Source organism: Chanodichthys erythropterus, chromosome 10 (genome assembly GCF_024489055.1).
Source record: "Chanodichthys erythropterus isolate Z2021 chromosome 10, ASM2448905v1, whole genome shotgun sequence".
Classification (NCBI taxonomy): domain Eukaryota; kingdom Metazoa; phylum Chordata; class Actinopteri; order Cypriniformes; family Xenocyprididae; genus Chanodichthys; species Chanodichthys erythropterus.
In genome coordinates this window covers 13,086,884-13,375,241 of record NC_090230.1, presented here as the reverse complement: position 1 = coordinate 13,375,241, position 288,358 = coordinate 13,086,884, and the positions used below count along the sequence as shown (strand labels likewise).

Sequence of the window (288,358 nt, the reverse complement as noted above, 5' to 3'; positions counted from 1 at the left end):
GAGCATTTTTTCTAATGCCGAGGTTTGTGCTTATCTCGCGCTGTTCCTCTCTCAATTTCCCCATGAGATTGCAAACGTAGCCCAGTTCTCCGCCAACTTCTTTTCAACATCAGCGCTCCCTCATCATTCCTTCTCTACCTTTATCCACCTTTTTTAATGAAATAGCCCTAAATTCAGAGACTGTGAAAAGCCAGTAGTCTGAATAGCTGAATGATTAATCTTTTTTTTTCAAGCAAGCTTAATTAATGTTGAGGTTATTGGCAGTTTTTTTTTATAAAGAAGCAATTGACTGCAAGAAAAGTGAACATTTTGAAGTTTAGTTAAAACCAGAAGAACGTATTATAGGGTTAATTTCACAAAAGCATATCTAGGTCATATTTCACCCCAATTATTACAATTTTACTAACATTGTAGTAAAACAAATAATACCATAAACATTGTTATAATTGTTATTTATGTTTTTGTATTCATTTTGTATATATATATATATATATATATATATATATATATATATATATATATATTATACACGTAAGCAATAAGGTATGATCGAGGCTGTGCTCTATCATGAATAAGTCGTGCCTAACAACGCTCTTCAGCCGTGACTTATTCACGATACAGCACTAGCCTCAAGTACCTTATTGCTTTTATAAAATGGTTACCACACAATACATAATATTAAAATAATACAAATAATATTAAAGCCAAAAATATGTATCATGTAACATTCATGAAGTAAACTTTCACTAAAAGGCTTCCTTCCGCCGGAAAAAAATAGTCCCTGACCGTGAACAGCAACAGAAGTTACATTATTAGACCATTAGATGGCAGCAAAGACTTTATGAGTGTATCAGTCAGTAGCGAAGACTTTACATTGAAAAGAGTGAATTGTTGTGAACACGGAACAAGACGCAACTGACAAATGCTTTGACTAGCGCTGTCAGTCACGGGAAAACCCCTTAACTGTTAAAAGGACAAGATAATACATTGGACATTTAAACAGATTTTTTATTATAAACATAGGACTTGATCTCTTTCTCACAATACTCTTCTAGCCTTACATAATACAGTAAGCCTCAATGAACAATATCAGCTGAGAAAAAACAGTTTGTGTTGCTAAGAGTGGTTGCTAAGGGTGTTGTGTAGTGATACACAGAACCGTTGGGTGAAGCGGTCATAGCCGTGTTTTATCGTGAATATAACACAGCTATTGACCAATCAGAATCAAGGACAGAAACTAACTGTTTATATATATATATATATATATATATATATATATATACATACAGTATCCTTAAAGCAAAATATGTTTTGATTTGGGGTGAAGAAAGACATATTCTGAACAGGTTTCGCTTGATTCATTTGAACGCCTATGCATGATTTGCATTGAACAGGAGGTGTACCAGTGTTGTGTAATTTGTCTGTCAAAATTGGAGTCTCGTTCTGATAGCCAGTATCCTAATAATCCATATTAGCTGCTAATGTACCTCCATACCACACTAATAGCTCTTTACAGCCCTCAGCTCAGGCTGGCGAAGGTAGGCAGATGGCTAACAATGTGGCAACTTAATTGTGAGCCTTGATTATAAAAATGAACCTCTAAACAAAAAAATGTTCACAGCTGTCTTTTGGCAGGCATTCTGGAGAACCGTAAGAGGCAGCTGTGGGATTTTCTTGTGGCAAGTTCTCTGACTAATTGCCACAGAGCAATTGCTATCCCAGAGGTTGTTATGCTAGCTGCACCGCCCCTTTGTAGTTACATTTGTGGAACATAGTGTTATTTAGGCTTCTTTGCATGACTCATTCAGCCAGATTTGTTGACTTCCTCACAAGCAAAATATGCAAAATACTCTTGCGCATCTCACAATAGCCGCCAACACTTTGTTTGCAATCTGCCACTGCAGCCGAGTATGGTGTTTTTCCATTTAATCCGTTTTGATACAATGTGCACGTTGTAACGAGAGTTTAACCTTGTCCTTTTCGTATTCACATGATTGTTGGAGGTAAAGAGCAAGCTGTGGAGGTGAGACAGGAGCACGATGTCCTCTGTTTAATCAGGACTGCAGGTAATACACCACATCCATCATCACCTTCAGGAGTATCACAGCAAGAGTAGTACGTCTGAATTTTTAGTGCGTTATCTTCGTCTGCTGGAAAGTGTCTTGGATTGGATGGTGTCAGAAAGGGAATTACCATGACAAAGAAAGCCAGTTCATCTGCTGGTGGCAGTGCAGATTGTTCTGGAAATTGCAGCTGCTTAGTATACTTAACCCGAACCTCCGGTGTTCCCTGTTCACCTAAACCGTGCTTACATAGTCTGCCCTTTACCTCATATAAATCTCTATTGGCACATAATCCTATCTGTAAATTCCATCCCAGCCGGCTGTCATATCATTACAGCCAACTTTGTCATGCACATGGTTCTTGGGATCAAGAAGCGCTGTAGAAGAGGACCTTAAAGAAGACTCTATGATACAGATTAACATATTGTAAGTTCTTTTTTTAGGTTTCCATGCTCCAGTGATGTCCTGTGTGTCCACCTCAGATCATGAGACATATTGAGGAAAGGTGTGCTATTACTTTTCTAAGTGGTTGGACTTTCGCGGTAAAACTAAAAAAAGAAAGAAAGTGTAAACTCACATTGAAGCAGAGACCCAAGCCATAATATCATAGAGACTTAAAGGTGGCGCTTTCGACTCGTACTAGTAAACAACCACCCAAAACACCCTAGCAACCATGATAGCAATGTGTTAAATACATTCAGCTCATCATTCTACCGAGTTTAATTTCACATTTTATCTTGATATGGTTGTTTGTTTAACTATACATTAATATCCAAGGTTTTCAAACTTATTACGAGATTATCCAGTCGCATTTATACCTTTTTGTGAAAATGTTTATCTTAGTTTTTGTTTAATTTTCATTGATTTTTCATGTATATTTACAGTTAAAGCTGTTATTTCTATATATTTATTATTTGTTATTAATAATGACCCAGCATTCTCCTAAATTCATTCCTTAAGCAGCAGCAAAGCAACCTTTCGACACCACTCCTCAGCTCTGTGATGTACAGATTTTGTTTTCAATTTTTGATGTTTTCCTTCATTTTTTTTATGTATGTATGTATTTATTTATTTTTCACTTTTTTAAAATGAAATCTGGATGTGTTTGAGTCCCTGGACCTTAGTCACACAGGCTAATTCTCCGTCCGTTCTCCAATGCTAGGCAGAAAACAGCACTGCTGAAATACTGAGATACTGTTGTTTTTTAAAGTATTTTCTTCAGCAGGATGACCGAGTTAGGCTGTGTGAATGCTGTCCATGTGTGTTATTCAATATTTATTGATGTTCTTATGAATTCTAGTTCTGTCATTGTATCATATTCTTTACCAAACAAGTGTTCAATTAAAAACATTGGATGGGATTGGTAATATTATTTAATTGCTTTTATCTTTTGCAGTTGTTTTTGTTGCAAATTACACTTAGTTCACCTCAAAAATGTCATTCCAAACCTTTAAGACTTTCTTTCCCCGATAAATCATAAAAGGAGAAATTTTGAAGAACGCTCACGCTGCTGTTTTCCATATGATATAAGCATATAGTGAGCAAGAAAGCCATACAGGTTTGGAACGACATGACGGTAAGTAAATGATGCTCTTTTATAGATGAAATATGAGGTTTTAAAAAACGTATTACAGTTGTGGCCTAATGTTTAGAGAATCAGACTTGTAACCCGAAGGTCGCATGTTTGAGTAGGTGGGTACTCTCATTACCCACAACTGAGGTGCCCTTGAGCAAGGCACCTAACCCCCAATCACTCACCGGGTGCCACAGCAAAAACAGCTGCCCACTGTTCCAGGTTTGTGTGTGTTCAATGCTCACTGCTGTGTGTGTGCCCTTGGATGTGTGAAATGCAGAGTAAAAAAAATCAGAGTATGGGACATCATACTTGGCTATAAATCACTTATACACTTAAAGAGCACCTATTATACATAATCCACTTTTACATGGTGTTTGTAAATAAATGTTTGTTGGCAGTGTGTGAACGCAACCACCCTACAATATTCCACCCGCTCCTTTTTTTAAACCCCATTAAACCGAAGCAGTCTCATTAGACATGCCACTTTGATTCTGATGTCACACTGCTCAGGCCCCGCCCATGGCTGCTAACTGACAGTCCTGCATTACCATAGTTTCCACCCTCAGTGAGTTGTACGCTGTAAGTTGGGTCTCTCCATCAGTGTCCGACTTTGGTTTGAACAATGGTTGAACCCAGGTACCGACAATCATCATTTTGGCTGCGTGAGATTTTCCAGTTTTGTTGTTGAATATCCAAAGCGCAAGCTGTTAAAGCTCCGCCATCTTCTGGAAAGGAGGCCGGGAGCAGCAGCTCATTTGCATTTAAAGGGACACACATAAAAACAGCATTTTTTGCTCACACCCGAATAGGGGCAGATTTGACAAGCTGTAATAAATGATCTGTGGGGTATTTTGAGCTGAAACTTCACAGACACATTCTGGAGACACCAGAGACTTATATTACATCTTGTGAAAAGGGGCATTATAGGTACACAACAGGTAATCATTAAAACTCAAGAACCTTCAAAGAAATGCAAAGTTACAGATCATTGTATACACATTTATAAGAAAAAAAGAAGTTTGGTTTGGCCAGGACATTTTTTTTTGCATTACTATCTTATTTACAAGTGAGAGTCTCTCTTTCTCTCGATCACTGGATGCAAGTTCTTCTTATCAAGCCATTGGCTCACAAGAAGTGTGTGGTGAATTATTCATACACGCTGAGTATCTCTGACTACCTCTGCTTTATCTCTTCATGTCAGATTCAAGGTCTTTGGTGTTCCATCTTCGCACTGAGGCGCGAGACATTGTAAACATTCCTGTATCTGCCCCTGTACAGAGCTGTGATTCTCACGTTTAATAAACAGGTGAGATCAAGACTCAGAAGAGAAACGTAACAAAACAAGGTGTTAGCCATGCAGTATCAAAGAGTTTTATTCATCCAGACATACAAATTAAAAATGATTTTTGTATAATGAAAAAGCACCCTGCTGAGATCAAGTTTCACCTCAAATAGGTCACATATTAATAAACACAGCTCGTAAAGGAAGAGTTCACCCAAAAATGTAAATTCTGTTAGTACCCCCACACACAAAAAATAAAAAAAAAGTGGTCCATGCGACATTTAATATATTCTAAGTCTTCTGAAATCTTTATGCGATAGTTTTGTGTGAGGAACAGGAAGAAATTGTAAGGATTAGTTCACTAAAAATGTAAAATTGCCATCATGTAATCACCCTCATGTTGTTCCAAACCCAAATGCTGTTCTTTTTTTTCATAAAAGGTCAGTTCATAACTCCAAAAATCATATCATAGTTTTGTATGAGGAACACCATGAAATTTAAAGGGATAGTTCATACAAAAATTTAAATTCTGCTATCATTTAATCACCCTCATGTCATTCCAATCCCAATTGTTCATCTTCAAAACACAAATGAAGATATTTTTAATGAAACCTGAGAGATTTCTTTCTTATCGAAAGTCTATTTCACAAATTCAAATGGGCTTGGAACAACATGAGTAATTTATGACATAATTTTCATTTTTGGGTTAGTTCGCACAAAAAAAAATGATATTTCTGTCATTAATTACTCATCCTCATGTCCAAACCCATAAGACCTCCGTTCATCTTCGGAAAACCAATTAAGATATTTTGGATGAAATCCAAGAGGTTTTTTTATCCCAGAAAGCAACGAAATTACCACATTTAAGGTCCAGAAAAGTAGTAAAATAGTTGTTAATAGTTGTTAAAATAGTCAACGTGACTGCACCTGCGTGTGATGCTGTTGCAACAGCCGGCCAATACTGAGCCGGCGTTCTGACGTAGAACCTGGAAGTGCTGGATGTAAACAGCATAGGTGAATGACACAGAAGAGAAGATATTGTTGAAAAAGTTATTATTTTTGTTTTGTTTTGTTTTGTCACATGGACTATTTTAATGTGGACTGTTGCTTTCTATGGGGGATAAAAAAAAAAAACTCTTAGATTTCATCAAAAATATTTGTGTTCCAAAGATGACGGTCTTATGGGTTTGGAATGACATGAGGGTGAGTATGACAGAATTTTCATTTTTGGGTGAACTAACCCTTGAAGTCATTATACACTACAAATCTTCTCACCTTCTGTATGCCAAAAAAAATCTCACAGAAAATCATATTGAAAAAGCAAAATCATGTGGGTTCTGAATGACATAAGGGGGAGTAGATGACAGAATATTCATTTTTGGCTAAACTGTTCCTTTAAAAAACATTCTACATTTAACTGTTGAAACTCTGTGTTCTTTGGTTTGAATAAATTCCAAGCTGGTTTAATTTCGCAGCTGTAGCGGGAGATCTTTCTGCCCGACTGATCTGCATGTGCTAGACTCTCCCAGCGTTCCAAGGGCAAGCTGTCCTCATTAGACGTCAAGCTGTGGAATCCAGTTAGTTTTGCTCTTAAGATGACCTAGGCATTTTTCCAACTGCAAAAACACATTCCTGATTTACTGTGCTGCTATCTTTTGAACCAGTTACTATTCTGGGAGGGATATGAATTTGAAGACTTTTTTTTGCTCAATAAATATTAAGCATCTCATCCAAGAACTTTTTCGCTGACTGAAGCTAACTGTGCTAATAGCATCTGAATTGCCAGATACTCCCGGATTTACTTTCTGAATGCGTTCCTCGTCGTGAGCCGACAGCATTTTGAAAAACTGTGGCAGTCAACTATCTTCACACTCCTCCGGCGTGCTTCTCATTTGGGAAATGCGTTTATACAGTTGCCATATTAGCATCGTGAGTCAGTGCTAAGGTTAATTCCTATTCTTAAGTCCATTTATCATTCCGGTAGGTAAATTGATGAATACACAAGGTCTGCTAAGCCTTTGCAAGAGCCGCATTTAACAGGATAATGATGTTTGTGCAGATGGTTGCTGAGTCCTTAGCTGCTAATAGCTTTTTAAAGTACTGCAGGATGCAAAGCAGGCCAAAAATGAGTCGCAAACTAAATAAAAAAACATCCTTCTGCTCGAGTCCATCTGGGCTGCTGAGGCTAGATGCACAAGACCAGTGTATATTTGCTGTGGGTCTACAGTTGACAATCCAGAAACATTCCTTCATTAAGAAGCTTAGCACATCTTCTTTATAACAGGATTTTCACACATTGGTGACTTCGGGGATAGCTAGTCTAATCAGATTCCTCTTACTGCTGGTCTCACTCCAATTGGGCAGCGCTGCCGTGCTCCAGGGAAGAGCTCAACCTTCATGGCTTGGAAGGGCCACTTCTCAGTGTTTCATAAAGCAGGCTGTGGGTTTCATTGCTGTGGCTGTAGCGTCCAACTCCTAACTTAACCTGGATTGATACATCCCAGTTTGTATTCTTATACTATAGACTAAAAGTAAGTACTTTGCTGGTGATGGGAACATGTGCAAGACAAGATGGTGATTTATCTAAATACGTGTTCTTGGATCTTTTGTTGGTTCTGGACCTTAACCTAACCCCTAACCATTAACGTCCCCATTACCTTCAAGCGTCCTTCATATAGCAGCCCTTAATTGGTCCTTTGTTGACAAATTTGTGCACGAAGGTCTCAGGTGTGATCCCACATTTTTTTTAAATAAATGTCATATCCCTATCTTCGATAAAAAAAACTACCAATTTATGCAGTTATTTTGTGATTATTTGGGGTATTTTTGAATTTATTTACCTCTAAAAGTACCATATTTTTATGTCAAATATGCTTATTTTTGTTATATATTTTAAAATATTTTTTTAAAATTCATTTCAGTAAGTTCAGACAGCCAAAACCTCAAAATTTGGCATACTTTGGTGACATTTGTTGTTAAAAAATAGCAAAAATATCAATGGCTACTATAATTGGTCTAAATCTATAAACCATTGTTGTAACAAACTTAAGTTTTAGATTTTATCATAAAGTGTAGAATATTTTAAAAACCATTTGTGTTGGGTGAGATACTAAAATGCTTACAGACAAATATGACCATGTGACCATGACCATTTTTCTGTTGCGCAAAGGGTTGTTTGCTATATTTGTTTTGTACATACTTTCCAGTTTTTAAAAATCTTGAATAGTGTAAATGAGTACACCCCCTTTAAAAAGTAACATGAGTAACATGTGTTCAATGAACACAAAAATAATTTCCAAAATGTTGACAAGACAACATCTATTTAACTTATAACATGAAAGTAAGGTTAGTAATAGAACTTAGAGAACAAAATTTTCAGTTTTATTCAAATTAGGGTGATGCAAAAATGAGTACACCCCACTGAAAGTCTCTGAAGCAAAGCTAAATTTTAGACTACAAATGTCTAGTTTAACAAGAATTCAACCACATGTGAGTGTATTTATTCATTACACAGGTGTCCAGCAGACAGCTGACTATAAAAGGGTGTTAAAACACCTTCCCATTTCATGCTGTCAGCAATGGCACCACATGGAAGAGAAATGTCACAAGACCTGAGAAAGAAAATAATTTCTTTACACCAGAAAGGTAAAGGCTGCAAGAAGATCAAAAGATAAAAAAGAACTGCAACCATCTCACAGAGACATCCAGGTCGCTCCTTGACAGGAGCGTCTTCTGATGAGAAGGGTTGAAGAAAATCGGCATGCAAGTTCACTGCAGTTATCTAAAGAAGTAGAAAGCCAAAATGGGGTGACTATTTCCAGTGACACAATGCGGCGTACACTGCAGAGGAATGGCACGCGTGGGAACCGTCCACGAAAGAGGCCTCTCCTAAAGCCCAGGCACAAACAAGCCCACCATGAGCCAGGGCCCATGCTGACAAAGATGAAGACTACTGGGACTCTATACTCTGGAGTGATGAGACCAAGATAAATGTTTTTGGAACTGACGGCTTCAAAACTGTATGACGTCGCATTCGTGAGGAATACAAAGAAAAATGCATGGTGCCTACAGTGAAACATGGTGGTGTCAGTGTCCTTATGTGGGACTGCATGAGTGCTGCTGGTGTCGGGGAGCTGCATTTCATTGATGGCATCATGAATTCACAGATCTACTGCTCTATACTGAAAGAGAAGCTGCAACCATCACTCCGAGCCCTTGGTCGTCATGCACTTTTCCAACATGACAATCATCCTAAACACACATCTAAGGCCACTGTTGGATTTCTGAAGAAGAACAGGGTGAAAGTCATTTATTGGCTCCTGATCTAAACCCAATCGAACACCTACAGTATGGGGAATTCTGAAGAGACAATTTGAGCTTCACTCTCCATCCAGCATCCAGTCTCTAAAAGAGGTCATCCTTGAAGAATGGAAAAGGATAGATGTTTTTTCATTTCAACTTGTTCATTCCATGCCTAGAAGACTTGGTGCTGTCATTAAAAATCATGGAGGCCATGCAAAGAACTAGATGTAGTAGTTTTTGTTGTGGGGTGTACTCATTTTTGCATCACCCTAATTTGAGTAAAACTGGAAAAATGTGTAATCTAAGTTACATTAGTAACCTTACTTTCATGTTATAAGTTAAACAGATGTTATATTAAACTTAGTCTTGTCAACATTTTGGATATTCATTGAGATATTGTTTAAAATGTTACTTTTCAAAGGGGGTGTACTCATTTACACTGAGCACTGTAACTTTCTTAAGTTAATAAGTTAATAAATTAAACAGCTGCATTAACCTTCTGCCCCTTCTTATCCACTTCAGTCTGAGTTCTCTCAACACAAACCGGTGAGTGAAAGCAGTATGCTTGCTCTTTATCTGTACCTGCGGCGGCTTCCGATTGGAACAAATGAGCAGGATCTGTGTTCAAAGCTTCAAGGGGCTAAACAAACAGCAAACACTCCTTGTTCACTGTTGGAGGCTTATTCAACAAAGCAGAGCCTTGTATGCACTTACTCATTACCCGCCGAAATGAGCCAATCAGTGTTACAAACTCTTCAGCCAGACATGATGTTCGAGTGTTCAATTTTCACTTAGCTTTTTCCTTGCAGCAGGTGAGAAATTAGACAAATGTAGTACATTTTCAGTTCTGATTCAGTTCTGTTTCTAAGAAATAGTACTGCTCCTTACATATTGAGAGAATTAAATGTTTCTGGATTGTTTAAAATGTTTAAACGCATGCATTCAAACATGCTACAGGATGCCAAATGCAACCAGAAATGCTAAGCATATAATGAAAGCTATCAGAGTAAACAGAACCTAATTTCAGCAGTTTAACATGACTGTTGCTTCATCATAGCTGTTACTATGGAAATGTAAGGGTAACTTATGTTATTTTGGCAAAGCAACAAACATTTTCTCAAGTGTTTTTGCAGGCTGTAGACACAAAACACGGCATCACCGGGTGCTTGTGCCCAGAACAAACCAAAATAGCAATCTGCAATTTCCTAGAGCCATATTCAGCCATTGTCATGGTTACCGGCAACATCAAGTTTTTCTTCCTTTTTTGTGTCAGAGGTCAAGCTTTTGTGTTTACAAGCAATTCTGTGTCCAGTATCCACAGTATTTAGAGAACTGAGAGGCAACGCAAACAGGTATATAACTTTAATCTAAAATGCATCATCATAAACAATATTGTGCAATACTGAACAAACAGTGCAATTGTCAACCACTAAGAGGTAGTAAAGCAGCTTATCTGTAAGTCTGTCATTCACAATATTTTAGCTTTATCAGTGTAATAAACATCTAATAATGTCATGCTTGATTCTATTATTGCTTGCAAGGTCATTCAAAAATTATCAAAAATGAGTGTTATGTGCATAGTCATTGGCAAAGCTAATCAGTTTTGCTACTTGCTTAGGTGGCAACAACTGTGAAATTTTAATAAGCAAGCTAAGCCCAGCCAAGCTAGCCAGTTCATGCTAGCATCTGATGCGAGTTTTGCCCTTTATCACTTTCTCATCATCAGGTCAATGAGGGCTATTGTATAGAAGCTTGTTTTCACCATGGAATAAAAAAAATAGATAAAAGATGATCACGACTTTTCATCTCACAATTCTGACTTTATGACTCGCATTTGCGACTTTGTATTTCAGAACTTACTTTTTCTCTCACAATTCTGATTTTTTCTTGCAATTACGACTTTATAATTTGCTATTGCTACTTTATATCTCACAATTCTTAACTCAGAACTGCAAGACAAACTCGCAAGAAAAAAAGTCAGAATTATGAGATAAAAAGTAGCAATTACCTTTTGTATTTTTTTGTTCAGTGGTGGAAACAAGCTTCCATGTTATTGCTAATGTGCTACACTTGCTATAAGGCTAAATTAGCTCTCCTACTTTCTTAACGTTAATTAAAGTTGCTTTTGTCTTCCTTGGGAAACAGCAAAAATCAAACAAATTGAAAACCTCAAGGCTAAGTTCTGCTTTCCCTGCATGCTTGTTGTGAAACATTTAAGCTTATACATTGTGCCATATTCTTCCCTTGTGATGTCTCTGAGGAAAAAAGTTGCTAACTTTCACAATTTAGAGATTATTGACACCTCATTTCAAATATAATGAAATTATACAAGCTCAATTGTGCCCCGAGATCAGCGCTAGCCTAGTTGCCTAGTAGCCTAGCAGGTGTGCAAAAAAGCCTTTTCTGTCAAACATGGAAGCCATGACGCTAGTAATTATTATTTTGCACTTTCAGATACTTCTGGTGCTGTTGGCTGGTTTGGATGTGGTTTCTTTCGGAGCCTGTGTTGACTGGACATCAGTGTTTCTGCGGAAGCAGTAGACTCCGTAGAGGCGGAACTTCTTATCAGGGAAACCTAGGTTTCGGACACCGGGTTCTGGGCCCCCACAGCGTGTTCGAGGATTGACAATGGGGTAACGAATGCTGCCATCTTCCACCCATCCTGCCTCACAACGGTCCAAGAGCTGGATCTTCCAAGCGGCATACAGTTGTCCGACTTTGGCTATCACTGCATCATCACGTTGACATGCCTTTACTGCCTCAAGGTAGTTTACCTTCTTAAAACGTTTGAGAAAGTAAACATTTCCTGCAACAGAAACACAATTTTATAAGTTATTGAGTAGCTCACTATAAATGACTGAAATGCTGCAGTAGAAGAAACATGTTGTGATTGAATGCCGCAAAAGTTCTGACAAAAATGCACATTTTCTAAATCCTTACTAAAAAAAGAAATGTTACTGTATCAAATCTCCAAATTTGCATCATGATTTCAGAAGCTAAATTTATCATGATTAAAAAAAATGCATTTTGTTCAGGACTGGCTGGGTGAGGTGAAAAAAACAAGAAAAGGAGGTAAGGACAAAGAAAGAACAAAACATTTCAGACTGCCACCTGTTTTTCAGGAGTTTTTCACCTGTTTTTTCATTGATTTTCTGTTTGTTTATGTGACTGCTGACTGTTAGGACAGCACATCGTCTCATATTTCCCACTGGGCCATTCTGTAAATTTCCAGCAGCTGGTCAGTGTAGGGGTATTATTGAAAATTGCCCTAGCTATAAAGACTTCAGGACAAACTGTCCTCTCTAATAGCCCACTTGGGGATGAAAAGAAAAGCCTTTTGGCTCTCAATGACTCGACTGCAAGTGGGTTTGAAGAACCGGGCAAGTCTTGTGTACCCACTGGATCATGCAGCACTTAGTAACAAATGGCCTGAGCCTGAGCCAAAAATACAGTTTTCTTCCTGAAAATCAAAATCAATTCAACATTTAACTGTGCGAACGCCTATTATTCCCACAAGAATGGGACTCAAATATCATAAAATGACTCTGCACCCCAGAAGCTGTACTAAATCATAGTTTCCCGGAAATTTGATTGGATTTGGCCAATTTTCCAGGAATTGATGCATTGCTCAGTTAAGACTCCTTCATTTGTGGCACGGGCATTTGTTGGATATGTATCAGACGAAAGGCAGTAAAAGGAGAAGCAGGATAAACTTCTCAAAACCTGGTCCAACAGCCTTAGGCCAGAAGTGGTTACTGAGAAGCAATCCCTCCCTAGGCAACCACTCACCGTTGAGGTTCGAGGTAAAGCAAAAAGCATCATAGCGTTCGTCATCTTTGTGCCTGTAGCCATAGTTGCGGACACCGGGAGGGCTATCCTTACGGCCACATTGGTCTCGAGGATGGGAGATTGGGTACTGGACCGAGCCATCCTCTAACCAGCCGGCATTACACCAGTCCAAGCCCTCAAGCCAAGCCTTGTGTAGTTGTGCATGGGAGGCCAGAATTGCATCTTGCTGTCGGCACACATCCTCAGCCTGGTGATAGTTCAGCTTGTAGCGTCCGGATGGAGGGTAGTATGGGAACACCACACCTTTAAAAAGAGGTTCAGGGAAGTTGGTTCAATAGAAATATGACTCTTTATTTAATCTTAGTCACTACAATCAAAACACCTGGCCAACTTCCTGACCTTCAAGGTCTAGATTAACAAATCCTGTGTCGTCCTCCATGTCATTGGTGACCTCACACTCATAGCGGCCATAGTCTTGCAAGGTGATGTTGTGAATTATAACCGAAGCGTCTCCTGGCCCTGCCCTCTCCAGAGACACACGGCCACGGTAGGACCCAAATACCTTCTGTTGTCGCCCCAGTGCTACAAACACGTCTTCAAACTGGAAAGCATCAGAAACTTTTGTCCATTTTATGCGAATGCGGTGGGGGTCGACATTCTCTGGTTCATGGTGGTAACGGCAGGGAAGGGTGATTGTGCCACCACGATGGGTGATCACCTTACCTGGAGCAGTCTGGACTATCACTGCCCCAGTATCATCCTCTAGGGAAAAAGAGAGAGAAGTAAAGGAATCACTACACACATTGCACTGCATGCATTCAAGGTATCGGTGTGTTTCTGGGAATCAAACCCATGACTTTCGAGTTCCTAGCAGCAACTTCAGAAACCATGAGGGCCACATTCAAACCAAACTAGATTCAAGTTTCTGCAATTATATTTCTGTCATGACAACTCTCGGAGTGTTTGGCATGGTAATGCGTATGACAATGTTGATATGTTTGGTCTTTTGGGCAATAGATCTGTTACGCTGCTGCTGCAGACCAAGTACAGGACTTGCTACTGCCAATACATACACGACACACTGCTGTGAGCAAGTAAGACATGCTGCTGCTGTACAATATAGCATACATGAATTACCTGTAGCAGATCTATACTGGTGAAAATGGGGAAGGTAGAAGGTTTCTGAAAGTGTGCTGCACTGCTAAGGCAAATGCTTCCAATGTATTTTGAAGGTTGAGCACGCAAGCTAATTGGCTACTGATACAGCAGGAAACAATCAGCTGTGCCCTATAGATAATGATATGATTACAACCAGGTTGAGTTAAAGGACCTATTAGCCTATGCCGTCTAGAGTTTAATGACAGAACTTTGGATATCAGGGCTCGACAATAAGACTGCCCGATGGCCCGGGGCCAGTGTGAACGACGCTCGGGACAGTAGACAGAACGGTCACTTGCCCGATAGGGCCACTGTTGTAAGGGTGTGCGTTATACATCGCTTTTAACAATCTGACATAATTGAGGATGTCCCCCACTTTACAAAAACCAAACAAAAACACACCCATTGAGTGCATGCATACACTGCGTGACGTGGTCTAGTAGGTTAGACTAGTGCGCATGCTTATTTAGAGTGCACGATTTCACTGCATGATTTAGTCTATTAAAATGCATTTAGAATGCCTCAAGAATTCAAGATAACGGGCAAAAATGCCCCTGTATGTCTTTTACATGTATATAATTTAATATAGTTAACCTATATTACACAAAGAATGCCATTTTTCTCCAAATATCAGCATGACTACTAATGTGATATTGATTTTATACAACGTACAGTTTAATAAACGAGCAGTTTATATTAATTGACTTACATTTTAGACACCAAATCGCTTGTTTCGTTCTATTTCGCCAACGAAAATAGTTCCAAAGTCCACAGCATTGTTTTGAGTCTCTAAACAACACTTCCTGAGTGAATCAGACATTGTAATGATTTGGTTGAATCTCAATGACTCGCTCATTAACAGTGATTCGCTGCCACCTACTGGTGAGTTTAATTTCACATTTAAAGTATCTTTTCATTTTATAAATAATTTCAAATAACAGTATTTAATGTTTTATATTTTACAATAAGCAATAATAAAAATTTTATATTTTCAGCATTTCAAAACATTATGCATCTGTAACTACTCTTGACTGATTAACTTAATTTAATAAAGTTTAATCTAGTTATATAGTTATACATTAGATTACAATTTCTGTACCTGAAAAAAAAAAAAAAACGTTTATTTCATTTATGTTTATTCTGTTGTATTCATTTGTGCTATTACTTGTAATTTGATTTTTTGTTCCTATGTTATTACTGTTTACTTGTCTAACAATATTTAAAATTTAAGTGAGTTAATCTAGTAGCTATTGGAGTCATAATCTTATTTATTAAGGTTACATGTATCAAAAACATTAAACAATAACTAGGCTTATTTTCATTTTCTTTTCTTTTACTTTATTATTTTTTTTTTTTTTTATTGTGGGGCCAATTTTGGCAGGGCAAGTAAAAATTTTAACCACTGGCCCGAATGGGCCAGCAGAAAAAATACTTAGTATTGAGACCTGAATATGTATATAAATTACAGGTGAATTTAGGTAAATTGGACCACTTTTTCACAGTCATTCTTACTGTCAAATAAACGGCCTGATTTAACGGAGTTCATCAGAATTCACTCTATATTTAACCAAGAAACTTCCTGAAAGGTTTCCAGACTTTGTCGAATACCAAGGTTTGGGTGAAAATGAACCTGATTGTGAAACTTGGGACTGTCAAAAAGTATGTAATTTTGTGGTTTTCTTTTTCATGCAATTCATGTTCATTTTCATTTCAGATATATCCACATCTGTCATTAGTTTTGTGGTTTGTCCTTTTCGATTGAGAGTACTCAACTGCCGTGTCAAATCAGCCTAAAATCTCCATTGTGTGTTATTATCTTTTAAATCCTTAGCCTTTTCTATTATTTCCCACAGAGACCATTGCTTTAGTCTGAAGGCTGTTCAAAGGCACTTGAAGCATAGCTGGAATTGAAAGTGACGAGTGCTCCTCCAAGCCAGCAAGTCTTAAGGGTGTGAACCATAGCGATCAAACAACACCTTTTCTAATAGCTATCCAAGATCTTCCTGACAGACCTCAAGGGCCGTAATCAGCCTTGACATCTGCTCATTTAAACTGTCAGCTGGAAACCTGGCACTCTGAAAGGTTTGTTACCAAAACACCTTTTCTTTTGAAAGCAGGGTTGCCAAACATGTCAAATCATTAATTCAACCAGAGACAGCTAAAGAACAAGTATTTAATCTGAAGAAAATGGGTCTAAACTGGAAGCAATGTCACTGTAACCAGACTTTTTGAAAGTAATTTGCAGCTGCCAAGTAAATGTTGGGACCATGCTGTGAGAGGACAGCTAGTGCAACAGCTATTGGCAATTAAAGGTTGTTTTTCCTTGCTTATATAAAAATGAATAACAAATTAAAAAAAAGACCTAGTGGACCTGAAACTGATTATGCAGTATGTTTACTTGCTTTAGTGGCATCATCCTATTATATAAGTATGTAAAGAGTATCAGACGATGCATATTGCTTGTATTTATCCAAGCCTGGAGTAGCCACTACAACTGGGGTTTGTAAGAGATTTTCTTTTAATACATCTGGTGGTCAGCTACTGAACTTGAGAAGTGGGATCATACATTAAATGATGACTCTTGTGGGTGGAGTGTCTCTAGGTCAAAATTTACATGAAGTGCTCTGCCTAGCAATGCACTTACACAATTTATTTGTTGGCTGTATGTTTAACATGGTAGCAGCAGAATGCAAGTAGGCGGCTGTCAGTAGGTACCATAACCTTGTTCTGATTACACTGCATTCGCAGATTTGCATTACTTACATTGTGATCTGGGACATCAGTGTGGCACAGAAGAAAAAGTTCTTACCCATTACATGAACAACTCTCCTCCGTCCTTTCTCCAAGTCGGCTGGGTAGGTGTTCACAAAGGGTGAAAGGAACAACAGTGTGCAGGTAATGGTTTCCAGGCACAAGATCTTTTTTTAAAAAAAATAAATAAATAAATAAATAAAATAAATAAAACACAAAGAGAGAGAGAACAACTAGGCTTTGTTCATATTGTGCACAAATCTTTAAGACTGTTTACACTGATATTTTTGCATGTGACTAAATACAATCTGCATGTTCATACATATGGATGTGGTTTGGATCACGTTTGTGAACGTTTTTGTCGACGTTATGTCAAAAACATCTAATTTTTGGTCTAATCTGAACAAAGCCAAGCAGAGTTTGTTTAAAAATGTGGGCCTTTATTCCATCTTCATCTTATGTAACATGATCCAGACCACACATATACACACACTACTACTACTACTGCTGCAGCAGCACTGACGCCAGCCCAAACACATTATATACGACGACACAGCTGAATCATACACCGTCATCCTCAAATCCTCTTACAGCATCTTTGAGCATCCCCTACCGCAATGCACTGCGCATTATCAAGGTTACAGAAGCAAAACCCACACATGCAATCTGAACTCACCATCATCATGAGAGGACGCGTCTTATGTTGAGATGAGATAAAGTTATTATTGCTCCAGTGGACGGACGCGTCTTCTAGTGCAGCTGTCCCGATCCTGACTCGGTATCACTGCAGATGTCTGTCGCGTCTCATCACACTGCTGCTGACGGTATCAGAAGTGGAAGACGCTCTCATTTACGGCTGAAGAAAAGACCTAGGCTGTTGTAGAGTGACTGTGATGATAAAGACAGTCGGCAGTATCATTTTTATCGTACGCTATACTAAGTTGTATTTGTATAGCTTCCTTTGTTTTTGGCTGCGTACGTTGCAGACCTCGTTGAATTTGTTAATCTCGGTGCTTGTAGCTTTACTCGATAAGTTTATTTGGTAAATTATTTTGTCGTGAATATTTAACCTCAAATCTCACGAAAACTTATTTATCACTTCGGAGCCATTTCCAATGCAGTATGTTATCTCGCTTTGCAAGTATGTTTTGAGTCTGGATATATGGTAAATGGAGTATGCTTTATCGTAAAAATGTGTTAATATAATGTCTTAGCTATAATGAGTGAATAAATTCACTTATTTCGTTTTAACCGAGCGAGCCACATACAAGACTCGCGTACTCAGTGAATACTAAGTACTGACAGACATGACGTCTCATACAGGAAGGGGAATTAGCTCAAATGGTAGAGCGCTCGCTGCGCAAAGGAAGGGGCCCAATCTTTACGCCCGCACGCAAGCGAAAAAGACGCAGAAAACCGGAATACGCCGGCAAATTTCCCCTGCAACAATATTCGTACTATATTCCCGTGCGATATGGGGGAGTTTTAGTTACATGTGAAACAAGTCACTGTCCGCGGCCTGGGCTCGAACCCATGATCTGCGCGACAAAGTATCCAAGGACGTGCTGTCATCTGTCTAGTACATGTGTATTGTTAGGTATCCAATCAAGTGCTTAAAATGATAAATATTAATCAATATAATATGTAATAGATAACTAAATCTATGACATATAATTATATTGATTGATATTTAGTATTTTGTGTATATTATTTTAGCAGCATATTACATGTTTATGGTAAAGAAAATGAATAAAAATGTTTCTTCAAAGATGTGTTTTTTGTCTGGGATATGATTTATCAAATCAAAAGACACTTCAATTGTAAAATATTTTATTAAAATTAATACACACAAATATTGAAATGAGTACACAAACACATTAGATATTTTTAAAATAGTTTTTGAATATATCAATGTTTTTTTTATATCAACATATATATTTTTTTACAATATATTGCTTATTTAAGGACTGAGAAAGAAAAAAAACTTCTTAAGCTTTGTTTAGTCATGCTGTCTGTAAATAACAGATATTATATTATTCTTATGCTTACATGTGCAATTAAAACAGATAATGTGAAAAAAATAATGATTCTCCTTCAAATAATAAACATATATCTTACAGGTTTTCAAAATAAGAATTTTAATAACTACATGCAAACACACACAATATATACAGACAGGACAATATGAAAGGGTGGGCCCATGAAATATATACAAATATGTACAGGACAATATGAAAGGGTGGGCCCATGAAATATATACAAATATGTACAGGACAATATGAAAGGGTGGGCCCATGAAATATATACAAATATGTACAGGACAATATGAAAGGGTGGGCCCATGTAATACAAATATGTACAGGACAATATGAAAGGGTGGGCCCATGAAATATATACAAATATGTACAGGACAATATGAAAGGGTGGGCCCATGTAATACAAATATGTACAGGACAATATGAAAGGGTGGGCCCATGAAATATATACAAATATGTACAGGACAATATGAAAGGGTGGGCCCATGAAATATATACAAATATGTACAGGACAATATGAAAGGGTGGGCCCATGAAATAAATACAAATATGTACAGGACAATATGAAAGGGTGGGCCCATGTAATATATACAAATATGTACATGACAATATGAAAGGGTGGGCCCATGAAATATATACAAATATGTACAGGACAATATGAAAGGGTGGGCCCATGTAATATATACAAATATGTACTGGACAATATGAAAGGGTGGGCCCATGAAATATATACAAATATGTATAGGACCAGCAACATTGAACAAAGCATAAAATGGATGTCTATCAAGCTAAAGATTACAAATATTTACAAACACTAAGAAAATGGTAAGTATTTACAATTATTTACAATAGACGCATTATATTATTAATTAGATAGATTGGTCTGTACAACTCTTGTGGTAGATATAATAGATATAAATTATTTACATAGTATAATATATAGTATTTACAGGCAGGGGGTGAAAGTGTCCACCTCTGCACTATGGCAGTGGGTTTCCTGGCTTCTTGTGCTGGCGCTGTTCTGCCAGCCACTCCTCTAGAGATTTACCACCCGGAGGAATGGGGGCAAAAAGTGGCATTCCCATAGCGGCTGTGGCCAAAATCCTTTGTTTTGGGTTGCCCACACTTACTGCACGTATTAAATGGCACACCACGAACATATTTTCTTTTGTAGGTTCCAGCGGCCTCCTCTTTAGCCCTGCGCCGCCTGTTTCTCTGTGTAAAGCGAGACACAGACACAGGGGCAATGGGAGCAGCAACAACTGGACCTGCAGGGGACACAACTGCAGAAGTACCTGCACCAGATCCCATCACAAGCGGGTTCACAATTAAGAACCCTGACAATGGCTCAAGAGCAGGCAGTGTAGGAGGAGCCGCTGGTGCAGGAGTGATAGGGCGCACTGCTGTGACACTACCAGGTCGTCTGCCTGGCCGCAGGTGAGGAGCCTGTCCCTCCCTGTTTGGAGGGAGCACAAACTCATGCTGTGGCCCAGATGTTGTGGGAGCCTCCTCTAACCTCTCCTGGGCAGGAGGGAGCTGTGTGGTGGCTACAGGGATGCGGTCCTCTGCAGCCAGGCCTTGTGTAAGAACACTCATCTCCTGGGTGTTCTTCTTAAGTTGAAACCTGCACAGACATAATTTATATTACAGTTATAATATATGACACTAATCCTTTAATACAAGGTTTTACATCTACTGTGCCTACCACTGAATGAGTGTCCTTTGGTTAAGCTCAAAAAGCTGGATTGACGTGTCATCCATCAGCGGTCGACTGCTCAGCACCAGTTCTCTGATGTGATGGTAGTCTGCCAAGATTTTGGTCCATCGAGGAATGCGGACACCAGCCTTCTTACTCGGGGACTTATGGACTTCACACAGCTTGATGCACATGGCCTCGACCAAGCGGCTGGTGTTGGGCCACTGAGCTGGCCCGCCTGGATGGCCGATCAAGCACCTCTTCACGCTCTCCACCCCTGGGGTCACTCTGGTGCCTTTAGGGGCCTTGAAGCGGCCCTGTGTGAGCTTGGCCTGATGTCTGGGCTGATACTGAATCCTGGCCTTGTCTCCAGCAGCAAGAGCACTCCAGAGGCAGATAATCTCTCTCACCTGCTGCTCATCCAAGTAAGGGGCTTGACGGAGGTCCACCAAATATCCAGCCAAATTCTGAACTTTGTCCCAGCCAGCAACACCATCGGGCCCAAGAACTGGTGCCTACAAAATGTATTCATTAATATATACAAAATGTCATAATTTAGAGCATAAAATATTCTGATTAAGCTATACTAACTTGAGCCTGGTCTGTTGCACTGCTCCCTGTAGATGGTGCAGGGCCAGATGATGCAGCCAGCTGGTCTGGAGCCTGAGGTGGCTGTTGTGACAGCCCTGAGACTGTGACAGGAGGAGGAGGAGGCTGCCCATCTCTGTCACGAGATGTGGATGGCTGAGGTGAGAGGGATGGTGTGTGCAGGAGTCTGAAGGGGAGAGGCCTGAGGTGGACTGGTCCAGGGAGAGCTGGAGGAGTCATCCTCTGTCAACACTGGCACTGTGATGTCCTCAGTGTCTTCCTCCACAAAGCCCTCATCCTGGACCTCCTCATCATCAATCTGGTCAACCAGCCTGTCCTCCTCAGCTGGGTTCTCAATCACAGTCAGTGTTCTTCCGGTCTGGCTGTACAGATACTCAATACCCAGCAATTCACCTGAAAAAGAAAATTTTAATGAGCACAGAATTTAAAAATACATTTTTGTACTGGTAATAATATTTATTGTTTGAATTTGATTCTTGCCTGTGTAAACCCCAGGAGGGTGATAGCGCTCATCCAAGGGCTTCCCCAGAACCCTGCGGCTGAGCTGGTCCACAGCCTCCCTCAGAGCACTGCCATAGCTCCTCAGAGTGGATTGCCCCTTTACTGCCTCCTCCATTCGGTCTTCATTCCACCGCATCAGGCCTTCCAGGAGGTAGGCCTGAAAGTGGGCATCGCTGGCACTGGTTCCTATCATTTCAACAATAAATAATTAATGTACAATTTGTTTGCCAAAGAAAATGGCTTGAGTACTTTTGCGATTTACCAGAGAAGTGTTAACCCACCTGGGATGAAGCGGTTTAAGTGGAGGTGGAACGACTCCAGGGAGGTAGAGCCACGTGCGCACCGATAACAGCAGAGCACCACACTGCCCTTCTTCAGTGTGCCCGTCTTGATATACAGAGGGAAGCCCTCTGGGTCCTGAATACAGGCAATGTGTCTCTGCTGGTCTTTCCAGATTTGCTGGATGCGCTCATGGTCTAGCAGTGGAACTCCCAGGGTGTCCTTTCCTCCCTCACTGTCAAACTGATCAATGAGCGCCTTGATCAGTCTTGTGGTCTCCTCCACTCCCCTGGTCCTCCTCCGGCAGTGCAACGCCAACTCCCTCCTGCTGATCCGCGCACACAGTGCCTTTTCTGATAGCAGGCCCATCTGTCTCGCCAGTAGCTCACCCTGCTTAGCCAGCCGAAGAGCAGCAACATCCTCAGCATCCCATTCAAAAATGCACCTGGAGAGACGTGCCATAAAGATGCCATAGAGTGGATGAGCCTCCGTGGTGACTCCCGCCGCGAACCGCCGCATGAAGTGCCAGATGTCAAGGCGCACTTGGAGCTCATTCCACTCTGGAAAACATGGCCTTGATCTGTGACTGGCCATATGGGCTGCAGCAGTCTCGGTCCACGTACATGATAGCCGGTGGTGCTACTCCAGCCTGCCTGTAGCGCTTCATGAGCCCTGCTGCCATGGGCCACAGTCCGTGACCCTCTGCGGCTGTGAGCACGGACACCAGGACTTGGCCATGCTCATTGCCCACATTTGTACTCCAGGCAGCAGTGTTAGCTGCAGCACCAGCAAGTTTTTTGGTAACCTGTGAGGTAAAATAAATGTAACATAAGCTGTATGCACATTCACAACAATCATTAAAATAAATAACTCTATCTTACTTTTTTTGTAGAGTCCATCTTGAGGACAGAACCAAAAACAGATGTTATTTTGGCCTTGATCTCATCCAGCCGCATCAGCACATCCCTGGCATACACTGCCAACAGCCACTTGGGCTTAGGGAGGGCAGGTAAGGGTGGTGGCTCTGCGAACACAGGAGGGGGATGACGGTGGACCTGGTGAAGGGTTCACAGGCAGTCAGGTACTGCAGCACACGCTGTGTCCACGCCCTCGCTGTGCTCCTCACTCAGCTTTTTATAAAGCTGAGTCACACTGCTGCCCAGGGTCCTCTCCCTCATCATCCTGAGCACCCGGTAGTCACAGGAGTACCTACAGAGAGTACAATAATGCCACTAAATGTCATGAATTACTCAAAATATTTTAGTATATAAATGTATACATAAGTGAAGCAATAAAATATATTCCAAATATATGTGTATCTTCTACTTTCATTATACAGGGTAGCTCAAGGTTTTGTCTTGTAAAAGTTAAGACCTTTTTAAGACTTATTAATGCCACTTAGAATCAAATTTAATGCCAAGATTGCCGGCAAAAGGCCAATATTCTGTATAAATTGTATAAAATCTGTATTAAAATCTAGTACAGGTGAAATAACTCCAGTTCTGCATTTCAAATACTTACTAAATAAAAGGGTGACAAGATATTCGTAAAACCTCTATTGATAAAATTTGTTGCTAAGTAAATTCACAAAATTCACATCCAACTCTCAAAAAACAGACTTCTCTGTTGTTACTTACAAAGTAATGATCTATAATATGTTTTTGGCAAGTATAAGACTAAAAAAAAAACAGGACTTAGATGTCCTAATTTGACAATTTATGACCTACATGAACAAAATTTAAAACCTGTTTATACAATTTAATACTTTTAAGACCTTGTGGCTGCCCTGTTATAATTGTGTAATACCTGTATGTCAGCAAAGCAGGGAACTGACAGCGATGCCCCATATCCAGCTGTCCCAGGATGTCTTCAGACCAGGCAGGATACTTCTTTTTGCACCGCTTGCACTCCAGGTACTCTGTGGCGAGGTCATACCACCCATCTATGTCCAGGACCTTGCGCACAGTGCGGTAGAGGCCAGCAGCAGTCAGTTTGTGGTTACTGCAGGCCGGCTGGACACAGACAAGTGGAATGGACCACATCTTCAGTGGCATCCAAAGAAAAAGAGGGCGGCAGAAAAAGAGGTCAGGAGAGGCGGGAGGCTGGGCGTGGATGAGCGGTGGCTGGGAGGATACCACCAGAGCTTCAGCTGTGGGACCAGGTCTGGCTTTCCTGTTTTGGCACTGGCTCTGAACAGAGTCTTCCTGATCCAGTCCTGTTGGAAATGCGGAAGGTGCTCGTTCCAGTGGACAGGGAGCTCAGTTGGCGGCTGGAACACTGGCTCAGGTCTCCACATGGCTGGAGGTGTAGGGGCAGGAGCCTCTGAGGCAAAAGTGGCTGGAGCTTATATAGAAAAAACATACAATTAGTTTTAGTTATTTAAAGATTGTCACTGCTGTCTTAGTAATGAGCTACAACTACAACCCACCCACCCAGCACTGATGGACAGCTACTACAGTTACTACAATTAGTACAAAATGTTTACTGCATGATTAATAGTTAGCCATAATGGTGAAATGAGTTATACTGGTGTTATGAAGCAAGAGGTAAATATCAGCAGCTTTTTCAGCATGATTACCATTAAATCAAATATAGAGAGGAAAGTGAGATGGGATTATATGAGTATAAAGAAAAGCAGCCCCAAGACACATAATCTACTGTGAGCCCCTCTAATAACTACAACATTCAGTCACCACACTTACAACCGGGGGAGAGCAAGGGATGTGGGATGTTTAGGAGAGAGGAGAATGAGTGTTAGTCTGCGATTATAACAAAAATAGCAAGTAAACATATTTTACATACACCTTTACATTTCCTTATTGTTTTGAAGAGGTGCACTCAAAGAATGCATGTTGCTCGAGACTTGATATGTGACATTTCTCTGTACAGTAAAATAAAAAACATTTGGACATAAACACAGAATTTATATTATCACAGATCTGTATTTGAAATATCTGTTTAGTATAACACACCTTTAGGAAGTTGCTCTTCAGCTTGGGAGGCAACAGTTACCATCTCCAGATCATCATCCTCCACAAAGAAGTCACCTGCAGCTGTGTCTGTAAAATAACATTAACATTAAACACACACACAAGCACATATTAACAATACACCTGTACGCAGTGAAGCATGTACTCACCAGAGGAGAAGAGCTGTCTCCGGGCTGCAGGTTTTGATGGTGAGGGAAAACGTGGGACCGCAGCTGATGTTGAGAAAGGTATATTTTAGATTAATTAGCAAAAACTGTTTTCTTTTTTTCTGTACAGTTCACTCTAGTACTTACGAGGTTTAACTGGAGACATCAGTTTTTTTGCCAACAGTGAACCAGACAGAGGTTTTTCAAGAGCCAACAGGCCCTTCACAGTGGCACTCAGGTGTACCCCAGTCTGTGTGGCAGCAGGTGGAGGCACTGACAGTGAGGCAGTGGTGTCAGGCTCTTTTGGTGCAGCTGAAGCCTGCCTTTTCTGTACATAGGCCTTGAAGATGGCCATGTTGGTGTTGGGCCTGGCTTTTGCCTTCTTCAAGTAGGTGATGAGGGCCCGGGCCTCCTTGCTTTGGTCCTCATACACCTCTCCTTCATAGACCTCCCCCCGGAAGTCTCCAAACTCCACCATTAGACACCCCTGGTCTCCAGTCTCCCGAGCCGCTGCCATCATGCCCTGTTTCTTTTTGTACACCTCAACCTCTTCCCCTATCTCCTTGATCTGGGAGGTGTACCTGAGGAACAGATGTTTGTTTGAAGAGAGCGGGTTGTCCCTCTCCTCCTCCCCAGCAATGCTGACGACCAGGTACACAGCATACCCCAGCGAGTTCTCCAGCAGCCACCGGAACCGCTGGCCCTGGTATTTACCAAACTGGAGCTTGCAGTGAGCCAGCACCAAGAACTGGTCACCAGGATCCCCTCCATTCTCCCTAACAAAAGCAGTGGCCTCGGCCAGCACCTCCTCTTTACACCTGGCTCTCCCAGACACCACGGTCTCACTCCGATTCGCCTCCTCAGTTGGCCCCATAAGGAGACGATCCAGAGAGGATGTTCTACGGAACACTGGGTACGCATACATAATCTGAAATAAAACATAAGTAAATAAAAGTGTGGGTTACATTTAGAGACATTATAGTTTTAAAATAATAATAAGTATCATAATGCATTGGATTTATATATCACTTCTAGAAGATATAGGAGTATTAAGACTTCCACATCACGTTTTAGAGACAGTACTTACCCTCTGGTTATCAGATATCTGAACTTGCACTGAGTGCTAGTACCACTTTATTAACTGTATGCATTGAGTGTTGTATTTATGTTTGAGAGTTGTACCAAGACAAATTCCTATCAACTGTGTTGACATGGCAATACATTTATTGAATTGAATTGAATTGAATTCTCAGCATTCAAAGAACTTAAAATATTGATTCATTCCAAAATACCACAGCTGCCCTGGGGCAGTAAGTAATACTAGAGAGTAAATACTATAAAATATAATATCATTATGTTTAACTGTGTATTGTATCATGTGTATTATGTGTAAATAGAAATCACTGTCTTGACAGCGAACCCGCCCTAAAAGCAATTTACCGCCATATTTTAAGCGGGATGTAAATTCACTATTATTTTATTCAAAAAATATTAAATAAAAAGAATTATATACAATCTTTACGTTGCTTTAACACCATATATCATGTGCAGACCATCCCGTAATTTGTAGTCATATCAATAGTGGGGCGAACAACAAATGAAGCGCAATTTAGGCGGGCATTTATGCATAAAATATTATTTTACTGGGCTGTAAAGATTTTACTTTTATTTAAAATATTAAGATATACTATAAAATATATACGGATACGGATTTTGGTAAGTAAGTTAGTACTGTATTTTTTAATATAAGTTACCTTCAGATGTTCATGTTTATTTCGAGTTGTAACTAGTAAAGCGCCCGCGCCCCCACCCCTTCGGATATACACGATTCACATAAATAACATATTTTGATTTCAGAACGGCGAATTTCGCCGAAAATAATAATTCAATAATAATTAAAACATAGCCTTACCCAAAGCTGTTAGATAACGTTACCTATTGCAATGCAAAGATGACAATAATAACGGTCAAAAGTACGTTAATCAATAGGAGAGAAACGCGATTGGTCAAAACAAAGTAAGCCACGGGAGAGAAACGTGATTGGTCAAAAGTAAGCCACAGCAGAGGAACGTGATTGGTCAAAAGTAAGCCACCTCAGCAGAGAAACGCGATTGGTCAAAAGTAAGCCACAGCAGAGAAACGCGATTGGTCAAAAGTAAGCCACAGCAGAGAAACGTGATTGGTCAAAAGTAAGCCACAGCAGAGAAACGTGATTGGTCAAAAGTAAGCCACAGCAGAGAAACGTGATTGGCTCATGTGGGCTTACTTTGGGCTTACTTTGGCTCAATCGGTAGGAAGCAGTAGGCGCAAGCGAGAGGTAGCGGGATCGATGCCCGCATTCTCCAATGTTTTTTTTTTCCCCCGCTGTTCGAAAATGTACACTTTTCATTTTAGCGCTCGTTATCTGCTTCTGAATATTTACAAGATACTGAGATTAAAATGACTGAAAGTTAACCGCCTACAGCAGCGGTTCTCAACCTTTTTTCCCAATGTGCAAGTCTCGAAATGGCTGGTAGTGTGACTTCTTCATATCAAAGTGAAACTATCTTGTTCAATAAACTCACGTTAAACAAACCCCTGATATACAGTTGCATGTCACAGAAAATGAGAACAATGTATTCCACCACATAACTTACTTAGCATTACCGTAATAAGATAATAATGCTCAATGAACATATACAAGCACTTTAAGTAACTATTTAACTCTGGGTGTAAATTCTCTTTAACAGCATCATAAACAATGACAGAATGTTATATAGGCCACAAACGCCTTTAATAAGCAAATGTTATTCAACTATCTTTACAAACAACATACAATCTCGGACGATATCATTCTGTCACGTCGCAGTCCCTCGCGCAGCATCTGCATATTTATCGATTTAAAATACAAGTACATCAAACAAACACATCGAATTCACATGTCTTTTGACACTGTACGTTTAGCATATGCCAAGTACTTTACTACAGAGCAAACAAAGTCTGCCCATCTCTCGCTCACTGACAGCAAACTGATTCTTCAATTCGTCTTACCTTCGCTGCTAATGCTACGACTCTTCTTGTTTGCAATGCGTTCTTTCATTGGTATGTTCCTCATTTCGTTTTTCTCATCTAATAACAAATTTGCCCATTTTGATCCCTAAATTTACAAAACTATAATGGCTGCTCTGCCAAAGCGCGCGCTTGTAAGTGTTCGTATACTAACCCACCCATACTAGTATGTCTGCGCATGTCTGAAAATAATAGGCCAAATAATTTTATATGACAAAAAACATTATAGTTCAAACTTATATTAATTTAATCTATTTTAATTTAATTTAAAAAATAATAATAGTAAATTGTAAAACTGGAATTTATTTATTTTATAAGGTCGGCTTATCGTGGGCCGCGTGATATTTATGACAGGCCGCGGGTTGAGAACCACTGGTCTACAGTGTCCATGTTGCAGAACTGATCACAGCCTGTATTGACCTTCTTAGGAACTAATGCACTGTCTATTAAATTTATTTGAGCAATTAATTACAGTATTATGTGTAACATTTTATTGATGCCATTCATAGCGACTTCTCCTTTATTAAAACGGTATTATTATGGATAATTATATTTGAAGTAATGAGAATTTAAAAAAAAAAAAAAGTGTTAGGGTGAGTTTTCACATGTTTTGGGAGTTTTATATTTAATAATTATAATATTTCTTGGCCAAAATAACCTTTTGATATTTTTGTATGTTATGCATTTGACATTTTTGCAGTTTATTGAATGATTTTTATAAGTGTTTTAGTGTGGCAGTGTTACAAAAAAATGACCTGCTATTGCTGTATGTGTTAAATTAGTCTGCCCTATATATGATATACATTATGGACTCCACTGTGTGAACACTGAAATGATTGGCTAAGTTAGTCTTTCTTGTATAGCTTGACAATCTATTCTAATTCCACTGGAACTGATTGGTTCCTGCACACAGTGCTGTTTGTGTGTGCAAGCAGAAATTTTGTGCATTGCTCCTTATCAGCATGAAAAAGCTGCTGAGCAAGAGTTGCTTTTAAGGTTAGTAGCTGTAGAACTGAACCCTGCTGACTTAATCATGTATATACAACATATACAGATGGATGATGATTTGTAGAGTAATTATTTATTACCTATGAGACCAGCCAATTATTCAAGAAAGAAGTTCTGACATTTGTATAATTTAGGATGTGATATTTGTGTGGAACAGACAGAACTAGGAAAATGCACTGGAATAAGGAAACACATCAGATCTTTATAGTAATGAACAGAAGGCAAATAAACTGCAATGATAAAGGTCTTGTCTTAATTACCAAATTAACAGGAACCTACTGTAACAGTCAAGCACAGTTGTGCCCATTAAATACAGTAAATCTGTTTTGACATGTTTTCTAAAGGAATAGTTCACCTAGTGTGAGTAAATGATGATAGAATTTCAAACTTTGTGTGAACTATCCCTTTAAAGTTGATGTTTTCTTAGTCGGCTTAACTTAATTTCTTCTCATTGTTAGTTTGGCCCACAGGTGCGATGGAAAGGAAGTAGTCCGGCTCTCGTTTGCAACGCAGGGCGAGCAGGACAGGACCGACTGCATACAGCAGGTTGAGAAGGAGGATGGGCACCAGGACCGAGGTGGGAATCCTGTACATTTCTGCAGTGCGTGGGTGCAGGGATGCTCCGATATGACACCACTGGCACTGCGGTGGACAGAAGCACAATATGTTTTTTGTGGGTTAGGGATAAGACAATTCTCACCTGGTATAGATGGTAGAATAGGTGAAAAAAAAAAAATCATTAAATTTGAAGGATGGACCAGAGCTTGTATATTATAGAAACTTAACTTGGGCCAGTACACAAACACTCAGTAGTGCATTTCCTGTACAGAGATGTAACTTGTTGCTTAACTACCCTAGTATTATGCATCTTTGGAGAAATTAACTATCTATACACAACTGTTTCCCAAAATCATAGTAGAATGGTCACACTTCCACTACTTTACTTTTTTTGTATTTTTTATTTTTTTTTGTATTTTGCCTATTGTTTTACTTTGATATTCGATTCATTTTGGGTCCTATCTTACATCACACTCTAGGGTTCCTTTACACATTTGTGCACTCTTCAAAAACACCAATTGCTGACTCGCTAAAATATACAGAATGAAATGCACTGTATGTATATATATACACTGATCAGGCATAACATTATGACCACCTTCCTAATATTGTGTTGGTCCCCCTTTTGCTGCCAAAACAGCCCTGACCAAGACCAAGATGTTAGCAGCAGATTCTTTATGTCCTGTAAGTTGCGAGGTGGAGCCTCCATGGACCGGACTTGTTTGTTCAGCACATCCCACAGATGCTCAATTGGATTGAGATCTGGGGAATTTGGAGGGCAAGTCAACACCTCAAACTTGTTGTTGTGCTCCTCAAACCATTCCTGAACAATTTTTGCTTTGTGTCAGTGCGCATTATCCTGCTGAAAGAGGCCACAGACACCAGAGAATACTGTTCCTATGAAGGGGTGTACATGGTCTGCAACAATGCTTAAGTATGTGGTACGTGTCAAAGTAACATCCACATGGATGGCAGGACCCAAGGTTTCTCAGCAGAACATTGCCCAAAGCATCACACTGCCTCCGCCGGCTTGCCTTCTTCCCATAGTGCATCCTGGTGCCATGTGTTCCCCAGGTAAGCGACGCACCCGGCCATCCACATGATGTAAAAGTAAATGTGATTCATCAGACCAGGCCACCTTCTTCCATTGCTTTGTGGCCCAGTTCGGATGCTCACATGCCCACGGTTGGCGTTTTCGGCGGTGGAAAGGGGTTAGCGTGGGCACCCTGACTGATCTGCGACTATGCAGCCCTGTACGCAACAAACTGTGATGCACTGTATATTCTGACACCTTTCTATCAGAAACAGCATTAACTTCTTGAGCAATTTGAGCTACAGTAGCTCATCTGTTGGATCGGACCATACAGCCTTCGCTCCCCAAGTGCATCAATGAGCCTTGGCCGCCCATGACCCCGTCGCCGGTTCACCACCAGAAAAAGAGAAAATATCCAGTTCTGGGGGCGAAAATGCCTTGCTGATGCCAAAGGGGAAAAGAGAAGAATGATGGCCAGACTGGTTCGAGCTGATAGAAAGGCAACAGCAAGTCAAATAACTGGAAGAGCTGAATGCAGCACAATGCAGAAGAGCATCTTTAAACACGCAACACGCCGAACCTTGAAGTAGTGGTCTACAGCAGAAGACCACACCGGTGCCACTCCTGTCAGCTAACAGGAAACTGAGCCTACAATTCACACAGGCTCACTAAAATTGTACAATAGAAGATTGGAAAAATATTGCCTGACTGATGAATCTCGATTTCTGCTGCAATATTTAGATGGTAGGGTCTGAATTTGGTGTAAACATGAAAGCATGGATCCGTCCTGCCCTGTATCAAGGGTTCAGGCCGTTGGTGGTGGTGTAATGGTGTGTTATGGTATAATGGCGTGATATTTTCTTGGCACACTTTGCGCCCCTAAGAACCAACTAAGCACCGTTTAAAGCCACAGTCGACCGGAGTATTGTTGCCGACCCTGTCCATCCCTTTATGATCACAGTGTATCATCTTCTGATGGCTACTTCCAGCAGGATAACATGCCATGTCACAAAGCTCAAATCATCTTGAACATAATAATAAGTTCACTATACTCAAAGTCACCAGATCTCAATCCAATAGAGCACCTTTAGCATGTGGTGGAACAGGAGATTCGCATCATGGATGTGCAGCTGACAAAGTTTGCTGCAACTATGTGATTCCATCATGCCAATATGGACCAAAATCTCTGAGGAATGTTTCCAGCACCTTGTTGAATCTGTGCCATGAAGAATTATGACAGTTCTGAAGGCAAAAGTGGTCCAACCTGGTATTAGCAATGTCATAGGCGTAATCTGTGGGTGGGACGTGTCGAGCAAAGGTCGATAGTGTCCCCACCACTTTTTGATGTACAGATGTATCTAATACAAATATAACGTCTCTTGACTAGCAGATTAATAATTTTGTTCGTTTGTGTTAAATAAGAGGCGTTCTAGTGCTGGAATGGGTTGTTTTTGAAATTGTGCTGAGTGCTTCAATCTAAGCGGAGACTCTCTAATCGTTGCATGGCAATAACAAAACAAAATGCACACAAACGTATCCCTGCCGTTGATATACAATCACTGATGAACATCTTTGATTTTAATGTGAAAAAAAATAAACTATACAAGGGCAGATTAGAATCCACAACCCCTAACACAGTTAACAAAAGTTCTACCGCCAGACTAATGGTGGATCTATGTATTTATTGACTAACATGAAGAATCTCGGTACTAACAATATATTATATTATAGTAGATGTAAGGATGAAACTATGACATTAAACATGGGCTCTATGTCGATCAATTAAACTCAATGTTCTATTGAAACTGATTTCTGGACATCATGTACCCAGACAATGTCTGCCTTCTAAAGTGGCCGGTGAGTGAGTATACAGTATACCCTTAGGAACTGCATAGCAACACAAATCCAGCATATCCTAGTGTGGCAGGAGGGGTGATTTTCTTACGTCATGGTGCTGTTTTAGCTTATCGGCAGCGTCCCTGTGCATTACCTGGGATGCGTCACTTAGTGAACTGCTGCGTCGCTAACGCACTTCCCAGAACTGGATGCGAGTGCTCGAGATGGTACGAAGTAGCGTTTGAGGCGTTCATCAAATTGTGCCGAAAAATAGTTAATTACTCAAACCTTTTAACACAGTGCGCATTAGTGACTTGGTCAGACCTGTCTTGTCTTGAGACTCTTGTCTTGGATCAATACAGTTCTATCTAATCTGACCTGAATTTGTGACAATGAGACCACAATTTGTGTCATGTGTAGCCTGGTCAACGGATTCACATATTGATCAATAATATAAAATATACAACGATGTGATCATAATTGATCATTTTGGATGAGATATTTAACCCTTATATTCTGTTTGGGGTCTCTGAGACCCCAGCAATAAAACATGATTAAATACATTTTCCTTTTATGCATCAGGTGAAGCGCCAATTTTTTTCAAACCAGCTGTCCCGACTTCACGATACTGCATGACGTTCGAAGCTTCAAACGTCATCAATCACGTGGTATAAGCTACTGTTTTGTTGCCTCTTCATAAGACATTAATTCCCTCGACAATTGGTAGGTATTTATGCATGCATACATTAGAATGGGAGAGAATAGATCTAACAGAGTAACAGTCTCGCTTTGTTTATAGGTGTGGTGATGGCCTGTAACTGCATTCCAGTCGGGGTGTTCTGCGTTCGTTTATGACTGCAGTGCTGTCCTGTTTCCAATTTCATTTTATATGGGTAATTTTTCTTCCTTGGCTGCTTTATATCGTTTTGTCTGCTCTTTTCAGTTGTATCAATATTTTTTATTTTTGTTTCTGAAGTTTGAATTGTTTTGTTTTCAATTCTAATTATATTTTAGTGATTTTTCTTTAGTTTGTTCCTGCTTCTTTCTTCAGTTGCATTAGATTTCCACATTGTTTCTGGAGTTTGATTTGTTTTTGTTTTCAATTTTGATTATATTTGCAATTTTTCTTATTATATTATATTTTATATTTGCCCTCTCTCCAGTTGATTTAGATTTGTTTTGTGATTTATATGATTTGTTTATATAGTCTGTATTCTGTTGCCTTTTGATTCTTTTTTTATATACACTCTAAAAAATGCTGGGTTAAAAACAACCCAAGGTGGGTTGAAAATGGACAAACCCAGCGGTTGGGTTAAATGTTTGCCCAACCTGCTGGGTAGTTTTATTTAAACCAACTATTGTTTAAAAATTGCTATATGGCTAGCTTAAAATAAACCCAAAATAGTTGGGAAATTAAAAACCAGATGCAATTAGAGGCAACAATAATAGACAAAAGGTGAATGTTTATTAATAAGCTTTAATATTTAATAAAGCAATTTAATAAATGTTTATTGTTTAATAATTATTCATTGAACATTAATAAATGTTCATTTCCAACATACTTTGGGTTCATTTTAATTAAGCAATACAGTAATTATTAAACAATAGTTGGTTTAAATAAAACTACCTAGCAGGTTGGGCAAACATTTAACCCTACCGCTAGATTAAAACAACCCAATTGCTGGGTTTGTCCATTTTCAAACCCAACTTGGGTTGTTTTTAACCCAGCATTTTTTAGAGTGTATATACTTATTTGTATTTTGTTGGAATTGTGGTTTTGTTTCAAGTAATTATTTATTTGTTGATTCAGTGGTGGCAAAATTGAATATATTTGTTTATTGTTTTTTGACTGGCTGATTGAGTTGAACAACCCAGTTTCCAAAGTGACTGTTTATTTGATGCATATATCATCTTTGTCTCGGCAGGGCCTGAGCACCAGGGGCAAAGGACTGATTTTTAGGTGGTGGTATCTGTGTGAATTGTCTTAAAGGTCCCGTTCTTTGTGATCCCATGTTTCAAACTTTAGTTAGTGTGTAATGTTGTTGTTAGAGTATAAATAAAATCTGTAAAATTTTAAAGCTCAAAGTTCAATGCCAAGCGAGATATTTTATTTAACAGAAGTTGCCTACATCGAACGGCCAGTTTGGACTACATCCCTCTACTTCCTTCATTAATGACGTCACTAAAACAGTTTTTTGACTAACCTCCGCCCACAGGAATACACAAGAGTTGCGTTTGTAGAGTGTGTTTGTCGCCATGTCGTCGAAACGCTGTTATTTTCATCCCGCAGTCCAATCACCGGGTCTGATTCCGGCTCAGATTGATAGGGTAAAATTAAAGACATGTTTACAATAACACTGAGCGCATGCATCTCCACGTTATGGAAAGAGGCGTGACTTTTCCGGCCACGGTGCGCTCAGAGCTGTCGAATCACAACACAGGAACCACTGGCATTCTCGTTACGTATTTCTTAAAGAGGGACTTCATAGAACAAGGAAGTCAGCAGCCCGTTTTTATGACAGTGGAAACAGCGGTATACAGATAAGTAAATTATGTGAAAAATACTGTGTTTTTTTACACACGAAACATGAACACACGTTATATTGCACACTATAAACACAATCAAAGCTTCAAAAAAACAAGGGACCTTTAATATTTGTTTGTGAGTGTGTGTACACAGTGAAGTGCAGTGATTCACCTACAGGTGGTGTGGTCTGATTATCCGCTTTTTTTTACTGGTAACCCAGATAGCAACACTGTGTCGGCCCAAATCCGGCCCACATCTGGCACATGCGGAATGATGATCTGGCCCACATGTGGCAGGAATGATGGCACTTGGGCGGACCGCTCCTGTTTGCCAGATCTGGACCACAAGCAGGCCACAAAAATGCCAAATGTCAGCCAAGAGCAAAGAACTGGACCTTATCTGATCCACAAAATCTTATGTATTATTTATAGAGTCATTTCAACATTAACAAGCCTGTTTTCAAGCAGAATCACTGAAGGAAAGAAGGAAACAGAAAAAAAGAGATGAGCAGAAACACAAGAACTACAACTGACTTCGGTCACAGCCTTAGAGGAAATCAACTGAAGATAAAAGACATGAAATCTCTGAAGATCTGATTAAACAACTCCACAAACAGCATTACCAACTTCACTTATTACTAACCAGGGTAGCGTTTCCCAAAAGCATCGTAAGCTTAAGTTGATCGTAGCTCCATTGGTTTCACTCGTTTGTTACATTTTTTGGTTACCATGATGGTGATTGATATTTCCATTAGTTGGCCTCTTAACTTTATACATATATAACTGTCTTTTCTGACTGCTGTGATAGTGTGTTTATCAAACACATTAGCAGCAGCAATAAAATTGAAATGAGATCAGGTGTTGGCTGTTAGCTGTTGGTGATTTAACTAATCAATGATGTTGTTTAGATGAAAAAAAATATTTTGTGCCAATAATACACTAACATTACAAACCCTGTGTTTCTGTGACATGAGCTGGAGCTGTATTGCAGAATTTTTTTTTTTTTTAAAGGCACTTTGAGATGACACACTAAGACATCAAGAATCAGCACATGAATCTCAACTATGGTGACAATCAAAAGCATCATGTAGCCGCAATGCATGCTGGGTACTATAGTACAAAACTCCCAGAATGCATCAGAGCATTATGCAGCTGATCTGATTGTCTAAATATTTTGTTTATTGTCACCATCATTGAGATTCATATGCTGATTACTGATATCTGTGTTTGTCAACATAGTTTTCCTTCTTGTGTTTTTATTTATTTTCATCTTTTAAGTGATTTCTGCAAAACATCTGGATTTCATTTTGCAGTAACATTTATGCCTCGTTTCCACTGAGCGGTACGGTACGGTTCGGTTCGGTACGGTACGCATTTTTTTCCGTTTCCATTATCAAAAGTTGTGAATGGTACCCTAATTCCGAACCGTACCGTACCACTTTTTTGGGACCCTTTCGTTGGGGTACCAAGCACAACAGTACCGTACCAAAAGGGTGGAGCTACACTCTGCAGAACGTTGATTGGTTGACAGAGAATCGTCACTTGCGCGTGCTACAAGGGGAATGACAACACAAGAGGCGCCACACACACACATGTGGTTCAGACAATGCGTGCATTAATTATCTTCACTTCATGTAGGCTATATAACAAAACATAATATAAAACACAACCCTGCCTCTTTTCGTTTTTATTTAAAAAATATGAAACCTATTAATGTGTGATTCAGGCAATATGTGCATATGTACTCTGATTATCTTCACTGTATGTAGCCTATAATAAAATTACATGAAATAAGACAAAACAACCTTCTCTTTTTGTTAAACGTCAGTTTTAATTATCAATAATAACCATTATAAATAAAATATGAGAAGCTATAGGCTACAATAAGAAATAAAGACAAACAAACAGAGCAAACAATTCAGTCAAACGTACAGCGCACTAACGGTAAAGTTAAATAAATATAAAGTTATAAAACTTCATTTTCCCCTCGGCCAAAACGATTTGCCCGGGAACAAATTATAAATTCATGAGACCAAAGATTGCCCATTATACACAAGATGAATGATATCTTGTTTTTAACCATTACAGAGACATCAGAGCCAGCGGCGAATGTCAGAAGGATTAGCCGAGGTACAGCTGCTCTCGGCTGGGTACATGAGCACCGAGCGCCCGGTGATCGCCTGGATCTCACAACTCCGACAACGTCAGATCAAATTTTCAAATAGGCGCTATCTTTATAAATTAACCACAGATTTGAGATTTAAACAACTACATTCTCGCCTGAAAAACTTTTAAAACTACATTTCATGACACAGTAAAATAGTTTTTAAATTACGCGGGTTTTCTCCTCCGCTTGCTGGTATAACGCTGCGGCATGGACGTCTGAACTTTGCAATCTTGGTATTCTGAAACGCCGAATGCAAAACTCGTCTTCTTTTTGTGACAGACAGCCTCAAGCCGAGAAGCAAGAACAAGATCTGCTGTAGTATGTCCTCCATTGTTGTTTACTATATCGTTTTCTTCTTCGCGCGAGAATGACGTCGATCACTATTTTCCGGCTACACCATGCCTATACGCCAAGGGTACTGTTTGCGGTGGAAACGCAAGCCTGATCAAGGTGTACCACTCCGAACCGTACCGCTCAGTGGAAACGAGGCATTATATACAATTGTTATGACTTCAGTGAAGCTATTTCATAGCTAATTGTTGGACACAGTGTTGTTCACAGGCTATATGATGATTACAAAATCATCAAGAGTTAACAATGATCACATGATCATGCATCAGTTTTCTTTGCTACTCCTAATGTGTTTGACAGAAACACTACCACAGCAGCCAGGGAAGACAAATATATATGTTAAAAGTTAAGAGGCCAACTAATGGAAACATCAATCACCATCATGGTAACCTGAAATGAAACAAACATGAGAGTTAAACTTCTGTTAATTCTCAATAAGAGCTTCTGTAGACGTGTGACAGAAATAAAGTCAGTCTGGTTAGTAATAAGTGAAGTTGGTAATGCTGTTTGTGGAGTTGTTTAATCAGATCTTCAGAGATTTCATGTCTTTTATCTTCAGTTGATTTCCTCTAAGGCTGTGACTGAAGTCAGTTGTAGTTCTTGTGTTTCTGCTCATCTCTTTTTTTCTGTTTCCTTCTTTCTTTCAGTGATTCTGCTTGAAAACAGGCTTGTTAATGTTGAAATGACTCTATAAATAATATATAAATATTTTGTGGATCAGATAAGGTCCAGTTCTTTGCTCTTGGCTGACATTTGGCATTTCTATGGCCTGCTTGTGGTCCAGATCTGGCAAACAGGAGCGGTCCGCCCAAGTGCCATCATTCCTGCCACATGTGGGCCAGATCATCATTCCGCATGTGCCAGATGTGGGCCGGATTTGGGCCGACACAAAGTTGCTATCTGGGAAGCTCTAGTCCCTGGCCCTCAACTTGTTCTAAAAACCCTTAGTTTGTTAAGCATATGTTGTCACCGAACCCTTATTCAGCGACAACATATGCTAAACAAACAAACAAAAACAAACCATTCATTATTTTTAACCATGTCAAAGAATTATTTCACCTGTCGCCGAATACGTTCCACTCCAGTGTATTTCTTATAGTAATATGACCCGTTGCACTCTGTCTCACTGCCTGTATCCTCTTTTGTGTCCTTAAACATTAGTTTTTTGGGGTTGACAGCTTATAAAAACTTATTTCTGGGTTTTTTAGCTTGTTAGCTGTATACCTTGTCACATAGCAACTTTTAGGCATTGTTCTGTTTTTTTGTAATAAGTCAGTAAAAGACAAGGAGGCAGCCTCACGCAATACAAAGTCGATGGAGACGGTTGGATTGTTTCCCCTCCGATGGGCGCGGTTTTCAGATTATGACGCGTGTCGCTCTGTCTCTGTTTACCCAGGGCTTGGTTTACACCCATCGCCTTTTCTAGCCACTGGGGGACCATATGCAGGCTAGGGTAACTCATATTAATGTTAAAAAACCCCATAAAATGAACAGAGATTTGTCAATAAAGAGAATTTTTGGATTGTTACCCATGTCTCTGACTAACTGGTGATATGAATCTTTGTATGCCTCTGTAGGTGATCTATTCTAATTCTTTGGGTGAAATTCCCAACGTGGCATAGTCGGAGTGAGACTGATATCTTGTTAGTTTCCCATTGTATTTAAAGTAAAAATACCTTTTTGCCCTCGAACCCCCTCCACACTAACATTGAGGCTGCAAGTTCTGGACAGCCTGACACCACTCATAAAATGCTAGAATCTAGTTTTATATTGCACTTTTGTAAAGTTTAGTGATGGGGACTCATTCAGGACCTTGACATGTATTTTTAGAGGCTTCTGCCTATGGGTAAGTAGATGAATAGACTGTAATGACATCCTCTCAGCTTTGATGAGGCGTTCATTAGTATGTAGAGCTGGAGATCTACAGTGAAACTCCTAGAGAAACTACAGTGAAGCCCTGTTCTACTGGAGGTCTTTGATTAGGAATGCTGACTGCTCCAGCCTCATACTGGGAGTTAAAGGGATGCTGGATGAACTTGTTCAGACCAAGGCTTTGATCGTGGTACTGTTTGATGGTGCCTTTCTGTAACATCAGCATACAGTAGATAAAATTCTCAGCCAGAAACTATGGAGGAGGTATACCTCAAATGTAGATGTATAATTTCATTCATTTCATGTTTTCTTGATTTTGTCTTACAGATTTGGCCAAACATTGCAGACGATTTCCAAGTCTTACCTGTAAAATGGCACCGGCAAAATATACCGTCCAATCAAGCATCCAAGTGCAGCCAGGTGTGCACAGCCCATATGCAAATGAACCTAGCATTGGAAGCGCATGGAATAGGAGCAGCAACATCTGGAGCAGAAAAGACATCATGCAACAAGTATTATTTCAGGCTGAGTGTCAACACTACATGCCTTGCCTCTACACGCCACTGCTGTGATGGCAAATTAATGCGGTCCAACTCAATCCCCAAGGGCACCAGTGCTGCCGCAGCAATGCACTCGTGCTGAATACAGATCAGCCCAACTGCATTGAGTTCACACCATCATTCATACTTATTGAGGCTTAAAAACACAAACATCAAAGCATTACCCACTATTAGACCCTAAACAGAGCCTGTTTGTGTTGCATAGGATGTGGTGACTTTTGTTGGAGTTACAACAAGCTGTGAAAGTCATGTTTGCCAGTCATGGAATCTAGATACACCTGTAGAGAATTTTTTTATTGCTTGATTTTAAATATCATTTATTGATAATGAAGGACTGGGGCCAAAAAAAGTTTTCTCTTCTCAAACATGCTTATTGAAATAAACAAACAAACAAACATACACATTATTTATGTGTGTGTATATATATATATATATATATATAAATATATATATATATATATATATATATATATATAGATATATAGAGATATATATATATAGATATATATATATATATATATATATATATATATACTCACCAACACTCTAGCATCCCTGAGTGCATAGGTATTATGCGATCGAAGCAGGTCTCTGTCCCCTGTACAAACATGCGTGTTCGGTATGCCTTCGTTCCTTATCAAACACATTAACACGCATGTCACTCTCTCTCCGACACGACTCCTTGTTTGAGTTGATGGAGGGGCTCAGCCAGGACTCATGGGTGGGATTAGCTTATCAAGTTCTCACAGCACATCTCCTGCCTGATCGATGGGCCACCATTGTGCCTGGGCTCCAGCTAGAACAAGGACTTTTGATAACCTATTGACCAAGCTAAAACCCCAATCTAAACAAAAACATACCCTCGATACCTTTGTGGTCGGTTGAGACAGGAGGGATATTTTTGGACCAAGGTGACAATAAGCCAGCCACCTTATTGAGTGCTAATGATGAGTAATACCTGTCTAGAAGGTACTGTACAGTCATTTAGAGGAGCTTAATACTATAAAGCTTAGCGTATTAAGAAGCAAAGTATGCTTGAGGGTTGCCATAAGCAGATCTGCCTGAATGTGATTTCTTCCAGCATATGTGAATATGTGCTCACCATAACTTTGGGGAAGCCCACGGGATCCTTCAGATAAGGTTCATATTCTGTCACATATCTGTTGAAGATTTCCAACGGGCAATCAAGAACTGCCTAAATGGATAGAGATAGGAGTTTTTTGTCCCGACAGATTTCGACTGAATTAGAGATCATAATCAAGCGTATGGTGACCACCAACTTACCAGTCCTCTAAAGATAGTGAATCCCATGGCAGCCACTAGATAAACCACAAAGAGTAGGTCCAGGGGGCGCCATATTAAGGCTTTTTTCTGCTCACGTTCAGCCTGATGGATACAAGCACCATTGTTCAAATGTTACTGATCTGTGAGGAAAATACTAACTATTGACCAAGGTCAGCGGTGTCTGGTTCTTCACCTTGGATGCACCCACAAGAGGCATATCCCTTGGCCTGGAGAACAGGGACACTGCTCCCCATATGGGCACCAACAAAAAGGGCATGTTGAGCCAGAAGGCAGGACGGATCTCTGAGCCATATTTACCTGCATATAAAATGTATTTGAGAAGCATCTTACACAATGTTCAGCAGTAATATTTAATATTCTATTTACTTTGACTCACCAACTACAATTCCAGGTACAAACACAATCATGTTGGCACACAGGGATCCAGCCCAAAAAAGCGCCAATGTGCGATATTGTTTCCTGGGACGATAGGACACACTAATTTAGGTATATCAACCACCTTTTAAACATCACTGCATGAACTTTCATGTCATGTTCTTACCAGATAGTGTCACCGCCTTTTTTCTAGTTGATCCAGTCCTTAAAGGTGCTAAAGAGGATGTTTTGTTTTATACATTTTTGCAATATTACTTGAAACTGTCTTTACTAACTGATAAAAGACTATTTATTAGGTGCACTGAAAGGAATAATATTAATATACATCATCTGTGCACGAGGTAGGGCCTTAAAAACATCAGCCAATCGTTTACGCGATCATCGCATAAACGATTGGCCCTCTGGCTTGTCAATCACTGCCATGATGTTCCTTGTGAGAGATGATGGCGGCTGCGCGCTCCAGTAACTTTCCACACTCCACAGGCGCCGCATGCGATGTTTTTGTCAGGAGACAGGAGTAACAACTGCAGAGTTACCTGCAGTGAGTCCGACATAATGAATCCACTAACACAACAGCGAATGCCGGTGATAAACACTCGTGTTCCAATACCTGTGCACGAGTTTTGTGAGGCGTTCCCTCGAAAAGAGCTGTGAAGGAGGGGGGTTGTTCTTACGCATGCGCTCATTTCAAAAACTCACTAACAGTCTAACAGAAAAGATCCTCTGTATCACCTTTAAAAACATAATTTTTTATTTTATTTTTATTTTTTGTGGTCTAATCTAATGTAGTCATGTTGATTCAGTCTTATTAAATATCTTTTTTTTTTTTTTTACTTGAATAAAACCTCTTAATTTAGTTGTTACCACATAAAGCAACCTTTAAAAAAATTAAATAGGAGACTTAATATTAGTTTATTTTACTCTCCAATCAAATAGATATTATATTTAAAAGAAATCATATTAATTTATATAATTTATGGCTGCTTTTTAAAAAAAGCATAAAACAATTAAAAAATATGTTTGTGTTCTGCAGGATAATTCGGGTCTGAATGGGCTGAATTTATACATAGAGTATTAAACAGAGTACAGAGTAGAACTAAATTTCAAACCTGTTTGACATGCGGTGTACCAGTATTAGGTAGATGATGAAGTGCACTACACCGTCCCAATAGCACATCATGATAGCATAGGGTGTGCCAAGATACGGCTCTCCCTGGAGAATCAGTGAAACCATCATCAGACAGGTTAAGACCAGGTAACCAATAACATCAGCTCTGCATTCTCCTCACAGTACTGACCGTTTTCTGGTAGAACTCCATGAATCCTGAGGCGAAGCCATCATATTCTAGAGCGCTCGTGAGGTCAATGACACATGTGAAGGAAAACTCTGCAAAAACTGAACAAAAAAAGTCTTATGTATACACAAATACTTGTTCTTTTGTTAAGTATTGAAATGTAACGGTTTTTGGTTGCTGACAGTGTTTTAGTGTATGTACGTGTAGAGCTGCCCTTATGAAAAAGAAGTTCATTTTATGAAGTATACTTAATAATGTTAGAGAATATTTTTAAGTATACTTCATGAAATAAATATAATAATAAAATGTACTATATCAACACTGCCTGGGACTAAATTAGCCCACTTTTTAGTATATAATGGTATACTTTTAAAGGAACTAACCCTTTAACATGGGTCTACAGCTCTCTTGAATACTACTGACATTCAGTGGTATACGGTCACCTGCTTCTAGTTATTTTAGCTGATAGCTGTAGAAAAACTGTCCGTTATGATGCTTGATACTATTATTTATCGGTTTATTTTAATTTATTATTGTAATCAAACACACTGGTTGTAGTGCAAATTATTTTACCATTTATAACATTTTGTTATTCTTCCAGTTATTTGTTAATCAGAAGTGCCCACGCAATCACAGAAAATTGTTTTGTAGGCCACATAATGGACTATTTTTAGTGGAAGCTTTAAGATACAGGTTGGATTATAAAATCATTTTAAATAAAATTAATATACATGATATTTACATTTGTCGAGTAGTGTAATAAGTGAAACAATGTAGTCAGTCTTGTGATTGGCTGACTGTATATTATCCCTAACATATTCTTAAATGGCACATACAATTAACATTGTTAAAATGCAAAACTGGTCTGAAATAAAACTTAAAATATAAGAAAAGAAAATTTTCTTCCTCACAAAGTCACAACTGCTCTTGGTTATAATTAAAGATGAATTTTTAATCACTTTGTCCCATATTATTTGCAGGCTTTACAGGAAAATGTTGGATTATCAGCTCTGCTTCATTATCACTTTCGTAACACTGAATTGAAATGTTTCCGTCTAAGCCTTCTGTGATGTGCCGTGACAAAACCTCACTAATAAGATGTTGCAGTGCTCAACTGCCCTATCAAGAGTTAACTAGCCTACCTTTATTCTTGCTTTCTTTATTAAAAAGATTTCACTCTTACCGACTATTGATTTCTGGCAAGGTGGAAGAGGATAATGATATCTGCTTGTGGAGGTGTGAACAAGAAATTTATATTTGGAGCCATTTGTTGGGTTTTTTCAGGTTTAAAGTGCAGCTGTGCCAAAAGGGCACTTTGCGAATACCCCATATGGCATTTCCTCAGCATCTGGGTGACAAATAATGAGTGGCAGGGGACATGGAGGCAAAAATAATGACTGTAAATGTCACCACTGAAAGCTAAGACATTGGATTTAAAGGAATAGTTCATCTAGACATGAAAATTCAGTCATCACTCTCATGTCATTTTAAATCCATATCCCAGCTAACAAAAATATATTCTAAAGAACAGTCCACATCACAATTATAACGATAACGGCACTGAGAAACGATGTTGTTGGAATCACTTTCAGAATGTATTTTTTTCCAGCCGATGAACAATAAATACAATGACAGCCAATCAGAATCCATCCTGCTTTTTAGAGCTCGAGCATTTAAAGAGGCAGATGACAAAACTGCAACAAACTGATATCGTCCGCTGGTGTGGACGCTAGTATAGTTATTGTTACAATTATCTTTACAATTATCATTCTTGTTGTAAATGGGGCTAACATTGCTAACATTCCCATTAGCCTAAATTATGAAAGCATTATTTCTGAATGTTCCCTGAATGTTCATGTACCGTTTTTTTTTTCTTTAATGTTTTAAAAACATTTTTTTCTCTTGGTTGTATGAATGTTAAGGGAACATTCCATTTTATAATTTTACAAACAGTATAGAAAAGTTACTTTTTAACATTCTGAAGCAAGCAGTAACATTTAAATTTTCTGAAAAAAATGTTCCATGAATGATGTACAAATAAAGTTTTTATTTAAAGACCACTTTGAAACAAAAAAATTCTATTAATCTTACTGGAAGAACATTTGTTCATAACTTTGAGAGAACCTTAGTGGAATGTTCATATTGTTCTTTTTCATAAAATAAGTGAAAGACAAAATGACAAAAAGCACAATATGTGACTAACATAACATTTTCATGTGTAGGTTAACTATTCCTTTAATAAATTCTTTTCCAAGCAACGCATTCAGAAATATGGAATTTGCTGCTTATTGTGAAGGAAACTGAGGGTGTAAAAGTAAAGACAGGTGTGTTATTGTAACACAAATACTTTCCTTGTATCCAATTTCATGGTTGGATTCCCAGACTAGATATTGTCCACTGCTATTCTTCTAGTGTTCATGAGTATCTGACTGACAGCTTCGAAGATATGTCTGCTGAAAGAGAAGTATTGCATTTCCGTCGGCCGAGCGCAGATACAGTCTGATACTGACATTCTCCCTCTCTCTCTGTCTTTCTTGCTTTCCTTTTTCTCCCCAAGCCCTTTTAATCCATAGGGGTCTTGGTTTAGGTTACCTGCATTACAGGTGTGATAATTCCACTATCTTCTCTTTCATCACGGCTAGGGTGGAATGACATGCTGTGCCAGAACACATTGTCACCTCTCAGTCATTCTAACCCATAATAACGCAACTATCTTTTTAGCATTACATTACAAAATCTGACATTTTTCTACTGGAGGGGATGCACAAAAGAGTTTGTGTTTATTGATTTGGGGATTTTTACAAACAAAACTCTCTTTAAAACACAGTTTTCGCACTTGTTTATTTAATTTGTCCACAGCAAACAACAGTGGACATACATACAGTGTCCCAAAGGAATTCTGTCATTCCTTCTGACAAACATTTTTGTCATTCCTTCCAAAACATTTTTGGGGAAACCTGCCAAGCATTTTTGTGTATTGTTTATATACACACAATTAAATAATATTTTTATTCTTAGACAAATAGGAAAAATGTCTTTTTTTTATGGGGTTAATAAAGTCCTTCTGAAGCAAAGCGATGTGTTTGTGTAAAAAAAATCCATATTTAACAAGGTATGAAGTAAAATACACTATTGCCAAAAGTATTGGGACACCCCTCCAAATCCTTGAATTCAGGTGTTCCAATCACTTTCATGGCCACGGGTGTATAAAATCAAGCACCTAGGCATGCAGACTGCTTCTACAAACATTTGTGAAAGAATGGGTCGCTCTCAGGAGCTCAGTGAAAGCGTGGTACCGTGCTAGGTTGCCACCTGTGCAATAATCCATTCGTGAAATTTCCTCAATACTAAATATTCCACGGTCAACTGTTAATGGTATCATAACAAAGTGGAAGCAATTGGGAACAACAGCACCTTGGCCACAAAGTGGTAGACCACGTAAAATCACAGAGTGGGGTCAGCGAAGTCGCCCACAGCGAAGTCGCCAACTTTCTGCAGAGTCAATAGCTACAGACCTCCAAACTTCGTGTGGCCTTCAGATTAGCTCAAGAACAGTGTGTAGAAAGTTTCATGGAATGGGTTTCCATGGCCGAGCAGCTGCATCCAAGCCTTACATCACCAAGCCTCAGATACAGTGGTGTGAAGCACTGAACTCTAGAACAGTGGAGACGTGTTCTCTGGAGTGACGAATCACGCTTCTCTGTATGGCAACTGGATGGATGAATCTGGGTTTGGCGGTTGTCAGGAGAACGGTACTTGCCTGACTGCATTGTGCCAAGTGTAAAGTTTGGTGGAGGGGGGATTATGGTGTGGGGTTGTCTTTCAGGGGTTGGACTTGGCCCCTTAGTTCCAGTGAAAGGAACTCAATGCTTCAGCATACCAATATATTTTGGACAAATTTGTGGGAACAGTTTGGAGATGGCCCCTTCCTGTACCAACATGACTGCACACCAGTGCACAAAGCAAGGTCCATAAAGTCATGGATGAGTGAGTTTGGTGTGGAGCAACTTGACTGGCCTGCACAGAGTCCTGACCTCAATCCGATAGAACAACATTGGGATGAACTAGAGCCGAGACTGCGAGCCAGGCCTTCCTGCCAACATCACTGCCTGACCTCACAAATGCGCTTCTAGAAGAATGGTCAAAAGTTCCCATAAACACACTCCTAAACCTTGTGGAAAGCCTTCCCAGAAGAGTTGAAGCTGTTATAGCGGCAAAGGGAGGGTTAACTCCATATTAAACCCTAAGGATTAAGAATGGGATGTCATTAACCCTCTGAGCGGTACAGTCCCACATGTGGGATTTTTATTTTTGTGCCCCTGGGCGTACGGTCCCACATATGGGATTTCGAACGTTCAGCAACGTCACATAACTGCAAGATTCAAACTGTGCTTTCGGGCTTTGGCTGCGAGACGGACGCGCGCAGCTCTTGTCATATATCACAACTATGCAGTGTTTTCAGCCACATAATGTTTCTTTTAAGGTTTCAGACATTTATATACACATAAGCACCATTAAAACAATATATTTAGAGTTTATAAAATACACACTGATGTCAGACATTAGTGGAAGGAGCAATAACAATCCATTCAAATACAATTTGCCGACATTTATTCATATCAGACACACATTATGGGCCCAAGTAACTACAAAGTTTACTCTATTATTCTTCCAGTTCACCAGCCACTTACTTGCATATATTTCGGGAGAAACGGATGAATTCACCTGCTGTAAATCCGACTGACAGGAGTCTGCGAACTGCGGGGCAAACTAAGATGGCGGCGCCCATCTCGCGTTATAGATCAAGATAAAGATCAGTTATAAAGACTTTTAAACGACAAAACACACTCACTTACACATATTTGAGGATCGGAATATCAGATAGTTAATGACATGGTAAGCAAGTTTGTGAATATTTTAAATAAACAAGGAAAAACAAAATAACAGCGATCCATCTGTCATACAGTGTTATTGTGGCTGCGTTCAGTGCTAGTGACACGCATGACGCGTCGCTATGGAAACATTAAAGGCAAACGTTCTAAAATAACGGTCGCCTTAAAAAAAACTCACTCTGGGGGGGACAGTTACAATATTTTAAACTCACGCTCGAAAGGGTTAAAGTTCATATGCACGTAAGGGCAGGCGTCCCAAAACTTTTGGCAATATAGTGTATCTAGACCGCATTCCGTTTTCAACGTACAAAGACAGTGTAAAACTCTTGAAGTTCAAAAAGCTTACGCCACCTCCTACGCCTTCCCTATTCAACTTACGGAAAAAAAATATAACTGATGTGACGACAGTTCCATTTTTCCGTAACTTGAATTTGGAAGGCGGTCAGGCAAAAGCTATCTAAAAAATATCCATATTTAACAAGTTATGAAGTAAAATATCTATTTTACATCATAACTGGTTAAATGAGGATCATTTTTTTAAACAAACACATCACTTTGCTTCAGAAGGCCTTTATTAACCCCCTGGAACTGTGTGGAATATGTTTATGATTAATGGATTTGGATTGAAGCACTTTCTTCAGCTCACTCGTTGATCCTCGCTCACTGTCATTACAAAGCTCGGATGCATCAGGATATTTATTAATATTTCTCCGATTGTGTTCATCAGAAAGAAGAAAGTCATATGATGGCTTGAGGGTGAGTAAAGTTTGGGGTAATTTTCATTTGAAAGTGAACTAATCCTTTAAATGTGATATTTACCTGAGGTGTCTCCTTTTGAAACAACTTAATTGTGGCAAAATTTACTACAATGAGTTTAAATTGCTTTCACATTCAGTGCAGTAACAAAACAAGTAATTCATCCGGATATGTGACCTTGCTATAACAGAAACAGGAAGATGACTTTTCTGATTTCTGATCATCTGATCATTTTATTTATTTGAGGGTCAGAGTAAAATATGGAATAAGGATATTTGCCATATTTCAAGAGTCAACCAATCAAATCAGTATCAGAGCTCATACCATAGAACAAATAATCTTTAGGAGGATTGTAGCGAGTAGCAAAGTAGACCATGAGAAACACTGCCACAAGAACAGCCACCCCGATTTCCAGAATTACCACTGGCCTGCAAATACACAACATTACAAACATGAGTTAACATAAAATCTATTGACCTTTCTGAGACTAACAATCTCTCTAAATAGTCAAATAAAATGTGGCTGCGGTCAGATTTCTGCCTGTCAATTATTTTGCTAATTTCACGGCAAACAGTTCGTATATGTACAGGGGAAGCTAAGAGCGTGAAAATCAACTTGAATTACTTCAACTTGGAGTGGGAAATTGACACAAATTTTCGAGCTTGCGCTTAGATTTTGATGTCGATTCAATATCTATTCAGTTGGATATAGCCTATGATATATTACATGTTCATTTTTCTCAAGGAAAAAAAATCTAATGTTGTAAATTACACAGGGAACCCTGTCAGCTGGTACATTATTATTGAAAGTGAATTAATAACTGATTTGTAGGGCTATAGGCTACAATTATAGTATAGTTTTTATAATAATAATGTTATGATAGCCTAATTAATGTTAATGGTAGCCTATTAGCCTAATAGTGCATAATCCTTTCTAGAGTACATTCACTAGCTAACTATACAGTTTATGGACAATAAATGGCTTTTCTAAGGTAAATGTAACATTATCTGACACTGTTTACAATCTGTTTTATCCACGGGTGAAACACTGATTAAGCGATTACATGAGATATGATACATTTCAGTTAGGGCTGGGCGATATATCGCATGCGATTTTCACGGGCATTTCGTCAGTAAAGCCGGTTCCCTGATTACGGCTAAATCGCCATTACCTGCTTTCAAATGGAGCGGCATTTAATAGACAGAACCGTAGATCAATGACAAGCTACGCAATATCGCGTTCATTATCGAAGGCGATTCATGTGCGATAATGAACGCGATATTGCGTAGCTTATCAGTGAACTACTAAAATGTCTGTCAGCGCCGCGTCCTCTTTTGTTCCACAATGTTTATTATTATGTGAAAATGGACGTGTGGCAATTGGCAGCCCTGGGTAAAGCTTTTCATCGCTGGAGGGGGCTGCGAGCTTGAACGATCTTGAAAACAGACATTTTTAACAATTAATTGTTACTTTTATCATTGTAGTATTAATAAGAATTAAATATTTATTCAAGAATATACCTATTTATTCTTGAAGGACACCACCTTTGCATTCTTTAAAAAATTCATTTCTGATTCATTTTGCACAACGTCTTGTCCCCAATTACTATCCACTGTGTGTTCGGCTATTCTCTTTCCTGTCTTCAGTAGCCTAAGTGAGCAGAAATGAATAGTTTGGCAGCTAGGAGTGTAATTATTCCAACACCAGAGCACCAAATGAGATGGGAGAGCATGTGATAGCCATCCTGCCTTACTAAGACATAATTACTGTTGTGTGAGCTATTCAGAGAACAAGTCTTAAGTCGACATGAGAGTCAAAACAGCCTTTAACAGATACTGTGCTTTTTGTTTAGTGTAGGCTAAATAAATATATGAGTGTATAGAAATGGCATACAGTGAAATACATGACCTTTACAGTTGTTTTGGGATAATTTGATTAGCCTGTTGTTTAAACCTTTCATAAAACTGTGAAAACAGTTCAGCCGGCTCAAAAGAATGATTCAGCACATTGACTTTCAGTATAAGAATAGCAGAAACTCCAAATGAAAATGTTGCGAATTGTAATTCCAATTTCAGGCAGTCATATTTTAGTTTAAAATTTAAATGGGCTTCTTTTTTGTGATGTTAAGACCAGCCAGGTGAGAGATGTGCACACAAATGTCTGCCAAACTTGTTTTTTTTTAGCAAGTTCTGTCACACCAGTCTACTAATTATTTGTGTAGTATAATCTATGTTCTCCATATACAAGATCTAAATATGATGTACAGGTGGATTTCTATAAAATAGGTCAATGGCATTTAGTAAAATGCCATTAATAATACCAAAGAGGTTATTCTTAAAATTATTAGCACTATGTGCTTTTCAAATGCCTCCTTTGATAAGAATTTAGTTTATATGATTCTGTTAGCCTTGCAAAGAATTCAAGAATTTACAAGAATACTCACTCTTGAAATGCTGGAACATTGTTCATAGTGTAAAGGACACCAAGAGCCGTCAGGGAAAACAGAAAAACGCATATCTCCTGTGCCATGATGTCTGCTTTGAAATCTGTTATTGAATACTAATCAGTTGTTCAGTCCAAGGGTCCACAGCTGAGGATCTAAAAGTTGTTAGAGTCAGATATGTTAACAATATTACATTAATTTCTATATCTGTTACATTAAAATTTACACTTGAAAGTCTAGGGGACTTTGCAAGTCAATATATATTATGCAGGTCTCTTGAGTTATAGTCTAAAATAAACATCTACTTACCAAGGACACCCTCTCCAAAAATTGTGCATAACCCAATTTACAATGGCCCTGTGTGGGAATTGTAGGAGAATAATCGAGCCAAACAAAGGAGCTTTTGGAAAAGTATACATAATTTGATTTTGTCATACATTTACATAATCGTGTTTACTTTTGGTCTAATTGGTCAAATGCTTGTGTGCCAAAAAAGGAAAGCTCTGCCAAAGCCGTGGCAGCCAAAGAGGCTTTGTGTCGTTCTGTAAGCTAAAGAATGTACTTGTGAACTAGACTAAGGAGATTTCTAAAATTATTTGAAAGATAACAACATACTAAATTGTAATGGGACCAATAATTATTCTTACAAGAAGAATCTCTGGAGTTTTAAAAAAAGAGAAAATATCCAGTAAGCAGCAGTTTTTGGGGGAAAAAATGCCTAGTTAATGCAAGAGAGCAGAGGAGAATGGCCAGACTAGTTTGAACTGATAGAAAACAGTAACTCAAATAATACAGAAGAGCATCTCTGAACACAGAACACGTCAAACTTTGAAGCAGATGGTCTACAGCAGCAGAAGACACATTGGTGACACTCCTGTCAGCTAAGAACAGGAAACTGATGCTACAGTCCACACAGGCTCACCGAAATTGTACAATGGAAGATTGGAAAAACATTGTTTGGACTGATGAGTCTCGATTTCTGCTGCAGCATTCAGATTGTAGGCTCAGAATTTGGCGTAAGCAACATGAAATCATGGATCCATCCTGCCTTGTATCAACAGTTCAGGCTGCTGGTGGTGTAATGGTGTTGCCGATATTTTCCTGACTTGGTACCAATTGAGCATTTTTAAACCCCACAATCCAATAGAGCACCTTTGGGATGTGGTGGAACAGGAAATTCGATTATGAACTTAGACGACAAATATGCACTAACTGTGTGATTCCATCATGCCAATTTGGACCAAAATCTCTGAGGAATGTTTCCAGCACCTTGTTGAATCTGTGCCATGAAGAATCAAGGCAGTTCTGAAGGCAAAAGGGGGTCCAACTCGGTACTAGCAAGGTGCACTTAATAAAGTGTGTGTCTACAATTCAGTACTATACTACACTATACTGTACTGTAATCTACTGGAATTACCTTTATGTTGCAAAACAAAACTGTGAACATAAGTCTGCAGATAACCACTCCTGTGATACAGCCCATATATCCACCAGGGTGCACTGTAACCAAAGAGATGGACAAACACTTACAATTCAATCTATAAAAGTATATTTCTTCACTTACATAAAACACTTGTTTTAATTTTGATTTTGACGTGACAGTAACAATGTAAAAGCTGGCATAAACATATGAACTTTAATTATTACATGTGACAACTTGCCCCAGCCTGACATTTATAAAAACACCATTGTCCAGAGACGGTTCAACAATTCAGTTAAAATCATAATTATTCAAAAATTGTACTCACAAAAATGATTCAAATTTGGGGTTGTTGCAGGCTGAGGAAAGCCTGTCAGTGTCTTCTCTGCATTTCCAAGAGACCTCGTCTGCCAATTTTATTATTTATATATATATTATTACACCATTATACTATTATATCATTGTACTATTCACTACTCGCTATTTTATTTGCCATTTTTATATTTTATTGACTACATTATTTTACAATTTATGATATAGGTACTATTTGTGTGTGTTAAACTGCAAGCATAAGGTTATAGGAAGCAAGACATTTAAAATTCTAAAAACGCAAAGGGCCTTAAGATAGGAATGCTTCAGCTAGCTAAATAAGGTTGAGCTGCAAATTATCTTCATATTACTTTGAAATTGTCCTGTGACACGTGATTCAAGAGAAAAAGCTAAAAGTTTGGTGTTGCAGACAGAAAAGGCCATTTCCACAATTCAAAACGATGTGCACATTAATTTCATGTAGTTGTAATTATGGGTCAGGAAGAAGTGGATCCATTTGCAGCTTTATTAAAAGGCAGAGATATACAGACAGGGGCAAGACAATACCATAAACAGGGACAGGCAAGAGGTCGGGGCTGGCAGCAGAATCAGAGACGGGTCACAGGCAGAGTTCAAGGCAGGCGGCTAATCAGCACAGAATCGGTACACAGGCAGGAATAAGGGTAGGCGGCAGACGTTCGGCAGAGATAAACAGTCCAGGTCGTCACAAGATATCAGTCCACAAGATAAACGCTCAGAAATGATCACTGACAGCAAATCAAGACTTCGTGATGATGTGTGCGTGTGTGCGTCTTAAATAGTGTGATGTGATATGGTGCAGGTGTCGGGTAATCAGTCCCAGGAATGCGGGCCTATGGGAAATGGAGTCCAGATGGGTATGAGTCAATATTCCGGTGAGGGCCCCCTCCGGTGGTCCGGAGGATGCACCGGAGGAGCTGTATTCATGACAAAGCCCCCACCCTGCGAGCGGCTCCAGACGCAAGGAGGCGGACGCCGGGGTCTACCACGAGTTCACGGGTCTGGTCTCTCCGGATGCGTCCGATGGAATTCTTCCATGAGGTTGGGGTCAAGAATATAATTCGCATTGACCCAGGATCGCTCCTCCGGACCGCACCCCTCCCAATCAACCAGATACTGTAGCCCCTGGCCCCGGCGCCTTGAATCAAGGAACTCTAGAACACGATAAGCCTCCTCGCCCTCTATCATCAGCAGTGGGGGATGTTTTTGCTCTGTTCGGTGAACTCTGTTTGACGAGACAGGGCATCCGCTTTGGTGTTTTTGGAACCAGGTCTGTATATGACTTCGAAATTGAATCGGGTGAAAAACATAGCCCATCAGCTTGCCGTGGATTTAGCCGTTTGGCTGAACGCAAGTATTCCAGGTTCTTGTGATCGGTAAACACAGTGACTGGATGTTGCGCTCCCTCCAACCAGTGCCGCCACTCTTCAAGGGCGGCCTTCATGGCCAACAGTTCCCGATCTCCTACATCGTAGTTCCGTTCAGCAGCTGATAACTTTCGAGAGTAGAAAGCGCATGGATACATTTTTTCGGGGTTGCCCTGGCGTTGAGATAGGATAGCGCCAATACCTGTGTTAGAGGCGTCCACCTCCACAATGAATGGACGCTCCGGATCAGGGTGACGGAGAATGGGTGCTGACGTGAATCAATCCTTGAGCTCCTGGAAAGCTCGATTTGCTTCAGGGGACCAGTGAAGATGAGAGGACGAGCATTTTGTCATGGAAGTCAATGGTGCAGCTATGCCGCTGAAGTTCCGAATGAATCGTCTGTAGAAATTAGCAAAGCCCAAGAACCGCTGTAACTACTTTAATGTGTGAGGTTTCGGCCAATCCAGCACCGCCCTTACTTTGCGATCATCCATAGCGACCCCGTCTCTGCTGATGACATACCCCAGGAACGCAGTGGAAGTTTGGTGAAATTAACACTTCTTGGCTTTCGCATACAACCGATGTTTGATAAGTCTCTGAAGTGCGGCTCTCACATGCTGGATGTGTTCAAATGAATTGGAATATATCAGGATGTCATCAATGTATACTATGACCCAATGGTTTAACAGGTCTCTGAATACATCATTGATATAAGACAGGAATACAGCTGGACTGTTGGACAGGCTGAACGGCATCACGAGGGTCTCGTAGTGGCCAGTGGTTGTGAAAAATGCAGTTTTCCATTCATCCCCCTCCCGGATGTGAATGAGATTATAGGCGCACCGGAGGTCTAGCTTGGTGAAGTACTTAGCCTGCCTTAATTGTTCGAGTGCTGCCAGTACTAGAGGGAGTGGATAGCGGAACTTAGCTGTGATATCATTCAGACCCCTGTAGTCAATGCAGGGTCTCAGACACCCGTCCTTTTTCTTGACAAAGAAGAACCCGGCGGATGCTGGTGATGTGGATGGCCGAATCCTTTGGCTAATTCTTCGATGCAAGTCTTCATGGCTGTAGTTTCTGGCTGAGAGAGGGAAAATTTGACCCTTGGGGGGTGTTGCACCAGGTAACAGATCGATGGCACAGTCGCCGGGTCTGTGAGGAGGGAGTTAGGTGGACCTTTCTTTGCTAAAAGTCACTGCAAAATCGGCTGTATTCGACAGGGATATTCTGTTTCTCAGGGTTCTCTGCATGGATCCCCACAGATTGTATTGGTACCGGAATAACTGATTGGAGACAGTGATTGTGGCAATGTTTGTCCCATTGGAGTATTTCTCCCTTCTTCCATGACACTTGAGGGTTGTGTGAACGAAGCCAAGGCAGACCAAGGATGATGGGATTCTGAGGTGCATGAATTACATAAAAGCAGATAGTCTCCCGGTGAAGAATGCCAACTTGTAATTTGAGTTCGGTGGTAATGTGTGCGATTTTCCCCTCTCCGATGGGCTTCCAATCTAACGCCTCCACTGTTAATGAGGAATGACAGTCGTTTAATGGAATGTTGTGTTCTTTAATGAAAGTGTCTGACATGAAATTTCCAGCCGCCCCGGAGTCCAGGAGAGCGTGTGTGGTGATACGTTGATCATTAACAAGGAGTTGAACGGGAATTTTAAGGCAGTTAGATGAGTAATTATGTTGTAGAAGAGGACTCACCGCTTTAGAGTTTGAGGGTGGTGGACGAATCGGGCAGTTATTCTTGATGTGACCAGTGTGACCGAGGTAGAAGCATAAATGCAACTGGCCTCCTCTGGCTGAAGAGGAGTATAGCCGAGCTGCATGGGTTCTGGGGCTGTGTTGCTGTAGACGGGTGCTCGACCAGGACGCTGTGTGCGTAGCAGATTATCAATGTGTATTGCCAGTTCAGTGAAAGTTTAAGGTGCTGCCCTCGTCTCGGCATGCAAGTTCCGCTTGTAAATCCATTGACAGACCCCGACAAAATAACAGTTTCAAGGTATCTTCTATCCAGTTGGTTTTCGCTGCCAACGTGCGGAATTGAAGGGCGTATTCAGCGGCAGTAGTTTTACCTTGAGTCAATGAGAGAAGTTGATCACCCAGACTCTGACCACCCTCTGTATGTTCAAACACTTCTCTGAAGCGTTGCAGGAAGTTGGCAAACGAGGGAAACACCAAACCATCATCACGACACACGGAGGTGGCCCAATCCAACGCCTTGCCCGTCAACAGGGAACAAACAAATGAGATGAGGCTAATAGCTGTGGGGTACATGGACGGTTGTTGATTCACATATAGAGAACATTGAAGGAGGAACCCCTTACATTTGGTTGGTGTGCCATCGAACTTTTCGGGGAGTGCCAGTCGAGGATTCGAGGCGGCCAGAGTGGAATGTGTCGATGTGGCAGGTGCAGCGGTCGGTGGTATGGAGGCCTCAGGAGGATTGAGGCATAGGCCCTGTAGCGTTTTCACCAACTCCTCTGTGAGCGAGGCGAGAAAGCTGGTGATGATGCATGGCTAGTTGACTGGCTTGAGCGGTTAATTCCGTGGATATCTGGGCCAGAGCTGCTGGATTGCTGGTTGGCGAAGTCTTCTATAATGATGGGTCAGGAGGGAGTGGATCCATTTGCAGCTTTTTTAAAAGGCAGAGATATACAGACAGGGGCAAGACAATACCGTAAACAGGGACAGGCAAGAGGTCGGGGCTGGCAGCAGAGAATCAGAGACGGGTCACAGGCAGAGTTCAAGGCAGGTGGCTAATCAGCACAGAATCGGTACACAGGCAGGAATAAGGGTAGGCGGCAGACGTTCGGCAGAGATAAACAGTCCAGGTCATAACAAGATATCAGTCCACAAGATAAACACTCAGAAATGATCACTAACAGCAAATCAAGACTTCTCAATGATGTGTGCGTGTGTGCGTCTTAAATAGTGTGATGTGATATGGTGCAGGTGTCGGGTAATCAGTCCCAGGAATGCGGGCCTATGGGAAATGGAGTCCAGATGGGTATGAGTCAATATTCCGGTGAGGGCTCCCTCCGGTGGTCCGGAGGACGCACCGGAGGAGCTGTATTCGTGACAGTAGCCTACATTAAATTATATTACATTAGGGACGTCTCCACATTTGTTAACCAAGAAAAATAAAACAAATCTATGCTTGAGAAGAAATAATTTTCAAGTTCTAACAGAGATTCTGAGTAATTGGATACAGAACCTTTTACGTACTACACCTAGATCACAAACTGTTGAAATCATTTGAGAAATGTAAACTTTATTGCGCTTTTTGTACAGGAAAGCCGCAGCTCCCCATTTACTTGCATTGTGCAGTCTTGCCTGGAGCAATATGGCGGACTTGTTTACTTATCGCAGCAAAGGTCCAAAGCGGCCAATGTGTCCATGCAAATAATACGCTTTCTTCTCCTCTATCCTGTTCTTGAATGACAGCACATCTGAAAGGTTTGACAAGGGAGAATTCCAAAACACGGAGTATTTAATATATATCCACAGGAGGGTTACACAGGCAAGTTAGTAATTAGACAGACTGGGGAAAAACTAGGTCACCAGGACTGAACCAAAAACACAAGACAGAGGATACATGTGACACATGAGGTATTTTCACTGTTTTATTACTTTTAGTATTGTCTATAAATGTACTAGTAAGTCTATTCATATATAGACATACATTTTATTTATCTAGAGGGTGAAAATCAAATACAACTCTATTGTGTGCCCCTCTTCTCATATTTGGGTTCAAAACCTCACCCTGAATTTCCTGACTACAAACTAAAAACATACATAAACATAAAAACAAAGAAAATCAATGTCTCACATAATTTAAGAAGCACAAATCCTTCCAGGTAATTAAGTCTAACAGAGAAATAACCAGAAATAATGACATTTTTAATAATCATGATCCCACAAGCAGTAAGTGTTCACATAACCCCTCAGTTGATGAGATGGTTGTCCTTCACACCTCTTTCAGCAGAATTCCATAAGGCCGAATCGCGTTCTCCACAATCGCTTTTTCTTCTCCGTGATTAGTATCTAGAGGAATCCCAATCAGCCAATAGTTTGAGTCGGATTCCTGCCTGCTGCACATTTTCCTCATTTTCGGATGGATTCTGTTCTGCAACAAAACTTTGTATCTCTTTCCAGTTTCTTCACATGTAAATATCTCACTGTATTCAGCAGCCTCATTATTATCAGAAGTGGAATAAATTCCTCTTCCAAACCGCTCTCTAGAGCCTGCTTTGTAGTTGGATTCAATGATGGACTTAGCACTAAACATGCTGGTTCCATGATAGGACACAGGCCACTCACCATCCACAGAGTGACTCCTCCATCCATCCGTGCCCAACCAGGCATTTCCATCGGGATACTTATCCAGGACTTTCAAAGCAATGCGTTTCCACCCAAAAGGGCGGATGTATGGTTCATTCCCACGTGTAAAAGTGGTGTCATCTTTTACATTTGTGCAATCATAATCAAACTTTAGGTCACAGAATTTGTCCATATTCACAAATAGCTCCTTGCGTGAACCTGTGTTGAGAATTTCCAGTGGTGTAGAGGCTTGGAGTAGGAAACTTGTGAGTTCTTCACCCTCTGGCTTTTCCAAATTGGTGTAAGCCTTCACGGCAACACCTGTGAAGCTAGATAACGCCTGAAGTAGAACATTGCTGTGCACTAGAGCCATCCTTAATGAACAGGAAAGACAAAAGATGTGACGACTCGTTAAACTAACTCTTATTTATACAGACTCAAACCGTGGAATGGGAAAGTGATTAATTCCAGTTTTGCTGATCTTGACATAAACAAGGAAGAGGAGCTCAAATTCCGCCACGCACACTATTTTTTTTTTTTTTTTTTTTCAAAGTTTTTCAGGTTGTATCACATTCTTGTCTTCTAACGTCCTTCTAGAACATTGACAAACCTTCATGGACTGTGCTTCTGCCATGCGACAAATAAATGAAAAACTCATTATTAAAGTTTTTATAATTTATCTTTGGATGGTCTCCTAATCCAGAATAAGATTGAAAATATAACATTTTAACTATGCTCAATTTAATAAATCGACTTAAAGATTACCTCATTTTGATATATGTTTGTTGTAATACCTCATTTGATATTCAAACTAAACTTTTATTATCTTGTGACTGTGTCCAAAAGAAAACAGAATTCTGCACTAGTAAGATCAGGCCAAACTACCAGACCAACCGACCAGAGAGAGACAGTGAGATTAACAAGAAAGTTATTTTCTGAAATCAGAATGAGGATGATAATTACAATGATTGCAATTCAAATGATTATCTATAAAATAAGCTCTCGAAATAGAGTTGTGTTGTGTGTAACCACTTGTACTCAGTAGTGATGCTTAGATTGGATTATTTTACTGACTTGATCTTTCAATCTTGTTGAGCAAAATGAGGGTAATCTTTAAGTCGATTCATGGACAGGACTGGTTTCAGGGTTTAAGATTAGGCCTTAGTTCAATTAGGATATTTAAGCAGCTTTTATAAACATACACTGTTGTGTCTTGAGACAAATCAATGGCACTGTCATATTTTAGGATATGTCAGCACAAGTTGCTTTAAGGTAAACGGCTCAAACATGCATTTTAGTCTAGGACTAGCTTAAGCCTTGTCTATAAAACTGGTGATTATAGTACAACTAGAGTAGTATAAATTGTATGAAATATAAGTGTCGACTAATATAACATCAGATGTAATAGTGCACTATACAGTATGTAGCAGTTTCATTCTATAGCATATTATTATTAATATAAGCTATAGCCTATATTAGCCTGGTATTAGGGCCCGAGCACTGATGGTGTGAGGACCCTATTGTAATTGCTCGGCCAATTCTTCTTCTTCTCCGAAATGAATCGCATTTTTGAGGGCCTAAACATGCTTGAAATTCGAGGGCACCTTTAACCAGTTCAACATCATATGTTGTCAGTCTAATCTTAAGGCTTAAGTCATGTTAAATTGCTAAAATTTTAAGTTTTTCGTCGAAGGGTGTGTCTGTGGCGGCTAATGTTTTGCCATGAAAGAGGAAGCTGTTGTAATTCAGGCATACAGTGTCCAATCTGCCCCAAACTTCACATGTGTGAAACTTCACATGTCTGGCCTAAAGACATCTACGTGACAATATTCAGTTAGTCATAGCGCCACCTGCTGGCAACAGGAAATGGTGCTTTACACTTTAATTCACTCCAAGAAACACATTTCCACATGCCATGAAGTACCAAATACACGAAATCATGCAACACTTGGCTGAGTGCTAATATATGCAAATAAACTCCAAGAAACAAGAATTTGTTTTAACTCAGGCATACAATGTCCGATCTGCTCCAAACTCCAAACTCACATGTTTTATAATAGTCCTGGCCTGAAGGCATCTACATGGCAATATTCAGTTACAGTCAAAGTGCCACCTGTTGGCAGCAGGAAGTGGGGCACTTTGAAATGACTTTGCCATAATTCTCCTGTATTCACTTGCTTACATGCACGTCGCCCACTATTCCCTGTTTTCCTGATGCCAACGGGTGGTGGTGAGCCTGGGTGCGAGGGCCCTTTCATTGCTGCTTGCAGCTTTAATTATTATTATTTTTATTATTATCAGTATTAATAGCCTACAAATACAATTGAGTATGAGTGTAATATAGTAGTAATATATTAATAAAATAGTAAATAGTATATATAGCATAAATCGTTAGCCTCATAGCATAATTGCCTAAGTCATTTTTTGGCCAAATTATGATATCTGCCTTTGAAATATGATCTGGGCAATTATGCTATGAGGCTAACAAAATTGTAAAATAATATAGTCAATAAAATAAAAAATAGCAAAAAAAAAAAAAAAAAAAATAGTAGGTAGTGAATAGTACAATGATATAATAGTATAATAATGTAATAATAATATATATTAATAATAAAATTGGCAGACGAGGTCTCTTGGAAATGCAGAGAAGACACTGACAGGCTTTCCTCAGCCTTCTGTTGTGTTGTCCTGCTAGCTCAAAACACCCCAAATTTGAATCATTTTTGTGTCCAATTTTTGAATAATTAATTTTGATTTTAACTGAATCGTTGAACTTTTTATAAATGTCAGGCGGGGGGAAGTTATCACATTGTTTGTTGTAATTTTATTTAACTCAATCAAAGTTAATATGCTTATGCCAGTTTTTACATTCTTACTGTTTCATGCATTGATTTGTTCTTCATAATACATTTTAAATGCATGAATAACAATTGAACATCCTATCATATTATGTATGTTATATTTATGTTATATAGCTCACCCACTTAGATATCACTGCTTTATGTCATGTCAAAATCAAACTTTTCACTTTTCTTCAAAAAAATAAATAAATAAATAAAACAAGATATACTTTTATAGATTGAATTGTAAGTGTTTGTCCATCTCTTTGGTTACAGTGCACCCTGGTGGATATATGGGCTGTATCGCAGGAGTGGTTATCTGCAGACTTATGTTCACAGTTATGTTTTGCAACATAAAGGTAATTCCAGTAGATTACAGTACAGTATAGTGTAGTACTGAATTGTAGACACACACTTTATTAAGTTCACCTTGCTAGTACCGAGTTGGACCCCCTTTTGCCTTCAGAACTGCCTTGATTCTTCATGGCACAGATTCAACAAGGTGCTGGAAACATTCCTCAGAGATTTTGGTCCAAAATGATATGATATAAAGACTTTATTTGAGACATTTTCCTTTGCACTACCAGAATATTAGCATTGCTTTTTCTGTGTACATTCCAAACAATACTTCCTTTTCAGTTAAGTTATTGTGTAAATGATGCCGGCGGCAATCACAGCTAGGGGCAACTAGCAACAAACACAATATATACAGTTACATTTATTCACTATTATGCACAGAATAGTTCTCTCTTTGTGTATGAAAAAGAGGTGTGATTGTATCACATTATGAGAAATTTAAAGTCAGATACATAGGGTTTATTCAGGCTAATTGAAATGACCGCTCCCAATTTACCTGAATTCGCCAATTTACACAGTGCGAGAATAATCAAGCCAAATGTGCCTTTTTTATTTTGTCATAAATCAACATTATTTGGTCTACAGTGTGCTGAATAAGTAAATATTTTCAGAGATTGATCATGTAACTAGCATATTTCTTGAAACACCTAATAACCGCAGGTCTATAGGCTACTTTTTTATTTTAAAAATAGAATAGAATAGAATAGAATAGAATCTTGACCCATATAATGCAGTTTGTGGAGACACTGGTACCATATCATTGAATATTTATAATATTGTAATAAAGTTGTTACATGATATGATCTATGATGAGACAAAAAAACTGTAATTTAGCTCTGTATCCACCAGGGCTCGCAACAAACGAAGAAATGATACCTAAACAGTGAAACACTCTCAAACATTTTTTTAAACACCATAAAATGACATATAATGCTTCTTCGGGACTATCTGACAAAAATACGACAATTTAGTTATTTCATACGTCATTTGTTAATAATACCTCTGCCAGCGAGAGACGCGACGCAAACGCGACAGTAGAACCCTCGCTTCATAATCCACGAACCATTTCACTCGGCAACGAACACGTCGTCTTTGATTGGCCATTGCACTGGGCGTTGACGTTAGAGTCCTGACAGACGCGTCGCGTTCTGTACACTAGTTGGGTTGACTCGCGTCCAGTCAGACGTGTCATTAAGGGCAGCCGCGGAAGTATCGGCTTTCAGTTCAACATGGCTTCAAGTGTGACGAGCTGAGAAAAAACCCCATCACAAACCCAGGGCCATTCTCTTTTTCACCACTCCCAAGGCATCTAACGAGGGCGAAGAACTGGGAAATATATTCGAGAGCTTCTTTTATTCAAGTAAGCAAGTCTTAAGTCAGAGTTACAGAGTTGTTTGTGTGCCGGTGTCTGTATTGTCTGGCGCATGCGCAGTGCGTGTAGGTAGCGCAGTTGGATTGTCAGTTACGAAAACGTCAAATTATTTAACGTTTAAATATATATTTTTTGTGCTGTATTGTGCTATTTTATGCCTTTGTGTATTTATAAAGGTATTAGTTCGAACATTTGGTTAGTTTCGATGTCTGAAGTGATGTTATAAAGAGTCACTTAGACGAGAAAAGTTTTGAGAGACAAATATAAGTTCATTTAGTTGTGTTGCGTAGTAAAACAAAACAAAAATTGTAAATACATGTAATTAAAAGGTTTTAAACAAGTAAAATGACTATTTGTTTTTATGTTGACCATTAATTTCGACTCTTAAGTGACAAGTTTCTGTTAGGAGTTGAACTTTCTGTTTTCATTCGAGTAACGTTACGTTAATTATCTGTCTTTGCGTAAAGTTGATATTTCTCTTCAGTGTGTTGAATGGATCTCTAATACACTACGTAATAAATGTGACATTTCTAATTTAGTGGATGAAATAGGTTTATTAATAAGGGATGAGTGATATTGAAACCAAGAGTGTAAACCCTTCAGGCTAGAGCTGGGCTTGTCTGAACTCATATTGTACTGTAAATATATCAACTTGTTGTTTAGTTTGGTATCCAAGTGATTTTTCCCAGACCACTAATAAATCGTTGGTATATTGTGTGTTTCGTAATTGTACCATAAATTTGACTGTAGCTCTTTCACTTCTCTGACTGGCCAGTCATTACTGGGAATCATAATATTTCCACAGAATTGCTCTGATGAAAACTAACCCTTCCATGGAAAAGCGATGAAGGGATGATCATGGTTTTGGTGGACCACAGTGCCTGTCATTTGTTCTCAGTAAAACTTTTTGGAGAAGTGAGTTATAATAGTGTTTATGCCTTTATTTATTCAGGTCTTATCAGCCTTTTTGGTCAGATATGACAGTGGTGTACACAGGATTGTGTAACTGCAGAAGTCACGCAAACCTCCCTCTTCTTTCTTTGCCAGCAGAGTGTAGAGAAGCTCAATTAGAAGTCTCTTGTTCTCCAACCAATGACGCAAGCTGACATCACTTGGTCTAGACAGGGAAACAAAAGCAGTTATGGCCATGTTTTGTTTTGTAAAGACAGAATATCACATGTAAAATTAAACTGAAGCCTTTTTAGGATCATTTCGATTTTTTTGTATTATGACATGATTTTAATGTCATTTAAGCACCCTGGTCAGTGACAAATAAGAAATTGTTATAGATTTGGGTTTTTTTTTTATGTTTTTTTTTTTTATGTATCTTTATTTAAAATTAAAGTATATTACATTTTTAAAAAATTGCCAACTAAACTCTAAAAATAACATTCAAATTAAAAAATAACATTCTTATAATTTTACTTATGTGGAACTAATTGTTCAAGATTAGATGATTATCACATGAAACTGATACTTTTTTTAAAGGAAAAGGCTTGTCATCCAGTATGACTGATTAATTATTACCTGGTAAATCTTCTGTAGTTTTTCATTTTATTAAAAAAAATGTTGTTTTCTCCTTGACAGTGGCATCTAGCCTAAATGTAAATGGTAATCTTGTAAAAATGAAGACAAAAATAAATGTTTAGCGATTAAAAATAATTACATATAATTTATGCAGCCAGAAATAGTACAAATTATCCATCAAAATGTGACAGTTTAATGCACTTCAGTTCATGATACTGGTTATTTATTAGCTGTTCCTTTGTTAGTTTTGGCTCAAAGAGCTAGTTTGTCGTTTGGTGCACAAAGCTCTGCTGTGTAGTACAGGGAGGGTACAAATCTCTCTAGCAGCGATTTAACTCAAGATAGTAGTCTGGGACACGGGCTATGAACCCTTCCTGCTTCCGTTTAGCTATCTTGGCTGAGTGTTTTTCCTTGTTCGGCCCCTATTGAATCTCATTCATGCGTTTCAGTGAGAAATATTGCAAATGTAATGTCATAATTTCTGTTCTTGGTATATTAATATTACCCCATCAATGCAAGATTTCAAGTTTCTGGAATTTAGGTAATAGTTCATGTATTAAGTGTGAATTAGTGTCAGGAAGAAGTGCCATGGGTGCATGTGTCAGCATGGGTTTCCTCCAGGTGCTCTGGTTTCCTCCACACAGTCCAAAGACATGCAGGTTAGGTGGATTGGATATGCCAAATTGGCCGTAGGAGTGTGTGTGAGTGTGTTCCAGCACTTTCGGGGCTGGGTTGAGACAAGAAAGGGCATCCAGGGCATAAAAACTTGTGCCAAATCCAATGTGTGTGCAGATAAGTCAGATGAAGTGGACCTTGCAAATGAGCAGGACTAACACTATAAGTGGATGGGTTTAGTTTAAAGGGTTAGTTCAACCAAAAATTCTGTCATTAATTACTCACCCTCATGTCGTTCCAAACCCGTAAGTCATTCGTTCATCTTCGAAACACAAATTAATGTCTTTCTGATGAAATCTGAGAGCTTTCTGTTGCTTCAAAAAGTGCACAAAGTTATCGTAAAATGAATCCATATGAATTGAGCGGTTTAGTCCAAATTTTCTGAAGAGACATGATCACTTTATATGATGAAAAGTTTGAATTTAGACTTTTTACTGTTGTGGGAAATGGAAGCTCAAGCATGTTTGCTTGATATGCAAGAACCAATGAGGTTTATTCTTGTGTGTTACACAGAACATTTGAGCTTCCACAACAACCAGTGAGATTTGCTCTCGCGCATCAAGCAGGTTCAGTTAAGCTTCTGTTTATGTTCCCTGATTAATGTTTATATGTGAGTAAAAGCCTATATTCAACCTGTTCATCATAAAAAGCGATCGAGTCTCTTCAGAAAATTTGGACTAAACCACCTATTCATATAGATAAGTTTTACGATCTCTTTATGAACTTTTTGAAGCATCAAAAAAAGCTCTCACACTGTGTTTACATCGAATGCGAGCAGCACAGCATGACGCGTCAAAAGACAATAGAACCTGTTATAATCAGTGATATTGTCTACACTGGATGCGGCATGAAGCAACACAGCAAATTTCTGACATTGAGTAAACGGATTCCCCGTTCTGTTTTTGACGTAGTCAAGTGCTCTGCAATGGTCGGTTTGTCATGTTCTGTGGCACAATGCGACTCGACAATGGTCGCGTCTGGTGTAGACATGGTGTAAGAGATCATCAAAAACATGGGCGGAGTTTGGGGGGTGCCAGGTTGCACTGCCCCCCTAGACCAGAGCCATTTATGGTTTTGTGGGAGATATTCAATAAAAATGAATGATAGAATTCAAATTTTCTAATTTTTATTTGTTTTATCCTATTATAATAGTGTGTAGGATGAGGGCTAAATCATTTTTAAATTCCATAATAAAAAACCAAACCCATTCTCTTCCAACTCTGAATCAGATCGCGTTACGTGAGAGGACTCTCTTCTCGTTCTGTTCCCGTTAGTTGTGGCTTATTCTAAATAGCAGGGTAACTAAACTAAATGGATATTTATTCATGGTTTTTTTTTTTTTTTTTTTTTTTTTTTTTTTTTTTTTAAATAAACCCACAGCCAAAAGGAGAGAGGGCTCTAACTTTGATGCTTCCACATATCAACATCTACGCAACTTGGAAAAGAGGTGGCTTCCTCTGCATTATGTAGGCCTAAGATGTGCTTTTTACTCTTTTGTATAGCAGTCATTCATTATAAATTTTAAATGTACAAGATATGATACATATAATTGTATGAAATGTAGAGTATAACCTAGATATATAGCCACCACAGACATTTAGAGGGACAAGTCTTCCCAAAAATTAGAAATGTCCAAATTGTCCCGTAATATTTGATCTTCTTGATGCTGCTCTGCACTCCATTATGTGCAGCTCTATATGTTATTTGGATGACAAAAAGTTTTAAAAGTTTTTAGGTTGCTCTGTTTAACTGTCTAACAGTGCTCGTCAATGTCAAAATGAGTGAGATGGCTAATTAAACCATGAGAAAAGTAGCAGCTAAACATTAATATTTAACTGTTTTACAAGAGTAATGCTGAACGACCGACAGTGGCCTAATATCCAGGGATGCAAGCAACTCAACTTTTTAAGCAATGCCACTGTTTTAATGTAAAATATGGTAATTTATATTTGATTCATGTAACTCATAATTGAATGTGACAAGACAAGAAACTTTTTGCGTTTTTGACATACGTGTGCATATTTTAAAACAAAATATTATTTGCAAATAGTTTCAATTGATTACTTCACAACTGCAGTAGAACTTCTTTTACCGTTTTTACTTTTATTTATTCCCTTAATCCTTTGATACGTCTCGGCCCGTTCTGCTGGTAGGTGCCCCCCAAACACAAATGTGAAACTCCGCCTATGATCAAAAAGATCTTAATTTGTGTTCCGAAGGTGAACCAAAGTCTTACGGGTGTGGGACGACATGAGTGTGAGTTTTTTGGATGAACCAACTAACCCTTTAAATTTTTCCACTAATATTTATATTTAATTTTATTTCAGCTTTATTTCATTTAACAGAAGTGTTTTTAATAGTTTTAGATAACTATAATAACCCTGCATCCTGGTTTGTTTCAAACGGTTCCCCTGCTGTAGATTGCAGTTGAAGCGCTGGTGACTGTTCCTCTACTGAGCGCAGATTGTGCCTATGGAATGTGCACTCAAGGAATGTTTAACTCTGATAGTGTAATTCAGAGCACGTACACCACAGCAGAACTAGATGTGACGTCTTCATGGTCTTCAGTCGTAACATCTGTTGATTACCGATTGAAATTTCATTTGGATTGTAAGAGGTAGTTTAAATCTTTTCTAATTCAGGTTCCTTTTGTATAGCATGTTTCGTTAGCATGTTGCTAATGTTCTGTTATATGTGGTTAAAGTTACCATCGTTTCTTACTGTATTCACGGAGACGAGAGCCATCGCTATTTTAATTTTTAAACACTTGCAGTCTGTATAATTCATAAACACAACTTCATTCTTTATAAATCTCTCCAGCAGTGTAGTATTAGCCGTTAGCCACAGAGCATAGCCTCAAATTCATTAAGAATCAAATGTAAACAATATAACAGTATACAATACTCACATAATCCGACACATGCATGCCACATGCATGACGAACACTTTGTAAAGATCCATTTGAAGGTTATATTAGCTGTGTGAACTTTGTTTATGCACTGTTCAAGGCAAGCGCGAGCTCCGTGGGCGTGGAGCATGAGAAGTAAAGGGCCAGTAGCCCTGAATCGGCTCATTTATAATGATGCCCCAAAATAAGCAATTAAAAAAATTATTTAAAAAAAATCTATGGGGTATTTTGAGCTGAAACTTCACAGACACATTCAGTACAATTCAGATGTCACTATCCATGTTACATATTGTTGCATTTTTGTATTGCGATATATTGTGACACAATATATTGTTTCACCCCAAATATTCATGCATTAAGCGCATGTCAAAAGATCAAATATGTGACCCGTCACGGAAACCAGGGACACAAGTCAGCAGCACAACTTTCGAGCAAAATGAGAAAGAAGCATTTTTTTTCAAAATTGGTGATTTTCGTTTTTTTGCAGAATCTGTTAGTTGAGATCATGAAGAAGCCTTTCCGTGTTTGAGATAGCAGTATTGGTATATTTAAAAGCGTACATTTTGAGGTTGAAATCGGCTTGTTTTTCGGAGATTCTAGCACGCAGTAGGGGCGTGTCATGTCTGTGTGTATTTCCATACTGGGAAGCGTGGCTACTTATTATGCAGCGCTCTGGCCGGCTCTAGCTGATATCAGAATTCAATGAAGAACCGTGGCCGTTACACCGAAAATGTTTTGAAGTACTTCTTCGACAAGCCGGATGCTTATGAACAAGCGCTCACTGATTCTGAAGACGATGTGAGCGACGATGAAAGCGGCATAATAAGACATTACCTCTCTGGAGTCGGGTAACACGCCGGCGCATTTTGCAGGATTTTTTTTCAGAATCTGTGAATAACTCAAAATGCCCCAGAACCGACTTGTGTCCCTACTTTCCGTGACTGGTCACATATGATTTGAAGCTTATCAACCCGATCACTTATTTAGCTTTCATGTAAACACTATGTTCGGAATGATTTGATTCTGATTGAAACAAAAGGTGTCCATGTAAATGTAGCTAATGTTGTTTAATGCTTATGATGTTATTGTTTGTAAGTGAAAAAGGGATTTTTAGAGTTGTTCTGAGGTCAGGAAGAGTGACTTCAAAATCTTGTGGTGGTTTGTCCACCCCCAGTTTTCCCATAGCTAGCCGCTCAATCAGTTTCTCTGTGAAAAAGCCCTTGTTTTCCTGTACAAGATCACTTCACCAATGCAATTGCATTTTCTTCTTGAACAAATAGTTTGAGGATGAAGTCAGTGGTATCGTAGTTATCCATCCCTGAATTTCTGCCCTCTAAATATCTTTATTAGCTTTCCTTGGGTCTCTTTTTACAGTTTATGTAATATTATGTAATGCTTTTTTCCTTTGGATGCAAATTAGGGCTGTTCTTGGTTTTGACGGCATCCCAGGAGCGTGCGTGTGGCTTGTTTTGCTGGATGCAGCCTTTGCTCTGTCATTTAGTCGGATCAGCAGAAGTGCGGTTCAGTGTTGGTTTCGTGACCCCAGGCAGAAATGAAGGCCCTCAGTTGACCGGAGTCGCTCGGGTTTGGAGGGGATTGGGAAGGCGTCACCCTCTGCAACTGGGTCAGAGTTGTGCTGGAAGAGGGCGGCAACTGACAGTAAGACGGCGGATAGACCAGTGAGAGGAACAAAAGGCAGCATGCGTTTGTGTCCCCATAGGTTTATTTTAAGCATATCTAAATGCATATTCAGAGGAACATGCCATTTGTTAGAACCATGAGAGATTCTAAGAGCCCAGTGTTGTTGATCAGCTTCTGAATGTTTATTACCTTGTCTTGGTTTTCACGAGTGGTCTTTTGTCACTAATAAATCCATATAACTAATATTTAATATTGTAAAACACAGTTTTGACTATCGGTTTGTTGTCTGTTTTTTTTTTTTTTATAAACAACTTAGAAGCTCATTAAAATAGTGCCGCATCATTCCATTCTGTAGTTGTTGTTTTTTTATAAGAAAGTTTTTTTTTTCTTGGTTATGAAAATGTCCTCCAAACGTTCCCCAAGGAATGTGTCCAGTTCATTTATTTATTTATTTATTTTTTAATTTAATGTTTTAAGAATGTTTTATCTTTTCTCCATGGAGCATTTGGTATCTGCATAACCAAGATTATTTTTATTTATTTATTTATTTATTTTGGTTAAATGCTGATGTTCTCTGAACATTCCCTGGGAACAAGTTCAGTTTTTTTTTTTCTTGGTTTTGCAAATGTCCTTTAAAAGTTCGCTGGAAAATGCGTCCAGTTTTTTTTTTTTAAATGTCGATATTATCCTCCAGATCTTCCCCAAGAAATTTTATTCATGTTTATATTAATTCAAATAATAAAAACAGGTAAAACATAAATTAACATTAACATGAGTTTGTGGCTTGAGTTTCCATGACCATTTTTATTGGTGCATGATGCCATAAACATCACATTTGGACAAATCCAGTAATTATATATATATTAGCTTCGCTAATATTGGAAGATTTACTACTAGACGTGGCTCCAATTTGCTCTCATTTTCAACACCACATTTCTTCTTATTTTCAATCATGTATTATTTAGCTTAATGTTGCTGATGTGCTGAACAAAATGAATCATTAAGTCTTTTGGAAAAAGACTTCATAAAGCCACCAACTACGCATATCCCTTTTAACGTGGTTTAGCTTTGAATAGCCTCCATTGATTGTAGCTTTTGAATGACATCGGTAAACTTCTGAGATGGCTCTCTTCTTCAATGAAATGAAAGCCTGGTATGACTCACAATGACTTAAAATTCATTCTGCTGATGCTTGATAATAGTAAATGTCCCACCCAGATAGACAATATTGCCTGTAATCACGATTATACAAAGCTATAAGCTGGGTAGGAATATAGAAATACACCTTAAGTAGTGTAGTTTTCTTCTGAATGAGTCATTTTGAGTATTATTACTGCCATGGGTTACCATTTGCCTTCAGCTGTTTAGATTATTCACAGAACTCTGGAACAATCTAGCCATTCATTCATGTTCAGTTTCACTTTGAATGTCTTTTTTGACTGCTTTAATTTTTACCACTAGAATTAAATGTCCAGTGTTAAAATACTTTCTTCAATCCTGGCTTTAAATAACAAAGCTAAAACATTTCAAGGTTAATTTCACCAAAGAGTATAAACACTGTGCCTCAATACTCGTACCAATCAAAAGTTTGGAGTCAGAGAAGTCTCTTATTCTCACCAAGGCTGCATTTATTTGATCAAAAATACAGTAAAACAGTAATATTGTGAAATATTATTACAATTTAAAATAACAGTTTTCTATTTGAATATACAGCTATGGAAAAAATTAAGATTAATTAATCTTAATTATTTCCATAGCTGTATTTTAAAATGCAATTTATTTCTGTGATCAAAGCTGAATTTTCAGCATCATTACTCCAGTCTTCAGTGTCACATGATTCTTCAGAAATCATTCTAATATGCTGATCTGCTGCTCAAGAAACTTTCCTTATTATTATTATTATAAATGTTGAAAACAGTTGTGCTGCTTAATATTTTTTCGGAAACTGTGATTAATAAAAAAAAAATAAAAATTCATGCAAATTAATGCAGCTTCCTAAATAAAAATATTAATTAAAAAAAAAGCTACAGTCCCCAAACATTTGAATGGTAGTGCATGTCAGTGTCGTATCAGTTATCTTTTTTAAATGAATTCATTTTTTTTTTTTTTAATGTATTGTTATTTTTTCCTATTTATACATTTAGATTACTTTTGCAATTATCTAACACTCACTCAAGCTTAATCTTTAAAAACTAAAAATTTAATAACATTGTTAAATGTAATGTTTGGCCAATTTTTAAAATGAATATCCATTTTTCTATGTTGTGATGCCTAAATTAGCTTATAGAATTTAAAACATTTCATTTTACTTTTTAGTGGTTATACTATTCTGTTTAAATAAATTAAAAGTAAAGTATTTTGATAGTCCACTTTAGACATTCTACTAACTTTGCAACTACATGTCAACTACCAGTCATTAGAGTTTTGGTAGACTGTCTGGATATTATCTGGCAACAATTTATTTTTATGGTCCCCTAACAGACATTCTACTCACTTTAAGTAATTTGATTAAGTTATCGGCTTATCAGTATTGGCTGGAATTTAGAACAACATGCACCCCTAGATGGGGGAGCTTAATTAAACAAAACAATTTTTTTAGCCCAAATACCCCATTAATCTTGCAGCATTTTGAATGTGATGGCACTAGTAGAGTAACTTTTTCCCCTCTTGAATATTTAATCTCTTAATCAATGTGTCTGGCTTTGCCATTGCAAACACGTTTGGCCGCATTTAGCATGCTTAGTTTGTTTCTGTAATTGCATTAGCTTCAACTGTTTCCAAACAAGTGTCAGCATGATTTTCCTCTATCTCCTGGGATCGTCTGCCCTCGCAAGCTCGGCTTTCCTAGCCTGTCATGTGAGACCCGTTGAAGTCGGTCTCTGTGGCCAGATAACACACTCATTTGGCTCTTCCTAGTGTAGTCACCCAACAAGACCTTTACCCAGAGATGAAGGACTGAGACAAAGAGCAAACGAGGACACACGATGCATCTCAGTTTTGGCATCGGACCACATAAAGCAAACAGAAAACAAAAACTGTGCCATGTTTGCTCACCTCCTCTAAATCAATGTTAAAGGGTTAGTTCACCCAAAAATGAAAATTCTGTCAACAATTAAATGTCCTTCCAAACCTGTAAATGTGTGTTCACACCGGCGCCGGCACCGGAGCTCGGTGTGAACACACGGTATGATTTTCATTCATCTTTGAAACACAAATGAAGATCTTTTTGATGAAATCTGAGAGATTTCTGTCCCTCCATTGACAGCCACGCAACTACCACTTTGACGCTTCAAAAAGTTCATAAAGAGATCATAAAACTAATCCATATGAATTAGTCCAAATTTTCTGAAGAGAGTTGATAATTTTTTATGATGAACAGATTGAATTTAGGTTTTCACATACAAACATTAATCAGCTCAACCAAACCTGCTTATCATGCGAGAACAAACCTTTTCTGTAAGCTCAAACGGAAAAGCTAAAATTAGTTTTACGATCTCTTTATGAACTTTTTGATGCGTCAAAGTTTCAGTTGCATTTCTGTCTATGGAGGGACAGAAAGCTCTCAGATTTCATCAGAAAGATCTTCATTTGCGTTCTGAAGATGAACGAAAGTCTTAAGGGTTTGGAACGACATGAGAGTGAATAATTAATGACAGAATTTTCATTTTTGGGTGAACTAAACCTTTAAATCACAATCCCTCCTGACTTGATTATATGCATAAACTGTTACAGAACGATTTCCTCCCTTCTTAATTTCACTCATCAGAACATAAGAGGTTCATTGATCCAAGAACATCGGGGAACCTTGAGCTGACAAAATCTGGAGCTTTTCCCTTGTGAAAGCTCACGAGGATGAGCGACAGAGCTGGATTACTGGAGTCACACGTTCCTGGATGACTTCCACGCGCTCCGGCTCACTGTGACACATCAGAATGTGAGCGGTGACCTTAACTAACTCTTGATGAAAACATGGGGAACCCCTGATTGTGATCCATGCCACACCGCAAGCCTGAGGACTTTTTTTCCCTTACATTATGTATGTTTCCTTTTCTTTCCATTCCCTGAAAGACGAGAGATCCCATTGTGAGAGATCAGAGAAGATTAGAGGAACCGCGTGAGGCATCCATCAGGCCATGCGCCTCAGGCACCATGCTGTGGCAACAGTCTCATGCGCTGAGGTCACGAAATAATCTCCTTAGCTTTCGAAATTCACACCATCTGCAAGCCTCTAATGTGACTATCAGACAGGAACTTTTTGTCCAGACCTTAAAGGATTAGTTCACTTCAGAATTAAAATTTCCTGATAATTTACCATGTCATCCTATGTCTTTCTTTCTTCAGGCGAAAAGAAGTTTTGGGAAATGCATATAAACATATAGTGGACTTTAACGGCTACTAACGGGTTGAAGGTTCAAATTTCAGTTTCAGTGCACCTTCAAAGGATTCTGCACAATCCCAGCCAAGGAATAAGGGTATTATCTAGTGAAATGATTGGTAATTTAGAAAAAAAAAGTGATTTTTTATATATATATATATATATATATATATATATATATATATATATATATATATATATATATTTTTTTTTTTTTTTAACCACAAATGCTCGTCTTGCACTGCTCTGCGATGCGCCACGCATTACGTAGTCATGTTAGAAAGGTCACGAGTGACGTAGGCGGGAGTACTATGGTAGGGCTAAAAACTCCATCTCATTTTCTCCTCCAACTTCACAACTGTCCGACATCATTTTACCTTTTTTTGTAAAGGGCGTTTGACTTTGCACGTTCGCTTTGTAACACTTGCTCGGTACTTCCGCCTACGTCACGCGTGACCTTTCCAATGTGATTACATTGGAATGTAATGCGTGGTGCAGTGCAAGATGAGCATTTGTGGTTAAAAAGTACATAATTTTTTTTTTTTTTTTTGGGAAATGACAGATCATTTCACTAGATAAGACCCTTATTTCTCGGCTGGGATTGTGTAGAGCCCTTTGAAACTGTAATTTGGATCTTCAACCTTCAATTTGGTAACCATTGAAGTCCAGTATATGGAGTAAAATCCTGCAATGTTTTCTTCAAAAACCTTAATTTCTTTTTGACGGTAGAAAGAAAAAGATAAACATGGGGGTGAGTAAATTATCAGGAAATTTTAATTCTGATGTGAACTAATCCTTTAAACTTCAGTTATTTTTGCTTGGTTGGTTTTGAAAGCCAAACCAAAGGATTTTCTTTCTTGTTTGAAGGAATTCCCCCTCCTTGTCTCTGCCAGTGCTGATTTTCATCCTGTTTTTAGTAAATAATGAATCCTCCTAAATAATAAATCCTTTTATTGAAATACAATGCATTTAGATGCAACAGGTTTGCAACATGATCAGTCCCAACACAGCAATTCTACTTAGATAATGTCGACTTTATCTTCAAACCTATTTTAATGTCGACTTTATCTTCAAACCTATTTTTAAAAAGGTTATTTATAGTAATAGTTCTCAGAATTCTTCAAGATTATTTTTTTACACTTTATTTTTATACATTTGAAACAAATTGTAAACAAATACATAAACATTCCTTGAGAATAGCAGTGGGATGGAGCAAAGGAAATAGAAAGAAAACTCAAAAAATTATGAGATGTTCAAGTAAAAGGTAAAACAGGGAATATGTCCAAATATAGCCTACTGATTAGTTCATTTACAGTGCAACAAGATACATAATATCAAATGTCAAGTTTAAAATGGAGTTTTGGCTTCCTTCTCTTTGAATACAACTTCCCAGTTTGTTTCCTTCAATAGACCTTTTATGTGTGTTTTTTTTTATTTTTATTTTTTTTTTATTTTCTGGAATGTTATTTCAAATTAACCAAGTGTACGGTTTGTTCCTTGAAAATATCTATCCTGGGTGCTTTCTCATCTTTTTTTCCCCCCTTGTCTTCCAGTAAAGATAATGGTGTTTTACTGGAAGAGGACATTTGGGAGCTCAATAGTAATCAGTATTGATTGTCCTTTGTGGCAGGGGGCTAGATAGATGGACACCTCCTCCTACTGGGATGCATTTACTGCCCAGGCATTCGATGGCGTACAAAATATGGATGTAACCTCGGAGTGTTTTTAAAGACAACATGAAATCAAAATAATCTTGTTTACTTTCATAATAGATGTCCCTGGTCTCATTATGCATGATTTATCAGTGCACATTATTAGAGAAAAACTTATTGTATTCATAATCTTAGACTTTTTGCAACTTTTCTTTTCAACTGACATAATCAAGGCTGTGCAGGAAGGAAAAAATAATATTAACCAATAAAATTAAATAATATTATTACTATTACCATTTCCTTCATCTAAATGTGTGGTCCCTTTTACTGTTGTTCTGCACATTTTTCATGGGCGAGATTCGGTCATTTAGTTGGTCATGCAATCTGACCAAACACTGACCAAGAGAAAGCTGCTTGGTTTGCAAGTGACTTCTGTGTGAGTGGTGCATCATACATCGCTCAATAGACAATGGACTTTTATTGCATGTGAAATTTTGCCGAAATTTGACTATTGTGACCGTTCCTTAATGTCCACTTAAATTTAATCTTTGAAAACTGATCATTTTTTAACACTGTTAAATGTAATGATAATAATAGAAATGATAATAATGATAATAGTAATGGTACTCAAAATGAATATCCTTTTTCTAGACTGTATATAATAATGTTGTGATGCCTAAATTCATTTTTTTGTTTAATTTTAATATTAGCCATTTAGGCCTATCGGTTATCAGATATAACATAAAAATAACTATATCAGCTTGTTTATTGTTGCCTTTTGACTATTCACTGGCATATTATCAACTTCCTAACAAGAAACACAAGTTGTTTTGTTCTTCAGGCTTCTGAGAATTTCCCTTGCATTTCATTTGTTGTCCCTTTATGTGATTCCAAGATGTTTGTTCTCTTAATTTGAGCTGCTCCATGTCTCAATTTTGTATGTTCACAAGGAACTCTACTTAAATATTATCCTTTTGTAGATAAGAGCCGGCACACAAGGTCGCATAGTCAATGAAAGCCTTCATCAATGAAAGCCTTCATCAATGAAAGCCTTCATAAAGGTTGTGGTGTGAACCTTTACGCTCCTTTAGTTGATGATAATAGATTTATTCAGAGGGTTTGCATAGCAGGAATGAATTATTTTATGTTATAATTATAATAACAATTCTGTCATTATTTATACACCCTAGTGTTGTTCCAGATGACTGTTTGTGTCGTTTTAGTCTTTCTTCCTGTTGAGAGTCTTTACACTGACAGCATAACTGATTCGTTATGGTCACCAACTTGTTTTTCCACCGTTATGGATGTGCCGTGTCTCCTGTGTTTCTGTACTCAGGTCATGGTGGGAAGACTTTGACCGGATCGCTTAGATTTATACAGTGTGGGCTTCGGCCGTCATGTATGAGACTGCAGTCTGATGCCATCGCTCTCCATTCCGCCTGCTATGGACGGGCACAGCTTCTCACATTCAGACGGACCTCAGCTGGATGCCGGGGCGTTCGTCCTGCCCCCCCCTATGGTAACTCAGATTAGCTCTCTTTCATTTAGCAACATGTGTAAGTGTGTGAAAGTGGTCGCACCAATCACTAACATGACCTAGGTTCGAACCTTCAACCTTTTGGTTACCAGCCTGGATTGTTAACCACAACACTACACCACCCTCTCAGTATAGGATCAGCACATTTGTTGTGGCAAGACACAATGCTAAGCTACTGTACCTAGCCAAATACTCATAATCGTAATGTTCGTCACTAGTTTCTTTTTTAAAAACTCAGGTCATTCATTCTTATATCTGGCAAAACCTCAAGACTTTGGTGTATGTGGGTGCCAGAATGACGTCTTTGTGGTGACAGAGTCATTTTAACAGTTGCTAGACTCAATTCCTGATAAAGCGATGCTTTTTCTCGCTGTTTCATTCGAATACCTTTATCTTGCTGTTTCATTTGAATACCTTTAACCTTGTACTGTGACAGTGTTCATTAAAATTCAAAGAAAAAGATGGTTTTAAAGAGGAAAAAGGAACAGTAATGACAAAATTTGGGCGGTGTTGGAGTACAGTGATGTCATCATGAGTCTAAATATTATTTATATAAATGAAGGGGGTTTCCTATGGACACACATTTTGGATGTAGACAGAATGACTCGCTATTTTTAGGCAGGCTACTTTTGGCTCTGCTCAACAATTTAATCGTTTTTTGTTTTCTTTTCCCGTTTTAGTTTCTGTTTGATTTGGTGTGTTCTTACCTTCATTTTCCCTTGATTTGTTTTAGTTTTTATGTGTAGTTTTTCTAGTAAATTTCCTTTTAAAAATAGCTTTAGTATTTATATAAATAAATATCTATAAATATGTTTAATGCCATTTTCATATTTTTTTTTATTAGAAATTTTGTATAAAATTTTCATATCAGCCATTTTTTGGTTATCAGCCATAACATAATAGTTGCTTCTACTCTTTTTAGTTTATCATATCAGCCAGTAATTTAGTAGCGGTGCATTCCTACCTAACACCTAAACTTTCGCCTCTAAACCTTTCACTTCCTCTATTTCAGAGCCACGTGTTTGCCAACAACCCTTGGAGCTTCCCCCATCAGACCTACAGCTTACCCTGTCCTGTGCAATCTGAAAACCAGTAAGTACCCAGACTTCTATCTAATCATGATACCTGATAAGGATGATTGACTTGGAGTGTTTTCCAAACCTCTTGGAAAACTAAAAGTGAACAAGAAACCAAAACTTTTCTTAATTAGCATGTGTTCCTGGTGTTACTGTTCACATTATTCCAAAGGAAAAAAAAAAAATTCTGTCTTTGTAATCTTCCATCAAAATCAAATAAATGACTTTCATTTTTGGCTGCCCATATTTTGGTAGGTAATGGCTTTTTTTAATTTTAATTTTTTTTTTTTATTATTATCCAATCAATCCCTGACATTATCCCAGCTAGGCATGGGCCAGTTACCAGTGTCAAGGTACACCATGGTTTGAAAAGATCCTGCGTTCCTGCGGTGTGAGCTGTTTTTTATGTCTCGTCAAAGACAGAAAGTGCAGGAATCCCTCAGGCTGTATGCAGGTAGAGAGTAACAGGACCACTCCCCCTCCGGTTGATGCGAGCAGTCAGTCAGTCACCTGTGTGGATGGCCGAAGAAGGTGAAGGGGGTGGCTGGTAACTGTATGATGATTGAAATCGCGAAATGGCCTTAATCACTACATATACGTTTTCTAATACATTTTTTTTAATGTGCAATATGTAATATTTTCTGTCCGCTAGAGGTCACTAGAAGCCTATACAAAACAAAGGCGTAGCTTGATGACGGTAAGTTTGAGTGCAGAATCTTGGGACATGTGGTCTTCACATCACAGCCGGTGGGATAGGACTCATGCAGAAATCATGTTCATGGATGCGATTATTAACGTTACTGTAGTATGAAGCAGAACAGGACCGAGTGTTGTTGGAGCTGAATGAGGCCGCTGGAACGATTGCGCAACACACGTCACAGTCGCCGGCGCCGCTTCCGCTTTTCCGGTCATGAGTATATGAGTTAACGCAGCTCTGTTTATCATATTAGATACATTTGAGAGTGTTGAAAATGATGTTATAACGTTTGCTTGGTGGCTGCTGTGAGACACTGTTGCACACTGCAGTAAGATAGATCGATTTTAGAATATCATATTAAATGCTGGATGGCTTGTGTTGATAAATGGCATGGAATTCATTTTAAAACGTATTGTATGATGGAGAAAATTCTTTTTAACTGTTACTAAAAATAAATCTGCATCTGATTATGCTATGTTAGCTACTTGACAAAATAATGTTTTGTATGACGTGATTGATAGGCGACTCCTCACACGTCCCGGAGCCTTGGTTAAAAATGCAATTTTCTCACGATTTAGAAATAGTTGCAAACATTTGGGATATTGTATAAGTACTCAAGTGATCAAAATATATAACACTGGCCTAGTGGTTTTTGGATATTTTACTGCAAAATTCTTACATATTGCACCTTTAATGGACGGATTGCTTCAAACAGCTCTGCACGAGCTTGCGCCGCCAATTGCAGGACATTATTAACATGTTTGCCAGGGTTCAAAGTGCCAAATGCGAGTAAAAAGAGATGTTATTCACCAGTTGCCCAGTAACTTTTAAATGATTTTTGACAATGCATGGATGTGATGTAATGTTTCTTAGTGCGATCTTCAAATCGCAATGATTGTGATGTAATTATAGAAGCTCAATTATTTAATGTTTGAAAGCAAGAAATAAAGACATCCATAAATGTTAGTATTATAAATTTACTGTTGTTCTGTAAAATAAAAAGTAATAATAATTATTATTTATATCATATAATAACTACTATAGCAATACTTTTTAATATATTCATTATAACTCTATTAATACCTTCTTTTTTGTCTTTAGCTGATCACATGTCTGGCTCAACTTGACTTCAACTTTTTTGCTGCTGTTGAAGTTGAAAAAAGTTGTTGTTTTTTAGCCAGACATTTTAAAATTACACATTTTAGAGCTGTAACCACAATACAGTGATACCGTGAAACTGTGAAACTATGATATTTTTGCTTAAGGTTATCATACCATCAAAATCTCATACCGGCCGATGCCTAATCCCAACCTACATTTGTATTTTGTTTCACTCACATATGCATCAGATTGTCTTTAAGAAAAGCGTGTTACCATTGTATTGTGTCTGCCATTTCCACAGGGGAAGCCCTTTTGCAAGTTGAGGCAGTGGTTTTCGGACTTATTTGGCGATAAACGACTGTATTGCATTTGTAAGCTTAATACAGAATGTTACGAGTCTCTTCACATCTACATGACCCGATAAGATGCAAACAAAAACATCCCTGAGCTTGACATGACATATGATAGGAACTTTATCAACCGGCTTGGTCTGTAACTTCAGTCTTCGCGGTGAAGCCCTTACCACTCCATAATGACTTTTCCTAGAAATCTGTTCTGTTGCGACCCAGTTACACAAAAGACCTGACTCAGTGGGTTTTGTTTAAGAAAAGATTGCAAAGTTAAATGCCAACTTCAAGTTGACCCAAAAATAAAAATCCAGTTGTCATATAGTTTCCAAAACTGTATGACTTTTTTATCGCTGGAGGAACACAAAAGATGATATTTTTTAATTTGTTTTTGTTTGGGTTTTTTTTACAGTGAAAGTCAGTGGAGTCCAAACAGTGTTGTTTTTGGACCCCATTGACTTTCATTGTATGTACAATAACTGTTTAAACATTCTATCTTATGCTACTTTCGCTATCAAAATGTCTGAAAAACAGCTCAAAGAATGTATACAATTCACCACACATACTTCTCTAATGATGTGTCATCATTCGGGAACTGTTGTTATGTCTGATCATTTCATGTTTTCATGTGATCAGGTGCCATCAGAGTCACGTGAAAGAAGGGGTGTTTTGTTTACAGAGACTGTGGGAAGTCCTCTTTGTATTTATAGCACACAGTAGCGTTTTGCCGAAGAAATATGGCACAGGGAAAAGAGGAGTACGAGATATATGTGTGCAAAGGTCAATGCGTTTGAAAACGTCGAAATAAGGGTCTCGGTTTTAGAAAGAATAACAGTTTGTGGTTGATGCTAGCGTCAGTGCTACATCCTGTCCACCCACTCCCTGGTGGAAAAAACATTGTGAAGCATTCACAGAATTTCATAGCTAGCTATGTGAGAACCTTTAATGGTGCTTTGGCTTTTTTTTTTAAAGCATCACCTTTTGCAGACAGAATAGGAAAATACCAAACTTCATGGTTATCAGTTTATGCTTCATATTAGTCTTCCAGAGCAAGACGCCAGACACCAGATACCAATTTTCCCACTTTAATGAGTCATAGTTAAACAGATGATTCAAATCTCTTGGTGTTTTTAGTTCTGACAACATTGTTATTATATTATATTTCTAAATTGAAGCAAATATAATATTATTATTGTTGCTGTTATTGTCATTAATAATAATAATTTGATGCACTATAACATTTTATATTTTAATATTATAGATTTATTATTTTATATATATTATATTTATATAATACTACTAAAATACTATGTTCATATTATTATTTTTATTATTATATAATTAATAATAATGGCAAATAAAAAATAATGATAATTACTTACTGTTAATTAAAAATAAAACTTACAAATAAAATAATAATAATATTAATGGAAATAATAAATAATAATTCAAATTGGTTCAGTGATAGACAACCAGACAAGTAGGAATCTCACCTTTACAGTCGAAAATAGTACTTCTGGTGCCATATTTAATTTTTTAATTTAACACGATGAAAACAAGTATCGAAGGATAGTTGTACAGTCTGTTTAACATATTGTGTACCTGGTAGTTGAAAGGGCAGCATATAAAGGTGTCTAGACTTGTATAGTGAATGTTGTTTACCTGACCGCTACAATCTGTCTGAAAGCATTAGAATAGTCAGACAAAAACAGAGGTTGTTTCAAGAGACTATATACTTTATTAGCATTTATTTACTAGACTGAAAATGATTTTATTGTCCATTTTCCTCCACCGTTTGCTGCAGATACAAGTGATTTTTCTCAGAGGGATATGATTACACAAGACAGAGATGGGGCATTATGGGATGGGTTCAGTGTTCCAGAGGTCAGTGCCGAGAGAGTCGTATTGTGTTGATGGAATGTGCCGGAATCGATGTGCCAAGCCTGCGGTGCAATATCATACGAAGGGGATTTCCATATAACCTCTGAGTCTGAGGATATTTAAATATGGACCATTTTATTTGAGGAACACAAATGCACTGCACTGCAAATTCGTGGTTTTGTAATTAAAATGAATGAATTATTTACTTTACTTTATTAATAAATACCCCTGGTGTTATAGTCGTGTAATGTAGTGTAAATTTGTTTTAAGAATCTTTTATCAAAATGCAACAACTTTCACCTGAAACTGTTACTTTTTATCTGTTGATGTAGCCAAGTCGGTATAAGCAAAGATTATAAAATGATATAAACCAGAAATATCATAGCCTTTCATCCAATCAAATCCTGCATATATTAGGTACTACTTAATATTCAATTTCACTGATTTTAGATGTACACATTCCTTATTGTTCATTAAAAATACATAATAAAACTATACTAATAGTATCAACAATTGTTGTCCGTTTTGGTAGAATAATTTTTGCAAAATTATCTTGGTTCAGTATGATGCATATGCTACCATTCAAAAGTTCGGGGTCGGTGAGATTTTTTAAAATGTTTTCGGAAGAAGTCTTTTCTGCCCACCAAGGCTGCATTTAATAGTATTGATTATTATTGCATTTAATAATTTTGATTAAAATTACAGTAAAACAGTAATATTGTGAAATATTATTAGAATTAGAATAAAAGAAGTTTTCTATATGAATATATTTTAATATAGAATATAATTTATTCCTGTGATGATTTCCAGCATCATTACTCCAGTCTTCAGTGTCACATGATCATACTAATATGCTGATTTGCTGATCAAGAAACATTTCTGATTATTATCAAGATTCTTTGATTTATTGAAAGTTCAAAAGAACAGCATTTATTTGATATATAAATCATTTGTAACATTCTAAAAGTATTCACTGACACATTTGATCATTTATGTATCCTTGCTAAATAAAATAAAAGAACAAAAACTGACCCTAAACTTTTGAACGGTAGTGTATTATGTATATTTTTAATAAAGTGGGGGCTTCTATTTTGTTTTTATAATTTAATATAATTTTTAAAAATATCAAATTAAGTTACATAATCAGCACAACCATTTCAATGACGGATTGAAAAAATATACATTTTTCCTGTTAAATAATTATTTCTTTTGCATCATAATGCCTCTTTGTTTTACATTGTTCAACATTCTGTAATTCTGTATATTTACAAATTTTAAATCCCAGATGTTGAAAGTCGCATATTCTCAATGGCAGCTTCCTGTCTAATAAATCTTCCTAACTAGCAACACGACAAAAATATCCACTTCGGAGTGAAGCTTCCTGAAATGTAATGTGGTGATTTCCTACAAAGTGAGAGACAGAGAACTGAAAGTGAATGTCACATGACGCGCATGACTCGTATGGTAGTTAATGAATGAATGTCACATGATGGGAGGCCGTCGGTGAAGGCACTTTAACAATATCAAACACACTGATCTCTACAGTCTATTCAAATATACACATTTGTGAAACGCATAGTTCACCCAAATAGACAATGCAGTCATCATTTTCTTATTTTTTGCGTATGTTCTCCTTAAATATGTGTTCTAATGTGTCATTCACATCGACTTGTTTATGTGCACTTATAAAAGTCATTATGTGTATTTTTTTTTGTTTTTATGTCCCATCCTGACTTTTTTCGGTCACATTGTTGTCATTAGGATCTGACTGTTTGTTTTCATGACACCAAAAACTGTGAATTTCCCTCTTCCTTTTTTTTGTTTACTCTGCTCGTGATCCGTCACGAAGTTAACTCCTAATGCTGCGCTTACACTCATTTTGTCTCATCTCTCCAGGCAGCACCTTTTAAACGGCCAATCAGACATGCACACGGATTTGTTTCCCAATGGCCCCAGTGACTTCGACTTCGACTTCCCCGGCTTGGATCTCTCTCGGAACGGAGACCTCTTTCAGGTAAGGCCCTGCTGTTTGTGATGTTGGTGTGTCTCGAAGGCTTTGATCCTCCTCGTGTTGCGTTCACGGCTGATGAAATGGCGTCTAGACAGGATTAAGACTGTGTTTGTCATCTCAAAAAGATTTGTCATTGATGAGCAGATATAGTTACATGGCTGTTTGAGAATTAAATATCTGTAGTATTTTTTCTTTTTTGTTGTCTTTTATAATTATCACAGTTTTTTTATGTAAGTTTTCAGTTTTATTTTTATCTTTTTATAGAGATTCAAGCACACTTAAAGTCTGTAAATGCTGTTTGAGTGGATTAGACTGGCAAAAACATTTTTTGCTACTAAATAACTTTTTTGTTAGCTTCTGTAAAACAATCACGATTATGATTATTTCCATAAGCAAGCATTATCTATTTTGGGCAATATTGAGATCACAACTATTTCACATAATCAGTCATTTATTTTACTTTAAAATAAACTTAACAGTTGATTTCCATTAAAAGGGTCATGACATGGATTTTTTAAAATTATTTTAATATGTTCCTTGAGGTTCATTTTTTTATTTATTTTAGTTTTTTTGCAAACACCCCAAAATATATGCAGAAAAAGGAAATCTTCAATCCTCATTCTGACCTTCTGTCTGAAATTATGCATTTTTAAAGGGCGGCTCCTTTAAGGCTTGTCATTAAACAGCCACTGATATGATTGGCTAACGTCATTGCATAGGAAACAGTATCAAAGCCCCCTCACTATTGCACATGAGTAAGTGTTTTGAAAGCATTATCCATAAAACTGTAATTTAAAGACAAAGCATTATGAAAACAATTACTCATATTTTGGGATGCAGCTGAATCTCAACATAACACCGACTGTTACGTAACCGTCGAGATCATTAATATGTACACCCCCAATATTTGCATATGCCAGCCCATGTTCAAGGCATTAGACAAGGGCAGCCAGTATTAACGTCTGGATCTGTGCAGAGCTGAATCATCAGACTAGGTAAGCAAGCAAGAACAACAGCAAAAAATGGCAGATGGAGCGATAATAACTGACATGATCCATGATAACATGATATTTTTAGTGATATTTGTAAATTGTCTTTCTAAATGTTTCGTTAGCATGTTGCTAATGTACTGTTAAATGTGGTTAAAGTTACCATCGTTTCTTACTGTATTCATGTAGACGAGAGCCGTCGCTATTTTTATTTTTAAACACTTACAGTCTGTATAATTCATAAACACAACTTCATTCTTTATAAATCTCTCCAACAGTGTGTAATGTTAGCTTCAGCCATGAAGCACTATCAAACTCATTCAGAATCAAATGTAAACATCCAAATAAATACTATACTCACATGATCCGAAGCATGCATGCAAAAGATCCATTTGAGGGTTATATTAGCTGTGTGAACTTTGTTGGGAGTGCGAGATTTAAAGGGGCCGCAGCCTGAATCGGTGCATAGTTAATGATGCCCCAAAATAGGCAGTTAAAAAAATGTATTAAAAAAAAATCTATGGGGTATTTTGAGCTGACACTTCACAGACACATTCAGGAGACACCTTAGACTTATATTACATCTTTAAAAAAAAAAGTTCTAGGGCACCTTTAATCACGATTAATTGCATCCAAAATAAAAGTTTGTGTTTACAAAATATATATGTGTGTGTATATATATATATATATATATATAATATACACATATATATATATATATATAATATACACATATATTATATATGTACTATATGTACTATATATATTATATATAGTATATATTATGCACAATAGATATAAACACAAACTTTTATTTTGGATGCAATTAATTGCGATTAATCATTTGAAAGCACTACTTTCAACAAAAATTTCTTTGTGAACTCTGCAAATGACAGCTGTTAAGTGACTAAATGCCAGTGGATGGGGCCTATGGTGCGATGATGTATAACTATTCATCAGTTCTTGCTCTGGAGGCACAGATCCCACAATATCAATACAAGGCATTAAAGGGATAGTTCACCCAAAAATGAAAATTAGCCCATGATTTACTCACCCTCAAGCCATCCTAGATGTATATCACTATCTTCTTTCAGGACAACTTTATACAGAATGCGCAAGCGATCTGCAGCGGAAGAGTATCCTTGACCTGACGCACTACATAATGATGAACGCGGAAACACAGAGGAGAGAGCAAAACAAATCAACGGTCATGGATTATAAGTCTAAAACGAGAAATTTTAAAGAGAAAAGGATTTCGATATAAGAGAAGAGGAGCTTGAGTTTGTTGCACAGCCGTATTTGTTTGAACCGTGAGAGACGTCTAAGCTTACGCTTCTCCTGCATTCTGCGTCATACATCGCGTCAGAGGATTACTCATATGTCGACGTGCACATTCTGCGTACGGTCGTCTGTCGGAAGCTATTTATTTGAATTTATAATGTTTTAAACATGGATATTTTTCTTACAAAAACACATTGTTTCGCTTCAGAAGGCCTTTATTAACCCCCTGAAGTCATATGGATTACTTTTCTTTTTTCTTTTTCTTTTTTTTTATGGATGAATGCATTATTTTTTACTTCAAAACACGGCCCTCCATTCACAACCATTATAAACCTTGGAGGACTAAGGATATTTTTAACATGTCTCTGATTGTGTTCATCTGAAAGAAGTAGACATATACATCTAGGTTGGCTTGAGGGTGAGTAAATCATGGGCTAATTTTCATTTTTGGGTGAACTACTCCTTTAAATGCTTTGTTTATAATGAGGAGGACGTTTTAAGCTATGAAACTTGCAAGATGTTTTAATGGACCACTTATATGTCAAAAGATCAAGGCAAATTTGTTTTCTCATGTCATGACTCCTTTAAACATATAGTTTTTCAGACAGATGAAAAATTAAATGCAGCTAACCATATTATGGGAGTTTACAAAATAAATACACTTTTGCACAGTTGCATTGTCTGGTACTTTGTCACAAATTAATTCGTCACTTGTACGGGTTGCATGACATCTCAGTGTTTTGTGATGATTTGTAATGATTGGAAGATTTTTTTTTGGTGCTGCGTTTGGTACTGGATTGCCACGTAAGAACCATGTTTAGAAAGTGCTGGAGTGTAGAACGAGAAACCTTAACCCCAAAGAAACATTACAGCAAAAAAAGAGCTCATGTAAATATTTTTTCAAATATAAAACAGGTTTTTGAAAAGGTTTTCCCCATCTGCCATTGTTCCACTCTCTGCCATGCTTCCACTTTCATTTTTATGTAAAAAATAATTTTTAAAAGAAAAGGTGCCTCCCAAACAGGACAGACCAAAAGACTCAAGCTGCCTGACATGATTCATTTCACTCATCACGTTTGGAGCTGCGTCCTGCCGCCTATAAGTAGAACATAATGGGGATTAAATCTGGATCCACCCACTGTGTAGGAGTCAAGACACCAGCAACAAGTTTTCTGGCTCTGGGCAGCGCTGTAGCGCTTTAATTGCCACGCGCTCTGACACTGTAACAGAATCACTCAAGCAGTGGTTTCAGGTTCCCGCCTCGCCGTAGCTAAGTTTAAGTGTTTGTAACATTACAGGAACATTACCTCAGCGACTAAATAAAGCTGTAATAAAATGACAAAAAATAAAGCTATATTAAGGCATGTCATCACCTTTTTGAGAGTGCGGGATGATGGGGAAACTCACCAAAGTGAAAAACACTCAAGTGAAGAATTTAGCCTGGATGATTAAGCTAAAAAAATATTAATTGAATTATATTTATTGAATATTATATAAAGCTTGACAATTATTATTTATATATTTTATGAATAAAATATTATCATTTGTTATTATTTATTATTATATTATTTTGATTAGGGCTGTTCAACGATAGTCGTGATTTTCGTGTCCAAAATAAGAATCTGTGTTTACGTAATATATGTGTGTTTGTTCTATATATAATTATGTATATATAAATACACACATACATGTAGATATTTAAGAAATAGAAATTATAATTTATATATATATATATATATATATATATATATATATATATATATATATACATATATATATATATATATATATATATATATATATATATATATATATATATATATATATATATATATATATATTAAATAAATATAAGATATTTTTCTTAAATATACATGAATGTGTGTTTATTTAAATATATACATAATAATTATACACAGAACAAGCACACTTATATTACGTAAACACAGGCTTTTATTTTGGACACAATAATCACGATTATCGTTGAAAAGCCCTAATTTAGACTATATTTTATTTTATAAATATATATTACTGTATATGATACAGTACATTAATATTAATTATTAATATTAAATCATATTTTCAGCCTTTTTCCAATATTCAAAATATTTCTTCAATTTCAGAGAAAAGCTGACAAATATTATTGAAATATTATTTAAATAAAAAATATGATTTCATAATTATTACTTAATTTAGACTTTTTATTATGATTAATAAATCATTTTTCATATTTAAAATCATATTAAATCATCTTGAATGTTAGATACACTGACAAATAATTATTTACATATTTATTGAAATATTATATAAATAATCAATTATACAAGTTTATTTAATATTATGTTTGACTCTGTATAGCAGAAATGGCTTTATAATTTAAATAATGTGTTGTATATGTTTCTCTTACTGTCCCTCTTTAAACTCACTAAATCATTCAATTTTATTTCCAAATACCCAAATTTAATGATTTAGTGAGTTTAATTAGCAATGCTAAAGTCAAATAAAAAGCACCTTTTTATTAGTGTCAGATGAAATCTACCGTTTGCTATGTCTATCGTCAGGGCTTTGGTCTAGTATAGTTGGATTTAAACATGTCTGGGTGATTCAGACTCAAGAAAGGTTGATGGTGAGTAAGACCTCCTCTGTTGTGGTTAGTGCCATGCTCTTCTTCAAGAGATCAGTCATGGTGCCCAGCTGCTGCTATAGGAAAGACACTCATGACAGTAGAGCCCTCCAGTACTGCAGAATCAATTTGTAAATAAGCTTTCAAAGCTGTGAGCTTGTTCAGGATGTAGTTCCTCATCATGTGAAGCTTTTTCAGGATTTCCTCTTTTTGTTTAGACACGAGTTGTTGTTTACAGGATGTACGACCGTACAATCAAAATAAAGATGCACCACAAATCTTCTAGCCTCCCACCCACAGCTTGTTGCTCTATTTAAGATGCACAGGTTTAGTTTGTGTTGGATCACTAGTTTTCCAATAACTGAATAGTGATTTTGACTAGTTTATCCATCTATTTTTTTTTAATTCTTTCTTTTTTTTCAATAATATAAATTTATTATATACATCCAATAATACTATTAATTGTATTATTAATATTATTTATAAATTTTCAATATAAATAGTGATAAATGTTTTATTTTAAAAATGTAATATATGCTGCATCATGTTTTTTCTGCATTATGGTGGATATTTATAATTTACATACAATCAGGCTACATGTTAGCCTGGACAATGGATATTTTTGTGTATTTGAAGTTAAGGGTTTGTTGACATTCATTTATACTTTTTTCCCCCTTTTTTCCTCATTATATATTTAAACCACATTGATATTAGGTAGGGGATGTGAATGATAACACAGCAATGTCACATCAACACTTTTTAGCTTCTTTCTGTTGATCGTCACCTGTCACATGTATTGTAGTCACGCACCTGCCCTGAGATTGTAGAAAAGTGTGCAGCTGTGCAAAAGCACAGAGCTCTACTGAACCCAGACTAGTGCATGAAGAGACAGTGGCTAAACTGGAAAATGCATTGATTCTGTATACGCTCATGCATGCACCTGCATTTATAAACAATACTAAATGTAGTAATGAATGCAGCTGCATGACACATGCATATATATTTTTTTTTTTTTTTTTTTTCCTAGCACAGCTTTGCATTTTGCTTCTAATTGACTAAAAATAGTATTTTTAAGGAGAAAGGAGGCATTTTCATGAACTAAAGCATTCATTTGCTTCTCTGTTTCATGAGTGGAAGCATTCCTCTTGTTTTTTTAGCTTTGATGAGCATGTAAGAAGTCACTATGTTTCGTAAACTAAAGGAAGAGATCTCACCTGAACTCTACAACACAAGAGATTGTGAAACCGCAGGCCAACCACAAAGCTCACAGATCTACATGCATTTGCGTACTCCTGTCACAGGCACGTTTTGTAGGGCATGCATCATCATCGTCATCTCTGGGAGGGTCTTTGGAACGCCATTTTTCCCCCTCATGAACTACTTAAAGCATTTGAACACTCTGCAGAGATTCATTTAAATGTTAAGATGGCTTGAAGTGGGAGGATGCCAAAACTGAATTGCCGTAAGTGGATTTTAGAGGAAACGTACAGTCGTTAATTTAGCCTACGCTATTTAGATTTAACTGGAAGCCACTTTCCTGTACACCTTCCAAGGAAGGAAGATTTATCTGTCTATCTTCCTCATCATTCTATCTATCTATCTATCTATCTATCTATCTATCTATCTATCTATCTATCTATCTATCTATCTATCTATCTGTCTATCTGTCTATCTGTCTATCTGTCTATCTGTCTATCTATCTATCTATCTAACTCTATATACATAATAAGGCTTGCTATGGTAGTCGGTGTTACCGTTGTTCAGTCACAACACCGGTTTCATCACTTGGCCACCGCGGCACAGAGGCAATTTTTTTTTCAGTTTAACACATTAAAAATATTTAACACAATTTGCACAGTATCTGTTTTTCTGCGTTATATGATCAAGTTCTAATTCATGCAAATGCTTTTAAACCATTCAAGCGCAACAAGATAAAAGAGAACGCGGTGTCTGTGAATGTCCTGCTTATGTGACACACACACGCGGCAATATTGAGTTCTCTTCCGCACTTGAACGAACCATAACACACACAAATTATGCCGAAATGTCCGTTTTGTCGAGTGTCCTCATACGAGCAATCTTAAATGAGTTAAATTATTCATGTTTTATTAAAGTATTTAAATTATTCGTAAATTAGTCGTGTGGCAAATCTTAAAGTGTCATTAATGTGAATCAAAGAACAAAGGTAAGATAGAGAATTACTCACTGCTCTTGACTAAACAACTTAAACGTTTTGTTCCTTATTTATTTGGTTCCACAGTTTCCACGGTTTGATTTTCAGTTTATATAAATGTTGTGTAAGTTAGCCTATTTGTTATTTTATATTAGGCCTAGCATGGTGTATTCTTATTCGTTTTGTTAATAAACATTCTATGTTTAATATAAGTGAGTTTGTCGTTGTACTTTTTGTTGTTGTGTTTTTTAGTAAGAATAATTAATAATTTAATATATAAATAATAAGATATATATTAGGGCTGTCAAGCTATTAAAATTTTTAATCTATTTAATTACATGATATGGCGATGAATTAATCTAATTAATCATAATTTAATTGCACATCAATTTTGGCTGATAAATTTCCCCCAAAAGATAATTTGAAGTCATTATTGTGTAAAGCATCAAACAGACATTACAATAAGTAGCTTCAGAAAGAAATTTTTTATTCAATTAAACATAGAATTTTTTACACATGAATTTTTGGACCATGAGGTTGAGTAAATGATGACTGAATTTTCATTTTTGGGTGAATTATACCTTTAAGATTTTTTTAATTAATATGGAAATATGAAGGTGGCGATAAATGTCTTACTGTCTTATTTGCTTTTGAATAGCTCTCGCTGTCTAGCACTGCTTCAAGTACAACAAGTCTTTTATGAATGGTCTGCTGAATCATTGGTTTGGTTTCACTTGGTTTGTTCAAAACGTGGATTCAGAAATGAAACACTGCTGTGCATTGCACAGAGACGAACAGTTCTGCTTTGTCTTTATATTTTCATTGGCAAAAATTAACAAAACGGACAATATTGTGTCTAAAATAACATATATATATATAAAACTTCTTATTTACTTAACTGTTGTATAAATCAGTATTGCATTTGCACTCGTTATATAGGCTATGGGACAAAAACAGCACGTGTGAAATACTGCACTCGTTACTTGTGTGATATTGCTTAACTCATATGATCTAAATATGAGACATAAAACTCAAACAGGGACATTTTTGCCCCCATATCTTGAATTTTAGGGCCAATGTTTTTCTCAAATTTTTAATATTTTTATGTATTTTTAACCCTCTGGTGCTGTTTGGACATTTTTACCCGAAAAATTTAACATTTAGTTTTTTAGAATATTTTACTTTATCGGAATAGTACGAAACTTGGCAAGGGTTTAGGCACTTGATATGTGAAGACACAAAAAATAAAATCATGCACATGATTCAAAAAGGTTAAATGGTCCTAAAAAAAAGTCACACCTGTACTGTTCATGGTCAAAAATGACCCCATTGGAAATGAATAGGAAGCAGATTTCATCTAGTGGAAATGTTTGGTACTGCGACTCCAAACAAAATCTTACTGAAAGCTCATTTTTTGAGATAGCAGCCTCAAATTTGGAACACAGCTTGTTTAGATCTAATAAAAATAAAGTTAAACATTTCTGTAATTTTTGACTGTCATGTGAGCAGCACCAGAGGGATTTTGTTTTTTATTAATTTTGTTTTGTAACAAATGTTTTTCTTTTTTAAATATATGACTCTACATTTCTAGAGTTTGTTTTAACTAAAATGGTGACTAACAATGAATTATATATATATATATATGTATAATATATGTAGTTTATATATATATATATATATATATATATATATATATATATATATATATATATATATATATATATATATATATATATATATATATATATATATATTAACCAACATTATGTTTGTAAAAATTGTGCATTGTTAGTTCATGATACATAATGCTCTACCTAACATATAAAATATACACAATTTTTGTAAAGTCTGATCATGTAAGGTCATAGTATCAAATAATGGCACATCTTTCTCATACCTCCCCCTCAGTGGAAGGATATTAACTGTACTGGAAGCTAATAAGTGAGTCATGTTTACTGATATCTTTGTAATACTGATTCACACTGATTCACAGGCGCCATTCTGTCGTTGGGGCTACCGGTCACTGGCTACTTACAGCTATGATGTGCCTCCACAAGACATCGATTTCTATTACAAGCCATCACGGGACTCCAAACTGATTAGGCTACCTTAGATGGCCTTTTTTTCCCATAAGCAACATAGGCAGGTGTTTATTCCAGTCTGATGTGTTTTGGGAAACCAGCCAATTGGATGTGACTTCATTTAGCATCTATGGTGCGTTTAAAATCTGTACTTTAGTCATAAAAATATGACTTTGTTAACTGGTCTGCTCTGACGTAAAACTAATAGGCCTGATTGTTTTCCATTCATAAGTGATGAACACAAAAGGGCACAGCCTGGACTGAAATAAATGCGCTCAGCTGGGAGCCACTAAACATAATAATCATTAAATAATGATCTGCCAGCGTTAAACAGATCCTGTGCAGCCGCCACAGCGCTCTGGAGAACCGTAGCGCTGCACTGTTTACACTACGAATGCGGTTGAGTTACACCATGTACTGTAAAGAGGGCCTGACTGCCAGTAACTCTAGTCACTTACCAACAAAAGCATCATTTCCTGAAAGCTCCTCCCCTCCCCTCCCCCTCGCTCAGCTCCCCTCCCCTCTCAACCACCTTTAGCATTGAGGAACTAAACCACAATCAATATGAGTAAACCTCCATGCACATACCTGTCACTCCTCTTTTACTAGGAAGGGCACAGGGGTCTCTCAAGAGCCTAGAAACATACCTGTTGTGCCAGTGGGAGAGTTGTTATTCTTTCCGCCCATCCTACTTTGGGAATGTTGCAGCTGTGAGCGTGCCGGTTCTTTCTCCAGCACATGGAAAGGATCTGTTGTTTCCAGGAGGTGAATGATAGTGACTGGACCCATGTCACTCATGCAGTTTTGGACTAAGTTTTATGCACAGCTGGGACGTCCTCCGCCCAAGGTAGAGCACGTAAATCTCTTTAATATGATCCTTGTGAGGATTTTGATCACTTCTATGAGAAATATATTATGTTGCGGCGTATAAATGTCAGGTTTGATTGCCAGAGGAAAGACGTTGACTTATTGCCTAGTGCTCTACATTATTTCCTTGAAATTATTTCCTTGAACATATAAGAAACATCTGAAGATCTGTCACTGAGCTGTCAGTTTGCTATAAACTGCCATAATTTTGTCGTTTTTAATGATGGGTGTTTATCACCTGCATTTGTTTGCAGTCATCTTGTCAGTGTTTACTATTAGTGATCAGCATGACATACAATCACAATTTTTATGTTTTGTCCAGCCTTGCTTTGGTAAATTTTAAAAATATATACTTTATGTAATTATATGTATAAATACAAAATAATAATAAACATATTTCATATCTGTATAATATATTTTTCTCAGTTACATACTTTCTATTATGTACTTTTATTTCTATATTTTTACATATATTTTATATTTTAATTTTATAATTTATTTATCACTTAATGTTTTTTATAAAATAATTTATATATAATTTATTATATATATATATATATATATATATATATATATATATATATATATATATATATATATATATATATATTATCATACTTTTATCATTATAATATTATGTATTTTATATAAATTGAACAATTTATATATTTTTTTATAATTATATTTTGCAAAAAATATTTTGTGTGCGAGAGTGAGAGTTTCTAGATTGATCTTTTGCAAACAATTTTGCATTTAAAGCATCACTCTGTTTACAAAGATGGCTGTAACACTACAATATGCATGACAATCACCACTGCTAGTTTCCAGTAAGAGGTGGACGCAGGTGATTTGTTGGATTTGGCTCAATTTTGTATCATTGCTCGCTCTCCTTTTTTTTTTCTCTCTCTCTCTCTCTCTCTCTGTCTCTCTCTCTCTCATTTTTTTTTTTTTTTTTGCATTAGTTTTGCAATCTCATTGCTGTTAAAAAAGCATTTATGATTGCGTCAATCTCAGGAAGTGGATGAACCACAGCAAAAGATTTTGAAATTTGACATGATTTTTGCACTTTTTTTTTTTGCAGTGCACACAGATCTCTTAGTTGTTGAATGAATCTTAGATGAGAATATCCTGTGTTGCATGAATTTATACTGGAGGGCACTTCCCTTTAATTCCGGTCATCATGATTTGTCTGTTATCAGAGGGGTTTGGGGCTCTATTTTGGGCCTGTGGCAGGGCGACACTTGTGTTTTACGGGAACAGTGTGATTTAAAATGCTGTTAAGGCACAATGAGCCTTCGCTTCCCAAACCAACGACCTTCAGCACTGCATGACATCAACCACATCTCCCTTTTGTACAGTCTTCTTTCTTGCACCTTTCCTTCTTTTCTTTTTTGTTTGTTTCTTTCAGTTGTTTGTCTGACGTTTCGCTTGTCCATTCTTTTATTTGTCTGTTTCGTTTGACCGTTCTTTTTTAATTCATCTGTTCTAACTTTCTTTAAGTTTGCATATGTTCATTAGTTTTTCTGTTTGTCTGTTCTTAGGTTTGTTCATTCTTTTTTTAGGTCATCTGTTCTTCCTTTCTTTTCTTGTTCGTTTCCATTGCTTGTTTGTTCTTTCGTATGTTCATCCGATCTTTTGGTTGTTTGTCTGCTCTTTTATTTGTTGGTTTGCCTTTCTTTCTTTCTTTCTCTTTCTTTCTTTCTTTCTTTCTTTCTTTCTTTCTTTCTTTCTTTCTTTCTTTCTTTCTTTCTTTCTTTCTTTCTTTCTTTCTTTCTTTCTTTCCTCCTGTCCTTTGCCATCTTTTTTTCTTATCTATTTCCTTGATCTTTATCTCCCTCCTAACTAAATGAAATAAATAAGACATAAAACGGATCAGGAAGCTTGATGTGATAATCTGGCAGTGACGCTTTAGGCTTGTCTGCAGTTTTCCCGTCAGTGCTTGTTGGGAAGGTTCAATAAGTGTCATGTTGTGGTGTAACCTGACACATTGTCGTAATAATCAGGCTTTATTACAGTACTGGAGTGTCAGGAGATGTTTGTGTGTATTTTCCCCCCCTTGTACACACAAGCTTTATTCATCTTGCACAAGAGTGCGGCCCCCAGCTTGTCTTGCAGGTGCATCTTTTTCCTTATATTTCATACAGGAAACATTTACGCAGACTTACAGTAAATGATGCATTTCTGGTGGTCCCCACAGATGAGCGCTGCCACCTCATCTCTACCGGGTTTGTCTATTTCCCCCCGGCAATGATTTTCAAAGCTCTTGCTGTAAATCACTGGCTGAGAGGTTATTTTTTTGTCATTTTCTTGTCATTTCCAGCTTCTGGTTGTTAAATGTTTATGCTGACAATGCATGGTGGCGCCTGCTGAATGGAAAAAAGGCTTTAGGAAACTCTACCATCTTTGCCCAGCTCTCCCCAAACCAAACAGACAATTCAGCATGCTTCAAAGAAGCCATGGTTTTACAGAGCACCGCATCCAAAAACCAAACAGAACTGAAATTGTCCGTTCACAAGGCTGGAAAGTGTCAAAGCATTGCAGGATTTTTCTTGGTGACTGCAGGTTATGGAGTTCAGGTTAGCCTGCCCTGTGGGCGAAAAACCATGGTGGGATTTAGAATGGATAGAAAACGAATGCAAGTATTTTCCTCAGTTTATGTGCCTCCTTTGTAACCACATTGTATTCATGTAAATGCAGAAGTGACTATGTTAAGGCACGTTGGTCATGAAGTAACATGTTTAAAGTTTCAAGTAATAACTAAATTTGACATTTGTCGGTCCTATATTTGAGTCTTTTAGGGGGGTATCACACATATTTTCTGCCAATCTCATGTTAATCTTGAGTACATATAGAGTAACAATGCATCCTTCATATCTCCGAAAATTCTTTAGTTTTGTCCTATTTATAAAAGATAGATACGCTAAACCGAGTCTTTCCGAAAAAAGCAGAGATCCTGGAGGCGTGTCTGCCCTCAGTGCCGTGGGCGGAGCTAAAGTGTCACTTCTGCATAGAGATCGCATGCTAGCTGCAACATCATTATAAATAAAAAGGGAACAAAAACGTTCGTGTTGTTTACATTATATGCACTTGCGCGCTGATTGCCAACAAAACACAGACATCTGATTCAGCTTTACTCACCACCCGCGATCTGCAAATCCAGCACCGAACTGGGACTTCTATGCAAAGTATTCATCACCGAAATCCCGGTGATGCAACAAACAAACATACATGCACAAATCCACTGCTGCCTCGCAAAAGGTTAACGCTGGGTTCTTTGGGAAGCTGAAAAGGGTCATCTTTCCCTCACAACCAAAAACACACTCCTTTGTTTACAGGAGATGCGTCCTCCGGAGGTCTTATTTGAAGGCTGAATACTTCATCAAGGATGTCAAATTTAAGAAAAGTAACCACAATAAAATTGACTGATATTCATTGTGAGGTGTAAAATACTGTCATTTCTTTCTTACATTGCAATCTAACGGTTATTTTTCTTAAATATGATGATGTATGCAGCCTTCAAAGGGTGCAGCCCTTGAATTGGGACACAACCATTGTTGAAAAATCTCTCGGCTTCCGTATCCCGAACGAAACGTGTTCACGGTGTCACGGTGATGTGTGCGCACGCTTATCCGGGAGAGGTGCCTATACAAGGAATTCCCCTCTCTTTTGACATCATACAGGACACACTCGAACAAAACTCTCCGAATCCTGTACCAAAACCGGAAGTAGTGTATTTGGCACAGAAATACTCAGTCATGTCCAACTCGTGTTTTGAAACTCTTGCATTCTCATGTTTAACATGAGAATGCAACAGGAACCTCTGGTGTTAAGACTTGTATGGCTTAATATAATGTAAATTATGTGTCTTACTGAAATATGTAGTAGAAAACCCATGAAAGATTTACGTTATTTAAAAAAATCCATGACGTATTTGGACAATGGCCGGTGCCATTTTGTTTGCGTTCTATGTCGATGACGTCAAATGGTTGCACTCACTGAGATACTGACACTGTCATATTGCTATTTTTAATGGAACACAACTCGGAATATAATATACGATGCCACATTGTGTAGCTTTTGGTTGTAAATTTCGGTCGATGAGCCACAAGAGAAGGGATGTCTTTACTACTTTACTAGCGATAAGAGGAGAAAAGAACAGGAAGTTGTGCAGAATGTGGACGATTAAAACTTCCTTTGTTTTTTGTTCTCTTCACTTTAGCCCTGAAGCTTTTTATCTGTATGTTTTGGTGCAACGGTAATCTAGTAACGCATACAGGTCTTAATATCCGCGGGGTTCCTTTTAAAGCACGTTCAGCCTTTTCAATTTGAGCCAGAGCGCAAAATCAGTGAGGAAGAAAGCATCGAAGACATGCAATGCTGCGCTGTGTGAGCGGAACCGACTACTTGTCTGTCACGTCATACAATGCGAGAGATCCGCTCTGCGCTGCACAAACATGTGTCTATCATCTGTTGCGGGTTTCCATGTGTGGTTTCGGTAATTTACAACGATGGAGATGTGAGCTGTGTGTCATCTGAAGTTTTTAGATCCAGTCACTCTTCTCCACTGAGCCGCTCCTGTCAGTTTTGTGTTCTGCACATGGATTTGACGGATGAATTTAGGTTTGATTGGACGTATCAAAAGTGATAAGATGTTTCAGTTTTATGAACGTTGCCATCTTTGAAATTTTTGGTCACTGTCCTTATGGTTACTGGTAAGAGAATACTGGCTTGACTCCCGTTGCCCCTTCATACAGACGCTATTGCAAGTTGCCGTGTGAACGGGACATTTCGAGACTCGCACCTGTAAGTAAATGCGGTTATCAATCCCAAAATGCATAGCCAATGATTGACTTACAATGAAGTATTTAACAACAAAAGCTTCATTTAATCGGTCACTGGCTGTTAGACTGCACTGTTTTGCATAATGCAAATGGTATTATAAGGTTATAACAGTAAATGTGTTTTCCTTCATGGAAATTTTTTACTACATGGCATTACTGATCAAGGTTTAAACATGCTGAAATTTGTTGTTGATTATTTTAACTATCGATTAGTGGTCACAGCTCTACATAAGTATAATGAAAGATCAAAGAAACCACAGAACAATGATGGATTTCACTGGGACAGTCGGTAAATGACCCTCAAACCTTGAGGGTTGAACTGTTACTGTTTATTTACAGGCATTTTTACCTCGTGATCATGTGAAAGGACTCGATTTAGTCTGGCAAACATCCATCCTCTCGCTCAGAAACAAAAGATGGTCTCATTCAGCTGAGGTCACCGAGTTCATGTAAGGACAATCGGTAGAGGGTAGAATCAATTCCTTTTTGTATATATTATGTGTGTACGGTACATTGACCTTCATCATAAATATTTTAAAAAGGACAAACATTTTTTTCCATTGTTGATCAGTTTTAATATTTCTCATTTATCAGTTCCAGTGTTTCAGCTTTGCTGTTCTACTTAAGCAAATAGATTTCAGGAAAATTGAAACGTTAACAGCATTCATCAATCCAATGCCACTCCGTCATCTTGAAGCGGGGGAATCCCTGTTTGCTGGCTCAGCAGTGGAGAAAAGGAGTGGAGAGCAGAGAGAGGAGGTGGCCTGGCCTTCCAGGAAGTCTCGCCTTGTTCCTTGTGGTTGCCCGAGAATGTACAAGTCAAATTATGCTGTTGCCAGTTGCTAAACAATATCCAAAGTCATTTCGCTTAGAGAATTTTGTTTTTGTTCTCTCATTGGGGAAAAAAAAGTTCACTTCTGGGATTTCTTTGTTCTGTTTGGCAGTGCTCTACAAACGTGTACTCAAAAGATCAAAGGAAGCATAAAATACGTTACAACATGATTCGGATAGCAAATGACGACCACAGCTGTTTGATCAGAGTAAATGGGCAGGTTTGTGACCTCAGGTTTCCGAATCCCCCACTGATGTTTTTTGGCAGCGCTTTCTGAAGCACCGTCACTACTGAATTGAGTGTTTCCTGGGTTTTCAGTGGGAGTAGAGCGGAGACGGTCTATATATCAGGTCCCTGATGGAATTTTGCCATTCTATATATGGGCATAAATGTGTTTTTGTCCGTTGTCAAGTCATTCTGTCTTCCACAAGCACTTCATCCTTCCCAGCACAATGAAATCAATGAGCAACATCATTTGAATGCGGAAAGACGTCTTAACCACTGCCTGGAGACTAGAACAGACTGTTGCTTAACAGTCAACGTATTGTGATGTGAATTAGACTTACACTTTTACTAAAAGCTGGTTCACACTATTACAGTTATGGCAAAATCCGTTTTTTAAAAATAAAAAAATTACAAAATAAAAATAATAATGAAAATAGTGATATGAATGAGATCAGATAAAAACAAAGCGATGCATGATGGTCGAGTTTTCAACTCTCAGTTTCATGTCACTGCTTTTCAATCTTCGTTTACTATCTCCTTAATCAGGTATAGAGGAAGTACATTGACTTTGAATGTGTGGCTTCTGACAGAACTAGCATGCATTTGTTTTTTTAAAACTTTTTTCATTATGAAAGAGCAAGCAATCAAGCTCAAATGTTCTCACGATACTGTCATGACCCAACTAACATCACAAACAACATACACAGCTTTCATATTGCAACAAAGTCATGTTTTCCAGTATCTCGGAAACTGCCTGTGCAAACTAGCAGTGATTTTATGCACATGAATGCGAGTATCTAAAGAATCAATACAATATTGTGAAGAAAAATCCTTGTGATATACTGCAAGACTGTATCAGCACAACCCAGAAATTTGAGCATATTTCAGATTGTAAATGGTGTCTACTTCAGTCTGACTCACTTTTCTTCTTAACATTTAGAAACTGTTCCCATTAATGAAATGGATGGAATACCATGGCCCGTGGCCACCCTCCAGTTCCTAGTTGTTTACCGTTCGCTGGTTTTCCTTGAACAGTGAAGAGTTCTTGGAAAATCTTGGCTGTAAGGAGAGCATCCCAGGCCTTTTCAGATCCCTCACACATTCCACTTGTGTACAACCACAGTTTTTCTACAAAAGCCTCAGATTAGCTGAGTGCATTGTCCTTTAAAACCATATCCAGATCATAATGCTATAGTGTTGCCTGTGACATACCATCTCTGCACTTCATTAGTTTAATACACTTTGCGTTAATTAGATTGCGGGTTCAGTGGTTTAAGGTAGATTTATTGTACAAATATTTCCCAGCCATCTTTAACCCTGATCTGAAGCATATGGTTCTTTATGGTGAAACCAGATAAATTTATGCATTTTAAACTGCATAATTTGTTTCGAATGTCCTGTAATCTCCACCACATTCAGACCTAGTATTAGCATGTGTTTCAAAGACAGATATTTTAAGAAGTTTCTTAAGGTCATTCTTAAAGGGATAGTTCACCCCAAAATGAAAATTCAGTCACTAATTACTCACCTTCAAGTCATTCTAAACCTGTAAGACCTTTATTCATTTTCAGAACACAAATGAAGAAGTTTTTGATGAGATCTCAGAGATGTCTGCTCAGATGTCCTGCGTAACACACGAGAATGAACCTCATTGGTTACGCAGCACGTTTGAGCTTCCGGAAGTGGTTTGTTCTTGTGCGTCATTCATGTTCAGTTGAGCATCTGTTTATATTCACTGATCAAAATTAAATCCGTTTATCATAAAAAGCGATCGAGTCTCTTCAGAAAATCTGGACTAAACCTTTCAATTCCTATGGATTAGTTTTATGATCTGTTTATGAACTTTTTTAAGCGTCAAATATTCAGTTGCAAAGGCAGTCAATGGACGGACAAACAACTTTCAGATTTCATCAAAAAGATCTTCATTTGTGTTCCAAAGATGAATGAAGGTCTTACAGGTTTAGAATGACGATTTTGGGGTGAACTAACACTTTGTGTTGTCATTTACCGTTGCTCAGTGAAATTTTGTAGGCGAAATCCAGTCATTCCTATAGGAATTAATGTGATTGGGAGCTTTGCATAACGATGAAAAAAATTCACCACAGATTTTGTTCATGTTCAAGTTGGTCATGCAAATTCACTGCACTGATCAACAGAAAGTAACTTCTGTGTGATTGGTGCTTCATAGATCTCTATGCATTTTGAGAATGGACCTTTTTTTTTGCGCACTTTTAGTTTCCATTAAATCTTTTGCATTACTTTGGATCAGGTGGGCAATTAAACAGCGATTGGTAAACTGTTCTTGTTTTCTTTCCTCTCAGGACCTAGATGATCTGCAAATCTTCTCCCCTACGACTGACTCCTTATCCGTATACACCAATTCTGACATTATCAGGACTGATATGGCACCCAATGTACCCACAATATGGGACATCAAAACATCAGCATCAGTCCAAGAGGTAAGGTTAATTCCTGACTGCAATAAATACACACGCAAATGCTTATGTAAAACATAACTGATGGTTTATCAGTGGTTTTTGGCATTTGTGTTGAATTGTTATTATTAGCATAGTACCAGAAACCACACCAGACACACCCACAAACTGAACCTTTGTTCCCACTCTGATAGTAAAGCATGTGATCTTTCTGTTGACTTTAACATTTTTCCTCTCTATATTCTGTTTCTCTTGTTCCTCATCAGGTGAGTTCTAACAGGTTTCAAGGTTTAAACTCTTTGGATGACATCACTGCTATCATTAATACACCACCCATAGGAGGTTATCAGGTAATTCTCAATCAACAGTTAATTGTTCTTAAAAATAGTCATTTAAATGAATTATATAGTAGAATTGTAATTAAATAATATACAAAATATATTATTAGTATTGTAATTATTGTTTTATTTTTTAAATACTTTTAAATATTTTAAATAAAAACATAAAAATGTAATTAAATAAGTGAGATTTTACCTCTCTAAGGTAAGTCAGTCAAACACCACATTGTGTCTTTGTTACTCTTTCTGTTTTTTCCTTCTCTATATTAATCTTGTCACGTGTTTACACAGAGACCCCAAACACAGCCAGAAGAGGAAGAGGAAGTCGAGGTGGAGGAGGCAGAAGAGCTGGGTCATGTTGACACCTATGCAGACTACAGGCCCTCTAAATGTGAGCATTGTTTTTTTTTTTTTGTTGTTTTGTTTTTAATTAATGTCATACTGGAAGATTCATAATGTTTTTGCTCTCTGTTTTGCTGCCTCAGCCAAGATAGGAATATCCCACCCAGACCGAGTGGTCGAAACCAACACTTTATCCAGCGTCCCTCCTCCAGATATCACCTACACCCTGTCCATCCCAGAGACCACCATAAATGGCGGCCTGCTATCTGCTTTGCAGCTGGAGGCCATCATCTATGCCTGCCAGGTACCCCTGAGCAAACTTTGCCTTTCTTTTCCCACAGCATTGCCTTTCTTGCCACATGCACAACAGCATAAAGAAAGGAAATAATGGACTGAACTCTTGCCATGTGAACATATATAGTCCAAAATACCTACCGTAATTTCCGGACTATTGAGCGCACCTCTATATATATGCCGCACCCACTGAATTTAAAAAAAAAATTATTTTGAACATAAATAAGCCGCACATGTCTATAAGCCACAGGTGCCTACCGGTACATTGCGGTGGCGATTGTTTTGGCTTTCAGTCGGATCTGCACAGTTGAAACACCTCGGTCGTCTGCTCTGTGTGTTGACCCAGTCTTCAAGCTCATTTTCTAGTTCAGGCCTGCTTTTCTTCCCTCTGAAAGCTTTAGTTGTCTTTTTGCACCGAGTCAATTCCTCACGCTGCTGTTTCCAGCGTCTTATCATTGACTCATTAAGACCAAGCTCCCGTGCAGCAGCTCTATTTCCTTTTCCAACAGCCAGATCAATTGCCTTCAACTTGAAAGCTTCATCATATGCATTTCTCCGTGTCTTTGCCATGATGAGGGTGACAAAATGACTACCGTAATCAGAATGATGGGAAGTTTTAATCTAAACAGTAAACAAAAAAGTTGTTTGCCTTTAACCCGTTCGGCAATTTCATTGGTCTAATGAAAGCTTCATGCCGCCAAAAAACTGAGCACGTCACAGAATGTGTTTTTTTGGGAAAAAAAAAAATTGAAAGTGGGAAAAATCCATATATTAGCCGCGTCATTGTTTAAGCCGCAAGGTTCAAAGCGTGGGAAAAAAGTTGTGGCTTATAGTCCGGAAAATACGGTAATATATAATTTAATTGATTGTTTTATTTTTTGGCTGTTTACAAACCATTTTAAATTGTTCAGATCCTGCACTATTTATTTGTTTGTTTTATTGTTAAATTATTTTTGATACAATCAGGTAAATGTTCTTTTATACTATGTTTTAAACTTTATACAGTATCATTCAATTCAGCATTGGATTTTCTGTTTCTCACAAACCCCTCTGAAGTTCCATCACAAAGCCATCGTAAATTCAGCTTCAGACTCTTTGTCTGCAAATATTTTTTACTTTCTCATCATACTTGGTACAAGCAGGCCATTAATAGTCTTCTTTATAACACTCAACAGCAACATGAAGTGATTCTTCAGAACAACCAGCGGGCCGGCTTCCTCATCGGGGACGGCGCCGGAGTGGGCAAAGGCCGCACAGTGGCTGGCATCATTTTAGAAAACTTCTTAAAGGGAAGGAAGAAAGCACTATGGTAAGCGATCTCCAGCATCAGCAAGTCCTAAAAAACCTGCGCCATTGACTCTTCCACATCAAACACAGATTCTGGATCAGTTGCCTCATCCTTCTCATCTCTCCTCCAGGTTCAGCGTCTCCAATGACCTGAAATATGACGCAGAGAGAGATCTCCAAGACATCAATGCACCCAATATACAAGTGCATGCCTTGAATAAGGTCACTATTACTGCGTGGCTCAATATGGCAGCCCTGTTAATGGAGATTATGTTTCCAGTGTAGTTCATTCTCACAGACTTTCCCCATAGCTCTGCTCGACACATCTGACTGTAACCGTTTTCCGTGCAGATAAAGTATGGAGACACAGCTACCTCAGAAGGGGTCCTGTTTGCGACCTATTCAGCACTGATTGGGGAGAGTCAGGCAGGCGGCCAACACCGTACGCGTCTGAAGCAGATCCTAGACTGGTGTGAGCCGGGTTTTGATGGAGTTGTATCCTTCACCCTATAAAGAATTATGTGCTTAAAGTAGATTTCATAACTTTTTGTTGCCCTTAACCCTTGCAATATAAAAACATTATTAAAGATTAAATAATCTTATATATTTTCACTCTAAAATATTCTACTTATTAAAATATTTATTACAATTTTATCTGGAAAATATTTGTAATAATTATTATATGAAGTCCTTTGTTATTTTATAATATTTATAATATTATAATATGGAAAATATATATGAATAGAATTAATATCATTCAATATATTAATATAATAAATATATTTTACAATTTTTTTATATTTTTATATAATTTCCAAAATATTTTTTTCTAACCAGAATTAGAATATTATTCTATCAATATTATCGTATTATATTGAATTATTTTAATTATTTTATTCATTTATAACAAATATATATAATTTTTATGTTTATTTATATATCATTTATAGTATCATATGTATGTTATTTTGTTTAAAACCATTCTTATTTCTTACTGTTAAAATACATTTTGTAAAAATTATTTTCTTTCAAGTTATCTGTGGACTTTTTGGGGGGTCTGTTTCCAACCCCAGTTTTGCTTTTTTGACAATCGCCTGGTGAACAATAATGTTGGCTTTACCCTTGACCACAAGCGACCCGTAGATTATATTTGATGAATGTCACAAAGCCAAAAATGCAACGTCCACAAAGATGGGCAAGGCTGTGCTGGATCTGCAGAACAAGTTACCGTTGGCCAGAGTGGTGTACGCCAGTGCCACAGGTGAGTCTTTGCACTGAAGAACACTGGCAGTACCCAATATTATGCCAAAGGTTTGCCATAAAATTGAAGGACTCTGTGTCTCTCAGGTGCCTCAGAGCCAAAGAACATGATCTACATGAGCCGTCTGGGAATCTGGGGAGAGGGAACCCCCTTCAGAACGTTTGACGACTTCCTCCACACCATTGAGAAGAGGTTTGTATAGGACCACAAACTTGTTGCTGGCAAATATGAAAACTAATCTTTTTTTGTATATGTAATCTGAATGTACTCTTCATGTATAGGGGCGTGGGGGCCATGGAGATCGTTGCAATGGATATGAAGGTCAGCGGAATGTACATTGCACGCCAACTCAGCTTCTCAGGAGTTTCTTTCCGCATAGAAGAGATCAGCTTGGATGATGATTTCAAACTTGTGTACAACAAAGCTGCTAATCTTGTGAGTTACAGGGAAAACCTGTGATGCATTTTTTTGAGGATTCTTTGGTGAATAGAAAGTTTTTGTAACATTATAAATGTCTTGACACTCACTTTTTATCAATTTAATGCATCCTTGCTGAATAAAAGTATTAATTTATTTATATATAAAAAAAAAAAATCATACTGACCCCAAACTTGTGAATTGTAGTGTACATGATGAAAATTTGATTTGGGTGGGTTGAAAACAACTTCTTTAATTCATTACATTGAAAACACTGAACAACAACAGAACAATATTCACTGAAAAAGTTGATGTCCATAGAAATAGTTCACCCATAAAGTGATCCTGGCTGCTCATTTCCATACAATGAAACTGAATAAGGACTAGGACTGTTAAGCTCCAAAAACTTTCTGAAGCCATACAATATAATTTATTATACTGAAAATATATCCATTTACTGATAATCTTACCCTGAAATGACCAAGCTACTGCAAAGGCCAAGATTTTCAATTAACAATGGCTAAATTTCAGTCTGTTCATCACACAAAACTATTGTATGGCTTCAGAAGACATTGAATATGGTGCAATTGTAATATGAACCACTTTTACCATACTTTAAAAGTGCATTTTGTAATATTGGAGCTTGCCATCTCCAGTCCCCATTCACTTTCATTATATGAAATAGAGTGTCCATATATATGGGTTTGAAACAACATGGGTGGGAGTAAACGATGACCGAATTGTCGTTTTTGAGTGTAAATGTAGTACAGCAAATTAAATATCTGAATTGGTCTATAAATTGGGTCACTCTGCTGTGTGCGCATATCTGACACAATCTCTTCTGCAGTGGGCAGAAGCTTTGGCCGTGTTCATTCAAGCCGCTGACGAGCTCTGCATGAGCTCCAGGAAGTCCCTTTGGGGTCAGTTTTGGTCATCCCACCAGCGTTTCTTTAAATACCTCTGCATCGCCGCCAAAGTGCGCTGCCTGGTGGAACTGGCCAAAAAGGAGTTGGAAGCAGGGAAGGTCAGTCACATTAGAGAGCCTGAACTCATCCTAATACAAGATTATTTGCTGTAATAAGCATTTTACACTCTTTTTTTTTTTCTTTTTCTTCTCTCTAGTGTGTTGTGATAGGGCTGCAGTCAACAGGTGAGGCTCGAACCAGAGAAGTCCTCGACGAAAACGATGGACGCTTGGACAGATTTGTGTCTGCTGCCGAGTAAGTGAATTTTGGGCATCGTTGAAATCTTTCATAAATATAAAGCCACCGTATGACTACTTCTTTCCAGAAGTGCTCTTTTAGTTTCACAATGATAGAAAGGTTTCTAAATATTTGTGTGACTGTGGTCATCTCACAGTCCATGTATCATTCTGAAACCTACGAGTAATTTTTGTTTGATAAGAACCACTTCCTTAAGCCATTAGCAATTACACAAAAACACTTTGCACTTTTTCTGCCTTAACATGATAATGTGTTTGTGTGCTCCTCAGGGGTGTGTTTCAGTCTCTAGTCCTCAAACACTTTCCGTCAGAGAAGCAGAGGAGAGAAAAAGGAGCAGGGAACAAGAGGAAACGTGAGTTGTGTTGCACACTAGTAAAGTTGTCCATACGTTGCCCCGTTTTTGCTTTCTGCCTCATGGTTTGATTGAACGTTCTCCTGCAGGTAAGCCACGTGGGCGACAGCCAAAGCAACCCCGACATTGCACTGATGTAGCTGGAGTTATCAACATCAGCGATGACAGCAGCACCGAGTCTGACGCCATGGACAGCGATTCCAATTCCTCACCTGACTCGGTCCAAGACAACAGTGATGATGTCATCTTTGTCGATCAAACTAGCTATCAAATGGGTATGCTGAATGTGTATTTTATTGCGCAACTCATATTATCTCCATTTATCCTGATTTTTTTTTTTTTTTTTTTTTTTTTTAAAAAGTCGCTTACAGCACCTTTTAATGTAAGCATAGGCAATCATTTTTTTGCTTTCATCCTTCCTTAGCACGCTTAGAGGAGATGAAACAAGGGCTTCTCAACAAGATCGCTGTGCTAGGAAAAGAACTACCTCTCAACACACTGGATGAACTCATTGATAAATTTGGAGGTCCAGAAAAAGTATCAGAGGTTATTATTTATGTTATTTGTTCTAGTGGTCCAAGGATGGTTATACCCTTAAAAACAAAAAACAAGGAGGTGTTAAAACACTAAACATGCTTTGTGTATGCGCCCAGATGACAGGACGTAAAGGCCGAGTGGTGCGTCGTCCTGACGGCACTGTCCAATACGAGTCCCGCGCTGAGCAGGGCCATACGATCGACCAAATCAACATCAAAGAGAAAGATCGCTTCATGAATGGAGAGAAGGTGAGACCAAGTCTCAACAAGGAAATATGCTACCTTTAGATTCTGATTTCTTTTGTGCATCCGGTGAAACATTTCGCCTTAATCCCTTCAGCTGGTAGCCATCATATCAGAAGCAGCCAGTTCAGGGATCTCACTTCAGGCTGACAGAAGGGTGAAGAATCAGCGTCGAAGGGTTCACATGACCCTGGAGCTGCCTTGGAGTGCGGACAGGGCCATCCAGCAGTTTGGTGAGTAGCATCTCATGTCTACCAACTTCTAATCTTGTCATCAAAACTCTCTTCCCATAAACAGTGAAACCAAACCACAACCACTAACTGACAACACTTTGTGTTCTTTAGGTCGCACTCATCGTTCCAACCAGGTCACGGCTCCAGAGTATATCTTCCTTATCTCTGAACTGGCAGGCGAGCGACGATTTGCGTCAATTGTGGCAAAGAGGCTGGAGAGCCTGGTGCGTCTCTGACATGCTAACTCGTATTTTTCTGACTGCAAATGGTTTATAAACACTGTGTTTAACATGAATAATGGGCCATTCATACACATTATAATGGAGCGCTATTGGAATGAGACATGTTCCAACTAGGGATGTGCCCGAAGCCTAAATCGGAATTCGGAAAGGCACAGAGTAACGGGTTCTATGGAGCCTCTAATGGCACATGGTTAGGCTTGCTGAGGTAGTCAGTTACATTACAGTACATCAGATTTCAATTGAAGATAGTAAGGAGAGATGACTGATGTCGGATGATTTGCTGCGCAACAGATCCTGAGCGTCACTGACAAATATCTTATCTTGTGAAATGAGTGGTCAGTACCACCGCTCTCTATTCACAGAGTATGTGTGATTGTAAATTCGAAAGTGAAAGTAAAAAGACAGCATGCATTCAAAATCAGTTTCAGTACCCTGGATATTGATATTGGCTCCTTAATACCCGCAAATTATATACAATATAATTACACAACTATATAATTGCAAGAGAATGCAAAAGCATTGAAATTAAAAAAAAAAAAAAATTCCCATCACCATGTCCCTTTAGGGGCCTCGTAGAAGGCATCATTTCCTTTCCCAACAAAGTATTTGCTTCAGGCACATCCCTAGTTCCAAAACTCTGTTCTACTTCCACACCATACTGGTCACATACTTTGTGTGTAAAATCTTAAAACATTCAAATCTCTCCTTTGGCAATGACATTTCTAATCTTTGTGTTTGCTTTTCACAGGGCGCTCTTACTCATGGTGACAGGAGGGCTACAGAGTCTAGAGACTTGAGCAAATACAACTTTGAAAATAAAGTGAGTAAATGTTTTAAAAAGAACAGTGACACTGTTAAAAATACTAAGACAAGTCATGGATTAACACGTGGTCTGTTTTGGCTGTTCTTCACAGTATGGCACCAAAGCTCTAGATAAGATTACCAAAGCCATCCTTGGTCAGATCGAAAGCAAGGTACCCCCTCCAAAGGACTATCCTGGTGGTGACTTCATGTTCTTCAGAGGTAAAAGGGCTCTATTTTGCATTACTCTGTTAAGATGTGGATCAGCTAGAACATTTATCTCACCAAAGCCACCAATGCCTCCCAATCTTAGACATGAAGCACGGTATGAAGGACGTAGGCATGCTGTGCACTCAATCACGCTTGGGCATCAACACTGAAAAAGGTGAAGTTTCCATAAGAGTCATATCACACATTTCTTGACAGGCACAAATACACGTATTTCCCCTGACCATGTGACTCCTCTTTGTTTCAGACTGCAATATCACCAAGTTCCTCAACCGGATTCTAGGCCTGGAGGTGCACAAACAGAACTCCCTCTTCCAGTATTTCACGGACAATTTTGACTACTTGATTGAAAAGGACAAGAAAGAGGGCAAATACGATATGGGAATACTGGGTAGGCAGCACTTCTTCTGATGGTGTGGTACTTTAAGTTTTCTTGATCTGCTTAGGTGACAAGTATCTGCTTTCTCTCAGATCTGGCTCCAGGCAATGATCAGATCTATGAGGAGACACAGGAGAAGTTTCTGACTGCTGGAAACCCTCAAGATGGTCAAGTTATCATGTATAAGGTCCGTCTTATTAAGAAGTGTGCATGAAAGTTGAGGACACACCAAGTTGAACTGATTCTTTAATGTAAAGGTTCATACAAAGCAACTCTTTAACGGCTGAGAACTCAGAAAACATGCCTAAGGCACGGGAGTTTTATGCGTGACACACAATATCTCTTCCACCAAGAGCAACGTTTATTTGACAGCTTACGCAATGGGGACTGTTTTCCCGGCCGTTAAATACTTCCTTGACTGAGAATAAACCACACTGTGAGAACTTTCTCTTTTGCAAAGATTTTGGATTAGAGCATAGCCAGAACATTGTCAGACACCTGTCCAACGATTATGGACAAGTTTGACAAGCATTATCTCTGACAGAACTGTTTGTTTTGTTGCACAGATAAGTGTAGATCGAGGTATGCCATGGTTGGAGGCTCTCCAGAAGGTCCAAACTCTCAGCAACCCGGATGAAGGCTTCTACTTATCTCATAAAGTGAGTATTTGGGCACAGAGGCAAAAAATCTCTTCTTTCCAAATTTGCATGTAGTTTCCTTTTAGTAACACAGGAAAGATGGTTCCTTGGAAGAACCTTCCTGTTCCTGGGTGAAGGAGGGTTCATGTGTATTTAGAGTTCTTCCTTAGTTGTCTGATGTTGACTCTGATGTTGAACATGTTGGTGCCTGTCTCCTTTGCAGTTAAGAGGTAACCACCCATGCGTGCTGCTAGCTGTGCAGGGCCGGGAGCACAACATGATCATCTACAAACCAAACATTGGCAAGCAGGCCCAAATGGAAAGCCTTGATAAACTCCAACAAAAATACCACAAGGTGTGTTCAACCTACTCACCATATATGTAACATTCTCTAAATAAAATGAAAAGGGAAAAAGAGACCTTCCTGTGTGAATGTGACACACGTAGAACTGCTGTGAAAACCTCTCTGCTGCCATCTAGCAGTCATTTACGACACTGTCTGAGTGAAGTTTTCTACTCTTGTTTCAGGTCACACCAGAGGAGGCACAGGATAGCTGGGAAAACCAGTTCACTTTCTCCTTCAAGAAATGTAGCCATGCTAACTGGTGAGAAAAGAGACTGTCCCAGCTTCTGACTTGGTACTAGCCAAACTGAGCTCAGAGAATCTTAACGTGTGTGCATGTTTCATGCAGGAACGGGAGATGCAAGAAAATAGAGGAGGGTCAGGAGTGCCTAATGGGCACTCGGTTGCGTCAGTACCACATGTTGTGCGGTGCTCTACTCCGTGTGTGGAAACGAGTATCTGATGTGGTTGCTGATATCACCAACTCCAGCATTCTGCAAATTGTACGCCTTAAGACCAAAGACAGCAACAAACAAGTTGGTGAGTTAACCTGTTGACTCTTCTTGGGGATTTCCTAACTAGAAGATTGTGAGGTTCTGGGCTGATCCTACAAGGACACCACTGCAATTGTTGTAATCATTGTTCTCTCTATCGCCTAGGTATAAAAATCCCAGAGACTTGCGTGTTAAAGGTGCGTCAGGAGTTGCTAAGGATGGATGCCGAGGTGAAGCAGCGACGCAGAGAGAAGGAGCAGCAAGCGCTAGAGCAGCGTCAGGCTGAGGAGCGTCAGAGGCTGATTGTGCAGCATCAGCAACAAGAGTTCTTGTCAAATTTATTCACCCAGTCTTTGCCAGCTCCCAGCCTGCCCAGCTTACCTACCCCTTACATCTCCTTCTCCTCATTTCCTTCCCTAAAAAACCCCTTGGAGGAAATCCTGGACCTGACAGTTAACAGTTCCTCTCCCTCCTCCCAAGTTAGCACTCAAACTGGCCTGGGTATAGACAACCTCGCCGGGCCACCCGAACCTTCAGTGGATGACTTTAACCTTGAGGCCTTTATTCAAGAGCATCAGCAGCAACAACCGCAACAGGAGAGCCAGTCCACACAGCAAAGCAGTCCAGCACGGGACACCGACCTGCTAGACATGCTACTGTCCTTGAACTCATTTATCACAACTCCTAGCCAAAATGTCCCTGCCTCTTCCTCTTTAGATGCACCTTTGTCAGTACCTATGGTCTTGTCAAGTTCCTTCTCTTCTTCATTGTCCCAATTCACTCCAACGCTCACACCGTCCTCGACTTCTTCCTCGTCTTCTTCCTCTTTCTCTCTCCCCCCTACAGACCAGAACATGCTCCCGTTACCGAACAGCCACTGCAGCTCTGAACCCATTATAAACGTACGGGAAGTTTTGAACAGCATGCTGCAAAGTGGAACAGAACCACGCCAGTCCGTCATTCAGTACCAACAACCCGAGTGAGAAGCTTCCAGTCGGAGTCTCTTGTAAATGCACACCCTCAGGGCTGTAGTCTGACCACTGTCGGCACTCTGCTCCACCACTGGCCTTGGACCCACAAGCATGAGATTCTGCTTCACAAGATGGGGAAGTTCGATGTTTGCTCTGTTCTCGAGTCAAGTATGGTCCCTACACAGTTTGCCTTGAAACTGCATGCCAGAACTTCAGGAGAGTTACCGAGGTGGTCATCCCAGTTTCAACATCCTGAATTTTATACACAGGGGCTTTAAAGAGTATTGATTTACCAAAAATAGTTAAAGTCTGAAAATCATTTAAGGTTTGTATAGGTTATATCATTCAGCTTACTTTGGTTAAGTACTTTAAGATGTTGCTTTAGATGGAGTATGCAGGAATGAAAAGATACTTTAGGTACTGTTTTGATTCATCACTGGAGGAACCCTCTGGAGAACCTACAGGCACCTTTGAATGTGCCTCAGATGTTCTTTTGAGTCCTCAAAGATCTTCAATATATATTTTAAATGCCTCAAAGATGATCTTTTATAAAGAGGTCTTCAGAGTTAGGAACTGTTTGTATGTTCCTCATGGGGCATTCCTTACTCTCCATTTAAGAGTGTGCCTAGAGGTTCCTCAAAGGGTTCTGCCAGGGTGCCGACCTGAAGAACCCGGAATGATGCCACAAGTATCTTTTTTCCTCTAGTATAATGTTTATGGCCAAACATTCCGTGTGGGCCTAGCTAAAGTACAAACCTACATATGCAAGACGTACCACAAAGTTCACTTCAACGAGGAGCTTAAGCTTTGTTTTGTGTTGGACAATCATCAGCTTTACATTTCCATGATGAACTTCTGTTAGACAAAACACTTTTCCTGAGGAGCAAGAGAACAGGCTACTGTCGAAATGTGCCTTTGGAACACACAGTGGAATGTAGACGTAAACACATACTCCTGTACCGTTCATGTGCAGATGTTTGTAATGTATTTATTGCCTTTATTTATCAGGCCTTAAAACAGTGTGCTAGTAGGAGAGCGTAACTACCTACAGATCCTGTGCAGCTGTCTCTCTGTTGTTCTAAAATAGAACAGTCTGTCCTGCTGTCCCCCGTCTCGCAATGTACTGCAAAACGGTAACAATCTATTAGCTGACTGATTGGTGGATCCCAAAAGGGCTTTAGTCAGACTTCATCCCTGTAGTACAATGTTTTTATTGTGACCTTAAGATACTTAGCATTTGATGCGATGTGAAATGCATCCAGGGTACAGTTAAGAAAGGGCAATAAAACTTTTATCTAGTTGAATTTAAGCCCTTTATTTTATATTTTAATTAATTAAAAAAAAAAAAAGTTATATTTTAAATCTTTGTAACATCTATAAGAATTACTTGATTTTATTTTTATTTAATTTTAAAGGGATATGTTTGATATTATTGTTTCCATTTTATGTTTTAACGATACTATGATATTTGTAATTGTGCAGACAGAAGACAATCTGGCTAGCAAACAAAATGACAAACAATTCAAAGCAAAATTTTTGTGAAAGTTTTGCTCTGTTCTTTACTGCTGCACTGGATGGTTGAATATTTTTCAGTTTATCTTCATTCTTTATACAAATGATACATTCTTAAATATTTTCACTGAATCCCACATATTAACTTCAAGAGTTCATAGCTCTACGATGTTAAAACCACTCCCTATCTCAGGATGAAATTTATGAACAATTAGTTAAAGATATTTATATGTATATCTTTAAATCGGAAAAAAAAAATGTATCCAAATGTCTAACGTCTGCGTGAATATAAGGTTCTTGTATGTTAAATCCTGTCAATGACTATTATTTATTTATCCTTTATTGCTTATTCTCTGCACAGATTTCTTATTTTATTCTTTTCATTAAGGGAAATTCTTTCAGCCACATTTGCACTTGAAAAATTTTGTGTGAAATTATTCAGTTTCTCTCTCATGCAAATATTTGTTTCACGTTCAGCTTGTAATTACCATTATATTGAATGAAATTCAAGCATTTGCTTAATTGTTCCATAATATTTAGTCCATCTGATAGTTTTAACCTTACAAGTGATCCACAGTGTATCCAGTAAGTCTGTTTTCTCAGTGCCTCCCCAAAAACAGCCAATGAGAAAGACGAACATGGGACTTAAATTTCTGTAATGCATTCTAATAATGCATCTTAAGCAACAAAAGCACTATACGATGAGGCCATGAAAGTGGGACAAAGTCAAATATAACCTTTGTTTCTCTGTATGATTTGCACTAAAACAGCGTAAATGAGTTTCTGTCTAGTGTGCGTGATCCAGTGCTGCCAAGTCTGTTTGCTCATGGCGCTTCATGGGAATGTTCAATACTGTAAACATCTCAATTCCTTGGCTTTGCTTTTATATTAATATGACATTTACGTAATTTATTGCTATGAAAAAAAACATGCTACTGACTATATCTTGAACCGTTTTATTCCTGTGTTCTTATTGGTTATGCTTTTGTCATTTTCTATAGGCCTATTTATAATTTAGATCCAATTGTATATATTGTAAAAACAAAATGTGCCTTTTGACTGTTTCTTAAAGAAATTGTTTTCTACATGTATCTAAAGAAAGGAACATATTACAGTTCAAACTTTATTAACAAAGCAAAAAATAAAATGTTCAGATTCCTGAGTTTGTGTTTTTGGTGAATTATTTAACATTATTGTATTGTTATATGTTTGTGAACTGAAATATTTGCCAATACAAACATTTTAGTTAACTTTGCTTTTCACTTTTTATTTTTATATATATATATATATATATTTATTTTTATATATTTTTTTTTTTTTTTTTTTTTTTTCCCTTCACATTTTAAGAGCTTAACTTAGCTGATGTTTTTAAATTACATATTAATGTCAGTTTACGTGTTGAATTATGAAATGTTTAGTGGTTGTAGCTTTTTCATTGTTTATAGTAATTTAGTTTATTATAAAAAATAAAAAGTTTCAGAAGACAAACTTCCCCTTTTAGACGTTTACTGTGGGCCCCTATTGGTCACCGGTCCCCTGGTTGAGAACAGTTGATCTAAATGATTCTTTAGGTATTCCAAAAGGATACCATCATGGTTTTACCATGGTACCAATGTAAAATAAATGAATAAATAAAAATACAGTAACACCATTATACCTTTTGTAAGTTTATCAAATGTCAATTAAAATTGTATAGGCTGACATTACACTTGACACACGGACCAAGTTCAGTTCAGTCCTACGAAAGGATTTTCAAATGAGACTTGCCACAGAAAAGATAAGAAAAAACGTTCATCATCACAGACTGTAAAAATGTAAGGAACCAGCAAATGCTGTGCTCACAATAGTGGATTTCATTGTAGCCTGTTATTTTACATAGCCTATGTCATACCTGTGAACACTCCCGTATTTCACACCTATTTGTAAAAGAATCTTACCTTATTCCTTGTTTTGTAATCTTGTTTAGATATGAGGGACAGGGCTGAGAATCCATTTACTTGAGGATAACTAGCAGCTAACGCTAGTTATCAAATACAGATGTGTGATTGCTTTAATACCATGCTTTTCCCACTGGGGGCGCTATAGCGTAGGAGAAAAAATGCACTAAATAATAAAGATACATTCTCAGAGGCAGCATATTATTATAACCAAACAAAAATCTAAAAAAATATATAAAAATATAAATAAATAAAAAAATAGCAAAGCAGGTATTAATATACGAACAAAATAAGTTATTGTCTTATTTTAAACTGTTAGAATCTTCAGAGAATGTTACTCAATGTAGCCTATTTTATTTTGACACTCAATTTTATACATTCCACAACCATTTGTTGAGACAAAGTGAAAATAAAATCAATATGCCACTGTAATGTGTGTAGTAGAAACTAGCTCAATGACGAAACTGCCCAACCAACCTGTGTTAAACTCCTCCCCCTACTTACAGGTACATGATCAGGTGCTGTATAGATGCAAGGGAATATAACGAAACCTTATTGATAAACTGCAGGTGCCAGGCCCTGTAAGGCCTCCAATACGGAATTTACTGTGAATTTAAGTATTATTTTTTAAAGGGGATACATAATAAGGTATGTGAGTCGAGAGTTTTTTTTCCCTCTTCTGCTTTGTTGTGTTTATCGATTGTTTGCGTTGGTCTGAGTCATGTTTTGCTGAAATGTAAGCGGTTTGGCTGGACGTTACGCTAAATAATTGGCGACATGTGTCATGCATGATTCTGAATTTATAACTGGTAAATCTGATCATGTTTCTTAGGCTACATGTTTCTTAAATTCCTTTCCTATAGATATTTGGTCTTCGTAATGTGTTGCCTGATTGTTTTTGCTAACAGACACTTTTGAACATTTACTGTTTCTAAAATTTGTAGCTATAACTTCGTTAGAAACGACTTTTAGAAAAGGAAATCTGTTGACAGCTATATATGAATAATGTGGATGCACTTTTGTCTCATTCATATGGGAACCTTTTTCAATAGTGGTTATTGTTGTGGTTATAAGTCTTTTCATAAACATAAGTTATAGCGATGTCCTCAATTCTGAACCTTTATTTCTATATCCTGAAAATTTGTATCGACCGTATTATTTAGCAGTTTGAAATTCAGACTTGTTGACAGCTAAATGTGAATGCTGATGCACTTTAATTTGTCTAATTTATGTAAGAACCATTGTTTATTGTAAACATTTCGTAAACATCAGCGATAGAGTCCGATTCGTTCTTTTGAATCGGATCTTTTTATGAATGAACCCATTGAGCCACAAAACCTTTCTGAGCGACTCGTAGCAAAATCGTACTTAGTCAGTAAAGATTCTCGAGTCAACAACTGAGTGAACTGAACTGAGAACCGTCTTTTTTGGAAATATCCGCCTCTTAATTAACCAAGAACCTGAGTGACCCGAGAGTAAGATTTCTGAAGTGAACTAAAATGGCTAATGGGTCGAAAGCTGAGTTTAATAGCAATAAGTTTACGTCATACTAGCACGTTTGCAGTGAAGTGGTACTTTAATGGATTCTTCTGTTCGAAAGAACCGATTCGCGAGACCAATTGTTGAAACAGTACTGCAGCACCCTCAGCCTCATCTGGCTCAACTGGTTATGCCACTCATTTGAGTCAATACGTTCTTTGGTAGTTTCACTGTAGTTTCGAGAAACCGCTTTCCTATTTATCCACATTTCTCTTCGATGATGTCTATGAGTCAATGATAGGCTGCTAGTTTTGAAATGCACTTTTTGACTGTTTTTGTGTGGTTAGTACTATAGTATGTATTCCCATCAGCTGTACAAAAATGTTTTGATCATTTTTTGCTAACGTTCCCATTAAGTTATCTGAACGTTGAAAACTTCCCAGGATATTTGCCAAAGTTCCAAGAATGTTCCCTGTTAGCTGGATGAGTAGAAACAAACCATATGTTCTTTGTTTCTCAGTGTTCTCTGTTGTGAAGCAGAACAACAAATGTAAACAGTTGTGAAGAACTGGGCTGGACCACCAGAAACCCATGGTCTCCTATTGTGAAAGTGTTACTGTTTGAGGGGCACACCTTAACACAACACCAGCTGACATTTGTGCATTCCTCCTACATTTCCTGTCAAGAGTGTTAGCCTGAGGGTGTGAAATGATTCCAGTAAGATGACCAAACTCGAGTTTTTGGAAAAAGTGTGCTTAGATTTCATCTCTTCTTAAATTTATATTTGTGTAACCACAGAGATTAAGTCCTCCTCTTTTTTATGGGAAATCCAGCTGTATTCCTCTAAACCTTGTTCTTATTGTTGTTGAGTGTTGTTCTTATAAGGTGTTCAGTTTTTAGCACGTTGCTATGTGGTTTCTAGGGTGACTTGGGTTGTTTCTCTTGTCATATTGTAGCCTCTAGACATGGTTGAGCTCTGAATTTCGGTGAAAGTCTGTGATTTTTCGCCCACAAAAATTGTCTGTTAAATGATTTAAAGTGATAGTTCCCCTTAAAATTGTACCCACATTCATGGTGTTCCAGACCTGTATGATCTGTGTAACACACAAGAAGATATTTTGAAGAACCAGAAACAGTTTTCATTACCATTGACTTTATTGACAATTGAGACATTTCTCAAAATATCTTCTTTTAATGTTGCAGAATAAAGTGGTGTGAGACAAATTACATGGGCCAGTGTTCTTTTTTTTTTTTTTTTCCCAGGATTTATTCACCCAAAAATCATCTCATGTCATTCCAAACCTGTAAGACCTCCGTTCATCTTCTGAACACAGTTTAAGATATTTTAGATTTAGTCCAAGAGCTTTCTGTCCCTCCATTGAAAATGTATGTACGGTAGACTGTCCATGTCCAGAAAGGTAATAAAAACATCATCAAAGTAGTCCATGTGACATCAGTGGGTTATTTAGAAGTTTTTGAAGCATCGAAAATACATTTTGTTCCAAAAATAACAAAAACTACAACTTTATTCAGCATTGTATTCTCTTCCGGGTCTGTTGTCAATCCGGGTTCACGACTCCGCAGTGACGCTGCTGACATGTTATCCGGTGCGCCCGAGCTTCGTTTACAGTCTGAGGGAGACGCACGCTGTATTCAGGATATTCTACATTGATTGTATTTTGGTATTGCTATATTTTTTAATATTCTCGGATGTCCTAATCGCCAAAAACAATGACGTAAAAGTGCATTACCAACGCCGACAGATGAAAGGATTCAATGGAATCATTTCAATGGAATCAATTCAATGGAATCAAAGGATTCCAGAAGAGAAGACAATGCTGAATAAAGTCGTAGTTTTTGTTATTTTTGGACCAAAATATATTTTCGATGCTTCAAAAACTTCTAACTAACCCACTGATGTCACATGGACTACTTTGATGATGTTTTTATTACCTTTCTGGACATGGACAGTCTACCGTACAAACATTTTCAATGGAGGGACAGAAAGCTCTCGGACTAAATCTAAAATATCTTAAACTGTGTTCAGAAGATGAACGGAGGTCTTACGGGTTTGGAACGACATGAAGATGAGTCATTAATGACAGAATTTTCATTTTTGGGTGAACTAACCCTTTAAATTATTTTTTAAAAATTCCTTTCGTAAATACAGTCCTTTAAATATCTCATCAATGATGAGCATGTCTGTAATTTCTGAATTAAAGTTCATTTTTTAAATATTTTTATTAAAAAAATGGGGGGGGGGTGTCTTTTGTTTTTTGTTTTTTTTAAGATAAAAATCTGGTGTTACTAACATTTAAAAAAAAAAAAAAAAAAACAGGGAATTATATGTCAAAGAGAGGACCCCTGCGGACCCTCATTACTGTGTGTCAAGGTCAAGAAAATGGTCTCTCAAAATGTTTACTTTAATGACAAGGCAAAGTTAGTTCAGATTGTAAAATGTCATGTGGTGTGACCTCACAATGTAATGATTTTTATTTGAAAAAAAAAAAACCTTTGTACCTTGATTTTGTGGTTTGTTTTTGTTTTTGAAAATAATGATTGTATACACACATGTATTCAAGCTTTAGGGAAATATGTTTTTTGTATGTAGGCCTACTTGATGTGCCACTGTAAAGTACATAACATCACATGACATTTTTAGAGTTTTTAATTTGACACTTTTTAAATTATATAAAAGTTTTTCAAAACCAACATGGATACAATAAGTACATTTCTAAGAATTTGGATATATATTTTTCTTTATTGTGGACAGTGTTATTATTGTCAACTAATACTAAAACTATTAAAAATTACTTTTGAAAGTTGGAAATAAAATATTTAATTCTTTAAGAGGCACTTCAAATCAGCTCAAAAAAGGGAGTCTTTTAAGCAGGGAAACCTCATTTCCAGCTTAGGCCACTTTTTTTTTTGTAAAATATATTAAAGCTAAATAAAAAAATATATTTTTAAATATATATATATATATATATATATATATATATATTTTTATATATATTTATATATATTTATATATATATATATATATATATATATATATATTAGTATATATATTTTAAAAAACTAATAAAACGAAAAAAGTACATAACATTTCTAAAACTAAAATGAAAACAAAGTATAAAAATAAAATTGAATTAAATACTATAATAGTATATTAGGGTCAATGACGTGACGCTATTTTTTTTGTGTCCATATGGTTTAGTTGAATTTAAAAGGGTTTAAAATTTTGAATTAGATTCACAAATTACTTTTATACATTCTCTTTTTTGAGGACAAAGTCAAAAATGTCTGATTTTAATTCATTTTGAGAGAATATTTGGGGGATGATTGCAAAAACGTCAATGTGGTGTAACTTTCTCAATAAAGAAATTCTCAGAAAATAAAAGTAAATGGAACACCATTGTTCTGGATATTATAATTAATTTAGGGAATCACGTGAGCCAAATCAAATTTCTGAAGTGTCAAGGCGGTGTAACCACCTTTTAAGGAGCCATTTTGTCCAAATTGTGCAAGAAGACCATGTGACATGAGTATTAACTTTTTAGAATATTCCCTCCAAGGTGATGTTTACATAGGTGTCCATGATAATGCCTATCAAATTTGATTTGTCAAATGTCAAATGTCCAATTACAAGCCTTTCTGTTACAGGGGCCAATTTAGTCAAATATCCCTAGTTTATGATGCTGATTAAAGATGTAATATAAACTAACCTTCTATTTGGAACTATTTTCAAGTGTTTTTTTTTTTTGTTTTTTTTATTTCACCTTTTTTAAACAAGATCAACTATTTGGTATCAAGTATTTATGGTTACACCACATTGACATTTTTGCAATCATCCTCCAAGTATTCTCTTAAAATGAATTAAAACAGACTTGGTCCTCAAAGAGAATGTATGCAAGTAATTTGCTAATTTATTTTTAAATTTTAACCCTTTTAAATTTAACCATATGGACACAAAAAATTGCATCATGTCATTGACCAATAAATAATACTGAAATCACACTTTTTGTGGACTTTTTGACACTGTCCGTCACTGACCCACATGCTGAAGTGTAAGTGAAGCGTCAGTCTTCGTGTTCTACTTCCTCAAGGCCAATATATGCAGAAACATTCTCTGGGCCAGTGTGCATATTAAACATTAACAGACTGAGGTAATGATTGTCAGTGTAACCAAAGTGCTGCACAAATCAACGTCCTTGAGCAACTCGCTTTTGTGAGGGATTGTTATCAGAAAGAAAAAAAAGCTACTGTAGTGTTTTCTCAGACCCAAAAATAATTGAGGTTAATTTGGGGGTAAAAGACGTTTTTAAAACCTGGATAAATAATTGTATATAAATACATCTTCCATCCATCAATAGTCTTCATAAGGTGGCATCGCCTCAGTGAATGGAGACCATTCCAGCTAGATATCCCAGTTCCTCCTTAATTCCTTGAGGGAAAATTAATATCAGAAAGTACCAAAGGATTTGTAGAGCTATAGTGGGTGGAGCTTTCCATGGGCTCAGGTGGGGGTTTGTAATATACACAGTTTGTTTTGTTTTTTTCCCTCATTAACCATTCAGTAACCCTATGTGTTGCCATATTTCCTGTGAGCTACAGAAAGTGAACTGCTCGTGATGTTCATCTTTAAAAATGGAGATATTATGTTGAAACAAATTATTTGGATACCCTGCTTTGTGTACGCTCCTATTCTAATGAGGTGCTTAGTTCTGTCTGAAAATGGAAGTGAGATTTAAAGGGACGGTGAGTACATAATGTATCTAGTTGTTTATGCTAGTTGTTGAATGTGCTTAACGTAAGCTTTCTTAAGTTTACTAAACAGCGTAATGTGTCATCTGAGCTGTGTAATGACAACTTTATGAAGAGGAGACTGTAAAAACTGTTTTACTTGAGTGTGTTGCTTTCGTTTCTGTGGAGTTTGTGATTGTGTACTATAAATTGGTAAATGGTGTACTTATTTGTAGTACACTAATTGCAAGAGTCATGTGCTTTGCTCAAGGGCATGGTTGTAATTTCAGTCATTTTCTAGTTGCTTACTTGCTGTAAACCTGTGACTTGGCAGCTATGACTCTTAAAGGGTTAGTTCACCCAAAAATGAAAATTCTGTCATTTATTACTCACCCTCATGTCGTTCCACACCAGTAAGACCTTCATTAATCTTTGAAACACATATTAAGATATTTTAGTTGAAATCCGATGGCTCCGTGAGGCCTCCATAGGGAGCAATGACACTTCCTCTCTCAAGATCCATAAAGGTACTAAAAACATATTTAAATCAGTTCATGTCAGTACAGTGGTTCAATATTAATATTATAAAGCGACAAGAGTATTTTCGATGCGCCAAAAATAACAAAATAACGACTTATTTAGTGATGGCCGATTTCAAAACAATGCTTCAAGAAGCATCGGATCATAAATGAGTCAGCGTGTCGAATCTGCTGTTCAGAGCGCCAAAGTGACCTCACGTGATTTCAGCAGTTTGGCGGTTTGACACGCGATCCAAATCATGATTCGATACGCTGATTCATTATGCTCCGAAGCTTCCTGAAGCAGTGTTTTGAAATCACTAAATAGTCATTATTTAGTTTTTTTGGCGCTCCAAAAATATTCTCATCACTTTATAATATTAATATTGAACCACTGTACTCACATGAACTGATTTAAATATGTTTTTAGTACCTTTATGGATCTTGAGAGAGGAAATGTCATTGCTCCCTATGGAGGCCTCACGGAGCCATCGGATTTCAACTAAAATATCTCAGTTTGTGTTCCGAAGATTAACGAAGGTCTTACGGGTGTGGAACGGCATGAGGGTGAGTAATAAAGACAGAATTTTCATTTTTGGGTGAACTAACCCTTAAAGGGATAACACTCACCCTCATGTAATTTCAAACTCGTATGGCTTTGTTTTCACGTGAAACATGAAAGGAGATATTTTGAGGAATGTCCTAGCTGCTCTTCTTAGTATAATGAAAGTGAAGGGGAACTGGGGCTGTCGAGCTCCAACATGACAAAAATGGTCCATATGATTCGAGGATTGTGCTGATTAAGCCCTGGGTATAGTTATTTTTTTTTTTACGCGTACGCTAGTGTATGCGTACAGCTGAACGCACAGCCTTGGAAAGTATACTTCATTCGACCCATCCCATGTAAACATCTTTCATGCTAGAGTTGAGGTAGTTTCTGACCTCTAATCTCTCTTCTATGTAGGCCTCGATTGTCGCTGTAGCTTGCATACGTTCAAGTCTGTTCTGTTTATGCAGTTTTTCTTCAACTACCTTGTGAATCAACAGCCCTGGGACAGGGTTGCCACCTTGTGGATAAACTAATTACTGCAAAAAAAAATTAAATTTGCATGTACGACTTGCGCGTACAAAGTATTTGCGGTTACAAAAATCGTCAGTGCGCGTACAGTACAGTACACGCATACTCTTCTGATGACATAATTCGCGTTACGCGCACTGTATACTGTCCCTCACGTACGTTTAAAAAGTGAAGCCTACTTTGGGCTTTAGGTTTATGCTAGTTCACATTAATTAAGGGAGCGACCTATGGTGACCCATTCACTCATGTCTGTAGGGCTTTAGAGGTGGTGTGCAGTGATGTACTCATAATCATAAACTACAGTATAGTATGTTAGAACAGGTGTAGGAACACCGGACTGTAAGAGTCCAACATATTCCATGAAAGTAGTTCCCTAGAAACGGGTAGTGCTGATATTTGCATCACTGATTTCCTCAGTGCAAGCCACTTCCTTTATGACTATCATTGTTGACATCAACATTAGTCATAGTTTGTTTCATATCAATAACCTACGCAATTTCAAAGTATTACTAGTGACCTAAAGATATTTTGCGGAAACTGTGATACATTTGTTCCGTTTCGCTAAGATTGATCAGCTTTGTGAACACAGACTCTCTCTCTGACCTTTGCTTGCTGACAGCAGCCAATAAAAACATGGGAAGAATTCCAGGAATTCTCTAGTCCAATAGAAACCGCTCTCAAAGTATGTCATGATGGTTGCAGGTCTTTGTTAGGAGACATGTTCAACAGTTTGGCTTCAAATCAAATGTGACAAAATAAAATGATTCAATGTGAGTGCCAATGTTATGATTCAGTCCTTGTTTTTTTTATTTTTTTATTTACATAACAGAAATTAACTTGCATCAACCGTACTAAATATGAAACATAAATTGAGTAGTAGTCAGTGGTCGGTTTCAAAATCAAAAGACATGCCAATGATTTTAGCCACTCAACGAATATCTGCTGAGAGACGTGTATTGTCAGACTGTTTATTGGTTTTGGTGAGCTGTTGGTGAGGAAGTGTCAGGTATCACTGTTGTCACGCACTGGCTCCGCCCCCTTGTACCTGTATGGCAGGAATTCAGCAGGTGGGAGCATGCTCAGCTAGAGCCATTCCTTCTCATGCTCAGCCGAGCTGACAAACAACAGCCGAGTGCTGGACGTACAAAAAGAAGTGAGGCCCTCAAAAACGCGTTTTTCGTCTGAACAGTTTTCGTTTGGTAGTTTGCAAATGTTTGGATATTTTGTTGTTGTTTGCTTGATGTTTGTCAAATAAATGTAAATAATTCTTTATCATTTCAGAAAACAGACATGGAGGAGATGACGATATGGGAGCAGCATACGGTCACGTTATCGAAAGTAAGTTGTGGATAAGGGTTTAATTCGCCTTAGCCACACCTTATCTAGCTGTGTACAGGTGTGTCAGAGAATGTGACACCAGGTTTACAGTTTCCCAAACAATTGAAAGTCGAGACTGATTGGAAGTTTAGTGAGCAACTGTGAAACCATGATTGTCGAAAGAGTTTCCACCTGTCACTAGGACACACCTAAAATTGTGGAATGTCAAGTTTAGGGTCATGTGGTGCATTTCATCATTGAATGTTATTGCCTTTTTATTAAAATTTTTTTTTTGTTTGTTTGTTTTTTTTCATTCGCTCGTTTGTTTTAATCAATTTATTCATTATTTTTATTTTGTCTTTTGTGTCATTTATTTTTGTTTGTCCGCTTTTTTCTTTTTGTTTTTTCATTCTTGTTTTTGTTCGTTATTTTTGTTCAGTTGTTTTTGTTTTTTTTTTCTTTTGTTTTCTGTTGTTCATTCTTTTGTTTTTTGTTTCTTCTGTTCTTTTTTTATTTATTTTTGTTCTTTGTTTTGTTTTCATTCTTTCGTTTTCAACACATTCATTCTTTCTGTCTGTTTGTCTTTCTTTCTTTCTTGTTAATTTCTTATATTCTTTTTGTTTATTCATTCTTTGTTTATACTTTCACTAATTTCTTCTGTCATTTTTGTTTGTTCTTTTTTTTTTTGCTTGATCGTCCATTTGATTCATTAATTTGCTTGTTTATTCTTTTGTTCACAGGATTCCAAGGTCGGCTTCGGTTTTGCGGTCTCAGGTGGGCGAGACAAGCCCAACCCGGTAAACGGGGACACAGCAGTGGTGGTCTCTGATGTGCTTCCAAGCGGCCCCGCCATGGGCCGACTTCAGTGAGTACACGTCCACTTCTCCTGCATTCAGACCCACACAACTTCCTCCCACACATCCTGTGTAATCCTGTCAGACCTGTCAAGTTTGTGTACAAGATGGAAAAACCAACATACTCAAAACATATTTGGCAGATGATTTTTTGTGATAGAGACTCACATGATTTATTGCCCACAGTACAAGAGATCACATAGTTATGGTGAATGGTGTTTCCATGGAGAACGTCACCTCACTCTTCACTATTCAAAATCTGAGGAACTGTGGGAAATTGGCAAACATTGTAAGTAAAAACAAAAGTTTTCATGAAACATTGCGAGAACAAATATTTAGGTCTTTTTTTTTTTTTTTTTTTTTTTTACAGTTTAAAACAATTCTTGTTTGTTAATTTTGTAGACTATAAAGAGGCCACGCACAATTCAGATCCCTGCGAGCAACAGACCTACTCGTTCTGCCTCACAATCAAACATACTAGACGATGATGGACCTCAATACAAAGGTCAGCGTGGCACTGACACCAGTCGTAACCGACGAGCTCGAAGCGTCACACCTGACCGCAACGGTCATGACCTCCCCATCATGTCCGGCTTCAAGAGGCTGCCCAGTCAGGAAGTGCAAGATAGACCTATCAGAACAACCCTGATCAAGAAAAAACCCACTGATGGTCAGACTCTCATTGCTTTGAATTGAGTAATTATTTGTGGTTCTTGCCAAGATTTCAACCCGTTTCTCTCTGCAGAGTACGGAATGAAGCTGGGGAGCCAGATTTTCATCAAGCACATGACTCCCACCGGTCTGGCTGCCAAACAGGGCACTCTTCAGGAAGGAGATCTTGTTTTGAAGGTGAGGAGCAGGTTCTTTAGGAACTGTTCTATGGCACTTAGATGTTGTGTAACCTTTTTAACACTTCTCGTTTAGATTAACGGCATGACGACAGAAAATCTGTCCCTGCTGGAGACCAAGCACCTGGTGGAGAAGTCTAGAGGTAAACTGACCATGTTGGTGTTGAGGGACGACAGAAAATTCCTGGTCAGCATTCCTGAAGTGGAGGACAGTCCTCAAAACAGTGCGGATGAGAGGAGGGAAGACAGTAGCTCCGAGCTGGAGGGTGAGAGTAGTTGTTTTTACAGCTGATCTGTGGCACTATTAACGTGGGTTTTGATGCTAACTATTAAATTTTTGCCTGGAGAAATCTCAGACCTGGATTCTGACAACCCCACAAATCGAAAATCCCGTCCAAGAGACCGACGTTCTCGCAGGTGAACACCTCAACTCTGACCTAATCTCTTTTAGTTAAATGGCCTTTGCACTAACAGAGCTCATTGATCCACAGAAGTCGTGCCAATCCTGTGTCGAAACCACGCGAATCTCCCCCTTTGCGCTCTACGCTCACAAGACCACCCGCCCAGTCGATGCCCCCTCGCAGAGGTGAGCCTTAGTGCAAAAACTCAGTGGCTGTCATTTATGAAACGCAAGCAAAGCAATGAAGAACATTCGTAAAAACATTTAATTCAATATGGCAATTTTGTCAGATTAATTATCAGTTGTCATGGTCATGACCCATACTTTGCCCATAGTTGTTTATGTAATTAGCTGACTGATGCTTTGGCTCTTGTGCAGTTCCCTCAGAGTCTGAATCGGACCGCAGCAACTCGCCTCCACCTTCAAGACATGACACTCTCGATAACAGAGACAGATACAAGTAAACATGGCTTCATGTGTATTCAGCTCTGCAGAACCATATATATATATATATATATATATATATAATGTATATGTATATGTATATATATATATGTGTGTGTGTGTGTTTTGTTGTTTTTGTTCCTAAATTATGATGAAACAACTAATAAATGGCTTATAAAATTACCTTTTTATCTCTTATTTTGGCAGGGTTTTTCGTTTTGTTTCATTTTTAGTTTTTAGTTTTTTTCTAGGTTTTTTTTTTTTGTTTTTGTTTTTTTTCCCTGAGTTTTTGTTTTGTATTTTGTTTTTCTGTCTGATTTTTGTTTTGTTTTGTCTGTTTACATTTTTGTTTGTTTTCATGATGCTCACTTTTACTTATTTTATTTGATCTCATTTTTTGTTGCTTTTTTCAGGGTTTTTGTTTTTCTTATTTTATAGTTGAGTTTTATAGTTGTTTTTTTCTGTCTGTTCTGTCTTTTGTTTTGCAGTCTTGTTTTTTTCATGCTGCTGTTTGTTTGGGTGAGATGCATGGGTCACATGTTTGTTTGTCTGTTTCAGGGTTCTCTCAGGGATCTCCACACTGCCAAACCCTCGAGCCTCACCCGTCACGCAGAACTGGAGCTCCTCCACTGCCTCACGACCTCGCAGAGGTCTGTCTCAAAAACTTCTAACACAACATAGATTTTACCATATTAATTATAAACCAGCTCTGGAATCATATACATCACCAAATGATTCAGTTAATGATATGCACAAACCTTGAAGACAGCTGAATTTCTATAGTTTAACGACTGTTTGTTTTGTGTGACCAGCTGTTTCTGAGTCCGATTCAGACCGGAGCGCCTCTCCGCCTCCCAGACGTGAGAGTCCTAGACCTGAAAATCACTCCAGATACAAGTATGTGTCCGCATCATGAGCAGAAGACACCAAATGCAAATACAATGTGACACAATAAGCACATTTTCTGTATCGACAAGTTGTTGAATTGTTTGAAAGACAATCTCTTCTGATTGGAAACAGAAAAACCTGTTCTTTTTCCCAACAAGTCATTTCATTCTTGAAAAAAACAACCAGATCTGAATGATGTTCATACAAGTCAGCGGTTCTCAAACATACACTCTGATACCCTTTTTCACTTCATAGGTTTTCAATAATGTATTTACAATAATGTATTTACCATTGCCTCTTCTCTTCTCCCAGGGTGCTTCCCGATCTCCCTCCTCCAGGAATGAAGTCTTCCTCTCTTAGCATGTCTCAGGATTTCCCTCGCCGCATGGCCTCCCCTTACAGGCCTCCACCCAGAGGTGATTTTCACCCCGTACAGCACTTCTTTTTCATTTCTGTATGCCATTTTAGCAGACTCATTCAAGAGCATGTCTTTTCCATACAGCTGCATCAGAGTCCGAATCGGACGATAGTACCGGACCTCAACGCAGACAGGGGACTCCAGCCAGCCATGAGTCCCGCAATAGATACAGGTATACATGAGGGACGCCTCACTGCCACTTTTAACGCAGGTCGCATCGGACTCTTTCAGTAGGGCCAATCATCTGCCTGCACACGATGAGACAAAAGTTTATTCTGTTGTTTTTCATTTATTTGCTGTATTTTTTTGTGTTGAATTATGTTGCTTGTATGCATTCATGTATTTTTCTTTCAATGTAATATCTGAAAATGTGATATGTGTGATCTTTTAAAATAAAAGACACCAAATCAACCTGAGTTTTCTCCTGTAGTATGTTGATTTATGCCACTTGAAAAGGAAATATTGCTCGTAGGATCTAGATAATCTTGTATCTAACATCTAAATTCATAAGCATACAATCAAAATATCCACATAATACAATAAGCACAATTTATAAACACATTATATAAGATTTTATATATTAATATATATATAATATATATATTATTTTAAAATTATTTATTTTCAACAACCAGTGGTGTAATAGAGATGGGGGGGTGTCATAGATTTGGATCCAATGATCTTTATGATACGTTTAGTACTTTCTGCTTGTCCATATGAATAATTAATTTTTGGGACTTGACCCTATAATTAGTTATGGCAGCAGATAGCCCACCCCTTTCAATGAGAGAGACCCCCAGAAACCCTGAGGTGAATATCTACCTCAAAGATTTAACATTACTTCCCACTCTCCTCAAGGACAAGCATCATATAGTATCCCCTTATCCTCATTTTTCCTCTCACCCTCCGATCTGCCCTCTTTCTCTTGCAGGGCGACCCCTGAGGTCACTGCAGTCCCTGTAATGGAACCCCCAAAATGGGCGAAACCCGCAACCCCTGTACAGAGAGGTATGAGCGAATCATAAAGGGAATATTCTAGGTTAAATATTGATGCCCTTAAAAATAATTTAAAATATTACACATTATGTTCTAAATATTAATGTGTAAATTCTGTAAGTACACATTATTATTTTCATATAAATTTTCAGTAATATATAAATATATATTGGTGGCATTAAACAATTTTTTTTGTACCTTAATTTTAAGTATGAAAAATATTTTTTAAATATGAATGTGTATATATTAAATATTTAAATATACATGTGTACGTTATGTTATTTCAATATTAAAGTGTAAATTACTTTAAATTCTGTACTTGTTCATAGACACTTCACTTTAATATTTAAACATTAATTTTCCATGATATATAAATAAATATTAATGGCATGGAAATATTTTTTTGTCTTTTTTTTATCTCAAAATATTTATAATTTTATAAAAATATAACCATTTAAATATTCATGTGTACATTATTTAAATTTTAATTTTTTTTTCATACACATTACACAATATATACACATTAATTTTTCATATAAGTCATATTTACGAAGTCATTAGTGAATAGAATTTTAAATGATACTTTACATTTTAAATTCACTGCCTATAGCAACCCATAATGGTCTGTAATTTGCATATTCAATCAGCTCCTTCAGAATCCGAGTCAGATGCAAGTTACAACTCTCCTCCGAGATCACAGTCTCCAGTCAGTAAAAACTCGAGAAGCAGACAAGAGTAAGATATATTAATGCTGTTTTATTTATTTTTGATTATTATTCTGCATATTAATATAAATATTTGAATTTATTGTTTTGCCTCAGGGCTAAAATGCAAGTGCCAGTCATCAACAACCGACAAGATCCCCCACTCAGAGCCTCTCCTGCCAGACCACCATCTGAAGGTCAGTGTAATGCACTTATTACATGTCTGAGTGGTCGTTGGAGAAATATGCCATGCATGTTGCCATATTTCTAGATCTTTACATCCTTTTTTTGGTCTTTGTAATGATGTTTTGGTTCATTCGGCAGATTCCTCTGAATCAGAAAGGGCCCAGTCACCTCTCAGGAGATCTGACAGTCCCAGCCAGAACAGCGATCACAGGTTCAGAACGTCTCCTATGATCTTTATTTATCTAATCCACACTTAAGATTATATCATAGTGAAGGTCAGCAAACACTTTGGTTGCAACCAAACAATTCCTCAAGACATTTTACGGAATCAAGTCGTTTATTGGGTGAATGTTAATATTGATTGACTTTCTTTCAGTTACCCACATGCTAATGGCACTCTCCGCTCTAATATGTCCATTCCCAAACACACCATGTTGAATTGTAAGTATCATTAGTCCAAAAACACACCCATAATGCATTGCAACTTATTGAGTGATTGCAGGGTACTAAATTGTATCTGTTTTATCTCAGCGAAACCTGTAGAGGAGCCACTTTATTCACTTCCTCCAGATGCAGTGCCAACACCAAACCCGGGGTAAGAAATGTAATGTTTCTTTGTATGCAGATCAAAAACAACACATGAATGGGTCATATATCTCCCCAAAATTAAATGAGGAAAATGTAATTTTTCTTCATGACAGTTCAAGACTTAAAGGCATAAATAAGCATAAAGACAAAACAACAATTACATGTATACATGATGTATAAATACTTCATTCCTATTTCTTATTCTTATTTAATTATAATTGTTTATATGTATTATATTATATTATATTACATTATATTATATTATATATATTTTATATATTTGATTATATTATGTTTTATTTATAATTAATTTAAAATGATTATAAATTAAAGATTACAATAATTATTACCATGGTTTATAAATACTTTATATTTAATTTATATTTTAATCACTTTATATTTATAATTAATTTAAATAAGCACAAATTAAAGACATCAATATTATTTTAATAATATTAATATTTATTGTTAATTATAATTTAAATAAGAATACATTTAGATGATAAAATTATTTAAAAATATTTTTACTTATTATTTATTATATTACATTTATAATTTATAATTATTACACAAAGTAAAAAAAACATTACCATAATGTATAAATACATTATATTTAATTGATATTGTTTTTATTTGTATTGATGATGATGATGATGATGATGATGATGATGATGATGATGTTGTTTTTATCCCCTATATCAGGTACAGCTCGGACCAGAACCACGTCAGCTTTGTCAAGGAGGGCAGCGTTGGGTTGCGGCTGGTGGGAGGAAATGATGTTGGCATCTTTGTTGGTGGTGTCCAGCCCAACAGTCCAGCCCAGAGGCAAGGCATGGCAGAGGGTGATCAGATACTGGAGGTAGGACCAAAGAATCATGTTCATGTCATACATGATCAAACCTTTCAGCTATATTCTCCATTCTTCAAGACTGTGTTATTTTTGGTAGGTAAACGGCGTAGACTTTAACCAATTCACCAGAGAGGAGGCAGCTATGTACCTCATGAACATCCGTGCTGGGGAGCGTATTGATATTCGGACTCAGAACAAAATGGACAGTGAGTGCCTTCATGTTCTGATATTAGGAAGTCACAATTCTTTGCAGTATTCCAAACACAAAAATGTCACATTGAGGAAGTAAAATGGATTACGAATGCCATTTCCAAATTAATTTCTGCTCTTGTCATCTCAGTCTACAAAAAGATTTTGAAGTCCAGCCTCGGTGACTCTTTCTACATCCGTACACACTTTGACCATGTGGCTGATAGCAGTGTCGGCTTGAGCTTTACCAGAGGTGAGGTGTTCAGAGTGTTGGACACCATGTATCACGGGAAGCTGGGAAAGTGGCTAGCTGTGCGCATGGGCAATGATCTACACGAACTGGACAAAGGCACCATTCCTAACCAGTCCAGGTTTGTTAAAGTAGTAGTTTTTAAGTCTTTCATCCATAGATATGGATAGTTTGTATGCTTGTATGTTACGTTACAGTTCCTTCCTGTACTCTAGGTGTCCGACTCTCTCTCTGTTTTAGGGCTGAAACTCTGGCCAATTTGGAGCAGGCACAGAGAATTAGTGCAGCCGAGCGCCAAGCCTCCGGCCCCAGAGCCGAATTCTGGAAGCTACGGGGCCTAAGGGGGGCCAAAAAGAATACCAGAAGAACCCGCGATGACCTCCTACAGTTGACGATTCAGGGCAAATTTCCAGCATATGAGAAGGTCCTGCTAAGAGAGGGTTAGTTTAATGTAAAAAAAAAGAAAAAAAAGTACCATTTTGTATGGATTGCACCCATTTTAACGACGATAGTGGACTATTACTGATGGAGTTTATGGTTATAACATGCATTTGTTTGCTCATATGCAGCCAATTTCAAACGGCCAATTGTCATTTTGGGTCCCCTGAATGACATTGCAAATGAGAAGCTAGCCCGAGAGTTGCCTGATGAATTTGAAGTTGCAGGTATGAAAAATTGGATTTAGGTTTTGAGATAAATATTTCTTAATTTTTCAGTTGAAATTTCTTCACTGTCAAATATTAAATTTTTCCATTTTGTTGGTTTGTAGAAATGGTAGCCAGGACTGGAAGTGATAGTTCATCCAGTGTCATAAAACTGGACACGGTTAGGCGGATCGCAGAACAGGTATCCTTTTCTTATTATATATATTTAATGCTGTCAGTATGAGCCAAACACCGACTAGTATTTTTCAGTCAACTAAGTAACTTGCTTTCACTTGCAGGAAAAGCATCCCCTGCTGGACATTACACCCACTGCGGTAGAAAGATTGAATTACATCCAATACCATCCCATGGTGCTCTTCTTGGATCCTCATAGTCGGAAGGATGTGAAGGCCATGAGGCAAAAATACATGCCAGACTCTAACAAGAGCTCTCGTCGCCTCTACGCTCAGGCCTTAAAGCTGAGGAAACACTATAGCCATCTATTTTCCGGTAAACTTTCAAAGCCTGTCTTCAGGGTTTAAATTCTCTACTTGAATCATTTCTGAAAATGCTTTCAGAAATGTATGTACTCTGAAAGGCAATCTCTGTTTTTTTCGGTTTCCTTCACAGCACGCATTGATCTTCAGCCTGGTATGAATATGTGGTACGACACTTTGAAAGACAAGATTCGGCAGCAGCAGGCTAAACCTGTCTGGGTTTCTGAAGTAGCGGTAAGAGCCATAGAGTGGCATAATGGTACGCTCACGTCTTGTCGAATTAATGTAATCACGTTGCGTTAAAAACCTTACTTGTCTTTGCTGAACTTTTTGGAAACTCAAAAATTTATGAATGCTCCAACTTGCAATGCAAAACAGCCCAAAACCAACAGCTCTGAAACAAATCTCTGCAATCTCTTAATTGCGATAATTCTGACAAGACGTGAATGCAAAATTGGTGCAGAACCTGCATGTCATACTTGAATTATTTAATGAGAACTTGGTCTTTGTTCAGTTGGAGGGAGGCGGCGAAGAGGAGCTTGACGCATTGAGCCGTGCAAACAACTCTGACTACCTCAGCGGTGCCAGTGACTACGAGGACACTGACGGTGAGGCCTTCACAGATGGCGAAGCCTACACAGATAACGAGGACCTGGAAGAGCACACGGAAGGCATCTCCAGACACCGCAGCAGTGCACTAGCCCGCTCCTCAGAGCCTGCCACTGGGCAGAATCCTAGTCCTGAACCTTCCTACAACCTAGAGCCATATTTGGAGGAAGAGCCTGAGTACACCCTACCTCCCGGTGAAGTACCTCCTATCCTCCACGTTCCAGAGCCCCGTTCTCCACGCGTTGCCACTGACTTTCACCAACAAGAAGACGATGTCCCCTCGCAGCGCAGCTTCACGGATTCAGACTTCAGCACCGGTGAAATGGCCGCACCACCAACACCTTCCGATGTACCACCCAACTTCAGGGCACCAGATCCCAAAGAAGTCCAATCAGAGACCCCTCCACTGTCAGCCATAGAGGAGAAACTACAACAGGTACCATATATATCTAATACTCATGCCAATGACCAATCAACAACATGTTTTAGTTAATTAGGACATCTCGACCATTAACGCATCAAGCCACATTATTTGAAAATTGTATAAAACAATCCCGAAAAAGCACAAACACGGCAGAGATGCCAAATTCAGCGGCTGGAATTAGCTGAGGTAAAGTGACGGCTCACAGACAGCAGCGGCAATTGATCTGTCACTCAAGTGACCACGCCCTTAATTATGCAGAACTGTAAGGCTTAATATAATTTAAACGGAAAATTAGCAGTATAGACCAAAACCACAATTTGTACCAGCTGTAAACATGTTTTTTTCTACTGTAAATTCGGGCATTTTAACATGGGGGGTCAATGAGATTCTGCTCTCTTTTGGAGCCTGTCCCTTGTGGCCAGTCGATGAAATGCAGTTTAAGTCACTTATGTATTGGCTTCAAGAGAAACTGGGGGAGGTTGCCGCTTGAGCACATCATTAAGTCAAGTAGGTCTGGTTCCTGGATCTACATCCTTAGTAGGACTGACAAAACACAAACCCTTACACTAAACATAACGTACACCTAAACGCAGACATAAACAATGGATTTGTGGATAGTGTTCTTTATGCCCTGAATCCCAGGGTGCCATATGGGCAAACATATTTTGTTGATCCTGGAACAACATTCCTGTCTGAAAATTTAGTCATAACCCTGTCTTTACCCCTAAACCTAACCCTACCCATAACATATCCCTGAATTCAGAGGGAAATGAGAGGTTAATAACACTGATGTGAACTTGACATAAACTCTAAACTTGTATCGCGTTCAATATCGATATGAATCGCCGTTCGATATTGAACGCGATATTGCGTGGCTTATCAGTGAACTACGGCTCTGTCTATTAAATGGCGCTCCATTTGAAAGCAGGTGATGGCGATTTAGTGGTAATCAGGGAACCGGCTTTACTGACGAAATGCGCGTGACAAAAGCATTCGATATATCGCCCAGCCCTATGTTGCACTTTGTGAAATCACGTTCACCAGGTAATCCTGACGTACCGTAGGAATCTTCCTAAAGGTACCAATCTGATTGATTGGTAAATCCACTGAATTCCGGTTTGAGTGGTATGGCATGATTTTAATCAAATTGGACATGTTTGTGGACCAACAGAAGCCAATCTTTTTCCCTTACAATAACTATAACCTACCTTAAAATCTGATTGCAGGACTTAAAAGGATGTTGATACAGGAACATGTCCTACCTTAGCTCACCCAAAAATAAAAATTATATCATCAAATTATATCAACCCGTAAGACTTTTGTTCATCTTCAGAACACAAATGAAGATCTTTTTAATGAAGTCGAAGAGATTTCTGTCCCTCCATAGACAGCTACACAACTACCACTTTGGTGCTTCAAAAAGTTCATAAAGAAATCGTAAAACTAATCCATGTGAATCGGGCAGTTTAGTCCAAATTTAGGCCTGAAGAGACTCGATCCCTTTATATGATGAACAGATTTAATTTAGGCTTTTTTCACATATAAACATCGATCAGCGAACATGGACAAAATCTCAATCGAACTTGCTTGACGTGCAAGAACAAACCTCGCTGGTTCTTGTGGAAGCTCAAACGTGCTGCCTAACATGAGAATGAACCTCATTGGTTCTCACACGTCAAGCGAACATGCTTGAGTTGATATGTGAATAAAAGCTTAAATTAAATCTGTTCATCATATAAAGTGATTGTGTCTTCTCAGAAAATTTGGATTAAACTGTTTAATTCATATGGATTAGTTTTACTAAATTCTTTTATAATTTTGAAGCATCAAAATGGTAGTTGTGTAGAATGTCAATGGAGGGACAGAAATCTCTATGATTTCATTAAAAAGATCTTCATTTATTTCTGAAGATGAACAAACAATATGAAGGTGAGTAAATGGCAGAATTTCCATTTTTGGGTGAACTAACCCTTTAAGTCATGTTGAGGTATTTTATTACGTTTAATATTGCATATCTAGAAATATTTGGTTGAGCTGTTCATCATTTTATGCATTGTTGTTTCAGGCCCGTATGGCAGAACCAGAAAGGAAGTCTTCCCCTTCATTTGTAGTGTAAGTATTTCTATTTGATCTGTCAACTTATGCTTGAGGAAGATAAAGTACTAAATCAGTTTGTGTTTTATTTTTAAATGCATTAATAAATCTTTTTTTTTTTTTTAGATTGGCACATCACGAAGCCATGCAAATGCGGAGAACACAAATCAGAGGAAGCGACAGTGACAGCGATGAAAACGACAGAGATGATGGTGATTTTGGTATTGACGATGATGAAGCTGATGACATTGAATGGGGACCTGCCACAGAGCTGTAATATAAACGGATCATGCTAACATCACAAGCACATGGACCACTCATGTTTTAGTCTGGACCTGTACATTTACACAACCAAACTGGAAATATCTTTTTTTTAATTGTTTTTTATTAAGTGTTCTTATGGACTTGTTATAGATAACTAGTCTTGGATTGATGTTGAAGATTTGTGAGTGGAATTTCTTCCTTTTGTGGGTTTTGTTGTTGTAACGGATGTGCTGAGGTCTTCCTCAGGATTATTTCAAAAAGAAATATTACCAGTTGTAATAAAGTCCATTTGGGTATGTTTTACCCTTTTTAGTAACTTGATATATTTTATTTTAATTTTTTTAATGTATTTTGAAATAAGTGGAACAAAACATTAAAGCTCAAAGGATGGATAGTGTTGGAGAGTGTTTTGAAATTGACAAGTCTTCTCCACAATTTTCTACCGTTAATTTTCCTCAACTCGCTTAAAGGGTCAGTTTGCCCAAAAATGAAAATGCTGTCATTGCTTCACTAGCGTCGCTTCATAAAACCGACGTTAAACTACTGGAGTAACATGGATTATTTTCATGTCTTTACTACCTTTCTGGGACTTGAAAGTGGTAGTTGTGTAGACTGTCAATGGAGGAACAAGAAGCTCTCCGATTTCATCACAAAGATCTTCAATTGCGTTCCAAAGATGAACGAAAGTCTTACGGGTTTGGAACGACATGATGGTGAATAATTAATGACAACATTTTCATTTTTGGGTAAACTAACCCTTTTAAAATGTCAAGTGGAATTCCCCTAGTGGAATCAAATGGAATTGCAACAAAACTTTAATTATGTTCCTTGAACTTTCCCCCATCTCCCACTGGGCAAACAAACAGATAACCCTTACAAACTTATTTATTTGAGATCACGTTGCTTTGTTAGGTTGGTCAGGATGCGCACAAGTGGTTATAGTTTTGCAGTGTTTTGAATGCACCACAGTGACACAGTTTTAGGTGAAATCAACCCACAAATGATATGATAGATAGTTAAAATATATCTGTTCAGTCAATATGATAGCCAACCTAGAAGGGTAATTTACCATGAGTTCCCTCAGCTCCGTAGTCAGGGCACGGATGATGTCTCATTTGCAAAATCCTTGTGCAAAATGAAATGTTGCTGTTTAAAGAGAAAAAAAAAACCCACAATGCAGTGCAAAACCAAGGAACAATTATGCTCACTATGTTCCCTTAACAAAAAAATGACACATTTTCTGAAGCGAGAAACAAAAAAACAAAAAAAGTGACGCTTTTAAAATTTTAGATTTATATATTAAATTTATATATTAGATTTATATATTAATTTTATATTAATTTTAGAATATATATATATATATATCAGTACAGTCCAAAAGTTTGGAACCACTAAGATTTTTAATGTTTTTAAAAGAAGTTTCGTCTGCTCACCAAGGCTACATTTATTTAATTAAAAATACAGTAAAAAACAGTAATATTGTGAAATATTATTACAATTTAAAATAACTGTGTACTATTTAAATATATTTGACAAAGTAATTTATTCCTGTGATGCAAAGCTGAATTTTCAGCATCGTTACTCCAGTCTTATAACTTAATAATAAACATTTATGATTATTTTCAATGTTGAAAACAGTTGTGTACTTTTTTTTTCAGGATTCCTTGATGAATAGAAAGTTCAAAAGAACAGCATTTATCTGAAATACAAAGCTTCTGTAGCATTATACACTACCGTTCAAAAGTTTGGGGTCAGTAAGAATTTTTATTTTTTTGAAAAGAAATTAAAGAAATGAATACTTTTATTCAGCAAGGATGCATTAAATCAATCAAAAGTGGCAGTAAAGACATTTATAATGTTACAAAAGATTAGATTTCAGATAAACACTGTTCTTTTAAACTTTCTATTCATCAAATAATCCTGAAAAAAAATATTGTACACATTAAATGTTTCTTGATCAGCAGATCATCATATTACAATGATTTCTGAAGGATCATGTGACACTGAAGACTGGAGTAACGATGCTGAAAATTCAGCTTTGCATCACAGGAATAAATTACTTTGTCAAATATATTCAAATAGAAAACAGTTATTTTTAATTGTAATAATATTTCACAATATTACTGTTTTTACTGTATTTTTAATTAAATAAATGTAGCCTTGGTGAGCAGACCAAACTTCTTTTAAAAACATAAAAAATCTTAGTGGTTCCAAACTTTTGGACTGTACTGTGTGTGTGTATATATATATATATATATATATATATATATATATATATATATATATATATATATATATATATATATATATATATATATATATATATACAGTTTATATTTAAATTTCTTTCACTGCTTTTGACTTGCTATTGGTCGGCTTCCCTGGATTTATTTGCATACTGAATTCTAATTGGCTTTGCGTTACAAAGGTTGCTATGCTCTGTGTTTTTAAGACACGTGCTAAAAACACAATTCTTTTAACACTGGCATTTCGTTGAAATTAACTGAAAGTGTAGTTCAAATCAGATCTTTTGTCAACAAATATATCTCAAGATATGTTTTGTAGCGAAAGTGGGCGGTGTTTTAATATTTAATTAAACGGCAGCAGGTGACAGACATTAACGACGAGCTGTGGGGCAGTTGGCGAAATCTTATTTTTGCGAGTCAAAATGGTGAAACTTGCTGCATAAAGGTTGTTAGTATCATGACAAGCATGTATCATGTTATCCAGCCCACATGTTTCTACATGGCAACGCAGTTTCACTTGTCAAAGGCACTGAGAGTAAAAAAACTGAAAAGCGGATGCGCCTCAGACTGCTGTGTGTCAGTAGATTCAGTCAATGTGCGATCATTTTAGAGGAGTGAGACAGAAGCTCGAGCTCGGAGTGTGTAAACCTCGCATCAGCGCTTTGAAATGGGGAGCCGGGGGGTGGGCAGGGGGGTTATTTCGTAAATTAAAAGAAATACGCGGCGGATCTAAACATCTAAAGCTTAAAATGTTCTCTAAAAGGACAAGAGAGCTGATGAAGACGCACTCGATGTCAAAGAAGAGCCGAACAGGAAACAGCCCAGCGCCTCTCAACTCTCCATCAGTAAGTCGCACAGCATCTCTCGTCTTTTCCTCCTGCCAATCAAGTTGATTGACATTTCACACTCGCGCTCATGTTTTCGTGTCGTTTTCGACGTTGTCGAAACGTGTGAATTTGATCAGTGTTTTCAAACACAAATACAGACTTTAAGTTTATTATTTAGACCGTTATGTTGCAAAGAAAAGGACGGACTAAACTTCCTCAGTGTGATATGGCGCAGCAAGGTGCAAGAAGTTCAGGTTTTGCCTTTCTTTAGGCATTTGTCATTTTCATTCTGGTTTCAGGAATTTCTTTCAGTTTATTTTACTAAGGTTTAATGGCGTATATTGTATTAAAATTATGATGTATGATGGATAACGGTGTAGAAAGTTAATTTTAACGCACAGTAGCTGGAAATGTTGAATCGTGGATCAAGTAGCAAAAGCTACAGTCCTTACGCGACGAGTCAGAGAGTGAAAAAATCAAAAAGCAAAACTAAATTGGACATCTTGCCAAGTAGACCAAACGTCTGGCTCAAACAGGTGGGTTTGCTTGAAAACTACTGTAAATATTTGTATGTTACTGTTGAAAATATGCATGTGTCGTGTAATATGCACCTACGGTTTTGGTAAATATTTGTACACGGTTGACAAGTCAACCAGAGGTTGTAAAATTATTGTACATGTTGTCTTACGACTTCACAATTATTGGCTACATGGAGTCTTTTGTCATGATGATCAAAGTCGACTGCAAAAACTTTAAATGTATATTCTTTAAAATGTCTGTGTTGTCATTTATTGAAGAATTTCATTTTGATTTAAACCTATATCTTGCTGTTGGTGATGGGGAAAGAACATAAGTAAGCTTCTGTTTGAATTAAATGTCCTTTTTTAAATTGGATTTTGGGATAACGCTATGTTTGTGGTCTTTTGACACTTATTTATTTGTGTAGCACATCACTTTTAGGTGTTTTCATCATTATCACTGTTGAGCTACACAAATGGCGCTTTTCCTTGTTCATGTTCACACTTTTAGGAGCGTTTGTGGGCCTGAGCGAGGCCTGTTAGTGTGGCATCAACTCTTTGGGGTGTGACAGGAAGTAGGCCACAGTTACACAATCAGTCTTGTGAAAGAAGTTCTGTTTACTAACAGCCGTCTATTGTAGTCAGATCTTGTGCTTCATCTGCAAACCCACTTTCTACCTTAAAGTTTACGTGCCATGTAGGTCAGTTTGCTCACACAGTTTCCCTTTTTTTGTCATAATCCAGCTCTCCGCTCTTCAAGAGCAGCCTCGGAAAGATGCAGTCGATGGTGCCACCTCTGCATCCCACACGTCTTCCAGTCTGTCTCCATCCATCCTGGATGTCCCGTCTTCCTGTCCCGGTACCCCTTTGACCCAGCACACTAAGCTGGTGGGCTGCCCGTCCCCAATGGGCACCCTGAAGCGGCCAACTTCTCTGAATCGCAATCCTAGCGCAGCGGGCTTCCCTATCCAGTCTTGGGTCTTCAGTAAGGGTGCAGGAAAATCTGTCATCTCCCAGAGTCCTTCGCCAGATACGCCCGAGTCCACTGTGGCTATTGAGGTGGAAGACATCCCGTCACTGCTACGGATAGTGGAGCGGTTTGCTAAAGCTGTGGAGAAACTGAAAGATGTCGTGCTTGAAGGTAAGATGATGATGATTTTGTTGGGGAGAATCTTATTTTATTTTTTTTACGTTTCCTAAACATTTATTAAATGTTTCCTGGTATTTTGTTTTTTTAACTGAGATACGCATTACAGCAGTCAATACTAATCCACCACATGACTATTTGCACGTCGTACCGCAAACATCACCTTCCGCTGTGGATCATGTGATTGTGGAGGAGTAAAAGGGGCGGGGCTGAGTTTGCTCAACAGGCCCTGTTCTTCCTGTAGCTTCAGTGAGCTTGAGTTCCTGTGGTACGCCACATTGGCGCAGGAAATGATACTCTCAGAAAACACCCCGTTCTGCTCTCAAGACTCGTAAAGCAACGTCATTTTAAGCACCAAACCCATAGTCGTACCTATAAATACCAAAATCAGTTATTATATTCGAAGCTCTCTGATAAATCAGTACAGATGAATTAAAGGAACTTTTCAGCAGGAGGATTCTTATAAAAAGCACGGTTGATACCATGGTAATACTTTGAGATATTCTGTTGCAGGGGTTTTTAAAATTATTAAACTTAAAATATGATGACTCCAATATGAGGAAACCACTTCTTAAAGTAAAAAAGCAGCTATATTTCTCATGTTTTGGGATCCATTTTGCATTTGCTAGTTATTTATTGTTTATATTTATTTTTAATTATATTTATATTATTTTATCATAGTTTAATTAAAGCTACAATTATTTAAATATTTAGTGTGTACTAAGCTGATATATATTTTTTTTAAAATACAGAAGTACAGTTGGATATATAAATCTGAAAATAAATATTGATAATGTATTTGTATCGAACATTTCACAAAAATGTCTCTTAAAAAGAAAAGTTCTTTTTAACAATCTTTGAAAGTTGAGTTGCAAGTCATAATAAAGACAACACAAATATTTTAGGAATCTGTCAAAAACTTGTTTAAAACTAAAATTTTTGTCATTTATTAGGCAAATAACAAACTGAAGCAACTAAATAATATTTTTGGTTATTATGTGTGAATAAAGACTATTTATTTTATTTTATTGTATGGCCGTGATAACAGCTTGTATTCTTGCTGGCATTGTTTTTATGTACTTTTCCACAGTCTTTGTTGTTATTGACTTCCAAATAGTTTCTAGTTGTTCCCAAAGACTTGCTTTTGATAACTTTTGTGCGATCCATCTTTGAATCCATTAAATCACAACAATTATAATTAATTATATTTTAGCACTAGAAACACTTCTGTGACTTACACATACTGGTATGAATTAACCATTACATAAACATACAAAATTATTTTTGTAATCACCAATACTGTTAAAATAAAGTTTAGGGCAGCTGTGGCACAAATCTTACACTGGGTTGTGCTCTAAAAATTAAGATATATTATATTATATTATATTTATATTATATTATATTATTATATATTTGTGTGTGTGTTGTTGAAAATTACCATATTGTTTTTGGTTAATAGAACTTCTTGCACTGAAACTTTCACTTAAAAAAATGTTTAGTGTAGCTTAACTTTATTGTCCATTCTGTTTGTCACAGAGCATAAATTCTTTGATCCTGATATCCTTGACATTAACACCCGCCAAATGCGGGTAGATTTCAGCTGTGGCGGGTAAGACGGCCACTCCCACTAGCCACTTTGGCGGGTTGAATATAATTTCAGCCTACAGCCTAATCAAAGGTAGCCAAGCTCGATGGATCACAAAATTACAATCCGGTCACAATCGCGCTGAATGACACACAACAGAAGCGCTCTCTCGCGTGCGATCAATTTTCCTTGCGCCTGAATAGTCAAATACACGCACACACAGATGTCAGTGTCCATCGTGTGGAGTATCTTGCGTGAATACAGTTATGGCTTAAGTGGATGCAAACGGGTGGGTAAAAACTGGATGTGTCCGTATATTATGTCCATGCATTCAGCAGCCCAATTAAATACCTGTCTGTCATTTAATAAATGTTAAATAAACCTACTGTATCTGAAAAAAAGTTTAGGCTATTTAACTTACTATTTTATTTGTAATTTGTTAAGCTATATAAAAAGAACAAAGAAGCAATTTAACAAAAATAACATATAAAATTTATCATATTATGGTCATATTACCCACTCCTTGCCTACCTGTACATACCAGGTGATATGCCATGTTGGCCTAGTCTTGATTTAGGTGGTCAATCTGCATTTGAAAGTTTGAAAGGGCTTTAAATCTAGCTAATAAAGTAAAATGACTCAAAATCAAGCAATTCTAGCATGCCAAAGTCACCTTTAATCATATAAAATGTAATTTCCCAACAGCAAAATTGTGGCCAGTGAAAATGCTGAGTGGCTAGTAACTTTGGAAAAACCACTAGCCACAGTGGCTGGTGTGCAAAAAAGTTAATGTCAAGCCCTGCTGATATCATACATGTAAACATTAAAGTTATAAATATTTATGTATATGTATTGAGACGACACTGAATTCATCAGAATTACACTAACTTCATAAATCCTTGACAAATATCAAGCATCCCATAATATCAAAAAGCTTAATCTGAACAGTAAATTAGTGCCATAATGCCAGGCATTCTCTTGGATTAGTTAAAAATAAATCCTTATTTAAACATCCTCAGTTCAGTAATTTTGTCATATTTTAGAAAGGTCCAAAATACTGCTTATGGCATGGGTTTTAGTGGTTGATCCATGCCACATTTTCCACCAATCATTTTTGTCTTCACCAGAAGCTCCTCCTTTTTTTTTTTTTTTTTTAAGTTGCAAGTGGCCTACTTTCTTTGATTTAAAAAAAAAAAAAAAAAAAACTGTTGTTCATGCTTCCCATTGCTGTATAAGTTAGATTAAAGAGAAACTCAACAATAACAGTTGTAGCCTAGGGGTTTTTACAGTTAGGAGCCATGACTGGAGGAAGTGGCTTGTAGACATGCTGCAGCAGAAGAGAAAGCAGTGCAACACGGTGTTAACAAATGGTCCGTCTTGCATCATATTGACTGATTTAGGATCAGTGCAGATTTCTTACTCTTCCTGTTAGAATGATGTCAGTTAAAGGGTTATTGGGTTCACAAAAAAATGTCCATATCAGATTGTACCCTATAATCAAAAGAAAAATGTTGAGAAATTTAAGCCTGTTAATTTATTTTACTGTTTATTTTATTTATTCAGTTTTGTTGTTGTCAGTTTATTTAATTGTATTGGTTATTCTTTGTATTTAAGATTTAAATTAACAAACAAAAATATAATTTTTTGACTAATTTGTATTTATCTTGTTATATTTTGTATTTTAGTAATATTTATAATTTATGATCATTTATATTTAACTTTTATCTTGTTCTGTTTATTTATTTATTTTAATTACTTAAACTGAAATGAAAAGCTTGTGTGGCTGTAAGCCAAATTTGGCTGATAAGAATGGATGTTGTGGATGTTTTTTTCGCAGACAAACAGGAGAACCGGCGTCCGTTGGCCCACGAGTGTCTGGGGGAAGTTCTGCGCATCCTGCGGCAGGTCATCAGCATGTACCCCCTCCTCAACACGGTGGAGACGCTCACTGCTGCCGGCAAACTAATCTCTCAGGTCAAAGGTTAGAGAAATCACATATGTTAAAATGCCAAAAAGGAATGTGACATTTGATTAAAGGATGGATTTTTTTTTTTTTATTTATGTCAGTAGTGCATCCGGTTTGTAGACTGAGGGTACTTTACGTTTAAGTACATTTAAGGATGTACTAAAAACGGAAACGTTTTTTCCATTGTCAAAACGATCCACGTTCACACGGATCTGCGAAAACTATTAAAAGTGCTGTATTATTCATGCCAGGCCAGTAGATGGCGATGCCACTTTGTGAAGAAACACTACGCATGTGCATGATGTCACCATTTTCACGAATTTGTGTTTTTGTTTACACGATAATGGTATCATTTTCAAAAGTTTGCGTTTTCAGGCAATCATGTCATGCGTTTGTCATGTGTAAATAAACTGCCAAAACACAAGTTTTATGCTTTTAGTTGAAAACAATGTGGTGTCAACGGCCCCTAAAACATTTCTGTTTTAAACTAAACATAATTTTGTTTTGTTTTTTTCCTTCAGGATACCACTATGAAGTGTGCAATGAAGCAGACAAGAAAGATTTTGAGAAGGCCATTGAGACCATTGCTGTAGCTTTTAGCAGCAAGTGAGTATGGAGAGCTCAATGTGAACTGATTACATACTATTAACGCGTTTCCAACTCAATAAGAAAATATGTATAAAGTAGATGTGACTTTATATCTCATATCTACTTGTATCTCATCGTTGCAACTTTGTTTCTTGCAACTTTACCTCACAATTACCTTTTTTACTCTGAGGATGAAACGGGTTTACATATTTTGCAGTATGCATACTGTGCACTAATTTGCCTAATGAATAGAATACCTGAATGGTGTATTGCATTTACCGAAATGTGCAGTACACAACCAGAGAACAGTGCTTGGAATAATGTATCCCACTATGCAATGTGCACAAATTGATTTTAAATATTGGATATGATAAATGAACTGGTAATTTCAGCCATGATTTTCAACGTCTCCTTTGAATAACTTATTTGATCGAACTGACGAGTCATTTTAATGAATAATCTTGCATACTTAATTTATTTTCAGTTTATTCAGGGGGAAATTATACATTGTTCCTTTTAGTATTTATTTATTTTATTTAATAAATAAATTAACAAATTAATACCTTTTTTAATAAATTTGGTTTTAATTTAATGTATTAATTTAGATTTTCAATTTGATTGGGGAAATGGCACATTGTCCTTTTTGTATTCATTTTTTCCTTTTGAATTAAGGGGAAATTACACGGTTTCTTTGGTATCTGTTTATTTTAACAAAAACAAATGTATGATTCATTCTAGGGGAACTATCACATGGTTCCTTTTTTTTTGTTTGGTTTTTTTTTCTGTTTATTTTTTTTTTTCCCAATCAAAATGAATAAATATACACAGTAACGTAGTGCCGTGCATGCATTATGAAATCATCTCATTCGAAATTCTCTGTTAGATCATTGACATTAATCGTAGCTCTACAGAAATAACAGGAAGTTGATTTGTGGCTTCTGCTCTTTTACGCTAACAGCCCCAAACCCTCAAGAATCTGTTTTTTCAAGATCACGCTGATAATCATCATCAGCTGTAGTATTTTTTTTTCACTTTAGTGTGTTTTTTTTTTTTTTTTTTTTTTTTTTTTTAAACTGATTCCTGATGTTCTGCTGTCATGTTCATTGTGATACACCTCTGAATGGCAGCGCAAAATGTTGCTCAAATGTTCATGAGAATATCTTGCATTAATTTCCTGTGGCCAAAACATTAAATCATGCACCGGTGCAGCATGATGCTGTTTTTGTGGCAAGAACAAAGTAAAGAGGAAGTTGTTAACCAACACTAACATTGGCATCTGATCATTTGCCCTAGTTATTATAGACATTTTAGTCAATAATTCAATTGCAGGTTGACTCAGTTTGCCTTTAACATTACATTCTGATACAAAATTATGTTCAGAGAAAGCTGTGATGTTTTTAATGTATAAACCTCATTTCTTTCTTTTCTCAGTGTGTCTGAACTGCTGATGGGAGAGGTGGACAGTAGCACACTGTTGTCAGTTATGCCCAGTGAGAAAAGCAGGGTGAGTGTGTGTGTGTGTGTGTGTGTGTGTGTGTGTCAGTTTCACTGCCTGTAAAGAGCGGATGTTGGCAGTAGGTTTTGACTTCCTGAAAGTGCAGTTCTGTGATTAGTGCTACTGCTCTGTGACGCAGTTGTCCACTGAAATATGAATCTCAAGGAACACGTATGAAGATGTTTTATCTATTTGTGTTTGTGTGTGTGTTCTCTCTTCAGTCTATGGAGAACCTCTCGGGTCATGAGCTTTCACACACGCGGAGTGATTCATCTGAGCTGGGTACATTTTGACAAATTCAGCCATACAGAAAATCAAGTAGAAATGCACTGATGTAGAAATTATTTTAAAGCTATTTAAAGTCTCCTGCAGAACATAAGTAAAATTAATAATTATTATAATCATTATGGAATATTATAAAAAATAAATTTGATTTATCTAGTGTCCTGCAGAACATATATTTAATAATAATAATAGTATGTACTTAAAGTTCTAATATTAAAGTTCTAGAATAAGTAAAAATTAATAATATTTTAGTCTCCTGATGAACATGTTTAATATTTTTATTATTGCAATGAGAACTGCAGAACATATTTTTATAATGATAATAAATGTATTTTATTTACTTTAGAACTGAAAGTTCTAAAAGCTCAAAAAGAACTTTAAAAAGTTAAATAACAGTTATAATATAATGATTAATTATAGAATATTATTATAAAAATAAGAATTTTTATTTATCCATTTATTATAAGATAACTTGGTCCCCTGCAGGACATACATTTAATGTTTGTTTGTTTGTTTTTGTTTTGTTTTTGTTTGTTTTTAGATATTTAAAAAGCCTCCTGAAGAACGTTTAAAATGATTAATTATATTTATTTTTAGTATTGTAATAAGACAACTTTAAATAGTCTCCCGCAGAACATATATCATTAATGTGTTGCATAATATGTATTATTATTAGGGGCCAAGCACCGAAGGCGCTTAGGCACCTATTGTATCTGTTAGATTTCTTTTTATTATTATTCTTCCGCTGCTGCTTCCGCTCTTGAAGTCTATGGCAGCCCATAGAACCGCTTGCGGGAAAGTTGTGAAATTTGGCACACAGTTAGAGGACAGTCTGACCTTTGTCCATAGCAAATTTGGAGTCTCTAACTCAATCCCTCTAGCGCCACCAGCAGTCCAAAATTGCACTTATGTTTATGCTAATAACTTTTGAACCGTAAGGGCTAGAAACAAAATTCCTCTATTTTTTTCCCTCTGATTCCTTGGGTCAAGCCGATTCGAATGAACCCTATGACGTCATTTTTCCATCATGAAAATTTTTCCGCCGTTTTGAATTTTCTGAAAAACGTACTTTTTCGAACTCCTCCTAGGCTGGTACTCCGATTTTCATGAAAATTGAATCAGATCATCTTCAGACCATGCCGACAAAAAGTTATGGAAGTCGATTCCTCAAACCGATTTTGTAAAACACACAAACGAATTGTACATTGTGCTTGTGAAACTGGACATAAGGCTGTATCTCCGCAACGCTTTATTGTATTCTGACCAAACTTGGTACATGTCATCACACTGCATGATGCCTCAGGTCATGCTTGTTTCGTCACAGCACCAGACCGTTGCTCTGATTTTCACCAAAATCGAACCGTATCATCTTCAGACCATGCCGACAAAAAAAGTTATGGATTTCAAGTCGATACGTCAAACCATTTTCGTATACCAGAGCAACGAATTTGAGGCATGATGGAAAACCCGGTCTTGAAGCTGTATGTCTACAATGCTTTGACATATTGACACCAAACTTTGCAAGTGTCATTGTCACCTCACTCTGACCATACCACATTAATTTGGTCACAGCGCCACCTATTGGTGGAAAGTGATAAACCAGTAAATCTTATTATTGACTGTATATATGTGAATTTTTTTTTTTTTTTTTTTTTTCTCTCCGCTCTTTTGACTAAAATTATCCTAATAGGTCTTTAATTGCTCACTGTTGCAGTTGGTCTGATGCTTACGGCCATGTTGGCTGGCTTGTTGTGCCGCTTTTGTGCTTGGCCCCATAATTGCTGCTTGCAGCTATATTTATCATTGCTATTATATTAGCTTATAATACAATTATAATATAATGTATGTTGCATAACATGTTAATAATAATTATTGTTATGGAGTTCTATGTAATATTAACTTATTATTATTATCATTATTGTTATTGTCTCATGTCTTAAGATTATTATAAAATTATATAATAATTATAATATATTTTAAATATTTAAAATATTTCGTCGTCCCCCCCCCCCCTATTGTGAAATGTTGTGTGACATAATTGTATTGCTGTGCATGTGTGCTGCAGCGATGAGCGCTGAAGAGGTGGACATTATCCTGCAGCGCAGTGAAGGCGGTGTGGACTCTGCTCTGATGTATGCTAAAACCATCTCCAAGTACATGAAGGATTTGATCGGCTATGTTGAGCGGAAGCTCGCACTGGGTAGGATCATGTGTGGTTTCAGTGATATGACCGCTTGATTTACATTTGTTTAGAAGTGTTATGTGAGAGATTGAAACAAATAGTGTAGTTTTTAAATTCTGATCGGTAGATCCACGTTATGTAGTTATTTAGGTTTTACTTGTTTAATAAGTAAGTAAATTGCAATTGATCTTTATCTAGAGCTGGAGTTCTCCAAGGGCTTACAAAGGATCTATCAGTCATGTAAACAGACCATCACACAGGTGAGATTTAATCATTGTCTGCAGTTTTCAGACTGTCTGCTGTTTGTTTGCCTCCTCATCCATCTCTTTTTGTGTCCATCAGCCACACATGCCCTTCTTCTCCATCTACTCTCTGGCTCTGGAGCAGGACCTGGAGCAGAGCTCTGGGATGCATCAGGCAGCCTCCACCCTGAACAACCAGACCTTCATCATGGTAAAACGGCACTGGGGCCATCTTTTTTCATCCTTTCAACAACAACAATAATAATAGCTCCTATTATTATTATTATTATTATTATTATTATTATTATTATTAATATATATTTTCTTATATCATATGTTAACTAATTATAAAATGTTTTTTTTTTAATAAAAGAGATTTATTTTTAATGTTTAATATAACTTTGTCTCCTGTAAAACTTACATGAATAATACTTTATTAATATTATTAAATATTTACTTTATATAATAATATAGTATTTCTTTTTTATTAGGGATCTTTATAAATATATTCTACAAATATTTTTTAATGTTTTTGTTTTTATTCATGCATGTATTATATGTAATTGTTATTAAATATATGCTAATAATAATGAAGAATAAATTATTTTTATTAAATAAAATATATTAAATAATAGTGGTATTAGTAGTTGGATAATATTATTTTTTAATTATTATTTATTGTTATTATTTTATTATTATTATTATTATTATTATTATTATTATTATTATTTATTAAGAACAAATATTATAATAATCATAGCTAATTATTTGATAAAATAAAGTATAACAAGTAAAAAAAAAAAGTGGTATAATAATAATAATAATAATAATAATAATAAATGTAGTATTTGTAGTAGTAATAGTTGTAGTAATAATTCAATATAAATGGTTAAATATATTAAATGTTAAATATAGTATAGTTATTTTTAGTATTATTAATAGTAATATATTATAACTGTTAAATATTATAATAATTGTTAAATATGACATAATGAATGATATTATTAAATGGTTGTTGAAGTGTTAATGGTAATATTATTATTAAATATGTTAATTTTTGTTGAATATGTTCTACATGATACTTTTTAAAGTCATCTTGTTGTGGTTGTTGCTGTTATTAAATATTAATAATGTTATTGAATGTTCTGCATGAAGTTTTATTATTATTATTATTATTATTATTATTATTATTATTATCTTTAATATAATGACAGTAACTATAATTGTATGAAATTTTGTTCTAATTGTTCACTGATGTTTTTAATATCTTGAAACCTGGAGCATGAAGTATTTAGACTTCTGAAGAATCATGTTTTGTGTTCATCCACAGCCTCTGCTGCTCCGCAAACAAGAGCATGAGAAGAAACGCAAGGAGATCAAGGAACAGTGGCTGAAGGCCAAGAGAAAACTGGTAACATTTACATTCATTCACCTTTTTAGCTATCAAAACACATTAAAGCTCAAGACAGAATGCGTCTACAAACAGAGAACAGTACAAGATATTAGCAGCGCAGGTATATAAACGTTTTGTGTGTTTGAACACAGATGGAGTGTGAAGTGAACTTGCGCAGGGCTAAGCAGGTCTACATGGCCCGCTGCGAAGAGTACGATAAGGCGAGGACGGCGGCTAACAGGGCCGAGGAAGAGGGCGGCAGCTCCACCACTAAAGCGGTAGACAAGAAGAAACGACTGGAGGAAGAGGCCCGCAACAAGGTCCGCATTCCCACAATGCATCTTCCTGTCGGTTATGCCACTTAAGACACTGTAGGAAAGGTTTTGCAAATTCAGTGTTTGTGTCTTTGAAACTGTGCGTTTGTCTGTTAGGCTGAGGAGGCGGAGGCCACATACCGTACCTGCATCGCAGATGCCACCACACAACACCAGGAGCTGGAGCACATGAAGGTCACGGTTCTGCGGCAGATTCAAGAGGTCATCAAGCAGACGGACCAGACGATCCGCTCTGTACGTGCCTACATAAAGCTCAAAAAGAAAATGTTAATTCTGCAAATATTAAGGAAATGTCTAAATATACAGCAAATATATTAAGAAATTTTTCAAAATACAGAAAATATATTTAAGGGTTTAAAAAAAATACAGTATTTATATTAAGGAAGTATTGCTAAATACCCTCAATATATATTGTAAAATAAAGTGAAAATATATTTTTTAAAGCAAATTCATAAAGTAAATATTTTAAAATGCATCAAATATATTTAATATTAATATTTTAAAATATAGTGATTCAACTGTATTTTAATATTTAATAAAATAAATATTTAATCAAATAAATGTAATATTTATGGCCAGTAAATACTCTCAATTATGGCATAAAGTTCTTTTTAAACTCTGAGGACATTTGTAGAGCTTGTTTGCATACTTGGCCAATAACCCAGTCATGCATTACTTGGATTAAATAGACTCAAATAAATGCTGAAAAACAGCCAAAGAAAAACAAAATCTAAATCCAGCTTGAGTGGATTTTAACTGTGGAAAAACTCTTTTCAGGCCACAATCTCCTACTACCAGATCATGCACATGCAGACGGTAGCGCTGCCAGTGCACTATCAGACGCTGTGTGAGAGCAGTAAACTGTACGACCCCGGACAGCAGTACGCCACACACGTCAAAGACCTTCAGATGAGTGAAGAACCTGAGACGCATTATGAGTTTGAGGCCTATTCTGCCTCCTCCAGCCAGTAAGAAATACTCCTTTTGCTTTCACAAACACACACACTTTTACAAAGTATCATATATAATGGAACTGGAGGTAAGTATTGCGTTAACGTGTTCTCTTGAATTCAGGCCATCAGCCAGAGCACGTACCGACAGCGCTAACACTGATGTTCAGAGCAGTGCTGAAGTCCCGCCGAACACAGGAGAGGCAGGAGATACAAGCGCCTCTCAGAAAGATGAACACAAGAGGGGTGTGTGCATATTTTATATATAATATAATATAATATAATATAATATAATATAATATAATATAATATAATATAATATAATTTATTTAGGGTTTTGGTGCAAGTATTTAAAATGGGTATGCAAATGGTTTTGATTGGTTTTCTATTGTCAGCTCGAGGTCACATGTCCCACAAGTCCTGGGGCTCCACAGTGAGTGACACAGACAGTGTGGGAGGAGGAAGTGGCCTGGGATCCCCGACTACCAGCACGGGTACAACTTCATTGCATGACTACTCTATATTAAACTCACACATGTACTACATCAAGGACATCATATTTATTTATTTACACTTTAATAAATAAAATAAATGTCATTTTTATGATTGTGTTTGAAATAAACCAGGCATATTAATTTATAATGTATTTTATTATATTTTTAAAAGTAAGATTTATTTGTTTGATTTGCTTGCTCTTAAATAAAGTTTAGAACTTGTGTTTGAAATTATCAGGCTTATTAATTAATAATAATACCTTTTATTATTTTTAAAGCAGTATTTATTTGATATTTAGTAGTAAACTTGCAATTCCTTGGTGGTCACTTTTTTTTTTTTTTTTTTTTTCTTCTCCTCGGTAGGTGACATAAGTAAAATGGCCCGGACATCATCTACAGGAACTATGTCATCAAACGAAGATGTAGATGAGAAAGATTCAAATGTTTCTTCCTTTGAAACTCCAAGTAAGATACAACAGTGCACAAGTTTTCCTTGCTAATCTGTGCCTGTCATCTAGTTTCTCACTGCCCGCTCAACATTTTGCAGATATAAATGGCATCGAGCCTGAGATTGTGGTGCCCACTGGGCCATTTCGGAACGTCGGGTTGTCGAAAGCCGCTCAGACGCACAAACTGCGTAAATTGCGCTCCCCGTCCAAATGCAGGGAATGTGACAGCTACGTTTATTTCCAGGGAGCGGAGTGCGAGGAGGTGAGGTCAACTTGGCTGCATTTAATAAAGTTTGCTCTTGTGTTTTATAATAAACCATAATAAAGTCTGATTTCCTCTCTGCAGTGTTTCCTGGCTTGTCATAAACGCTGTTTGGAGACTTTGGCCATTCAGTGTGGCCACAAGAAACTCCAGGGTCGCCTTCAGCTGTTCGGACAGAATTTCTTGCAGGTGTCCAGCAACAGTCCAGACGGCATCCCCTTCATCATCAAGAAGTGCATCGCTGAGATCGAGAGAAGAGCGTTGAGAATGAAGGCATGCAAGAGACAAGTCAGATCCAGCAGGTCTCTGCCAAATAGAAATGCAAGATCATAATGATCTCTCTCTCTCTTTTCTCTTTCACTCACAGGGCATTTATCGAGTGAATGGGGTGAAAACGCGGGTGGAGAAGCTGTGCCAGGCGTTTGAGAATGGCAAAGAGCTGGTGGAACTGTCGCAGTCCTCACCACATGACATCAGTAATGTACTGAAGCTTTACCTGCGGCAGGTGAGCCACCATTATATGTAAACATTTAGCAAAATCATTCAATATAAGATTGTGGAGATGGCATTTGGGGGTTTTGTATAATATTGAATATTATATGAAAAGTAAGTTTTATTAATAAACATTTAACAGAATTTGCTTTTTTTTTTTTTTTCATCCAAATGTAACTCATTTATTTAGAATAGAATAGAATAGAATAGAATAGAATAGAATAGAATAGAATAGAATAGAATAGAATAGAATAGAATAGAAATTTATGAAAATGTAATATGACAATTTCTGGGTTCCCCAAATTGTAATTTTTAATAAAAGCCATTTAATGTTTATATATTTATTGTATCTAATTATATTAAAATTATAACAATTAGCATCCCCTCCATTTTATATATATATATATATATATATATATATATATATTATATATTATATATTATATATTATATATATATTATTATATATATATTATTATATATATATAATAATATATATATATATAATAATATATATATTATAATATATATATATTATAATATATATATATATATATAATAATATATATAATATATATAATTACACATTACACAGAATTTGCATTTGTAGAGTTCACCCAAATAACTAATTTGTTAATATTTTATTAAAGGTGCTAAAGAGGATGTTTTGTTTTATACATTTTTGCAATATTACTTGAAACTGTCTTTACTAACTGACAAAAGACTATTTATTAGGTGCACTGAAAGGAATAATATTAATATACATCATCTGTGCACGAGGTAGGGCCTTAAAAACATCAGCCAATCGCGTAAACGATTGGCCCTCTGGTTTGTCAATCACTGCCGTGACGTTCCTTGTGAGAGACGAGCGTGGCTGCGCGCTCCAGTAACTTTCCACACTCCACAGGCGCCGCATGCAATGTTTTTGTCAGGAGACAGGAGTAACAACTGCAGATTATGAGTTACCTGCGGTGAGTCCGACATAATGAATCCACTAACACAACACAGTGAATGCCGGTGGTAAACACTCGTGTTCCAATACTCGTGCACAAGTTTTGGGATGCGTTCCTTTGAAATGTGAAGGAGGGTGGGTTGTTCTTACGCATGCGGTCATTTCAAAAACTCACTAACAGTCTTTGGATTCTCAGTCGACGAAAAAATCCTCTTTAGCACCTTTTAATATGCAAATTGCATTTGAGTTCCCCAAGTGTTACTAATTAATAGTGTGTATATATATGTATATGTTGCCTACATTGTTTGCAGTGGTTTTCGTATCTTTATCTGTATTATACATTCTCTCATGGTACAACCTTTCTTTTTTTTTTTTTCTTTTTCCTCAGCTTCCGGAGCCCATCATGCCCTTCCGTCTGTACAACAGTCTGATGGGTCTAGCAAAAGAAAGCCTGGCTGTAGTGGGTCCAGAGGGGGCCGAGGCTGGTAAAGGGCCCGACCTGTTAGACCTCGGCTCTGAAACGGACCCTGAACTCTTGGCCCTCGTCGAAAGACTTAAAAATCTCCTTAAAGAGCTTCCCAAACCAAACACCAGCACTCTGCGCTACATAGCGCGCCATCTGAGAAGGTAAAAAGCATAGAATTGACTTTGCACATTTAAGGGCAATTTAAACATTTAAAAAGTCTAACTTAACTTTGCAGACTCAATTAATAGCCATTTGTTAATGTTGCTGTTTTCAGGATTGCTGAACTGGAAGAAGACAATAAGATGAGCCCGAGTAATCTGGGCATCGTGTTTGGCCCCTCACTGATGCGGCCCCGGCCCTCAGGGGCCACAGTGTCTCTGTCCTCTCTGGTGGATTACCCATACCAGGCCCGCATAGTGGAGACCCTCATTGTGTTTTATTCCTCCATTTTCCACTCCGATTCCAGTCGGCCTGCATGCAGCAGCACAACCCGCACACAATCCCTGCAGCAGGTTTGTGATTTAATGTGCAGTGTTGGCTGCTGGGTATAACCTCTCATGTGGTCTAATAAGTGATCAATTTTAGTAAAAGGTCAACAACATAATGTTTAAAAACCTTTTAAAGGGTATTAATGCAGAAAAAAAGTAATGTTTTGGTCTGTGCAGGAAAACAGCATTGAAGAAGAACAATGTTTGAACGATGAACAAAGCATCATGGATGAGTCTGGAGCTGCAGAATCAGACAAGTTTGAGGGCCATGGTATTACATTTCATTATGTACTTCGTACTCGTAATACTTCATACTCAAAAAAATATAGTTAGTATAAAGTATTTAAATATTTTATGTTTTTTATACCTTTTTGTTTTATTTTGCTATGACTGAGTTACTTTGTATTTGTAAAAAATACATAATGTTGTATCATGTGTCAGCAGAGAGTTCTACAGGAACCCCTGGTTCTCTTGAACACAGTCTGGAATCCGATTCGGATCCAGACGAGGAACAGGGCAGATGTGAACTACAGCCCCCCAGCCCTACAGATCAGGCACTCGACGGGACCACCGAAGACCAAATGAGGCCGTCCATCCTTCTGGTGAACTTGCAGTGCCCGTCTGGCTCAAACGATCCCCCTGCCCTCCCTGAGAGCGAGCCACCCGAGTTAGACGAAACGGAGGAAGTACCAACAAGCCCGCTTGCAGCGTTAAATATCAATCAGAATAACAATACCACCAAAACACTCGCTCTCTGAGTTTATCCCACGTACAAGACCGCTGGAGTTTGTTTGTGATGTTTCTATGTATTTTTAAAGATGCGTTTTAATATTTAAAATACTTCACCTTAAAATCTTGCTAAACTTATGCAGGGTTTTTTTTTTTTTGTGGTTTTTAGCTATATTTTACAGTGGTATGCTTCCGGTGGCATTAGGCAACAATCTATCATGCATTGTATCCTATGAAATCACACAATACTCAGATATTCAAAACTGTTTAATTTTGCGTGTGCTTGTCTTTTAATAATAAAAAAAATTCAAAATGATCTCAACTTTGTAACCAATGCAAACTTGAAGTCATGGTTACATGCAAATACCATGGTTGCCAGCTAGGAAGAGGTTAACTTAAATATCTGTGATGCAGTAAATAATGCTTAGTTCATTAGTGAACAACCGTGAACACGTTCCTTTTTCATTGAACTTGTGGACAATGGCTTTCAGAAAGAAGGTGGTGAGTACTTTTTCTCCCATTTTTCATGCTCATTTAGGACCAAATGAAATTACACAGACTGGCTAACAGAACCATATTTATTAGTTAAAAAAGAATATTTAAAAAACAATTCAGACCATGTTCACTTTCAGCAGTTGAAGATTTTGAACCTGTCAAAAGATAAAAATGAATATCATTAACTTGGGAGCATTATAACTAAACTGTTTAAAGATGAGGTGCTTAAAATTAATAAAACTGGAATTTTAAAAAAAAGGCTACTAAAACTTTACACAATTTTTCAAAGAGTTTAACAATACTAAAATAACATTGATTAACAGAATGGCATCTTGACAGGTATTACAGGGAACATGAGGGAAAAGACTTTGGATTCCCAGTTTCAGTTCTATACAATGAACAAGCAATAGCACATACGTTTGCATAGATTTTTTTATAAATAAGATTAATCATCATTTAAAGTTACAAAAGTTATTCAGTCAAGACCAGTGAGTGGGTTTTTTTTCCTCCTTTTGTTCTTTAATAATCCTGCTGCTGTCTGTCATTAGTTAATCAGACAGCTGTCACTTCATCCTTTACCAATCGATTTTCAATTCCCAACTCTACACTCTAGTGAACTACAACAGAAATACTTACTTCGAGCATTACTGGACCAATCTGTATGTGATGTACCGTCCAGCAGTTTCACTCGGTCTGATGATCTTAACAACCTGAAAAACAGGGCACAAGTCTATTACACCTGTAAACATCAACTATAAATGCTCAAACTATCAGATTGTTATCAAAAAAAATCTGCACATTAGACTGATTTCCCACCTGGCCTCTTTTCAAGCCAAAGTAACGGGCAACAGGATCCCCAGCTTGAATTCGGGGAAGCTGGCTTTCCTTTAGTTTACTGGAGAGGTGCTGGTTAAGGCTAACCAGCAGTATCTGATCTAAAGATATACTTCTATAGTAAACCATTCAACTGTGTGTAAAGAGAAACATGACAGTACACTTCCAGGTACTAAAGGATACTACCGTGCCAGCAACTCAGTTACTTCCTCTTTAGTCATCACTATGTGCTCTGGAACAAGCTGAAAAGAATGAAATTACATTATTGCAATTAAAAAAAAAAAAAAAAAACATCAAAACATAATGACTAGTAACTAAAAATCTAAAACAAGCTTAACCCTCTGTATTGTTCATTTGGGTGTCACACTTGTGTTGTTTGCTGTCAAAAGTGACAGAACACCTGAAAATTTAACACTTTTCAGTAAAATCAATAATACATTTGTTCAATAATATATATATTTTTTTTATTTTGCATTTTATGGTACTAATATTTATAGTGCCATCTGGTGGGAGTAAAAAAAGAACTTATGTAATGCCATGGTGTAACTAAGGGGTGGGGAACGTTGATCCTGGAGGGCCATTGTCCTGCAGAGTTTAGCTCAAACCCTGAAAAAAAGCACTCACCTGCCTGTAACGTTAGTAATCCTGAAGACCTTGATTAGATTCAGGTGTGTTTAATTAGGGTTGGAGCTAAACTCTGCAGGACAATGGCCCTCCAGGATCAACGCTCCCCACCCCTGGTGTAACCAAAAGGATTAGAAGTTCTCTAGTTGTTTCATTGCTGTGCACTTTTTTCTGCATTGTGGCTGATTTGTAGATTGTGCGCACAAAAATTCTCTGTATTTTCATATTTTTGCATATTTCCCATTCAAATGGTGGTTATTTTTGACTGCGAACAACACTCTTTTTGTGTAACTTTCTTTTTATGACCATTTAGCTATTTCGAATCAAGTCCACCATTTTTTTTTTTTTTTTGGGTCACACAGCAACTGCCACAAGTCACCGGGTTTCATACCATTCCAATGACAACAGTTTTTAAAATTTCAATTTTTTTTTTTTTTTTCGGTCTAAAAATGACCTAGCAACACCAGAGGGTTAAAAAAGCAGGTCTCTTCTCACCTCGTGTTCAGTAATGTTGATTAGAAGCTCCTGCTGAAGAAACTGCTCAAGTATGTACTTTGGTGCCATGTCTACCAGAGACTGAAATTTGAAAGACAAAACATGTTAAATGTCTTGAGTGATAGTTAATGCAGGGATGACATGTTTGTTGGCCAAAACCCAGAAGCACTTCAGTTTCCATCATCCTGAAGTCAATGGGTTTTTGGTTAAATGCTTGAAACAAGCTCAAAATATTTTCACTTTTTATTTTATCACATAAAATACATCAGTATTACCGGCTTGTGATTTTATTAAAGCTTTTACTCGTCTCAAAAAGCAATTGCTCACAAGTGGCTAAATGGGAATGCCGAACAGATAAACTACTCGCTAGTCCTCTTTCACAGCCTCGTTGTGTTTATAATTGCAAACTATTTTACCTCGAACTTTCAGGGAAAATGTTTTTGAATAATGATGATTGAAAGTTGTCGGAAGCTTAATGGTGGTGGCTTTAATGGCCTACTTTTAGCTTTTGACTTCTGCCGATTGTATCTGGCTTCAAAACTCATAAAAGTGGTGTTAATTTAAGATTATCATGATGAACAAAATGTGCAAGAATCAAACTTTTACTGGTTACAGATCTTCAGATTTTCTGCAATAATCCAATCCTACAGAGTGCATTAATTGCAACATTACAAACTTTTATTTGAAGCAAAAGGGTATTTGAAAATTTGACAACTGAGTGGAGCTGCAAAGATTAATCACGATTAATTGTTTGCAAAATAAAAGTCTGTGTTTACGTAATATATGTGTGTGTGTTCTGAGTATAATAATTATGTATATAAAAATACACAAACACACAGGTAAAGTTTAGAAATGTATGTATGCATGTATTATAAATATATTTATATATATTTTATATTACATATAAACAAATATTTTATATATTAATATTTTATATATAAATATCGCGATTAATCGTTGCAGCCCTATGACTGAGTACTTAACAGCTTTGGTGAGGGAGAGAACTACATGCGAATAACAGTTGAATTAAAAACAGTTGCTGTGTTTGACTAACGATAACGATGATCGGTATATGACATAAAAATACCATAAAAGCGCTTAGAGAGAGCAGACAGTTTCATATGCTTTCAAATCATACACTGATCGGTCTGCGCGGAGCCGCATCAAGCCAAACAGCTGATTTATATAATCTGCGATGCTTTATGGGAGTGGCTGAAATTTGCTCACTACAACTCTGATTGGTGGAATTTTCTGTATAGCATCATGGGTAATGTAGTTTTTCCACACATTCAGCTGTTTAAGGATTAGTCCACTTTCAAATAAAATTTTCCTGATCATTTACTCACCCCCATCATGTCATCCAAGATGTTCATGTCTTTCTTTCTTCAGTCGAAAAGAAATTAAGGTTTTTGATGAAAACATCACAGGATTATTCTCCTTATAGTGGACTTCAATGGCCTCCAAACGGTTGAAGGTAAAAATTACAGTTTTAGTTCAGCTTCAAAGGGCTTTAAACGATACCAGACGAGGAATAAGGGTCTTATGTAGAGAAACAATCTGGCATTTTCTAAAAAAATACAACTGTATATGCTTTATAAACACAAATAATCGCCTTGCAAGTGCTTCCACCATCGACTGAAGACAGACATTAACATCTTGGATGACATGGGGGTGAGTAAATTATCAGGAAAATTTTATTTAAAAGTGGAGTAATCCTTTAAAAAATGTGTTGAAATGATAACCTCGGACCTCAAAGTAAAGCCTACATTAACTTTTACATTTAGTTAGGCTTCAAAATTCATAAAAGTTGTTCATTTGTGAGGATTATGATAATGAACCAAACATATAAGAATCATAAACTTCTGCTGGTCGCAGAGCTTCTTCTGTGCAATAATTCAAAAGCCAATGAAAAGCGGGTTTTTGTCGAAGGAATTTTTGGCCTACAAAAATGCGTCATTACTGCAGCGTTCTAGTAACCATAGTAACATATACTGAAGTGAACATGCTTTTCTTGCTCACCTGTTTGGCGGAGGGCGTCATGCCCATCTGGACTACAATAATGGCCCGAGTGATGTTTTCTTCCTGCATACGCTGGCAATACATCTTTATGGTTTTGATGCCAACCTTTGGTTCCTCTGAAAGCAAGATCACAAATATGATGCAAGTGAGTAACCAGTCATGGAAATCCGAAATATAATCAAACATCCATCAATACTTCGTAACAGAGCGTTAACAGGGCTGCTGTTGAAGATACAACATACCAGGGAAGAACACAAACATCTGGTCGGTTGGATCGTCGTTGTGGGCGACCAGGACGGTGAGGTCGGTTCGTCGTGGTCGACCCTCGCTGGGTTTGTCTCCAAACTGGCTTCTGAACTCATCAAGAGTCTGATCCAGCTCATCTTGCGTCACCAGATAACCACGATCGTGGCAAAGCTACACGGTACAGATAAAGATGATAATAACATTGAATATTTTTGTTATTTGGATGTGTACTGTATTTTAAGAGATTCTAAATCATTAAACTCATGCGTCACAACAAAACTGTTTACGCAGCATGGCAGAAGTTGTACTATAAACAAGTCATATTGCCTTCTATTTACCTGCATTATAGTTTTTCTAATTTTCCATAGTCTGTAAGTCTCTTCCTCGTCATCCATATCGCGCTAAAAAGATGATTAATACAAAAATATTACGATCAAAACAGACCGCTGATTCGACCCTTCTTCTACTGCACGTTTGAGTCCCGCTGATGGCGCGTGTATATGACGTCAACATTACGCCACACACGACCTAATGCGCACTTTGATTTCGTATGTACAAAACAATACAACCTTAACTTGTTTTGTTAATATATAAGCCTTTACTAATCGATTTCAGGTATTAAAATGTATTATTATTATTATCATATAATGTTAATAGTAGCTAATAAATCCAATATTAAATTAGAATGGTGGTTTTTATTACAAATTACAGCTAATCTTCATTAATTTATCGTTATTGATTTATTTTTGAAAACAAATACGAAAAGAAAGGAGGTTTTGTAACAATCCAGAAACAGACATTTCATGTGGGAAGTGCGTGTGATTTCAGCAAATAGCTTCGTTCGAACAGTTCGTATCAAAGAACCGGTTTACAAAATGATTCATTGATTCCTTCGTCGTCCCTAACATCCTATCATTAAAGCAAGCATAATACATTAACTAAAACGTTTAAGTATTTAATTAACTGCGTTTTAATAGTATGCTGGAGTTTATTGTAATTTTATGTGTCCTCTTATTTGACGTTCGGATCACTTCGAAGGAGTCGTTCTGTGAACTGGTGCAACCAATTCAATGAAGAGAACCAACTCAAAGGAACGATTCATTTAAAAGTTGTGCATCATTACTGGACTTTGCAAAGCGAAAAGAACAAAAATGGGTTTTATCCATCGCGTCTTGCTGTTCGGGGCTTTATCGAGCAGTGGGATCATTGGTGCAATGGTATCGTAAATACTTCTGTAGCTTACATTTGCTAATCTGAACCATATTACGTAATGGGTAAATACGAGGTTATGTGCTGCATAATTACGGGGGTTTTGTAAATGTTTTATCATCAGTACACACACAATCAGTCCTATTGTGCAAGATAAGAGTCTAGTTTCACTGTATTTTGGTCTTTAGTCTTTGTGCCAGTTACCCTTGTCTGTTATTTAAATGATGCGCAATAACAACAATACTAGTATCTTATAATCAAATTGTAATATTCACAATATATCCATATATAAAATAAATGGGCTATTATTAACAGAACATCATGCCCAAAGAATATTACACAACCTTGGTGCATGTCTAAAAATACCATTAACAAATGCCAAAGTAGTTTTTTTTGTTAGTGTTAATATATTCATGCCTATTTTATTGCAATACATGTGAGACGTAAAATTATTTTATTTATTTTAGCCTATTATATCCCTGCAGCGTGAATCCATCCCTAAAGGCAGTGTCTAAGTCAATATCCGTAAGAAATATCATACGTTTACTATTCTACTACATTTGTGAAATAGTATAATTTATATAATGCATGCATCAGTGATTATCTAGTATATGGACCGAGTGCCAACACGCACGTCAAGCTATCGGCTTTCTCAGGTTGTGTAAGATTTGATGACCTTTGACCTCAAAAGGATTTATCATCAAATTCCCTGCATGTTGATGAGCTACAGGCATGTAGTCAGCAAAAATTCAGCCTATAAGGAAGAAACAGCCCCCTTGTCAAGTTAATATTTATTTGGAGCCCTACATATGGGGGTTTCAGTGTTCTGGGTGTTTCGTAAACATAAGGTACTTAGCAAGAGGATTTGATCGAACACGCTGCCTGCCATTTCAGTAGTTGGTACTGAAAGGCAGCCATGCGTTTTTTAGGCTCTGCTGTCGTTTTCTCCCTAGTGTTGCAGACAATGGTAAGAATGGTTTTTGATGTGTATGAATGTGAACACTGGATTAACAGGTTTTCAGTTGCAGTTGGAATTTAAATACTCAGATTTGTATATTTAATTTTTGTTTGAGGGTGTTACAAGCTGTTGCTTTTTTCATTTACATGTGTAAATATATTCAAATACATCCTACTGTTTATGCCAGCTTGTTTTTTCTCTCAGTCTGCACAGCTAGAAGACTGGCAGACGGCCACATCCATTTATGACTTCACAGTCACGGATATAGATGGTAATGAAGTTTCCCTTGAAAAATACAGGTGAGAGATGGAAATCAGCATGTCAGAAGTACAACTGCTTTTGATTTCACCTCGAGATGTAAAGCCTTTTTGTTCAAGACTGAAATAAACTACAGTGTACTTGCAGTCTGGAGGAGTCGATGCTAACTGATGAAAGTCAGAGACAGTCTGCAGTTTTTGGGCAATCAGGGTTGACATGTTTCTATGAAAACACATTTCTGCCAAATAAGAGGAAAACTCAACTGGTAAAAACTGTGTTGTAAATCATAAAAATGAGATCAAGTCGTTAATACATTAAAAAGTTGAAATTATGAGATAGAGTTGAAATTGACAAAAATCACAAGTATGACATATTAAAGGTGCTCTAAGTGATCCTGGGTGGAGTAACTTCCTGTTGACGTTCGAAGTGTTGTCAAACAAAACAGAGGCTAGCTAGACCCTCCCTCCTCCTCCTCCTCCCTCCTCCCCTCCGTGCTTCCTGAAACATTCATGAACGCGCATTTAAAATCATTCTTGTCGGTTATTGGCTGGAGCGTGTTTATTATGATTCGTGGTCCAGGCTGCACCAGTTTGTTTTTATTGCCGTTTTTGGAGCTTGTGGCGACTACAGAGACCGCGTTTTTTACAGTGTATTCAGGCGACAGACAGGCTAGCGGATAGTGAGGAGATGTTTGCTGTATGTGACAAAAAATGTTTTGGCCTAAAAACATGTGACATCACTTAGAGCACCTTTAAGTCATAAATATGATATAAAAATCAATTATGACACACTCGAAATTATGAGATGAAAAGTTGAAATTATGGGTAACACTTGACAATAAGGTTTCATTAGTTAACTACTTCAGTTAACATGAACTAAGAATGAACAATACTTCTATAGCATTTATGATTCTTTGTTAATGTAAATTTCAGCATTTACTAATACATGATTCAAATTTGTTAACATTATTTAATGCACTATGAACTAACATGAACAATCAATGAACTGCTGTATTTTTATTAACTAACATTAACAAAGCTTAATAAACACAGTAACAAATGGATGGGGTTTTTTTTTTGTTTGTTTTTATAAATGTGGCGAAAATAGGCTTCCATAAATTTCACAGAAAATCGCATAGTGTATGATGGGCAAAGACTGATTTTCTATCCACTTGGAGGATATCAAACAAGTTACATGTTTTGAGTCAGTTTTAAAACAAATACTGTTTTCATTCATCATGCTTCTCTTAGCAACGAGGCGTGTGTTTCTGCGTGAGTTTGCTCGAAACAACTTGAAATTCTGTAGTATTCTCAGTTGTTTAGTGTATGGTGCGTCTTTCCTTTTGCATCACTGATTTTGTAACACTAATAAAATCCCATTTACTGTATATTTCAGGGGAAAAGTTGTCATCATCACAAATGTTGCTTCAAAGTGAGGCAAAACCCCAGTAAACTACTCTCAGTTTGCAGAAATGCACGCCAAGTACGCTGAGAAAGGTTTACACATCCTGGCCTTCCCATCCAACCAGTTTGGACGACAGGTACGTATGGGGAACAAAAACGTTTTTAACACTCTTAAATTGAATCGGTTCCATATAATCCAAAATTATGTTTTTGTTCAGGAACCAGGAACCAATTCCCAAATCAAAGAATTCGCCAAGTCTTACAACGCAGAGTTTGATATGTTCAGTAAGATTGACGTGAACGGCGACACTGCGCATCCTCTGTGGAAGTGGCTGAAGGAACAACCCAATGGAAAAGGATTCTTTGGAAAGTGAGTTGCCAGATAGTTGACTTGTAAATTATGTGTAAATAAATGCTTATTTGATATCATTCAAGGGATAGTCCAACCAAAAATTGAAAATGATTCCATATTTAGACACAGTTTTGGTTCCCATTGACTTTCATTGTTTTTTTGTTCATACAATAGAAGTCAATGGGAACTTAAACTGTTTGGTTACCAACTTACCAAAAGAAGAAAATCTTCTTTTATGTTCAGTGACATGAGGGCAAGTAAATAGTGATAGAATTTCTGTCATGACGACTCTCGGAAGAGGTTAGCATGGTAATAGATATGACATTGTTAATATATTTGGACGGAATAGATCTGCTACGCTGCTGCTGCAGAACAAGTATGGAGACTTGCTACTGCCAAAATATACACTGACATACTGCTGTGAGCATGTAAGACATGCTGCTGCTGCACAAATAGCTTACATGAAATTACCTGTAGCAGATGTGTACAGGTGGAGCTCGGGAAGGTGGAGGGCTTTAGAGGGAATCTGTAAGCGTGCTACTATTTAAATATTGAGCTGCAGATGCATCAGGAACCAATCAGCTTGTGCTGTTAACGATGTAATTGTCATCAGGTTGCGTTAAAGGGTTAGTTCACCCAAAAATGAAAATAATGTCATTTATTATTCCTCCTCATGCCATTCTACACCCGTAATACCTTCGTTGATTTTCGGAACACAAATTAAGATATTTTTGTTGAAATCCGATGGCTCCGTGACTCGTGAGGCCTCCATAGGGAGCAATGACATTTCCTCTCTCAAGATCGTCGTTATTTTGTTTTGTTTTTTTGGTGTACCAAAAATATTCTCGTCACTTTATAATATTAATATTGAACCACTGTACTCACATGAACTGATTTAAATATGTTTTTAGTACATTTATGAATCTTGAGAGAGGAAATGTCATTGCTGGCTATGCAGGCCTCACTGAGCCATCGGATTTCAACTAAAATATCTTAATTTGTGTTCCGAAGATCAATGAAGGTCTTACGGGTGTGGAACGGAATGAGGGTGAGTAATAAATGACAGAATTTTAATTTTTGGGTGAACTAACCCTCAGCCTGCGCCATGTAGTGTTTCATGACAGAACTTGGTATTTTCATTTTTGGGTGAACTATTCTTTTAAAACAGCTGATGCACTCTAAAAAATTCTATTTAGATGTCTATTGACTGTTGTTTTTATTCCATTTATAGTAGCATCAAATGGAATTTCACAAAGGTATGTGCATTTTGCCTTTTAATTATGTTAATTAAAAGCCTTTTATGAGTTAAATCTTGTTTTTTAAATAGTTAAATATTTTGTGGCTTCATTAAAATAAATCCTTTAAATCAATATTTTGGGTTTTTTATTTTCAGTTCCTTATTAACCGTGAAGGCCAGGTTGTGAAGAGATATTCTCCACTGCAGGATCCAAGCGTACGTTGTTTAGATTCTACTAGTCTTTGATTGTATTTCAGTCTGGATTGAGTCATAATCTAGGTCATGTTAATGATTAGCTACAGTATCTAAATGTCACAGTGATATTGGCACAAAATATGTCATTTTTATTAGATATTTCTCTTTTAGGTGGTGGAAAAGGATCTGCCCAAATATCTCTAAGGAGCATAATTAGCTGACTGTCAAATGACCCCACGCTGCCCTGCCGCCCCTCTTCATTCTCCCTGACTGACAGCTGGGTATCAGTGATGTCCTCTCACGGACTAATGATGGTTTGTTTCAAAACCCGTCTTGAGGAAAAAACAGACCTGATGCATTTGGCGTGCAACCCCTCCTGAGAGCATCATCTCTGAGCCATCAGTCTGGAGAGAGACCCCCGGTCCTTCTACTGCCCCTGTGCTTTTACATGAAATAATGTACATTTCTTCAGCACTAAACATGTTGTCATGGTGTAACATTTCTTAATAAATGCAAAGACACTGATTTTAAAATTTGTGGATGTTTTTTGTTGGTTTCAGTGAGCCAGTGTTGTTTTAATAACATTGAGATACAATTATTTTGTTAGTTTATTAGTATATTTTTACTATTTTTGTATTTTCAGTAGTTAGTTTAGTTAACTATAATAACTCTGCAGTAAGCTTGAAATATTTTTTGTATGATTGCCTAGAAAAACTGAAAAGCCATCATCTGAGGTAATGATTCTCTAATATAGTCTTAAATATTTTATATTATACATTTTATAATACAAATATTATTGTAAATCTCTTAAATGATCTTTAGTATTATAATATTATATATATATATATATATATATATATAATATATATATATATATATAATATTATAATACTAAAGATCATTTAAGAGATTTACAATAATATTTGTATTATATACGCTAACTGCTTCATTTAATGCAAATGGAGAATTCACTGAACACTATTATTGCTGTTTGTTCAATTAATATTTTGTATTAACCATAACAGTGAAAACAATGCTGATGGAATTATATTATATTATATTATGGTAAATAATTTAACACATTTTAATTATCTTTTTTCTGAGCCTTTTCTCTTACATGCTTTATGAATTATAAAGATTTGCCAACAGAGGGCAGCAGCAGCCTCATCAAAACACCCAGCAGAAGTGTGATTCATTCTTACGAATCGATTCATTTGGTTCGCGTCAATGAACCAGTTCAAACGTTCAACTGTTTCGAGCAATCCTTTTTTCAAAAAGTCCGCTGTTTATCACTAAGCTTTTATTTAGATATCGTGTCAGTTGTTTTCTAATTTCTGGCAAAAATATATTTTCCGTCAAAATACCATATTAGTCACAGCTAATGCTGTAAAACTCTAATAATCAGTGTAAAAGCTGTCATCTGTCATAATTTCTTTCTTAATTTCTAGTACCAAGTTACCACATCTGCTGACAGACAAACGGCAAATCCAGTCCAAAAGAGGCTTTTCGAATCAGTTCATTTGAACCATTCAGTCTGTTCAAACCAATGATTCGTTCGCGAATCGAACATCCCAATCCTGTGCATGACAGCTCAGAGGAGAGGAGGACCACGACGCTCAGGAACAGTCCCCAATCTCCCACATTATTTTCTGTCAGCTAGTCAGATCCATATAAATTAGACGACAAAGCGGTGTATTGTTTGAAATATTCGCTATCATCGGTTGGCAGCGCTCTCGCTCGGAGGATTCATCCCGGGATTTTGAATGGAAGCGGAGGCTGAAGGGGCGGCCAGCCTGTCTGAGGCCGGGGATGGGAGTCCGTTATCCGGGGCAACAGCATCCGAGGACACAGGGACGATGGACGACGGGGACGCGGGTAACTAACCACTCAGGGTTTGATTTGATAAACGGGTTAGAAAGACCTCAGTTCATGCAATCTCATCAGTTTGATTCATAGGTGGCTGGGATGCACATGGATAGAGCTAGCAAGACTAGCATTCATGCATGGATAAGGGACACTGATGCATGTGATATATCATTCCTGCATCAGATTATTAGGATTCACGTGCAACCAGAGAGAGAGAGTTATAGTGTGTGCAATTATAACAGGCTATATAGTTTTATGGCCATGTTGTCAGGGTGGGTGGTTTGATATTACGCGTTAAAACCAGAATCAGCTCGCTAGGCATCAGCATAGCAGGGACTCTGGGTAACGTTAGATGACAGATGGGATGATGGGGGTTTCAGGTGAGAAATAGGGTAAAGGGTTGTATTGCATATGTTTAAAATAAATGCCATAAAATGTTTATTGCATATGTAAATTTGAATGCACAAAAGGTGTTTTTGTAGACTAGATGGAATTTTACAATCAGTCTTTTGTAGACTAGATGGCATTTTTTTTCTTGAATGATTTATTAATGTCCCTTTTCTTCCTTAATGTATTTGAGTGTGCACAATTGCTTAGTATGTCTTAGAAAAAAATTATAACTCTTAGAAAAAAAGTACTGTGGTGTTACCATGGTGCAATGATGGTAAATTGATATTTAGCTGTTATTTTTTCAAAAATATTTTATAAAAAAAAAAAAAAATATATATATATATATATATATATATATATATATATATATATATATATATATAGTATATAGTGCACAATCTTAAATATTTTTTATTAATTTGTCTTTTTGTTTAACATTTTATCATTAAATCCTAAAACTTTTGTTTCTTCAAGGTTTAAATTCGATTTTGAAACCCACTGTTTACCATGGTTTATTAGCACACACACTCACACAAATCCTTGTTGAGCCTTGCACTTGGTTCAGTCTGATAATTTCAGATTTTCACTTTTATAACAGAATTATTTCATCTAACAAATACAAGATAATGTGCTATTTTATTCTTGGTTCCTCATTTGTTTTTCTGGTTTTAATAAGTCACATATGTGTGTGTGAGGTGACAATGAGTGCGTTCACATGCACAATATGCCGATAACCATCGAAAATCACCTCATTCTCTTAACCCAGAAAGGAAAGAAAGCTGCATTTTAAATGATCAGTTATTTCTCTGCTTTTAACATCAATATGTTAACAGATATACACACAAAACAAAGCATTCTTGGGTTATTAAACATAATCAGTGTAAGACTGTTCTTGTAAACACAAAATGAATCTTATTGAAGAGCACAAAATGTGATCCGCTCCATAAAGTGCCTATGTTCAGTAGTATGTACTTAAGATTGACCTTTCTCCAGCTCATTGTTGACAAGATTTGTTCTTTTGCGTATGTGTTGAAGCTTTGCAAACTGCATTGTGGTTACTGTTTTTCAAAGACATAAATGTCAACACAATTGGCTCATAGTAAATGTCACATACTCTCTTGTAGTCTCATCATCTACTCTTTAATTGCTAAAATTTAATCCAAACACTCCCTGAATTCCCCTGGCGTCTCCTGCCTCGGCATCCTCCTGTTTTCATTGGTTTGCTCCCTGGCGTCTCTCCCGTGTAGATATGTGTGGGAAAACATGCTGACTGTTGAGCACACAATCACATGACACGTGTTTATGGGGTCTCACGGTGGCCTGTGAGTCATTTTCTCACCTGAAGTGACATGGCCGCACTCATCCACCCTTGTTTTGGGGTTTTTTATGTTTTGTTCCTAAAATCAGATTAAATTTGGGTGAGTCACAGGTTTTAATAGAGTTCTTTAACAATGTTTATGTCCAAAAATGTCACTACCTCTCAACAGAATGGAATTAAATGTTTACATTTACACTTAAATTTATTAGTTTTTCTAAAGATTTGCTTTAAGTGAGTGTTAGATGATGGCAAAAGTATTCTAAATGTCAATATAGGGGAAATAATGCACAGTTGAATATCCAAATTTTATATTCAATTGTGCATTAACTGTGTATTATCGGCTGATAACCAATATGATAACCAATATTGGTCACAATATGACCAATTAGAAATATAAAATATAAAACCATTTGCACTACTAATCAGTGTGTTTATGATTATGATAATAAATTAAAATAATATGATAACAAAACAGCAGTTTGCAATATCAAGCAGCATAACAGACTGTTTTTGTACAGCTAAAATGACTGGAAGCCTCACACATTCAGGTTAAAATTGGCGCATTTGCGTTTACATAAAAATGTAATTCAGTTATAGTTTTTTTCAAAGCTTCAAGTATGAGCATTAATAATACTCTTTGCATGTGGTAATATAATTATTGCTCTTGTTTCGACCCATGAATGATAAATATCTGTGTTGCTGTTCTGTTCAGTGGCCGTCTCGCTCGGCTCATTAAGAACTGATGAAGGCCGAGATAGGAAAAGATCTTTATTGTAAATTAATTATAAAACAGTTTTAAGGTTATTACCGCCAAATGGACCGTCTTAAGCACCACTTTATTATTATCATATGGTGGTAAATGTACATAATTAATGCATCTGTGAAATGGATTTCTCGGTTTATACAAATAACATCCCATGAGATGCATTTATAATCAAACCATAGGCGATACTCAAAGCTGTAATAGTGTTGTGCTCGCTGATATAGTTTTACGAACGGCAGGTCTGTCTGCACACATCTATTTCCTCAACTTGTGTTATTCTAATAGCTCAGACTGCTGGGAGTTTTCAAGCTCCGGTGGGAAATGGAAAACAAGCAAGAATTGCATAATGGTGTCTCTCTGTATTCCTTTCCCCCCTCCTCTCGCTCATGCCCCGAAGAGGATGGAGCTTTTTATAGGCCTGTGGACCAGACAACAGTATTGGAAGACATTCAATCCCATTGGCACCTCAGAAGGAGTAGGGGGTCTTTTATGAGAGGATACGAAGTCCTCCATTGACGTATTTGTGTTTAAGGCATCGTAACCAACCATTGTTTACGAAGAGTTACCGTATGTACAGTCAGATAGAGCTGTCTAATCCTTCACATGAACAGCAATTGTAACTCGTTCCCAGAATGTTGGCAAATAGTTGCTAAAGTGTTTTATCTCATTGTTGCATCGTTGCTGCAAAATAAGGTTTCCAAAAGGGGTGTTCCCTTTCGAGGGAACTCGCACAGTGTCGAAGATGCTGTGGGAACGCTTGGCGTGTTTGCGTCATGAATCACAAGTGAAATCAGTACAATGATGTGACGAGACGTCAGAGGCCGGTAACATCACGACCAAGAAACTATAAAGCATGCCCAAACAGTGCAGTGCTAGCTTCTGTATCTTCAGTAAGAGCTATATGTGATATCTTATATTATTACATGGCAAGCAGACAGCAGTTAAGGTTATGTGTTCCTCCCTGCCGACCGTTACATCACGGGTGGAGATACATACAATCGTTGCGTTGTTTGTTTGGGAGCGGAGCATGCACAATCAGTGCCCGAGGGTGCTGGCTGTGCAGACTGTGAACAGCTTCCACTACGGACGCTCCAGTCCTGCCTGGCGCTCTTTGAGAAGTGCACTCAGGCTCCCATTCTCCTGGGTTCGGGACCCACTGCTGCCGAGGCACAGCGGTGATCTAGATCCTGGAGATAGCAAATGGATTTATCAGAGGGGTTAGAGATCACCTGATAGATCCATTGCCTTCTCTCAGTGTCAGGAAGTACACTTTGCAGTTCCTTCTGCACTGAGTGAGGCACCAGTGGCCCATGGCCCTGGTGGCCATGGAAAGGCATTTATGGTTGAATTTAACCACCATTAAAGAAAAAGATAAGAGCTTCCTTTTAGACACCCTGCTAGCACCCCCTAGCTTCTTTGGCAAAGCTGTCAACACAGTTGTCAAGAGGTTCCAGGACACCAGTAGGCAGGCAGCACTTTCACCACAGCGTCTACAAGGCATACACATTCAGAACTACATAGACGATTGGTTTATATAAGCTCAGTCACATTAGCTAGCAGTTTGGCATAGAGATGTCGTTCTCGCTCGCATGGAAAGATTGGGGTTGAGGTTGAACGGCAAAAAGAGTGTGCTTTCTCCAGCTCAGAGGACCACTTTTATAGGAGTGGTATGGGATTCGACTACAATGCAGGTAGTGTTGCACGTATTGAGTCAATCCTGTCAGCAGTAAACTGAATAAATCTAGGGTAGTCACTCACTGTGAAACAGTTTCAGAGACAGTTGGGTCTAATGGCAGCAGCATCCAGTGTGATACCTTTTGGCCTGCTGTACATGAGACCCTTACAGTGGTGGCTCGGGACCAGGGGGGTTTCCCTGAGGAGCAATCCTTTTCACATGATCAAGGTCATGCAGCGATGCTTACGTGCCTTTATAATGTGGAAGAAACCCGGCTTCCTATCCCAAGGCCCCGTGCTGGGAGCTCTTTGTCATCACGAGATGCTAACAATGGATGCTTCTCTCACAGGATGGAGAGCAATCCTAGAAGGTCGCTCAACTCAAGGTCTGTGGAGGGGACGGCATATTTCCTACATCTGTACGTTTTTCCCCCAATCGCTCTGCTCCCGGGAGTTCTGGAGAGAGTTTGCCGAGACAACGTCTGTCTCATCTTGATAGCCCCGTGGTGGTCGGGCAGGGTATGGTTTTCGGATCTTGTTTCTCTCCTTGATGGCCCTCCTAGGGAGATTCTGGTCAGAAGGGACCTACTGTCTCTACTGTCAGGCAGGGGCTCAATACTTAATCCCCGCCCAGAACTATGGAAAGTGTGTGCTTGGCCTCTGAGGGGGGCCAGCTGATAGCTTCTGGTCTCTCAACTGAGGTTGTTGAGACCATCCTCCACTCCAGAGCTCCCTCCACAAGGAAATTGTAAGCCCTGAAGTGGAGAGCCTTCACTTCTTGGTGCAGTGGTAGTCAGCTGGACTCACTTCCATGGGACTTTGAGGCTGAGACCTGCAGTAAGCACTAGGGTGCCGGTTTGGGACTTGTGCTACAAGGCATGTCCCTGGCTCCCTTTCAGCCTACTGAAGAGGTTCCAGTCAAGTATTTGACTGTTCCTCTTAGCTATCTCTTCTCTAAAAAGGATAGGAGATCTGCAAGCTCTTTCGGTTGCCTCTTTGAGCTTGGAATTTGCAGCCGGCATGGTAAAGACGTTCCTTCACCCTAGGCCAGGGTACATTCCTAAGGTCCCCACTAATGTGGCTAGGTCTATTGTGCTGCAAGTCTTCTGTCCTCCTCCCTTCAGGGATCCAGACCAGACACGTAATAATCTGCTGTGCCCAGTTCGGCATTAGATGCTTATGTTCACAGAGCTGCCCTGTGGCGTAATTCTGAACAACTTTTTGTCTGTTTTTGGTTTCCTAACAAAGGGTCCCCAGCATCTAAGCAGAGTATGAGCAAGTGGATAGTCTAGGCTATCTCTATTGATTATGAGTCAGCCGGACAACCTTCCCCTGTGTCAGTCCGGGCCCACTCTACCTGGAGTATGGCTGCCTCTAAAGCTCTCTTGTCAGGAGTTTTGCTTGAAGATGTTTGTGCTGCGGCAGGCTGGTCCTCACTGCACACATTTGTGAGGTTTTACGAATTGGACGTAAGATCTACACCAGAGGCTTGGGTGCTCTCGCCCTAGTGCTTTTATGATTTCACACTAGACAGGCACTTGCCAATATGGCGGCATGGGAATAAGCGTTCTCACAGCGTCTTCGATGCAGCATGAGTTCCCTTGAAAGGGAACGTTTTGGTTACGATTGTAAGGGGGAATGAGACGCTGCGTCACCCTGCCATACTTGTCAGCAACTAACTTCAGACTTTTAGAAACTAGCACTGTACTGTTTGGGCATGTTTTATAGTTTCCTGCCTCTGATGTCTCGTCACACCATTGAACTGATTTCACATGTGCTTCATGACGCAATCACACAGAGCGTTCCCACAGTGCCTTCGACGCAGCATCTTGTTCCCTCTTCAGGGAACCAAGGTTACATCCGTAACCAAGATGTTTTGCAGTGATGCCATTGAAGAACCATTTTTGTTTTTAAAAATCTAAAGAACCTTTTTGTACTATAAAGAACTTTTTGTGGGATGGAAAGGTTCCATGAATGTTAAAGGTTCTTCATGGAACCATCGATACCCATAAACAGTGCTGGGTAGTAACTGATTATATGTATTTGGAATTCTAAAATATAGTACTTGTTATTAGATTATATTACATTTTAAAATACTCGCAATCAGACTACAGTTATTAGTTGATTTTTTTTTTGTCGATTACATTCAATGATTCTCTCTAATTCTTCTAATTTCTAAAATTCTTCTTAATTTTATCTTTAAAATTTTCCCTTCTAAAAAAGTCTATTGCTTATATATGTTCAGAAAGTCTTCTAGTTTTGTGGAATTGCACACACAAGAACGGCCACTAGTTTGGTGGCAACGATTACATGGAAAATTGAGAGGCCACACAGCATAAACAAGTCAAATATTTTTTTAGAAAGTGTTTTATTATGATTGTCTTGTATTAAAATATTTTTCTTTTATAATTTTTAAGATTTAATTAATTATTATTTCTAAACCCCTTGCAGTTCCTACACAAACCCAAGTGTTTTAATGCACTTCACGTTGTTGATAACTAAGAGAGGAATTTTCTTTTTCCTTTGCATTTATATATCAATATGCTAAAAGATTATTTTATTCAATTCAATGTGATAAATGAGTTAGGTTAAAAGTAATCAGATTAAATTACCTAAAACGCGTAATATAATAGATTATGTTACTAACTACAATTTTCATCATGTAATTTGTATTCAGTAATGGATTACAGTTTGTAAGTAATCATCCCAGCACTGCCAATAAAGGATCTTTATAAGCGTGTATGGTATTCCGTTTAGTTGCTTGGTGGTTTCTTTTTGGCACAAAATCTTTTAGATTTTCTGGACCCTACATATGACTTATGTTTCTTCTCCAATATAAGTCTCTGGGATATTTTTCACATCCTTTTGTCATCTGGCATGTAAAAATAGTTTTTCTTCAGCTTTGATGCAAACACTATGTATGCGTACAACCAAGCGCACAGCCATTCAAAGCAAACACCATTTGATAGAGTGCGTAAACAAGTAGACTAGACTTATTGTCCAGTGTTTGCACTATTTTTTAACAGAAGTTATGAGCAATAAAAAAATATTGAACTTTGAATAATAGCATCTGTTGAATGGCTTGTTAATTGAATGAAATTTGCAAGAGGAACTCTCAGATCAGAAGTGAGCAATGAAAATGTTTTTTTTGGCCTTACTGGTGGGTTTATAGTCTCTTGATTCCTTTGGTTTGCTTTATACAGTTCTGTTTTACAAGTTTATGAGCAGTTGTTCATATGTTGTCATGGTTTTACTTCCAGTATTTAGATTTTTGCTATCATACCACATGATATCATTCAACCATAGTTGCATTTCTATATGCTAAGTCCTTGGTAAATTTAGTCTCATATAATGAATGTTAGCTTGAGGTGTCAGGTGACACCTCGAAGTTTCTGTCATCAAGTTCTTCATTCCAAGTCAATTTTGAGCTGGCTGTGATCACACCTACCCAAAGCATGTGGAATTTCAGGAGGTGTTTTGCTAATTCATTAGCACTGGAGATGTTTTGAGCTCTAACCCGTAAGTTTGTCAAGTTCATTATGGCTTGACGTAATTTGGCTGAACATCATCTCATAATAGAATAAGAATGCTATGTTGTTTACGTTTAGCCTTAAAGGGTTAGTTAATCCAAAAATGAAAATGGGTTAATAAAACCTTCTGAAGCAAAGCGATTGGTTTTCGTAAAAAAAAAAAAAAAAGCCATATTTAAAACTTTATTAGCTATAATAACTAGCTTCCAGGAGACATCCATACGCATCGATTTGCGGCGGAAGAGTCACCCATGACTCGATGCGTGACAACGCGGAAGTGCAGAGGTTAAAGCAAAACAAAACACCGGTCACGAAATAGAAGTTTAAAAGAGAAGAGGAGCTTGAGTTTGTTGCACAGGCCTATTTGATTAAATTGTGAAAGGCGTCTAAGCTAACGCTACTCCTAAATCCTGCGTCATACATCACGTCACGGTTACTCTTGTGGCGCAAGTTGACTTGTGCAGTCGACTTGTGTGACTAGAGCCGTATGGATTACTTTTGTGATGAATGGATACACTTGTTTTGGCTTCAAAATGGGTGCCCCCATTCACCGCCATTATAAAGCTTGGAAGAGCTAGGACATTTTTTAATATAACTCGGATTTTATTTGTCTGAAAGAAGAAAGTCATATACACCTTGGATGGCTTGAGGGTGAATAAATCATGGGGTAATTTTCATTTTGTGGGTGAACTATCCCTATAAGTAACCTTTAAGAATTTATGCTATATTAAGGTAATTTTTGAAAAGCTTTTGCTCTGTTTAACACAATTTACCTTGTTTCACCAGATGTTTTATACAGAATTCCTTCCCAAAATCAATTTCTGAACCTTGAAATTTATAACCTCCTTTAACAGTTTATACATTTTGTGTGTTAAAGATGTAGCTTAGCGGTTCGTGCATACTGTATGCTCAGACACTGTCTCAAGTGGGCAGTCTGAATCTCAGTCATTTTCTTCTGTACCTATAAATAAAAATAGAATTAATAAACAAATTTTTGCTGGTCTAATGGTCTTTATTAGATGTGTGGTTGACCTTGGGTAGTGGAGTATAGCAGAAATCCTACAGCATGTTTGAGCGCACCAGCTTGAACTGAGGCCAAACCTAACATCCCCGAACAGGGTCTAGGAAAAAGCTCTTTTATAGAGAACCACAATGTTGCCCAAACAGTCCATAACAGTTTCAGGAGCCCACATTGACAGCTGGATCCAGAAATAACAGGAACTAACTTGGTCATGAGGCTTGTTGGCGTGGATGTACTATTTCAGAGGTGAAATGGAAAATTGATTTTGTTTGGGACATTGCAGTCTTTATGTTTTTTCTAACTTTGAGCTTCCAACTTCCTTCCATAGATGTCACAACAACAAATTTACCAAAAAACGGGAAGCTTGCTGGTGGAAAATCTAGCTGGTAAAGAATTTCTAGCTGGTCAAAGTTAGCCATTAGTGCTGGTAACTGATATAACATCTTGGACTAGCAACAAACCAGCTTCCAGTTGGTTATGTCATCTTAGCTTGTCTACCACCCAACCATCTTCACCAGATGGTGATGCAGATGGTTGCCAGCTGAAAACCTGCTGCCATTTTTCATAAAAAAATACAGTTATCAGCTTAAAAGTATAGTTCACCAAAATATTATTTACTAATCATCTTCCCTTCAGGGTAGCTGGTATTCCTGAAACTGTATCAATGAGTCAACATGTCAAGAACTGATTCAGTCTAATTTGTGAATGAATCATTCTGAGTGGTTTCAAATGATTCATTGAAGATCAGACTCAAAAGAATGATACGTTAAGCAATCAAAAGCTAATGTATTTAGGGCAGATGTTAAGATTTTACCCTCAAGTTAGCTACTAATAATTTTGAATGGACCAAAAGTCAAGAACTAATTTATTCTGATTTGTGAACGAATTGTTCCGATTTTGTGAACCATTTCAAATGATTAATTGAAAATCTGACAAAAAAAAAAAAAAAGAAAATCTGTAGAATTTTACAATTGTAATGTCTTATTTTGTTTTTTATTACCTTATATTTTTATTTAGTAATAATAATAATTTTTATATATATATATATATATATATATATATATATATATATATATATATATATATATATATATATATATATATAGCAATTTATACTAACCCAAATCGTGCAGTCCTAATATGAACCACTTTTATGCTTTCCTTTTTGAAGCTTAAAACCTCCAGACTCATTCTTTGTAAAGGCATTGAATAGAATAAGCAGCACATTTCTCAAAATTTCTCCTTTTCTGTTCTATAAAAAAGGAAACTCATACAGGTTTGGAATGACATGAGGCTGAGTAAACGGGGGCAGAATATACATTTTTGGGTTGACTTTTCCTTTAAGCTGTTTTTAGCTGGATTTTCCAGCATGCCCGTCATCTTCGTTTTGCTATTGCTTTCACACTGCATGGCTATGAGCTGCTGTGTCTAGCGGCCAATGCCCTATTTAGAGCAGCATGTGTCTGTTGATGCCACATGCATATGCAAACTCCGAGAAAGCTTGATGACCTTGATTGGGATGCCATGGAAACCGAGGAACTGAATGGGAGCGTGTGCAGATGCATCTGGGGCAACTGTGGGGTGAGAAGCACAGCTCAAGGAATCCTGCCGTCATCTTCACATGGTGTATTTTCATCAAACCATCTTTGTCAACAAACATCCCAGTCGCCGTTGACAGCTGCTGCTGATGCTTGAGGGGCGGCATTGGAATATAAATGGAGACTGAATAATGAAGTCGGCTGATGCTGTCTGCGCTTTAGAGGGTGACCTGTTGACTCTTGGAAGTCTGTTTATAATTTCAGATTAACATCTCGTAATCATAGGCACACAAATCTGGTTTCAAATCACGATCCAAATCACTGACTGTCTGCATTTTCATTTTGCAACCAATGAAATGTGATTCTTTTATTTAGATAGTGTTGTCAATACCCGGTTAATCACTATTCTTTTTCTTTCCTAGACACTATGTCAAAAAAGGCTTTCATCACAGAGGTACGTTCCTTTATCACATATCAAGAATATCTACTATTAGACTGCAAGCAAACCTGTTCATGTAGGGAGTGCAGGTTGGTGGTATCTCATATTTTTCTTTTTATACCAGATGCCTTCATCGTCAGGCCAGCCGGCACATGGGAAGAAGATCGGCCACAGGGGAGTGGATGCTTCAGGAGAAACCACATATAAGAAGGTACATTGCGCCGAATCAATTTCAACTTTTTTCTAGATTCGATATTGATTATTTTTATTTGGACATGCTCATGTCCTCTCTTTTTACATTTAGATTGTTTGCCGCCATCTAACGCTAACCTAAAATTAGTTCAATCAGTTTTAAAAACTTTGCTAGATTCGGTATTGATTCCATTCAGATAATTTTAGTTCTAGGGACACACTTCATATATATATATCGGTATCATATCAGTCAATATTATTTATTTTTTTATGTTTTAATTTTTTAACTTTTCAATGTTTTATATTGTATATTTATGCTTATTTTCTCTCTTTGCATTTAGATAACCATTGCCATCATCTAACACTAACCTAAATTTAATCTATAAAAACATTAATTTAATAACACAGTGAAATGTAATCTTTAGCAAATCTTAAGATATCTTAAGAATATCCATTTTTCATACTGTATATTTGATTTTTGTAAAGCCTAAATTTACTTTAGCATTTAAAACAATTGATATTAGTTTGTCCTTATTTTTTTATTTATGTAGACAAAATAGTGTTGATTTTTTTAAAAATGTAACATTTACCATTCAATATATAAATATAACTGCATATAATAATAATATCCAAACTAATTATTGGTTTATCTGTATCAACCATAACTGTAATATTGCTAATAAGCTAGATCTGCAGAAATGTGACACTAAGCGACATCAGAACAAAAAACATAGATTAAAAGATCAATCTCTGGGTTAATATTTAAGAAAATATGTCTCTAGTAAAAATTTTTTCTTCTTTTTTTTTCAGACCACATCTTCAGCACTCAAGGGGGCCATTCAGCTTGGGATTGGCTACACAGTTGGCAACTTGAGTTCCAAGCCTGAGCGGGACGTCCTAATGCAGGATTTCTATGTGGTTGAGAGCATCTTCTTCCCCAGGTGAACTATCTGTCTGAGGTTAAGTGTGGATGTAAAATGTCACATGAAATAAATGATCTTCTCCTTGTTCTTCTAGTGAAGGGAGCAACCTGACACCAGCCCATCATTTCCCAGACTTCCGCTTCAAAACCTACGCTCCCGTGGCCTTCCGTTACTTCAGAGAGCTCTTCGGGATACGGCCGGATGACTATTTGGTGAGAAATATAAAGGCTAGTTTTTTATAATACATGCTTGGATTTATTCAGGACCACTGAAGAATCACTCAACCAGAATTCATCTGTATCTATATTTGTGTTCGACTTTAGTATTCACTCTGTAATGAACCACTGATTGAGCTGTCCAACCCGGGAGCCAGTGGCTCAGTCTTCTATGTCACCAAGGACGATGAGTTCATCATCAAGACAGTTATGCACAAGGAAGCGGAGTTTTTGCAGAAGCTTCTTCCTGGATATTACATGGTGAGTTGCTGTACTTTGACTAATGCATTTTAAATTGGGTTCCCAATGTCCAATCCTGATATCTAGAGAACAGGGTGTAAATATATATTATACAATACATGGTGCATATATAATATTACTGCATTATATAACATTTCATTAACTACTCAAATACTTATTTTACATAATATTTAATTTATTTTCGAACTGACACAGTGGTGAACTAATATTTACAGTGGTGTGAAAAAGTGTTTGCCCCCTTCCTGATTTTTTTTTTATTTTTTTGCATGTTCGTCACACTTTAATGTTTCAGATCATCAAACAAATTTAAATATTAATCAAAGATAACATAAGTAAACACAAAATTCAGTTTTTAAATTAAGGTTTTTATTATGAAGAAGGGAAAACAAAATCCAAACCCACATGGCCCAGTGAGAAAAAGTGCTTCCCCTCCATTAAAACATAACTTAACTGTGGTTTATCACACCTGAGTTCAGTTTCTCTAGCCACACCCAGGCCTGATTACTGCCACACCTGTTCGCAATCAAGAAATCACTTAAATAGGAGCTGCCTGACAAAGTGAAGTAGACCAAAAGATCCTCAAAAGCTACACATCATGTTGAGATCCAAAGAATTTCAGGAACAAATGAGAAAGAAATTAACTGAGATCTATCAGTCTGGAAAAGGTTATACAGCCATTTCTAAAGCTTTGAGACTCCAGCGAACCACAGTGAGAGCCATTATCCACAAATGATGAAAACATGGAACAGTGGTGAACCTTCCCAGGAGTGGCTGGCTGACCAAAATTACCCCAAGAGTGCAGCGACAACTCATCCAGGAGATCACAAAAGACCCCACAACAACATCCAAAGAACTGCAGGCCTCACTTGCCTCAGTTAAGGTCAGTGTTCATGACTCCACCATAAGAAAGAGACTGGGCAAAAATGGCCTGCATGGCGAAAACTGCTGCTGAGCAAAAAGAACATAAAAGCTCATCTCAGTTTTGCCAGAAAACATCTTGATGATCCCCAAGACTTTTGGGAAAATACTCTGTGGACTGACGAGACAAAAGTTGAACTTTTTGGAAGGTGTGTGTCCCATTACGTCTGGCGTAAAAGTAACACAGCATTTCAGAAAAAGAACATCATACCAACAGTAAAGGCCCTGGTATACTTCAAACGAAATCGAAGAACGAACTGATGTGACGTCATTTCGAACAAAATCAGGCCAAAACGAAGTTTGCTTTGTGTTCTTTTTGGAAGTTCGAAAAGGCTTGCCAGCTGCAAAACACCTTCGTACTACCATTGGTCAGTGACGATAACATAATAGGAGGTGTGCGCTGAGGCTCCACCTTCATTCGCGTGGAAGTCTTCTCTGACTCATTTGATCTGTAGAGTTTGTTGAGGTAAGAGCTCCGTGGGTGAAAACATGAACACACTGGATAGCCGCTTTATTGTACAAAATGAAGTTTTGCTTGTAAAAAAAATGAGGCATTAACACTGTTTTTCATGTTTGATACTGTAAAGCTGCTTGATTTTAAGCAATCTATTAAATAAAGTGCTATATGAAGACGTGACGTGACTGGAGTGCTAATTTGCAGAGCTCATGCTAACATTCCCATGCTGTTATGATCAGACGCTTTCTTACGCTTTCTATAATAAATGCTTGCTGTTTTCTCATTTTTGTTGTGGTTTTTTTTTTTTTTGTTACTGAGAAAAATATTTACATATCCATCTAAACGTCGTTCTCAGCAGTGTGGGCAGCATCAGATGTTCGTTTACAGTATATCACTGGTCACGCATTTCGAACTTCATTTTACTCCTAAACAAAGAACGAAAAAGAACTTCGTTTGAAGTATACTGGGGCCTTAAAATATGGTGGTGGTAGTGTGATGGTCTGGGGCTGTTTTGCTGCTTCAGGACCTGAAAGACTTTCTGTGATAAATGGAACCATGAATTCTGCTGTCTACCAAAAAATCCTGAAGGACAATGTCCGGCCATCTGTTCGTGACCTCAAGCTGAGGCGAACTTGGGTTCTGCAACAGGACAATGATCCAAATCAAGCGTTGTTGCTGCTAAGGGTGGCCCAACCAGTTATTAGGTTTAGGGGGCAAGCACTTTTTCACACAGGGCCATGTGGGTTTGGATTTTGTTTTCCCTCTATAATAAAAACCTTAATTTAAAAACTGCATGTTGTGTTTACTTATGTTATCTTTGATTAATATTTAAATTTGTTTAATGATCTGAAACATTAAAGTGTGACAAACATGCAAAAAAATAAATCAGGAAGGGGGCAAACACTTATTCACACCACAGGTATGTCCAAATATTAACCGATTATCTGCCTGTCAAATATTTGTTGGCGTATCACTAATACAGCCTTCTACTTTTTATGTTTTAAATCTACAATAAGTTCACAGTAAATACAGTTTGTTGTTATTTTGTTACTTTTTGTGAAACTACATATTGGTAGGATAACGGTTATTTACTGATTTATCAAGCACCATTTTTGTGCACATTTTTAGTTTTATTTTTAGTTAATTCTGACAATAAATTATCAGTTGGCCAGAACACAGATAATCATCAGCCAGAATTTTAATAGTGTGCATTTTATTTGAAAATAATGGTCATCCAATGTGAATTTTCAATGTCAATCAAAGTCACCCTTATTTATATAGGGCTTTATACAATACAGATTGTTTCAAAGCAGTTGAAAAACAGGAAACATAACAGGAAAATGATGCATTTCAGCTGTTGTTCAGCTGAAGTCAGTTCAGTGTTGATTCAGTTCTGTTGTAAACATTATCAATTATTAAATTAGTTCATTTCATCTATAAGCAGTTCTGTAGAAAACAGTGATGCCATCGTCCAGCTCAGTTCAGTTCTTATACAACAGCATCAGTACAGTCAGATCAATAAAATTGTTGAATATTAAGTGTCTCCAACTAAGCAAGCCAGAGTTCGACAGTGGCAAGGAAGGAACCCAAACTCCATCAGGTGACAGAATGGAGAAAAAAATCTTGGGAGAATCCAGGCTCAGTCGGGGGGCCAGTTCTCCTCTGGCCAACAAACAAACACGGTGTGATTTATGATTCAGGCAGCATCACATGTCAATATCTATAGAGCAGGGCAATAAATACTGCATGATGTAGCCTAGATAAAATGACTGAAGTAATTATTTTACACAATTTTTAATACATTTTAGAACTGACACAGTTGTGGGCTAATATTTATTGCCAAATATTGGCCGATTATCAGCATGGCCAGTGTTTTTTGGAGACCTCTGCTATTTACATTTTTGAGCTACAATAATTTCACAGTAAATACATTTTATTTATGTATGAGGTTATGTTGTTATTTGTTGGTATGTTATTACTCTTTGAGAAATAATATATTGGTACATATCGATTATTGCCTGATAATTTTGTATTTTTTTTGGTGAATTTTTCAAAAAGTTTTACATTTTATTTTTAATTATTGGCCATAACATGAAAAGGGTCAGAACTGTAATATCATTATATGCTTTTTTGAAATTAATGGTTGACCAATATTGGTTTTCAATGTCCGATAAAATGTCTAGAGCAGAGTGGCTGATGGTTAATATAATGCTGATAATTATGATACAGTACATGATATAATACAATAAATTGATAGAAAATGATATGTAGCCTTTATAAAATTACTTTACATTATATTCTCTCTCTCTCTCTCTCTCTCTCTCTCTATATATATATATATATATATATATATATATATGTGTGTGTGTGTGTGCAGTACAGTCCAAAAGTTTGGAACCACTAAGATTTTTAATGTTTTTAAAAGAAGTTTCGTCTGCTCACCAAGGCTACATTTATTTAATTAAAAATACAGTAAAAAACAGTAATATTGTGAAATATTATTACAATTTAAAATAACTGTGTACTATTTAAATATATTTGACAAAGTAATTTATTCCTGTGATGCAAAGCTGAATTTTCAGCATCATTACTCCAGTCTTCAGTGTCACATGATCCTTCAGAAATCATTCTAATATGCTGATTTGCTGCTCAAGAAACATTTATGATTATTTTCAATGTTGAAAACAGTTGTGTACTTCTTTTTTTCAGGATTCCTTGATGAATAGACAGTTCAAAAGAACAGCATTTATCTGAAATACAAAGCTTCTGTAGCATTATACACTACCGTTCAAAAGTTCGGGGTCAGTAAGAATTTTTATTTTTATTTTTTTGAAAAGAAATGAAAGAAATGAATACTTTTATTCAGCAAGGATGCATTAAATCAATCAAAAGTGTCAGTAAAGACATTTATAATGTTACAAAAGATTAGATTTCAGATAAACACTGTTCCCATTCAGTCGGTCACGTTCGACGTACGTCGGACAGACCGACGAATAGGAATCTCGCTAGAGAGGCCAATCTACTTCGAGTGTAACTAAACGAGCCAATGCACATTGGCATGCAATCATATGCATCAGCTGCTCGCCTCGCAGCGCGGGTATATAATGAGCAGCAGGTGCGTTGCATCTTCAGCTTTTCGCTTCGGAGCCGAACGGTGTTTGTTCCTGTTCTCTGCAAGCGAGTGTCTGCTAGAAGACGAGTCAAGCTTTTTGGTTGAACTTCTCTTTTTTTCCGAGTGCGGGCGAACAGCACAGCAGCGGGGTCGACGTCCTCTCTTTTTCTGTTTCGTTTGCCGTTTTTGAGCAAATAGCTGTTTGACAGCGTCAGAAGGCTGTTCTCACGGCCGGTACGGTGCGCTTTTGAGCGCTGAAAAGCCGTTTTTACGGCTGGTAAGAGTGAGCGCCTTCAAAGAGAGAGAAAGCACATGACAGGCTGCACACAATCCCTGTCTGTGTTGCGGTGGCCGTTCCCCTGCGTGCTTCAGCACTTCTAAAAGAGTAAAGTCCCTGAAAGAGCTTACACAAGTAGATTCGCGTCTTTTTAAAGACGACATCCTACTTGTGTTTCTGGATGCGATCGTTCCTGTCCTCACTGACGGCCACGATCACCGTTTCGCATGTCTGGGCGCGTGCTGAAATGATGTTCGTGGGTGTTCATGTTTTCATATGAGAACATGATCACGTCGACACGCCGGTCGTGACTCTTCTTTCTCCGGGAAGCTTGAGTCCCCTCTGTTGTTGGCCAGCTGCCGCTTGTGTGTAAAAGCACAGCCGCGGCTCTGCCCGACACTCTGGGAGACCGCGGAGATCAGCGAGAGCAAATCTCTCGCTCCTCTGCGTGTCGTGTGCCGTCGAGCTGCCGGGCTGCAGCGCGGGTTGTCACGGCAACCCAGCGCTCGCTCGGCGCTCTAGATGCGCGGTTCCCTTGCGTAATCTCCATTGTAGCGCCCTCTCTGGTGCACCAGAAGAGGTCTACTTTGCTGATATGGCTTGGGTGACATGAGGTTGAGGGGTTCCTTCGGGGAACCAACCCCCTAGGGCCCCTCCCTCTCTAGCGCATTGCAAGCTGTGCAGTTTCTGGATTGGATTGCTGGTCCTTTTTCATAGGGGAACCTAGCATTTCATTCAGAGCTCCAGCTGAGGGACAGACGTCGATTGCAGCATCGGAGAGAGTGCTGTTATGCTCTGGAAATGAGGGTGACGCTGCCCACTGTAATGGTGTGTGCTTATGCTGACTCAAATTCAGAGTTTACAGCCATGCTTTCCTGGGTCTTCCAGATGTGCATGGAAAACTTGGCAGTATGGGGGCATATTGGTGCCATAAATATGGAATGCCAAAGGTGCCAATCTGCATAAGTTTTTCCTCTCTCACTACCCTCTTGGATGGGGTGGCTGTACACAGACCACACCCACCCTGCATGTGAGGCCAAGGCACTCTTTTTGCATGAGGGTAGTTCTATGCTGGGGTTGAGCTGCGCTTGTTGACTAACCGTGATCAAAGTCACGGCGCAGGCCCTCAGCCAGACGATGTCCACCTCCGTGGTCCAGAAGTGCCCCCTGGCTTACCTTGTGAGGTGTGAGAGGTTGTCAAGCTAAATGCTTTCTCAATGCTCCCATCTTACGAGGTGGCCTTTCGGTGACACTGTCGAGGACTGAGCCCAGCAGTTCTCCTCAGTTAGTAGCGGATAGGGGAGCTTCCCATGACAAACCATTGAGTTCCTCTTGGGCCGCCCCTCAGTCTGCTCGTCGCCAAGGGTGTCGTCCCCTGCAAGAAACTCCGGCCCAGCAGGCTCTGCTGTATCCATTGCGGGGAGATGACGCCTCCCGTCTCTGCAGCTGTTTAACTGGTTGGTGAGAATCACCCCTGAGACGGGCGACCCAGAGATGGGTGGGGCTGCTCTTCCACCCCTGGAGGAGGGCCAGGTGGTAAATCCTTTATTGGGTTTGTTTCTGTTCCGCCACTGACCCAAGAGGCAGCGGTACCCAAAATTTAAAGAGCAGTTCCTCCATTTCCAGGTCTGAAGAGGGTTTGGAGAGCAGTGGGAGGAGAAAAACCTCACCACTCTCATCCCCCTCTTCTGTCGCCAGCGGACAGCAGCGAGCAGCGGGCAGCCAAAGCCTCGACTGCTCCCTCTGTCCATCCGTGGAGCCAGGTAAGTGTTGCCTAGCACACTGTGACGCCGCTTCGGGCCGCCTCACAAAGAGAGCCCCCCGAGCCGCGTCCCTGTGTTCCACCTCGCTGCCCTGCTGCGGGTACACCGGTGGTCCCTTTGGTCCTGCTTGTACGGTCTCTGCGAGCCGGGTTAGCGCTCCCCAGTCCGTCTCGCTGGCTCCTTCGGACCATCAGGGTCGGCTTTGCGATTCAGTTCGCCCGGCTCCCCCCCCAAGTTCAGGGACAACCTCTTCACTACAGTGAAAGATGCCGATGCCCCTGTCCTGCGTGCGGAGATCGCAGTCCTACTGGCGAAGGACGCGATAGAGCCGGTCCCTCCAGCCGATTTGAGGTCGGGGTTCTACAGCCCCTACTTCATTGTACCCAAGAAAAGCGGCGGGTTACGACCGATCTTGGACCTGCGAGTTTTGAATCGGAGCCTCCACAAGCTACCATTCAAAATGCTCACGCAGAAACGCATTTTCGAGTGCATCCGTCCCCGAGATTGGTTTGCAGCGATTGACCTGAAGGACGCGTACTTCCATGTTTCAATTCTTCCGCGACACAGGCCATTCCTGAGATTCGCGTTCGAAGGTCGAGCATATCAGTACAGAGTCCTACCCTTCGGGCTGGCCCTGTCTCCCCGCGTCTTCACGAAAGTCGTGGAGGGAGCCCTTGTTCCCATGAGAGAACAGGGTGTTCGCATTCTCAACTATTTCGACGACTGGCTCATTCTAGCACAGTCCCGGGATCAGTTGTGCAAACACAGGGATTTGGTGCTCAGACACCTCAGCCAGTTGGGGCTTCAGGTCAACTGGGAAAAGAGCAAACTCGCCCCGGTGCAGAGGATCTCTTTTCTCGGTATGGAGTTGGATTCGGTCGAGCAGATAGCACGCCTCACAGAGGAACGTGCTCGGTCAGTGTTGAACTGCCTGAATACATTCAATGGCAGGACAGCGGTCCCACTGAAGTTCTTTCAGAGGCTCCTGGGGCATATGGCAGCTGCTGCGGCTGTAACACCGCTCGGTCTGCTTCATATGAGGGGACACTCGGGACAGATGCACTGGCTCACAGCTGGCCCCGGGGCCTGCGCAAATATGCGTTTCCCCCAGTGAGCCTACTTGCACAGACCCTGTGCAAAGTCAGGGAGGACGAGGAGCAGGTCTTGTTAGTTGCGCCTTACTGGCCCAACCGGACCTGGTTCCCAGAACTCTCACTCCTCGCGACAGCCCCTCCCTGGCCCATCCCTCTGAGGAAAGACCTTCTTTCTCAGAGACGGGGCACTCTTTGGCACCCGCGTCCAGACCTCTGGAAACTCCATGTCTGGTCCCTTGGACGGGATGCGGAGGTTCTAGGTGACTTACCCACTGAGGTACTTAACACCATCACTTCGGCACGTGCACTGTCTACAAGACGTGCTCACGCCTCAAAGTGGAACCTGTTCGTCGAGTGGTGCTCTTCTCGCCGGGAAGACCCCCGAAGATGCTCGACCAGAGTCGTGCTTTCCTTCTTGCAGTAGGGTTGGAGCGTAGGCTGTCCCCCCTCCACCCTCAAAGTCCATACTGCTGCTATATCCGCTTACCACGACCACTTAGATGGCAAATCTGTTGGTCAGCACGACCTGGTCATCAGGTTCCTTAGGGGGGCGAGACGGTTAAATCCTTCTCGTCCCCTCTCCATACCCTCTTGGGACCTCACTCTGGTGCTGAGAGCACTTCAGATTGCTCCCTTTGAGCCTTTGCTGTCAGCAGACTTAAAGATTCTGTCTATGAAGACTTTGCTGCTGGTGGCATTGGCCTCCATCAAGAGGGTAGGGGACCTGCAGTCATTTTCGGTCGACGAATCGTGCCTGGAGTTCGGGCCGGGTGATAGCCACGTGGTACTAAGACCCCGGCCTGGCTATGTGCCCAAGGTTCCTACCACTCCCTTCAGGGACCAGGTGGTGAACCTGCAAGCGCTGCCCTCGGAGGAGGCAGACCCAGCCCTGGCTTTACTCTGTCCAGTCCGCGCTTTGCGACTGTACATAGACAGAACCTAAAGCCTCAGGACCTCAGACCAGCTCTTGTCTGTTATGGAGGCCAGCAGAAGGGAAAGGCTGTCTCCAAGCAGAGGATGGCCCACTGGATAGTGGATGCCATCGCCCTGGCTTACCAAGCTCAGGGCGTGCCCTGCCCGCTCAGGTTGCATGCTCACTCCACGAGAGGTGTCGCATCCTCCTGGGCGCTGGCTCGTGGCGCCTCGCTGACAGACATTTGTAGAGCTGTGGGCTGGGCGACACCTAACACGTTCGCTAGATACTATAGCCTTCGTGTCGAGCCGGTCTCCTCCCATGTTCTCGCCACAGGTCAGAGGCACGGAGAGGCCCCGGCTTAGTGTCGGCTTGCTGCGCTACATGCGCTTCTTTTCTCCAGAGAGTCCCTACAAGGCAGACCCTGTCGAGTCCTCCGATATCCCTTCGGCAGCCGATGTGGCGGAGCGTCTGGCGCCAGGCCTATACTCCGTTGTATCCTTGAGAACCGGGTTTAGGCTGGGTTCCATATGTGTGACCCTACGGGGATCCCATATGGTTGGTTCCACGGTTGCTCCTAAACGAAGCCCGTGTCTTTCCCTCTGGGAGAACCTACCCTTCATCGGGTTGGAGTCACCCCAGCTCTTCCATATGTAGCACAGCCCTACAGGGTTAGTCCATATGTACTTCTCCACATAACTCCTTCGGGGAAGGATGTGGCTTCCGCAGCGTTCCTTTCCCAGCGAAGGGTACGCTTTCCCAGCGTTATCCAATAGTCTCACTGAATGGGTTTTGGGGAACAGCAGTGATCGACTCTCTCTGTGTTAGCCCTGTCCCACCATCCTCAGGCAAGGGGGTTCAGGTGGCTTACAACAGAGCGCTGGAAGGGGGCAGCTCCTGTGGCGCTTTGGTAGGGATTCCTATTCGTCGGTCTGTCCGACGTACGTCGAACGTGACCGACTGAATGGGAACGTCTCGGTTACAAAGGTAACCCTCGTTCCCTGAAGGAGGGAACGGAGACGTACGTCCCGTCGCCACAGTCGCTGTACCCCGCTGATGCTGCCGCCTATCCGGTTCGGCTCCTCAGCGAAAACCTGAAGATGCAACGCACCTGCTGCTCATTATATACCCGCGCTGCGAGGCGAGCAGCTGATGCATATGATTGCATGCCAATGTGCATTGGCTCGTTTAGTTACACTCGAAGTAGATTGGCCTCTCTAGCGAGATTCCTATTCGTCGGTCTGTCCGACGTACGTCTCCGTTCCCTCCTTCAGGGAAAGAGGGTTACCTTTGTAACCGAGACGTTCTTTTGAACTTTCTATTCATCAAATAATCCTGAAAAAAAATATTGTACACAAATATTTTGTACAATTGTACACATTAAATGTTTCTTGAGCAGCAGATCAGCATATTAGAATGATTTCTGAAGGATCATGTGACACTGAAGACTGGAGTAACGATGCTGAAAATTCAGCTTTGCATCACAGGAATAAATTACTTTGTTATTTTTAATTGTAATAATATTTCACAATATTACTGTTTTTACTGTATTTTTAATTAAATAAATGTAGCCTTGGTGAGCAGACGAAACTTCTTTTAAAAACATTAAAAATCTTAGTGGTTCCAAACTTTTGGACTGTACTCTGTGTGTGTGTGTGTGTGTGTGTATATATATATATATATATATATATATATATATATATATATATATATATATATATATATATATATATATATAATATTAGTTTTTCTGCTACAATAATGTTAAAGCAAGGCTAAAATACAGTTTATATTGTTTTTCTGTACTTTTTGAGAAACATGCTTTCCAGCCTATTATCACATGCTGTTACAAATCAACCACCTGGTTAAACAACAACACTGCCATTTACCCAACAAGCTATTTTGAACTAATTTCTCCCCTGAGGTGATTTGTCTGCTATTTACCTGAATAACAAAATAAATTACACAATTAGCATTTAAACCGTGCTTGTTTCAGCTTTCTGTCTCCATTGGACCAATTCAGTCCACAATTTAAGTACAAAAGGGTTTGGTTTCCAAGAGAACATGAGTTTTTCTTTCAGTAGATGATGCCTAAATGGGTTCTCAGTGTCAGCAGAGTCTGACCAGTGACCGGCTTGGCTTGTTCCATCCATTCAGCTGGAGCTAATGAGCCCATGAATAGTGACGGATCAGTTGTTGTTCAGCAACAGTGCTGACCTTGGTCAGTTCGCCTACAGAAATCTGTCTTTAACAATGTCTGGCTCTTTTCCTCTTTCTGTTTCTCCTCTTTGATCATATCTTGTAGGACATGTCACCTTTGGGAAGGTGATGGTCATTGCACAAAGTTCCTCTAGGTTGGATATCTGCTTCATTGCATTGCCTTTGTGTGGTGCTTTTTAAGAGGATATAAACTCCAATCTAATTGGAATCAGGTGGTTTTACTATGCTCTGGAACATTAGCTAGCAAACTGAATGCCATTGACTTGAGGAAGCCTTTTTTTGGTTGAAATTGTGTGCTTTGAGTCTGGAATGTTGAAAAACAAATAATGTTTACTTCAACCTAATGCATTAATGCTGTTATTGAGCTAGTATTAACATTTAGAAGTGGTCATCAGCAAACGTGTGGATTGCATGCGATATAAAAAACATTTCTTTTATTAAACAGATGTGTGTTGTAATATTGACAATTTTAAGGAATAGTTCATAAAAAAAAAAATTTTATCATTTATGACTTTTTTTCTTCTGTGGAACACAAAAGAAACTGCTCTTTTCCATATGGTGACTGTGAACTTGGACGGCATCAAGGTTCAAAAAATGACAAAAAAAAGCTAAATAAAAGTATCATACAAGTACTTCTTTTTGTGCAAGGAAAAGGCTGAAAATATGAGCTTATTTTCTGTTCCGTGTAACACAAAAGAAGATGTTTTTCAAGCTGATCTTTTCCATATGGTGACAATGAAACTGGATGCCATCGAAATTTAAAAAAATGACAAAAAACCTAAATTAAAGTACTTCGTTTTGTGCAAGGAAAAGGCAGAAAAGTTGTTATTTGCTGAATATCTCATTTATATTTTTTGTATTTAAACTTGCTAGTTCGTCAAACATGGAGCACAAAATTTCAGTATCGGGTGAATAAATGATGACAGAATTGTAACTACTCCTTTAAAGAATAAATTAATTGATTACACAATGCATGTAACCTACAAATACTAATACAGTGTTTTTCCACAGATTTGTACCAATGCATGGATGACTTACATTTGAATATTAGTTCTCTCTGACTGGGCATTTGATTTTTCAAATGTTTGTTTTCCTGCAGAACTTGAATCAGAATCCTCGAACCTTATTGCCCAAGTTCTTCGGGCTGTACTGTGTACAATCGGGTGGGAAGAACATTCGAATGGTGGTCATGAACAACGTTTTGCCCAGGGTGGTGCGCATGCACCTCAAATACGACTTGAAAGGATCCACCTATAAGCGACGGGCCTCTAAGAAAGAGCGGGAAAAGGCGAAGCCCACATTCAAAGACCTCGATTTCATGCAGGACGTACCAGACGGTCTCATGCTTGATACAGACACGCACAGCGCTCTGGTCAAGACGTTACAGAGGGACTGTTTGGTAAGTTCTGTACAGTGTGCTGGTGTCTAGAGTGGATGTGTGAATGGAAGCAAATATTGATGTGGTTTTGGCGTTTAGGTCTTGGAAAGCTTTAAGATTATGGATTACAGTTTGCTGCTGGGAGTTCACAACATCGATCAGGCGGAGAAAGAGCAGCAGATGGAGGGATCTCAGGGCAGCAGTGATGAAAAGAGGCCGCTGGCACAGAAGGCGCTCTACTCCACTGCCATGGAGTCCATACAGGGAGCGTCGGCCTGTGGAGAGGAAATTGACACTGATGACACGTGAGCGGCCGATGTTTTGATACATATTAAGAAATTTAAAAAGATGTGTGATATTTTCAGATGCATCAAAAAATGTATGATGAAGTAATAGGGATGCAATGACAAAATTCTAGCTGATACCAGTAACCTGGCTATTATTTTCATGTTATTGCCCATAACCAATACATTTAATTCTATACTATTTTGATACAGTTTTTTTCCTTTTTGAAATTGTTTTAAAGATTAAACAAAAACATTTCTGGATAAAATCAAGCCTCTTCCTGTTAGATACCCTGTTTCATTTGGAATTTGCAAGGTAACATATTGCAAACAACAGATTCATGTTAACTAACCAAAAATGCAGCTTTTTTAAAAGTAAACAAAGACATTGTGTTTTGTTTTGTTTTGTTTTGTTTATTTTGTGTTTTCCTTTTGTGTATTATTTATATCCTATTTTTTTATTTTGTCTTTATCAGCCATTTTTTCCTTTTGAAAGGAAAAAAGATTTAGCTCATTTTAAGAAACATTTTCACACTATACAATTCGTTCCACTGACACCGCATTTTGCTGCATACCAAAGTTCAAGTTTGGTGAACTCTGACCTGCAAATGTGTATCACGTGAAGACGTGTGACCAATAGAAGATCGTTAAGCCATGGCTTGACTTCTTAGCTAAATTAAAAGAATGCACATTTTTTGCAGTAAAGTGGAATAGGTTGTATATTTTAAAGGTGCCCTAGAACTTTTTTAAAAAGATGTAATATAAGTCTGAGGTGTCCCCTAAATGTGTCTGTGAAGTTTCAGCTCAAAATACCCCATAGATTTTTTTTATTCATTTTTTTAACTGCCTATTTTGGGGCATAATTAGAAATGAGCCTATTCAGGGTGTGTGGCCCTTTAAATCTGGTGCTCCACGCCCCAAGAGCTCGCGCTTGCCTTAAACAACATAAAAAAAGTTCAAACAGCTAATATAACCCTCAAAATGGATCTTTACGAAGTGTTCGTCATGCAGCATGTCTAATCGCGTAAGTACAGTGTTTATTTTGATGTTTACATTGATTCTGAATGAGTTTGATAGTGCTCCGTGGCTAACGGTTAATGCTACACTGTTGAAGAGATTTATAAAGAATGAAGTTGTGTTTATGAATTATACAGACTGCAAGTGTTTAAAAATGAAATTAGCAACGGCTCGTCTCCGTGAATACAGTAAGAAACGATGGTAACTTTAACCACATTTAACAGTACATTAGCAACATGCTAAAGAAACATTTAGAAAGACAATTTACAAATATCACTAAAAATATCATGATATCATGGATCATGTCAGTTATTATTGCTCCATCTGCCATTTTTCGCTTTTGTTCTTGCTTGCTTACCTAGTCTGATGATTCAGCTGTGCACAGATCCAGACGTTAATACTGCCTGCCCTTGTGTAATGCCTCGAACATGGGCTGGCATATGCAAATATTGGGGCGTACACCCCGACTGTTACATAACAGTCGGTGTTATGTTGAGATTCGCCTATTCTTCAGAGGTCTTTTAAACAAATGAGATTTATATAAGAAGGTGGAAACAATGGAGTTTGAGACTCACTGTATGTCATTTCCATGTACTGAACTCTTGTTATTCAACTATGCTGAGGTAAATTCAATTTTTGAATCTAGGGCACCTTTAACTTTTTTTTTATTAATATTTGTTATATGTTGGATTTATGTTTATAGAAAAGATGCCCCAGAGTTATATCATAACCATTGTAATGTGCATAGAAATTCAGCTTTTTATAAGTGAACAGAGACATTTTTTTGCTTTGTTTTCTTATGTTTTGTTCTTGTGTTTTATTTTTAATTAGTTATTTGGATTTAATTAAGTATTTTTATTTTGGATTTATTTCGGGGGGGGTTTGTGTTTCCTAGCAGTTTTTTAAGAATTTGACAACTTCGGGAAACACTTTTAAGTACTTGTACTCGTACTCATAAAAATACCCCCGATACCAAAGACCGATACCTCACGTGACATAACTGATAGAATTTTCTGTGCACAGAGACACCGGCGGCAGCAGCAGAAACAATGTCAGCCTCAGAGGTGTGGAAATACTTCAAAATTAATGATGACAACCCACACATTGTGAACTGCATGCTTTCAGTCACAATTCGTCATCGATTAGTGAAAGCGGGATAGGTGGAATCGCGCTGAATGACACAGACCAGAAACGCTCTCTTGTGCGCGTTCTCTCACTTTCTTGCGCGCAATCCCTGTTCTCTCAGACAGCGCGCAATCAGTTCTCCTCGCGCCTGAATGGTCAGATGCACACATTGTTGTCAAAATGTCCATCGTGTGGAGTATCTCACGTAAATACAGTCGGTTATGGCTTAAGTGAACGTAAACAGGTGGGTGAAAACAGGATATGTGCCAGTATTCATTGATTCGGTCTTAAAGGGACCGTAGGCTATATTTGTCATTAATGTTAATAAAACAACAAAAGATGTTAAATAAATGTATACATGGTAAATAAACAAAATAGAAATTAATAAATGTATAGGTATCAGTATCAGCGGGTACAAGTGAAAAAAAAGTATCGGTACTCGTACTCGGCCCTTAAAAAATGGTATCGGTGCATCCACTTTTAAGCACTATTGCAATTTTGTTCCCAAAGGTATAGCTAAGCATTTCATTTTAGTATCTAGCAAGGTTTTAAGGTTAAAAACTTACATAGTCATTTGTTTTCTCATGTTTTTTTCCCTGTCAGGATGGGTGGCATTCCTGCAGTCAATGGAAAAGGAGAGCGGCTGTTACTGTACATCGGAATAATCGACATCTTGCAGTCTTACAGGTGCTTGCGTCAACCTCTCCGACTCATGTCACTTATGATTTACATAGTGAGGCGTGCGATTCATTGCTGCCAGTATGATTTCAAAGCACCATGGAGTGACTTTTTTCTTTTTCTGTTCAGGTTAATAAAGAAATTGGAGCATACGTGGAAGGCTCTAGTCCACGATGGGGTGAGAATTTTGTTGAATTTCAATGGCTGTTATCTAGAAAAGACCATTTGAAATATATCAGCATCATTGTTCCATGCAAGTCGCTCCATCTCTTGTCACTTTGGATGAAAAGCTTTGGCCAAGTTAACATCCAGCTGTGTTTTGAGACTCTGTGGTCTTTGACCTTCACTATAATTCTTTCTACTTCCTACATTTTTATATTAACAAAGCAGAGTCTGCTGCGGTACGTTAGCATGAATGGAATTTAGTGAGAATTATGGGGTTTTGGAGGAAATGCTTGTAAAATGTGCACTAATTTGGGACCATATTTCTCAGAGGATGTGCCAATTGGGCTATTGCTGGATATGAGACGCACATGCACATAACACACACACACACTCATTTTCTCCTCAGCTAAGCTGTAAATAAAGGAAATTTCTCCAACCCTGCCTATGACGCATCAGTCTATGCCATACTGTGAATGGCTCAAGATTAATTTGCATGCTAATTAAGTTATTTATAGTCCCAGAGCTGGTATATCATATATACCAACGTCAGCTGGAAGTGTTAACTGGTGTCTTCATGAATAATGTATGTTGAACTGGAAACCTTAAGTTTGACTTAAAGGGAAGCTATTATGCAACATTTACTTTTATAAGGTGTGTGTGTGTAAACAACCAGCCTGTAATGATAAAAATCTACCCTCTTTTTTTATAATTCCCATAAATCATAAACAGTCTCTTCAAACGAGCGTTTCCAGATTTCCTCACGTGAATTTTTTTTTCCAAAACCAGACACGATTTCGCCCAACTCTTACGTAAGAGTGGGGAGAAGCCCCGCCTATGACTGGTGACGATCTGCCATATTAGCATAGATACCACCCTGAGTGAGCCACAGCAAAAAACAAAAACAAAAAAAACATTGCAAATGTTCTGTTATTGAATGTACCAATGAACATAAGTCTCCATAGACTTTCGGCATCTGAGCTACTGAGGACACCGTGATTGAATTTCTTTTATGAAAGAAATGTGCCGAAGAAAGTCGGTAAAGTGTTTTTATTTTTACATATTTTTACTGCTTCACAAACAAGGGTCATTTCAATGCTGGATTTACACAAAAGATTAACATGACAGTACATGCTAATCGATGAGTTGAATCAATTTAACTTAAATTTATCCACTAACCATTCAGAAACATCTAGTTTCATTCTAAAAGTTGTAACTTCTTCCTGAGTCTCTCCATCAGTGTCCGATTCCTGTTCGAACAGGCTGAACACCGCTACTGACAATTTCTTACATTTTGTCTGCGTGAGATTCTCCAGTTTTGTTGTTTTTGAGTATCTTAAGCATGAGCTGTTAAAGCTCCGCCCTCTTCTGGAAAGGGGGTCGGGAACAGCAGCTCGTTTGCATTTAAAGGAACAAACAAAAATGGTGTGTTTTTGTTCACACCCAAATAGGGGCAAATTTGACAAGCTATAATAAATGATGGACAGTTTGAACTGTAAGTTTCCATTTTGTCAACTAGAATAAGAATGAACTGTAGCTATTCAGATGGTTCACCTATTTCGCTTTCTCTTTCACTCTTCAGGACACAGTGTCTGTTCACAGACCATCTTTCTATGCGGACAGGTTCTTCAGGTTCATGAGCACTACTGTATTCAGAAAGACTTCATGTGAGTGAACTGATTCTGAGTTGCATTTATATTACTGAATCACATAGATTCATTTCATGTTCTGCGTGAAGAATTAATGATAAGGTAATAGGGATGCATCAGTTTTAAAATTCTGACAGATAAGCTGATAAATATTTATTGTAATGACTGGTAACTGATAAATGACTGCTATTTGGGCTATATAAATGAAAAATAAAACAACAAAAACTAAAATGAATCATTTTAAATGCTTCAAGTTAATTTAGGCATCACAGCATAATGTAGAGTATGAAAATTTACTTTGAGATTCTTAAAGATTACATATAACGGTGTTATTATTTTATTAAATAATTTGTATTTTTAAGAGATTTATGAGTGTTAGATGATGGCAATGTAATCTAAATGTAAAAAAAAAAAATGAAGCACACAAAATGAAATATTCTGTACCAATACATTTAAAAAACTGTATTATCTGCCTATAACCATCCCTATAAAAAAAGGTACTTTAAAATGTGCTAAATTAAAGGGTTAGTTCACCCAAAAATGAAAATAATGTAATTTATTACTCACCCTTATGCCGTTCCACACCCGTAAGACTTTAGTTAATCTTCGTAACACAAATTAAGATATTTTTGTTAAAATCCGATGGCTCAGTGAGGCCTCCATAGGGAGCAATGACATTTCCTCTCTCAAGATCCATAAAGGTATTAAAAAAATTCATGTGAGTACAGTGGCTCAATATTAATATTATAAAGTGACAAGAATATTTTTGGAGTGCCAAAAAAAACAAAGTAACGACTTATTTAGTGATGGCCAATTTCAAAACACTGCTTCATGATGCATCGGAGCACAAATGAATCAGTGTGTCGAATCTGCTGTTCGGAGCGCCAAAGTCACGTGATTTCAGCCAATGGCAGTTTGGCACGCGATCTGAATCATGATTCGACACACTGATTCATAACGCTCCGAAGCTTCATGAAGCAGTGTTTTGAAATCGGCCATCACTATATAAGTTGTTATTTTGTTTTTTGACGCTCCAAAAATATTCTTGTCGCTTTATAATATTAATATTGAACCACTGTACTGACATAAACTGATTTAAATATGTTTTTAGTACATTAATGGATCTTGAGAGAGAAAATTTAATTGCTCCCTATGGAGGCCTCACTGAGCCATCGGATTTCAACTAAAATATCTTAATTTGTGTTCTGAAGATTAATGAAGATCTTACGGGTGTAGAACGGCATGAGGGTGAGTAATCAATGACAGAATTTTCATTTTTGGGTGAACTAACCCTTTAAATGTAAAAAAAAAACAAACAAAACAAGATATAGATATATGTACATAATAAATATCTAAATAAGATTTATATTTTTAGTAAAATCTTAACCTTAACCCTGCTAATGAAAGAAATGACAAACTTCACCTACTTTCATGATGCTAATCAAAGACATATTTTTAATATGTCTTCAACTATTTTTAATATTTAAATGCATTTGTAAACCTGTTTTTTTCAGCGTTAAAATCCTCTCCATCAAAAAGGGGTCGTGGGGGTCTAGCCGCAGCCAAATATGGTGGGCCTGGAGCGGCCTGGTCGGCCAGCCAGCTGCCGTTCGTGAGAGACGAAAACATCTACGACTTGAGAGGAGCCCGTAGCTTCCCCACACTGGATGATGATGGTAAACAATATGCAAAATATATTCTTCATTCTCAACCTTGAGGATTCATTGGTTTTAGTCACATATTTAAATTCTGCCTGGTTTCAGGTCGGGCCGATGTGCTTCCCTGCACCCCTCCCTCATTCGAGGAGGCCACCACAGCCTCCATCGCCACCACGCTCTCCTCCACCACCTCTCTGTCAATCCCAGAACGCTCCCCCTCGGACACCTCCGAACAGCCGCGCTACAGGTAAGACTCTGTCTGTAGCTCTGTAATATTCCAGCGTAGCGGCTACAATAAACTCTCTGTTCCATTCCGTACAGGAGACACACCCAGTCCAGTCATGAAGAAACGTAAGTAAAACAGAGCCATATGTTGTTGTTCATGTTGACTAACCTAAAAATCCTACTTTTTAGAAGTGAACAAAGACATTGTTTTTTTCTTTTTGTCTTGTTTTTATGTATTTTTTGGCTTGCGTTGTATTCATCTTATTTATTTTCTTCTGAAAGGAGTTAGCCAACTGGACTACTTGGACTTTTGAGGGGGGTTGTGTGTGTGTGCGTGTGTGTGTGTGTGTTGTTTTTACCTAATTTTTTTATATATTTTTTTTTTATTTAGTCTTTATCAGCCATTTTTCTTCTGCTATATATACGAATCGCTTTTTGCGATGAACAAACCAAAATTAGTCTGAACAGACCGAGTTTATGTTTCATTAGCAGACTTTACAATGTTTATTCCCCTTTTGGGCTTGATCTTCTTAATGGAAGGGGAATAACTTGTTCTTAGTGATGTTCGTATGGTTTAGCTGAGCCCTCTGCTGGTGTTGTTGTAGAATGCAGGATGAGGACCAGCAGACCATCACAGTGGAGGTGGAAGTGGAGGGAAGATACGACAGCGAGCCCACCCTCGTGGCTCCCCAGGTATCGCCGGAGAACAGGTACGCACTAAAAACTGAGAAACTACCTGCACAGATATGAGCACTTATGATATATTTACTTTTCAACACTAGATATTCTTAAACATGTGTAATGGAATTAAGGGCAATGATTTAAATGCAAACGCACGGTGTCGCTGAATGAAGAGCAGTGTGGGTGTAAGATCTGGGGTATCATGGGAATGAGGAACATCTGCTCCATTCAACTGAGCTCACCTGCTCAAGCTCCTCATAGTGATGGCAAAACTACACCATGGAAACTGCCACAAAGGAACATAACCAAACAGGAAGTGCTTAATCACACCGGCATTAAGTAACCAAACGTTTTTGTGCTTGCCAGAAGAAATAGTACATCCAAAAATATAATACAATAACTTATAATAATATAAAATAATTATATAATTTAATATTATTTATTAAAATCTAATCTAAATAACTATACAAATGTGCTGCTAACTAACAAATAAGTTGAAGTCCTAAAATTACTAAAGCTAAAATAAAAATAAATTAAAGCTATATAGAAATAATTAAAAAAAAACCTAATAAAACTGACAAAAGCACATAACAGTTATTAAAACTAAAATTAAAATGAAAACTGAAAATATATATATAAAAAAATCAAAATATTATTAAATACTATAATAGTATAAAAATGATACTTGAAAAACACTGCATACAACAAAAGCATGACCAGGGGCTGTCAATTGGACAAAAAAAGCATCATAAAACTACAAAAAAAAGTGGCCCATAAGATTTAAGCTCTATATTCCAGCTCTTCTAAAATCATTCGATAGTTGAAGAACAGACCAAATTGTATGTTTTATTCACTAAAAATCTTTAAAATCTTGTTTTTTTACAAGATGTAATATAAGTCTGAGGTGTCCCCTGAATGTGTCTTTGAAGTTTCAGCTCAAAATATTTAAAAAATTTTAACTGCCTATTTTGGGGTATCATTAAATATGAGCCGATTTATGCTGTGTGGCCCCTTTAAATCTCGTGTTCTCCACCACTTGCCTTAATCAGTGCCTAAACAAAGTTTACACAGCTAATATAACCCTCAAATGGATTATGTGAGTATTGTATACTGTTATATTGTTTACATTTGATTCTGAATGAGTTTGATGGTGTTACATGGCTAACGGCTAATGCTACACTGTTGGAGAGATTTATAAAGAATGAAGTTGTGTTTATGAATTATACAGACTGCAAGTGTTTAAAACTGAAAATAGCGACGGCTCGTCTCCGTGAATACAGTAAGAAACGATGGTAACTTTAACCACATTTAACAGTACATTAGCAACATGCTAACGAAACATTTAGAAAGACAATTTACAAATATCACTAAAAATATCATGTTATCATGGATCATGTCAGTTATTATTGCTCCATCTGCCATTTTTCGCTATTGTTCTTGCTTGCTCACCTAGTCTGATGATTCAGCTGTGCACATCCAGACATTAATACTGGCTGCCCTTGTCTAATGCCTTTTATAATGTTGGGAACATGGGCTGGCATATGCAAATATTGGGGCGTACACCCCAACTGTTACGTAACAGTCGGTGTTATGTTGAGATTTGCCTGTTCTTCGGAGGTCTTTTAAACAAATGAGATTTATATAAAGAGGAAACAATGGAGTTTGAGACTCACTGTATGTCATTTCCATGTGAACTCTTGTTATTTAACTATGCCAAGATATATTCAATTTTTCATTCGAGGGCACCTTTAAATAACTTTTGATTTCATTTTCTTTCCCACATGTAGTGAAGCTCCAGAGACGTTTCCAGAAGCCTCGTCCTCCTCCGTCCCAGCAAGCCCCAGGATAGTCGTAGAATCTGACAGCGCCAGTCAGGCCTCAGGCTGTACAAGTCGTGCCTCTGTGGATGAGGATGATGATGTGCCAATTACAGACATTTATTTTGTAAGCCCTTCAAACTCATCTGAACTAAAAATGTGTATCAAAAACTGCATGAGAACCACCCGATGACCTAATGTCAAAGCATAAAAGAACATAATCAGATGTGTCTGCATTTGCAAAAAATCATTATTTTTGTCTTGTGTTCCAGTGAAAGTATCTAAACATCCTTAAAATGTGATAAATTTACTAAAAAAGCAAAACAGCTAGATATTAAGACTTATTAACAGAATAAATCTTGAATTAAGTTTATTTTTGTAACGCATTATCAAATATTTTTCTATTTAGTGAGGTTTATAGTTAAAAATACAAAAAAAAAAATACTTTAACTTTTTTGACATATTCTAAGTTTTTTATTTATTTATTTATTTGATTGATTGATTGATTGATTGATTGATTGATGTTCATATATTTTTACTGAAATACAAGGATGATTGCCTGGGTCATATTTTATTTTTGAAAGAAAAAATAAACTATATGTTGCATAAAGAAAAATGAAGAATATTTTAGAACCAATAAAATTTTTTTGCATTATTTTTATGACAATTATGAACATTCCCCCAATTTTAACAATACCATTAAATGTCATGCTCAGTATTGCCATGCGAAAAACTAGGAATGCACAATATATATTGGCCACCATGTCAGTATTGGCCGATTATATCATTATTTTTAATGTTATCGTTATCGACCCGATAAGAAAATTTGGCCGATATATTAAAGCCGATAAATAATTGATTATTTGCTTCAGCTTAAACGCTTCAGATGCGCACTGTTCACCATGATGGTTTTGAATTGCTTGAAATATGATTAGAATCACTTAAAAAAAAAAGGAAAATACAGTTAAGTTCAAAATGTTGTATAAAAAAACTGTTGTGAATTCTTTGTTTGCCCGTGTTTTAGCACCAGGAAGAGCACATCCGCAACGGAGTTACACCTTCATGACATGAATAAGTGTATTTGTGTATATATCTGATAATATAATGTAATTTGTGTATATATCTGATTTATCTCATATAGGTTGCGGTTGAATAAGAATTAACATACCAGTGAGCTTACCGGTGATCATCTTTAGCTTCAGCGCACGCAGCTCAAGCAACGATGCACAACATTAATAACTATGATTGGTCATATACATAACATTATAAAGAGAACAGCATTTTAATAAAATGTTGTGAATTCTTTGGGTTTAGTTACCATCTTTCAGCCAGTAACCATGAAGAGCGCATTCAGGAGTTAAACATTCTGATTTATGTTGAAGTGTTTGGACCATGGCTTTTAATGGTGAGACTTTTGTTTTTGTAATCAGCCTCTCAAAAATTATATAAAAATTTGGATTACGATTTATCGGCCAAAATATCGGTTATCGGTTTTCAAATATGAAGAGTTATCGGTATTGGCCAAATTTTCATATCGGTGCACCCTTTGAAAAAAAACAAAAACAAGAATGTATTATTTTAATTGTATGTATGTATATATTATGGTACTATTTGATATACTTTTCATTTAATCTTTTTAATTTTTATTTAATAATAAGAAAAATCATGTTCAGAGCTCAGAAAATCTCAGAAAACATCTACATGCATTATGATATTGAGAATGAAAATGAGGTTTGTTTTTTAAATAAGAATATAATTGTCATGGAAATAATGTCATAATGATACTAAGAAAAGATTTTATTCTTTGTAATATTTTCTTCATGCAAAAATACATTCATTTTGGGGTTAAACATGACCATGACATGTTCTTGATAGACTTTGTGAGTAGGAAACAGTGCTAATGTGACCATTGTTGAATTAATGGTGACTAAAGGAAACGTCTCCAATACGGGACAGAAGACAGAATCTCACAGAGGGTCTCTGTTGGCACGTGGGTGGGTGGGTGTTCGTGTGCAGAGGTGTTAGGAGCTCCTTTGGCTCTTTATTTTTATCTTCAGTTTCTGTATGAATGGAAAAGACCCATTTAAATGAAGAGTCCTTTTGTTTATTTCTAAACGCTAACGATATCATTATGTGTGTGTTATCTTTGAAAAACACCAATACAATAGACACATTCTGACCCATGAACGACAAAACAACTGGATGCATCCACGAGGATGTTTCTGAAAAAAGCCAAGAAAACTGAGAAATGGTGATCATTATAATTTGTTAGACAGACTGAGGCCCTTAAACTCAGTTGTATGCTGAAAAGAGCCCTAGAGACACGCAAGCGCCACCTCTTGAATTATTCATCTATTAACACCCTGCACCAGCTGCTCCGTCACTCTTTCCTCTTATTAATGGAGCTGTCAATTTTTTCATTTATCGGCTGCTAAACTGCACTCCATCTCCTTGACTTTTTCCATTACCATTCTGCCATCTTTCATTATTTGTTTGCCGTCTCTGTCCATCTCTCTTTCTCTGCCTCTTGTAAGTTCTCTGATGGCAGCGTCTGTGTTTGTCAGCCCATCTCACACAGAAGAAGGCACAATGTAAGTTTTTATAGCTTAAAGCAGTTGAAACTAGTTTTAGAGGTAGTTTTAGAATTGATTGGCTCTAGCTAGCTTCTGAAGTTCACTGTTTTTTAGACTGTTATAGCTTTTTTTTTTCCCTACCCTTTGACTATTAGAATTAAACAGGCTGTTTTTGTTACTGTACCTTTAAGACTTTTTTATCCAAATGTGCCCACCATAATAAGTTTGAAATTGTTTTAAAAGATTTGAGGTAAACAATTGCATCTGCTCAGTTTATACAACCATATATGTCAAGTCACAGTCTCAAAGATTACAGTACGTTGTTCCAACGTTGTGAAAATGTTTACATAGTATGGTTAGTACAATTTGCCATTATTTTCCAACTGTTTCTAAGACACAGGAAACACAATCAGGTGACATAAAAAGACCAAAATCACTCCTTTATTAGTTAACTAGTTGCTAACGTGATATTAACAAGCTTTGTGCCTGTTTTATCAATGTACCTGGTCTTATTGTGCAGGATTTAATAGAAATGTTTAGAAAGATTTAATGAATGTTTTATACACTGAAAAAAATGGTGTAAAAACATTTTAGTGAAAAATTGTGTAAACTTCACAATTAATTACAAAGAAACTTCAAAAAATATAGAATCAAATGTGAAATTTTCAAGTAGACAGACTGAATTAGAACTTTGGAAAATATTTTTTTACAGTGTAGTCTAGGATCAAAATATAACCTTCTCTACGACTGTAATGACTTTTCTTCTTGGATGATGTAATAAAAGCCATGTGGGTGGGGAAAAAATAATAGTAGCCATAGCCAGTAATATAAATGTTAGTTTTTTGCTATTCAATCAAATCCTGATGGATAAAATTCCTGCCCTACAGTATTTCCTATTGATTATTCTGTTTGAAAATACTTACATAGTTATATAGTACTAAAGTAAAACGTGTTGCAAATGCCGTATTTACATTGTCCTAACGTTATAGTTTGTGATTCTGTTTTTCTTTCACTTCACTTCTTTCTCATTCAAAGTTTCTCTCTTTTTTGAGTCACCAGATTACAGCTGTTGTTAATTCATAAAGTCTAGATTTTCATCTTTGTAGCTACAAAAATATACATTCCAATAAATGTATAGTGAACATTATAGAAGAATACTTTACAGTCTTAACAACAAATCTTTTACTTGTTTTTCTGTGTGGCCACGAATTAAGAATTTGTACCCGCAAATTAAGAATTTGTTCTCTGGTTTTTGTAAATTGTGGCCACTATTTATTAATTTGTTCTCTCGTTTTAGTTAAATCATGGCCAAGAATTAAGAATTCGTTCCTGCGACTTATTAATTCGTTCCCTTGTTTTAGTAAATTGTGGCCACGCTGAACTAAGTTGTTCACTCGTTTTGATTTAAAAGGTTAGTTCACACAAAAATGAAATTTCTGTCATTGATTACTCACTCTCATGTCGTTCCAAAAGGCATAAGACCTTCATTCAACTTTTAAAGACAAATTAAAGGGATAGTTCACCCAAAAATGAAAATTTGATGTTTATCTGCTTACCCCCAGGGCATCCAAGATGTTGGTGTCTTTGTTTCTTCAGTAGAACACAAATGATGATTTTTAACTCCAACCGTTGCTGTCTGTCAGTCAAATAATAGGAGTGAATGGGAACTTCTACAATAACAGTAAATAAAACTTGCTTAGACAAATCCAAATTAAACCCTGCGGCTTGTGATGACACATTGATGTCCTAAGACATGAAACGATCGGTTTGTGTGAGAAACCAAACAGTATTTATATAATTTTTTACCTCTAATACACCACTATGTCCAACGGCCTTCATCACTCGATTCGTTTGGTCTGATCGCGCTCTGACAACGGCAGTGATGTCTCGTGCATATACTTCAATGAGAGCAAGACATCACTGTCGCTGTCAGAGCACGATCAGACCAAACGAATTGAGTGATGAAGGCCGTTGGACATAGTGGTGTATTAGAGGTAAAAAATTATATAAATACTGTTCGGTTTCTCACACAAACCGAACGTTTCATGTCTTAAGACATCAATGTGTCGTCACGAGCCGCAGGGTTTAATTTGGATTTGTCTAAGCAAGTTTTATTTACTCTTATAGTCCAAGTTCCCGCTGACTTGCATTATACCACTGACAGGCCGCAGCGGTTGCAGTTAAAAATCATCATTTGTGTTCTACTGAAGAAACAAAGTCACCTACATCTGGGATACCCTGGGGTTAAGCAGATAAACATCAAATTTTCATTTTTGGGTGAACTATCCCTTTAAGAAATTTTGATGAAATCCAAGGTTTTTTTATCCTCCATTGAAAGCAACGAAATTACACATTTAAGCTCCAGAAAAGTAGTATAAAACATTTTTTAAATAGTCAACGTGACTACAGAGGTTCAACCTTAATGTTATGAAGCGACACAAATACTTTTTGTGTACAAAAACAAAACAAAAGTAACTTTATTCAACAATTTTTCCTTTTCACTGTCTGTCTGGTATGCAGTTGCCACAGTGCTGCGTTTCAGTGTTTATGTCCGAACGCCAACTCGTTATTGGCCGGCTCCTGCATCAGCATCATAAGCATGCCTCGTGCTGCTCACGTGAACAGCCGTCGGCCAATGCTGAGCCGGACGTAGAACCTGGAAGCGCTGCAACAAATTTGTCGAATAAAGTAGTTATTTTTGTTTTGTTTTTGCGCACTCATAGCTTCATAACATTACGTTTGAACCACTGTAGTCACGTTGACAATTTTAACAATGTTTTTACTACTTTTCTGCACATTGAATGTGGTAATTTCGTTGCTTTCAATAGAGGATGAAAAAACCTCTCAGATTTCATCAAAATATCTTAATTTGTGTTTCAAAGATGAACAAAGGTCATACAGTTTTGGAACGACATAAGGATGAGTAATTAATGACAGAAATTTCATTTTTGGCTGAACAAACCCTTCAAATCAAATCAAGGGAACAAATTATTACAACGATTTAGCAAAACTAGGGAACAAACTATTATATTGTGCACACAATTTACTTAAAACAAGGGAATGAATTAGTAAAAAGTATTAGTAATTAATGGGAACAAACTGTTAATTCGTGGCCACTCTATACAATTATTTTTTCACTGCATGTCATGTGTGAAGCTCCATATCTATCTCTAGCCACTGCATTTCTAATATTCCTCTCTGGCACTCTTGTCTTCCTGTCTGTCTTTCTTTTTCTCTGCATATTTCTGCTGGCTGCCTCTGTGTGTCTCCATCCCTTCTGGCTCCCTCTGCTGTCTTGGTTGTGTACTAGCAGCCTCCAGAAGACAAAAGCTGGGTGTATTCTCCTCTGCACTTCAGCACAGGGTCTAAGACCCTTCCAGAGGACGAAGAGGAGAGTGAAACAGTAAGTGCGCACCGTGTCATGGTCGTCCTGGGTTTATAATTCTTAATATTGACAGCTGAGGTTTATTTTTTGCACATTAATTAATTTACACCTGAGCCTCAGTATTCAAACACTGTTATTGTGTCCCAACAGTAATCAGACCTCAGGAGAGAGGAGCAGCTACAAGGTTTGGAATCCTCAGACTCGTCACGTTCGGAAGCTCTACTGGTCGGATGCTACTGTCGGAATTTTCCAGCTTCATTTTCATCGTTCTATCACCCACTCCACAAACAACACCAAGCGAGTAGTAATGCCAATGTCCAGATGTATTTATAAGTAAAAATTAATATATTTGTTTAATTATTTTATTTTGTTTAATTGTTTTGTTTTTCATTCATTGTCTAATTTACATACTGTGAGCGTGTTCTACGATTTGAGCTCTGGGACGTAAGACTCCTCCTAAGAGTGGGCTGTATGCTATTTTTTAATTATTATTATTATTATTATTATTATTATTATTCTTTTGGGCTGTAGGTTATGTGACCTTCATTAAAAAAGAAAGAAGTTTTATAGTTAATTATGATTTATTTATGCTACTCTGGTTGTTAATGCACTTTGGTTATCAGGTAGCTTTGTTCCCTCACTGTTGAAAAAAATACAAATTCATTTGTTTTATTTTAAATTAATCTGCATTGCAAATGACCCCAAATGGCAGTTCATATTGTGTTCCATTTCTGTTGCAGTCCTCTAATACTTTTAATATATATTCATCAGCTAGCAATAGTTCAATATTTTTTTATACATTCTCCTATCCATAAAAGTTTTAATTACACCAAATTTAAATCTGTTTTAAATATGCAGATTCCCCCCAAAGTCATCAGGGCTATAAAGACATGTTAAGCCGGAAGATGGGACCAAACTTGATATGTGGGAGGCCAAATATGTAAAACAACTTGTTACCATATCACAATCATTTCACTATCAGAAATCTTTAAGTTCAAAAATTTTAAATTGTAAATCCGTATGTATAGAAATTGTGTGTGTGCCTATGCATTGAGCGTGTTTGTGGGTTTGAGTAAGTGAGTGTATCATTTTACAATGAAAGTGTGTGACTGATTCTTATAATGTGCAGTGGCCAGTTGCTATTGATATTGCTGTTGTATCTAAAATAAAAAGGCTACTGCAGCAATATATTTGTAAAGTGTAGCGCACACTTATTTTGGTTGCCTTAATTATTTTTTGCCAACCTAAATCCTATTGTAGTTATAAAATATTCACTGATTCAGTCTTTTTTTCTGGTTCACGAATGATAGTGTCTTAGAGAATTTGTATATAGATCTTTAAATACATATAAAATATATTTTAAATGTTATTTGAACTTTTATTTTGTATTTTATTTTACAAAAGATGTCCTATCCTAGGTCTACCCCCACCCACCCATTCTTCCAGCGTCAAGGACATGCGCCATTTCTTGTAAGTCTAGGCTTTCTTTGTATCGTATGTGTAAACTTTACAGTTCGGATTGTAAAGTCTATACGGTCTCAGACATACAACTGTATCAATCGCTTACTCTTCCAACAGTTGAGCTGTGTTTGTGTGTGTGTGGTCAAAAAGCTGTGTGCCCCCCTCAATATCAAGAGCATGACAAAACGTGAGTCTACTTACATCGATGTACAGCAAAGACATTTATCCTACAAAAAGACCACAACCAATGGACCGATGTGTGTACATTGTTCAGACCTTTAAAATAAATACAACTTGATTCACAGTTTTCTTGTTGATTTTTTTTTTATTATTATTATTATTTGTTTCTTGTACCATTCAGATTTTAAACAGAAGTTCAATGGAAAAAAATATCTCAAATTAGATGACTAAAACTACAATATAACCATGAATTTTTGGTTTTGATTTGGTAAGTTTTACTATTTATATCTTTTGACCATAATGCAGCAACATAGTGTCGGCCCAGATCCGGCCCACATCTGGTCAGCATGTAATCCACATGTACCAGATGTGGGCCGGATCTGGGCCACACTATGTTGCCGTTTGGGCGACTACAATAAAAGTTTTGTGTATATTTTAACATAAATGCCATTAAGTGAATTATACAAAAAAGCACTGGGAATTTTTGCTCTTGTCACTCCACTTCTGTGTTCTGAGCATTTAAAGTGGTAGACTCATTATAAACAAAATGTTATTATGGTCCTGCCGATTTAAGAACACCAGGGGCCTCATTTATAAAATATACATACTCACAGATTCCAATCCAACAATCCAACCCTCTCCATTGACTTTGTATTGCGTGAAGCTGCCTCATCATTTCTTGTTTCTAACAAAAGAAAGAACAATGCCTAAAAGCTGCTGTATGACAGGGTATAGCAAACAAGCTAAAAAAAAAAAACCCAGAACTAAGTTTTAAGCTACCAAACTGTAAAAGCCAGCCTTTAAGGAGACAAAGGTGGATACAGGCAATAATACATGACGCATCAGCAGGAAGAATGGGTAAATTGTGGGATCCTGACACTCAGTATGCCTCAGAATACCTTTGTGTGCAGTAAATATTTTGTCACTGCCAAGTCAAATATCCAAATGTCAGTTTTATATATTATATTATCGCCGATTACGTTCCCCTCCAGTGGGCATAGTACTCTGACACATTGCGCTCTGTCTCAATTGCCTGTATCCACTTTTGTGTCCTTAAATGCTCGTTTTTTGGGGGGGGGTCGACAGCTTATGAAAACTTCTGGGTTTTTTAGCTTGTTTGCTGTACACCGTCACACAGCAGCTTTTAGACATTTTGCGTGAACCAGCCTTCTTATTTCTGACTTAAAAATAAATAAAAATCAGAACAAAGACAATGGAGAGGATTGGATGGTCAGAATTGAGAGTTATGAGTAGAACTCACAATTCTGACTTCATTTCTCACAATTGTGTTTATATCGCTGTTCTTACTCTCAGAATTGCATGAAACAAACTTGTAATTGCCAGTTATGAGGTCAGAATTGCATAAAAACCCAATTATATTTTTTATTTAGTGGTGGAAACGAGCTTGACTTTTCTAAGAATTGCAAGTTTATTTCTCACAACTCAGAGATGTAAACTCGCAATTGTGAGAAAAGCCAGAATTGTGAGACAAAGAATTATTTAATGGCAGAAACAAGCTTCCATACTGGAGCACTCAGTCTGCAGGTATTAGATAAAGGATTTGGACATCAAGTGGTACCCTTTTATGTTAATGACATTAAGGGGCATTTACAGGGCAGATCGTTTACAATTTAGAAATCATATTAGAGAAATGATCATAAGATCAAGCGTAAGATGGTTTCGATGCAACATTTTAAAATAAGGCCCCAGCACATTGATCTTGCTTAACACTACATGAAAATGTAATAACCAGAAAACAGATATATGAATAAATTTCAGAGAAACTGCTGGACCATCTCAGTACCAACTTTAGTTCATTTGCACCTTTAACTTTTTTTTTTTAAACAAAGTGCACAACTTTATGGTGAGGGTCAAATTGACTCCAATTGGACTAATGCAATACACCAGAAAAAAGGTATTAAAAAATTTTTTTTTAAATTAAAATACTTTGAATGCATTACAAAAAAAGTTTTATAAACCATTTACCATTAATTAAATGCAAGTACCCTCATAGCAGGGTTGCCAGTTTTGCATAACAAAGCCAGTACATTTGCTTTCCCACAGAAAACTGTAGACTTGGCAACACCGCTTCAGAGGGTAGTTTAGAAACTGACCCGCAAATACAAAAATTGTGCGCACGTACCAGTGCCTTAAATTATGTAAATTTTCACTAGCCGCACCAGAAATGCAAAGATAAGGCCAAACATGACCAAAAAAGGACCACACATCATCACTATGTAGGTTCTCAAAGTTGAGATTTATTAGCAAACCTTTAACAAAGGCAATTTCTTGGAAAGCATCACAATAAAAAGTGGGGAGAAAAAGAAAAAAAAAAACATTTGGTCTCTAAAAGTCATAAGCAAAACTAAAAGTGTACCATTCGGCACAAATACAAATATGTAACTTGACAAATTATTTGGAAAGCATAGTGAGTGGGGTGGAGGGAATCAATTGTGGAAGGCAAAAGATGACTATTATGCATTTCTATCAATCCTGACGTCAATCTCTCGCCCATTTAGCCGGTAGCCGTTCATAGTACGACAGGCTCGCTCTGCAGTCTCAGGACTATCAAAGCGCACCACACCACAGCCCTTGGATTTACCGTTCTCCATCTTTATGTCCGCATACTGCACAATGCCTGTTAGAAAAACGCACGATTATTTGATTATATGATTAATGAAATGAGAAACAATGCAGAAAATTGATGGGTTTGCTAAACAGAGAGAAAAAAAAAAAAAAAAAAGTCTCACCACATGAATTGAAAGTGTCCTTCAACATCTTCCAGGTGAAGTCAAAGGGCAGCTGTAAAAATAGACAATTACATTATAAATATAGATCTCTTCTGCTGATGTTACAAAGGCTGTGTGGGCCAATATAGCCCACACTTTTTTTTTTTAAAAGATATTAATAAAGAAATGCAGGAAAGCAAGATCAAAAGCTTACATTTCTGACAAAAATCTGGCAGCCCTTCCTGGCATTGGCTCCACCAGCCCCTGGCCCTCCTTGTCCAGACCCACTGAAAGGAGTGCCAAAGTTGCCACGGTCCATATCAGCAGGTCTGTCAAACTGACCACCGACACCACCAGAGCCCATACGATCCATGCTGGTACCCATGCGATCAAGGCCCGAGGAAGGAAAGCGGTCCATGCCACCGGAGCCCATGCGGTCGAAGTTTGAACCCATTCGGTCGAGGCCAGCATTCATCCTGTCCATGCCCATAGGAGAAGCAAAGTCCATTCCGCCACTCATACGATCCATGCTGGACGGGCCCAAGCGATCAAACCCACCAGGGCCCATGCGGTCCACACTGGAGCTCATGCGGTCAAGGCCTGATCCCAGCCGATCCATACTGGGCCCTAGCCGGTCAAGCCCTGAACCCATTCTGTCAAAGCCAGTTCCCAACCTGTCCAGATCCGACATGCGGTCCATGCGATCCATTCCCATTCGGTCTATTCCTCCCATGCGGTCCATGCCACCACCAAGCCGGTCCATGCCAGAATTCATACGATCCATTCCCATGGTGTTTCCTGGCAATCAATTAAAAAAAAAAATTGAATGTAACTAACATCTTCTTAAAGATAAAGTTATCGTTTAATAAATGTAAATGAGGAAAGATTAAGCGTCACTAACCCATTCCTCGGTCAAAAGAGTCTCCGAAGTTGCTACGGGACATTCCCATGTCATTACGGCCACCAAATTCTCTATCAAAGCCACCACCAATTCCACGATCCATATCTGCTATTAAAATAAATAAAAGTTTCAAACTTAAAACTGAACAGCAAACAAGATTTAAAAAATTAAATATAATATAAAGTAATTTAACACATTTACCATTCATTCTTCCCATTCCAGAGGGTCCAAAACGATCCATGTTGTTCATACCTCCTCCAAAATTATCAATCCCTGAAATATAACATTTTAATTACATTTTCATACTATATAAAACTATGCAACGAATACCACCCCCAAAAAAAAAAAAAAAAAAAAAAAAAAATATAGAATTCACAATCCTTAGTACATAAAATAAGCTGCGACTTAATTGAAAAATATATATGTAAAAACACTGAAGATAATTCAGTACTCTTCTGCTCACGAGTTACGGCACAGTTAGTGTGTAGTTGCAGTTTCGATACCACCCATTCAAATGGACCGACCACCTTTGAACTAAGGCATACAAATCATAACCCTGCAGGTTTCTTCCAGATCCATAAAAGTGTCCAAATCAGGCAAAAAAAAAAAAAAAAAAAGGCTGATGAGATGTCCTGAGAAACACATACCTCCCACTCTACCCATGCCACCAAAGCCCATTCCATCCATTCCTATGGAGAAAATTAATTCATGGAGAGGGGTGGGGAATGATGGTCAGTGTGTACAAACAAAAACAATCCAAAAAGTTCAAAAAGGCAACAAGCTTTTACCTCCTGGGCCCATGTTGCCCATTCCACCCCGGTTGAGCTGGGTAGCATCAATGGGTTGACCACCGGGTCCCAGACCAAGACCGACACCGCTCAGACCACCTGCATGAGATTGTGGGAATTGGTTTAGATGGAAAAAAAACTAGACATCTATTCAGATGCCAAACATGCATATGAAGTCATCACTTACGAGGAAGTGCTGGAGGACGATCTGGGGGCGCAAAGTCACCTTTGGGAAGGGATTTCTCATCCTGAAAAGACAATGACCAATGTGAAGGGGCAGATCTTAAATAAGCTTACATTGGCAATATGACTAATCGCTAAACTTATGTGATTACTCACCAGTTTGACGTGCATGACCCTGTTGAAGAGGAGCTGTCCATTGAACATGGCTAACATCCATTAAGGAAAACTTTAAGCATTGCACATTTTATATTGCACATTAAATAACCTAAATTCCAACCAGTACCACATATCAAAAGCTACTTTGAAGGATACAGACTGCTTGAACGGCCTCAATGGGCATTTCAAACGTAACCGTTCCCATGCCTCTGCTTTTTCCGTCCTTATCCTCCAGGATATCAGCACGCACAACCGCTCCAGCCATTCCAAACACCTCTTTGAGCTTCTTCCAGCCAACCTTGTAGTCCAGCTGTGTAGACAGATGCCATATGTATAGTCAGAGGTCACGTTTCAAAACTTGAAGTTTGGTTACACAGTGAATTCAAAGTCTTACATTAGCCACAAAAATGGTGCTTCCGATTTTTCCAGACTGGAGTCCATGGATAATCTCATTGGGAATGTTGGGGTTGTTCATGAGACTGGGAGGGATGTTGACCATTGGAGGAGCACCAGGCCCTGGACCCATCCCCATCCCCATGCCTCCACCCATGCCGCCTCCCATGCCACCTCCCATTCCTCCACCCATGCCTGGGGGTCCGCCGCCGCCACCACCACCCCCATGAGCGCGATTAGCTTCACGCTGGGCAATCACTCCATCTGGATCCTGAGAGATAAACAGACGGATTATTTATAGTTGGGCTGAAGAATCGACAATAGAAATGCACAGAGAAATTGAATGTCACCAAAAGACTGGAAATAGATCCTTTTAGCTACATTCTCCAAGTTTTATCTACAAGATGCACTCACTTCTTTGACCTTGAGAGGACGACCATTCATGACATGTTTGTTGACTTTCTCTACAGCCTTTTTCATGAGTTCTTCAGTTCTGAACTCAACCACACTTTAAGGAGGAAAAAAAATAATGTTAAGAGTTGTGAAAAAGCAGAACTGACACATGAGAAATGATCAATGGGCTGAATGATACTTACGCACAACCCTTTGTTCAGTCAGCACACCAGCCAGGATGAACAAACAAATACAGGAATGAGAGAGACAATTAGAAAAAAGCCACAAGACATCATTGACAACTGACTCAGGAAACATTTTTAAAAAAATTCAGGCACACTAAATTGATAAAAAAAAACAAATATATTCATATAATACTTCTCTGTGGTGTTCACTTAGTGCAAAACAGTTACATTTAGCGCATAATTACATCCAAACTCAAAATGGCTGACAGGATTAATTGACGACCAGAATACACAACCGGCCTTCAGTTCTAATTACACATTCAAGCTCCATTTCTGTTATCTCACTAGAGTCGCTCAACAAATCATTGACGCCATGTTATCCTTGTTTAGTTACTGAACACCACCTGAAGTCCGAAATGAGACTCGCAGTGCAATAAAGCTACCTCTAAAATCAAACGAAAACCAGAATTACTATATAACTGGTTCCACTCAGAACCGCAGTCGGCGTCCATTTTTGTTCGAATGCCACCCAAGACAACACATTTTGAACTCTCAACCCAGTCATGAACATCCCACATTAAAATCTAAGAGTACATGTAAGAACTCAAGCGGACAAAGGGAGGTTCGTCTCTTGCACTTACCCTTGATTTGCCTTCTCCGTCCATTAAGTGTTCCACGTACGTTACCTCACCCACTACAAATCAGATTCCAGACGACACACACCAAGGGGAGAGAAGCCGAGAGAACAATTGGGGTTTAGAGCAGACACAAACGGGGGGACGGTGAGAGTGAGCTCGGCCTGCGAGTCCAGAGCCTCCTCCCCCAGCACCTCAGCAGCACAAATTCTGGTACAGGTCTACAAGAAGCAAGCTGTAAAAGGTTTTAAGGTAAACTTCTTAAGCTGTCCTTGCTGGGATCCTCAACATCCAAGACTGACCAAAAAGATTTGACCTCCCGAGCCATCGAAAATTGGATGGATTGCCAACTATGGCCTTTGTTGGACGTCAATGAAAACGTCTTTTAATGTTAACACGTCTTCGGCTACCTCCAAAACATTCAACACACCTAAACCGTGTCGATAAGTAAAAAAAAAAAATAACTAAAAAAAAATAGCTAAACCTAGATAATAAAATAAATGTTTTAAAATTACAGAAACTGGAACCTCATCCACCTGGAACCAACTTGGCTTCCCAACTAAACAATTGACATTGAGACTCTTGAATTTATTCGATTAGCCAAACCAGCTCCAACAAGTCCCGTTGGATGAACACTCAAGAATAGGATTAGATGCTGACTTTGCATCCGATGAGACTGCAAACCCAAACAAGGTCTAGTCTGTTTGTCAAAAACTACATCGAAGAACCACCTGGCATTTCTCCAGCAAGAATGTCTGTCCATAAGATAAAACAAGGACCAGCTTAAGAAGCTGCTTTACTCTGTAGACCTGTACCCCCAGAAATCAATCACACATCCATTTTTTTAAGGGCACAATAATGAAGATCTGCTGCAACAACATTCACTCTGGCAAACCTAAAAAAGAAAATGCAATTTAATTCTACAAGCAACAATTTCCACATGAAATTCCCCATGCGTAAGAATCATTAGGCATGGAGGGGGTACTACACATGGATTGGGAAAAATGTGACCACTCATGGGTTGTTCTGAAATACTATCCAACAGGTTAGGGTGAAATCTACACACTTTCTCCAAAGCCAAAGAGACCGATTGATGGCATCAGATTCATATGAATGGATTATACTCGGTTCTAAATGTATGTGTATTTCGCACATAAGTTTAAAAGTGCCATCCAGCCACATTAGCAATCTTGAATAATTTAACATTTTCCACAACAGCCTTTTTCCTTCAAGACACTTTTCAAACAGCCTTTTTTTCCAAGACCACTTCCCCATGATGGGATGTTTATCCTCTGACCTAAAGCAACTGTGTAGGTGGCCACCTTCAAAACCCCCAAAACTAAAAAAGGTCCTAACCTAACCTAGGACATACAACCAAACAGCACAAAACCTTACCTTTTTCCTTCATGAGATCTTTTAGTGTTTGCCATTTAACATCATAGGGAATGTTGCTGACAAACACACGATATCTCTTATTGGGGTTTCCATAAGGTTCAAATCGTCCCCCGCCACCACGCTTCTGGGGCCTCTCCTTTCTGGACTCATGGTTGGACTTGCCATTCACTGAATTTCTGTATGGAAATTAAAATGTGCAAATCAATAACATTCTCAACCAACAACAGGAGATAAAACTACATTTTATGGGAGTAGATAATTTTTTTACTTTTGTTCTATGGAGTTTGAAATTTTCCACCCTAAAGTTTAAAGACTAAATTTGTGACATGTTTTCTATGTTCTAGAAATAAAATGTATTTAAAGTGTAACATTGTGCCTAAATTAAGTAATCTAGCTAGTTTGAGACATGAGAGTATGAGTATGTTTAAACTTGCAAATACTATAAAAAAAAAAATATATATTGTTTTATTTATCCATCTAACAACCTGGGCAGGTTGAGATAGGTGAAACTGTTAGAAACCGTAATAGTACATAAAATCTAAATGTACCATCAATTTAATGAATAGTAAATGTTTTTATAAAAAAAAAAAAACTTTAAGTGAAGGGTTTCTGTTAATGTGATTTAAAAAAGCAATTCATCATATCTAACGAGGGCAACAAACTGAACAGACATGCAACTAATTTAGGCCAAGCAGCAAACAAAGGAGACCCATCTTGTGCTCGTTTCCCAACAAAACGTCTTCCATAAGTCACTGCATGCTTTATTTCGTGTATAAAACACGTTTCACGTTGCATGAGGTTTCCTTAGCTCGATTCCTGCCGTTGTGAAATCAACGACTCTTTGTTTCAGCAGGATATGAACCAACCAAACGAGTTTATCCTTAATGAATAAACGCTGATATTTTACTGCAACTAAACTACTGATTATGAATTTTATTACTATTATTTTTTTAAAAATGCACTATGCATCTACTACTTTTTTAAATAGTAGCAAAATATGGAGGGGGAAAAAACAAGGAGTTGTCGCGTTACCCTTGGCCTGGTTTCTCTGGTGAAGCCTCAGTCGACATTTTGCCTTCAGATGTTCGCCGTTCTCCTTTTTCAGATTAAGCTGCTCTAAACCACTCAAGCTAGGTCTAGATAACGATAAACGCTAATTTAAAGTCTTAAAAACAATGCTCCGTCGTGTTGCTCTCCCGGTGAGGTGAGGTGTCGCCACTACCGCAGAAACTGTTGAGACGCTGTTTGAGTCCTTCACCTGGTGAAATGGCGGCGATGCAGAGGGAGCGAAGTTGATATTGGAGGCGAAGAGAGGCATGATGGGAAATAATGTGTGACGCGTTCTAGTTTAAAACTCTCTAAACGGTCCTAGTTGTTGTCATAAGCATCATATTATGACATTAATAGGCAGATTTCTATTTACAAACAACAGATTTCAACCTCTTCTTTGTTATCTGAAGATCTATGGAAATAAATGAAACAAATACGAAATTAAATGTTTAAAACATAGACTGTAAAAACCACATTCTAAACAAAGAGTGAAATAATCATGAAATAATTCATTATTTATTATTAAAATGACGGTTTTCCCGTGATTTCCACCACGCTGAACAATTTTGCTCCAAATAATATATTTTCAGTGTCGATAACAGTGTTCGGTAAAAAGTCTGAATTGGAATATGTGTGAAGAAAATCAAGTTTAATTGTGAACAGAATATTGTTGTCACTTCTATTCAAGCTTTAATGTTGTCAAATTATGCACGTGTGGAAAATATTCATTTGTATTTAATATACACATAATGCTAATTATGAAGGTATCTGTTGGCTATCTTGTTTTTTTCCAAAATTTAATTTCCATCACAGAATGCTATTAAACAATACATAACTTGTGATGTGGAAGAAATGACACCTTGGTGGGAAAATTCATGACCATCAAATGCACATAGGCATTTTGGACAACATCTAACATGTTCCTGGATCTTTGTTGATCCTGGAACAACATTCCTATCAACCAATCAGATTTGAGGGACACGTTTACCATTTATGTCAAGTTTAGGCTTGCAACCTGGGTTAGGTGCTTCCACAACAGTGTTATTCAACTATCATTTCCCTCTGATTTTAGGGATAATTTATAGGGTTAGGTTTAGGTGTTGGGAAAAGGTTAGGACTAAATATTCGGATAGGAATGTTGTTCCAAAATATGTTGATCCAGGAACACGTCTTACTTGGCTAAATCACAGTGACCCTTTTGGAGAGTAGTCTTGTGTTGATTTTCTTTGAATTGCAATTCAGTTCAAATTCAACATCCTGTGGGAGGTTTTAAATTCCTATGAAATGTACAATGTAATATCAAAATGTAGAGCTTCAGCTCATAAAAAAATGGTTGTTGTAATTATGAATCGTGCAAACCTTTCAGCAATCTCTAGAAAGAACAACCGCACAGTTATCAGATCCAGAGCATCATTTTTAATTTGCTTTGCACACTTTCTTGGCTGATTTAAAGCACCAACATATTTTGGTGAGGACATTACAGACATCTTTCTCTTAGCCACTGCACAACATAAACATTGTAGTATTTCAAAAGTTCAGAGTGATAAAAATCCTGTGCTCGATGAACAAATGAAAACAAACAGAAGCAAAATGATATACAGTATGAATACATTAAAACACACACTGGCAAAATTAGAAATATTTCAAATGAATCAAACTATGTGAACATGTTTACAATTCAGCTTTGGAAATGTCTCCTTTTTAAAACTGCAACAAAAGTTAAACCCCCCCTCAGAAATTTACAACAGAAACCGCATTTCCATTATAAATTAGTGAAAGTGCCATTGTATTTAAATAAGAAAGCATGCATTGGAGGAACAGATGGTTTCAGTTTCATTAACAACATCATCCGAGCTGCTGAACTGCTCTTGCAGGGTTGCATATTGTGGCCAGCTCATTGGCATCCACTGCAAGTTAATAAAAAATAAAATTATGAGTTCAACATTGTCCCTCTCCTCCTAAAGTCCTTCATATGCAACAACATCTACATCTATGTTTATATCATACAGGTATTGTTAAGGTTACAGGTAAGAATTGCATTGTAATTATTTCTGAAATTGCACTCTTGATGTATAACCCTACATTGCAAAATAACCAGGGAATGGCCCAAAAAGGAAGAAAGCAGGTGGAAGCACAACAATGAGACAGCATTGTTCAAGTTAGCAGTAAGCTGGTAAAGTTGCCTGTCTTTGGTGATCCGAGACCACTAGTTAAACCTCTTTGGTTTGAAATAATGGTTCAAATCAGCACAAAAGAGCAACTACTTTCCGAAAACACTGAGCAATGGGAAAGACGACGATGATGATGGATTATTCCTAAAACCCTTTAAAAATACCAAAATAATTAAAAAATAATGCCATTTTGTTTGTGAATCTATTGCACAACTTTTTCCCCTTACAAAAAAAAAAAAAAAAAAAAAACATTTAGAGAGGAAAACGTTTCCCTCCCATTCCCCAAACCAAAATGAGCTTGAGAGACGGGGTGTTGGATGAATTTGAGGGAAAAACCTTTTGCATGTGTGAATTTCCAACTACAGAAGCACCTTTTGGTTTCAAACTCACTTGTTTTTGGCACTGAACTTTGTCAGCGCCGCTCCGCCGCATTAACTACAAGTGTCTAATCACAGGCTGATCAGCTGCGTCCTTTAAAAAAAAAAGTGGTCAGCAAATAATCCAGACATTCATGGGCCTGTCTGCTCCACACACACACACACACACACACACACACACACACACACATACACACATACACAACCCTGGACCTACAGCACACAACACTTCTTAATAACAGAGACATCAGTTTATCTACACATTTACAATTGAGACATCAGAATTTACAATAAAAGAATTCATGGACCTACATATTCTAGGTAGCTCATTTTACTAGCCTTAAAGGAACAGTTATTTACTCACCGTCATGTCGTTCCAAACTCGCATGCTGTTTTTTTAATTTTTTTTTTATGTGAAACCCTTAAGGAAGATTTCTGATGAGAATTTCTCACACCAGTTTTCCAGAATGGTTAAAAAAAAAAAAAAAAGTCCATGTGCCCACTATATTCCGACTCTACTGAAGTCATACAAAAGCCTAATTTTAAGTTGTAATACACTGGAAAACATTCAAAAATAAACTAGGCATGGCAAATCAGATTTCAGAGCTTCAGGGAAGATTACCTCTTTAATCATATGGACTTGGAGCACATGGTTTGTATGATCTGCTTTCATTGTGATATTGAAGCTTGAAAGACAAGGTCAATACAATTTGTCGTTGTACAGATATGATTCCTCAAAACTGTTCAGCGATTAAGACATCAGCAGTCATGTTTGGAACAACATGAAGGTGAGTAAATAAGGTCAACAATTACTTTAGTGACCTTTACCGGCAAAAGTTCAAGCCTCAAGCAATTTGCGCACTTTCAGACCTAGACCTTCCACAGCAAGTGCATAAGGCGCAAAAAGTCCACTTTAGGAGTGGCAAATGTGCAATTAATTACAACACTGCATATCCCAAAGAACCATTCCCTCAAGTTACACATAACGTCACCGTAGGGTAGGGAATGAAAAGCTCTGATGGTCGCTGTTCTGCAGATTCTCGCACCAATATGACACAGCTAAATGATGCCTTTACTTGATACTGTAGTGCCATTCATGGACGACGATTTTATTACTGGTCTGCCAATGATGTTTAACCTCACAATTCCTTCTTCCTTCTCTGGCTTGACCTGCATCTTTCACAAGATAAACTGCTACAAAATTCCAAGTATGTCATCCTTAACCTCAGCCATTTATACTAACTAAACAGCACAAAGAGCCAGAGCTTACAAAACGCATACTGTAAACACACATACACATTCGTCTTCAAACACTCAACAAAAAAAATGAAGGTAAAAAATGATTAGAGCCATTTGAATGTGATTCAGAACAATGAACTGTAGAGGTCTGTTTGCATCTGCACTAACTCAACAACAACAAATAAAGTTGCCACATATTTGCATCCCAAAAGCGTACACGTATCTACATTTTATCAGCTCACATCTAGGCTACGTTGTCAGAAAGTGCTACGACTTAAGAACCACTGTGTGCTGTTTTACGTTGTGTGGATTTGGAAAAAAGCCTTTGATTCATACGCGAACAGTCACCAATTTGATGAGATTTGCAAAATGAAATAGGCATGCATGAAAACCTGCGCGTGTCCACGGCAGAATCATGCCAATGGCGGCGTGTTATTGCACTTTTTTTTCGTCAACTGCCTACATTTTGAACGTCCGCTACATCGCAGCAGAAATACATCAGCCTCCACATTCATTGCCCAGGCCACCTCACAAAGCACAAAGGGCCCTATAATACTCACGTCAATTGAAGCTTAGAGCTTACTCGTTCACTTAGTGTGTATATATTTATACATTTATATTGACTAAATCGCAAGGACTAAGTTCGCGAGATCCGCTTAGGAGCGACTCCGTCGGGTTAGGATGGAAAGTACTTGAAGGTAGATGAGTACAAAAACAATACATCAAAAATGAAAGAAAGGTTTGGTTTTAAGCTTCAGCAGCCATATGTATTCGAGTCGTAATCCCTCGCCGCTGTGCTCAAAGGAATTGTCTATACACATAAGTTAGATTTCTGATTGTTTCAAATACAATGCATACTGAACGGTATGGGGCCTCAGCCTGGCTTTTCAAGCCCCCAAATAAATAAAAGGTTTCTTCAAACAACACACTTATAAAGGCTCAAAAAACATTTAAAAGAGACTGATGAACAAAAAAATAAATGAAGTGCTCACATATTTAGATAAAAAGGATTAAATAGAAAAGAATGCATCCAAAAGTGCCGCGGCTCTAGTTGACGACGCTGCATCAAGAACCGGAAGCAGGCTAATACCACCGCGATCGGGCCACGTTCCCCTGTACCACGTCTCTCATACTATGGTCTCGTCAGCTGTCTTTTTCAGCAGCTTTGTGGAAAACAAGGAATGCTGGGTAGAGTGTGCACCCTTGGTGTCAGGAATGAGCAAGCGGACTTTCTGATTGGTTCGTCTCCACTCGGAGTACAACTGACAGTGGTAGCGGAATGAGACCTGCAAAACAAGGACAATTTGGTTTTTACATTTTTGGTTCAATAACCAGGTCCTAGAGATTAAAATGGTGAATCTCACGAAGAACATGCCTGGGTGACATTTCAACCAAAATAAAAAGAAAAGAATGATAGGAACATTGCCTCCGCTCTCCAATTCCCATTCTGGAGTATAAGAATCATCATGTTAGAGCAAAAAGGGTTTATTTATTATTAAAATCAGCATAAAAGGCATTAAGGCATTACAAAACGTATTAATACGCAACACTAACAATTTACATTTTTCTAAGAATTACAGTATGCAATGAGCACAAGATGTTTATGCATTACAGCAATAAGAATGAGATTTTTTTGCCACTGCAGAGAGGAGGAACATTTACACTATGCGTCAATCTCTGCTCCTGGAGGGCCACAATACTGTAGAGTGTAGCTCCAAAATACCTGCCTGAAAGTTTATAGTAATCCTTGGCTGCGTTTAAGTCCAATTTGTTTTTTATTTCCTTCCCTCGCTAACTTCCCTTTTGATTGATCCACTCGGATGTACGTCATTGCTTATGTTGCACTAGTGCCCACTACTGATGGAACCCTTGCAATGGGTTTAAATGGAACGGCCTAAACCCTTGATAGTCCGCTATGGAGATGATTTATTATTTACAGGTTTTTTTTCCCTTATGAATTTGTATATGCACTATTCTACAGGCCTGTATGTATGTAAATTACACAAACAAAAATGATAATGCAATAAACTATAACAGTCAGCTTAAGGTAGCTACAAGTCTTATGCAGTTAAAGATTGCATTGTGGTTTATGTATCTGCCTGAAGTGTACATATTGAGTAGACTTGCTCCATCTGTCAAAATCGAGGGTTCGAGGGTCTGTCCAAATAAACTTCCCTCGCCCACTTCAAGTTCCAATTCCATTGAGGTGCTTAGCACAGTTTGCGAATGTTTGTCTAATAGTGGAGTTAAACACAGCCCTTGAATTAGCTGGTTCAGGTGTGTTTAAATATGGTTGGAGACAATCTCTGCAGGACAGTGGCCCTGAGTTTGAAGCCCCGATTGTCTCTGTAAAGAAGCGGTTACAGTGTTAGGAGCGAGATTTTTTCGCATTAAAGTAATAAAAACATTTTATGTGTTGTATTAAAGTAATGAGTACAAGGTTTTTACATTATGGTAAAGAGGATGTTCTTTGAATTGCAGTAATGAAAACAATTTCTTTAGTTCACCCAAAAATGAAAATTATCCCATGATTTACTCACCCTCAGGACATCCTAGGTCTATATGACTATCTTCTTTCAGACAAACACAAGAAACATGGTAGTGAAGGTGTGAGATTTTGAAGCCCAAAAAGTGATCCATCCATCATAAAAATAATCCACAAGGCTCCAGTGAGTTGACAAAGGCCTTCTGAAGCAAAATGATGTTTTTGTAAGAAAAATATCCATATTTAAAACCTTATAAACTTTAATAACTAGCTTTCACCACATCAATTTACAACGAAAGAGTAACCCCACTCAACTCATGATGTATTGACGATCCCGCAAGCACAAAGGATAGAGCAAAACAAAACACCCGTCACGAGTTAGAAGTCTAAAACGAGAATTTTTAAAGAGAAATGTTAGAGGATTTTGATATAAGAGGAGCTTAAATTTGTTGCACAGCCCTATTTGTTTGACCTGTGAGAGGCATCTAAGCTTACGCTACTCATACGTCCCAAGTCGCGTCAAAGGTTACTCTTTTGGAGGAAATCGATGCGTACAGCTGTCTGTTGGAAGCTACTTATTATATTTTATAAAGTTTAAATATGGATATTTTTCTTATAAAAACCCATTGCTTCATCTCAGAAGGCCTTTATTAACCCCTTGAGTACTTTTATGATAAATGGATGCACTTTTTTGGGCTTCAAAATCTCAAATTATCAAGCTTGGAAGAGCCAGGATATATAACTCTGATTGTGTTTGTCTGAAAGAAGATAGTCATATACACCTAGGATGGCTTGTGGGTGAGTAAATCATGGGAAAATTTTTATTTTGGGGTGAACTACCCCTTTAAGGCAATGAGAATTTTAAACATATTTAACACCAGGCATTGTTTCTGATTTATTTTGTTTTGATTTTGGGGTGAAATATGACCCAGACATGTTCAGACAAGTCAATTTAAGAATAAACATGCACTGTAAATCCATTTGATTGTTTGTAATACACTACCAGAGTCCAGAGGACATAGATGGTAAAGAGTGCGATGGTCAGAGCGATAAGGCCGACTGCCTCCAGGCGACTGTTGAAGTGCAGGTGGTCCTGTGCGCCCCGTAGACACAGCCAGCCAGAGATGGCCGCCAGGGGCGTTATAAACAGGAAGCACACCATGTCACAGAAGAGGGTGCGCTTCTCATTCCGGGGGCCAGGGTCCCTGAGCCACTATTGAAACATGATGTGAGGTTTAGTGATAATGAACTGAAAAGTCCCCATCAATGCTATTGAAATGTGAAGTAACTTATTTAAATGCATTGTTTGAATAATTTCTCAACTGAGAAATATGTAGCTTAAATATTAGACATGGCACATCAAAGATATAAACAAATAAATAACTTTGCAGGAGATGGTATAAATAACAACAATAGTGATAATTAATTTGAAAATTATATATATATATATAGGCCGTTTTTTTTGTAAGTGTAATCTGCCGATAGTTTTTTTGCGGATTCCGATTTTCTTTCAAAGAACTATAATTGACAGCATATACAAACAACTTTTCTTCAATGCAAACCTTTATTTAAAAGAACAAATACATTTCAAACAACACCACAAATAAATGCAATAGAATAAAGACAGATGTGAAAAACAGTTTATCAGGCGGGTCTAACAGTATATACAGTAGTCAACATTTGAAGTGAATCAAAAAAAGTTCAAGTTTAAGAACTAAGTTGTCCTGTTGAAGGATTTAGGACAACTTTGATGAAAGGTTTTGACCCACTTCTACTGTTGACTACTGTATTTAGGTAATAAATACTACAGAAATTAAAGTAATCAATCTAAAATAACACTAGATAGTCTTCATTGTAGAATTAAATACAGATCAACGCTTACCATTACTTACAAAAGTTATTCAATCAAGAGCAGAGAGTGATTTTCTTTGTCTTTTGTTCTTTGATTAACATGACAGCAGCAGGAATATCAGACAATGTCACTTTAAAAGGTTATGCATGGAACCAATATACTGTTACACAACACATGTCTATATTTTTTAACTAATTAGGCTCCAAAACTGACTGATTTTAACTGAATACTCAGTGAACGTTTAAAACACAGTAAGCCACTCATTTTGGTACTTGCGACTCAGACTGAGAAACAGCTTATGCGCTCCACTAATATAGATTAGTGGTGTGCACGCCTTTGGTGTGAGCGCGTAACCTGCGTGAATTAGTAAAATTATACGCAATCTTAACTGGAGCGAATGAGACGAGTGAGTGAGAGAACACACAGCAGACGTTATTGCCTGCACCGCTGGCAACAAAACGGATCGGCTCAGAATCGGTAAGGCGTGGGACTGACCGGCCAGTTACCGGTCTGGGCCCATCATGCAGAAAACTGTCCGATCCCTGGCCGTACGATCGGTGCATTTCTAATATATAATGTTCAGATGTACAATAGAAAAATGAGGCCAAGCCATGCAGGCGTGGCTAAAGGCATTAACCTTTGTTACCTCTGTGAGGGGGCGGGGCCGGCGCTCGATGGTGAACTCAGTGTGGCACAGCTCACAGTAGCTGGTGTTAGAGGAGGACAGCCACTTCTCCAGGCAGCTCTTGTGGACCGTGCCCAACGTGCCAGTGCAGTCGCACGGTGAGAGAAGCCCCTCGCTGTTGCACACGTCTTGACCCTCATGACAGATACGACAAATTGGCCGATCGCTAAAAGAGAACAAAGTTAACAGCTTTATCTCTAGCGTCATGTGACTATATTTGTCAAAACTACTATGTTAGGTGTACGATTGTTGAAACTGCATGTTTAATATAAAACAAGGCTTTGTATTACACAAAATCTTGTTTACCTCTGGGTGCCTAGGGCTTTGATAACAGTAGATAGTAGACGTCCATCCTTGGCCGTGACCTGGGTGACGTATTGGGCCCGGCGGTTGTCAGCCTCCTCCACGGTTTTCGACAGGGCAGCGTTGCCAGTGCAGTCGCACAGGGAGCCTGGGAGGTGGCAACACTCCCCTGTGGTCATTTCGGGGCCGTCCAGGAGGGCGGGGGGCAGGGGAACACCGGGGGGAATCAGGGAGCAGCCTCGCTCCCACACCTCAAGTCACAAAGACCCTACCACTGCAGAGAAGAACAACATTTGCACTGTAATTTTGGGGGGCTAATTTTAGCAAAATTGGCAATCGCCAAAAATGGTACATTGTCTTTCATCAATTATGTAGTGATGTATGAAGCACTGCTCACACAGAAGTCACTTTCAAACTAAGCAGCTTTCTGCCGGTCAACGCTGTGAAACCAATGCACAGTTTGCACGAGTAAATATCTCACCCACATGCAAAATTCCAAATTGTGTAGATTTCTATTCAAATGACTTGTTCTCACTCATGAAAAATGGCTGAACAACAAAAAACATGACCGCACCTTAATTATATAACTATCACTGTCGCTATTAACAAAATATTACGTGTTCAATACAAGTTCAGCTCAAGAAACAGCATTTTTGGAATAATGTTATTACAACAAAAATAATTTATGTTTCTTACAAAAGAAGCAAAAATCTGAGCTACAGTGAGACACTTGCAAAGGAAGTGAATGTGGCCGATTTGGAAACTACAAAATACTCACTGTTTCAATAGTAAAGCTACAAAAACAATTTGTTAACATAATTTTGTGTGAAAAAAACACTTGCTAATGTTTGTGTAATGTTACATCCAATTTTACAGGTGTAAACCCTAAAATGACTGTAAAAATTATTATTTAAACAGAGTTATGGCTCAAATAATAAACGAGTTGGCAGAAAAAAAATGTAAAGGAATTAATAAAATTATAAGCTCCACATTTGTGCTTTTAAATTATCCAAAAATTGTTCCATTAACTTCTATTGTAAGTGCTGTAACTTGAGTTTTGCTTGGTGCAAAAATCTTTTTTATTGTGGTAATTAACATTGTGCCGCAACTGCTTGAAAAATTATTTTCCATCAAAAACTTGATTTTAATTGATTTCAGAGCTGGACAGGCATAATCACTATATGATTTCATTCTGTATAAAAAAAAAAGAGCAGCTTGGATATTCTTCAAAATGTCTCCTTTAAAACAACATGAGGATTTTTTAACACAATGTGTCATAGTCAACTTACTTACTTTATTACAAATCCCATATTAACCTCGTCCAGTTGAACAATACAAGGATAGACATGAAACTGCTCTTTTAATTCTTTCAAAGAAATAATATAAAATTGCATAAATTATTCTTGAACTGACCAACATATTTAGAAAGATTACATTAAAAACATACATGTTAACATTAGACGTTTTGATGTTAAATCCAATATTGTTTTATATAGAATAGTTCTATATAGAATTCAATGCAATTACATCAGAAGTAACTAATTAAATTACTGAAAAATTTATTTTCCAAGGGAAAAGTCATTAAATTACAGTAATTAATTACTTAGTAATACATTCCACCCAAAAAACGATTATAATACACATACAAGCCCTCAAAAAAAAAAAAAAAAAAAAAAGACAATGAGATTAAGTCAGTTAATTGAACACTAACGTTACACTAAAGAAAACCTAGTGAGCTGCCTACCTAGACAGCATTTTTGGGCACTATAGTTTTTGAAACATTATTTAACACATCTTTTGTGGGATGGCAACTTGCTGGACTATGAAATCTAAGCATCATCAAACCAGCAACATCATAACCTTTTCTAACACGTATGGACAGAAAAATAGACAAGAAAATGAACAGCATAAATGCACTGCTATTTTAGATGAAATGCTCCCAGAGCTGCAAATTAAACACACATTTCTTCAAATGTGTCGCTGAATCTGTTACATATTTCAGACTGTTCGTTTAAATAGAAACAGAAGACGCAGAGCTGCTTCGGAATTTTCGTAAGCAGCTTTGTGAATAGAGAAGTGCCTATTGTTATGATTATTTCTAAGGACTGTTCACTGCTCATGTATTGCTTTGTGTGTTGTGAAGGAAATATGGTTTGATTTGAGAATCATTCTTTCACTTAACGTAAATACTTGTCTTTTTAGTCTTAGCTCAAAATGTGTTTCTGCGTTACTTCATTTTTCAGTTTTGTGTGTGAACGTGCACTTTCATTCCCTGTCTTTTTTTATTTGTATCCCCACCCAAGATATTAAATCTACTGCATGTGCTGCCATAGAGTCAGTCCACATTGAAACCATCTGATCTGATCTGATCTATCAAGCTGTCTGACACTGGTCTTGGGTGGGCCTTTGGCACACATCACAAGCTGCAAATGAAACATAAATGTCCTCCAATATAGCGCTAAATGTTGTATAGATGTCAGACTATTCGTTTAAATACAAGTTAAAACGATTCAATACGTATTAAGAGCCAGTCAGAGTGAATGTGGACTAATGCAGCTGCATTGGGCTGCTAGTTACATTAGCCATGTAGCAAAATATGCCATCAAAGCCTGGGATTACAGATTAAACCATAATTTCGTCTAATCTTACCTTCTGAATCTCCATGCTGAGCTGTTGTCTTTGAAGGTGAATTCCTTTTGAAAGTGGCGCTTATTTACAAACGATAAGGTAAAAGTACAAGCCTTGTTTTGGGTTTGATCCTTTCAGCAAACGACTCGGCCTCCTACCGACGTCTCTGATTAGCGCCGTGTACGATAAGAGCGTAGAGCTGCCTCGGAATTTTCGTAAACGCCTTTGTGAATAGAGAAGTGCCTTTTGTTATGATTATTTTTAAGGACTGTTCACTGCTCATGTAGAGCTTTATGTGTTGTGAAGGAAATAGGGTTTGATTTGAGAATCATTCTTTGACTTTATCATTTTAAAGTATAATTTAAATTTTTTTAAAATACTTGTCTTTTTAGTCTATATTTTAGCAAGTGAAAAAATTGAATAAGTTTATGCCTTAAACTTAATTTACTATTAATTTATAAACTTAATTTAATATTTAATTTTTAGTGCTGCTTAAGATACACTTTTATTCCTGTGCTTTGAAGAAATGTCAGCTAAAAATCTTACATTTAAAAACATTTGGTTCAAAAACAATGTGTCTAAGGTCAAAATATTTTGTGTGTTTTCATGTTAATTTTAGTTTAATATTTAGTAATTTCATGATGTGCTTGTCATTTTTTTGTTTGTTTTTTTAAATATTGCTATTTAGGTTTTATTATTATTTTAGTTATTTATTCAGTTAATAATTTAGTGCTTCAACATTTTTTTTTTTTTTTTCAGTTTAATGCCAAGGCAACATTTTTAATTTCATTTAGTTCAAATTTTTCAAAGATTATATTTATGTTTTATTTTATTTCAGCTTTATTTTAAATAACAGAAAAGTGTTTTAATAGTTTTAGGGTATGTTTACATGACAACAATGTACTAAACATGGAAAAGTTTTTCCTTTGTGTTTTTCACATACAGATGGCAACATTGTCAAAATGATCCTCGTTCACACGGATCCACAAAAATGATTAAAAATGCTGTATTTATGTTGCCAGGTCAGTAGTCGGCGATGTCACTTTGTAAAGAAACAGTATGAACACATGATAGGCTTGCACGACATCAATGTTTTCACAAACTCATATTTTTATAGTTTTTTATACCGGTATCCTTTTCAAAAACTTGCACTTTGAAACCTTTTTTCAAAAGTTTGCATTTTCAGGCCATTAAAAGCCATTGTTGTGTAAATAAACAACCAAAACGCATAGTTTTCTATTTGAAGTTGAATACAGTGACATGAAAACTTGGGGCCGTTTACATGATACCATTTTCAACTAAAAATTACAACGCTGTTTCGGGGGCCTGAAAACACAAACTTTTAAAAAGGTGCTTTAGAATTTTTGAAAACGATACCGTTACTACAAAAACATGAATTTTTGAAAACGCTGATGTCATGCGTGTGCATATTAGGTGTTCAGTCTGTTATTTTACAAAGTGACATCGCCAACTACTGGTCTGGAATAAATACAGCGTTTAGTCATTACATGGATCCATGTGAACAGGTATCGTTTTTACAACATTGATGCTGTACACAAAAACAAATGAAAAGGAAAAACTTTTCAGTTTTTAGTACATTGTTGTGTAACCCTCAACAGACCCATGAGTCATGGCAACCATGGCGCACATGACACTTATTTTAGGTACAGATTCAGGCATACGTGTCATGCATGCGTGTTGTGCAATATGGAGTCAAAAAAAGAAATCATGATTGCAATTGTGACAGTAATTTGGTTTATTTTCCATTTTGATGTAACCTGATAAAAGGCAAAACAACTGTTGTGACTTCATGGATGTGTAAATGTCACATAACCACACTTGAAAAAGGCATCTTAATCACAGTATGGGAAAACATAAGGCATTTTCAAAATAGCCATATCACTTAAAGTCAAACAATCGAATATATAGTGACATTTTCACAGACCGGAGAAACAACTGACCATCTAAAACACTGTGGGCCATTGCATTTTCTCACTGAAGAGCTATAATACCTCAGCAATGCAATGAATAGTTTATATATATATATATATATATATATATATATATATATAACTGTTATTTGAATAATTTCTCATGAAATGCTTAATAGATGCATTCACATAACTGCTATATATACGGCAATCTGAACGCGTCGATCAAATTGCGCAAATTCACACCTGTCAGCCCTGGCGTAAAATATTGCAGAATAGGACTAAGAGTGTGATGCTTGAAATGTTTAAGAATTGAAATAAAGATGACAGCAGCCCTCCTTTGGTATCCGCGCAATCCAAACAAGACGAATTCGCAAAACACACACTTTTATTCCCAAGAACTTGCCCATTCAAGCTCAAATCAGACATCCCCTCTGAGATCTGGCTCAACAGACGGCAGGCGTTTAGTGTGGATCCCAGAGAATAACCATCAGAGTGGCTGGAAGCCAAAGACACACTGATCCCTCACCATCCCTTTTCCGTAGGAGCGGATCACACGATCAGCGCCCGAATAATCACTTCCGAGGAAAAACATTTTGCTGAGCAAACATGACTTCAGACAGTGGATAATAGTAAAGAAAAAAAAAAAAAAAACAGGGACAAACAAACAAGAACCCCCCCAAAAAGGAAAAGGAATGTTGCCTAGAGATTCACGCTTCTAAGGGACGTCTAGAATTAGCGTGGAAATCACAACAAGGTAAAAAGAGGAAAGAGCCATAGCCATAGCACAACACACAGGAGCAAAGCCGAGATAAATAGAGGGGAACTGAAGCCCAAGGGTTGGGGTGGAAACGAGGGAAGTGAGGTCACAGGTTCTGACAGCACTGAAATTTATTGCCCTTTAACCCATCGGTAGTGGGCGGCACGCTGATGTCCACTACGTTGTTCCCAGGAGACTCGTCATGCACGGACCTGTCGGCGATCTGCTTTTGTGAAACAATCCTATAGATTTCTGCAACAAAAAGAGCCGAGTTATGTTATGAGACATCTCATTTGAGATTCCCAATGGGAAATGTGATAAAGGGTTAGTTCACCCAAAAATGAAAATTCTGTCATCATTTACTCACCCTCATGTCGTTCCAAACCCGTAAGACTTTCGTTCATCTTGGAAACACAAATAAAGATCTTTTTGATGACATCTGAGTGATTTCTGTGCCTCCGTTGACAGTTACGCAATCGACAATTTGACGCTTCAAAAAGTTCATAAAGAGATCATAAACTAATCCATATGAATCGAGTGCTTTAGTCCAAATTTTATGAAGATACATGATCGCTTTATATGATGAAAAGATTTAATTTAAGATTTTATTCATATATTAACATTCATCAACTCACACATCAGTTTTGGTAAACAGAAGCTCAAGCATGTTTGCTTGACCTACGAGAACCAATGAGATTCATTCTCTGTGTTACGCATCACGTTTGAGCTTCCAGAATAGGTTTGTTCTTGGGCGTCATTCAGGTTTGGTTGAGCTTCTGCTAATGTTCACTGATCAAAGTTTACATGTGAATAAAAGCCTAAATTCAATCTGTTCATCATAAAAAGCGATCAAGTCTCTTCAGAAAATTTGGACTTCATGGAATCATTTGAATTAGTTTTCCAATCTATTTATGAACTTTTTGAAGTGTCAAAGCGTCAGTTGCATAGCTGTCAATGGAAGAACAGAAAGCTTCATCAATTTTATCAAAAAGATCTTCATTTGTGTTTCTAAGGCGAACGAAAGTCTTACAGGTTTGGAACAACATGAGGGTAATTAAAGACAGAATTTAGGGTATGGTCACATTTAACATTGCCTGAAAATTTGCAAATAATTTCAATAGGAATCCACGCAATCAGGAATTTCACACAAGGGCAAAAGATTCCCCAATGGGTTTGTGTTGGTCAAGTAGATTCGCCACATTGACCAACAAAAATCAGTCTTACTTATAAAATTACTTACCTTTTGGTTGGCTAAATTGTTCTGAAATTTCACTAATGTGACCACACCCTTAATCACGATCAGGACCCACCTGTTAGTATGTTTTTAAACGCCTCCTCCACATTTGTGGAGTCCAAAGCCGATGTTTCGATGAAGGAGAGATTGTTCTTCTCTGAACGAAACAAGACGAGAGATATTTTACCACCTTAAGCAGATCTGTTCTTATCAAACATCATGGAAATGCCAGAGGAGACGCTCACCTGCAAAAGCTCTGGCTTCATCGGTGGGCACGGCCCTAAGGTGCCTCAGATCGCTCTTGTTGCCCACCAGCATAATGACAATGTTGTTATCCGCGTGATCCCGCAGCTCCTTCAGCCAGCGCTCCACGTTCTCGTAAGTCAGATGCTTTGCGATGTCATAGACCAGAAGAGCTCCAACTGCACCCCGGTAGTACCTGTAAAAGAGATTTTGATATTTTTAAGCTTTATAGAATTATTATTGATTATACTATAATTAAATCATTTTATCAGTAACTATAAAATTATTTTATAGAGTCATTTCAATTTTAACAATATAATTCATCTTAAATTACTTTAGTTATAAATTGTATATAAATGTTTTATCTTTAATCATTGCATATTATAAACTTTAATTCTATAAAATAAATAAAATCAACCTTTTATTCAATTAAAATTAGACTTCATACTTTGCGTTTTATACAATTTTTCATTTTTATATATTTGTTATTGTTTAATAATAATTTTTACTGTTGTTATTATAATAATATAACAGAAAAATAGCATTTTTTAGACCTTATTTGGGACCCGCTGTGTGTGCTGCCAGTGCTCATGTACTCACGCTGATGTGATGGCTCTGTAGCGCTCCTGTCCTGCTGTATCCCAGATCTGAGCCTTTATGGTCTTGCCGTCCACCTGGATGCTGCGGGTTGCGAATTCCACACCAATGGTGCTCTTGCTCTCCAGGTTGAACTCATTCCGAGTGAAACGGGACAACAGGTTACTCTTCCCCACACCAGAGTCTCCAATGAGTACCACTAGAAAACATAAGAAAACATGAGGCTGTTTGCTGTCTGCTGCTTTTATAAAAACCATATTCAAAGGGAAGATATTACAGCCATCCATCACCATATGTAACAAAACATAAAACGAAGGCCAAAAAACATTAGAACAGTCCTTGAAAGTAGACCACAAACCATAAAGTGCACCCAAAGCATATACAATGTCATCATTTGAAAAGCAGAAACACCGGATTTGTCAGTCATCCTGGTTACTTCAACATGACGAGGCCAGAGAGATAAGAGAGAAGCCATAATCTACAAACACACACTTCCACTGTCATTTTCCCATTGCTCCATTAATTCGACACCATAAAAACTGAAATATTCTAAGTCAAATCGTAAAAAGAACCAGAAATACTTAGAAAAGATCAGTCAGCTCATACTGTGTCTGTTGCAACGTGGTCACCATTCACTTTTTCTAGATGAAACCTGAAGTAATTCACAAAACAGTTGCAGATAAACTGGAGAAACAAGTCAAAGCTTTTTAACAAAAAATCTTAAGAACAACTAATGTGGCAAATCTGTAAAACCTCTACAGACAGTTATGTATGGGTTTTCTCACTTATTCAAAGGCTTAGTGTAAAAACAGGAACCCAATGTTGAAAGGAACAAGACGGATTTGAATGGGCATATATACCTCCAAATGTTTTTAGACTTACGTCATGATCATCTACTGTTGTCAACTTCATGTCATTACTGTCAGCTTAATGATTTCACTAAATTACGAGTTGTAAACAAGTCCCAAATACAAATGTGCTTACAATTGCAGGTTAATGAGCAAATTTGGCCTGTTTGAACATCAAGAAGCGAATCTTGTGTAATAAACGACAAAAAGTTTCATATGGCCTAGCAAGACAACCACACTAAATATTAAGCAACACATTACTAAACGAATAGAAAATTGCAACTTAACAGATTTAGTTTATAGTTTAGGTACGAACTGCTTATATCAAAACAGCTAAGTTAGTTTATTAAGTTCACTTTAGCTTTTTCTGCTGTTTGAGAGCAATGTAGCTGCTTAGCTAACATAATGCAAACTAAATTAGGTGAAAGCATAATGGTTTAGTGAATACTGTCGAAAGACGATGCAAATCATGAAAATCACTATTAAAATGTATTAATCTACTTTCAACTTTTGATTCTTTGAAAGTCACCGGTTAATATTTCCATAGCTAATGTCAGTTCACTAGCATTTCAGCTAAACCAGCTAGCTACAGTCATCAGGAAACTTGCTGATTTCTTTTATAATAAAGGAAAACAGAAAACGTCTATTCTTCTCTTTGACACTATACAAATCACTGACCTTTAAACAAATAATCGTATTCGTCGTCACGGGTCCCCATGGTTGGTTTACCGCACCGAAATGTTGTTGTTAGGCGACGGATCTCTCTTGATTAGCGATGTCCGATTCGTAAACGAATCGCTTAAGAGTCGGATCTTTTTAATGGCCGTTTGAACCGGTTCAGTAATCAGACCGAATTGATTCGTTGACAAACCGACAATATTGCCTTTTGTTACGGACAGAGCTGCTCAATTCTTTGGCTTTGGCTCAATTCTCAGACTTTTTTTTCTCAAAACAATAAGTTCAGATCTCTAAACAGTTAGTTTCTTGTTCACATAAGATCTGGATTTCTTACTGATTAAAGCAAGTTGCATGTTTTGGCACGTATGCAAAAAAGTACAACTGTCTACAATTTGCACAACTAATTGCACATGGCTTGTTGATCAAAACGGATGAGTTGATTCTGTCAGTGTAATAGTCAAACTCTGCACAATTTCTAAACATTCTTTCATCTTGTGAGCCTTCACATGCAAAAAGTGGACTCTTCTTGAGGTTTATAGACAAACTAGTTCTTCTCATTGGACTGTGCGATTTACACTTTTCTCTTTAACATTGTTATCATAATGATTAAACTGTAAAGCAGTATAGTTTCAAAAATGAAGATTCTCATTGTTTACTTACTCTGATGCCACTCAGGTGTGCACATGACTTTCTTTTTCACAACACAAATGTATTTTTTTAATCTGCAGGAAATTCAAGCTCTGTAATGCAAGAAAATGGGTTCCACCATTGTGATTTATGCAAGAAACAAATCAATAAGTAAAACATCCTCACCTAAACTAGTGCATCTGACCAGGGCTCTGATGCTGTTTGAAATTTGGTTTGAAACTCTCATGTGAAGTTCATTCTTCTATTGCAATCAAAGCATCACTTTCTTTTCACATGAACATGGTAACATATTTGTCACACAGCTTCTTAATGAATTGAGTGCAAACAGGACGAGCTTTTAAAGCTTTATATATTTTGTTTTTTGTTATACACCTATTGTTTTGCTATAAGACATTATTTGATTTCTTTTAGACTTTCCAAATGATTGCAGTCTTTTATTTTCATGGTATGCATGTACAGATTTCAAATTTCTTTCTAAACATATCTGTGTTCTGCTGAAGAAAGGCAGTTGTGCATCAGGGTAAATTAATAATGAGAATTTAATTGAACAAATGAACATTTTTTTAAAGGATTCATGTTAAAGCAAGTGCTATTTTCATTTTGCTTAACTTCCTGTTTATATGCTATTTATGATAGGATTCAGTTTGGGTCAGTTTCAGCCAATTTGTCAATACCTTTTTTTTTTTTTTTTTTTTTTGTGCTTTAATAAATAGAAAATTATGTACCATAATTTATTTATTATTTATTTATGTATTATTTATCCATCTACTGAATAATAGTTTGATATGTCTGTATAGCCTACATTTTATATAGCCTATGCCACTAAAGATCTTAATTATGTATTGTTTATGTAATGTTTTATTTTTTATATTGTAGAATTATAGCTGTAACCATTGGTCCAAATGTAAAATGGTATTGAAATGGTAGAATTACAGTAAATTGTTGTGTTCTTTCTGTTTAAATTCCAAAATTTCTGTTAAAATCCCAATTTTGAAACTGTAATATTGGTCCCCAAATTCCACTCCTACATTAGAATTGTTTTAGTGATTGCATATAATCTGATCAGTGTTTATTAATGTACTAATTTACTAATGCTCGGACAAACTCGATCTCTCTCGCGCGCATATTCGGTCTCTCTCGCGCAGGTTCACTCGCTCGCGGCGTTCGCATCGCTTTTGTCCAGTTCGGCGCCTCAGTAGCTTGGGTCAAACCCTAGGGTTGGTCAAGCAAGTCACTGTCAAGTCATACAAATGTTTGTTGATTTGACTGAATTTATATTTAAATAAGTTAAAACTACAGTAGTTATGGACTATGGGAGTTTTATTTGCAACAGAAAAAATTGCAATATGCATGTCTACTCAAAAGGTGTCCATAAACAGCTGAGCTGTCAATACATAAAAACTAAAACTAATACATAAATTAATGTGTGTGCCTGTGTATGAGTGAAAAGTTTATTGTTTGCATGTGCATGGTTATATTTGCAAATATGTATGGCGCCTCATAAGCTACGACTTGACTTGAATGGGCTTAAAGCAGTGACTTGACTTGCTTGATTCTCGCAAAAATTGACTTGGACTTGCTTGAGACTTGAAGGCTATGACTTGTGACTTACTTGCGACTTGCACGTGTGACTTACTCCCACCTCTGGAAAATGGCATAATAGCACCCTGACCAGAGACGAACCTAGATGTTCTGCAGGCATCTCGGTTTGTTGCTTTGTACAATAAAGTCTTATTAACTTCTGGAACTCTGCCTCTTGAGCTTCATTTGCAAGGAAGAGATGACTTTTCTCCACAACTATAGATAGGTACATAAATACATACACATACATGTGGTCACTGTCCAGTTTTCCGCTGTTATCTGGAGTATGTTAATAAGGAAAGGGCAGATAAGTGTTTGAATAGGAGGAGCTTCACATTCTGCTGGCTTGATCTTACGAAGAGCATTTCAGTGTTTATGCACAAAGATACCGCTAAAAGGTAGGCCTAAGCTTCATAGGCGATATAAATAACTTTAATCATGAATTTTAATGTGTTTACCTTTTAACAAACTGTTATTACATTTAATGATGAACTAAAATGCATTAATTCATTCAGTCAGTCATTCTTTGTCGTACAGATTTCAGTTTCATTTCTAGTTAAACTAGCATCTGACAGAACGTCAGCTGAGCTCCATCTGCGATATGTTAAAAATTATGTTAACGTAAACATCTTACAGTGTTAAAAATGTATTAGTTTATGTTGACATGTGCATTAATTAAAGAATTGTTCACTGTTATAGTCTAAGATAACAGTTAAGTGTGGTTACTTCTTTGAGAGTAAAAAAATGAACGACAACCATTTTTTAGGATTATTAATTTAGTCAATACTGCTGCATTTAATATGTATTCGTAAAGATAATAATAGCCTAATGATTGACTAAAATATAAGAATCAATAAAAAATTAACAACAAAGTAAATGAAATTTGTATGTGTTATACGTAAAAGATCTGTAATTTATTTTTGCATGTCTTTTTGTCTTGTCTTAAAGATGAAAAAAAGGCTGGGAAATCTAAGCTTGGACTCCCTCACTTCTGATTTAACAAAAGAGCAAAGAAAGCAGCTCTGTGGCTTGCTGGGGAATGTTGAACTGACTCTTCTCTACAAAGCTTCTGTTCATGGATATCGTGCTTCTGCCTTCCACCAGCGATGTGACCATCAGGGTCCAACATTACTAGTGGCCTACAACCGTTCAGGCTACATCTTTGGTGGATACACTAGTGTAGATTATACTCAAAGTTACCATAATATTACAGATGAGAGTGCTTTCCTGTTCAGCTTTCAAGGTGTTCAGCGTTCAAATACTCTCTGCATCAAAATTAACAGTGGACATACTGCACGCTATGATGATGCTGGAGGACCCAACTTTGGTGATCAGCTGTACTTTTGCTACAACGACCAACCAGTTGTGTATAATCAAAGTGTGAATGCATTTTCTTCAGGTTCATTCAGTTTTAGTTCTGCCACACCAGTTGTGTATAATCAAGGAGGGGCTGCATTTACTGTTAATGCGGCAACATTGTATGGGAACGACACTCAACTAACTGAATGTGAGGTGTACAAAGTGGAACAGAGTAAGTCAATAATCAGAAAAAAAAAAAAGTTTATTGTTTATTGTAGTTGAAACACACATGTAGTTGTGTACAGTAAATTATATAAGTTCAGAGTCCAGTATCTTAAAATGTACTGCTGTTAACAATAGTTGTATAATAAAACTTCCTCAGAAAAAGATCCTCAGATCAGTGCCAAGGTGAAGCCATGGAGGAATGTTCAGTGGACAGCAAAGTAAGTTTTCACTCAGTGTTATTTTGCTGCTGATTTCATACAGTATAGTGTAACAATTCAGTTGTGATTTCTGTTGTAGACGAAGAGACGAGCTCATGAAAATGATCAGGAATTATAAACCCATGATGACGTCTGTGAATCAGATCAGAATCCTAATGATCGGTCCTGTAGGTGCAGGAAAATCCAGTTTCTTCAACTCCATCAACTCCATCTTCATGGGCCGCATAACCAGTAAAGCCATGTCAGGATCTGCAGGCACTAGCCTCACCACACAGGTACAGATTCAACCGGATTCACAGTGTTTCCTACAGAAGTCTCTCTTCAGGTTGAGGAGCAGCTCTTCAGCTCTTGATGTGTTTCTCTTCTTGGTTGGTAGTTTCGCACATACCCAGTGAAAGACGGTCGTGAGGGAAAGCCACTGCCGTTTGTGTTGTGTGACACCATGGGACTCGAGGAGCAATCGGGTGCAGGACTGGATATTGAGGACATCAGCAACATTCTTCAAGGTCACGTACCAGACCGCTATAAAGTAAGTGCACTTGTCTTCACAATGAAGATTGAAGTATGAATCATCAAATGTTGTTTCATCCTAAATTCTTCTTTTAATTCAGTTCAACCCCACATCATCATTTCAACCGGATGAGCAAAAGGCCTCCAAACCTGCATCTCTACAGGAGAAGATCCACTGTGTGGTGTACGTGATAGACGCCACCAAAATCTCCCTCATGTCTGACAAACTAGAGGAAAAACTTGCTGCCATACGCAGAAAAGTGAACTCACTGGGTAAGTGAATAACATTTATAAATAACAGTTATATTAAAGATTAATTTTAATCTAGTGACTAACACTAATACTTGCATTTTTTTTTTGCATAACTCTTGTCTTATGCCATGACTGACTAATAGTTATTTACACATTTTCAGGCATTCCCCAGATGGTTTTGATGGCAAAAGTAGATGAAGCATGTCCTGATGTGGAAGAAGATCTTCAAAATGTTTATATCACTTCCTACATCAAGACGAAGGTGAGACATGCCCTGCGTTCGATTCGGAAGGGCTCATCCCTCTGCCCTAATCCCTTCAAAGGGTTTACTTTCTGGAGTGAGAGCTTCGAAGGGATGAAGGTTTTTAGGAACGCACTTTTACGTCATCTAACAAGACAATCAAGGAGGCGGCTTTGTCGCACATTTTGTACGTTGGTTGACCCCACAAAAAACACCCTCTGAATGATAGATTGTGCAAGCTGCATCTTTTGCTTAACGACCCTTCAATATGGAGGTCATGATTGTTTTCACTCCAAAATGCCCTTCGGAGGGTGATATATCCCATTTGAAACGCATCAATAGTCACGTGATCACATGAACATTTCCTTAAGGACTCAGTGACTTGATGTTCCTTCACATCAAGGCACAAAGTCACTTTCCAAAACCTTCACCCTCTCTGCTCCTCTCTGGTGAAAACTGAGCTGCCAACCTCCACCTGAACTGCTGAGAGCATCACAAATTTTACAAAGTGGCTAAAGACACAACACTTCTGCAAAAACTAAACCACTCCACAACCTTAAACCAATATGCTTACACAAAAAATCTTCTTTTTTTTTTTCTGTTCTGCATTCCTCCTCTGCTCTATACCTTGTTTCCTAATCTAGTTTTCTAATAAACATGGCATTGTTTACTATAAACATTGTTAGATCTGTGACAAATTGATTATGTTCCTCTATTGTTAGTCACTTTGGATAGAAACGTCTGCTAAATGCATAAATGTGACTGAGGTGTTGTTTGTCTTTGCAGGTTCAGGAGGTGAGCTCTCGGTTGGGTGTGCCGGTGTCTTGTGTGTTACCGGTGAAGAACTACAGTCAGGAGCTGGAGCTGGAGCTCAACTGTGACGTCCTGCTTCTCACCGCTCTACAGCAGATGCTCAACTTTGCAGACGACTATCTGGATGATGTTGATCCTGTTTAGGACAATCTTATAAAGTGCTACTAGAGTTTTTTCTCCCTTTGTGATAGAATGATTTAAAGGATTAGTCCACTTTTAAATAAACTTTTCCTGATAATTTACTCACCCCCATGTCATCCAAGATATCCATGTCTTTCTTTCTTCAGTCAAAAAGAAATTAAAGTTTTTGATGAAAACATTCCAGGATTATGCTCCTTATAGTAGACTTCAATGGGCACCAAACAGTTGAAGGTCATAATTAGTTTCAGTGCAGCTTCAAATTGTTCAACATGATCCCAGATGAGAAATAAGGGACTTATCTAGTGAAACCATCACTCATTTTCTGAAAAAAAAATGAAAATTATATACGTTTTAACCTTAAATGCTCATCTTGAACTAGCTCTCTTCTTCTTCTTCTCCTCTATTAGAATTCCAGCAGTGTAGACACTGCTAAGCGTAATACTGCCCTCCACAGACCAAAGTTTGAACTAATTGTTGTATACTATTGAACTAGCATATTGCATATAAAAATTAGTTCAAACTTTGACCTGTGGAGGGCAGTAATACACTTAGCAGTGTCTACACTGCTGGAATTCTAATAGAGGAGAAGAAGAAGAGAGCTAGTTCAAGATGAGCATTTCTGGTTAAAACTTTTTCAATTACTAATTTTCAATTTTTTTCAGAAAATGAACGATGGTTTCACTAGATAAGTTCCTTATTTCTCATCTGGGATCGTGTTTAACAATTTGAAACTGCTGTGAAAGTAATTTTGACCTTCAACTATTTGGTGCCCATTGAAGTCTACTATAAGGAAAAAAATCCTGGAATGTTTTCATCAAAAACTTTTTGACTTTTTGAATTTCTTTTCGACTGAAGAAAGAAAGACATGGACATCTTGGATGACATGGGGGTGAGTAAATTATCAGGAAAAGTTTATTTAAAAGTGAACTAATCCTTTAATGTTATATTTATGTGTAATCTTATATTGGTTTGCTATTTGTACTAATTATTGTAGATGTACAGTTGTGCTCAAAATTATTCATACCCTTTGTAAATAGGACTAAAGAAGGCTGTGAAAATAAATCTGCTTTGTTAATCCTTCTGATCTTTTATTTAAAAAAATTACAAAAATCCAACCGTATATTAGAGAATAAGTATTTTAAATGGGGGAAAAATCTCATTATGAAATAAATGTTTTTCTCTAATACACACTGCTCACAATTAATCATACCCTTTTATTCAATACTTTTTGCAACCTCCTTTTGCCAAAATAACAGCTCTGAGTCATCTTCTATAATGCCTGATGGGATTGGAGAACACCTGACAAGAGATCAGAGACCGTTCCTTCATGCAGAATCTCTCCAGATCCTTCATATTCCCAGCTCCATGTTGGTGCTTCTCTTCAGCTCACTCCACTCATTTTCTTTTTGTTGTTTGTTTTTGTATCATTGCCCTGAAGGAAGATCCAACCACAGCCCATTATATGACTTCTAACAGGGACTGTCAGGTTTTGATTTTCTATCTTTTGCTGTTTAATAGAATCCATGATTCCATCTGAACAAGATGTACATGATCTCCGGCAGAAAAATAGTCCCAGAACATTAAAGATCCAGCAGTATATTTCATTGTACACATGGGGTACTTTTTATTTCTGTGTGCACCAAACACATCTTAAGTGTTTGCTGATCTCTTGTCGGCTGTTCTCCAAACTCATCAGGCATTATAGAAGACGACTCTGAGCTGTTATCTTGGCAAAAAGAGGTTGCAAAAAGTATTGAATAAAAGGGTATGATTAATTGTGAGCAATGTGTATTAGAGAAAAACATTTATTTCATAATTATATTTTTTCCCCCATTTAACGAGTTTGTTTGCCCAAACAATCTTTAGGGTATTAGGTTAGCTAATTTGGCTTGCTGTCCACTGAGGAGGGGCTCGATGAAGCAGCTTGAATAAATATAGGATATGATTACATAGGGCAAGGTACCTGAGATGAAGGTGGAGTTTGGGGAGGTGGAGGGATGCTGGAACAGCTGAGACTGAAGAGAGGTAAGCAGCTGCTTATATACTCTGGCTGTTGATTGGAAGATTAGATGGGCTCGCTCCTCCCTAAATTACGTTTAGGAACTTCGCTTAAAATACTTAATCTCCAATATATACGGTTGGATTTTTGCAAATTTTTTAAATAAAAGATCAAAAGGATTAACAAAGCAGATTTATTTTCACAGCCTTCTTTAGTCATATTTACAAAGGGTATGAATAATTTTGCGCACAACTGTATCTCTCTAGATAACCACAATAAGTCATTTTAAGATTATTCTGTTCTGTTTATCTATGCCAATTCTTTCAGAATCATATATACCCATTCAAGAAAATGAAGTGCAAACAAAGTTATCACTTAAGCACGTTGCATTGTTGATGTTGTAGTTGCTTGTTATATTGTTGTGCCACAATAGTTAAAAGTATAATGACGTGCAAATAAAGAGAAATACACACTAAAGACTGTGTAAGCATAAAATATGTTTCTTTCGATAAATGGGAAATTTGTGATTCTGTTTGAAAGTTTTGTTAAAAAACTTAATAAAAAAATAAAATAAAAATTAATAATTTATATACATTTTTATGATTAGATAAATTTTACTTCTGTATAGAAAAATATATTTAATTAAATATACTTTATGTAATGATAATATGATAGCCTATATTTTATCATTTTGGAACAAGTGAATGATAAAAGCCTCTCTTGAACTACAGTCATGACGTTTCATATTTGCCTGCATGCTTAAACAGACATTTAATATTTACTAACTTTACTGTAACCCAATCACAGAACTGAATAAGCTAGAAAAAAATTACAGGGGCAAATGTGGGAGATTTGTGGTAAATCTCTAGTGTTATTGCTGTCTCACAAGGTGTCTACTACCCAACTTAATCTTACAGCTGCCATAGACATATAAATAATTTCTCGTTGATGTAAGCTCGCAGAGCACAGTAGCTAAGTAGCCGATTTGGATGCGCCTCAGGCAGAAGATGGTGTGTACGAAGCCTGGCGGTTGGAAGAAACCAGGCTTGTAGATCAGAGGGCTCTGACAGGCTGATCACGAGACGGCCACTGGGACAGGGACTATGACTGGGGCGACACACTAGCAAAGGTTAACGACATCTGGGAGAGAACAAAGACAAACGGCACTCACAAGTAGTTAACCATCCAACAAAGACACAAATAAACAGCAGGAAATATAATAGCCAAGACAATCAGCGAAGACACACAACAGGTGTGGACGCGAACAAGCGTGAGCGCCGACAGAAATGACAAACAGCTGAAACAAATAAGCAATGAAGGCAGGGGGAAAGGGAGAAAACAAGAGGAAAATCAAACCCGGCTCATGACAGTACCCCTCCACCAAGGAGCGCCCCCTTGTGCTCCCAAGGAAGAGGACTGGCGAGAGCAAAGGAAGTCATCGATGAGCGAGCGGACCAGGACGTCCCAGGCTGGAATCCAGCTCCTCTCCTCGGGACCGTAACTCTCCCAATCAACCAGATACTGGTAACCACGCCCCCAGCAGGTGCACTTCCAGCAGTTTCCTAACCCTGTAAACAGGAGAACCCTTGACAAGAAAAGGACAATGGGTGGGTCGGGCGGGAGCGCGAATAACTGGCTTAATGCAAGAGACGTGGAAAACGGGGTGGACGCATCGCAAGTTGGGAGGTAATTTGAGTTTGATGGCTGCAGGGCTAAGAACCTTAGCTATGGGTAAGGGACCGATGAAGCGCAGCGCTAATTTGCGGGAAGCGCACTGCAGGGGTAAATCTTGAGTGGAAAGCCACACTTTCTGACCGCAAACGTTTCTGGGCGCTTTGACACGACGGCGATTGGCGGTGCAACATGTGTGCTCTCTGTTCTGGCACAGAGCGGCTCTCACTGTCCTCCAGGTGAGCTGGCAGCGACGTATAAACACTTGGACCGAGGGAACAGAGGCCTCTGTCTCCTGGGAGGAGAACAGAGGTGGCTGATACCCGAGACAGGACTGAAAAGGAGATAACCCTGTGGCTGACGAGGGAAGTGATGGGCATACTCGACCCACAGTAATTGTTTGCTCTAGGACGAGGGATTGCGAAAAGCCAACGTACGGAGCATATGCCCCAGAATTTGATTAGTGTGTTCAGCTTGACCATTAGTCTTCGGGTGAAACCCGGACGACAAGCTGGCCGAAGCGCCAATCTGTCGGCAAAATTCCCTCCAAAACTGGGATGCAAATTGGGGCCCCTTTCAGAAACAATGTCCGAGGGGAGGCCATGCAGATGAAAAACGTGTTCAATCACTATCTGAGCCATCTCCCTAGCGGAGGGAAGTTTACAGAGCGGAACAAAGTGGGCGGCTTTTGAGAAGCGGTCAACAATGGTCATAATGACCGTATTATTGGCAGACGACGGAAGACCAGTCACGAAATCCATGGCGATATGGGACCATGGACAAGACGGAATCGGGAGAGGTCTAAGAAGCCCAGCGGGAGGAGAACTACTCGACTTTGAATGCATACAGCACAAGAGGCGACGAACCGGCGCACATCACGAGCCCTTGTGGGCCACCAAAATCGCTGACTAATGGCTGTGAGAGTTCCTCTTACCCCAGGATGTACGAATAATTTAGAAGAATGCCCCTAATTGAACGGCAAGGAGCTCGTGATAGCCAATATCATAGTTGCGTTCAGGGACGGACTGGGACTAAAAAACGGCCCTGGACATTGACTAGGCCCGGCCCAAAGCAATCGGCGTGCGGAAACTCGACAACAACAGCAATAACGCATGAGTGTCACAAGACTTTAATTGAATTTGTGGCTCATGATACTATACCATCCAAATTATAGCAATAGCACTGATGTTGACAAGATGTTGTGTTAAAAGCATATTATCCTAGATTAACTTGAATACTCATATAGCAGGGGTCTCAAACTCAAATTGTTGCGGGGCCGTTTCTGTGATTGACACCTCCTAGGAGGGCCATATTAACCTTCAAGCGCAAGAAAGCGCAACATTTCAGAAAATATACTTTCCTTTGCATTATTTCTCATTTCTCATCATTCTCGATGCTGTTGAGAGCGCGGCTCATGGTTGCATAGCAACGACAGACGCCACTGGAGCGAAAGCGCAAGAAGGAGAATGCGGCGCGGCCGCTTATGTGACGCGATATGTGAATGCCCTCATAGAACGGCGACTTTTTCTTTGCATATCAGACCGGTAGCAACTAGAGAAAAATAATAATAATTTAGCGGGCCGGATTATGTTTTATTTTTGAGATCAGTTGCGGGCCGGGTAGAGGGGGTGGGCGGGCCGGCAGTTGAGACCACTGATCTAACGTCTTTGCTGTTGGTTTCTTCCTACTCTTTCACTTCTTCTTCTTACTTGGCGGCCACGGCCAGTGTAGCTGGCATCCAACTTAAAGGTGCATTGCTGCCACCTAAAGTACTGGAGTGTGAAACAGATTAGTGGGGGGAAAAAAAACAGGTGATGACCATGTGAGAGGCGGGTGGTGGGCCGGCCCGCCGGCCGTTCTGTGATTCTCCAGATCACACAGATGGCCAGTCCGCCCCTGGTTGCGTTCGCCCGGCGAGAGTCGGTGGGAAAAAATAAGTGCATGGATGGACCTTCATCAATTGGCGAACGCCGAGAAAGCACCGCGCCTACATTGGAGGCATCGACCTCGACAATGGATTGTCTCTCGGGATCAGGCGTTATTAGTATGGGAGCTGTGGTAAACAGCTCCTTGAGTTTATCAAATGCGAGTTGCGTGGATTCGGTCCAAACGAGACGTGTCTTAGATAAGGTGAGAGCAGTCAAAGGCGCGTTAATACGACTGAAATTAGAGATAAATCGGTGATAAAAGTTAGCAAACTTCCGTCTTCCATTCATCCCCCTCCTTAATACGAACCAAATGGTTAAAAAAAAGCGTTACGAAGATCAAGCTTTGTGAAAACCTTAGCTCCCTGTAAGACTTCAAAAGCCGATGACATAAGAGGCAAGGGATAACGGTTCTTGACTGTTATGTGATTTAGCCCTCGATAGTCTATACAGGGACACAAGGACCCATCCTTCTTTTTCATGAAGAAGAACTCCATGCCGGCGAGCGAAGAGGACGGGACAATGGTACCAGCAGCGAGACTCTCAGTGAGATATTTTTCGAGAGCTTTGCGTTCAGGTGCGGATAACAAATACAACCGGCCGCGAGGAGGGGTGGTACCGGGAAGAAATAGCCAAGACAGTCAACGAAGACACACAACAACTGCGGACGCGAACAAGTGCGAGCGCCGACAGAAATGACAAACAGCTAAAACAAATAAGCAATGAAGGCAGGGGGAAAGGGAGAAAACAAGAGGAAAATCAAACCCGGCTCATGAAAACATCAAACATCGCTGCCATATTGGCGGGCAACTTGCCACAACTTAGATGTCCTTAAGATTATATTAAGAAGTACTAAAGAAGAATGGAAATGTACTTTCTTTCCACCTGTGGTTGCAATCAAAATTATTCAACCCCCCGGAGACTAATAATTTACAAAAGTAAGCTTTTCTAAAGATACAGAGTTTTTTTGTTGTTGTTGTTGTTTTTGCATCTATAACAGTTTAGTGGCAAATTAAAAGTGATAATGTCAATATATAATTTAATGCTATTATTGGATTGTTGTGTAATACAGCTATGTCATGATTATTCAACCCCTATTCAATGCTGCTGCCACTTATTTGTATATGGTTGAAAATTGTGTTAAAATACAATTAAGCCTTTGGAAACTCTGTAACAAAACTCAATTAGCTTGTGCTGTTACACATACATACATTTATCCCATGCATATGCTAAAGTTGCGAATATGGCCAAGTCAACAGAGCTCTCACAAAAGCTATAGAGAACAAATTGTTTTATTACATTAGAAAGTCTTTGGCAACAAGTAGATTTCCAAAACACTAAAACTTCCTAGAAACACAGCTGGCAGCCTTATTCATAAGTTTACAAATTTGTTGTACCAGAAAAACTTTAAGGGTGTTGAAGAAAAAGCACAATATGAATAAGGGGATCAGAGCAACTGAGAACAACCCTCAATTTACTACCAAGACTTGTAAGATGACCTGATGAAACATTGCACATGGCTTGTTGATCAAAACGGATGAGTTGATTCTTTCATCTTGTGAGCCTTCACATGCAAAATGATCCATTCAGTTGTTAAAATCTGTCAGAGAATCATGTATATTCCATAAATATCTGACATGGTATTGAAAGTTTGTAATGTCTGCTAAATTGACCTGCCATTGTAATGAAATAGGAATCACAATCAACCCATCAAGATATATGGAGTTTGTCTAGCACAATCACTACCATTTTTGAACATGGAGGAATGTCACAACCCTAAACAGCAAAAGCAGTACTGTACATTTGTATTCATACAGTACATTCATTTCTGTAAAAATTTTAAACTGAAAATTCACATGCAGTTGTGATGTTGTGGAAGAGCAATAGGAAGATAGATTGTATGTGATTTAAGAATGTTTGAATTATATAAGAATATGTATGTGGTGGTGGTTATGTTAGGGGAAAACATAATAGAGTGTAAAAATGAAGAAGCAACTGAATTTTCACTTTACGTGTATATTTCTACAAAAATAAATGCACTGTATAAATACAAATGCTTTATTTTCCCTTTGTGTTGACGTTTAATTTTTTACCTACTGATACATATTATTAGGAAAAATAATGATTGCACATGAAGGCTTCTCTCATCTTTGGAAAGAAGCAGATTGGCCTTGGAAAATATATATCTTGCCTCTGATAAAGTTGGCAAGGAGCTGTTGACCATCACTTGGCAGGTTGCCACAATTAGAGACGGGTGAAAAAAGAAACTAATTGTGATAAACTGGGGGTGAATCTTACCAGAGAGTTAAGTCATGTGGTTATTGCAAAATAACAGATAAGAAAATTGTATAATAGCAACCTGACCAGAGACGAACCCAGATGTTCTGCAGGCATTTTAAATATTAACTTCTGGAACTCTGCCTCTTGAGCTTCATTTGCAAGGATGAGATGACTTTTCTCCACAACCATAGATAGATAGGTACATAAACACATACATACACATACGTACATACCATGTGGTCACTGTCCATAGGTAATTTCCGCTGTTATCTGGAGTATGTTAATAAGGAAAGGGCAGTTAAGTGTTTGAATAGGAGGAGCTTCACATTCTGCTGGCTTGATCTTACGAAGAGCATTTCAGTGTTTATGCACAAAGATACCGCTAAAAGGTAAGCTTCATAGGCGATATAAATAACTTTAATCATGAATTTTAATGTTATTATGTATGTATTTACCTTTTAACAAACTTATTGCATTTAATGATGAACTAAAAATGCATTAATTCATTCAGTCAGTCATTCTTTCGGTTTCATTTCTAGTTAAACCAGCATCTGACAGAACGTCAGCCCTGTTTGCTAATATTGATTGGTCCACCCTGAGCTCCATCTGCGATATGTTAAAAATTATGTTAACGTAAACATCTTACAGTGTTAAAAATGTATTAATTTATGTTGACATGTGCATTAATTAAATAATTGTTCACTGTTATAGTCTAAGATAACAGTTAAGTCAAAACTTCTTTGAGAGTAAAAAACTGAACGACAGCCATTTTTTTAGCGTTATTAAACTGAAATGATGAAAATGATTAGTCAATACTGCTGCCTTTAATTGGCTATGTGTATATAAAGATAATAATAGCCTAAATGATTGACTAAATTATAAGAATCAATAAAAAATTAACAACAAAGTAAATTTGTACCTGTTGTACGTAAAAGATCTGTAATTTATTTTTGCATGTCTTTTTGTCTTGTCTTAAAGATGAAGAAAAGGCTGGGAAATCTAAGCTTGGACTCCCTCACTTCTGATTTAACAAAAGAGCAAAGAAAGCAGCTCTGTGGCTTGCTGGGGAATGTTGAACTGACTCTTCTCTACAAAGCTTCTCTTCATGGATATCATGCTTCTGCCTTCCACCAGCGATGTGACCATCAGGGTCCAACATTACTAGTGGCCTACAACCGTTCAGGCTATATCTTTGGTGGATACACTAGTGTAGATTATACTCAAAGTTACCATAATATTACAGATGAGAGCGCTTTTCTGTTCAGCTTTCAAGGTGTTCAGCGTTCAAATCCTCTCTGCATCAAAGTTAACAGTGGACATACTGCACGTTATGATGATGCTGGAGGACCCAACTTTGGCCAACAGTTGTACTTTTGCTACAACGACCAACCAGTTGTGTATAATCAAAGTGTGAATGCATTTTCTAATAGAGCAGTGGTTAATGCATTCAATTTCAGTCCTGCAACACTACATGGGAACGACACTCAACTAACTGAATGTGAGGTGTACAAAGTGGAACAGAGTAAGTAAATTATCAGAAGAAAAAAAAGTTTGTTTATTGTAGCTGAAACACACATGTAGTTGTGTACAGTAAATTATATAAGTTCAGAGTCCGGTATCTTAAAATGTACTGCTGTTAACAATAGTTGTATAATAAAACTTCCTCAGAAAAAGATCCTCAGATCAGTGCCAAGGTGAAGCCATGGAGGAATGTTCAGTGGACAGCAAAGTAAGTTTTCACTCAGTGTTATTTTGCTGCTGATTTCATACAGTATAGTGTAACAATTCAGTTGTGATTTCTGTTGTAGACGAAGAGACGAGCTCATGAAAATGATCAGGAATTATAAACCCATGATGACGTCTGTGAGTCGGGTCAGAATCCTAATGATCGGTCCTGTAGGTGCAGGAAAATCCAGTTTCTTCAACTCCATCAACTCCATCTTCATGGGCCGCATAACCAGTAAAGCCATGTCAGGATCTGCAGGCACTAGCCTCACCACACAGGTACAGATTCAACCGGATTCACAGTGTTTCCTACAGAAGTCTCTCTTCAGGTTGAGGAGCAGCTCTTCAGCTCTTGATGTGTTTCTCTTCTTGGTTGGTAGTTTCGCACATACCCAGTGAAAGACGGTCGTGAGGGAAAGCCACTGCCGTTTGTGTTGTGTGACACCATGGGACTCGAGGAGCAATCGGGTGCAGGACTGGATATTGAGGACATCAGCAGCATTCTTCAAGGTCACGTACCAGACCGCTATAAAGTAAGTGCACTTGTCTTCACAATGAAGATTGAAGCAGGAATGATAAAATGTTTGTTTCATGCTAAATTCTTTGAATTCAGTTCAACCCCACATCATCATTTCAACCAGATGAGCAAAAGGCCTCCAAACCTGCATCTCTACAGGAGAAGATCCACTGTGTGGTGTACGTGATAGACGCCACCAAAATCTCCCTCATGTCTGACAAACTAGAGGGAAAACTTGCTGACATACGCAGAAAAGTGAACTCACTGGGTAAGTGAACAACATTTATAAATAACAGTTATATTAAAGATTAATTTTAATCTAGTGACTAACACTAATACTTGCAGTTTTTTGCATAACTCTTGTCTTATGCCATGACTGACTAATAGTTATTTACACATTTTCAGGCATTCCCCAGATGGTTTTGATGGCAAAAGTAGATGAAGCATGTCCTGATGTGGAAGAGGATCTTCAAAATGTTTATATCACTTCCTACATCAAGACGAAGGTGAGACATGCCCTGCGTTCGATTCAGAAGGGCTCATCCCTCTGCCCTAATCCCTTCAAAGGGTTTACTTTCTGGAGTGAGAGCTTCGAAGGGATGAAGGTTTTTAGGAACGCACTTTTACGTCATCTAACAAGACAATCAAGGAGGCGGCTTTGTCGCACATTTTGTACGCTGGTTGACCCCACAAAAAACACCCTCTGAATGATAGATTGTGCAAGCTGCATCTTTTGTTTAACGTTAGTTTATTTATTTGTTTTTGGTTTATCGCACCAAGGCCTTTTACGTTAAATATCATGTATACTGTGTCTATTTATTTGAAACATTTGAATGGACTGATAAAGCTGTAAAGTATTTTTGTTGAAGTACAATGTCGTTTTGACCATAATAATGTACCAAATCTAACTCGTAAATATTACAGTACAGTACAGTACATTTATAGGTAAAATCGAACTTCGAGCCTCCTGTACCCATGCCAAACAACTTCCCTGTGCAAAGGCTCATGAGGGCCCGTAGTGTCCATCAGTTGTAGCCTTCAAAAGCACTTCAGTTTGGAACAATAGGGCAGCCATGATTGTTTTCAGTGCCCTGAAGAGGGTGAAATATCCTGTTTGAAGCACACTGATAGTCACATGATCACATGAACATTTTCTTAAAAGATAACCGCTCCACAACGTTAAACCAATATGCTTAAACAAAAAAATTCTTTTTTTTTCTGTTCTGCATTCCTTCTCTGCTCTACCTGGTTTCCTAATCTAGTTTTCCTAGCATTGTATACTATAAACATTGTTGGCTCTGTGACAAATTATGTTCCTCTATTGTTAGTCACTTTGGATAGAAACGTCTGCTAAATGCATAAATGTGACTGAGGTGTTGTTTGTCTTTGCAGGTTCAGGAGGTGAGCTCTCGGTTGGGTGTGCCGGTGTCTTGTGTGTTACCGGTGAAGAACTACAGTCAGGAGCTGGAGCTGGAGCTCAACTGTGACGTCCTGCTTCTCACCGCTCTACAGCAGATGCTCAACTTTGCAGACGACTATTTGGATGATGCTGGTCCTGTTTAGGACAATCTTATAAAGTGCTACTAGAGTTTTTTCCCCCTTTGTAGCTGATTTAATGTTATATTTGTGTGTAATCTTATATTGGTTTGCTATTTGTACTACTTATTATAGATGTATATCTCTAGATAACCACAATAAGTCATTTTAAGAATATTCTGTTCTGTTTGTCTTCTTTCAGAATCATATATACCCATTCAAGAAAATGATAGGAAGTGCAAACAAAGTTATCAATTAAGCATGTTATATTGTTGTGCCACAATAGTTAAAAGTATAATACTAATGACAAGTTAGTACTGCAAATAAAGAGAAATACACTCTAAAAACTGTATAAGCATAAAATGTTTCTTTCGATAAATGGGAAATTTGTGATTCTGTTTGAAAGTTTTGTTCAGAAACTTAATAAAAATACAAATTAATAATTTATATACATTTTTATGACTAAATTACTTTTATTTCTGTGTAGAAAAATATATTTAATTAAATATACTTTATGTAATGATAAAATGATAGCCTATATATTGTCATTTTGGAACAAGTGAATGATAAAAGCCTCTCTTGAACTACAGTCATGATGTTGCATATTTACTAGGGATGTCCCGATCACGTTTTTTTGCCCTCGAGTCCGAGTCATTTGATTTTGAGTATCTGCCGATACCGAGTCCCGATCCGATACTTCTATAATAGCCTACATAAAAAAGAATAAAGAGCGAAAAAACAGATCCAGGAACAGTGCTTTTCCGGTTTTTCAGGTAGCCTATCCAACAGTAATCAAATAGTAATCAAATATAAAATATCACTGCATATTATCTTTACATGTGTAACATAAATAAAGATTAATCATTATTGAAGTTACAAAAACTATTCAGGCAAGAGCAGTGAGTGATTTCTTTGTTATTTGTTGTTTGATTTAACATTAAAAACAGGCAGCAGAAATAGTTGTTTTCCCTTTAAGACATGCACGATCCAGTACATACTGTTCCACATGCGCTGTCTTTCTCGACTAATATACGTTCACTTAAGACATAACCGACTATGTTTGCTAGGATACTCGCTAGGACGGGCATGTTGACATAATTTTTGTATGAATGTGGCCGCCGAAGCGCAAGACTTGAAAGAGAACTCAGTATTTGCGCGCTGACTGGAATAAGCTGACAAATCTTCTCACAGCGCGTGCGAGTTCTCTTTCGCGTCTTGTTCTCGAAGGTTTAAATCAGCAAGGCTTAAATGAGTTAGTTTAAACACAGACAGCAACGTGTGCTGTTCAGGTCTCACCTGCGCTCGCGCGCAATCAACACCCGGGTGATGACGGCGTAAATGACTGGACATTAGAGCAGACGGCACTCGCAGTTAACAGTTTACAAAGAGTGACTGTTTTGTCCATGCTTTCTGATTATCGTTGTAACGTTTTGTGCATCTATCGACTGAAACATACATTATCTGAACTCTTTCTGTTTTCCACGTTGCTATTTTAAACAAACCATATTAACCAATAGATGCGTCGTCATTCGAGATGGACCGCAGTGCAAGTACGGTCCGTAAGTGGAGAACCGTATGGTTCGATTTTTTACCGAGAACCGTTGCACCCCTAATACATATATATCCGAGTCCTGATCGGGAGGTAACGTCCGATTCCGATCGAGTCTGAAACCACATGATCGGGCCCGATTTCCGATCACATGATCGGATCTGGACATCCCTAATATTTACCTGCATGCTTAAACAGACATTTAATATTTACTAACTTTACTGAAACCCAATCACAAAACTGAATAAGCTAGAAAAAAATTACAGGGGCAAATGTGGGAGATTTGTGGTAAATCCCTAGTGCTATTGCTGTCTCACAAGGTGTCTACTACCCAACTTAATCTTACAGCTGCCATAGACATATAAATAATGCCTAAATGGCCACTGGATCGTACGTCAAATGTTGCCGCCATATTGGCGGGCAACTTGCCACAACACAGTTGAGTACACTTAGATGTCCTAAGAAGTACTAAAGAAGATTTTTTAGCATATTAAGTACAAAATTAGAGTGTGAAAATAGAGCACTTTAATTACATTATGGAAATGTACTTTTTTTCCACCTGGGGTTTCAATCAAAATGATTCAACCCCCCAGAGACTAATAATTTACAAATCTGTATCTTTTCTACAGTTAAGTGGCAAATTAGAAGTGATAATGTCAATATATAATCTAATGCTTTTGAGTTGTTGGATTGTTGTGTAATACAGCTATGTCATGATTATTCAACCCCTATTCAATGCTGCTGTCACTTATTTGTAATGGTATGGTACAAATTTATGTTAAAACATAATTAATTGGAAATTCTATAACAAAACTCTGCTGTTACACATACATACATTTATCCCATGCATGTGCTAAAGTTGCAAATATGGCCAAGTCAACAGAGCTCTCACAAAAGCTATAGAGAACAAATTGTTTTATTACATTAGAAAGTCTTTGGCAACAAGTAGATTTCCAAAACACTAAAACTTCCTAGAAACACAGCTGGCAGGACTGGAATATGCTAAAATTCATTTGGATAGACATGTGGAGTTCTGGAAGAATGTTTTATGGAGTGATGTGACCAAACTAGAATTTTTTGGACCCCTGGATCAGCGGTATGTCTGGTGCAAAAAAAGGTAAAGCTAATGAGAAGAAGCCCAGCAAACAAAATTATGTTCTACACCATCTCCATGGTCAAACATAGAGGTTGTCCAGTCATGTTATGGGGGTGCTTTCCTGTTGCAGAAGGACATGAATAAGTAAGAACTTGAATAAGGCACAAGAACAAACCTTTTCTGGAAGCTCAAGTTTGGTTGAGCTTCTGCTTATGTTCGCTGATCAATGTTTATAGGTGAGTAAAAGCCTAAATTAAATCTTTTCATCATAAAAAGCAGAAAATTTGGACTAAACCACTCAATTCATATGGATAATTTTTTACGATCTCTTTATGATCTTTTTGAAGTGTCAAAGTGTTTGTTGCAAAGGCAGTCAATGGAGAGACAGAAATCTCTCAGATTTCATTAAAAAGATTATCATTTGTCTTCCGAAGATGAGCGAAAGTCTTACAAGTTTGGAATGACATGAAGTGATTAATTAATGAATTAATTAGCATTTTGGGGTGAACTAACCCTTTAATTTTATAAAGTGATGAGAATACTTTTTTTTGTGGGAAAAAACAAAACTAAAATAATGACTTTATTTACCAATCTTTTCTCTTCCATGTCCGTCTCCTATGTGGTTGAAGTAATAAACAGTGCAGCGCTTCCAGGTTCTACGTCAGAACGCTGATTCAATATTTGCAGGCTCCTGCGTCAGCATCACACTCATGCATCGAGCTGCTCACGTGAACAGCGTCCGCCTATAGTGAGCCTGCGTTCGGATGTAAACATGGAAGCGCTGCACTGTGCTTATCAACTTAACTGCATAGGAAACTGACATGGAAGTGAAGAGATTGTTGAATAAAGTCATTTTTTGTTGTAGGATCATCCATGAACAAAGCCCACCAAATGAGCACAACGCCACATTCCAAAGATTACAGCTGAATCCCCTCAGAACCATTAGTGAGCCATAAAAAAGAGACCGCTCTCCCATGTCTGCTTAATTTCAAACCAGGGTTTGTATTAACAGAGCTGACCAATAAAGAAGACCCTCCTTTGTTCCACAAACTTTAAGACCAGATGACTAAGCAACACCTTTTGACAGTAATGCATAAATCTACAACGTTATCAGGAAACAGAGACTTGCGGAGAAGCCCCAAGGCACAAATCACCACAAATCACAGTGACATTCTCCAAGAAACCTCCTCTGCCCAGCTATAGCTGCATTTCAAAGACATTCCAGAGTTTCTCTTAAACCAGCAGAAACTCTCAAAATTGTTGCTAATAATATGAATTAATCACCAGTAGGTGCCTTGTATGCACGTCCTGATATTGCTAAGTTAGATGCATTCCTGGGTCAACATATTTTGTTGATTTTGGAACAAAATTCTAGTCTGAAAATTTAGTCTTAACCCTATTCCTACCCGGGCTCCCATGATCCTTTGCACAGGGAAGCTGTTTGACGTCACAGAATGGGTACAGGAGGTTAGGAGTTCGATTTTACCTATAAATGTATGTATAGTATTTTTCTATACTACTGTAATATTTATACGATTAGATTTGGTACATTATTATGGTCAAAACAACATTGTACTTCAACAAAAATACTTTACAGCTCCCTTTATCAGTCCATTCAAATGTTTAAAATACATAGACATTATACATGGTGCAATAAACCTAAAATTAATAAATAAACTAAAAGTTAAACAAAGGGCGCAGCTTGCGCAATCTACTACTCTTTGATTGTCTCATTAAGATGACGCTGAAGTGCGTTCCAAAAGAATAGTTTTTATTGACCCCTACACGCTTCATCCCTTCGAAGCTCTCTCTGGAGGGTAAACCCTTTGAAGGGATTAGGGCATAGGGATGAGCCCTTCCGAATGGAACGCAGGGTCAATCTGTAAACTTGTCCCTCAAATCTGATTGGTTGATTTGAATGCTGTTCCAGGATCAACAAAAATGTTGACCCAGGAACATGTTGAACTCAGCAATATCAGGTTATGGTGCCACGGGACATAGCGTATGTATCACGTGCAACTCTTAATAAGCAAACAAACTAAGGCTGAATTGCTAGTATGTTAATTCTCTCAGGTTGCGATCAAAGAAATAATGTTTAACGCTATACAATTGGGACTCCATTCATCCTCTGTAATCTCACAATATCACAATTTCCCTGTCACTTTATGAATGAATATGTGTGTTTTAGTTAGATTAGTTTGTGTGTTCAATAAAGTCGTGTTGATTTTTACATTTACAAGTGTCTTGTGCTGTGAGCTTACAAATTACTGCCTTCGTGGCCGTTCACATATCGCGTCTAAAAACGCATGTGCGACTGCGCCGCTTTCTCCTTCTTTCCAAAGCGCTTGCGCTCCCGTGGCGTATTTCGTTGCTATGCAACCGTTTCAGCAAGTGATAAATTGTTTTCTAGCCCTTGCGTTAGCTTTACTACTAGATATATTTATGGAGACGAGATATAAAAACCACCTTGTACACTACAGCAATGATCATTGTTCAGTTGAGCTTTTGATGTTTTGTTACAGAAAGGCCGAAGCGGATTGGTTGGTTCTTGTCACATGACCTGCGGTGCACTTGCGACATTCTGAAAAGTTGAGAATTTTTCATCTTGATGCGTCTAGAAAATGCACCGCATGCGTGTCGCAACCATAGACTGTAAAAAAAGATGGACGACGCGACGTCGCTTCCTTCCATTGTAATGAACTGAAGCCAAAATGGCCGACCGAATGGGCGCTGACATGTTACGCAATACGTAAGTTTGGAGCCTGGGCATGCGCAGAAGGAACCGTCAGTGGAGCCGGAGGCGGAGTCGCGATATCAAACTTCCGCCCAGACGACTGCGTCATCATTCATGTATTTTAAATAGACTATAAAAATTATATACAATTTAAAATTCTACCTATAAAATAATAGGCTATTCTATTTCTAGAGCAATAATACTTTTAAAACAGCAAATTCAGTAGATAAAATCAATATAATATGCCACTAGAAACAACTCTAAATCGTCAGAAACGGTCCTGCCATTTTAAATCAAGTTCAACTAATGTTACAGGAGATCGATTGCTGTAATTAGAGTAAGCTATCATTAGTTTTGTCCTGCTAATTATTATTTTATACCCATAAAAATAATAAGTAACTGCCAGATAACGATCACCTGCTTTTTCCCGACATTGTTAACATTAGGTGTGTTATCTTAACTAATAACATTTATTAATTAGCTTATAACACCCATATTTAATGTTACAGAAAAAGGTTCAGTGATCCGTCAGATCCTGTAGGTCGGTTAGTACAGTTTACTGCTGAACAACTCATTTTGTTGGTGTTAAATAACAAAGAAATCGAAAATTAACAGTTAGTTAATACATCTTCAATCTCCCCTCGAAGCTCCGACAGTCCTCAGACAAGCTGAGCTGTCAATCAAGTTCGAATCATGACGACACGCCCCGTTTTTATAGCATCAAATTGCTAGCTAAAATCTAAATCATCACAAAAACGAACAATTGAATATATATCAGTGTGATAACAACTACCTTAAATGACCAAAACCATTTTTCATAAAGTTTTATTTGAAGCAGAATTTATTTTTAAGTTTTCACTGAAGTCTCATTCGACTGCATTGAGAGGGCGGGGTTTATGACCTGTACTGCATCCAGCCTCCAGGGGGCGATCAAAGAGCCCGTGGCTTCACTTTTCAGAACGTATGAGACACACCCGGTCGCAACTGTTGCTTCCATTTTGAGCGCACCTGCGTGGCTACATTTGAAATAACAAATTAGAGCACAAAAGGTGTGATAGCCTATGTGAACAGCTCCTTAAACTGTCGATTTTTGTTACCTTGCTCATTATCCATAATCATAACTTTTATATTATTGTCGTTGGCCACAGGATATTCTGTCCAGAATTGGTAAAATACTCCAATCTCAATTTATTGGTGGACAAATACTTGTTAAAGTGTTAAATATTAATTCTGTATCATTTACATATTCGGTTCTTATGCTGCGTTCACGTCACCTCGTATTAACCGGAATCTTGAGATAACAACACGTGACGTTTTATTCGGAGCTGTTCACGTCCTTTTGGTACTTGGACTGGGGATTTTGCGTTTCCATGGCAACATTATCAACGCCTAAATGAATCTACAGTGGTCAGGTGGTACAGCGGTCACGTGGTACATGTGGGAGCTTTCAGAAAACTCCCAGCTTACAATTACGAGCTCTACGAGGCCACGTGAACGCACCTTTATTCAATGTAATTAACTAGTTTTGGGTAGCAATTGGGCGGGTTTTGTTGTGAAAATCTGGCAACCCTGGCAGTGATGTACTTTTGCTTCAAAACACGTGATGCACAAACGCAGCAGAGTCTGCAAAGCATAACAAGAGACGGCGTTTCGTTCACATCATGCTACCAAGGTGAGCTTCTTATTAGACATAGATAAAGCTAGATATTACAAAGGTATTAAATAATCTATACAAAATATATTATACATTTTGATTGTGGACAATGCAAACAATTTTATAGTAATGCTATCGATTTCAAACTAGAAAGCAATGTCTGAGACAAGGCTTACATTTTAACAAACGGTTATTGGATTACAGTAATGAAAAGAACAAAATTCCGTGCTTTATTTAATTTATTATTATTTTCAATTTGGCACTTTTCAGTTTCACTAAAACAGATTTTTACATTTTACATGAATACAATTTTTACATGCATCTTTGATGTCCATATATAAATAATCCATCCAGGATTTTTAAAAAGGGGCCATTACAAAGAGGCCCAAATGATAAATTCTTTATATTATTATGTTATTTAGCTAATGTTTGTCTTTTTGTCTCAGCTTAAAGATGAAAAAATGTTTGGGAAAGCACAACATGGACTTGCACGCTTCTGATTTAACAGAAGAGCAAAGAAAGCAGCTCCGTTCCTTGCTGGGGAATGTTGAACTGACTCTTCTCTACAAAGCTTCTTTTCATGGACATCATGCTTCTACCTTCCACCAGCAATGTGACCGTCAGGGTCCAACATTACATGTTGCCTACAACTATTTAGGCTACATCTTTGGTGGATACACTAGTGTAGATTATACTCAAAGTGGCCGGCAAATTACGGATAAGGAAGCTTTCCTGTTCAGCATTAAAGATAAAGTCTTTATCTGCATCAAAATTAACAGTGGACATTATGTACGTTTTGATAATGCTAAAGGGCCCAATTTTGGCCAACAGTTGTACTTGTGCTACAACAATCAACCTGTTGTGAATTATCAAAAAGGGAATGCATTCAGTTGTGATGCTAAAACACTGTATGGGGACGACACTGAGCTGAGTGATTTTGAGGTGTACAAAGTCGAACACAGTAAGTCAGTCGTCTGAAAAAGTTTATCACTTATTGTATGTAGGTATGTACAATAAATGATATAAATTTAGGAGTCTCTTAACCATGTAAAGTCTGACATATGAAATAATAGTATGAAAAAAGATGTAAAAAAAAATGTGCTATTTATGAGATATTAAGTATAGCAGCATATAAATATCAGTTGTCACTCTGTATCTCCCAATAATATGTCTTATGATGATATTTAAATGCTTAGTTTTATGGTCAAAGCTTTTGATTGTGGTGGGCAAAACATAATGCAAGTAAATAATGATTGAAAGATGAACAAATAAAACGTTCCTTAAAAGCCTGATGTATAATTTTTTATATAAACACATTTTAACATTTTAAAAATTTGATAATCAAGTAAAGCTAAGTTGCTTCAATTCAGTAAAGGTTTATAATTATTCTTGCGATTACTTTATAAACAAAAGTAAATATTTCACAACAAAAACTACAGGTGTACCACAACCTGAATGGGGATGTTTTTATAATTATACTGAAAGTTCTTTACTTGATAGAAGTATGAACTATCAATCGGACAACAGAAGTACATGTAGTAGATTGTGTTCAAGTTTTGATCATGTTCATAATTTAGAAATTTGCATATCAAATTATATAGTACAGTAGGCTTTATAGGGTTAAAATGTCATTTTAATATTACTGAAAGGATGTTCTAATGCTAATCTTTATTCAATATTTCCCAGTCCTTCAGGTCAAGGAGAAACCATGGAGGAATGTTCTGTGGACAGCTGAGTATGTTTCCTCTAAATATTCTTATCACAGTGTTGCAGATTTTACATAATAATCTCCACTATTAAAGTTGTGATTTCTTTTGTAGTCAAAGAGCAGAGCTCATTGAAAAGATCAGGAATCAGAAACCCCTGATAACATCTGTCAGCCGATCTCAAATCCTAATGATCGGTCCTGTAGGTGCTGGAAAATCCAGTTTCTTCAACTCCATCAACTCCATCTTCATGGGCCACATGACCAGTAAAGCCATGCCAGGATCTGCAGGCACTAGCCTCACCACACAGGTACAGATTCAACCGGATTCACAGTGTTTCCTACAGAAGTCTCTCTTCAGGTTGAGGAGCAGCTCTTCAGCTCTTGATGGGTTTCTCTTCTTGGTTGGTAGTTTCGCACATACCCAGTGAAAGACGGTCGTGAGGGAAAGCCACTGCCGTTTGTGTTGTGTGACACCATGGGACTCGAGGAGCAATCGGGTGCAGGACTGGATATTGAGGACATCAGCAGCATTCTTCAAGGTCACGTACCAGACCGCTATAAAGTAAGTGCACTTGGGGTACGTCTGCATTAATCCAGATACATTTGAAAATGGCATTTACGTTTCGAAGTGCTTTCTGTCCACACAAGCGTTTTCTTGTCCACACTGAAATGTCAGAAAATGTTACAATCATCTTACTGCGTATGTTTCAAATGTAATAAATGCTCACTGAGATGATACCAGAAGACCAAAATAATATAGCCATAATAATACAGTTTGCTATTTTTCTGGCACGATCGTTTTATTAGCATAATATCTCACCACTTACTCGCGTGTCCAGGTTGCACTCAGTTGCCATTGCGCTTATGTTTTGCCACAGGGCAGCAACTGCAAGTAGATTTTCTGTCATCTTTACAGGAATGTAATATGAAGATTGTACCAAGTAACATTTATCTTTAGCAACTCTGAAAGTGAGTAGCACATAGCAGGAACGTACTGGTAAACCGCAATATCTATCGGTACAATGTGTCACATGACTAAACATGCATTATCATTTTCAAATACTTCAGTTTTCACAGTCAACACTACAACATGAAAACAGCGTTTTTAAATTCATCCACTATGGAGAGCATCTTAAGAATTATCAGTTTTCGCAGGACAAAACGCCATCTCAGTGTAGAAGGAAGGCCAAAATGTAGAGAAAAAGATGCATTTTCAAATGTATCCGGTTTATTTTAGATGTAGCCTTATACACACACTTATCTTAGATTCAGATTAAAGTTTTTCAGTTAACTTAACATTGAATTATTTGATTCAGTTCAACCCCATTACACCGTTTCAACCGGATGAGCAAAAGGCCTCCAAACCTGCATCTCTACAGGAGAAGATCCACTGTGTGGTGTACATGATAGACGCCACCAAAATCTCCCTCATGTCTTACAAACTAGAGGGAAAACTTGCTGCCATACGCAGAAAAGTGAACTCACTGGGTAAGCAAGGTAACATTTTTAGATTTATGTTGCATAACTCTTATGGCAAATTTTCCATGTCTAACTAATGCTTATTTACATATTTTATTTTTCAGGCATTCCCCAGATGGTTTTAATGACAAAAGTAGATAAAGCATGCTCTCTAGTGGAGGAAGATCTTCAAAGCCTTTATGTCAGTTCCTACATCAAGACGAAGGTGAGACATGGTCACATGATCACATGAACTGTTCCCTCAGGACTCAGAGTGACTGAGATGTTGTTTGTCTCTGCAGGTTCAGGAGGTGAGCTCTCGGTTGGGTGTGCCGGTGTCTTGTGTGTTACCGGTGAAGAACTACAGTCAGGAGCTGGAGCTGGAGCTCAACTGTGACGTCCTGCTTCTCACCGCTCTACAGCAGATGCTCAACTTTGCAGACGACTATCTGGATGAGGTTTGTCCTGTGGTGGACAAACCCAAATAAAGTGCGGTGTATTATAGATCGGGATATTTACCTCTTGATTAGTACAATAAGACATCTTAAGTTAGAAGATTATTTTGTTCTGTTTGCCTGATCTTTTGTAGTCATAGAAAATCCATTCAAGAAAATGCAAATAAGGAATTGTACTTCTATAAGTTTCATGTTTTTGTTAGTTGTTTGTTGACTTGTTCTACGATCAGGTTTATAGGTTATAGTAATACTAGAATGATGTGTTAGGACTGCAAATTAGCAGAAAAAAACATGGAGAAATTAGTATGCTTAAACTGTATAAAGACTATATATAAAAAACACTTATTTTGATTAATCATTTTTTATTATGTGCTTTAAGCTTGAAAGTGTCTGTGCAAGATGAAAATAAAAATTAATTATATGCATTTCTTAGACTTGTTTCTTTATATGAAAATATATATTAGTGAAATATATTTTTAAATTTCTAATTAAATGTTTTTGGTTTTTTTTCCCAAACAAAACATCCTTTGGAAGACAACCAAATGTATGTATAAATAGGCTATGAAGTTGCTTATTTACCTACATGCTAAATCTGACATTTTATTTTTTTTTATACTTTACAGAAACCCAATCATATATGGAATGAGCTGGAAAAAAATACTGACAAATGTAGTAAATGTTATCTCTAGTGCTGTTTCTGTCTCACTAGGTGTCTATGCGTATTTCTGATCAATTATCAGGATAATAATGAGGAGAAGGTAATTCATTATTTCTTTCCAAGTGAAAGTGGACTGTGAAAGGTAAGCTAGAGGCAACATAAATATTACAGACAAAATTATTTCTCATTATTATGACTTAAAGATATAATTTTTATATAAATATATAATATATATATATATATATATATATATATATATATAATATTTTCTGTCCGCCAGAGGTCGCAAGAGGCATACTCAAAACAAAGGCGTAGCTTGATGACGCCAAGTTTGAGAGCGGAATAAATGTGTGGTGTTGATAAATTATATGTAATTAATTTTAAAACGCATTGTATGATGGAGGAAATGCTGTATTACTGTTACTAAAAATAAAGCTGCATCTGATTATGCTATCGTTAGCTACTTGACAAAATAGTGTTTTTCATGGTAAAGCTTGGTAGGCTACTCGAAAAAAATCAAGAAAAGTAATTTAAACAAGACTAAATGTGTTGAGCTATATAACAACAATTAGTTTTCTGTCTATAAATATATCAAAACAGCTGTTCCCTTGTCTGTTAACGTGTAATTTATTAAAGCTTCTTTGGTGTTTCCATGGTTTCTACAAAATAAAACCGGAAACCGAGGATAACGCGGGTATGACGCAATTGACAGGCGACTCCTCACACGTCCCGGAGCCTTGGTTAAAATAACACTGCCCAGTGGTTTTTGGATATTTTACTGCAAAATTCTTACTTTTTTCTTTTTTTTTTACTTAACATTTACTTTCCGCCACAGTTATCGTATTGGGCTAAAACTTACTTACTGACTTGCTCATACAGGGTATATCAACTTACCCAAAGTTTTTAGATGATTTTTGTACTTTTTTGGTATTTTGTTACACTTGTGGTTTGTTGTCCGGCCTACAAAAACTTATAAGTGGATGCTTTCCAAAAGAAAATGATATATTATCGATTTGTTTTTGTTTTGAAATTTATTCATCGAACTAAATGGAACAACTCAAAACCCAATTTTGTTCATTTTCAAACAGTTTTTAAACGTTATTTAGAATATAAGGTTAATAAATAAATAAAAATATCGAAAAGCAGAAAGAACTGTATCTCTGCTAAATGAATTTAACATGTTTGTGATGTCCTTTAATTTTTAGTTCATTTTTTGTTTATTTTAATTATTGTTGTTTCAAATGTATACTTGCAAAATGTGAAAATGTATTCCTGCTGAATAATAATATTACTACTACTACTACTACTACTACTACTACTACTACTACTACTAAATAAATAAGCTCTGTTCTGCTGCCACCATGTTTCCAACACCTGGCCCCACTTTGACGCAATGATTGACAGGGTGCACTGGGGAACATCTTGGTTGAACATGTTTTGTAATACATTTTCATTTAACAACTTGTAAAACATTAAAATATGTTTAAATTATATGTTAAAAATATTGTTGGAAATGGTCAATGTAAATTATATTAGGCTACTGCATTTGAATGATCATTTTGCGCCAAACGTTGCACATTTGGCATTGAAGATGTAATCTTAAAATACAGAAATGCATTGCTATTTTACAGATTGCATCGCCATTTTGCATATTACATTTTAAACTGAAAATGCTTCCGTTATGAGCCGGTTATGTTAAGGCAGGTAACACACACGCAAAAAAATTAAGCAGAGAGTACAGCAGAACTCCTATTTCCAGGTTTCAGTTCAACAAACACAAAATCACAAGAGCTTAATGAAAAAAGTAGATTCTTTTCAGTCAACATGTGAAATGTCATAGGCTATGTTTGTTTCTCAAAGTCATAAGTGGGGATAACAAAACTTTGGGAGGGGACAAGGCCAAAATAATAAACAACAGATCAATCTTCCTAAAAGGGGTTTGAAAATAACTTACCTAGAAAAGATAAGAAACCCTCCCAAAAATACATTTCCAATAAACGGGGAAACAGGTATACTCATAAATAAAAGTTGGCATCCCCCTCCCCACCAAAGATATGAAAAAGATAAGTTTTAGATTGAGAACACTTAATGTGAGCCACCAACTCACTTCCACTAAACACTTCAATACACAACTAGTGATCAACAAACAACTCTCTCTGAGAGAGTAGGTCAGTAGATCAATCATTAAACCATTTTACTCAATTAAGTTGGTTCATTCAGGAACAAACAAGGTGTTTAAATTAACTGAACTTTGAACACCATCTTACGAGCCTCAACAGGTGAGCATTCCGAGGTAAGCTGAATCTGACGCTTTGCCTCATAGACATCATTATTTTCAACATTTTTGGTCACAGCATAATTAGTTTTGATGCTACGAGTCAATTTCGATGACTTTGCAATAATTATAAAATTTTACAAATAGTAGGCTAATATTGAGAAGTGAGTAAGCCGTGTAATTAAGGAAAGATATGGAATACAAATTAAGGAAGCCTAAAAGCCCGACATGGAGTGAATAAATACAGTAAAGATATAGAGAGACATTTTACCCCTAAAAAAGTCAGTAAGACTGCTTTCTCTTCGCGACTCTAAGTGGGGGTTTATTAGTTTAGTTTACATTTTTCGCTAACGTTAGCTTCACCTGAGTGGGGCCAAACAAGCAGTAACCGATGTCACGTGCTTAACGTTAGATGTGCAATCAAAATTGATGTTTTTTAGCTTTTAGTATGAATATGTTAGCCTTAATGTTATGAATAAGTTGGTGTGTTCCAAAACAATGACACAATTCGCATTTAGGGGATATAAGCATTCAAAACTTACAGTCTCTCACTTCCGCTAAAATGGATCACGGATTTTCATGACATCACATCGCACTTCAGCTTCTCATCAAATCTTCTGTCCAATCAAATGCTCTCTAGAAACTGAAGTCCCGCCCCCTCCTACACTATCAACAGACACTGAAGCCTCAGCAGAAACTGGTAATTTGTTCACACATTTACTAGTTTCTACATGGTGAATGCCATATAGTGCACTATATCGAAAATAGGGAACGATTCAGACAGTGTAAATATGCTTTCCTTTGATGCAAATGAAGTCCATTTTCATGCTAGTGTACCGTGAACCGCCGCAGCGCAAACACAGTCTGCTCCGGCCCAGAGACACGACAGCACAAAGCAGATCATATCTGCGAGATCATAGGAGGAGAAATGGTTAGATATTAAAAGGAAACAGAGGTTTTACTGAGTTTAACGGCTCTGGTCGAGCTGTGATATAAATTAAACGCTATTGGCTATTTTTAAAAAGGGGCGGGGCTGTTCGATATATTGCCCTGTCTTCCTGTTTCAGATGAAATTATGTCAACACATTGAATAATGCTGCATGTTCCAAGACACTTCAGCAGGCCTTTAACACGATGCAGATCATTAACACTTCTTCAGCAGCTCTCGCTACAGCAACATCTCGAACCTTGAAAATGGAGACTTTCGAAAAATGCTGCAGACCCTGTTTGGTTTGAAAACGGCGCAGTTGTGTTTCAGTATAAACTGACCAAAACGCTGTAGACGCCATTTTGGTTTGAAAATGCTGGGGTTGTGTTTCAGGCCCCGTTTACACTATGCAAAGATTGCAGTTCAGTCTCCATGTTATATTTTATACAGTCATCAAAGATACACAGTGCGAACAGGGGCAGCCAAGCCATTGTTTTCAAAAGTTTCCGTTTTGGTCAGTTTATACTGAAAGGCGTTTTAAAACCAAAATGTCTGCAGCGTTTTCGAAAGCCTCAGTTTTTGAGGTTCGAAAACGCCAGCATAATGTAAATGACAGGCATATCCGTAGTAAAACGTATGCCTTTTTAAAACGAAAATGCACTAGTGTAAACGGGGCCTCAGTATAAATTGACCAAATGGAGACTTTTGAAAATGGCGTGGCTGCCCAAGTTCGCTCTGCGTAAGCTTGACGACTGTGTAAACAATAACATGGAGACTGAACTGCAATCTTTGCTGGCTTTGTCATTTATAGCAGCCACTGTGCAGTTAAACTTTACATTTTTTTAAATATTGCAGCTGCCTGTATGCGCAAGAGGCAACTGTTTACACTTGTACGCGCATGCTCAGTGTCTAACAACAGAGCAACGGGATTGCTTAGAGGCATTGTTGCCACTAGCTGCTGAAGCGCGGAGAAAATGGCAGACAGCGTACAGCTCACTGAGAGCAGAATGGTAATGCTATGGTAATACGGGACTGTCAATGAGCAGTGTGACATCACTCTGCTTAGAAAATCAAAAGGCATGTCTAATGAGACTGCTTTGGTTAAATTGGGATGTAAAAAAGGAGTGGGTGGATTTTTATCATTGTAGGGTGGTTGTTTTCACACGCTGCCAACATACATTTATGTCCAAACACCATCTAAAAGTGGATTTTGCATAATAGGTACCCTTTAAAACATAATCCCCAGGTTTCACAGACAAAGCTTCGGCTAGTCCAGACTAAAATGCATGTTTGAGCTTTTTTAACTTAAAGAAACTTCAGCTGACATATTTTAAAATATGTCAGTGTCTTTGTTTTGTCTTTTGATAATTAATAGTCTACATTTAGGCTATGAGAAGTCAGATAAAGTGTTAAACATATAGGTTATACATAAAAAAGGCAGTAATTTCACCAATTCTCCTTGCCTGGAAAATCCAGCCTCAACGCTGTACCAGTAGATGAGTCTGGTCGCCATTGAATCAATTCGATTTCTAGGGCAGAGCAAATCCGAGCAAACAGGAAGCGGAGTAAACCAATCAGAGAAGGGCGGATATGATGTTAGCAAAGCGACGAGAGTCAACAGCGAAAAGTAAATAGTTAATGTGTTTTTGGTCATTTAAAACTGAATTCACGGCTGAATAGAACAAACTCTCGGGTCGCGCGTGCGCAATCTTTGTTGATATTGAATGGACTCTCGCCGCACTAGAGTGACGCTGTTTGAGTCACTGAAATAAATGAATCTGATTGCACGGTACGGTTTGGAGTTGACTCGAGGCGCGACGGAGGGCGGACTGACTAGACTGATATATCTTGTAGAACTCAAATTCAATTCCTGGAGGGCCACAGCTCTGCACAGTTTAGCTCCAACTGGCTCCAACTCACACCTGCTTGGAAGTTTCTAGTAATCCTGAAGACCTTGATTAGCTGGATCGGAGGTGTTTGATTAGGGTTGGAGCAAAACTGTGCAGAGCTGTGGCCCTCCAGGAATTGATTTTGAGAACACTGTTGTAGAAGATATATCATTCTGGACTTGCCAGGCAACAATTCACCAGCCGGAAGACTACGCTAGAGTGTGTGGAAATATCGGCTGTCCGATCACACCAATTCCGCTTTCTCTGGTTTCAACGGAAATCTATGGGAGTGTCGCAACTTATTTTCAATGGCTCTGGTAGGCTAAATGTAACGTTCAGTAAATAGCCTACCTTTAATTTAAACTAGTCTATGATCTGGAACTAGTCTTTAACTTTTAACTATTATTGAATTAAGTGTTATTGAATCACAGTGATGAAACAATGATCAATTATCCTTATTATGTTCGTCGTTCTGGTTTCAGTTTCAATTCAGATGCTGTACCAAATTTTGACTCCCCAACAGACTGTTACACCCATCTTTGTGTCTGCTACCTGATTGGCTAATACAGGCCTAGTCCTTACAAAGTTAACCACTGGGGACTGATGGAGGTGTAAATATAACATTCTGGAAAAGCTGAAAAAGAGATAAAAATTTATAAGGTTATGTATGTTGAAAATATTAGGCTACTGTATTAGGTATAAACTACAATGAACAATATTTTTACAGGTTTAATATTGGTTAATGTTCATTTATGAACTTTAGTGGCTATTCCAGAAGGCTACTTAAAAAAAAGAAGAAAAAAGACGAATGTGTAAACAGAGGCCAAATTAATATTAATGTGTTCTTGAAATGTGGATTCCTCATACATCAAGTAATATAGGGAAGACAAACTGACAAACCTTTGTCAACAATATGAAATAAAATATTTTTTTATTTAGTTCTGTTTTTTTTTTTCCCAAAATAAATGATCAGCTAAACAATATGAAACAATGAAAAAGCAAAGTAAACGAATATACATATATTCATATGTTTATATGTATAAATTTATATTATGTCTTTTTGTCTTAATGTTGCATAAGAGATTTGGGGAAGACATGGATCTCATTGCTTCAGATTTACCAGAAGAGCAAAGAAAGCAGCTTTGTGGATTACTGGGGAATGTTGAACTGACTCTTCTCTACAGAGCTTCTGTTCATGGATATAATGCTTCTACCTTCCACCAGCAATGTGACCGTCAGGGTCCAACATTACTTGTGGCCTACTACCGTTCAGGCTACATCTTTGGTGGATACACTAGTGTAGAGTATGCTCAAAGCGGGCAGCATATTAGAGATGTGGAAGCTTTCCTGTTCAGCATCGAAGCTGAAGATGAAGTCCGACACTGCATTAAAGTTAACAGTGGATATACTGCACGTTATGACGACGCTGGAATGCCCAACTTTGGCAATCAGTTGCACTTTTGCTACGAAAATCAACCAGTTGTTTTTAATCAGCGGGGTCAATCATTCAATTTTACTGCTAGTATGTTGTATGGGAACAACGCTGAGCTGACTGAATGTGAGGTGTACAAAGTCAATGAGAGTAAGTCAATCATCAGAAAAAAATGTGTCACTTAAAATTCACTTATTTAGGCTCTATTGTTAACATTAATCCAACATAAGTTCTATAATAATCTTTGTTCAAAATTTTACAGTCATTCAGGTTAGTTTCAAAGAGAAGCCATGGAGGAATATTCTTTGGACAGCTAAGTATGTTGCCACTCAGTGTTATTTCATATTTGCTGATTTCATACAGCAATTAATACTAATAAAGTTGTGATCTGTTTTGTAGACAAAAAGCGGAGTTCATGAAATCTATCAGGAATCATAAACCCCTGATAACATCTGTGTTCGAATCCTAATGATCGGTCCTGTAGGTGCTGGAAAATCCAGTTTCTTTAACTCCATCAACTCTGTCTTCACTGGTCATGTGACTAACAAAGCCATGTCAGGATCTGCAGGCACTAGCCTCACCACACAGGTACAGATTCAACCGGATTCACAGTGTTTCCTACAGAAGTCTCTCTTCAGGTTGAGGAGCAGCTCTTCAGCTCTTGATGTGTTTCTCTTCTTGGTTGGTAGTTTCGCACATACCCAGTGAAAGACGGTCGTGAGGGAAAGCCACTGCCGTTTGTGTTGTGTGACACCATGGGACTCGAGGAGCAATCGGGTGCAGGACTGGATATTGAGGACATCAGCAGCATTCTTCAAGGTCACGTACCAGACCGCTATAAAGTAAGTGTACTTGTCTTCACAATGAATGAAGATTGAAGTATGAATCATAAAATGTTTGTTTCATGCTAAATTCTTCTTTTAATTCAGTTCAACCCCACATCATCATTTCAACCGGATGAGCAAAAGGCCTCCAAACCTGCATCTCTACAAGAGAAGATCCACTGTGTGGTGTACGTGATAGACGCCACCAAAATCTCCCTCATGTCTGACAAACTAGAGGAAAAACTTGCTAGGTGATAGGACCAATGCACACAGCGGTGCGCTGTTTAACGGGTTCGTGTTGAAGAGTGTCTAACAAAGTAATCTTTTCACATGATGTTCTCTCTCTTAAAATTTAAGAGAGTGTAAATGTCAGCAGCATCATATATGTGTAAAGAATGAAGTCTGTCAGGTAAAACAAGAGCTTATTGATGCAGTTCAGTCAGTCTGCTATTTTATTCCAACCGTTACTCCTGATAGGAGGCTTCCGTAAATATTTAGTGTATACGTAGAGTTACGCTTCAACTAAGTTTAATGGTGCAACACAAAAATATTTAGTAGTGCGTAAGTTGTAACTTAGTGCCCATTTACGTCAAAACTAGTCTACGTTGTAACTTGCGCACAGCTGGTGCAACTGGCCCCAGGTGTATAAAATCAAGCACCTAGGCATGCAGACTGTTTCTACAAACATTTGTGAAAGAATGGGTCGCTCTCAGGAGCTCAGTGAAAGCGTGGTACCGTGATAGGTTGCCACCTGTGCAATAATCCATTCGTGAAATTTCCTCACTACTAAATATTCCACGGTCAACTATTAGTGGTATCATAAAGTGGAAGCAATTGGGAACAACAGCAACTCAGACACAAAGTGTTAGGCCACGTAAAATCACAGAGCGGGGTCAGTGCATGCTGAGGCACACAGTGCGCAGAAGTCGCCAACTTTCTCAACAGTCAGTAGCTACAGACCTCCAAACTTTGTGCGGCCTTCAGATTAGCTCAAGAACAGTGTGTAGAGAGCTTCATGGAATGGGTTTCCATGGCCGAGCAGCTGCATCCAAGCCTTACATCACCAAGTGATCACAGTGATCTTTGGGTTCTTCTTTACCTCTCTCACCAAGGCTCTTTTCCCCCTGATAGCTCAGTATGGCCGGACAGCCAGTGCTAGGAAGGGTTCTGGTCATCCCAAACGTCTTCCATTTAAGGATTATGGAGGCCACTGTGCTCTTAGGAACCTTAAGTGCAGCAGAAATTTTTTTGTAACCTTGGCCAGATCTGTGCCTTGCCACAATTCTGTCTCTGAGCTCTTCAGGCAGTTCCTTTGACCTCATGATTCTCATTTGCTCTGACATGCACTGTGAGCTGTAAGGTCTTATATAGACAGGTGTGTGGCTTTCCTAATCAAGTCCAATCAGTATAATCAAACAAATGAAGGTGTAGAACCATCTCAAAGATGATCAGAAGAAATGGACAGCACCTGAGTTAAATATATGAGTGTCACAGCAAAGGGTCTGAATATTTTTTTTTTTAATAAATCTGCAAAAATGTCAACAATTCTGTGTTTTTCTGTCAATATGGGGTGCTATGTATAAATTAATGAGGGAAAAAAAATGAACTTAAATGATTTTAGTAAATGGCTGCAATATAACAAAGAGTGAAAAATTTAAGGGGGTCTGAATACTTTCTGTACCCACTGTATAATTCATTCACATAATTAATCACACTTTAATCAAGCCCCTCTTACCAATTTTATCCTTTATCGTTTTTAACTTTGTAGGTTGCTCCTTGCTGCTCTTCACTATAATGAAAATGCCAATCGTGATTATACAAGCAACCAGAGTGGTGGATCATCAGTCAGAGTGAAATGGCCAAAATACAAGAAAGGGGAACATTCACTTATCTACGTAAAAACAGCACCAACCTACTGTAAGGATAATGTAACCCTCCAATAAATATGGAAAAGATGTAGATCTTCTGTCTAAAAAAGTATTCAGTTAACATGCACATTCCATTATGTATGTTGTTTATGGTAAATGCTGTTAGATTGTTTGATCCCTACTGTGGAAAAATGGCAACTTAAATGAATAATTCACCCAAAAATGAAAATTGTTAATTAAAAAGAATTAAAATTTTTGGATGAACTGACCTTTTAGTCAGTTCATTGGCACGTTCATCGTATTTTTTTGGTCCAAACCAATGCTTATACAAAGAGTTTCTGGTGGTGCGTAGATCAAAAAGATCTTAAGATCAATCAAGAATGAAAGATCCGCACACGAATAAAGTAAAAAAAAAAGCTCCAACGAATTTATTGTCCAGAGGCCATCAAAAGTGCAAAAAGTGCAAGTGCAGATGCAAAATATTTTCGGGATCAACCCTTCATCAGTGCCATGAATCCAAGCATGCGTATCCATTTAATAAGCTAATTACCGTAATCATTATAGTTTCATTGAAGTTTAATTTGGACATTTTCTTAATTTATCGAAAAATATTGGTTATTGAATCGAGCATGTTAAATCACACAAGTGTTACAACAATCCTGGTCCCCTAGTCTCCCCTAATATTACTTTATTTATGTGTATTACTGCACCTTTAAATCCTTTGTGGTTCAGTGTCAACGTCAGCGTATAAAAAAAAAAAAAAAATGAAAAAAATCTCCAAGATGAATGCTTTTATAGAGACGTTTTTATAACGTAATATAACCTTTACAAAGCAAACATCAGTGCTGATAAACATGAACATTACTTGCTAGTCTTGGGTCAAAGTCCACAAGAGAAGCAGAAGTGTTTCGAGGTTTCTTGCAAGAGCGAGTGTTCTACGAAACGTAAGTTACAAAGCTAGTTTGTTAATCGACAGCAACCCTTTAAATATACATGCAATAATAAAAAGTACTTGAGGCTTCAACTAGGTTATGGGTTATAAAATAAGTGTTTATCTTCCAGCAAATGGTTATTGAATAGCATTTATTCAAACGTCTTTTAATTTGAGCAAATTAGCTTTTCAGTGTTTATTTTCAGTTTCGATTCTCCGCCATGACAAAGGTAACGATGAGTTCATATCGGTTATGGATGTGCCATTTCAGAGGCTGTTCGATGGCTGTAGCCTCTTTACACTGCTGTATTGTCAAAACTACAGTAGGACGCGTGAAGAATTTAGAGTTTGTAGTGTTTAATGGTGTTTTGAATGACTGATTCTTCGTGTGATTACGGTTATACTTAACGTTTCAGAAGGAATAAACTGTGTAAGTGGCTGGACGTTTTAAAATTTTGAAAAAAAAAAAAAAAAAAGTTTTGTTGTTGTGATTCTTAAAGATAAAAAACCTAGATGATGTGAAGTATAGTTTACAAGCGTTTTATGTTACATTATGTTAAATTATGTCAGAAAAGACAGTCAAATCAAGAATTCTGCATTTCTCTGAAATGTATAAAACATTTTTTTATAAACTACATAATGACAGTGAAAGCATAAGCATATTTCATTTTTTTCCAAGTTAGAATCCAACTTGATTGTATATAACTCATTCAATAAAGCAAGCAAATATGAACATTTAAAATAGCTTAAATTTTGTTTACATACACTAAACAGAGTTAAGTTTCTTAAATGATATTTTGGTTATTCGCAAATGGCACTTTCTCCTAAGAAGGCAAAAGACTGCAATAAAGATTGTGACAGAGTTGAGGGTTGAGGAGAGGACTCAGTTGCAAGAAGTTTTGGGCTTTTATTGGTTAAAAAACAAAAATCAAACAAAAACTACCCTGTGGGGGAAACAAAACCAGCAACCTGCTCGCAGTATTTTTAAAAAGCCATGTAAACATATTTACTTCACGAGCATGGAAAACAGCGATATTGGCATTTACCTGTTGTCTGCAGGGTTGTGTTCTTTTCTCCACCTCGATATGTTATACTGAAGGTTGTCATAGGAGATTTAGTCTCTTAGCCCCACTTTTTGCTCTTCAGTCACGTAAATTATGTGTTTACATTCCATCTCCATTATCACAAAACACACAACAAACACCGCTCCAAACATGGCGTCTTCCATCCATCGTTTTTTAAGCATTTGTAAATGCTGCGCGTAAAGACGCCGCTGTCGGCCGCTTCACAGTTCCTATTCCCGGTGTGAATACAACCAGGAATATGGCCCACGGGAGAAATTAGTTCTCGTGGAACTATCTGAGTGGCTACTTCCTAGGAGTATTCGGTGCGAAAGCCCCTTAAGACAGGTAATGAGTGAAAGCAGGTGAAGCAATTGAACCAATAATCAGATAACAAGATGGGTGTGGTCAAGACAATAGACATGAGAGCATGTCATGTGCTCACAAACAAAAACACAAGCACATGTCCAATGAAAACCATCACAAACCATGTGCTCACACAAAACAAGATATGACCACAGCTATGAGAAAAACGTACAGACTGTGTGTAGACACAAAACATGACGACATGAAAGTATGTGGCTGATGTAAACACAAAAAAGCCTGCTACAAAGAACACGACAACACAAGAGTGCCTGGCCAGGGGGCGTCCCCTTAGAGGGGAACACTGAACACAGAGGAAACACCTAACACTGAACACAAAACAAACCATCACACGACAACACAAGACAGAAAGGGGTCAAACGACAGAGACAAGGAAGGGAGGAAAGCCAAGTCAGCGCCAACAGGACACCCCAAGTCTTTAAAAGGTCCAGAGACCAGGTAGATGATCAGGGAGGGTTGAGCCAGGAAGGAACAGGTGGGTCCGGAGTCCTGGCAGAGAGCAAGGCAGAGCTGGAGGGAAGGAAGTGGGTGGCTCCGGCATGTCTGGAGCTTAGGTAGAGCCGGCAGAGCAAGCTGTTTTGGCAGAGCTGCCAGGGAAAGATGCTTGGGCGGAACTGGCAATTCAGTTAGAGCAGACAGATCAAACTTGCCAGGGACCAGGGCGAGTAATGAGAACATTACAAACGTGACAGTCCCAAGGGGAGTTTTGCCGGTGTGGTGGACATGGGTCTGGCCAGCCTTCAGGATGGGGACAAAAGTCATGGTGGAGTGCTCCCAGGGCTTAGAAGTGGGCTCTTGGACAGCCTCCTGGCCAGAAAGTGGCTCTGGGACAGCTATCAAACCAGCAGTGGGCTCTAGGACAGCCTCCAGGCCGGTAACAGGCTCTTGGATGACCTCTGGGTCAGCAGCAGGCTCAGGCTGGCAAACGGGGCTGGAAGAAGCCAGCTGAGAGCTGTACGCTGCCTAGGCACACAGGATAATCGTGAGATAAAGGGTTAAGACCACCCTCTTGGCCATGGCAGGACAGACAGGGATAATTGGTGACTCAAGAATGGTCTCTAAGGCCATGACTGACAGAGCAGGTGGTTCAGGAGGGACAGGTGCTGAAGTAGCTGAGAGACAATTGCGGTCCATACACACATAACAAAAGCAACTTACAGGGAGGGCGCAGTCTCTTCGACTGTGACAGGACAGACAGGAAGAGAAGGCTGCTTGTGGATGCCAGATCAGGGAGAGTGTGCTGGTGGATGGTGCAAATCCTTCTTCCGCTGAGTCCTAATTATGGCCAGATCATTCTGTCAGGGTTGGGGTTGAGGGATGAGGCGAGGACTCAATTGCAGGACGGTTTGGGCTTTTATTGGTTACAAAAAAACAAAAAAAAGGCACGCAGACAAGCGAGAACACGCCTCGAGTACACTCAAGACCGCACGATTACACAAAGACAAGACAATACAGGAGTGTTAGGGCTCTGTCACAAAACCAATAATAAACAAGACTGAAGTGACAGAACCCTGTTATTCGGTAATAAAGATTGTTTAAAGAGATTTTTTTATAACTTGTATTTTCTTTTGGCACAGATGCAAAAAGCCAAAGTTAGAAAAGTCAGCATGGATACCCTCACTTCTAATTTACCTGAAGAGCGAAGAGAACAGCTATGTGCCTCACTAGGGAATGTGGAACTGACTCTTCTCTACAAAGCTTCTGTTCATGGATATAATGCTTCTGCCTTCCACCAGCGATGTGACCGTCAGGGTCCAACATTACTTGTAGCCTACAACCGTTCAGGCTACATATTTGGTGGATACACTAGTGTAGATTATACTCAAAGTGGACGGGATATTACAGATGAGGAAGCTTTCCTGTTCAGCTTTCAAGGTGGAACCTGTAGCTATATCAAAGTTAACAGTGGATATAATGCACGTTATGATGATGCTCAAGGGCCAAACTTTGGTCAACAGTTGTACTTTTGCTACAACAACCAACCAGTTGTGTATTATCAAGGAGGGAGTGCATTCAACATTAATACCTCATCAATATATGGGAAGGACACTCAACTGAGTGAATGCGAGGTGTACAAAGTGGAACAGGGTAAGTCAATAATCAGCTTTATTACAACTTAATGTATTTTACACACAAAATCATGTATAAATTAATTTATCTTTAACATGATTAACTTATTTAGTGTCTTTTAACATTACTCCAATAAAAAGTTCTATCTTTATCCAACAATTCCCAGAGCCTCAAGCCAGCATTGAGGAGAAACCATGGAGGAAAGTTCTGTGGACAGCTGAGTATGTTTCTACTTAATCTCTCTTTTGCTAATTTCCTATTGTAATCTGAAATAGTAAAACTGACCTCTGTTGTAGACGAAAAGATGAACTCATGAAAATGATCAGGAATCATAAACCCCTGATGGCATCTGTGAGTCGGGTCAGTATCCTAATGATCGGTCCTGTAGGTGCTGGAAAATCCAGTTTCTTCAACTCCATCAACTCCATCTTCACTGGTCATGTGACCAGCAAAGCCATGTCAGGATCTGCAGGCACTAGTCTGACCGTACAGGTACACAATCATCAGGGCTTCAGGACCTGCTTATAAAACAATTGTTTCACAATGGTTCCTGTTTGTTGGTAGTTTCGCACATACCCAGTGAAAGACGGTCGTGAGGGAAAGCCACTGCCGTTTGTATTGTGTGACACCATGGGACTCGAGGAGCGATCGGGTGCAGGACTGGATATTGAGGACATCAGCAGCATTCTTCAAGGTCACGTACCAGACCGCTATAAAGTAAGTGTATAGGTTCATGTTTCTGGGCTTGGAAATGTATTTTTATTAGTAAAATTGATCTTTCCTTTCCATTACTCTCAATTCAGTTCAACCCTATGGCACCATTTCAACCAGATGAGCAAAAGGCCTCCAAACCTGCATCTCTACAGGAGAAGATCCACTGTGTGGTGTACGTGATAGACGCCACCAAAATTTCCCTCATGTCTGACAAACTAGAGGAAAAACATGCTGCCATACGTAGAAAAGTGAACTCACTGGGTAAGTGAACATATTTATGCCAGTCTTGTGACTAATCCAAAGTAATTTGTTCATTGAGCTACCTGCATGTGACGTTCCTCAACATTTTCAGGCATTGCTCAGATTGTCTTGATGACAAAAGTAGATGAAGCATGTTCTCTAGTGGAGGAAGATCTTCAAAGCATTTATGTCAGTTCCTACATCAAGGCGAAGGTGAGACATGGTCACATGATCACATGAACTGTTCCCTCAGGACTCAGAGTGACTGAGATGTTGTTTGTCTCTGCAGGTTCAGGAGGTGAGCTCTCGGTTGGGTGTGCCGGTGTCTTGCGTGTTACCGGTGAAGAACTACAGTCAGGAGCTGGAGCTGGAGCTCAACTGTGACGTCCTGCTTCTCACCGCTCTACAGCAGATGCTTCGTTTTGCAGATGACTATTTTGATGACATACGTCCTGTGGAGGGCAAACCTATATAGTTTTTTTTCTTTTCTGAGTTCTTGTGGCTAAGGCCAGATTCAATATAAAGGCCAAATCGAAAGTTCTGCAAATCATTTACATAGCTTACGGAAAGCTAATCACACTATAGTCATTCAATGTCATGTGCTTTTATGCAGAAACATTCAGTACTTTTATACTTGTGGTCTTGTATTTCATTAAACTACAAAAATATGTCATTTACATAATTTACTCACCCTCAAGTTGTTCCAAACCAATATGAATTAATGTCTTCTACTGAACACAAAAGATGATATTTTGAAGAATGTTGGTAACCAAACAGTTTATGGGCCTCACTGACTTTTACTATTTTTTCCACCATATGCTTAAAGGTGCCCTAGAATGTTCTTTCACAAGATGTAATATATGTCTAAGGTGTCCCCTGAATGTGTCTGTGAAGTTTCAGCTCAAAATACCCCATAGATTTTTTTTAAATTAATTTTTTTAACTGCCTATTTTGAGGCATCAACTATGCACCGATTCAGGCTGCGTCCCCTTTAAATCTCGCGCTCCCTTTTATCGCTCCATCTGCCATTTTTCGCTATTGTTTTTGCTTGCTTACCTAGTCTGATGATTCAGCTGCGCACAGATCCAGACATTAAAGTCGGCATGAAATCAAAATTAACATCACTTAACTTACGCGCAGCTCAACTTCCATAGGAATCTCTTACCCGCTCGCTCCTTCATATCTTCCTCCATTTTGTTAGCAACGCCCAACTTCGAATCAATTCCCGAAGGACGAAATCAAGTCCCCACCCTCTCATTTCAGATGCTGTTTCACTTTTATAGACATCACAGTACAGAAGAAAAGACAATCGCAACTTCCGTTTCATGCCGACTTTAATACTGCCTGCCCTTGTCTAATGCCTTGAACATGAGCTGGCATATGCAAATATTGGGGGCGTACATATTAATGATCCTGACTGTTACATAACAGTCGGTATTATGTTGAGATTCGCCTGTTTTCGTGTCTTTTAAACAAATGAGATTTACATAAGAAGGAGGAAGCAATGGAGTTTGAAACTCAATGTATGTCTTTTCCATGTACTGAACTCTTGTTATTCAACTATGCGAAGGTAAATTCAATTTTTCATTCTAGGGCACCTTTAAATAATATTCTTTGGAATGTGTTGTTTACTACTGTTGAGTCTTAAATATATATATATTTTTAATTATTTAATATCAAATTTTAAATATACGGAGAAAAAGATAATAAATACAGTATTTTTGAGAAAATAATTTAGAAAAAAATAAAAATTGAGAAAATAACATACATTCCTCTTGTGTTGTTAAATTATTGAAATGAAAATCTCAGGGGGTACTTCAAGTAAATATTTTAGGGATTTGGCTGACAGAAAAGTTTTAGAATACCAGGCCTAAAGGGATATTATTTATAGCATCTTCTAGATTTAGATTGCGGGGTGATGGAGAGGGAGAGGGAGAGGGAGAGGAGAGTGACGTTACTACGCGTTCGGCTGCGGATGTGGAAGCAGCGTTTCGGTATTTTCTTCAGAGAGAAAGTGAACTGAGAAAGGTAAGATGGTCCTATATAGTCGATATGATTTTTTTAAGTAAAAAAATATAGCGCGCATAGCTATATACAATGTTTATATAGGCTACACTAAATAAGGCTTTTCATTTGAGCATATTTTGCTTTTAGTTTCAGTTTCGATTCCGCGCAATCGGCTGAGCTTTCAGAACACAAGTAGCCTAATTTGACTGCTCGAGTGTGTCAATCTGTGTAAATCACACTGAACTCAAATAATATATATCATTTTTCTTGTTTAGATGTATACTATTGCTGGATCCGGAGCGACCAACACCTCTAAATTAACCGAAGAGCAAAGAAAGCAGCTTTGTGGATTACTGGGGAATGTGGAACTGACACTTCTCTACAAAGCTTCTGTTCATGGATATAATGCTTCTACCTTCCACCAGCGATGTGACCGTCAGGGTCCAACATTACTTGTAGCCTACAACCGTGCAGGCTACATCTTTGGTGGATACACTAGTGTAGAGTATGCTCAAAGTGGGCAGCATATTAGAGATGTGGATGCTTTCCTGTTCAGCTTTCAAGGCAATAATCCTGTGTGCTTCAATGTTAGCAGTGGATGTAATGCCCGTCTTGATAACACTGGAGGACCCAACTTTGGCCAAAAGCTGTACTTTTGCTACAACAACCAACCAGTTGTATATGATCAATCAGGGCAAATATATGACAATGCATTCACTTTTAGTTCTGCAACACTATATGGGAACGACACTCAGCTGACTGAATGCGAGGTGTACAAAGTGGAGCAAAGTAAGTCAGTCATCAGAATAATCCAGTTAATGATATTGTAAATGATATTATAAATCTCTTTCAGTTAAATTTAAAAATTGTCAGTTCTTTATATTTTTTTCCAACAGGAAGTACTCAGGTCAGTATCAAGGAGAAACCATGGAGGAATGTTCTGTGGACAGCTGAGTATGTTTTTCTGTTGCTGAAAAATAATTCATTAATAAGATAAAATTCCATTTTGATTAAACAATATTTGTGAACTGTTTTGTAGACGAAGAGACGAACTCATGAAAATGATAAGGAATCATAAACCCCTGATAACATCTGTCAGTCGTGTTCGAATCCTAATGATCGGTCCTGTAGGTGCTGGAAAATCCAGTTTCTTCAACTCCATCAACTCCATCTTCATGGGCCGCATGACCAGTAAAGCCATGTCAGGATCTGCAGGCACTAGCCTCACCACACAGGTACAGATTCAACCGGATTCACAGTGTTTCCTACAGAAGTCTCTCTTCAGGTTGAGGAGCAGCTCTTCAGCTCTTGATGTGTTTCTCTTCTTGGTTGGTAGTTTCGCACATACCCAGTGAAAGACGGTCGTGAGGGAAAGCCACTGCCGTTTGTGTTGTGTGACACCATGGGACTCGAGGAGCAATCGGGTGCAGGACTGGATATTGAGGACATCAGCAGCATTCTTCAAGGTCACGTACCAGACCGCTATAAAGTAAGTGTACTTGTCTTCACAATGAAGATTGAAGCAGGAATGTAAAATGTTGTTTCATGCTAAATTCTTCTTTTAATTCAGTTCAACCCCACATCATCATTTCAACCGGATGAGCAAAAGGCCTCCAAACCTGCATCTCTACAGGAGAAGATCCACTGTGTGGTGTACGTGATAGACGCCACCAAAATCTCCCTCATGTCTGACAAACTAGAGGAAAAACTTGCTGCCATACGCAGAAAAGTGAACTCACTGGGTAAGTGAACATATTTATGCCAGTCTTGTGACTAATCCAAAGTAGGCTGTTCATTGAGCTACCTGCATGTGACGTTCCTCAACATTTTCAGGCATTGCTCAGATCGTCTTGATGACAAAAGTAGATGAAGCATGTTCTCTAGTGGAGGAAGATCTTCAAAGCCTTTATGTCAGTTCCTACATCAAGACGAAGGTGAGACATGGTCACATGATCACATGAACTGTTCCCTCAGGACTCAGAGTGACTGAGGTGTTGTTTGTCTCTGCAGGTTCAGGAGGTGAGCTCTCGGTTGGGTGTGCCGGTGTCTTGTGTGTTACCGGTGAAGAACTACAGTCAGGAGCTGGAGCTGGAGCTCAACTGTGACGTCCTGCTACTCACCGCTCTACAGCAGATGCTCAACTTTGCAGACGACTATCTGGATGATGTTGATCCTGTGTAGGGCAACTTTTTTATGCTTTTCATAGAGTTTTTCCTGATGCAGCCAGATTGTTACATTGACTTTAAATAGCATATAGGTGTCTTAGTTACCATCTCTGTACAATAATGTATTTTAAGCCAGGAGATTGGTATATTACTTGTATTAGATTTATATTGCAGCTCATTTAATGCAAGAATGCTGTAAGATCAATCTTATCAAGTTTACAGTAGCCTATAACATTACAAATTAGGACTGTCACACAGCTTTCCATGAGTAAAGTCCTTTTTGGAATGAGCTATTCCTTATTTGAAAGCAAAAACTGTAAATCAATTCTGTATGGCTTGCTTATTGCAATTAAATATTATCATACCAAGTTATTGCGTTGTATCACCCTGTAAGTGAGTATGCTTCTTTTTGCAGTAACGAGTGCAGTAACGATTTTTCTCTGCTCTGAAACCAACAGGATTCACTGAATTATTTAGGTAATTTGCCCAAAGTTCCTATAGAATCTGTCTGCGGACTGCAAGAGGGGGGCGTAACAAGAAAGGGGCGTAACTTGTTGAGGGGGCGTAACTTGAAGTTGTCCAAATCACACAGAACCACGCGTGATGTCAAAGCAAAATGTCGGCAAGATAAATCGCTACAGAATCGTATTACTTATAAATAGTTTATTTAACATTATTTGTCTTACCGTGCCGTGGTCAGTATCGTCATATGTCGGCATGACATATTGCGATCTTCAAGCAGGAGATGGATGAAATATTCTGAAATGTGATGCCACCTGTTTCCTCCATAATTTATGTAGGCCTACTTTAGTTATTGACTGTGAAAAACACCGGACTTAAGCTGAACGATGACACTGTTGTCTTTTTAATGCTGCATTAAAGGAGAATTGAATTTTGTTTGCATCGTTTAATAATTTAATATGGTCACTTGACTATAAAATCCAACATAATTATGTATTCAACCTGCCATTTTTCAATAATATATATGAAAGTTTATTAAGAAACTTTTATTCCTTATATAAAAAAGGACGTCTGAATCTGAAACTTATTTCTTAAACTACACTTAAATAAAATGACATTAAGCTACTTTTGAGGAAGTATTTATGAATTTATTTGTCAACACAGATGCACACACATTCACGTTGGTCACCGGTCTCTCTCCCTCAAAAAAAAAAAAAAAAAAAATCCATTCCAATAAATGTTTCATATTTGGTAACAAGTTACAGCATTAGGTGTCATAAATTAACAATGAATATTAATGTTTTACCATTAAAAAAAAAGCACATAAAACATCAACCCAAATGTTTAAGACAATTTTTCCATTTCAACATATTTCATTTTTGGTTACAAAAGTTAGAGTTACAGTTGACTTATTGTTTAAGCCATTTACTTCAACCTTTAAAATTAAAAAAAAAAAAAAAAAAAAAAAAAAACAACTACAATAAGTTACAGCATTCGGTGTCATAAATTAATGAACAATCATGGTTTAAAGAACTGAATCTTAGTTACTGTTAAGGTTCAAAGTGGTTAAAGGGTTAGTTCACCCAAAAATGAAAATTCTGTCATTAATTACTCACCCACATGTCATTCCACACCCGTAAGACCTTCATGCATCTTCAGAATACAAATTGAGATATTATTTCACACACAAAAAGTATTCTTGTCACTTCATAAAATTAAGATTTAACCACTGCATTTATATCAACTGTTTTTCTGGAACTTGAATGTGGTAAATTCATTGCTTTCAATAGAGAATTTAAAAAAAACTGATTTAATCAAAAATATCTTAATTTGTGTGAAGATGAATGGCGTGGAACGACATGACACGAGGGTGAGCAATTAATGACAGAATTTTAATTTGTGGGTGAACTAGGGAAAAATCAGGTACATTTAGTAAT

The 288,358-nt window shown here is 37.8% G+C and overlaps 17 protein-coding genes, 1 long non-coding RNA gene and 1 pseudogene across 35 annotated transcripts in view; 11 read left to right on the top strand and 8 right to left on the bottom strand.

Annotated features, from left to right (window-relative positions):
• Window positions 1-11,459: 11,459 nt before the first annotated feature.
• Window positions 11,460-17,727, bottom strand: hapln4 (hyaluronan and proteoglycan link protein 4). Its single transcript, XM_067398654.1, has 5 exons — window positions 17,598-17,727; window positions 16,980-17,088; window positions 13,412-13,774; window positions 13,013-13,315; window positions 11,460-12,029 (listed from the first exon to the last, which is right to left on the bottom strand). Exons 1-5 carry the CDS (start codon window positions 17,604-17,606, stop codon window positions 11,674-11,676), a joined length of 1,140 nt encoding a protein of 379 aa, XP_067254755.1. The 5' UTR covers window positions 17,607-17,727; the 3' UTR covers window positions 11,460-11,673.
• An 11,939-nt stretch (window positions 17,728-29,666) lies between these two features.
• tm6sf2b (transmembrane 6 superfamily member 2b) lies at window positions 29,667-51,289 on the bottom strand. Its single transcript, XM_067398653.1, has 10 exons — window positions 51,204-51,289; window positions 49,085-49,188; window positions 43,116-43,213; window positions 42,927-43,030; window positions 41,819-41,901; window positions 41,615-41,739; window positions 41,422-41,523; window positions 41,240-41,332; window positions 39,942-40,061; window positions 29,667-29,876 (listed from the first exon to the last, which is right to left on the bottom strand). The coding sequence occupies exons 1-10, from the start codon at window positions 51,287-51,289 to the stop codon at window positions 29,667-29,669; spliced, it is 1,125 nt and encodes a 374-aa protein (XP_067254754.1).
• Window positions 51,290-58,314: 7,025 nt separating this feature from the next.
• LOC137028113 (uncharacterized) lies at window positions 58,315-59,040 on the bottom strand. The gene has a single exon (XM_067396872.1). The coding sequence runs from the start codon at window positions 59,038-59,040 to the stop codon at window positions 58,315-58,317; it is 726 nt and encodes a 241-aa protein (XP_067252973.1).
• Window positions 59,041-63,031: 3,991 nt separating this feature from the next.
• Window positions 63,032-116,301, top strand: sbno2b (strawberry notch homolog 2b). 3 transcript variants are annotated; one of them, XM_067396113.1, is made up of 32 exons: window positions 63,032-63,224; window positions 77,351-77,533; window positions 78,564-78,643; window positions 84,550-84,667; window positions 102,898-103,035; window positions 103,278-103,361; window positions 103,641-103,740; window positions 103,835-103,995; window positions 105,161-105,294; window positions 105,404-105,494; window positions 105,624-105,767; window positions 106,416-106,533; window positions 106,620-106,725; window positions 106,815-106,968; window positions 107,798-107,974; window positions 108,073-108,170; window positions 108,443-108,525; window positions 108,615-108,800; window positions 108,950-109,071; window positions 109,179-109,310; window positions 109,402-109,537; window positions 109,649-109,761; window positions 110,528-110,599; window positions 110,694-110,802; window positions 110,894-110,965; window positions 111,056-111,199; window positions 111,280-111,374; window positions 111,754-111,846; window positions 112,049-112,180; window positions 112,354-112,430; window positions 112,518-112,708; window positions 112,828-116,301. In XM_067396113.1, the coding sequence occupies exons 2-32, from the start codon at window positions 77,432-77,434 to the stop codon at window positions 113,643-113,645; spliced, it is 4,380 nt and encodes a 1,459-aa protein (XP_067252214.1). In that variant the 5' UTR covers window positions 63,032-63,224; window positions 77,351-77,431; the 3' UTR covers window positions 113,646-116,301. The 3 variants fall into 3 exon arrangements, with proteins under 3 accessions (XP_067252214.1, XP_067252215.1, XP_067252216.1); XM_067396114.1 differs by lacking the exon at window positions 77,351-77,533; XM_067396115.1 differs by lacking the exons at window positions 63,032-63,224; window positions 77,351-77,533; window positions 78,564-78,643; window positions 84,550-84,667 and adding an exon at window positions 94,362-94,658.
• Window positions 116,302-117,635: 1,334 nt separating this feature from the next.
• Window positions 117,636-139,031, top strand: tjp3 (tight junction protein 3). Of its 4 annotated transcripts, none has more exons than XM_067396112.1 (31): window positions 117,636-117,730; window positions 126,185-126,241; window positions 126,961-127,085; window positions 127,261-127,363; window positions 127,477-127,744; window positions 127,820-127,923; window positions 127,999-128,188; window positions 128,270-128,339; window positions 128,414-128,508; window positions 128,701-128,782; window positions 129,325-129,416; window positions 129,579-129,663; window positions 129,967-130,070; window positions 130,157-130,244; window positions 131,004-131,080; window positions 131,716-131,803; window positions 131,890-131,969; window positions 132,097-132,169; window positions 132,335-132,399; window positions 132,490-132,553; window positions 133,249-133,405; window positions 133,494-133,602; window positions 133,737-133,956; window positions 134,076-134,275; window positions 134,405-134,500; window positions 134,605-134,681; window positions 134,779-134,989; window positions 135,110-135,210; window positions 135,491-136,021; window positions 138,075-138,121; window positions 138,230-138,960. In XM_067396112.1, exons 2-31 carry the CDS (start codon window positions 126,194-126,196, stop codon window positions 138,378-138,380), a joined length of 3,801 nt encoding a protein of 1,266 aa, XP_067252213.1. In that variant the 5' UTR covers window positions 117,636-117,730; window positions 126,185-126,193; the 3' UTR covers window positions 138,381-138,960. The 4 variants fall into 4 exon arrangements, with proteins under 4 accessions (XP_067252213.1, XP_067252211.1, XP_067252210.1 ...); XM_067396110.1 differs by lacking the exon at window positions 117,636-117,730 and adding an exon at window positions 123,126-123,322 and having other exon boundaries at window positions 128,279-128,339; window positions 138,230-139,031; XM_067396109.1 differs by lacking the exon at window positions 117,636-117,730 and adding an exon at window positions 123,126-123,322.
• A 2,076-nt stretch (window positions 139,032-141,107) lies between these two features.
• arhgap45b (Rho GTPase activating protein 45b) lies at window positions 141,108-158,878 on the top strand. Of its 3 annotated transcripts, none has more exons than XM_067396097.1 (23): window positions 141,108-141,458; window positions 142,703-143,099; window positions 146,528-146,671; window positions 147,178-147,262; window positions 148,676-148,748; window positions 148,961-149,021; window positions 151,090-151,224; window positions 151,405-151,466; window positions 151,549-151,659; window positions 152,779-152,859; window positions 152,994-153,161; window positions 153,273-153,410; window positions 153,954-154,144; window positions 154,251-154,372; window positions 154,522-154,620; window positions 154,984-155,085; window positions 155,168-155,331; window positions 155,416-155,604; window positions 155,699-155,836; window positions 157,164-157,402; window positions 157,516-157,753; window positions 157,907-158,000; window positions 158,171-158,878. In XM_067396097.1, exons 1-23 carry the CDS (start codon window positions 141,207-141,209, stop codon window positions 158,485-158,487), a joined length of 3,600 nt encoding a protein of 1,199 aa, XP_067252198.1. In that variant the 5' UTR covers window positions 141,108-141,206; the 3' UTR covers window positions 158,488-158,878. The 3 variants fall into 3 exon arrangements, with proteins under 3 accessions (XP_067252198.1, XP_067252199.1, XP_067252200.1); XM_067396098.1 differs by having other exon boundaries at window positions 141,113-141,458; window positions 158,174-158,878; XM_067396099.1 differs by lacking the exon at window positions 141,108-141,458 and adding an exon at window positions 141,472-141,976.
• Window positions 158,879-159,022: 144 nt separating this feature from the next.
• On the bottom strand, window positions 159,023-163,676 carry polr2eb (RNA polymerase II, I and III subunit E, b). Its single transcript, XM_067396104.1, has 8 exons — window positions 163,510-163,676; window positions 163,168-163,342; window positions 162,926-163,041; window positions 160,907-160,987; window positions 159,971-160,029; window positions 159,770-159,848; window positions 159,590-159,663; window positions 159,023-159,108 (listed from the first exon to the last, which is right to left on the bottom strand). Exons 1-7 carry the CDS (start codon window positions 163,564-163,566, stop codon window positions 159,598-159,600), a joined length of 633 nt encoding a protein of 210 aa, XP_067252205.1. The 5' UTR covers window positions 163,567-163,676; the 3' UTR covers window positions 159,023-159,108; window positions 159,590-159,597.
• Window positions 163,677-164,242: 566 nt separating this feature from the next.
• On the top strand, window positions 164,243-169,316 carry gpx4a (glutathione peroxidase 4a). Of its 2 annotated transcripts, none has more exons than XM_067396105.1 (7): window positions 164,243-164,388; window positions 165,543-165,637; window positions 166,992-167,136; window positions 167,218-167,369; window positions 168,583-168,607; window positions 168,745-168,804; window positions 168,955-169,316. In XM_067396105.1, the coding sequence occupies exons 1-7, from the start codon at window positions 164,323-164,325 to the stop codon at window positions 168,985-168,987; spliced, it is 576 nt and encodes a 191-aa protein (XP_067252206.1). In that variant the 5' UTR covers window positions 164,243-164,322; the 3' UTR covers window positions 168,988-169,316. The 2 variants fall into 2 exon arrangements, with proteins under 2 accessions (XP_067252206.1, XP_067252207.1); XM_067396106.1 differs by lacking the exon at window positions 164,243-164,388 and adding an exon at window positions 165,190-165,347.
• A 1,078-nt stretch (window positions 169,317-170,394) lies between these two features.
• Window positions 170,395-212,027, top strand: pip5k1ca (phosphatidylinositol-4-phosphate 5-kinase, type I, gamma a). Of its 4 annotated transcripts, XM_067396101.1 has the most exons (18): window positions 170,395-170,658; window positions 181,306-181,337; window positions 181,447-181,533; window positions 182,325-182,455; window positions 182,532-182,649; window positions 182,761-182,913; window positions 194,767-195,066; window positions 195,145-195,350; window positions 198,075-198,158; window positions 198,279-198,327; window positions 199,894-199,978; window positions 201,475-201,636; window positions 201,724-201,865; window positions 201,940-201,969; window positions 202,449-202,553; window positions 204,312-204,468; window positions 210,228-210,317; window positions 210,450-212,027. In XM_067396101.1, the coding sequence occupies exons 1-18, from the start codon at window positions 170,547-170,549 to the stop codon at window positions 210,450-210,452; spliced, it is 2,046 nt and encodes a 681-aa protein (XP_067252202.1). In that variant the 5' UTR covers window positions 170,395-170,546; the 3' UTR covers window positions 210,453-212,027. The 4 variants fall into 4 exon arrangements, with proteins under 4 accessions (XP_067252202.1, XP_067252204.1, XP_067252201.1 ...); XM_067396103.1 differs by lacking the exon at window positions 210,228-210,317; XM_067396100.1 differs by lacking the exon at window positions 210,450-212,027 and having other exon boundaries at window positions 210,228-210,371.
• A 2,143-nt stretch (window positions 212,028-214,170) lies between these two features.
• On the bottom strand, window positions 214,171-220,988 carry hnrnpm (heterogeneous nuclear ribonucleoprotein M). 4 transcript variants are annotated; one of them, XM_067396096.1, is made up of 16 exons: window positions 220,731-220,988; window positions 219,699-219,874; window positions 218,310-218,362; window positions 217,687-217,694; window positions 217,505-217,598; window positions 217,092-217,361; window positions 216,854-217,007; window positions 216,698-216,747; window positions 216,546-216,606; window positions 216,359-216,457; window positions 216,218-216,259; window positions 215,772-215,843; window positions 215,571-215,675; window positions 214,884-215,467; window positions 214,691-214,742; window positions 214,171-214,578 (listed from the first exon to the last, which is right to left on the bottom strand). In XM_067396096.1, exons 1-16 carry the CDS (start codon window positions 220,766-220,768, stop codon window positions 214,415-214,417), a joined length of 2,022 nt encoding a protein of 673 aa, XP_067252197.1. In that variant the 5' UTR covers window positions 220,769-220,988; the 3' UTR covers window positions 214,171-214,414. The 4 variants fall into 4 exon arrangements, with proteins under 4 accessions (XP_067252197.1, XP_067252193.1, XP_067252196.1 ...); XM_067396092.1 differs by lacking the exons at window positions 219,699-219,874; window positions 220,731-220,988 and having other exon boundaries at window positions 215,571-215,678; window positions 217,687-219,684; XM_067396095.1 differs by lacking the exons at window positions 216,218-216,259; window positions 219,699-219,874; window positions 220,731-220,988 and having other exon boundaries at window positions 217,687-219,684.
• Window positions 220,989-222,150: 1,162 nt separating this feature from the next.
• marchf2 (membrane-associated ring finger (C3HC4) 2) lies at window positions 222,151-232,650 on the bottom strand. 2 transcript variants are annotated; one of them, XR_010896258.1, is made up of 6 exons: window positions 232,510-232,650; window positions 229,864-230,134; window positions 229,519-229,723; window positions 228,024-228,233; window positions 223,310-225,821; window positions 222,151-222,655 (listed from the first exon to the last, which is right to left on the bottom strand). XR_010896258.1 is itself a non-coding variant. In XM_067398652.1 (5 exons), exons 2-5 carry the CDS (start codon window positions 230,037-230,039, stop codon window positions 225,663-225,665), a joined length of 750 nt encoding a protein of 249 aa, XP_067254753.1. In that variant the 5' UTR covers window positions 230,040-230,134; window positions 232,510-232,650; the 3' UTR covers window positions 222,151-225,662. The 2 variants fall into 2 exon arrangements, 1 of the variants encoding a protein (XP_067254753.1); XM_067398652.1 differs by having other exon boundaries at window positions 222,151-225,821.
• A 1,870-nt stretch (window positions 232,651-234,520) lies between these two features.
• On the bottom strand, window positions 234,521-238,920 carry rab11ba (RAB11B, member RAS oncogene family, a). The gene is made up of 5 exons (XM_067396091.1): window positions 238,780-238,920; window positions 237,257-237,452; window positions 236,659-236,852; window positions 236,490-236,570; window positions 234,521-235,431 (listed from the first exon to the last, which is right to left on the bottom strand). Exons 1-5 carry the CDS (start codon window positions 238,817-238,819, stop codon window positions 235,286-235,288), a joined length of 657 nt encoding a protein of 218 aa, XP_067252192.1. The 5' UTR covers window positions 238,820-238,920; the 3' UTR covers window positions 234,521-235,285.
• A 2,449-nt stretch (window positions 238,921-241,369) lies between these two features.
• LOC137029128 (interferon-induced protein 44-like) lies at window positions 241,370-244,778 on the top strand. The gene is made up of 8 exons (XM_067398651.1): window positions 241,370-241,406; window positions 241,957-242,539; window positions 242,690-242,750; window positions 242,830-243,025; window positions 243,127-243,279; window positions 243,362-243,533; window positions 243,674-243,774; window positions 244,540-244,778. Exons 2-8 carry the CDS (start codon window positions 241,957-241,959, stop codon window positions 244,708-244,710), a joined length of 1,437 nt encoding a protein of 478 aa, XP_067254752.1. The 5' UTR covers window positions 241,370-241,406; the 3' UTR covers window positions 244,711-244,778.
• A 7,962-nt stretch (window positions 244,779-252,740) lies between these two features.
• Window positions 252,741-256,738, top strand: LOC137029127 (interferon-induced protein 44-like). The gene is made up of 8 exons (XM_067398650.1): window positions 252,741-252,971; window positions 253,561-254,104; window positions 254,251-254,311; window positions 254,391-254,586; window positions 254,688-254,840; window positions 254,921-255,092; window positions 255,230-255,330; window positions 256,217-256,738. The coding sequence occupies exons 2-8, from the start codon at window positions 253,561-253,563 to the stop codon at window positions 256,385-256,387; spliced, it is 1,398 nt and encodes a 465-aa protein (XP_067254751.1). The 5' UTR covers window positions 252,741-252,971; the 3' UTR covers window positions 256,388-256,738.
• Window positions 256,739-263,292: 6,554 nt separating this feature from the next.
• Window positions 263,293-267,047, top strand: LOC137028112 (interferon-induced protein 44-like). Its single transcript, XM_067396871.1, has 8 exons — window positions 263,293-263,411; window positions 263,840-264,354; window positions 265,080-265,128; window positions 265,214-265,409; window positions 265,511-265,663; window positions 266,418-266,589; window positions 266,685-266,785; window positions 266,862-267,047. The coding sequence occupies exons 1-8, from the start codon at window positions 263,401-263,403 to the stop codon at window positions 267,045-267,047; spliced, it is 1,383 nt and encodes a 460-aa protein (XP_067252972.1). The 5' UTR covers window positions 263,293-263,400.
• Window positions 267,048-273,848: 6,801 nt separating this feature from the next.
• LOC137029126 (interferon-induced protein 44-like) lies at window positions 273,849-277,088 on the top strand (annotated as a pseudogene).
• Window positions 277,089-277,660: 572 nt separating this feature from the next.
• Window positions 277,661-284,146, top strand: LOC137027712 (interferon-induced protein 44-like). 2 transcript variants are annotated; one of them, XM_067396089.1, is made up of 8 exons: window positions 277,661-277,832; window positions 280,842-281,352; window positions 281,501-281,555; window positions 281,631-281,694; window positions 281,899-282,051; window positions 282,138-282,309; window positions 282,401-282,501; window positions 282,578-284,146. In XM_067396089.1, exons 2-8 carry the CDS (start codon window positions 280,842-280,844, stop codon window positions 282,761-282,763), a joined length of 1,242 nt encoding a protein of 413 aa, XP_067252190.1. In that variant the 5' UTR covers window positions 277,661-277,832; the 3' UTR covers window positions 282,764-284,146. The 2 variants fall into 2 exon arrangements, with proteins under 2 accessions (XP_067252190.1, XP_067252189.1); XM_067396088.1 differs by having other exon boundaries at window positions 281,631-281,826.
• Window positions 284,147-284,192: 46 nt separating this feature from the next.
• On the top strand, window positions 284,193-286,840 carry LOC137027713 (interferon-induced protein 44-like). The gene is made up of 8 exons (XM_067396090.1): window positions 284,193-284,316; window positions 284,571-285,084; window positions 285,192-285,249; window positions 285,335-285,530; window positions 285,632-285,784; window positions 285,866-286,037; window positions 286,129-286,229; window positions 286,306-286,840. The coding sequence occupies exons 2-8, from the start codon at window positions 284,571-284,573 to the stop codon at window positions 286,474-286,476; spliced, it is 1,365 nt and encodes a 454-aa protein (XP_067252191.1). The 5' UTR covers window positions 284,193-284,316; the 3' UTR covers window positions 286,477-286,840.
• A 177-nt stretch (window positions 286,841-287,017) lies between these two features.
• Window positions 287,018-288,358, bottom strand: part of LOC137027715 (uncharacterized) — a 4,744-nt gene continuing 3,403 nt past the window's right edge. The window contains exon 3 of one of the 2 annotated variants that reach the window (XR_010896070.1): window positions 287,018-288,358. This exon is cut by the window's right edge and continues 589 nt beyond it. This is a non-coding gene — a long non-coding RNA (uncharacterized lncRNA). The other variant, XR_010896069.1, reaches the window with a different exon arrangement.

Bases quoted from the DNA above. Each gene is read 5' to 3' on its own strand.
- hapln4 (XM_067398654.1), bottom strand. The intron at 13,775-16,979 runs GTAAGAACTTTT...CTTTTTCCCTAG, and splicing joins GAGAGTTGTTCATGTAATGG to AGGATGATACTGGGGCAGTG. The intron at 12,030-13,012 runs GTGAGTGGTTGC...TTTCTGTTGCAG, and splicing joins CTTTACCTCGAACCTCAACG to GAAATGTTTACTTTCTCAAA.
- tm6sf2b (XM_067398653.1), bottom strand. From the start codon at position 51,289: ATGGCACAGGAGATATGCGTTTTTCTGTTTTCCCTGACGGCTCTTGGT. The intron at 41,902-42,926 runs GTTTGAAATTTA...CTATCGTCCCAG, and splicing joins GTACACCGCATGTCAAACAG to GAAACAATATCGCACATTGG. The intron at 40,062-41,239 runs GTGAGCACATAT...TTTCTGCTCCAG, and splicing joins TGGGCTTCCCCAAAGTTATG to ATGTTGCTGCTCCTATTCCA.
- LOC137028113 (XM_067396872.1), bottom strand. From the start codon at position 59,040: ATGGCTCTAGTGCACAGCAATGTTCTACTTCAGGCGTTATCTAGCTTC.
- sbno2b (XM_067396113.1), top strand. From the start codon at position 77,432: ATGCCATCGCTCTCCATTCCGCCTGCTATGGACGGGCACAGCTTCTCA. The intron at 103,741-103,834 runs GTGAGCATTGTT...TTGCTGCCTCAG, and splicing joins AGACTACAGGCCCTCTAAAT to CCAAGATAGGAATATCCCAC. The intron at 105,495-105,623 runs GTCACTATTACT...TTTTCCGTGCAG, and splicing joins AAGTGCATGCCTTGAATAAG to ATAAAGTATGGAGACACAGC.
- tjp3 (XM_067396109.1), top strand. From the start codon at position 123,299: ATGGAAGTGAGATTTAAAGGGACG. The intron at 127,924-127,998 runs GTGAGGAGCAGG...CTTCTCGTTTAG, and splicing joins AAGGAGATCTTGTTTTGAAG to ATTAACGGCATGACGACAGA. The intron at 133,406-133,493 runs GTAGGACCAAAG...TATTTTTGGTAG, and splicing joins AGGGTGATCAGATACTGGAG to GTAAACGGCGTAGACTTTAA.
- arhgap45b (XM_067396097.1), top strand. From the start codon at position 141,207: ATGTGCGATCATTTTAGAGGAGTGAGACAGAAGCTCGAGCTCGGAGTG. The intron at 149,022-151,089 runs GTACATTTTGAC...TGTGTGCTGCAG, and splicing joins GAGTGATTCATCTGAGCTGG to CGATGAGCGCTGAAGAGGTG. The intron at 153,162-153,272 runs GTCCGCATTCCC...TTTGTCTGTTAG, and splicing joins AGGAAGAGGCCCGCAACAAG to GCTGAGGAGGCGGAGGCCAC.
- polr2eb (XM_067396104.1), bottom strand. From the start codon at position 163,566: ATGGATGACGAGGAAGAGACTTACAGACTATGGAAAATTAGAAAAACT. The intron at 160,988-162,925 runs GTGAGCAAGAAA...TTCAAATTTCAG, and splicing joins TGACGCCCTCCGCCAAACAG to TCTCTGGTAGACATGGCACC. The intron at 160,030-160,906 runs GTGAGAAGAGAC...CATTCTTTTCAG, and splicing joins TCAACATTACTGAACACGAG to CTTGTTCCAGAGCACATAGT.
- pip5k1ca (XM_067396100.1), top strand. From the start codon at position 170,547: ATGGAAGCGGAGGCTGAAGGGGCGGCCAGCCTGTCTGAGGCCGGGGAT. The intron at 181,338-181,446 runs GTACGTTCCTTT...TTTTTATACCAG, and splicing joins AAAAGGCTTTCATCACAGAG to ATGCCTTCATCGTCAGGCCA. The intron at 195,067-195,144 runs GTAAGTTCTGTA...TTTGGCGTTTAG, and splicing joins CGTTACAGAGGGACTGTTTG to GTCTTGGAAAGCTTTAAGAT.
- hnrnpm (XM_067396096.1), bottom strand. From the start codon at position 220,768: ATGTCGACTGAGGCTTCACCAGAGAAACCAGGCCAAGG. The intron at 219,875-220,730 runs GTAACGCGACAA...ATTTCCATACAG, and splicing joins CCAGAGAAACCAGGCCAAGG to AAATTCAGTGAATGGCAAGT. The intron at 214,579-214,690 runs GTGAGACTTTTT...TTTTTCTAACAG, and splicing joins GGACACTTTCAATTCATGTG to GCATTGTGCAGTATGCGGAC.
- marchf2 (XM_067398652.1), bottom strand. From the start codon at position 230,039: ATGACCACAGGGGAGTGTTGCCACCTCCCAGGCTCCCTGTGCGACTGC. The intron at 229,724-229,863 runs GTAAACAAGATT...GTTCTCTTTTAG, and splicing joins AAAGCCCTAGGCACCCAGAG to CGATCGGCCAATTTGTCGTA. The intron at 228,234-229,518 runs GTAACAAAGGTT...ATGTTTCAATAG, and splicing joins GGCCCCGCCCCCTCACAGAG to TGGCTCAGGGACCCTGGCCC.
- rab11ba (XM_067396091.1), bottom strand. From the start codon at position 238,819: ATGGGGACCCGTGACGACGAATACGATTATTTGTTTAAAG. The intron at 237,453-238,779 runs GTCAGTGATTTG...TATGTTTTCTAG, and splicing joins ATACGATTATTTGTTTAAAG to TGGTACTCATTGGAGACTCT. The intron at 236,571-236,658 runs GTGAGCGTCTCC...TGTTTCGTTCAG, and splicing joins TGAAGCCAGAGCTTTTGCAG to AGAAGAACAATCTCTCCTTC.
- LOC137029128 (XM_067398651.1), top strand. From the start codon at position 241,957: ATGAAAAAAAGGCTGGGAAATCTAAGCTTGGACTCCCTCACTTCTGAT. The intron at 242,540-242,689 runs GTAAGTCAATAA...AAACTTCCTCAG, and splicing joins GGTGTACAAAGTGGAACAGA to AAAAAGATCCTCAGATCAGT. The intron at 242,751-242,829 runs GTAAGTTTTCAC...TTTCTGTTGTAG, and splicing joins AATGTTCAGTGGACAGCAAA to ACGAAGAGACGAGCTCATGA.
- LOC137029127 (XM_067398650.1), top strand. From the start codon at position 253,561: ATGAAGAAAAGGCTGGGAAATCTAAGCTTGGACTCCCTCACTTCTGAT. The intron at 254,587-254,687 runs GTACAGATTCAA...CTTGGTTGGTAG, and splicing joins GCACTAGCCTCACCACACAG to TTTCGCACATACCCAGTGAA. The intron at 255,093-255,229 runs GTAAGTGAACAA...ACACATTTTCAG, and splicing joins CAGAAAAGTGAACTCACTGG to GCATTCCCCAGATGGTTTTG.
- LOC137028112 (XM_067396871.1), top strand. The intron at 265,410-265,510 runs GTACAGATTCAA...CTTGGTTGGTAG, and splicing joins GCACTAGCCTCACCACACAG to TTTCGCACATACCCAGTGAA. The intron at 265,664-266,417 runs GTAAGTGCACTT...TATTTGATTCAG, and splicing joins ACGTACCAGACCGCTATAAA to TTCAACCCCATTACACCGTT.
- LOC137027712 (XM_067396088.1), top strand. From the start codon at position 280,842: ATGCAAAAAGCCAAAGTTAGAAAAGTCAGCATGGATACCCTCACTTCT. The intron at 281,353-281,500 runs GTAAGTCAATAA...AACAATTCCCAG, and splicing joins GGTGTACAAAGTGGAACAGG to AGCCTCAAGCCAGCATTGAG. The intron at 282,310-282,400 runs GTAAGTGAACAT...CAACATTTTCAG, and splicing joins TAGAAAAGTGAACTCACTGG to GCATTGCTCAGATTGTCTTG.
- LOC137027713 (XM_067396090.1), top strand. From the start codon at position 284,571: ATGTATACTATTGCTGGATCCGGAGCGACCAACACCTCTAAATTAACC. The intron at 285,085-285,191 runs GTAAGTCAGTCA...TTTTTCCAACAG, and splicing joins GGTGTACAAAGTGGAGCAAA to GAAGTACTCAGGTCAGTATC. The intron at 285,531-285,631 runs GTACAGATTCAA...CTTGGTTGGTAG, and splicing joins GCACTAGCCTCACCACACAG to TTTCGCACATACCCAGTGAA.